This window comes from Pollicipes pollicipes, unplaced genomic scaffold, assembly GCF_011947565.3.
Source record: "Pollicipes pollicipes isolate AB1234 unplaced genomic scaffold, Ppol_2.1 Scaffold_4295;HRSCAF=5057_pilon_pilon_pilon, whole genome shotgun sequence".
Classification (NCBI taxonomy): Eukaryota; Metazoa; Arthropoda; class Thecostraca; order Pollicipedomorpha; family Pollicipedidae; genus Pollicipes; species Pollicipes pollicipes.
In genome coordinates, this window is record NW_023596461.1 from 27,552,691 (window position 1) to 27,787,003 (window position 234,313).

The window sequence follows — 234,313 nt, forward strand, 5'->3', positions numbered from 1 at the left end:
GCGGAGCCAGGTGGGAACGCAGAACAAATGAGGAACAATAGACCTAGTGCAATGTTGAAAAAACGCACCAAGCCAAAATTGAAAGCATTCCCAGGGTGTTTTATCCTTTGTGACGAGACCTTAAGGTAGGATAAGACCTAAGGTACACCAGCATGTGTATCACTTCTAGTGTCTACCACCTTTAAAAAATGCTTCAAAAACATAGCAACCATAATAACATGTAAAAGAGATAAATATTACCACCTATCTTGAATGTTTTGCACGAAACTCTTCACCTCTCCAAAGCTCTATCACACAACATACCCAGCTCTGCATACACATACACACGGCGGCCCCACCATGAGAACGTGAAGGCGATTAGCAGCATGGGGCGACCCCGCCCTTTTCAACGGCTCGTACATAAGCCCACCGGGCCAGAAACAACGCGTCAGTCACCCACCGGATCACACCAAGAGCACCATGAAGGTGAGGTCAACTGAGAGGTAAAGACAACACAGCACTGCATGCTTGATTATGAGAGATTAAGTCTAATATCAAAGTGGTCTTCATTTGTACTATCAAGAGCGCGTTACACGGTACGTTGTATCATTTCAGATCTTCATTCTCGTCGTTGTTCTGTCGGTGGCTGCGGTCCAAGGCTACGGCCAGGCACCCGCCCCACGCTACACCCCAGCTAAGGCATCGCGCTACGCTCCTGCTCCGGCGCCAAGCCACGCCCCGGCTCCGTCGTACGGCCGGGCGCGCTCATACGCCCCGTCGTACCAGGAGCCGCACAACTATGCCCAGCCGTATCAGTTTGCGTACGCCGTCAACGACCATTACAGCGGATCAGTGTTCTCTCAGAACGAGAACAGCGACACCAAGACCGTGCAGGGCTACTACTCGGTAAACCTGCCCGACGGCCGGATTCAGCACGTCAAGTACACGGCTGACAACCAGGGTTACAGAGGCTACAACGCCGAGGTCACCTACGACGGCGAGGCCCAGTACCCCGAGCCGGCCAGCTACGCCCCAGCCCGCTCCTACGCTCCTGCTGCCCCCTCTTACAAGGCTGCTCCTTCTTACCAGCCTGTTCGCCCCTTTCAGCCTGCCCCCTCTTACAAACCAGCTCCCGCTTATCGCCCTGCTTCCCCCTCGTACCAGCCGGTTCGCTCTTATCGGCCTGCTGCCTCTTCCACACCTGCTCGTTCCTACACGCCCGCCCGTTCTTACCGGCCCGCTGCTTCATCTTACAAGTCCGCTCAATCTTATGGAGCTCCTTCCCAATCGTATTAAGAACAGTCCACAACTGAATTAAGTGTGTGTGTGTGTGTTGATATCTTGTTGTTTTCTAGTTTAATTATGTGTTCTGCGTCTTTGGTGCAATGAATTGCATGTTGTATACTGTTCCGTCTTTAAAATAGCAATAATGTGAAACAAACCAAGGAACTCTGATCGGCCAACAAACAAATTGTAGTACGCAGGTCGCGCATCGCAGGGATGATAGCGACTAAAGAAACACCTTCATAAAACTCGCGTTGTATGGTCCCCAAGCAGCGATGCCCTGCAATTGCCACGCTGCCTGACATTGTGTTGAATTCCTAATGCCGGATTACTCAGACCAAGCTCAAATTACAGTCTGATTGTGTAACGAAGGCATGCAACTGCCTCTAGTAAGGAAGGATTGAATCTAAGTCCTGTACCAAATATTCACATCATGCACAGAACACACAAGCACACACCATTTCAAACACTGTTCGATTTTGTAAGCTTTGAAGAAGCTTCCCTTGGAACAAACAATTATTTGCTGGCTTGAGGGGGAAATCAGAAAACTTTCGATAACCCATACCCAACCATACGGCACACTAGGAACTATACATCATTACACACGATCTGCATTACAAAATGATAATTCACAAGCTTTATTACCTATAGTGTAGCATACTTGCAAGCAATACAATGTTGCCCAAGTTTCGTATCAACCATATCTGAAAAATGACCTCTATTCGTGCTGCAGAATCCCATGTGTGCTTCTAATTAGCCAAAATGGAAAATGTGATGCGAGGGAAGCGCCCCACCGGCTAAGTACCCCCTGGCATCGGGAGGAGGGTGGGGGGGGGGGGGGGGGGGGGGCAGGCCAGGCCGAGAAGCTGACCGATTGACAACAAGCAACCCTGTGGAAGAAATGGGACCGCCCGAGATGGTCCTTTCCAGATCGTAATCGCCAGAGGTGGGGTACCTGTGCCCCGTTGGGTGTTTGCCAAAAATGTTTTCGCTAGAAGTGACGCATTTTGTGTGGAGTTGTGACTTCAAAAGTGCGATAATGTCGATTCGTCGGAGTTTTTGATCATGTATCCCTAACTTGCTTCATTCTGATGTCGGTAGGTGCTTGATTGCCGTGATTGTGGTATTTGTTTGGGAGGTGAAATTACTTGAGACCAAGTCACCGCCTTTCCCTTCCTTTGGCGTTTGATCGCCATGGCGGCGACTTCGATCACATGCGTGGCTGAATCTCCAGCAGGTCGATACCGTCGGTAAGCATGGATGGGTGGAGATGATTTTATGACCCATTTGTCGAGTTGTAGGATACGTTTTGAAGTGAATTTCTACCCGAACAATGGTTTCATGATAACGGAGCAGATATATTTGTGGGATAGTGTTCATGTTGTGTGCGGCTTGTTCTTTCCACTGCATCTATGCGTCGGTGAAACGTTTCCCACAAATCGTGTCATGGTTTTTTCATGTAATACAAGGTACTAGAGCTGTGTCCGAGTTTTGACAACGAGTTTGGAGCCTGCAGGCGGCTACAATGTGTTTAACATGAAGACGGCATGCACCAATAACAGCACAGGTACCGTCACACGGTTCCCATGACCACGAACTGTACGGCCAGAGGCGTTCGATCTTATAAGCAGTAGCCCGTGACTTAAAACGCGCTTGATATCAGAAATAAAAGACTTAAGCTCCTGGTACTTCGGCAGTTCCGTTGCTTGGCCGACACGGTTCTTATGGTTGGTTAAGGACGTTCAATATGCCAGAAGGTGTTGACATTGGTAACTAATCAGTTGAGCATAAAGCACGGATCAAAATACCGAGCGCCGTCAATATCATCGTTGCTTGGCAACAGAAGGCCGTTTAACCAGTACCTGAAGGTATACAGAAGGTCATTATGTCAATGTGAGGGCTTAGAACTAAGCAGAGGCGAAAAGTACACACATCCCGACTGCAGCATGTCACTTCCTTCTCTTGTGTCTACTACGCCGCGCTGCAAGGGTAACATGGTCAACCACTAATATACGTGTGCACTGATCAAAGCTGCAAAGTTGGTAGGTGGACCTAGCGCGCAGAGACTGAAGGAGCTGCATCATGTAGTGTTACGTAGAAAAGTGCCGGTTTTAATTAGCGTATTAGCTAAATCATACATAACTGTGGAGAGAGCACGCTGGATGCAATATACTACGCCATCGACAAGAAGGTAACCACCAGTCACCGGAGGCTTACTCAAATAGTGCACGTTGTTTGAGCAACAGCTCATTACATAATCGGAGTTTACGTCAGTTTTAAGCTTGTCTCCCGCGCGATATCCTACAGATACGTTCTGTCTACGTTAAAGGAGGACTACGCACGTGAAGAAGATTGTTTTTTAATCGTGGACTAATTGCGAACTTGGCGGAGCCAGGTGTAAAGGCAGAACAAGTGAGAAATATAGGCCTGAGGTAATGTTTTTTTTAATAAAAAACTCATCGAGCCAAAATTGAAAGCATTCCCAGGGTGTTCTATCATTTGCGACGAGACCTTAAGATAAGATAAGCCCTAAGATACACCAGGATGCGTTTCACTTTTAGAGTGTGCCACCCTTAAAAAATGTTTCAAAAATATTGGAGCCATAATAACACATAAAAAATATAAATATTACCACCTATCTTGAATATTTTGCACGAAACACTTCACCTCTCCAGAACCCTGCCATACAACACACCCAGTTCTGCATGCACGTACACACGGCGGCCCCACCATGATAATGTGAAGGCGATTAGCAGCACGAGCGGCCCCGCCCACCACAACGGCTCGTATATAAGACCACCGGGCCGGCAACAGAGCATCAGTCATCCACCAGCTCACACTGAGCGCACCATGAAGGTGAGGTCAATTGAGAGGTCAAGACAGCACAGCACTGCATGCTCGATCATTTGAGATTTGGTTCAAATACAGGGTAGTCGTCATTTTAACTGTCTGAGAGCATGTTACACAGTGCGTTATATTATTTCAGATCTTCGTTCTCGCCGCTCTTCTGTCGGTGGCTGCGGCTCAAAGCTACGGCCAGGCACCCGCCCCACGCTACGCTCCAGCTAAGGCACCACGCTACGTTCCTGCTCCGGCGCCAAGCCACGTCCCGGCTCCGTCGTACGGCCGGGCGCGCTCATACGCCCCGTCGTACCACGAGCCCCGCTACTACGCCCAGCCGTACCAGTTTGCGTACGCCATCAACGACCATTACAGCGGAGCAGTATTCTCCCAGAACGAGAACAGCGACACCAAGATTGTACAGGGCTACTACTCGGTCAACCTGCCCGACGGCCGGGTTCAGCACGTCAAGTACACGGCTGACATCCAGGGTTACGGCGGCTACAACGCCGAGGTCACCTACGACGGCGAGGCCCGGTACCCCGAGTCGGCCAGCTACGCCCCAGCCCGCTCCTACGCTTCTGCCGTCCCCTCTTACAAGGCTGCTCCCTCTTACCAACCTGTTCGCCCCTTTCAGCCTGTCCCCTCTTACAAACCAGTTCGCTCTTACCGCCCTGCTTCTTCCTCTCGCTCTTATCGGCCCGCTCATTCTAACGGACGTGCTCGTTCCTACACGCCTTCTCGTTCTTACCGGCCTGCTGCTCCCTCATACAAGTCCGTTCAATCTTACGGAGCTCCTTCCAAATCGTATTAAGAACAGTCCACAAATGAATTAAGTGTGTGTGTGTGTGTGTGTGTTGATATCTTATTGTGTTCTCGTTTAGTTATGTGCTCTTCGTCTTTGGTGCAAATAATTGCATGTTACATACTGCTCCGTCCTTAAAATAGAAATTGCGTGAAACAAAGCAAGGAACCTCGATCGACCAACAAAAAAATCGTCCTATTCTGGCCGCGCATCGCAGGGACGATAGCGGCTGAAGAAGCACTGCCATAACACCCGCGTTGTATGGCCGTCAAGCAGCGATGCCCTGCGACCGTCACGCTGCCTGACATTGTGTTGAGTCCCTAATGCCGGATTACTCAGACAAAGCTCAAAATACAATCCGATTGTTGAACAAATGCGCGCGACTGCCTCTAGTAGGGAATGGTTGGATTGAATCCCTGTGCCAAGCATTCACCTCATGCATAAAACACACGAGCAACAACATTTCAAACATTGTTGGATATGGTAAGATTTGAAAAGCCTCACTGGTAACAAACAATTTTTTTGCTGACTTCAGGGTAAGTCAGAAGACTTTCGACAGAACATACCCAACCATACGGCACACTAGCCACTGGGAAGTACAAATTATTAGACACGATATGCATTACGAAATGAGAATTTCAATTTCACCAACTTTATATACCCGTGGTGTAGCATACTGCAAACGATGCAATGCTGCCCAAGTTTCCTATCAATCACATCTCAAAAATGATATCTAGTCGTGCTGCAGAATCCCACGTGTGCTCTAATTAACCAAAAAAGGGAAATATGACAAGAGTAAGCGCCCCACCGGCTAAGCGCCCCTGGCATCGGGAGGTGGGGGGGGGGGGGGGGGCAGGCCTGGCCGAGCAGCTGACCGGTTGACAACAGGCGCCCCTGTGGAAAAAGTGGGACCGCACTGAGGTGGTCATTTACAGATTGTAATCGCCAGAGTTGTGGTACTTGTGCACCATTAGATGTTAACCAAACTTGTTTTCGCTAGAAGTGATGCATTTTGTGTGGAGTTGTGACTGCAAAGCGCGAAAAAGTCGATTTGTCAGAATTGTTTATCATTTACCCCCAACGTGCTTCATCTGATGTCGGGAGGTGCTTGATTGCCGAGATTGTGATAGTTATTTGGGAGGTGAAGTTACTTAGGACCAAGCCTTTCCCTTACTTTGGCGTTTGATCACCATGGCGGCGACTTCGATCACATACATGGCTGATCTCCAGCGGGGCGACACCGTCCGTAAGCATGGATGGGTGAAGGTGATATTATCACCCATTGTCGAGTTTAGGATACATTTGAATTAGATTTGTATCCGAATATTGGTTTCATTATAACGGAGCGGATATATTTGTGGGATTTTGCTAATATTGAGTACATGTTTTTCCCCTGTGTCTATACCTCGGTGAAGCGTTTCCCACAAATCGTGTCATGGTTTTTTCATGTAATACAAGGTACTAGAGTTGTGTCCGAGTTTCGGCAACGAGTTTGGAGCCTGCAGGCGGCTACAATGTGTTTTACATAAAGACGGCATGCACCAATAACAGCACAGCTACCGTCACACGGTTCCCACGACCACGAACTGTACGGCCAGAGGCGCTCATTCTTATAAGCAGTAGCCTGTGACTTAAAACGCGCTTGATATCATAAATAAAAGTCTTAAGCTCCTGGTACTTCGGCAGCTTCGTTTCTTGGCCAGCAAAGTTCTTATGGTTGGTTAACGACGTTAAATATAGCAGAAGGCATTGGCACTGGTTACTAATCAGTTGGGGATAACACACAGATCAAGTACCAAGTGCCGCCAATATCATCGTTGTTTGGCAACATAAAGCCGTTTAACCAGTACCTGAATGTATATGGAAGGTCGTCATGTCAGTGTGAGAGCTTAGAACTTAAAATAGGTGAAAAGTACACATATCCCTACCGCAGCATGTGACTTCCTTCTCTTGTGTCTACTACGCCGCGCTGCGAAGGTAACATAGTCAAAAATACGTGTGCACTGATCGCATATGAAAAAAGATGATAAAACGACAGAAGGTCAAAATAAGCATCCAGAGCAGGTTTTCGTGACACGATGTACAGTGCACTGGTGAAAACGTGGATACGTGGATCATGCTAGTGAATATCGTGCAAAGGTGGCTCAAGAGCGTGAAGATCGCAGGAGGTGGATCCAAAGTGTGAAGATCGCTGGTAGTTGGACGTAGTGCGCGGAAGTTGTGGGACGTGGATCATGCGGTGTCAAGTAAAAATCTGCTGGTCTTAATTACCGCATTCCTTTCTAGAAACAATAATGTAAAGATAGCACTGAGCAATTTTTCACACGTTTGGAGCAATGCCACGCAATATTGAAAACCATCGGCGGGCAGGTAACCACCACTCGCAGCGACTAAACGCCAGCAGGGTTACTCAGATATTGCATATTGCATGCGCAGCAGCTCATTAAAGAACGTGTGTTTACACCAGCGTTAAGCTTGTCTCTTGGACAACATCCTACAGATACGTTCCGTCGTACATTTAAACAGCACTTTGCGCATGAAATGGGTTGCTTTTTACCCGATCGTTCTATCCCAGCAATATCCTGTGGAATATTTTCAAAGCTGGTGTAATTCTACGGGAAGGAAGAGAAAGTAAGGCAGACTGTATGTAGTATTTCCCAAAACTATGTCCAGTAAAGCTTGACAACATTCTCTTGGTGTATTTCTGTAACGCGACCTCAGCAGAAAAAAGAAACAGACGAGAAGGCTGTCATTACATATAATTTGATAAGCACGCTGTTAAATAGTATGTACGGAAATGTGTATCACTTTAAGAGTGTGCCACCGTTCACGAATACTTAAAAAGCATACTAAACCGTCATGATATAAACGAGAGATGAACATGACCACCTATCTTGAATATTTTCCACCAAATTCTTCAGCCCTCACGGGCTCCGCCATACTACATGCACACTCTGCTCAGCGTACACGTACACACGGCGGCCCCACCATGAGAATGTGAGGGCGATTGGCAGCACGAGCGACCCCGCCCTCCTCAACGGCTCGGATATAAGGCTACCGGGCCAGGAACAGAGCATCAGTCATCCACCGTATCACACTGAGATCACCATGAAGGTGAGGTCAACTGAGAGGCCAAGACAACACGGCACTGCATGTCTGATTATACAAGATTTAGTCCGATATCAGAGTGGTCGCCACTTGAACAGTCTTAGGGTATGTTATACACCGTGTTATATCATTTCAGATCTTCGTTCTCGCCGCTGTTCTGTCGGTGGCTGCCGCCCAAAGCTACGGCCAGGCACCCGCCCCACGCTACGCCCCAGCTAAGGCACCACGCTACGTTCCTGCTCCGGCGCCAAGCCACGCCCCGGCTCCGCCGTACGGCAGGGCGCCCTCTTACGCTCCGTCGTACCAGGAGCCGCGGTACTACGCCCAGCCGTACCAGTTTGCGTACGCCGTCAACGACCATTACAGCGGATCAGTGTTCTCCCAGAACGAGAACAGCGACACCAAGGTTGTACAGGGCTATTACTCGGTCAACCTGCCCGACGGCCGCGTTCAGCACGTCAAGTACACGGCTGACAACCAGGGCTACGGCGGCTACAACGCCGAGGTCACCTACGACGGGGAGGCCCGGTACCCCGAGCCGGCCACCTACGCCCCAGCCCGCTCCTACGCCCCTGCCGCTCCCTCTTACAAGGCTGCTCCCTCTTACCAGCCTGCCCCCTCGTACACACCTCTTTCCTACAAGCCTGCTCCCTCTTACCATCCTGCTGCTCGCTCGTACCAGCCGGTTCGCTCTTATCAGCCAGCTCCCTCTTACAAACCTGCTCGTTCCTACACGCCTGCTCGTTCTTACCGGCCTGCTTCTGTCTCTTACAAGTCTGCTCGATCTTACGGAGCTCATTCTCAACCCTATTAAGAACAGTCCACACATGAACAAGTGTGCGCCTATGGGTGATGATACCTTATCGTTTTCTCGTTTAAGTATGTGTTCTACGTCTTTGGTGCAATGAATTGCATGTAATATACTGCTCCGTCCTTAAAATAGCAATAATGTGAAACAAACCAAGGAACTCCGATCGGCCAACAAACAACTCGTAGTATGCAGGTCGCGCATCGCGGGGACGATAGCGGCTGAAGAGAGACATGCCACTGGTTCCAGTGAGGGTTTGATTCGAGCCATGGATCAGTCCAGCTGTAGTACGGCCACACTATGACAGATGCCTAACGTGTATGTTCCATGGATACCTTAAAAGTCAGAGTAGGGCACCGACCGATAGTGACCCAGGTCAACATTTGCTTTTAGGAACATGCTGACTGGCGTAATCCCTAACGCTGATTTGGATGAAGAAATAGCAGCCATATCGTAAGTTATTGTTTATCCTGACCTTATAAGGATTGAACAATATCACTGGTCTTAATTGAACACAAATGACAGTTTTCGTCGAACAGGCATTTAGGTTTACGGCAGTTGCATGAGGAGGTCCTGACGAACTTTGGGCAGCTCGAGGTTTGACCTTGGTCATGCTCTAATGTCATGACCTAGGAACCTTACCTTTCCACTTAAGGTGAGTTATAATCCCCCTCCCCCCCTCCCCCTGTGAATTTGGTGTCTCCAGCTATCTCATTTTTTAATATCCGGTGGCTGTGCTAAATGGATCCCTACACGAACAAAAGGTATTCAACCAGCCACGCGCGAGCTTGTTAATGGAACGTATCCTGCAACAACAACAACTACAACTTTGAAACATGTTCTTACGCTGTTCTCTACTTTGATAAAGCTTGTTTGGTTCTTTAAATAAGGGGAAAGCCAATTCAGCAATTGTTTTAACCTGTCGGATTAGCATGACATTTCGCATGTGACCTATGTCACAGTTCAATGGTGCCTGCATAATATAATTTTCCAACAGCCATTAAACGACGCCTTACACACTGATTCGTGTATTAGTCTCGGACGCATTGTTACCTCTTGATGTAATCGAACGGTTTTTTACATCTTAAACTGATAATGCTTCTTCGGCTTGTTGAAGAGCATAATTAGCATTGACCGTCACAACAGTCCAATGTTGCTTGTTGAGATATTCCCAATGTTATCTGTGCGCGCGCAGTTGCCTGATTTTAGATATTTCAGAGGAAAGGGCTCAAGCATTGCTTCCAACTGCAAAACGAAAGCTCCCGTTTGATGATTATTCAAGGAGTCATGTTGGGACACATAACAATATTTCATATCCTCTCAGGCTCGCTTGGGAAAGTATGATTACTGGGACGGTGCGAGCTTTCGAAATAGCAGTGGGTGTGTTTTAATTCTGCAAGTGGCAAAACAAACCATGTTTTTCGTCAAGGAGAGCATTCAAAGTGGTTTGCTGTTTCCGCATTGCAGCGTAAAGTCATGTGACCATGTTCAAGAGCAACTAGAAGAGATTGTTAGCTTATCTATTGGCAGGGTTTGGCGCCAACGATTACAGCCATCAGACAATGCCGTAAACATATCGGGCTATCTTCAACAAAATGTCTTGTTCTCTGGGCTTTCTGTTATAATGCGATATTTCATTCCCTACAACCCGAGTGTTCTTGGGAGGAGACAGAGCACTTCATTTAACACTACTCTTGCCCAGATGAGCATTCGTTGAGACACCCTTGAAGGTTATACAAAAGAAGCGTGTATAGACAGCTTGAGGGGACGGACACACTCTGCAAACAATGCGCCATGTGTACTTTTATCTTTACAATAGAATGCTCAACGACATTATAACTATGAAATAGAAACAAATTGATGAGACATGCCCAGCCATAATTTTTCAAAGCCGGCAGTAAGGATATCAAAGGAATAAAGTATGTTGTGTGTACTTTTCTAAATCAGGAAACATCTTACCTCTTCATCTCTTTCTAGCTTCGATGACCGGCATTGGTAATAAAGAGTGCAGATTTTAAGATTTTTATAAAAGTTGTTTTGAATGGATGTGTCTCTGAGCTTAAAGCTCACCTAAACAGTGCTTGTTGTGCGAGCCCTGACCTCTACCAACCGAGGGCGCAATTCCAGGTCAGCAGCACAATTTGGATGCTGCCTCAGTCTCAGCATTTATGCATGTTATCATGAACACAAAGGACGTTGTCCTCAGGTAAATGTAATGGTTCTGCCTTCGTCGTCCACGCGTTTAATATCATCTCTTCGTTCCCGAAGGGTTATCTCGGATAATCAGCATCATCAAAGGGTTAATGGTATCTTGTACCCAGTGAGTGATGATTTTACCCGCTTTAAGTACTGGTGGGAATTTTTGCCCGTCGAAAAACAATCGTTCCTTCCACGCATCCACATGGTGTGGGCAACCTGTTTCTACATGCGGAGCTGAGCATGCCTGGCGTATGCCAGAGGTCCCGAGTGGTAAGGTAATTTGCTCAAAACATTAAGATGCGGAAGACATAGCTATCTCTGTTTTAATTGTGATGTTAGTGGAAAGGTTAGGTGTATGGTCTTTGTTGCTTCTACCTATTCCTTAGGACCACATAGGTAACATTTTCCACTAGCATTGCACATCAGATAGTGATAGCTATGACTTTCAAATCTCCTCGCTTTGCGCAAAACTGATCTCTCCTGAGCTGTGGCATAAGCCATGCACACCCAGCTCTGCATGTGCATAAACACAGCGGCAACGCCATGAGAATGTGAGGGGCGTTGACAGCATGAGCGGCCCCGCCCACCACAACGCCTCTTATATAAAACCACAGGGCCGGTTCAGGGCGTCAGTCATCCACTGGACCACACCGAGACCACTATGAAGGTAAAATCAACTGAGAGGTCAAGACAAAACAGCGCTACATGCTTGTTTATGCCAGTTGCGGAACAATACCAGCTGTCACCATTTACAGCGCAAACGAGCATGTTGTACTGTACACCACGTCATTTCAGATCTTCGTTCTTGCTGCTGTTCTGTCGGTGGCCGCTGCCCAAGGCTACGGCCAGGCATACGCTCCCCGACACACCCCAGCCAAGGCACCCCGCTACGCTCCTGCTCCGGCGCCAAGCCACGCCCCGGCTCCGTCGCACGGCAGGGCGCCTTCCTACGCTTCGTCGTACCAGGAGCCGCGGTACTACGCCCAGCCCGTACCAGTTTGTGTACGCCGTCAACGACCATTACAGTGGATCAGTGTTCTCCCAGAACGAGAACAGCGACACCAAGGTCGTACAGGGCTATTACTCGGTCAACCTGCCCGACGGCCGGGTCCAGCACGTCAAGTACACGGCTGATAACCAGGGCTACGGCGGCTACAACGCCGAGGTCACCTACGACGGGGAGGCCCAGTACCCCGAGCCGGCCAGCTACGCCCCAGCCCAATCCTACGCTCCTGCCGCTCCCTCTTACCAGCCTGCCCCTTCCTACAAACCCACTCCCTCTTACCGACCTGCTACTCCCTCTTACAGGCCTGTTGCTCGCTCTTACCAGCCTGTTCGCCACTATCAGCCAGCTCCCTCCTACAAACATGCTCGTTCATACAACCCCGCTTCGTCCTACACGCCTGCTGCTCCCTCTTACTGGCCCGCTGAAGCTCACGGAGCTCTTTCCCAGTCGTATTAGCGAGCCCGCACGAGCGAATCAAGCGCGCTTATAACTTACTGTTTTTCTTATGATGCGTGAACCCTATGTACATGAAACAATGCAATGTATGCATATATCATGTCATACACTGTGACGTACCCTTCTGTGAAAAGATGTGACACGGACCAACAAACCGGAGCGGTCAGGTTGTTCTCCGCAGGAACAACGATGGCACATAAGGAGAAAACAGCGGATTTTCGAACAGATGCATGGTTACATAACACTTGCGCCGAACTCTCCCTAAACAGCAGTGAACTTTGATAGACAAACGAGTTGATGCTGCGTCACATTCTTTATCACAAAACTACGGAAGCAAAATACAACGCATCACGAGTGTAATATCACATTCAAGTACCTCAATCCGGGTGTTCCATTCGAACCTTACACCACTCGAATTCTAATCATTGCCCAAAGAAGAAGGGGTATTTTAATGAGGTGCTTGTCTGCTCCAAACTGAGAAACAACTTAAAGTCTTCGCAAAAAAATCGATTTCAAATCGGATGCTAGATAACTTTTGTCATCTAAACCATTTGTTACCACTCAAGTGCATTGTTAACGTAGTGGTGGCCTTTGAATGTTTAGTCATACAAGCGCCATTTTTAGGCAATCTTGGACTTGTGTGACCAATGTGGCACGTTCCAAGGTCATGCGATTTAAACATAAACACAAGCTCGGGCTTCCTCAATCAGACCTCTCCTCACCAAGGTTTTTCCCCAAACGGATTTCCGTACGGCGCGGTAGAACATCTGTATGCAATTCAATAGTGAATCAGTTGGAAACAAAGTATATGTACCTTGACAGGTCGATGACCTATGAGAAGTCAGATTCACGTCGTGGCTGTCAGTGAAGAAGTTTCTAGGGAATCGTCTCAACTGTTGTAAAAGCGGGCGTTAGACGAAGCCATACATCTCTGAGATAATTTCATAGGCAATCAGGCAATTAAACTTAAAATTACAGCAAATTCTGTTGACCTATAGGCAGGTATGAAGATGAGGTCGAGGTGAAACCTGACCTGCTTTTTCTCGAAACCCTGCTTTACGTGGTAGTTTGGGCAATTGTTTTGACTTTCTAGTGGCATCGACCACAACAGACAAGTTCTATGAACATGTCAAAGGTCAGAGTACGCACTGACGTAAAATGACCCAGGTCAGCATTTTTTATGTAACGTACCACCCAACGTAACTAGTGACGATGATTTAAATGGAAAGATAGCATAAATATCTTAGGTTTTGGATCACCTTGACCCTACATATGTCAGAAAGGTAACTGGTCTTATATAAACACCATTCACCTTTTGCTCATGGTAGAAAGGTAGGTTCACAACAGTCGCATGTGGAGGTCTGGAAACACTTGGACAATACTGCGGAGGTTGACCTTGGTCATGCTCTAAGGTGAAAACTCATGGCCACGGCCCAAGGCTACGGCAAGGCACCTGCACCCAGTTACACCCCAGCGCCACACTACGCTACTGCTCCGGCGCCAAGCCACGCCCCGGCTCCGTCGTACGGCCGGGCGCCTTCCTACGCCTCGCCGCATTAGGAGCCGCGGTACTACGCCCAGCCGTACCAGTTTGCGTATGCTGTCAACGACCATTACAGTGGCTCAGCGTTCTCCCAGAACGAGAACAGCGACACCAAGGTCGTACAAGGCTATTACTCGGTCAACCTGCCCGACGGCCGCGTTCAGCACGTCAAATACACGGCTGACAACCAGGGCTACGGCGGCTACAACGCCGAGGTCATCTACGACGGCGAGGCCCAGTATCCCGAGCCGGCCAGCTACGCCCCAGCCCGCTCCTACGCTCCTGCCGCTCCCTCTTACAAGCTTGTCCGCTCTTACAAACCATCTCCCTCTTACCCACCTGCTGCTCGCTATTACCAACCTGCTGCTCGCTCCTATCAGCCGGTTAGCTCCTATCAGCCAGCCTCCTACAAACCTGCTCGTTCCTACAGCCCCGCTCCCTCCTACACGCCTGCTGCTCCCTATTTCAAGTCCGCTGGATTATACGGCGGTTCTTTCCAGTCGTATTAGCGAGCGCACATTAAGAAATCAATCGTTCGTATAGGTTATTGTTTTCCTGATGTTGCGTGCATCCTATATATAAAACAATGTTGTGTATGCATTTATCATACGTAATATATTGTGGCGTACGCTACTGTGCAAAATTACCACACAAACGAAACAGGCCAGCTCTACCGACCAGCGAATAGGGGTGGTCAGGTCATGATTCGCAGGAGGGATGATGGGATGTGCGGAAAAAGCAGCGGATTAACAAATAGGTGCACGTTTTCAGAACAGTTGAGTGCACGTTTTCAGAACTCTCCCTAAACAGCAGTGCACTGTGATGAACACACGGGTTGAGCCTGCGTCACCTAACTTATCACAAAGCTACGGAAGCAAAACACAATACATCACGGGTGTAATGATCACATTCACGTACGTCATTCCAGGAGTTTTGTTTGAACCTTGCACCAATCGAATTCTAATCATCGCCTTACGAGGAGTGGGGCACAAAACACGCGTCCGGGTGGCCGGTTGGATACTCCTCGCTAGGGCGGGGGTTGATATCCTTCCCCCCCCCCCCCCCGCCTCCGAGATCTCAGGAACTTAGAGAGCTCGAGATACCAAATTCACATGGTGTTTTGGACTGCATGTGAGCTCACTTAGGGCAAAGTGAGAGGGTCGCGACCATCGGGTCATATAAGGGCAAAAATGGTCAAACTCCAAGTCTGCCTCCAAAGGGTCCCCAAAACATAGATCATGTTGTGAGCAAGACGTCACATGCTCATTCTAAGTCAGTGACCTTGTTTGGCCTTCCAAGGTGATGGTGGCCAAAGTAATGCAAGACTGCCTAGAGTTTTGCATTTGAATAAGCGACAAAGATTACGCTAGGCAGTATGTTCCTAAAAACGAAACGTTGATCAGGGTCATTTTAGGTCAGCAACTTATTATGCGCCTTAAGAAGTCCATGCAAGATGTCTAATGCGGTTTCTGTATCAGTAAACTCGAAATGAGCACCAGAAACTACCCCATGAGGTAATTCCTTAAGTAATACAAGAGGTTGGTTTTGGTGTCGGTCTGAACTTCATACCTAACCATAATTCAATGGAATTTGATCAATTAAGTGTTCCGCTGCCTAAGAAAGTATTTCAAAGATGCATTGCTTCGTCGAACACTCCGTTGTACCATCAGATTAAGCGATTCCTTAGAAGCTGACTTCATTAAATCCATGGCCTGATTCAACCTGCCATAGGTCCGCAACCATACAAAGTGCATTTAATTTTCTGATACCAAGCGATACGCTATTTAAATGTCTGCAGCTATGCAAAATTTGGCATGGCATTGCTGCCCCGTTCAGAAATCACTGCAGAAAACATTTGAGGGCTGTCAAGTTGACACCCACCCAAGCACGGTTAAAAGAGGCGTCATTTTGCTCGAGTTATAGATTACTTTCGTTCTTTGAAACAAAAGGATTCCAAATCGGCTGCTAGATTTATTTTTCTCATTAATGTCATTATTTGCCATCAGTGTGCATTGTTAAGGTAGCGATGGCTTTTGAAGGCTGAGGCTATCCAAGGGCTAACTTAGCCAAGCTTGGACTTACGTGACCGGTTTTGATACGTTTCAATGACTTAGACATAAATACACGTTCGGTTGAATCAATCTGCCCCCCCCCCCCCCCCGGTCCAGGTAATTTTACAACCTGATTTCCGTACGGTGTGGTTACACATCTGTATACAATTCAATAGCGAATCATTTGTTAAAAAATTACAAGTACCATGACTCGTCGATGATCTATGAGGAGCCAAATTCAGGCCGTGGCTGTCAGTGAAGGCCATTTCTGGGGAATCGTTTAAGCGGATGCAGCAACGGAGTGTTGGAGCAGACGAGGTCATACGTCTCTGAGATAATTTCATACGCAAAAAGCATTAATTTTAGGACCGCAAGAAATTGTATTGACTCATGGTCAGGTAGGAAGATGAGACCCATTTGAAAACTCAACTGTTTTTTTTTCGAGGACCTGCTTTACGTAGTTGTTGCGGGTGCTTATTTTGAATTCTTCAATGACAGTGACCGGAACAGGTATGTTCCATGGACTTGGTAACGGTGATAGCAAGGCATTGACCAAAAACGACTCAGGTCAACATTTTGTGTTCAGTAACATACCGCCTAGCGTAATTCCTGACGCTGATTTAAATCGAAAAATTGCAAGAAGATCGCAGGCGTTGAACCACCTTGTCCCTGCAAACGTTAAACAAGGTCACTGGTCCTATATGAGCAGCATGCACCTTTTGTTTAGAGCAGGAACGTAAGTTGACGGCGGTATCATGGAGAAATGAGGAAACCCTTGGACATTAATCCGGAGTTTGATCTTGGTCATGCCCCAAGGTGATAGTCCAGGTGCCTTAGATTTCGACGCAAGTGAGTTCTAATACAGACCAACTCCTTCTTCCTATGAATTTGTTGTGTCTTAGCTACGTTAAGCTTTGAAACCCAGTGGGGACGTCAATTTGACCCCACACGAGTGAAAGGTATTTCGCCGTGGCGTTAATGACATAACACCAGACGCGTTAATGGTCGATATCTTAATGCTCTGGAAATCTTTCATACGCTGATCTTCACACTGATTGCTTGTTTGGATCTTGAAATAAGGGAAAGACCAATTAAACAATTGAATTTATCTCGTTGACCTGACTTGACATTTTACATGTGACCTTAAGTCACTGTTTAATAGTGACCATATAATGTTATCTTCCAACAGCCTTACAAAATGTCTTGTTCCCTAAGCTTTCCGCTACCATGCAACAGATCTTTAACAGTTTACCTGAGTGTTCCTGAGAGAAGACAGAGCACCTTAACTAACACTGTTCTTTTTCAGTTGATTATTCAACTACACAACCTTAAGTGCCATATCAAAAGAAGTGTAGGTGCACCGCATGCAGGGAGGGATGCCTTCTGAAATGACAGCTCCATGCGGATATCCATCTGTACAATGCAATGATCAACGACATTATTACTATGAGATGCACATATATATATATATATATATATATATATATATATATATATATATACTTATACATATATATGTACATATGCTTAAACCCACATATGTATGTCAAAGTATATATATATATATATATATATATATATATATATGTGTGTGTGTGTGTGTGGTGTGTGTGTGTGTGTGTGTGTGTGTGTGTGTGTGTGTGTGTGCGTGTGCGTGTGCGTGTGCGTGTGCGTGTGCGTGTGCGTGTGCATGTGCGTGTGTGTGTGTGTGTGGTGTGTGTAGCTGTACATCAGAACTTCAAACTTAATAATACGTCATAATGCGATAATGCGTCACACTAACACAATGTTTCAAAACGAGCGGAACAAATGAATAAAAGGAAGAACTTACGGCGGGTGCACTTTTTAACATCAAGAATCATGATATATATTCATCAGTTTCTGGTTGCTATTGACAAAACTGAAAAGACACTGGAAAAGTGCTATCTGTGAACTTGATCAAAACTTTTTGGAACGGATGGGTTCCCTGGATAAAAATCCAGGAGTGCCTGGTGTGAGGCTCGAACCCGACCAGTTGATCCTGCAATTCCAGGTCAGCAGCATAAGTTGGAAAGTTCAACGCACCGCAATGATCTGCATAATCCTTGTTGCACGTGAAGTGATGGCTGAATACAGCAAACCAGTTCGGAACATTTTGAAACCGACCTCCGAGTTACGGATGTCATTATGAAAACGAGAAAAGTTGGCACCGAAAAATATCGTTTTTATAGTCTTAACTCGCTCCCGAACGGTTGCCTTGACAGCACCCAACAGAGACAAAGTGTCAACCGTACTTTGTATCTAGTTGATGACAATGTTGCTTGATTTATGTTGTGCCTATCAATGGGTAAAAAGTTGCTAAGACTGTACAGCTAATATTTTCACTGGCATCGCACTTTAATGAGCGATAACCATGAGTTCCGCATTCTCATGCTTTGCGCAAAACACCTGTTTTACTACGGAGCTCCGGCATACGACATGCACACTCAGCTCTGCGTGTACATACACACTGAAGCCCCACCATGGGAATGTGGGGGCGATTAATAGCATAAGCGACACTGCCCTGCACAACTGCTGGTATATAAGACCACCGGGCCGGATCACACTTAGAGCACCATGAAGATGAGGTCAACTGAGATGCCATTTGAGTGCACCGCAGCAAGCTTGTTTATGCCACTTGCGAACCATTATCAGCGGTGGCAATTTACAGCGCAAAAGAACGTGTTATACAGAACGTTATCTCATTTCAGATCCTCGTTCTTGCTACTGTTCTGTCAGTGGCTGCAGCTCAAAGCTACGGCCAGGCACCCGCCCCGCGCTACGCCCCTGCCCCGGCGTCACGCTACGCTCCTGCTCCGGCGCCAAGCCACGCCCCGGCTTCGTCGTACGGCCGGGCGCCGTCCTACGCCTCATCGTATCAGGAGCCGCGGTGCTACGCCCAGCCGTACCAGTTTGCGTACGCTGTTAACGACCATTACAGCGGCTCAGTGTTCTCCCAGAACGAGAACAGCGACGCCAAGGTCGTGCAGGGCTACTACTCGGTCAACCTGCCCGACGGCCGGGTCCAGAACGTCAAGTACACGGCTGACAACCAGGGCTACGGCGGCTACAACGCCGAGGCCGCCTATGACGGGGAGGCCCAGTACCCCAAGCGAGCCAGCTACGCCCCAGACCGATTATACGTTTCTGCCACTCCCTCTTATCAGTCTGCCCCGTCCTACAAACCGGCACCCACATACCGACCTGCCGCTCGCTCCTATCAGCCTGTTCGCCCCTACCAGCCAGACCCCTCCTACAAACCTGCTCGTTCCCACAACCCCCGCTCCCTCCTACACGTCTGCTGGTCCATCTTACAAGCCCGCTGAAGCTTACGGAGCTCCTTCCCAGTCGTTTTAGGGAGTGCTCACTAAAGAATCAAGCGTGCTTATAACTTTTTGTTTTTTTTCTTATTATGCTTGCATCCCCTTCATATGGAACAATGCAATGCATGCATTTATCAAAAGGTATATGCTGTGACCTACGCTGCTGAGGAAATATTTCTCCCCAATGAAACAACTCGGCGCTACCGACCATCAAACCGGAGTGGTCAGGTCGTGCTTCACAGGAAGGATGATGGAACGTGAGGAAACAGCAACTTATTGACAAGTAGGTCCGCCTTTGCAGAACACTTGCGCTGAGCTCCCTCTGAACATCTCTCTACACTGTGATCGACATACGAGTTGATGCTGCATCACATCCTTATCACAAAGTTACGGAAGCAAAATACAACACATCACGACTGAACTGACACGACACTACTGATACGACTGAATTGATCACATTCACGTATGTCATTCCAGGAGTTCCGTTCGAAACTTGCGCCACTCGAATTCTAATCACCGCCCTGTCAGAAGTGGGGCATTTCAGTGAGGCACCATTAAGCTCGAAAGTGATAGACAACTTTTATTTTTCGCAAGAAACTGATTCCGAATCGGCTGTTAGATTCTTTTCATTATATATTGCATTCCTTACCATTCAAGTGCATTATTAACGTAGTGGTGGCTGTCGAAGGCTTATGTCATCCACAGACTATTTTAGGCAAGCTTGGACTTGTGTAACGGGATGTGACACGGTCCAAGCTCATACGATTTAGACATAAACATAAGTTGGAGTTGAGTCAATCTGCCCCCTCCACCCTCCCCGTCAAGATTTTTCTCCAGCCTGATTTCCGTACAGCGTGGCTACACATCTATATGCAATTGAAGAATGAATCAGTCGGTGAAAATTGTCTGTACCTTGTAAGGTTGATGACCTATGGGAAGTTAGGTTCGTTCGGTAAAAACTAGTTGTAAAAAATAATGCGGTAAAAAATTACATGTACCATGACAGCCCGATGACCTGTGAGGAGTCAGATTCAGCCCGTGACTGTCAGCGAAAGACAAATATTAGGGAATCGTTTAATCTGATGCAGCAGCGGAGTGTTAGACGAAGCCATGCATCTCTGAGATGTTTTCATAGGCAACAAACCAATTGAATTTGTAATTACAACAAATTCCATCGACCTATGGTCAGGTATGCAGATCACATCGAGGTGAACACTAGCCTGAGTTTGTCTCCAAAGCCTGATTTACGAGCTAGTTTCGGGTTGCTTATTCTGATTTTACTAATGACAGTGACCGCAAGAGACATGTAACATGGAGATGTATAAGTACAGAGTAAGGCGCTGCCCTGAAATGACCCAGGTGAACATTCTGTTTTTTAGAAACATACCACCTGTGCTCATCCCTGACGCTAATTTGAATGGAAGAATGCCAGCAATATGGTAGGTTCTGGACCACCTTGATGCTACAAACGTCAAGCAAGCTTACTCGCCTTATCTGAACACTTTTCGCCCCTTGCTTAGAGCAGGAAGGTACGTTCACGGCGGCTGCATGAGGAGGTCTGGGAGCACTTGGACAATAATCCGGAGTTTGACCTTGGTCATGCCCCCAATGTGATAACCTTGAAACCCTAAATTTGGGCACAATTGAATAATTATACAGTACAACCTCTTCTCCTCTGTGAATTTGATGTCCCTAGCTATGGACATGTTAAAGGTCATAGTATGCACTGCCCTACAATGACCCATGTCAACACTTTGTGTTGAGTAACATACCGCCTAGCATAACTCCTGACACTGACTTAAATGGAGAAATAGGAGGACTGTCGTTGGCCTTGGATCACCTTGACCCCACAAACTTCAAACCAGGTCACTGGTCTTATATAAACAACAATCACCTTTTGTTTAGAGCAGGAAGATTGTTTGACGGCGGTTCCATGAGGAGGTCAGGAAACACTTGGACACTAATCCCTCGTTTGATCCCGCTCATGCCACAAAGTGACAGCCTATGAACCACAAATTTCGACGCAAGTGAGTGCTAATATAGACCAACTCCTTCCTCTCCCTGGATATGGTGTCTCTTAGCTATGCCAAGCTTTCATACACAGTGGGGATTTCAACTTGACCCCGATACGAGTGAAGCGTTTTTTACCGGCCACCAGCGCGTGTTAAAGTCAAATGTTTTGAGGCTTTGGAAAAATTTCAAACGCTGTTCTCCACACTGATTGAGGTTGCTTTGTTCTTGAAATAATGCAAAGGCCGATTCAACAATCGCCTTTATGCCGTTGACCTATCTTGACATTTCACATATGACCTAATCCACTGTTTATTAGTGACTACATAATGTAAGCTTCCAACAGCTTTCCAAACTGTCTTGTTCCCTGCGCTTTCCTTTACCATGCGATAGATCTTTCACAGTTTACCTTAGCGTTCCTGAGAGAAGACAGAGCACTTAAGCTAACACTGCTCTTCTCCATTTGATTATTCGTCCAGACACCCTTGAGTGTCAGATGAAAAGAAGAGTATGTGGGCCACATGAAGAGAGGGACACATTCTGTAAACACAGCTCCATGCGGATATTTATCTCTACAACACAATGTTCAACAACATTAGTGTTATGTAGTGCACACATATATATATATATATATATATATATATATATATATATATATACACCTGTTCATCAGAATTACTAGCATATAATGTTTCAAAACGATCAAAACAAATGCGTGAAAGGAATAAATTACGGCGGATGCACTTTTCAACATAGGGAATCAGCATATGTGTTCATCATCTTTTAGCTTCTATTGACGGAACTGAAAAGACACTGACTACGAAAATCGCAATCTGTAAGAGTAATCAAATTTGTGTTTGAAGGAATGGATTCCTTGGATCAAAGTCCACTCTAAGCAGTGCCTGGTGTCAGGCTCGACCCCTGCCAGTTGATTGTGAAATTCCAAGGCAGAAGCATAAATTGGAAAGTTTAACGCACCGTAATGAACGGCACAGTCTGTATTGCATGAGAAGTGATGGCTGAATACAGCAAACCATTCCGGGACATTCTGGAACCAACCTCCGAGCCACGGATGTGATTATGAAAACGAGGAGCGTGGCACCGAAAAATACAGTTGTTGTCTTTTTACTAGTTTAACTCGCTCCCGAACGTTTGTTTCGGCGATACACAACATAAACAAAGTGCTAATCGTATTTTGCATCTAGCTGACGATAGTCTTACTTAAGGTAAGTGGTGATCATCAATGGGCAAAAATTACTAAGACTATACACCTAATACTTTTCACTGGCATCCTACTTCACCCCTTTGGTCTACGAGAGTTTAAATCGAGCCCGCCCAACGTAACAATGTATATTAAGTTATATATGCACATATATATATATATATATATATATATATATATATATATTTAATTGTGCATAGATACACACACACGCACATAGACACGCACACACACACACACACACAGACACACACACACACACACAGACACACACACACACACACACACACACACACATATATATATATATATATATATATATATATATATATATATATATATATATATATATATAACATGCATACCTGTTCATCAGACGTTCTAACACCTAATTTTCAAAACGGAATACAAATGTATGAAAGGAACAATTTACGGCGGATTTACTTTCCAACATCAGAAAACATATCACATATTCTTTATCATCTAGCTTCTATTGACGGCACCGAAAATGCAGTGAAAACGAAAATTACAATGCTTATGAGTAATCCAACCTTTTTTGAATGGATTGGTTCCTGAGATCAAAATCCACGTGACACAGTGCCTGGTGGGAGGCTGGACACCTACCATTCGATCGTGCAGTTCCAGTTCAGCAGCATAACCTGTAGGCGAAAGCTCAACGCGCCGCAATAATTGGCAGAGCCGGTCATGCCCCGATGAAATGATAGCTGACTGCAGGAAACTATTTAAGAACATTCTGGAACCAGCCTCTGTGTTTGCAGACCTCATTATGGGCACGAAGAACGTGACATCAAACTTTAAGTTTTTATAGTTTCCCTCGCTCCCGAAATGTTTTGTTTGGCAACGCCAAACATAAACAAAGTGTTAATCGTCTTTCGTATGTAGTTGATGATAGTCTTACTTTATTTATGTAGTGATTTACAACTATAACTAACTAACTAACCCTACAACTAACATTTTCCACTTGCATCACACATCAATGACTGGTGACCATGAGTTTCACAGTCCCATGCGTTTCAAAAACGACTTGGTTTCTACAGAGCTCTGGCATACGACTTGCACACCCAGCTATGCATGTACCTACACATAGCGGTCCTACCATGAGAATGTGAGGGCGATTAGTAACACGGGCAACCCCACCGTCCAAAACGGCTCGTATATAAGGCCATCGGGTCGGGAACAGAGCATCAATTATCTACCGAATCACACTGAGAGCACCACGGAGGTGAGGTCAACTGAGAAGTCAAGTCAGTGCACCGTACCATACCCATTTATGTCAGTTGCAGTCCATTCTCAGTGGTCGCCATTTACAGCGCCAAAGAACATGTGATTTTCGCTCTTGCCACTGTCCTTTCGCTGGCCGCGGCCCAAAGTTACGGCCAGGCACCAGCACCGAGTTACGCTCCAGCGCCACGCAACGCTCCTGCTCCGACCCCAAGCCACACCCCGGCTCCGTCGTACGGCCGGGGGCCTTCCTACGCCTCGTCGTACCAGGGGCCGCGGTACTACGCCCAGCCTACCAGTTCGCGTACGCCCGTCAACGACCATCACAGCGGCTCAGTGTTCTCACAGAATGAGAAAAGCGGCACGAAGGTCGTACAGTGCTACTACTCGGTCAACCTGCCCGGCGGTCGGGTTCAGCACGTCAAGTACACGGCAGACAACCAGGGTTACGGCGGCTACAACGCCGAGGTCACCTACGACGGCGAGGCCCAGTACCCCGAGCGGGCCGGCTACGCCCCAGCCCGCTCCCACGCTCCTGCCGCTCCTTCTTATCAGCCTGCCCCCTCGTACAAACCAGCTCCCACCTTTCGACCTGTTGTTCGCTCTTACCAACCGGTTCGTTCCTTTCATCCTTCTCTCTCCTCCTACAAACCTGCTCGTTCCTACAGCCCCCGCTCCCTCATACACGTCTGCTGCTCTCTCTTACAAGCCCGCAGGAGTTTACGGAGCTCCTTCCCAGTCGTATTAGGGAGCTCCCACTTAAGAATCAAGCATGCTTATAGCTTTTTGTTTTTTTCTGATTATGCCTGCGTCGTAAAAATAGCGAGCAATGCAATGCATGCATTCATCATAAGAAATATCCTGTGACCTACGCTGCCTGAGGAAAGATGTCACACCAACAGAAAAACTCGGTTCACCGACCAACAACCGGAGTGGTCAAGTTGTGCTTCGCACGAAGGATGACGCGTGAGGAAAAAACGGATTAACGAATAGGTGCGCGTTTGCAGAACACTAATACTGAAGTCTTCCTAAACAGCAATGCACTCTGATGGACATGCGAGTTGTGCTGCGTCACCTTCCCTATCGGAATGTCACGAAAGCAAAACACAACACATCACGAGCGTATTGATCATATTCACGCACGTCATTCCAGGAGTGCTGTTCGAACTTTACGCCGCTCGAATTCTAATAAGTGCCCTACGAGGAGTGGGGCATTTAAATAAAGTGTCATTTTGCTCCAAAGTGATAAATAACTGAAATTCTTCGCAAGAAATGGATTTAAAATCGTTTGCTGGGGTGTTTTCCTCATCTATGCCATTAGCTACTATTCAAGTGCATCGTTAACGTAGTGGTGGACTCTGACGGTTCGGGTCATGCAAGAACTATTTTAGCCAATCCTGGACGTGTCTGACCTGAGTGTGACACGTTCCAAGGTCATACGATTTACACATAAACGAGCGTTTTGGACTTAGTCAATCTGCCCCCTCGCCCAGCCAAGTTTTTCTCCAAACTGATTTCAGTCATAAGGAATTTAGTTGACCTATGATCAGATATGAAGATCAGGACGAGGTGATAACTTACCTGATATTTACAGGAGAGCCTGCCTCAGGTGGTAGCTTCGGGTGCCGATTTCGAATTTTTAACAACAGTGCCGAACAATAGATATGTTACTTGAGAATATGTTAAAGATCAGAGTACGGCGCTGACCTAAAATGACCCAGGTGAACATTTTGTTTTAGGAACATAACGCCTTGTTAACCCTGACGCTAATTTGAATGGAAGACTAGCAGTAACATGGTAGGTTTTGGACCACCTTGACGCCACAAACGTCAAATGAGCTCATTGGTCTTGCATAAACACCATTCACCTTTTGCTTAGAGCGGAAGGTACGTTCACGGCGGCTGCATGAGGCGGTCTGGGAGCACTTGAACACTTATCTGGAGTCTGGCCTTGGTCAAGTCTCAAGGTAATAACATAGGAACCTTAAATTTCGACGCAAGTGAATACAGACCAACCCCTTCTCCGCTGTGAATTTGGTGTCTCTAGCTATCTTAAGATTTGATACCCAGTGAGGATGTCAAATTGACCCCCACATGAGCGAAGGATATTCAGCAGACCACCAGGGCGCGTGGTAATGACACATATCTCAATGCTTAGGAAACTTAGGAACCAACCAAATGCAGTTTGGTGGTTCTTTCAATAACAGGAAGGCCACTTCAACAATGCCTCTCAAACGCGTTAACCTCACATGACATTTCATCTGTTACCTAAGTCACCGTTTAACATTAACAACATAGCATAACTTTCCAATAGCTTTCCAATATGTCTTGTTCCCTGTCCTTTCCGTTATCATGCGATGAATGTTTTACAAATATACCTGAATGCTCTTAAGCGAAAAGAAGGCATTTCAATTCACACCATTCTTGTCCAGTCGATTTTTAATTCAAGTACCATTGAGGTGCAATAGCAAAAAAGCGTACGTGAACCACAAAAAGGTACCGACACATTCTGCAAACATTAAGATGTTCAACGACATTTTAAGTATAAGATATGCATATACCTGCGCATCAGACATGCCAACGCATCACTTTTCAAAAACAGGAGGGCAAATGTATCGAATGAATAAATTACGGCGGGCGTACTTTTAAACATCCGGTAACATCTAACATATCAATCATCTAGCTTCTATTGGCTGTACTGAAAAGGCACTAAAAACAAAGATTGCATGCCTTAAGATTAACATTAATATCTTAAACTGATTGGTTCCAGGGATCAAAGTCCACGCGAAGCAGTGGCCGGTGTGAGGCTTAGCCCCTAAAATCTTATCTTGTAATGTCATGTAGGCTGCAGAATTTGGAGGCGAAAGTTTAGCCCACAGCAATGCTCAGCACGGTCCGTTCCGCCAGTGAAGTATTGGCTGAAAATTGGAGACCATTTCGGGCCAATCTAAACCCAACCCCAGGAAACATGGATGGTTTTCTCGGCGCGACGGAATGTATGGAAAAATTGAGCTCCTTAATCTCTTCAATCCAGCGTGCGTACCGCCTTCTCGGATCTTTGGTGTTGCGTAACCATTGAGCTCACAGTGGTCAGTGAAACCACTTGAAACGCACTCCAAGCAGGTACGGTCTGAATTTCCTCAAAGCAAAAGCAAAAGCAAACACCTCCTTATCTCGAATGTGCCAATTCTTTTCACTTTCTGAAAAAGCCTTCGAGGCAAAACTTACCGGCCTGTCGACCCCTGATTGGTCCGTCCGTGATAGAGCACAGCCCAAACCAGAATCCGATGCATCCGTGCTAACCTCAAATTTTTGCCCGCATGTCTGGTAAATGCAAAGAGCGTGAACGTGCCGAGGGCCTGTCTTAGTCCTGGAAAAGCCTTTTTCTGTTCATCCCACTGGAACTTGGTCTTTCCAGAGATTTTATACAGCGGAGCCGCCACAACCTGGATATGTGGCATGAAATCATTGTAGTAATCGCAAAACCCAAGAAATTGCTTCAACTGTTTGGTTGTCTGTGGTCGCGGCCAACTCTTGATAACCTCAACCTTTTCTGCACCTGGCTTGAGACCTGAAGATGACACAACGTGCTCAAGAAACCTTATCCGCCGCCTGCAGGGCACCACTTTCTTGCTCTTTACAGTCAAACGAGCACACCTCAGTTTTTCCAACACAGTTTGCAACAGGTACAGGTGCTCCTCTTCAGCTTTTCCACTGACAATGATATCATCGAGATATGCAGTAACCCCGTTTCCAATCAGGCCCCGCAATACCTCTGCTATTAGGCGAGAAAAAAACTTCCAGGCGCCCCCTTAGCCCCACATGGCATCACCCGGAATTCCCATTTCCCGTCCTCTGTTGTAAATAACGTTTTTCTCTGGTCTTTCGGGGCCACAGGGACCTGCCAATAAGCCGAGCTCAGGTCCAGCGTGGTAAACAGCCTGGACCCGGCCAAGCCATCCAGGCATTCCTTGACAAATGGAAGGTAGCAGACCTCGTCCATCGTCTTGCTGTTTAGCGCACGAAACTATTGCTTAACTATTGCTTCCGTATCATCCAACCACGTACAGTCCACTTTCGGAATGCGACCACGCACATGAAGCGAACGCACCTGCGAATTGTGGGGACCTTTGACCTCGGGTCCGGTTACCACCGGTCCCGCGGTAGTAACCCTCCTCAGTTTAAAGCCTGATGATAATCACGCTGTGTGTGCCCAAACTCACTACCAGCAGACAACGAGAGCCGGTCGCCCCCGGCCGCCACCCCAATGAAGCCTGAGTACACCCCTACCCGCCGGCGGCCAGAAAAACCATATGTCCAGCATCGCATTTGTCTGCCCCGGCAACCAGACCGGCCCGACCCGGGCGCCGGACAAGCCCGGCCCTGCCGCACCGCTGCCCTCCCTCCCCCTGTGCACGCCCCTGTGGGCCGCCCGCCCAGCTGACCTTGGCTGGGTCACGTGGCGGTCCCCCGCCCCGCTTGAGCCGACCGCTGGCTGACCCGCCCGGCCCCGAATGACGGTCATGCCGCCCCCGGCGATAGCGCCAGCCGGCCGGCCGACCGGCCCCAGCCGCCGCGCGGATCTCAAACACGGCATGAGAGAGCTCGGCTACCTCGTCCCGGAACCGCTACCGCTCCCTTCTCCCTCCTTCCATCGCAGACCCCTCCACAATTTGACTGACTCTAGCCGGCGAACGATGGACAGCCTCCTCAATTTGGTTTACATGTATCGGCGTCTTATCAAAGTCAATGCTGGGATACAACAGACGTAACTGTGCCGCAACATCTGACGAGATGCCATCCAAGAACCGACTCCTCAAGAGAGCGGCTCCAACAGACGTGTCAGGCCGAGCCAGGAAACGCACCACGAAACAAAGAGAGTAAATCGGAAAGAAACATACCGTATGTCTCGGAGGGTTGCTTACGTCGCTGGCTGAGCCGGTCCTGATACCAGCTCTAGGACGGACCGAGCTCCCGACGCAGCGCCGACTTCAGGCTCCGAATATCCCTTGTGTCCTCTTCCGACAGCGCATCCATCACCGCAATCTGCGAACCGAGGCCAAGAAGCGCCTTCCCCATCGGTTTCTTCTCGTCCCCCGCCGCCAGCCGACAGGCATCCAACCGTCGCGAGAAGTTTTCCAGCTCTTCCCCATCACCCCACGCCAATTTCTCCCTCGACTCCATTTGGCACGCCCCCACTCGCCGCCACCAGTGTGATACACGCGCGCTCTCACCGGTATCAGTCGACAGGCGTCCTGGTGACCGGTGACCGGTGACCGCGGCGGCCGGTCGGCCGACGCCTCCGGCGGTCGGCAGCAGAGGCGCGCCCAGGCGCGAGCACTAGTGACGCAATACGCCAGTAAGTATTGACTGAACATAGGGACCCATTTCGGGCCAATCTAGACACAACCCCAGCAAATACGGATGTTGTCATAAACAAAAAAGTGTAGCACTTAGGTGAATGTAATGGTTCTGCCTTCGTCGTCCACGCGTTGAATACCATCCCTTCGCTCCCGAGCTGTTGTTTCAGCAACACTCAACATAAACAAAGTGTCCATCGTATTGTGTACCAAGTTCATGATAATCTTCCTTGATTCATGTAGTGATTATCGATGGGAAATTTACAAAAACCTTACACCTAACGTTTCCCATTGGCATCACGCAGCAAAGAGTGATAACCATGATTCCTACACTCCCATGCTTTGCACAAAACATTTGGTCTCTATGGAGCTCTGGCATACGATATGCACATCCAGCTCTGCATGTGCATACACACGGCAGCCCGACCATGGGAATGTGAGGGCTATTTGTAGCATGGAGACCCCACTCTCCACAACGGCTCGTATATAAGGCCACCGGGTCGGAAACAGAGCGTCAGTCATCCCTCGCATCATCCTAAGAGCACCATGGAGCTGAGGCCAACTGAGAGGCCAAGTCAGCGCAACGCAGCGTGCTTGTCCGTGCCAGTTGTGGACATTATCAGTGGTCGCCATTTCCAGCGCCACGCCGGGGTCCTACACCCAGCCGTACCAGTTCGCGTACGCCGTCAACGACCATTACAGCGGCTCAGTGTTCTCACAGAACGAGAACAGCGATACCAAGGTTGTACAGGGCTACTATTCAGTCAACCTGCTCGATGGCCGTGTGCAGCACGTCAAGTACAAGGCTGAAAACCAAGGCTACAGCGGCTACAACGCCGGGGTCACCTACGACGGGGAGGCACAGTACCTCGAGCAGGCCAGCTACGCCCCAGCCCGCTCCTACGCTCCTGCCGCTCCCTCTTACAACTCTGTCCAATCTTACAAACCAGCTCCCTCTGACCGACCTGCTGCTCCCTATTACCAACCTGCTGCTCGCTCCTATCAGCCGGTTTGCTTCTATCAGCCAGCCTCCTCCTACAAACCTGCTCGTTCATACAGCCCCGCTCTCACCTACACGCCTGTTGCTCCCTCTTACAAGTCCGCTGAAGCACACGGAGCTTCTTTCCAGTCGTATTAGCGAGCGCCCATTCAGGAATCAAGCGTGCGTATAGGTTACTGTTTTCCTGATGTCCCGTCATCCTATGCATATAAAACAATGTTATGCATGCATTTATCATATGTAATATACTGTGGCGTACGCCACTGTGCAAAGTTACCACACAAACGAAACAGGCCAGCTCTACCGACCAACAAACTGGGGTGGTCAGGTCATGCTTCGCAGGAAGGATGATGGGACGTGAGAAAAAAACAACGGATTAACAAATAGGGGCACCTTTTCAGAACACCTGGGTGCACGTTTTCAGAACTCTCCCTAAACAGCAGTGCACTGTGATGACCATGCGAGTTGATACTGCATCACCTCCCTTATCACAAAGCTACAGAAACAAAACACAATACATTACGGGTGTATTCTTACATTTACGTACCTCATTCTAGAAGTTCCGTTTGAGCTTTGCACCACTCGAACTCTAATTATGGCCTTACGAGGAGTGGGGCACTAACCCCTCCCCTGAGATCTCAGGAACTAAGAGAGCTCGAGACACAAAATGCACAGGGCATGTTGAACTGCATGTGAACTCACTTAGGGCAAAGTGAGAGGGTCGTGACCATCGGGGCAGATAAGGGCAAAAATTGTCAAACTCCAAGTCTGCCTCCAAAGGGTCCGCAAAACATAGATCATGTTGTGAGCAAAACGTCACATGCTCATTTTAAGTCAGTGACCTTGTTTGACCTTCCAAGGTCATTGTGACCAAAATAATGCAAGACTGCCTAGAGTTTTGCATTTGAATAATCGACATAGATTACCCTGGGCAGTATGTTCTTAAAAACGAACTGTTGACCAGGATCATTTTAAGTCACGAACTGTTATGCACCTTAAGAAGTCCATGCAAGATGCCTTATGCGGTTTCTGTTATCAGTAAACTCGAAATGAGACCCATGAGGCAATCGCTTAAGTAATACAACAGTTTTTCTGGTCTCTGTCGCACCTTCATACCTGACCATAGCTCAATGTAATTTGATCAATGAAGTGTTCTGCTGCCTAAGAAAGTATCTCAGAGATGTATGGCTTCGCCCAACACTCCGTTGTACCATTAGATTAAACGATTCCCTAGAAACTGACTTCGCCAAATCCATGGCCTGATTCGACCTGCCATAGGTCCGCAACCTTACAAAGTGCATCTAATTTTCTGATACCAAGAGATCCGCTATTCAAATGTCTACAGCTCTGCAAATTGCATGCTATGCCGTCCCGTTCGGAAATCACTGCAGAAAACTCTCGAGGGCGGTTAAGTTGACCCCCACCCGAGCGTGGTTAAAGGAGGTGCCATTTTGCTCCAGTGATAGATAACTTTTATGCTTGGAAAGCAAATAATTATAAATCGGCTGCTAGATTCCTTTTTCTCATGAATGCCACTCTACCATGGCATTTTTTTTTGGCACAAGAGCATTTTTAACACAGTGGTGGCATTTTAAGGCTGAGGCCATCCAAGGGCTAAATTAGCCAAGCTTGGACTTACGTGACCGGACTTGACACGTTTGAATAACTTAGACATAAACACACGTTCGGTTGAATCAATCTGACCCCCCCCCCCCCTCCCCCCGCCCTGTCCAGGTAATTTTACAACCTGATTTCCGTGCGGTGTGGATACACATCTGTATAAATTCAATAGTGAATCATGTTGTTAAAAAATTACATGTACCTTGACAGGTCGATGATCTATGAGGAGTCAGATTCAGGCCGTGGCTGTCAGCGAAGACCATTTCTAGGCAATTATTTAAGCGGATGTAACAGCAGAGTGTTAGACAAACCCATACATCTCTGAGATAAATTCATAAGCAAAAAAACAACTGATTTCAAAATCACAAAAAATTCCATTGACTCATGGTCAGGTATGAAGATGAGACCGATTTGAAAACTAACCTGTTTTTGTTCTCGCGGGCCTGCTTTGCGTGGTAGTTTCGGGTGCTTATCTTGAATTATCAAATGGCAGTGACCGCAACAGGCACGTTCCATGAACATGTTAAAGGTTATAGCACGGCATTGACCAAAAATGACTCAGGTAACATCTTGTGTTAAGTGACATACCGTCCAGCGTAGTTCCTGACGCTGATTTAAATTTAAAAAATGCAGGAATATCGTAGGTGCTGGACCACCTTGTCCCTACAAATGTCAAACAAGGTCACTGGTCCTATATGAGCAGCATTCACGTTTTGAGTAGAGCAGAAAGGTAAGTTGATGGCGGTTGCATGAGGAGGTGAGGAAACACTTAGACATTAATCCGGAATTTGACCTTGGTCATGCCCCAAGGTGATTGCCTAGGAACGCTAAATTTCGACGCAAGTGAGCTCTAATACAGACCAACTCCTTCCCTCTGTGAATTTGTTGTGTCTTAGCTATATTAACCTTTGAAACCCGGTGGGGATGCCAAATTGACTCCAACACGGGTGAAGGGTATTTCGCCGGGCGTTAATGACCCAACACCGGACGCGTTAATTGCCAGTGCCTTAAGGCTTTGGAAAGCTTTCATACGCTGATCTCCTCAATGATTAAGTTTTTTGGTTCTTGAACTGAGGGAAAGGCTAATTCAATATTCGCCTTTACCCGTCGACCAAAGTCACTGTTCAATAGTGACTATTTAATGTAATCTTCCGATAGCTTTCCTAAATGCCTTGTTCCCTGCGTTTTCCGTTACCATGCGACAGCTCGTTCACAGTTTATCTGAGTGTTCCTGAGAGAAGGCAGAGCACTTTAAGTAACGCTGTTCTTGTCCGGTTGATCATTCAGTTAGACACCTTTGAGCGTCATATGAAAAGAAGCGCATGTGGACCGTATACAGGAAGGGACAGATTCCGTAAACACAACTTCATGCGAATACTTATCGCAAATATATACATATCGCAAATATATTATAATATATAATATATATATATATATAATATATATATATATATATTATTATATATATATATATATCGATAAGTGTTCGCATGAATTGTGTTAACGGAATCTGTCCTTTCCTGTATACGGTCCACATGCGCTTCTTATATATATATATATATATATAATATATATATATAATATATAAATATATATATATTATTACATATATATATATATATATATATATATATGTATAATATGCTATATATACTTTAGCTATATATATATAAAAGCCATATGCATACTTTATATATATATATAATTATTATATATATATATATATATATATGTATATATGCATATATATACTTATAGCTATATATCTATATATATATATATATAATATATATATATATATATATATATAAAAGCATATGCATACTTTTTTCTCTGTCTCCCTCTCTCTCTCTCTCTCTCTCTCTCTCTCTCTTCTCTCTTCTTCTCTCTCTCTTCTCTCTCTCTCTTCTCTCTCCTCTCTCTCTCGCTCTCCTCTTCCTCTCTCTCCTCTCTCTCTCTCTCTCTCTCTCTCTCTCTCTCTCCCTCTCTCTCCTCTCTCTCTCTCTCACTCTCTCTCTCTCTCTCTCTCTCTCTCCTCTCTCTCTCTCTCTCTCTCTCCCTCTCTCTCTCTCTCTCCTCTCTCCCCTCCTCTCTCGTCTCTCTCTCTCTTCTCTCCTCTCTCCCACTCCTCTCTCTCTCTCTCTCTCTATCTCTCTCCTCTCTCTCTCTTCCTCCTCCATCTTGCTCCTCTCTCTCTCTCTCCTCTGCTCCTCTCTTCTCTCTTCTCTCTCTTCTTCTCTCTCTCTCTCCTCCTCTCTCCTCTTTGTCCTCTCTCTCTCTCTCTCCTCGCTCTCTCTCTCTCTCTCTCTCTCTGTTCATTAGAACTACTAACGCATAATGTTTCAAAACGATCAGAACAAATGCATGAGAGGAACAAATTACGGTGGGTGCACTTTTCAACATCAGGACTCATCATTTATATTCATCACCTTCTAGTTTATACTGACGAGCCTGAAAACACACTGAATACGAACATGGAAATCTGTAAGATTAGTCAAAATTTTCTGAACGAATGGGTTCCTTGCTTCAAAATCCAGCCCAAACAGTGCCTTGTGTGAGGCAGGACTCCTACCAGTTAATCCTGCAATTTCAGGCCAGCAGCATAATCTGGAAGGTTCAACTCACTGCAATGATCGGCACGGTCCGCCTTGCATGTGAAGTGATGGCTGAATACAGCAGATCATTTTGGGACATTCTGGAACCGGCCTCCATAGTTACGGATATTATGGAAACTGAAGAGTGTGCCACTAAAAACACAGTTGTTCTAATAGTTTCAACTAGCTTTCAAACGGTTGTTTCGAAAACACCCAACATAAACAAAGTGTTAATCGTATTTTGCATTGAGTTGATGATAATCTAATTTGCTTTATGTAGTAATTATTAATGGGAACAAAATTACACAGACTATACGGCCTATATTTTTCACCGGCATCCCACTTCAATGAGTGATAACCATGAGTACCACACTCCCATACTTTGCACAAAAAAGTTTTTTATTACGGAACTCTTGCATACGACCTGCGCACTCAGCTCTGCATGTACATACACACCACAGCCCAGTCATGGGAATGTGAGGGTCATTGGCAGCACGAGCGACACCGCCCTCCACAACTGCTAGTATGTAAGGCCACCGGGCCGAGATCAGAGTGCCAGTCATTCACCGGATCACACTTAGAGCACTATGAAGGTGAGGTCAACTGAGAGGCCAAGTCAGTGCACAACATGCTTGTTTACACCACTTGTGGGCCGTTATCAGTGGTGTCGTTTAAAGCGCCAAAAAAGTCTAACAGTGCGTCACGTCATTTCAGATCTTCGTTCTCGCAGCTGTTCTGTCGGTGGCTGCAGCCCAAAGCTACAGCCAGGCACCCGCACCCCGCTACGCCTCTGCTAAGGCACCCCGCTACGCTCCTGCTCCGGCGCCAAGCCACGCCCCGGCTCCGTCGCACGGCCGGGCACCTTCCTACGCCTCGTCGTATCAGGAGCCGCGGTACTGCGCCCAACCGTACCAGTTCGCGTACGCCGTCAACGACCATTACAGTGGATCAGTGTTCTCCCAGAACGAGAACAGCGACACCAAGGTTATACAGGGTTACTACTCAGTCAACCTGCCCGACGGACGCGTTCAGCACGTCAAGTACACGGCTGACAACCAGGGCTACGGCGGATACAACGCCGAGGTCACCTACGACGGGGAGGCCCAGTACCCCAAGCGGGTCAGCTACGTCCCAGCCCGCTCCTACGCTCCTGCCACTCCCTCTTACAAGGCTGTTCGCTCCTACAAACCAGCTCCCTCTTACCGACCTGCTGCTCCCTATTACCAACCTGCTGCTCGCTCTTATCAGCCGGTTCACTCCTATCAGCCAGCCTCCCCCTACAAACCTGCTCGCTCCTACAGCCCAACTCCCTCCTACACGCCTGCTGCTCACTCTTACAAGTCCGCTGAGTCACACGGAGCTTCTCTGCAGTCGTATTAGCGAGCGCCCATTCAGGAATCAAGCGTGCGTATAGGATACTGTTTTCCTGTTGTTGCGTGCATCCTATATATAAAACAATGCTATGAATGCAGTTGTCAGATGTAATATACTGTGACGTACGCTACTGTGCAAAGTTATCACACAAACGAAACAAGCCAGCTCGACCGACCAACAAACTGGAATGGTCAGGTCTGGCTTCACAGGAAGGATGATGGGACGTCAGGAAAAAAAACAAAGGATTAGCAAAGAGGTGCACGTTTTCAGAACACTTGGGTGCACGTTTGCAGAACTCTCCCTAAACAACAGTGCACTGTGATGGACACTTATTACAAAGCTACGGATGCAAAACACAATACATCACGGGTGTAATGATCACATTCATGTACGTCACTCCGGGAGTTCCGTTTGAACCTTGCACCACTCGAATTCTAATCATAGCCTTACGAGGAGTGGGAAATTTACCACGCGCCCGGGTGGTCGGTTGAATACCCCTCACTCGGGTGGGGGTTGATTTAAGACCCCCTCCCCTGAGATCTCAGGAACTAAGAGATCTCGAGACACCAAATTCACAGCGTATGTTGAACTGCATGTGAACTCACTTAGGGCAGAGAGAGGGGGTCGTGACCATCGGGTCAAATAAGGGCAAAAATGGTCAAACTCCAAGTCTGCCCCCAAAGGGTCCCCAAAACATAGATCATATTGTGAGCAAAACGTCACATGCTCATTTTAAGGCGGTGACCTTCTTTGACCTTTCAAGGTCATGGTGACCAAAATAATGCAAGACTGCCTAGAGTTTTGCATTTGAATAAGCGACAAAGATTACGCTAGGCAGTATGTTCTTAAAAACGAAACGTTGACCAGGGTCATTTTAGGTCAGCAACCTATTATGCGCCTTAAGAAGTCCATGCAAGATGTCTAATGCGGTGTCTCTTATCAGTAAACCCGAAATGAGCACCAGAAACTATCCCATAACGCAATCCCTAAAGTAATACAACAGCTTTTTTCTGATCTCGGTCTGACCTTCATACCTGACCATAGCTCAATAGAATTTGATCAATGAAGTGTTCTGCTGCCTAAGAAAGTGTGTCAGAGATGCATGGCTTCGTCGAACATTCCGTTGCACCATTAAATTAAACGATTCCCTAGAAACTGACTTCACCAAATCCATGGCCTGATTCGACCTGCCATAGGTCCGCAACCTTACAAAGTGCATCTAATTTTCTGATACCAAGCGATCCGCTGTTCAAATACCTACAGCTATGCAAAATTTGGCATGGCTATGCCGTCCCGTTCGGAAATCACTGCAGAAAACTCTCGAGGGTGGTCAAGTTGACCCCCACCCGAGCGTGGTTAAAAGAGGTGCCATTTTGCTCGAGCAATGGATGACTTTAATTTCTCGAAACAAAAGAATTCCAAATCAGCTGCTAGAGTCCTTTTTCTCATGAATGCCACTCTACCATTCAAGTGCATTGTTAACGTAGTGGTGGCTTTTGAAGGCTCAGGCCATCCAAGGGCTAAATTAGCCAAGTTTGGACTTACGTGACCGGATTTGACACGTCTCAATGACTTAGACATAAACACACGTTCGGTTGAATCAATCTGAACCCGCACTCCCCACCCCCCGTCCAGGTAATTTTACACACTGATTTCCGAACGGTGTGGATGCACGTCTGTATACAATTCAGAAGTGAATCATTTTGTTAAAAAATTGCATGTACCTTGACAGGCTGATCACCATTGTTTCATCGCCACCTGATGTGTTCTTATAAGCAAAAAACCAATTGAATTTATAATTACAACAAATTCCATTGCCCTATGGTCAGGTATGCAGATCACATCCAGGTGAACAGTGATCTGATTTTGTCTCCAGAACCTGCTGTACGAGTTAGCTTCGGTTGCTTATTCTGATTTTACTAATGACAGTGACCGCAAGATACTTGTAGTGTAGTTTCTCAAAATTCGTTTTTGGTGGCTCAACCCCCAAAGTATGGTAAATGAAGAATATGGATAAAAACAATAGCCAACAATAGGAACCTGCATCCCTGGTTAGGAGGTACAATGCCACCCCATCCCCCCACCCCCACCTACAAAATAGAAAACTATACGCCTTTAGGCTGGTTATGTTGAGTATGCCTTTTTCTGATAATCTTGTTAGGTTAGTCTCAACCATCATTCAGTGGTTGATGGCCCGCAAAAAACAAAAAACAAAAAACAAACTTGCAAATGAACTCCCGAAACGAAAATGTTCGATTGTTATGCCGCATCGCTTTTAATTTGTTTTTGCTTTTTGTGGTTTGTTGCACTTAGATATATATTCCCGCGCTTTCTGAAAGGTTTGACTCCAGGGGACAATTCAGACGGCTCCAAATTTCGTCGGTGACAAAAAAGCACTTTTTCAGTCCTGTCGTTGACCCCACATGACATTTCACATGTTAGCTAAACGACCCTTCAGCAGTACCTACAAGGTATAATTTTCGAACAGTTTTCCAAAATGCTTTTTCCGTAGTCTTTTCGTTCCCATACAGCTGATCTTCCACGATACACCTGAGTGTTCCTGAGAGAAGACAGATCAATTCAATTAACATCACTCTTGTTCAGCTTACTATTCATTCAGACACCATGGAGTGTCGTATCAAAGGAAGCGTATGTGGACAGCATGAAGCGACGTATACATTCTGCAAAGATAGCTCCTGCTGTAGAGATGAATATCCATGCGGATATTTATCTCTACAGCGGAATGTTCGACGACTGTATCATTATAAGGCACGTATATACTTGTGCATCAGACATCCCAACGCATTTTTTTTCAAAACCAGCGCAACAAATGCATCGAAGGAAGAAATCACGGCGGGTGTACTCTTCAACACCAGGAAACATCTTGCATATTCATCATCTTCTGGCTTCTATTGGCGGCACCGAAAAGACTCCAAAAAAGGGGATTGCAAGTCTTAATAATAATCTTAACTGTATCCATGGATGGGTTCCTGGGATCAAATGTCACGATAAGCAGTGCCTGACGTAAGGCTCGACTCCAACCATCCAAACGCGCACTGCCACGTCAGCAGCAGATTGTGGAGGTGAAAGCTGAGCGCGCAGCAATGCTCGACAAGGTCCGTCTTGCCAGTTAAGTATTAGCTGAACATAGGGAACCATTTCGTGTCATCCTGGACCCACCCTCAGCAATTACGGACAAAAGCATAAACACGAAGAGCAAAGCACTTAGCTGAATGTCATGGTGTTCTGCCGTCGTCATCCACGCGTTATGTATCATTCCTTCGCTCCGCAACGGTTGTTTCGGCAGCATTCAACACAAAGTGTTGATCGTATTTTGTGCCTAGTTGATGATAATCTTCCTCGATTTATGTAGTGGTAATCGATGGGCAGAAATTACAAAGACCATGCAGCTAACAACTTCCACTGACATCACACATCAATGAGCGATAACCATGAGTTGCGCACTCCCGTGCTCTGCACAAAACTCTTGATCTCTACGGAGCTCTGGCATACGACATGCACACCCAGTGCTGCATGTGCATACACCCGGCGGCCTCATCATGGGAATGTGAAGGCTATTAATAGCACGGGTGACCCCACCCTCCACAACGACTCGTATATAAGGCCACCAGGTCGAGAACAGAGCATCAGTCATCCGCCGGATCACCCTGAGAGAACCATGAGGGTGAGGTCAACTGAGAGGCGAAGGCAGTGCACCGGAACATGCTTGCTTACACAGTTGTGGACCGTTATCAGTGGTCGCCATTTACAGCGGCAAAGAACATGTTATACAGTACGTTACATCATTTCAGATCTTCGTTCTTGCCGCTGTTCTGTCGGTGGCTGCGGCCCAAAGTTACGGCCAGGCACCAGCACCCAGTTACACCCCAGCGCCACGCTACGCTCCTGCTCCGGTGACAAGCCACGCCCCGGCTCCGCCATACGGCCGGGGGCCTTCCTACGCCACGTCGTACCAGGAGCCGCGGTACTACGCCCAGCCGTACCAGTTCGCGTACGCCGTCAACGACCATTACAGCGGCTCGGTGTTCTCCCAGAACGAGAACAGCGACACCAAGGTCGTACAGGGCTACTACTCGGTCAACCTGCCCGACAGCCGGGTCCAGCACGTCAAGTACACGGCTGACAACCAGGGCTACGGCGGCTACAACGCCGAGGTCACCTACGACGGCGAGGCCCAGTACCCCGAGCGGGCCAGCTACGCCCCAGCCCGAATATACGCTCCTGCCGCTCCCTCTTATCATCCTATCCCTTCCCACGAACCAGCACCCTCTTACCGACCTGCTGCTCGCTCTTACCAGCCGGCTTCCTCCTACAAATCTGCCCGTTCTTACATCCCCGCTCCCTCTTACGAGCCCGCTGGTGCTTACGGAGCTCCTTCCCAGTCGTATTAGAGGTAACTCAGTGATAAGTGAGGTGTGCTCATAAACTGAGCGTGTTTGAGTGTGTTTATTTAAGCTCAAGCGTGTTTAAAACCTATTGTCTTTCTGATGATGCGTGGACCCTGTGCATATGGAACAATGCGACATATGCGTATATCATAGGTAATATACTGTGACGTACGCTAATGTGCAGTGGTATTGCACCAACCTAACAGCTTGGTTGGACCGGCCAACAAGCCGTAGTGGTGAGGTTTTGCTTCTCCTGGTAAGGATGATGGCACGTGAGAAAAAAGGGATGAATGAATAGGTGCATATTTAAAACACGCTTGCGCTGAGCTCTCCCTAAACAGAAGTGCACTGTGATGGACATAAGAGCTGATGCTGCGTCACATCCCCATCACAAAGCGTCGGAGGCAAGACTTAACATAGCACAGTTGTATTGATCACATTTGCGTACGCCATTCCAGGAGTTCCGTTCGAACTTTGCACCACGCGAATTCTTATCATCGCCCCACGACGAGTGATGGAAATAAAAAAGTGTTATTTTGTGCAAAGTAATAATTAACTTTTGTCTTTGCGAGAAGCAGGTTCACATTTGGCTGCTAGCTTCCTTTTCTGTTCTAAAACATTTTTTTTTAAATCAGGTGCATCGTTATCGACTTAGTGGCACTTGAAGGTTCGGGTTATCCAAAGGCTATTTTAGGCGTGCTTGAACTTGTGGAGCCGAATGAGAGACGTTCCAAGGCCATGTGTTTTTGACATAAACGGCGGTTCGGGTTGAGTCAATCCGACACCCCCCCCCCCCCCCTACCCTGTCTGTCCTCAAGGTTTTTCTCCAAACGGATTTCCCCATAGCGCGGCTGGACATCTGTATGCAACTGAATAATGAATCATTTAGTAACAAATTTGATGTACTTTGACAGGTCGATGGCCCATGGGAAGTCGTTTTCAAACCTTTGATGTCAACGAAGGCCATCTCTGAGGAATTGTTTAATCTGATGCAACAACGAAGTGTTAGACAAAGCGATACATCTCTGAGATATCTTCATAGGAAAAAAGACCAACTGAATTTATAATTACAACAAATTTCATTGACCTATGGTTAGGTATGGAGATGAGACCGGGCTGAAACCTTAACTGCTTTTTTCTGTAGAGCTTGTCTTGTGTGGTAGTTTCGGGTGCCTATTTTGTTTTTTAATGACAGTTACCGCAACAGGTATGTTCTAATGACATCCTAAAGGTTAGAGTATGCACTGACCTACAATGACCCAGGTCAACACTTTTTGTTGAGAAACATACCGCCTAGCATAACTCCTCACACTGATTTAAATGGAAAAATAGGAGGAATGTCTTAGGCTTTGGATCAACTTGACCCTACAAACGTCAAACCAGGTCACTGGTCTTATATAAACGGCAATCAACTTTTGCTTGGAGCAGGAAGGTAGGTTGACGGCGGTGCCATAAGGAGGTCAGGAAACACTTGGACACTAACCCCTCGTTTGGTCCCGGTCATACCACAAGGTGATAGCCTAGGAACCTCAAATTTCGCTGCAAGTGAGTTCTAATATAGACCAACTCCTTCCTATCTGTGAATTTGGTGTCTGTTAGCTATGATGGGTTTTCAAACACAGTGGGAATTCAAAATTGACCCCATGCGAGTACAGGGTTTTTTACCGGCCACCAGCGCGCGTGTTAATGTCAAATGTCTTAAGGCTTTGGAAAAATTACAAATGGTGTTCTCTACACTGATTAAGGTTATTTTGTTCTGGAAATAATTTAAAGGCTAATTCAACAATCACCTTTATCCCGTTAACCTACCTTGACATTTCACATGTGACCTAAGTCACTGTTCAATAGTGACTATATCATGTAAGCTTCCAACAGCTTTCCAAAATGTTTTGTTCCCTGCGCTTTCCTTTATCATGAGATGGATCTTTCGCAGTTTACCTGAGCGTTCATGAGAGAAGACAGAGCACTTAAGCTAACACTGCTCTTCTCCATTTGATTATTCATTCAGACACCCTTGAGTGTCATGTCAAAAGAAACGTATGTGGGCCATAGCAAAGGAGGGACACATTCTGTAAACACAGCTCCATGCGGATATATATCTCTACAACACAATGTTCAACTGCATTACTATTATGGGATGCATTATATATATATATATATATATATATATATATATATATATATACACATATATATATATATGCATATATATGTACTTAGACCCATGCATACATACCAAAGTATACCTATCTATATATGTATGCATATATATATATATATATATATATATATATATATATATATATATATACCTGTTCATCACAACTACTAGCACATCATGTTTCAAAACGATCAGAACAAATGCATGAAAGGAATGATTACGGTGGGTTCACTTTTCAACATAAGGAATCAGCAAATGAGTTCATCTTTTAGTTTCTATTGACGGAACTGAAAAGACACGGACTACAAAAATTGCAATCTGTAAGAGTAATCAAATTTTTTGGAGGAATGGGTTCCTTGGATCAAAGTCCACGCTAAGCAGTGCCTGGCGTGAGGCTCGACCCCTACCAGTTGATTGTGTAATTCCGAGGCAGCCCCATAAATTTGAAAGTTTAACGCACCGCAACGATCGAAACAGGCCGTCTTGCATGTGAAGTGATGACTGAATACAGCAAACCATTTCGGAACATTCTGGAGCCGACCTTTGAGTTACGGATGCCATTATGAAAACGAGGAACGTGGCGCCGAAAAATATGGTCTTTTATAAAGAGTTTAACTTGCTCCCGGGCGGTTTCTTCGGCGACACAAAACATAAACAAAGTGCTAATCGTATTTTGTATCTAGCTAGCGATAATCTTACTTAATATATGTGGTGATTATCGATAGGCAAAAATAACGAAGACTATACACCTAATACTTTTCACTGGCATCACAGCGCAATGTGTCATAACCATGAGTCCCACACTCCCCTGCTTCGCACAAAGTACTTGTCTTATTACGGAGGTTTGGCATACGACATGCACACCCAACTCTGCACGTACATACACACGGGAGCCCCACCATGGGAATGTGAGGACGATTGGCAGCACGAGCGACCCCACCCTCCACAACAGCTGGTGTATAAGGCCACCGGGCCGGGAAAAGAGCGTCAGTTATCCACCGGATCACACTGAGAACACCATGAAGGTGAGGTCAGCTGAGGGGCCAAGTCAGCGCACCGGAACATGCTTGCTTACACAGTTGTGGACCGTTATCAGTGGTCGCCATTTACAGCGGCAAAGAACATGTTATACAGTACGTTACATCATTTCAGATCTTCGCTCTCGCCGCTGTTCTGTCAGTGGCTGCAGCCCAAAGCTACGGCCAGGCACCCGCCCCACGCTACGCCTCAGCTAAGGCACCACGTTACGCTCCTGCTCCGGCGCCAAGCCACGCCCCGGCTCCGTCGTACGGCAGGGCGCCTTCCTACGCCCCGTCGTACCAGGAGCCGCGGTACTACGCCCAACCGTACCAGTTTGCGTACGCCGTCAACGACCATTACAGCGGCTCGGTGTTCTCCCAGAACGAGAACAGCGACACCAAGATCGTACAGGGGTACTACTCGGTCAACCTGCCCGACGGCCGGGTTCAGCACGTCAAGTACACGGCTGACAACCAGGGTTACGGCGGCTACAACGCCGAGGTCACCTACGACGGGGAGGCCCAGTACCCCAAGCAGGCCAGCTACGCCCCAGCCCGTTCCTACGCTCCTGCCGCTCCCTCTTATCAGCCTGTCCCCTCCAAGCCAGCACCTTCCTACCGACCTGCTGCTCGCTCTCACCAGCCGGTTCTCTCTTATCACCCAGCTCCTTCCTACAAATCTGCTCGTTCTTACAACTCCGCTCCCTCTTATACGCCAGCTGCTCCCTCTTACGAACCCGCTCAATCTTACGGATCTCCTTCCCATTCGTATTAGGAAAAGCCTACAATTGAGTTAAATGTATATGTGTTCATCATGTGACTCCCTCCTGCAAATCTGCTCGTTCCTACAACCCCGCTCCTTCCTACACGTCTGCTGCTGCCTCTTACAACCCCACTGAAGCTTACGGAGTTCCTTCCCAGTCGTATTAGCGAACGCCCAATAAGGAATGAAGCGTGCTGCTGACCTTTTGTTTTGTTCCGTTTATGCGTGCACCCAGTGTATATGGAATAATGCGATGTATCTATATATCATAAGGAATATACTGCGACGTACGCTAGAGAGCAAAGATATGGCACGAACGGAACAGCTCGGCTTGACCGACCAAACAAAAGACATGGTGGTTAGGTCCTGCCGCGCAGGAAGGATGACGTCATGTGAGGAAAACAGCGGATTAGCGAATCGGTAAATTTTACAGAACACTCATAATGTACTCTTCCTAAGCAGCAATGCACTGGGATGGACACACGTGTTGATGCTGCATCACATCTCCTGTCACAAAACTACGGAAGCAGAACACAACATATCACGAATATATTCAACACATTCACGTCTCACTTAAGGAGCTCCGTTCAAACGTTATACCACTCGTATTGTAATCGTCGCCTTACGAGAATTGGGCATTTAAATGAGGTAGTATATTGCTCGAAAGTGACAAATAACGCTTATTCTTTGGAAGCAATGCATTCCAAATGGGTTGCTAGGTACCTTTTATGATCTTACGTTATTTGCCACTTAAGTGCACTGTTAACAGAGTGGTGGCCTTTAAAAGTTCAGGTCATCCAAAGGTTTTTCATTCAAGTTTGGACTTGTGTCACCGGACTTGACACGTTCCTAGGTCATGCAATTTAGACATAGGACGCGCTCGTGTGGGGTCAATGTATCCCCCCTCTCTCCCCACCTAAAGGTATGTTCCAGAATGATTTCCGAACGGTACGGCTGCACCTCTGTACGCATTGAGTAGTGAATCATTTGGCAAAAAAATACATGTGCCGTGTAAGGTCGCTGCCCTGTAACAGGTCAAAGTAAGGTCGTGGATGTCAGCGAAGGCCATCTCTGGGGGATCATTTAATCTGATGCAACATCGGGGTGTTTGACGAAGCCGTTCGTATCTGGGATGTTTTTGTAGGCAGTAAGGCGATAGAATTTATAATTACAACAAATACCACTGACGTAGGGTGAGGTGTGAAGGCCAGACCGTGGTGAAAGCTAACCTACTTTTTTCTCGAAAGATTGCTTTAGGGAGAGTTTCTGACTCTTATTTTGAATTTACTTATGACAGAGAGCGCAACAGATGTGTTCCATAGACATCTCAAAGGAGTACAGTAAGATACGGATCTAAAATGACCCAGACCAACATTGCGCTTTTCTAGAACATACCGCCTGGCGTAACCGCTGACGCAAATTTGAATGAAAAATAGTAGCAATATCTTTTTTCACGGCGGCTGCATGCGGAGGTGTGGGTGCTTTTTGGACACCAATTCGGGGTTTGTCATCGGCCATTCCCCAAGGTCGTTGCCCAGGGACCTGAAGTTTCGACCCAAGTGAACTCTAATGCAGATGATCTCCCTCTGTGAGGTTGGTGTCTCTGGGTATCTTAGTTCTCGATATCCGGTGAGGGGCGTCAAACTGGCGCCCACACGAACGAAGGGTATTCAACTGGCCACCTGTGCGCGTGGGATTTTACAGCTTCGGAAAATTTTCTCTCGCTGTTCTCCATATTGATAAACTTTGCTTTGTCTTGAAATAAACGTAAGGCCAATTCAACAATCGCCTTTAGCCCGCTGACCTGACATGACATTTCACATGTGACCTAAGTCAATTTTCAATAGCGCCTACATAGCATAGTTTTACAACAGCTTTTCAAAATGTATGTGTGGCATATCGAGTGTACGTGGACCGCATGAAGGGACGGATACCTTCTACAAGCATAGCCCCATGCAGACACCCATGTTTACACTAAAATGGTGTACGTCGTTATGACTATAAGATTTTTACCTCTACATCACACATGCGAGCACATAATTTTTCAAAACCGGCAGAACGAATATATCAAAGGAAGAAATTACGATCGGTGTACTATTCAACATTGGGACACACCTTACATATCCATAATGTCCCAGTTTTCATTGCCGGCACTGAAAATAAAGATTTTAAGATAAATCAAAACTTTTTTCGATGAGTGATCCATCGCTTCAAAGGGTGGTTTCGACAACACTCAAAGTAAAGACAATGTTAATCGTATTGTGTGGCAAATTGTTGATTATCTTACCCGATTTCTGTGCCGATTATCCAAGGGCCAAAACTACAAAGGCCACGCAGTTAACATTTTTCAATGGCAACACACCTCAAAGGGTGACAACCATGCTTTCCACACCCCATGCTTTGCGTAACATGCCTGATCTCCTCGAAGCTATACGACATGCATACCCAGCTCTGCATGTACACACACACGGCGGCTCCGTGGGAAAATGAGAGGTATTGGCAGCAAAAGCGGCACCGCCCTCCTCAACAGATCGTATATAAGGCCACCAGCCCAGTAACAGAGCATCAGTCACCCACCGGACCACACTGAGAGCACCATGAAGGTGAGGTCAACTGAGAGGTCAAATCAGTACAGCACTGCATGCTTGTTAATGCCAGAAACGACTCAGTATAAATCTGGTGGCCTTATTCCTCGGATAAAAACCAAGAGAGTGAAGATATAGATGGGTTGACATTTCGAAAGCGTACCTTTATCGAAACAATAGCAGAAGGGTACTGTTGTTGTTCCGAAAAGAGAAGTTGCGGACTTATCCATGTGAATAGCGTTCCTCGCAAACGCACTTAACAACTTACACAATATCAAGGTGGTTGTCATTTGCACTAAGGCGTGCTATAAAAAGTTATCTCTTTTCAGATTTGCGTTCTCGCCGCTGTTCTGTCGGTGGTTGCGGCCCAAAGCTACGGCCAGGCGTCCGCACCCCGCTATGCTCCTGCTAAGGCACCAAGCCACGTCTCGGCTCCGGCGTCCGGCCGGGCGCCTTCCCACGCCTCTTCGTACAAGAAGCCGGGGTACTACACCCAGCCGTACCAGTTTGCGTACGCCGTCAACGACCATTACAGCGACTCAGTGTTCTCCCAGAACGAGAACAGTGACAACAAGGTCGTACAGGGCTACTACTCGGTCAACTTGCCCGACGGCCGTGTCCAGCACGTCAAGTACACGGCTGACAACCAGGGCTACGGCGGCTACAACGCCGAGGTCACCTACGACGGGGAGGCCCAGTACCCCGAGCAGGCCAGGTACGCCCCGGCCCGCTCCTACGCTCCTGCTTCTCCCTCTTACAAGGCTGCTCAGTCTTACACGCCTTCTGCTCTCTCTTACGAGCCTGCTGAAACTAACGGAGCGTCTTCCAAGTCGTATTAGAAAGCGCCCTCCATTGAGCTTATTGTGTTTATTTGTTTTGTTTATGTATGTATGTACTGATGACCTATTGAGTCCCGTTTATGGGTGTATTATATGTCTGTGGTGCGATTCAATGTATCTTAAGTAATATATTGATACGTATGTCACTGAGCAAGTGTGTGAAGCATTCGACGCAGCTCGGGTCAGCCGGCCAACAAATCGCCGTGTGGATGTCTGGCATCGCAAGAAAGACGATAGCGCCTGAATAATTAAGCATGGGTTAGCAGCCAGGTACAGGTCCACAAAACACTCGTGTTTTACTACCCTGAAGCAGCGGCGTTCTGGAACAGAAACAAGTAACTACACTGCGTTACGTCACTTTCACAGGTTTCCTAAGAGAAAACACAATACACTCGCGCGTATTGCACGCATCTATGTACCTGAATATCAAAGTATGATTCGAACCCTGTATCACTTCAGTTTTAATGCGGTAGTGGTGAGACAGATTCCTTCATCTTACGCACGTTGGGAGGGTCTGAGCAGGTGGACTTACGGGATACTACAGTCTCACCAAGTGCCTGAATGATGGCAGTGGCTGAAGACTTTGTTTATTGCACCACGAGTAAGATATAACGTGTCGATATAAGACCTATTCCACGTTTTCATACCGTCACGTCATATGGTATCACCATTTGAGCGTTACCGCCTTTACTAATTCCAGAGGAACGCAAACATTTCGTCAAGAACGTCGCCAATCGCTGATTTGTATCCCTTGCACGACGCCGTGGTGCCAATTTATACAAGTCGATCACTCAAGTGCATGCGCATCCGTCCCTCTTATCCTCTACCTCGCCTCATCCTGCATTCTCACGACACCCCGATTGTCCAGGGCAGACTGCGTGCGTCAGCCACGAGTGGGCCGAGAGCCCCGTGGGAAGAGGGGAGGGGGGGGGGGCACAGAGTACCCGTGCATGCGCGGATTACGGCTCGGCGGTTGGCCTCCCCCCCCCCCCCCCCCCAGGCGCATGCGCGTCTGTCCCATCGTTAACCATTTCCTCCATCCCATAGCCCTGAAATGATCATGTCTGGTCGAAAGGGCTCTAATCCAAAAACCAAACCAAATGCGTGCGCTATATCTGCGGGTGAAAGGTGGTGCAAACAATGGCGGCTACCCACATAATCCTCAGAAACAGCTCTCTGTGACCGGGGTGCCGTGAAAAGTGGTGGTGACGCGTGACGTGCGCGCGATGACAGACTACTTCGCACCGCCACCGACGACAACCGGACAAACAACTTAATCAACCAAAGTTAGTGTGTATGTAGAAGTGGTAAGCTTATCCTCGCATGTGGTTTAGTCTGATTCGCTTAGCTCTTGCAGGGAATCTCAGCCACGTGCACTCTCAATAAATGAGGGTTGGCGTCATATCAACACGAGTAAGTCCTTCCCGTTATTTCTGTGACACAGAGCCCGGGGGCGTATTTCTCAAAGTTGCTGACGCCAGTGACACGACAAGTAGATGAAGAAAGGCAAGCCCGAACACAACATTTTGAAACAAGCCTATTAGGTGGAGACCGAAGCGTTTCCCGTTTGTATCAGAAGTGACATAAGCTACCGAAATTCGAGACCAGAAGGCCGCTCTTCCATGTCATCCGTTTTGCGCCTGAAATCACACACTACAATGTATGCTTGCTCAGACGTAGATATAATCAACTTAAAGCAACCAAAGCGCCAAAGGCACGGCAAACATGCCGAAGGCAAGAATAATTATCCGCACTTGCTGATCGCGCTGTTTGATATTTGCTCCTGTCGGTGCACGAGATATTTGCTCCTGCACGAGATATTTGCTCCTGTCGGCGCTGTGCTTGACGGCAGCGAGAGGAAAACAACCTCTCTTCAATGGATATTTTTGAGAGATCAAAGACAAGGAGACAGCCAGGTGTGTCTGATATTGAAAGAAGGTGAACCCGGAGCCTAGAGAGCAGAAAGGTAAAAATGAAGAAGAAGAATCGAACGGGCAAGATATGGCCACGTCTTCAGACGCTGTTTACAGGACAAATGACGCACCGAAGAACATTGGGACTCCTTCGGTTCACTCAAGGCTGGGAGGCAGTGAATGCGACTTTGAGGTAACACGAGGCTCCTCTGCGACAGTCGGACCGAAATGCTTCTCATCCATTGTGTGACCGTGTGTCCTGTGAGTGCGACCGATGCAAGCAGGCCGACAGAGTCGCGGTTGCTCTGGCTGCTCTGGCACTGCTGGTGGACTTTGATCTTGTGGCTAGCCAGAACTGAGACAACATGGTGAGAAAACACACCGGAGGTGGGAAGAGGCGCGTGGACAGGGGGAAGAACAAAACGAATGGGTGAGATGGGACATGGAGTATCCTCCATTAGTTTTGGTGGGAGGACATATTCTATGTACGATATAGCAGATGCATATACACACAGGGAAATGCGAGAACAAGGATAAGACAGAGTCTAGTGGAACGAATGGGTGAGATGGAGCAATGAGTATTCTCCATCGGTTTTGGTGGGGGGATAGATTCTATGTGCAATATAGCAGATACATATACACACAGGGAAATGCGGGAACAGAGGGATGCGACAAAGACTGGTGGCACCGATACTGGACACCAGGCAGCGACCGAAATCGGAGGCGTCGCGCACATTTAGGGAGCCTCTAGTCTGGAGTGCGCTGGGCTTTCCTGAGATCATCGATTGGGGCCGTGTTCCGATCGTGACGGAACCGCCTGAGAGTGCTGTCTTCAGTGCTGTCAAGGTTGATGCCGCTCGTGAAGTCTCTCGAAAACCGCCTGACTTTCCACGTCACGCAAAGTGTGGAGAGATGCGTGAAAATAGTGTTCGAGTCAGCGAACACCGGAGATGGCGCTGAATAAAGACATGATCTTATTACCGCGCAAACCTCAGCCCGAAAATAGAGGAAAGTGATCGATTCTGAAACAGAGCACCGTCGTCTAATTGTGGAGCATCGGTAGCCTTATCAAATAATGCAACTTCAGCATATGTGGTTCGGAAGTTAACCAGCTGAGAGCGGGAAAACGCGGTTAGTTTAGGCGAAAGTTGCACCTCTCCACCTATGAGATGTACGAGCATAGTAACTCGCACATGCAGACATGCGGCCACAACGGCACGTGGAGTCTTTTAAGCCTGCTTTGTCAGTTACTTGCATTGCTAATGCGGCCCATCCGGGCTCAAAAGCTACCCACAGGCACAACTCGATCGATTTGCACGTCAAGGAAACCGCTTTGCAGTTGTACGTTGTGAAGATTGAGTGCAGTGCTTTTATCAATACTCGAATCAATTATTCCGCTTGCGTAAGCACAGGAAACTGCACCGCCGGAAGCCCTCCTGCAAGGGTGATCAACTGAGATGCGCCAGCCCAATTAACTATCTGTTTTGTATGTCACAGTCTCAAGGATCGTCATCTGTTTTCAACAAGTTACCGAGACGTTCCGTCAGATGATGTTTTCGGCCCACCATAATGCTCAGCATTCAGTCATTCGGGTATCGTCTTAAAAACAGACAGAATAGCGATTTTCCAACGTTTATTTATCGCGCGCGTACATACATTCAAAGCCAGGCGGCCGCGGCGACGGCGATGCCAGAACGCTTATTCACAAGAGCCGCATCGCTCCGGCCGCCCCCGAATGTAGGGCACTCATAAACCGTCACAGAAACCAGCCTGTACCACCACGAACGACAAATAGGTGCCAAACGAGTACAGTTCGGCCGCGCCAGCTGGGTGCTGGCGTACCGTTCTGTGTGCAGCTTAGCCTACGAATTCGCGCCGTCTTCTAACTCGGCCGGCCCCCACGCGTTTGGCATTCCCTCTCATGCAGGTTCAAATGGCATTTACTTTGGGGGAAAACAAAATGAGCTGCTCAGGTTATTCGGAGCTGGAGCAGACGCACCACCAATTAGCGGTCAAAACAAGTTCTCGAGGATGTTTTGGGCCTCCGCCACTAATTGGATGGACGTCTGTCGGTGTTGTTCCTCTCCTTCGCGGGAACCGCAATCGCATTATGAGCATCATGTTTGGCTTCACTCCGCGAACCCCAGTATTTTAGAGGTACTTTTGCGTCTGTGTTGCACATTGCTAACAGATCTAAGATAAAGAAAACCATTCACATACAACCATCACATCATTCACACCGCCCCCAGGGCCATCCAGATTTACCAAGGAAATACCCAGAACGCAATCGAACAAATCCAACTGCAGACATGCAATATTCGCCACTGTCTAGTATGCAACGAAAACACTGAGACACCAAATTTCAGTCGAGAATGTCTTATGGAATGGAACCGAGGCTTCCCTTTGCGCATTAACTAAGAACTGGGCGGTCCCACAAAGATTGTAAAAAAGCTCACTAGATGGGGGGCACCAGTCACCACGTAGTAAAATGCCTCAAAAAATATCCTTCTTCTCCAGCAGATCCACATCTTCGTCGTCCTGAAAAACCCATCGAGAGTTACGGAATGACAATTTACCGCCAAAAGCCAAGGCGTTTGCACAAGCTCAAGCTCACCCCTCCTTCCACATCATCTTTCGGCCTCTCCCTTACAGCGCAAAACACCAAACCATGGGTCACCATTCTGGCCTGTCCGTCAGAACACACTGCCACAAGTTACCGCCCACCTGCACCCAACCAAATCTTCGACAGAGCCAGAGACCATTATCGTCCTTGGTCAAGAATATCAGATCCACGCGGCTAACGTCCTCGATACCAAGATTGCTCCTAATCGTCTCCAACCGGACTTCACCTGAGCCTTAACCTCCAACCTAACACTGCCATCCAACGCAAGAGCCCAGCTCTTCCCCAGCGGCCCCTCCCATGGGCCGCGCCCCGGCCCACTCACATCGAAGCCGAAGCAGTTCTGCATGTCCTGCTTGCTCTTCTGGACGGCGTGGTCGTCGACACGGCGGCGGCCGCCGGGCGTGCCGGGCCGGCGGGGCGGCTCCTCGGCGCCGCCGGCCGCCGGCAGCTGCAGGCCCGCCGGCAGGCCGTCCGCCAGGTTCACCTCGGCCGAGAGCGCGCCGGCGTCGATGGCGGCGGCCGGTGCGGCGGCCGACAGCATGTCGATGCCGGTGCCCGACTGGCCCAGCGCCGAGTCCGGCACCACGGCCACCGTCTGCTCCTCGCCGTTGGCGTCCTGCCGGCGGCGGCGGCGGGAGCTGTGACGCGGCGACAACCGCGACTCCGTCGCCCGCCGGGAGCGGGAGCGCACCAGACCGGCCACGGCCGTACACGGCGGCCGTGACGGCATGGTGGTGACTGGTTCACTGGCATGCTGCTCGGACTATCCCTAACACGTTCATGACGGCAGCGATCACAGGAGCGATGGTGATAAATATGAGCCTTTACTGCATTAGCCGTCCACACAACAGCTTTGAAATACACGCACACAAACGTGCGCACCGGGTTGGGAAAGCTAACAACGGTGCAGCCTGTCGCCCAACAGCCGAGCTGGTCATAAGACTGCGGGCGGAATAGGCCACGAGCGGTGGCGCGGCGACGTATCTGGACCGAGGCCTGAAGCTAGCCGTACCTGCAGCTGGATGACCTCCAGCACCACGTACTGCTGGCCGTCCTGGCCCTGCACGGCCACCATCTTCTGCGCCTGGTCCTTGTCCTCGGTCATCATGTCGTCCTCGTCCTGGTACATCGGCTCGTTGCCAAGCAGCTGCGGGTAGCGGACTGGCAGGTCAGTTGACAAGTCAGCTGGCAGGTCAGCTGGCTCGCTCAGCACAGTACCGTACGGTACACACAGGGCAGCGGGTGGCCTGCGATATCAGACGAGCATATCAAGAGGAGCCGACACAACAGTTAGCATTTGCACAGCTTTGAGTGGGCTGGTGCCTGAGAGCTGCGGCTCATTACTCCTATTCAGATGTAAAAAGCTTGTAGAAATCTGTCATATTGTTTGATATCTGTCATCCTTTCCCAGTGCATTCTGACAGGTATTGTCATTACCTAAAAAAACAAAAACAAGATAGATGCAAGCAAAGCGTGACTCACTTCCAAAACTCATGTGATACTTTCATTTGCTCTACAAGCGAACTATTTCCGCTGTAACGACTTTGCAAATTTTGCCATCATTAACATGGAAGACCCCAAAGGAGGCAAATACTCGGTACTCTCCACTATGACACGTTTTAGTGCAATCAAACACAAAGTGCAAAAACCGTGATGTTAGATCCTCAACATTCGTTGGGGTCAAAACGCTGTTCTATGATGTTCGCAGCTACCACTTTTGGTGCATTCTACAGACAATATTACGAACGTACCCCAAAACGAATGGCCAGCACGGTTCTGCATATATATATATATATATATATATATATATATATATATATATAGATAGATAGATAGATAGATAGATAGATATCAGACGTGCCATATCCCTGCCATGCCGCGAAGCACCGTGCACTGCAAGCAAGCGCATTGGCGAAGTGCAGCGTCGCCCTCCGCCCCCCCCCCCCCCCCCCCCCCCCCCGTCTTCATTCCGGCCGCGGTCGTGCCGCACCTTGCCGCGCCCGCCGCCGCCGCCACCCGCACGTACCGAAACCTTGGTCTCGCGGCCGAGCTTGAGTGCCAGCTGCTTCTCGGCGGCGCTGGCCTCCGGGTCGTGGATGGCCAGGTGACGGATCAGGTTGCCCTTGTGGCGGAAGGCGCGGCCGCACTCGGGACACTCGTGCGTCTTCTCGCGCGGCTGCGGCGGGATAGTAGCTCGGGTTGTGGTACAGGTTGACGTGCCGCTTCAGCAGCTGCTTCTGGCGGAACGACTGGTCGCAGTGCTGACACGCGAACGGCTTCTGGTCCGTGTGAATGAGCATGTGAGACTCCAGGTGGCGCTGCGAGATGGACGTGTAAGGGCACAGGTCGCACTTGAAGCACTTCTCACCCTCGTGCGTCTTGCTGTGCAGCTGAAAAAAAAAACGGGCAGCGTTAGTGACTAGGGTGTAGTAGACGGAAAAATGGCACAGAACATTACTAAGACTGCCACGATCACGGAATATGAAAATGAGCAGCTCATACTGCGGCATGCAGTGCCTTTATGGCTGCCCTCACCCACAGACAAAATGTGCGTTAATAACAGTCAGTGTACCAGCATCAATGCTCCGGACACGCCCTCTGGCCAACTGATGCCCTGCAATCCAGCTGATGGCGGGGATATCGCTGAACTGAGCGAACGCTATTCCAAAAGGCATGAGGCATTCCACCAAACTACACCGAGTCGCAACGCGGGAAAGCATAATGTAACCAGCAGCTTGGTGACTACTTTCTTATGCACCGACCCGCGCACACTATGAATACCAACTTCACACAACCAATCGCCCAGCGCAGTACACTGTGAAGTACATACCTTGAACGAGTAGCGGTCGGGGAAGCTCTTGCCGCAGCGTTTGCACTTGATGGGCCGGTCGGAGGTGTGCAGCTTCTGCACATGGATGCGCAGGTCCGTCTTGCGGCCGCATGTGGTCGGGCACAGCTCGCAGTGGTAAGACGGCTTCTCACCTGAGCCAAGCACAGTCACAGCCACGGGTCAGTCGGACCGCTGGCCGTCACCGAACCAGTCACAGCCACGGGTCAGTCGGACCGCTGGCCGTCACCGCACGCCCAATTTCAGCGGCTCAGCAAGATGCAGTTCCCAGTGCCCGAGTCCGACAGTTATCGGGCCTTATCGCCCGGTTGAGAGCGAAACAGACTCCGAATGAGCCACGAACAGTCTACAGCCTGCCCCGGCGGTAATGGGCACACCACACACCAGCGTCCAGTGTTGCGAGTGAGCATGACGCGCTCCAGCACATGCCGACGACGTACCGGAGTGGATCATGCGGTGCGCCTTGAGCGAGTTGCTCTGCGTGAAGCGGGAGCCGCAGATGTCGCACTCGTACGGCTTCTCGCCCGTGTGGATGCGCAGGTGTCGCTTCAGCTTGAACGTGTCCGGCGAGGCGTACGTGCAGTGCGGACACTGCCGGGGCGGCGGTCACGTGTCATGCGCCGGTCACACGCCACATGTGACCGTGCGTCACATGTCTCACGGTCCAGCAGCGCGGACACTGCCGGGGCGGTCAGGCGGTCAGGCGCCGGCGATCGATACCGCACACATCAGTTGTCGGCGCGATAGTGGCACTGGTGACTCCGAACTGACAGCCGCCATCAGATCAAGAACAGCGTCCCTGATATTACAATAAATAAACTTGAAGGAGCACACAATCAGACTGAATTGGCTGGCTGGCTGACGAATGAACGAACACTTGAACGAAACAATGGAGGCGCGAAAGAACCAACGGGCAGGCATTAATGTCACATCGCAGAGACGCGTGAGAGACGTACACAACGAACGCAGACCCGTTCCACTCAGAACCTACCAATGCACTCGCATTTTACTTGTTACAATCGCACTAACCATGCCACATGGCCATATAAGGGCCCTGCCATACGTCCGATAGCCAGCCGGTACACAGGCGCCAGCTGGGCGGCCGGCGGAACGCGCGCGACAGCCGGCCCGCCACGTACCTGGTAGGGCCGCTCGCCGGTGTGGGAGCGCATGTGGCGGCGCAGCTTGCTCAGCTCGACGCTCGAGTATTCGCACTCGGTGCAGTTGTGCGGCTTCTCCTTGGTGTGGATGTAGCGCACGTGGCGCACCAGCTCGCCTGCGCACAAGGTACAGGGGCCAGTCAGACAAGGACGGTCCGCCTCTGACCTCACCCGATGGCTCAGCCTCCGCGACAATTCAGGCGTCCGATGCACCCCGCAATAAGGACAATGGTCGATGGCGTGAACAAACTGGAATGCAAAGGCAGACCTAAACAAACTTACAGGCTACCATGGGCACCATGTACCAATGTCGGTGTTGGACGAAGATCATGCCCGCGCACTGGATCGCACAAGACCAGGTCATCGCCGCCTGAGGGGTCACTGCGCCCTCCAGGCGGTGCCCGTGCACCGCACCCACCCGAAGTGGTGAAGTTGGCGTCGCAGAACTTGCAGCAGTGCGGCTTGGTGCCGGTGTGCGTGTTAACGTGGTTCTGCAGCGAGGCCAGAGTCTTGAAGCCGCGCTCGCAGACGGAGCACTTGTGCGGCCGCTCCTCCGAGTGCGACTTCATGTGGCGCGACAGCAGGTACCTGGCGGCGCAGCGGGGGCGGCGCGGGTCAGCGGGCGCGCCGCACCGCCCGGCGGCCCGCGCCCGCCCCAATACGCCCTCTGGCGCAGATGCGCCACAGACCACCCGACTGCCGCGACCACCATGCATAGCAGGGCTCTGGGTATGAATGAACAGCCGCAAACTAGCAGGGAAAGTCCTGACCCACAGGAAGTTCATACAAGGAACATTGGGTCCACGGCGAGTTGCTTCAGGACTGAGATACAACCACCGCGTCATTGTGAGACATGCAACAACTCAATCATAAGACAACACACGGAGACGTCCCACCCTACCTCTTGGGGCTGGTGTAGTTGCAGTAGCTGCACATGTGCGCCTGGGACACCGTCTGCGACGACTTGCGGGTGACGATGCGGGACAGCTTCCGCTTGTCGTCCTCGTCGCCCGACTCCTCCTGAACACGGGCGGAAAGTTCGCACGTGAAAACACAAGGTGCTATACACGTGAAGTTTTGTGGTGTGCATATGCGGCGAACATATAAAGCAGAAGGTAAACATCTTACATGCAGGATGCACTTTCAAAAAAGGGTTTGATTCATTCAATTCACATTTCCTCCAATATCTTTCAGAACAGATCTGAGCTTACATTGTGGAATTTTCCCATCCCAGCTTCTTATGGGTAACTGGATCAGTGCCCAAGATAACTCTATGAAAGTAAGTCACGTGTTTCACATAATGGGCACAATGTACAAGAGCCGAGGTGCTCACACCAGAATGAAGATGAGGCAAAGCAAACCCCAACCCATGCGCCAGGGAGCGGAGGTGGTGAAGTCGGTGAAGTTCACATATGCATAGGTTATTGTGCTAACATTATAGCAAGACTAAGCAAACCAGACAATAGAAGGAATGGGACGATACATGTGGTGTGAGCCGCAGCACGGCCATAAACCCACCATAAGATGAATTTAATAGGGTTCTTACAACGAAATCAGTCTTTGTGTGAACCACAGCCGGAAAGCTAGTATTTGACAAATATCACATATCACATTGGCGAAATACGTCTACAAATGACAGCATTCGACCACCATTCATTTTCTTAAAGACCCGTCGTTTCAAACCAACATCTCCTTCCAGCTACAGCATCACCAGAGCTCCTCAGGTCTTTTTCCATTCCACTGTGCCATCGCATCCCATCGTCATCCGGCCAGACACTGGTCAGAGGCGGCCGGTCGGCAGTAGCAGACCCGCACCGGCGCACGCCGAGCGCGTGCTCACCTCCTCATGCTCGGCCTCGTCACCGTCGTCGAAGTCGTACACGCCGATGTCCTGGTCGTCCTGCTCCTCCTTCTGGCCCTCCTCCGCGTCCGGCTGTGGAACACCGGTCCGTCGGCTGTCACCTGGTCACGCGGCGCGCGGCGGGCATATCGGACCCCGGTTCAGAAGACGTGCGCCGGCAGCACAGCCATGAACCGGTCTGCCAGTCAAGGCGGCGCGGACCACCCCCTCTGCTTGTTTCCCTGCACAGCCTTATAGCCCTCACAGCCCTCACTTCGTGATACCGGGTTCGGTCAAGCCCTGTCCAGTCGAAGTTGCCCGCCCATACTGATTGTGAGGAATTTTCCTGCTTAGTTTCGTGCCAGGGACTAGCTCGCGAGACAGTACTGGCGGAGGGCTGAGGTGCCGGCCGAGCATCCACATCTGCACAGTACAACACCATGTGCTACCAATCATCAGCATGATCATCATTCATCCATCCACTCCAATAGTGGACCAATGGAAGAACACCCCAGCCAAACACGCCATGACCATCTCACGCCAGCGATCTACCGCGCCGTTCCTGCCACGAGCACCGCACGCCACCCAGCTCACCTGCACGATGAGGACGTAGCTGACTTCGTCCGAGTTGGCGTCCGAGGGCACGATGGTGACCGTCTGGTAGCTGGCCGAGCCGGCCACGGCCTGCGCGCCAGCCAGCTGCACCACGCCCGCGTCACCGCCGCCGGTGCCGGCGGCGGCTGAGGCAGCGGCGGCGGCGGCGGCAGCACGGGTCGTCACCGATCGCTGCGGGCGCCGGCGCCGGTCACCCGAGAGTCGCAGGAGCGGGAGGCGACGGGTGACCGCCATCCAGGCTCACTCGACGGCCATACGCACAGCACGGAAGGTGTCCCTGATCTCAGGGCTGGGCAGAACGAATAACACCTGCTTACAACTGACAGCACACAGCAGTAAGCAGTTCCACAGTTCCGATTAAGAAGCCAAGGTTGAGCAGGTACAGCATATGTTCAATCTTGACCTCAACATAATGTGCTGTTTGGATTACATCATTGACCACACATCTCCAACTGAAATGCAATAAAAATGCTTCACAACTCACCTTAGGCCTTCCTGAGTTAGTGACTTGCTGCTCAGGTTCCTGACGAATGAAATACTGCCCATTTTGGTCCATGTACACTTGGCCCACTTCACCTGCCCCTGAGGAACAAGCATTGAGTCACAAACAGGTAAGTTCTAGCAGAAAATGGTTTCAGTGTAATTATTTGTCATATCCTTGCCATGTATCCAAACAACACCAAGTTTGATGCAGGCATGGAAGGCTATTTCAGACATTCAGATGTAAAAAACATGTATATATATATATATATATATATTTATATATATAATAGATCATATCAGCACCATAACCATATGTACACCTACCTTGTTCATGTTGGTTGGTTTGGATCTCCTTTTGGAAGTTATCCAGATAATTTTGGATATCGGACATATTCTCAGCCTGGCCTTCCATTGCCATGGCTCACAAGCAGGAATTTCTGTAAAACAGTACACTGTCAGAATTCACTACAGGTAGCATGGTCAGCAAAATAACAACATACAGAATGTGCACACACATTAAACCAAACTTAAGCAATGCTGCTATCATTCAACCAGCCTGTCCCTTCTTTTTGTATCAAATCAGGGCATCTTGCCCTAACAAGCATCACTCTTATCATTTGTCCTGATCCTTTACCTCAACTAGGGACCAACCTGGCATAACCCTTTTGAGACCTTATGCTTATTACAGTGTAACCAGGGGGAGGGGTTCTGTCCAAGCATAACAATGTGTAACTGGTAAATGGGCAAGGGAGGCACATTGATAAATTGTCAAAAATGTGTGGCATAATTTATGGTCAGCTCTTTACAAGGCTGAAACTGGTTAAAATTGCATATGCCCAAAGGCAGAGTAGCAATTCAACATTTATACAAAACTGATGAGTAAGCCAAAGTAAGCTATTGCATTATACATAACTGAAGTAAAAGCAAAAGCCAATGCCTAAAAAACACAAAGCCAAAGCTGAAAGACAAAATAGCTCAAAAATGAAAGAAAATCTAAAACCTTTGGACAAGCTGCCACATCAAAAGGCAAGTAGAACATAACTTTGTTCATTGGTCTGAACACAAGGTGGATGGAGATGGGGACCAGCTAGAAATGAATAGAACTGGACATCACCATGTGAGATTGAATACAATCAGGAATCAATATGACTGCAAGTTACTGGATAGGACAAGACAACACTGGACAGGACCAAACAGGACCAGAGAAGAGGAACAGGCTATGCAGCACCTCAAAGTCAAGAAGTCAAGTGGTCAAGACTAGACTCTGCTAGAAATCCTCCTCAGCCAGTGCAGCCTGCAGAATGTGGCAGACCTTGATTAGTTCCTTTTGTGGCAGGGCTCGGGCAAAATACAAATTCTGGGTAGGTTTTTTTAATTTTGGGGCAGAAAACCAAAATAGTGGACCTATGGTACCCTGAGTCTGTCCTGCTGAATCACAGCCAAGGCTTTTTATCCAGAGCCCTTCAAGTGCTGGTTCACCTCGCCCAGCCACATCTGACTCTGGTCAGGTTTGCTGCATAAAGCTTACCTGCATAAGCTTACCATTTTTAACCAAAACTGGTGGCATTTGGTGTGTTCCTATGCATTCAACATGCAGCCCATGATTAATATTGAATTCATGCATAGCTGGTCCCAGTTTATATAAGACCCTTATTGACATCTGGCACTGGACTAGATTAGCCTTCTCAGTTCTTGCATGCTGGATAACATTGAGTTCAGCAGTTATTTTACATCAAAACTACAGTGACAGCCCTTTTGCTTTCCCTCAGGACCTGCTTACAGCATTTATATATAAATAAACAACTGCGACCTGAATCACACAATACCTACAATTCATGTGATGCTAAGCACAATTACAGGCCATGGAAAAGATAAGAACAGTAGATCTGAGTGAACTTCATGAGGTTCCCTGCTCCACTAACAAACCTAGTCTGCCTACCTACTTAAGGTAATAGCCCACAATTCAGACCAGCCAAATAGTCTAAAACTACATGTTTTAGCCTAAAAGTGAGACACTAGTCACACTATCTGTTTCAAGACTGCACTAGAGACATCTACCCCAACCTTAATTTGGAATGAGGAAAAGGGTGAACATACTTCCTGCTACTGTAAACTGCTTGCAAAGATATAAACAAGTTGTTTGCTTTAGGTAATCTAGATCCATTACCCAAAAGTAAGCCCTGCTACATCATTACAATTCTTTCTCAGAATCACAAAACAATACAATGGATAAGCTATTTAAGCTGCAAACTGAATGCACTTTGCAAATATCCTTGGCCTTGTTTCCCCAATAGCTCACACCAATGCCATGGGGATACTCAGGGTTCTCCTCATATGTGGATAATGATAAAGAAATGACAGCCAACACACAAATTAAGTCCACATCTCATTCTCAACCAACATATTTTTTATAACAGCACCCAAACCGCTCCAATTCGTTTCCCAATCGCACCTAGTCTGTGACTGATGCACCAGTGCCCCTACCATTGGCCAGAACCGGAATTATGACATTGAAAACCTAGGAGGCCTTCTATGTATCACAATATGTACCACTGTACAACGGCGTTAAGACGAACCTGGCCATCATTTCGCATAATTCGAAGCATGCATTCCACATCCTACCCCAAACATCCCTCGTCCCAATAAATCCAAACTAGCGCCCTCTCGACGTACTTTCGGGATCTGCTCACCGCGGGCGCTAGCGTAGAACAAACATGAGCGACCTCTATCGAAGGTCTCAGGAAACAAGCAAACAAAATCTACAGCAAAACACACAGCCGATAGTCATCTAAAAGCACGCATTGCACGCCACTCCCGATACAAAAATTCGGTGAACTCGCCTGTTCGCGGACCGGAGCACTGGGGAGGGAACAACGGACCGCCTAGCGCAACCAAGATGGCGACAGATACAAAACAATTCGTTTCTTCAATAAACGAAAAGGCATAAATTTTTAAAAGAATTGTTGAGCTGGGATACTAAATTACATCCTCAAACCTCGATTAAGTCACGTGAATTGAAAATTATGGTTAGGACAAGCTACACCACGCCAAAATTCGTAATAATACTGTAACTGCTATTACTTTGGCACATAGCCTCCGCTCAAACTCTGTACAGGCTTCACATATTTTCCAATATTTTGTAATTCGTTTTCTGGAGAAATTATTGCACTCATGCGTAACTAGTTGTATTAAATCTAGGCATGATTGGGCATTGAATCAACCTAAAAAATTCCTTCTGGAATACTTATGATTCTCGATCATCAGACTACATCTGGCGTTGACAAATGTACTGCTTCAAAGACAAAAGTGGCTTGTGCAAACCTGAAATACAGCTACCCTCATGTTGATGGGCGGCTCCGACGTTTGTTTTCATTTTCCATCGGCGTAAAGGTTAGCGGCAGAATTTTGCGGCCTCGCTGCATGTTAATGAATGCCAAATAGGCAATAGCTTTTAACCCAAGCATATCAAGGAAAAAGTAGAATAGCTTATTATCTATCTACCTGATTGCATATTCTGTTTATAGTCGGTAAGCATTTCCACCCATTGCGCCGGACTTACATGACGTAGGGCGCTGAACCCGGAGCGCGTGTGTGCTGGGCTCAGGCTAGGCAAAATTGAGCTGACACTGATTTATTGTACATTCAGGGCTAAAGTAAATAGTTGTTAGCAAAATTGGCAAGAATAATTATTCCAATGCCTTTAATGGTCTGTGCACTGCTGTTTCAGCATGCCATGTGTTATTCTCATGACTTGTTGCATGATTATTGTAACAGATTGAAATGCAATACCCCAGGTATCCATTAACCAGGTAGCATCACAGTCACGCCATTTACAGTGTGAAATGACAGGCTTGGGTAGTTGAAAGATTTTTATGTTGCACACCACGGTATTAAATGATGCTGCTGTCCTTTAAAAAATGATTTCCTGGGGTTTTATGTAACCTGACATGATCTATCCCTTTTCTCACTATTTTTTGTACCCCTTCCCCACTATATACCTGCCCCTACCCTCACCTCTGCCCCACTCCTACCCTTACCCCTATCCCAGCCCCTACCCCCACCCCCACCTCTAATCATGCTCCTATCCTTGCCACTTTTTGGCTACTGCAATGGGGATTTACTCCATGCTCACTTGACTGACCTTCTTATCATCAGTCAGCAGCACCTTTTGCACTCACATACTGTGAACACCATTGCCAATGCAAGATAGCATCTATCATATTTTCACAACATAGAGGATATGTTGCAGTTGCTGTTGATAGCCAGATGGTATATAACTATATTGCTGCATAATAGGTTTGCATGTAGTCAGCTTATAAAGACTGCTGCATTCCAAAAAGTGATATGAGCCTCATTCGACACAAATTTTGCTTTTATGCCTTTGTGGCAATTTTGTTTTTTTAATTTTTCATAGCAAGAGCATCATTTCCAAAAAATTGGCTAGTTATGTGCTGATATTAGTAGTGCACATGCTGAAATTATTCTTGGGATTTGGCTGCTATGCCAGATATTTGCATTGTAACATGTATATTTTCATATGTGCCTGACACCAATGTCTAGCTTGTTATCACCTGATGTCAAGTCACACTGTTGCTCGTTCCATAATGCCAGTTTATTATGAAACATTCATAGTTGGTTGTAGTATTTTTATTTATTTGGATCTGGCTTCTTCAAAGCCTTTTATTCCTGTTATTCTCATTCTTACATGCACTTAAGTATTGTAGCATAGTTTAGCTATGAACATGATGGCTGCATTTTGCTTACTCCCATGCAACCAGATTTCTAACATATCACATGTTTATGTTCATAATGTCCACTTCACCTTGCAATATATTGAACTGTACATGTGCAGAGAGGACGTGGCATTGCAAGGCCAAACCAAAAATGTTTCTGGGAAGTGGCTGTCGACTTGGGTGATAGTGGATTGCAGGCATATACATGTGTTCTCTTTCATTTGAAATCAAGCTTATAGAAGTTGCTTTGTCCAAATCAAGAGAATTCTAAAAACACCATCAAAATGGGCTCCACAGGGGGCTGCAGTGTGATAACTGCACATGCTGGTATTGTAATAAGGAGCCTCCCATAAGTAGCATCTCACATGGAGAGGGATGGTCACTTGATGTACCTAATATAAATGTAACAAGGGAGTGATATGGAAGAATTGGACAGCATCATTTTATCATAACATAGCAAAAAAACAACATTAAAATTGAAACCTTAAGATCAGATACCATTGGCTTTCACTCATGAAAAGGAATAGTAGTGTTTTTTTGTTTCACACCTCTTACCCAACTGGGGGCCCAAGAGACATGACCTTGTTGGGGATGTTAGTCAAGCTCAACACTGTGTAAAAAGGGGAGGGAGGTTTCTCTCAATGTAACCACCATGTAATCACTCAATTTATTCTGGGTTTAGAACACATTCTGCAAATGCTTAGGGTTTTGCTGTGTATAACATTACCATGTGATTGGTGAACCTGATCTGGGCCATGAGAGTATATTTCTGGCATCTTGAACATAAACTTGACATTGAAATTGTCCATTTGATGCCATATTTAGATGAAATACTTGGTAGCTACACAATACTTCATAGCCACCTCTGTATGTGAGTGTGTGTGTAACTGTAATGTGAGGTAATGTCAGCCACATGTTTGACATCATTTTGTATCTATGCAGGCCCAAGGATTAGGGGAGTGAATCCAGACTCAGTGCCACAATGTCTTCAAAAGCAGAAGCAGAGTTCATCTATGAAGATTTTGTTCTGTGAGTATGGTGTGGTCAATGTTACCTGGTAATAAAGCATGTGACCCTGTTTGTTGTTGGAGTGGTATGCCTCAGTAACTGATAGTGCTTCTTGTATTGTCATAACTTATTTTGGCTGCTAAAGCTTTAGCTGAAAAAACTGGAGTTCTGAGGAATGTGATGAAATTGACTTAAGGGTATCAATGTTCAATGCTGTCCAGAATAACAAAGTTCATAAGCAAAATTTTCTACATGTTTTGTGTAGTGGGGCTGAGGAGTTCTGTGCTGGTGTGTTATTGGTGCATTTTTGAAGGGGTGTTGCTCTATAAAGCAGATACTTTACTGGTCAGTTTTCTGTACATTTCTTCATGACAATACTTTCCAGCAGCTGTTTTTATTCATGGCCACCTGTATGGCTTACAATATCTGGTCCCAATCATTTGGGGACTGATTCAGATTTTTGCAGCTTTAATAAGCATGAAAAAATTCAGCAATAGCTGAAATGGACACTTTTTGTTTTGCTTCCCAAAATCAACTGAAATCGACCTTGATCTTGTGACAGGCTTTATGGATTTGGGTCTTTTTAACCATTTTTACACCTGTACAATTTTCTGCTTTGTTTTCTTCACAGGCATACTGCTCCAGAGAAGTTTTTCATTGAACCTCTTCAGGCTCCAAATGAAGTTCTGGTGATCGACCGAGTATCGCGGGACATCGCTCTCCACAGTAAGTCACTGATGATGGTGACTGTTGTCAGCTGCATTACTGATGCAAACAGTATGTGCATTTGACTCAAATCTATATGTTTCAAAAGCCACCAGTCATATTGGTATTCTTTGCATGCAGTACATGTTTCTCTTGTCGCTGTGGGCATGTGACCTTGACCAACCAGCCTCGGTAAAGAAAGGCGCCGCCGAATTTTGATGTTTTGATGCAGTTGTAAGTTCAACACTAGTGATACAAAAAAGCTGGGAAGAAGAACGAGATGCATCAATGTACACAGCACAGATATGCACCAGTCTGCACCAGACAGTGGCAGTGCAATGCAGTGTAATGCGACGTCTCCTGGTGGACGCCCAAGTCTGCGCCCGTCTGCCAGGGCTGCTGCTCAGTTGAATCCACGTCCGACAGATGGCATCACGGTGCCGCCGATCGCCAGCCGCCAGCGCATCTGCGGCCTGCTGGGCACTGTGCGGCTGCTCTCCGGCCCCTACCTGGTGGCCATCACGCGCAAGGCGCGCGTCGGCGAGCTCAACAAGTGCACCATCTGGCGCGTGGAACACACCGAGATCATTCCGTTCTCGCGCACCACCACGCACCTGACTGAGGCGCAGGTTAGTAGGGCGGTCACTGGACGGAGAGTCAATGGAACAGTCGGTGAGTGGAACGGTCATTGGACGACAGATCAGTGAAAAGATCAGCAGAACGTGACGTGCCCGCCTGTGTCGCAGCAGGCGGGGTGAGAGGTTTTGTTATGATGGCAACAGACGATGGTGAAAGGCAACTGAGTCTGGACGTTTTTGTGTCTTATTTTCTCAGCAGTGTGTCGACGTTAGGCTGTCGTGCACAGGTGATGGGTTGCGCTGTACTGCGTCGTGTCCCGTGTCGAGTATCGTGCGTCTGGCGGTCATTCGTCAACTGCAGCGAGTGTGGTCAGTACTTCGCCACCGTCGCTAGGATCTGCTTCCTGCGCTGTTACCGAATCCACTAGGAGTCACCGATTGCTCTGCGTCACCGCCAGGAGCGGTTCAACACCCAGTATGTCAACATGCTGGAGATGGTGCTGCGCCAGCCGCACTTCTACTTTTCCTACACATACGACATCACGCAGACCATCCAGCGACTGCACAACACCACGCCCGAGTTTTTGCAGGTGAGCGGAGAGGGAGCACTCCTCGCGCCAACTAGTGATCGAACTGTGCTGGTTCGTGGTCACAGCAGGTGTTGAAGTATCGGGCTGAATCCTCATAGTGCAAACGGCAGCGACCCGCACCGCTTTGTCGTATGCCTCCGATTGGTGGGGGCGTTCCCTAGAGACGTCAGTCGCCGGGCTGGCGGCCATTCCCCGTGCAGTGGAGCATGTGAATGGACCGAGCCAGATCAACGGCCCAGCTGGTGAGTCGGGTCCAGTGACCACGCTACGTGCGGCAAAACAATACGAATGACCACTTATGGCTCCGAGGGCAGAGGAGAACGTAACCCATATCATATTGCATTCCCTCCAGGAATACAGGCTCTCCCATGAGCCGCAAAGAGACCTTAAGATGCATTTATTAATCTGTTCTTTTTACATGCAATTTCATGCTACAATGCTTGCATTTTACCCTGCCAGATGCCAGATGACAGTGACCTTACTGGGGAAGGTGCCACTTAACGGGGTGCGGCGCTAGACTACGGCCGTCTAGGCTGGGCCGTAGTCTAACGCCGCACCCCGCTGCCACCCCCTCCCCGCTGCCGCACCTCGCTGCCAACCTCCCTCCCCGCTGCCGCAGCCCGCTGTCCACCCCCGCGTGCCCATGCGCCGGCAGATCCCGCTACACGAGCGGGCCGACCCGCGCTTCGTCTGGAACAGCCATCTGCTGCGCGACCTGGCGGCGCGGCCCGGGCTCGGTCGCTTCTGTCTGCCCGTCGTCCACGGCTTCGTCTCCATCAAACAGTGCAGCCTGAATGGACACCCGTTCAGCTGGTCGTTGGTGTCACGTCGCAACTGCTCCCGCGCCGGCACCAGGTCAGGGTCAGCGGAAGCACAGGTCAGGATGGGTGTGAGGTCAGAAGCACCAGGTCAGGGTCGGTCTGGGGTCAGAGGCACCAGGTCAGGGTCGGCCGCGGGTCGGAGGCACAGGTCAGGGACAACCACAGGTCAGGCACAGGTAAAGGCCGACCAAGGGTCAGAGGAACCAGGTCAGGGTCAGTGCTCAGGGTCAGGGGCACCAAGTCACATTCGTAGGTTCAGGTCCTCTGGCTCGCCGAGTCCCCGTGATCAACATCTGCCTTGGGCGAACTCATCCACTTCCGGGCTGGTGCGCTGTGACAAAAAAAAAAAACGCATCGGAAATCTTGGCTCTCCTTCGGTGGTCCGTAGAAAGCCGAGAAGCTGCATCTGTTGGTCTGCAGTTATTCCTATCCGAAGGTTAAGTGTGTGAGGTGGTCGGAAAGATAAGACTTGGGTGGGATAAAAGGCTGTCGTGCCACACTAATTCCCGCAGACTGTCTGGGCTGATACGGCCAGTTTTCTCGTGTTACCCGGCCCGACGCTGTCAGTTGTACTCAGCTGGGATCTGCACTTGTGGCTGCGAGAGGTGACATCTCCTTTGCTTTCCTATTTAATTCTGAAAGACTGGTGCGCTTGGAGTGAAATGGGAATGCAGTAAAGGGTGCTGCTTCTGACCTCCGATCAGGTGCACGATTTCTGGTGTCATGACGTCATTATGTATGACCTGCTGATGATTGGTGTCAAATACCGGCTACGTTGGTTGCGGTCGGCCTGAATTTGTGAGCGCACACAGCCGTCTTCTTCTTACTGATTTCCCCTCCGCCATTTGGAGTTTAACTTCAGCGAAGCCACCGGCTTGCCTGCAAGCCGTTGGCCCAGGGCAGGTCATCTGATCATGTGACCTGACCCCTGGCCAGGATGTTCATGCGAGGAATCGACTCGGGCGGCAACGTGGCCAACATGGTGGAAACGGAGCAGATCGTCGAGTTCCAGGGCGACAAAAACTCATTCGTGCAGGTAGGAAAATGCTTCCATGGATGAAATGGCGGCAAATGGGCTGATTCTGTTACCCTGATGCTGCCATTGCTTGTTTGCACTGTGACACTGTGAATCCACTTTTCCCGCGTATTGCTCTCAATTTCAGCTTTTGGAATGTGCTTGACCTGGTGTAGCATGTGTCGCCTGTCCATTACCATGAGTGAATTCCCCGATATATGTACAGTTGCAGGTGATCTAAACTAGTCCACGACATATTTGCAATGTTTTTGGGCACTGCTGGGTCCAGCTCTTGCGTTCGTGTCAGTTATACCAGTATCATTTCCAATTAATTTTAATCACTGCACAACGTGCGTTTACAGTATGTGGTCAAGTCCTTTTGATGTTTCCCTACGGCCGTTTCCTCGCCGTACCGGAGGTCCTCCGACACGAGCCGGCAGCTAACGCCGTGTGTCTCCCTCAGACGCGCGGGCTGTATGTGGTTAAGTCCTTTGATATGTTTCTCTGCAGCCGTTTCCTCGCCGTACCGGAGGGTCCTCCGTCACGAGCCGGCAGCTAACGCCGTGTGTCTCCCTCAGACGCGCGGCTGTATGTGGCTAAGTCCTTTGATATGTTTCTCTGCAGCCGTTTCCTCGCCGTACCGGAGGTCCTCCGTCACGAGCCGGTAGCTAATGACGTGTGTCTCCCTCAGACGCGCGGCTCCATCCCGCTGTTCTGGTCCCAGTACCCGAACCTGCGCTACAAGCCGACGCCCACGCTCTCGGAGCGCGACAACCACCAGGAGGCGTGCACGCGCCACTTCGACGCTCAGCTCTTCAACTACGGCAAACAAGTGGTCATCAACCTGGTGAGAGAGCGCCGGCCGTCAGCAGTGTGCTGTTTGGCGCATGCTATTTCCGTGCATTTTGTGTACGCACGTGTATTTTTACGCGTATTTTTGTACGTGCGTGTATTTTTTTTCCATACGTCAAAGCCCGGAACCAGGCAGACGTGGGCTACCAGCATCCATTACACTGAACTGCACTGTGTAAACTGTTCACCAGCGCTCCAAACAAACTAGGGACGGGTTTATTCTAAACACGCTGCTTGTCATCCTCGAACTTCTTCCAGAGAAAACGCGTCAGCACGCTGTAGGCATACCCTCCGATTTCACTCCGTGTCAGCGTATCTAACCCTTTATCGCCTTCGCCACACTCATGAGACGGGAGACATGAACCTAGCTGAGCATGTGTAAAACGTGTCTTGTACGCGAGCCCTCCAAGGGCAATGCTCATGCGCTCAGGCGGACTGAGTATCCAGCCGGTCGCCAGTTTACCGGGCTGCACTCCTGGTTGCCCCGCCCCGCAGATCGACCAGAAGGGCGCCGAGAAGAAGCTGGGCGAGTCGATGTCGTCGCACATCCGCCAGCTCAACACGCCCAACGTGCGGTACGAGGCGTTCGACTTCCACCACGAGTGTCGCCACATGCGCTGGGACCGGCTCTCCATCCTGATGGACCGCATCGCCGAGGAGCAGGAGGAGATGGGTGAGCGCTCGCCGACCCGCCTGGCGTTGGCGGCTCTCGTGGGCCGAGTGTGAGGGATTTACGGACGCGTCGGACAGCGCCGTGGGCTTCTCCCGACGTGTGAGGGGGCGCTGCGGTTGGATAGGCGCGGGTAAGTCCTCTTACGGTTCTCCAGCGAAGCTCACGACGTTGGACTCAGTGGCTTGTGTTACGAAATGCACCAATGTTTAGTGATTTGTCGTTGATGCAGGTCTTGAGCAATCTCGCTCGCGGTGCTTGCAAAAGTCAAGAGATGCCATTTTTACGCCCAACCCGGCGCAGTGATATCTTTTTGCTGACCGTTTTGCCCACCGCCTGACTGAGGCGCGCCTGCTGCCGTCGCCAGGCTATTTCCTGATGACGAGGGACGGCGTTCTGGCGCGCATGCAGGACGGTGTGTTCCGCACCAACTGCATCGACTGCCTGGACCGCACCAACGTGGTGCAGAGCATGATCGCACACCGGCAGCTGCAGCAGGCGCTCCAGGTGACGCGCCGTGCCGGGGCGTGGGGCGTCCCGGTCAGGGGTGCGGATTGTCCTGGTCAGGGGTGCGAGTGTACTCGTCAGTGTACTCGTCAGGGGTGCGAGTGTACTCGTCAGGGTGCGGTACTCGTCAGGGGTGCGGATGTCCTGGTCAGGAGCGCGAGTGTACTCGTCAGGGGTGCGAGTGTACTCGTCAGGGGTGCGGCTGCCCCGGTCAGGGGTGCGGGTACCCTGGTCAGAGGTGCTAGTGTCCTGATCAGGGGTGCTAGTGTCCTGGTCAGAGGTGCTAATGTCCTGGTCAGGGGTGGGGGTGCCCCAGTTAAGGGTGAGGGTGTTTTAGTCAGGGGTCCGGTGCCCTGGTCACAGAGGGCGCGGGGGAGGTGGCTTGGAGTGTGGGGCCCCCTGGCGACGGAGGGGAGGGGGCAGATTTGTTAATTGTCTGGTCAGAAATGGGGCCTCAGACTCCCGATTAACCATAGAGCTAACGTTATGTTGTGCTTGCGGGGAAAAGCTGTGGTTGTCATTGCTGGGTACACAAATGTTCCCTGTTGATCGATGATTCGTATGGACCATTGATCGATATTAGTGACGACAATTTCCTGTCCGTGGGCATGTGTCAAAGTGCCATGACGCTGCTATTGCTCACGGCTCCCCCCTTCTCCAGCGCCTGTCGATCCTGCGGGAGGACCAGCGGCTGGAGGAGCACTCGGGCTTCGAGTTCCTCTACAAGAACGTGTGGGCCGACAACGCCGACATGATCTCCATCCAGTACTCGGGTACGCCGGCGCTCAAGACCGACTTCACGCGCACCGGCCAGCGCACAAAGCTGGGCCTGGTCCGCGATGGCTACAACTCGCTCTGTCGCTACGTCAAGAACAACTTCAAGGACGGCTTCCGTCAGGTGCGCAGTGGTCGGCGGCGGGCGCGGCAGTGTGTGTGTCGGGCGTCTCCGACAGATGAGCAGGGATCGGCGGTGGACGCGGCAGTTTATGTGTCGGGTGTCTCCGACAGATGAGCAGGGGTCGGTGGCGGGCGCGGCAGTGTGAGTGTCGGGTGTGTTTCCCCGATGTGACGGCTGCAATCAAGCATGAAATCTGAGTCCAGCTGCATAGATGGACCAGGCTGTGATGGAGCTCTGGCTGGGCGGCTGGCAAGGCTCGGAGGATGTTGTGGACAGCTGGCGGCAAAGTGATCTGAACCAGTATTGTATTGAAGCAGGGAAGTGTTTGATTGGGACACAGAAATTTTGTTTTACCTGAGTTTCTTAATCGATTGCGTATTACTGCTGTGGGCGCACATGAATATTTTGGTTTGTGGTGGCGGATATCGCCGCTATCCGTGTTTAGGGAATGATCCTGCGATTTGCACGAGCTTCTTTAATTTGCTGCATCCTCTCCCTGTTTGGCCCTTATAAGTCATCGATTGTGCAACCGTTTCATTTAGTCAGACCGTCGCCACCGTGTGGTTCAAGTGCAGCGTTTGATGGTTTGGAGACACGGAGATGGGATGGACGCGTGATCGCGGCGCTGCGAGACCACACCTGGGCTCGCGTTAATCGGCCGCCGCCGACAGGACTCGATCGACCTGTTCCTGGGAAACTACCAGGTGGAGGAGGACGAGGGCACGGCACGGCCGTCGCCGCTGGCCGGCGAGACCGACTGGAGGTTCACTGTTCTGCTCGCGATCCTGCTCGGCAGCGTCTTCATGTTCCTCACCACCGTCCTAGTGCCATCTGGTGAGTACAAACCAAACTGGCAGGTCGCACGTGTGTCGCTAGGGCCAAGAATGAATGGGCGAATGCGCGACCGAGTGCAACAGATTCGCAGCGCATCGGTGACAATTTGGTGTTGTCTTAAATTTTCGAGACGCTTAGCTGCGTAGGCTATATGGGGCTATTGCCTGTTGCTCACCATGGCAAGAAAAACGGCTACCGCGGAGAATCGGACCCCTTACCTCAGGTTTGCCAGACGTGCACTGCTCCAGGTGAACTTGCAATTTGCTTCATTTGTTTGGTTTGCCTGAAACTCAATTGACATCCTCCGAATGTTAGAAAATGCTGGTCATTGTGGGATAAAATGTGTGAATCGTGAAGGTTTTTAATACAGCTGATCTGAATGCTTGGGATGTGGCACAGGCACATTACATGACATGGTGTTTAGACACCGCGTTCCAAGTTGCAATTTAAAAATGCTCACGCATATCAATTGTCAACACCGACGCACTACCATGGACACACATAGCGGTATACGTGGTCAGGTTTTGGCACCTCTTTGTTGGATTTATGAACGGTTTTGAAAATTGGGGAAGACAGGTTAGAAAGGAAGAGTGGATGGCGGGCAATCTCCATTGGTGCGGATGTTGATGGCCTTTGATATATGTTTACTTGACATCGGATAAAATGCATGCATTTGATACTGGCAAAAATGACCTTTAACTCCCAGGTATTTCTCATTTTACGCTCAGGAATATGTTGAACATCAGCTACCTGAGATATACCAATAGGTAGTGGTTGAATGCCGATGACGTTTTAGCATACCGACTCCCAACTCATGAATAATGTAGATATGCCCCACCGAGAACTATGCGATTAGAAAAGTGCCATGTGTCACCCACAAATTTCTTTTCTTGATGTAGCAAGGTGCCGAATGTTCGATTTCCTAAACCAAGATTGCGGCGTTTCTATTGGACCGGCTACTATCGGCCCGCAACAGGCGTGTACAAAACCACCTCCCAGTCGCTCACGACTTGGGAGAACACGACACAGGTGTCGGTTGCGGCCGCACAGGATTTCGCCACTGTTGACATAAACACCGCTGTCACATGGCCACTTCTCCAAGCGCGGCATGCCATGGTTTTCCCGCTCTCGGACGGCCGGTGATTGCTGCCGTGCTGTCGGGTCGTCAGTGTACGGACCGCGGGCGCCTCTGGCCAGCTTGCGTGGCCGCCGCCGGTCGGATAGCGCGCTGCCGTTCGGCGCGTGCCCGGCGCGTCTCTCCGACTCACGACTGTCTCACGCGCTGACCGCCGCCGCCGCCGCCGCCGCCGCCGACGACGACGCCCGGCGTCCCGGCCGGCCGCCGGCAGCTTTTCCGCCCGCCACCGGCCGCCCTCCTGGCGAGGCACGCCAGCGGCGCTGCGTGTAGAGGGGCAGCGGGAGGGGGGCCGCATCTCGGGCGGAGGCGCGGAGCCGGTGGGGGGCCGTGCAGGGTATTTGACCCGCTGCTTCCGGCGCTTCCTCTGCTGCCGGCGCCGGGGGCTGCTGTGGCGGGATGTGGGACGGCAGCCAAGCCTCCTGTGTGCTCTGATGTCGACTCTGCTGGTCCCTATAGAGGATACCTGATCTGCAAAAGAGTCGTGAAGGGACACGCGTCAACTGCTGGCCTATTGGACTTGGCACTACACATAAGTCCCACACCCATATGCCATGACGACCAGCTACTTTGTCTGCATTCGTTTAATATACGTAGGAGCCAGCGAAATTGTAAGCGCATCGCGCATTCCAAACGGAGGACACAGAGCAGGGGTGGCCACCGTCCGCAACATTTGTAGCCTGATTTCGTTGCTGGAGTGTCGACCCGACTGTGATACCACCAGTCGGCTGTCGCGGAACGTTCCGTGCTGAAGGTCACCGCACCTAAACGGGAGGTCACGTCAAGCGGAAACAGCACCCACAGTATCCGATGTTACCCGCCAGCTGGTCTTTGGACAGCTGGACGGGCCCCGTGTAGGCAAATTTGTTCAGCGGCTGTCCTTGTGCGCTGCTGGCATCGTTAGGATATGGCGTCTGCAAGCGCTGTCGGCAAGCCGTTGGTGTCGGTAGTCGCAATGCACGCATGATTTCGCTATGATTTCGAATTCCATTTGTTGCATTGCCTGGGCAAGTGTGTTGGGAAGGTCATGGTATGTTCCAAAAAGAACAAAGAAGATCAAACGTTCCAAAACGAACGTTTATTTTGTCTGGTACACACTTTGATGAATGTTAAAATAGCGAGGGTTTTGTAAGGTTGGGTCGGTAAGCCGCCACGTCTACGTCCGCACTGCGCCTCTGCGTTCTAAAAGTTCGTTCAGCGCTGAAACGATCGGTAATGTATAATTGAACGCTATTTTGCTATCGTAAATTTCATTGCATTGACATGCACTGCTGCTAGGTAATTGCGCAAACTTCGTTATTTTGTCCCAGCCCTGATCATCGACCGCTCACGATCAGCTGATAGACAATGGGTCGTGTTGCCGCCGTTGCATGCCCGCCCACTTTGTACTCCGACCAGGTCTGTTCCCATCTGGGATATCCACCCTGCGCGGGTCGGGTCACGCCCAGGCCCGTGCAGGCCCTGTTCGGCACGTCCTCGCTGTATTTTGCAAGCGGCAGTTCCCCGGGCGGGGCGTGTGCGGGCTGACCGGCCGGCGGATGTGTTACCGGCCTTATTAGTACGAACCGCAGATGGTTGGGTAAGTCAGGATTTGGTCGTTGCTTGGCCAGGCATTGAAATATCTCGGGATGTGGACGTTGTTTCGAGTTATGTCGGACGCAATAGATAGGCTTATGTCACAACTTCGTGATGGGATGATTGTCTTCAGCTCATTCAATGAAATGATATTGATCTGTAGGTCTCGGCGCTCCTTAGGGAAAGTGGTGCGGACGATTGACTGCCATTCTTCTCAGTTGACCTGCCATTTCCTCTGCCTTTTGGTTCAACTCGGCCATTGTTCAAGAGGTCACAACCCGGGGAAATTTAAGCCAACAATTACTTTGAAACGCTCGCGTCAGCTCATGTTTAGGAGCGGGTCTTTACGTGGGTGAACGGCATTGGGGGGGGGGGGGGGGGGGGGAAGCGAACTGCCAGCTGTGTGCACACGTCGAGTCGGAGTCGGGCAGTCTTGTAAGGGGTCTTGGTCGTGCGCGATGGTAAATTATCTATTTATTTTACTAAAATTATTATATTAGGAAGATTACAGATTTCATGTTAATAAAGAAAACTCGTGTATTTTATGTCACCCAAATGGGTCAGATACATGTAAAACATCTTTCTGAACCTTTGATCATGATCAAGATCATGGGAGCGTCTGGTGAGCTGCTTGGTCTGCGCTGTTGAGCGTCCGGCCGTGGCGCGTCGCCAGCGCGGCGACCACGGCGGCACGGGAAGCAGCTCAGCACGACTCTGAGGGGATGGAGGCGCGCCGCCGGCTACAGGCGCACCCGGCGGCTGGGCAACGGCGCAGGCCGGCGCCGGGTCCAGCGCCGGGGTCGGCCGGCGGCTCGGTGGGATCGCCACCGCCCATCGCGTCGCCGTGCGCCGCGCCGCCGCGCCCGGCCGGAGGCTGGCCGCCGCTGCAGGTCAGCCGGCGCCGGCCCGTTGAGAAACGCGTCTGTCGCCGTGTTGCGCCACGGGTCGCCGGCGCGCGGATCTGGCGCGCGGCCGTCGTCCGACGACGCCTCAGGCGCCGGGAGGGTGTGACCCGGCTGGCTGCGCCGCGCCGCGGCCTGCGGCGGAGTCAGGATTGGTGTTGCCCGCTGCTTGCGTGATACGTGTCTGGTCATTCATTCATTCGTTGGTAGCGTGCAAGGTCTGGGGGGCAGGGGGTGGGGCGGGGGGGGGGGGGGGCTGCGGGCTTGTCCCGAGTTGAGATGTGGTGTCGGCCGTTCGCGATGGACCAGCGGCGGGTGGGGTGTGACGCAGAAAGCTGAGACATGGACGCGGGCCCGGATAAAACTCCCGGATGGAGGGATGCGGTTAGGGCGGCACACGTGCAGCCGTCATGCATGTCGGACACGCTGACCGCTGAGACTACACCGGCAGCTGATGGGGATCACGGCGGTGTCCGATTCCGCCCGCAGGCGTCACGTCGGCATTGGCAATGCTCGCGCGTGGAACGATCGGGCATTCAGCGAACTCCATAATTAGAGCGCGGCAGCGTGGTGACCCTTACTTTGGACAAAGTCGCCGCCCACTATTGCGCAGCTTGCAAGTGTCTGCTGGTGACTGGCCGTGAACTGAACTCACGAACAAACTGTTACCAGATTTCCTTCTACTGCCCTGGTTCATTGAACTGAGGTGGTAATGCGGTCCGTAATGACCAGCTCGCTCATGGGCGTTAATTCTATTGTGGGCCGACGATGTGAATTGGACGGGCATTTGTGCACGAGTGTTAATTCGGCACGTCACGAGCAAGACGCTGATGAAGTGTGGACTGATCTTTGCTAAGATGTGACGTTTTGTGAAGATCAGGTCATAACAGATTTTCTATATTAGCTGTACATTTAGTCCACGCGATTGGAATGTCGTAATGGGATCTCGCAGGTTGCAAACGATTGCTGCTCGTTTTGTCATCTGCCTTTCAGTGTGTATCTGATGTGAATGAACCACAGCGTTCGATCGCTTTTCGTGGTGGCCGGTCGATGATCGCTCACGGCACGCTGTGGTGGTGGATGAGTGATGGTAAAATCTCTGTATGTCTCATGCGGGTGATAGTTTGTAAAGATAAATTCGACTAAACGAGGCTTTAAGATGTTTAGAGCAGTGGAAAGCTGGTAATAGAATCTTTTCTACCGGTCAGTTTAACCATCTAGACAAACTAAGTCGCATGAAGTATGCAATTTTGAAAACGAGGTGAAGATGCTTTGCAGCGTAATGCGTCATTTGTTGATTGCGGCCTTATTTTGAAAAAGCGTCCCAAAGTGTGAGGCTGTCTTGTAGTCAACGGGGCATCCTTTTTGACGGTGTTGAGGGTTTTAAGATGCTCCTGTGTTTGGCGCACCGTCAGGTCAACCACCAGTCAGCCTTGACATGGTGATACTCTACGTTTGGCGTGCGTATCTTTCGCTGAACCGTTACTTAAATGGGCCTGCGGGTACATCGTGTGCATTATCCCACGCAGCTGAGTTACCGATCAGCGAGGGGGTGACACACAAATGAGCATGTGGCAACATCTCTCAAGCTTGCAGCGTTGGTCACGCACTGAGTGAGCAGAAGTCGTCGAGCGTGCAAAGTAGTTGACGTAAAGCTGATTAATTGGGTCATATGTGGAACAGTGAAATGCAATGCAATTATGTACAATTGTCACGGCTAAAATAGCTGGCAAGGACGCCTTAGTAAACGGACCTGCAATATCGAACATTGCTTACTTGCTGATGCTCGAACTGCACTGGAATGTAGGGCATGGATCAATACATAAGATGTAATTGTGACGAATAACATCCCAAGTAGCTGCCGAGCATTGGCTGCGGCTAGCATTTAGCCTGGTGGATCCGTCACCGTCGCTCGGATGGCATGCGTGCATGCATGCACGCATGCGTGTCCCCACGTGTGACCTACCGTCACTCGGATGGCATGCGTGCATGCATGCACGCATGCGTGTCTCCACGTGTGACCTTAACACTGCCGTGCAATGAACACAGGCTTGTTATCGTGGAATGCGCGCCCTATTTTCCTGCTGTCGCGACTGGAGAATATGCGACGGATTCGACAGGTCCTTGTGCAGCTCTTTCGGCTGCGTTGGAAAGCTCTAATAACTTGAACTGTGTAGAGCACAAGACTGATGGCTGGCCAAAGTCAATCCGAAATTTCAGACACCCTAGTCGAAACTGGTAAGCGGACTTCTCTTTCTTTCATGAACAAGAGTAAGGGTTGATTTGTTGAGGAGTCAGGTTGTGACAAGCAGCTTTTCATATGTGGAGTGTGCGCATAGCCAGCAGCGTCGCACTTGCGTAATATCCGACTCTGCATCCGTAATATCCAACTCCACATCCGTAATATCTGAGTCCGCATCCGTAATATCCGACTCCGCATCCGTAACATCCGACTCCGCATCCGTAACATCCGACTCCGCATCCGTAATATCCGACTTCGCGTGCGTAATATTCGATTTCTTGTTTGTAGTATCTCACTTCTGCACCAGTTATGTTTAATGTTGAGGTGCACGGTAATGTGCCCTGCCTTACGTTCAACGCCATGTCTGTTTTATGCCATGCATGATTTGCATTTACGGTCTCACGTCAATTATCGTGATAGACACGTTCATCTTTTATCAGGTTTTAAGTCTCAAAAATACCTATTTCCTACATTCTCACAGTACTATTATCATGCCCTAGCCATTCTTCCTGTTTTCAGTATACAGCGGTATTGTGATGAATCTCTGCTCCCTCCCGATCTGTTCCCTCCTTAAGGCTGAATTAATTCTGATTTACAGAACTGGTAACCTGGTGACTACACTTCATACTTACTTAACATATGCCCAACAAAAGGTCTCTGACAAAGTCACATTTCGTGGGTTTTTACTGTGTCTGGAGACATCGCATGTCGGGGTGTTCTCTTGTGACAAGCGGGCCCCGGGTGCGAGTCTGGCCTCCGGCTGTGATGCATATCTCCGCCGTAACGGGTGTGATCATGGGTCCGATTGAACAGGATAATGAGGCAAATGCTATGCTTCCAATATCGGTCAGCCTGTGCTAATACATTTTGCAATAAAGCTCTGAGGCGAATGAAAATTGAGTTGCAATATCGACGCCAGGTGTGCACGTCCAGTACGGAAGCGTGTGTGTGTGTGTTTGCACCGCATGTCAGCATGTCAATGCGTCAATGCAATTTAAGCCTATGTGCATGTTCACGAAGCTGCTAGTGCACGCGAAGTACAATGAATTGCAATTATTTTATTTGCCATGCACATTGCTCTCTTAAAATTCAACCTAAGTCAGAGCATTCCGTGTCTGTAAAATAATCGCAACACAGGTAGACAAAATGTAGCACAATTTTATTCACGATTACATGGTATTCATCTTTTGCTAACGGTGTGAAAATTTTCGGGCCGAAATTTTGAAAAATGCTGGCCCATGTAGGCTATTACGAGGTCATAACCACGTGATGCCGCTTCGCCACAACGGTGTTTTCATGGTATTACAGCTCAATACAAATCATACAAGTTGCTGTGTTTGGAGTGGTAGTAATTTGTTGCGGTTAAGTTAGTTTGTCTTTGCGATCAGCAACCACGAACAAGAGCTGTTTAATCTGATGTCGACCAATAATAAATCTGATCAACATTCTGATGAACACGTTAAGTTATGACGACCTAGTGTGACAAAAGCATGCTATGCCATGATAAGCCATACTTATTTTATCAACAACTGATGCTGGCTTGCAATGTTAATCATTGCCCCATTTCGCGCACTTGGAATATGAAATATCACTTTGACATTGTCATTGAATTTCTATTCGGATTTGTCCCTAAAGAACAGTTACCATCAGATTTGTGCCTGGCTTTCAATGTTGACTTCTGGTTCCCACTTCCCCCCACCAAAACGGGACCGTAGACGTCTGGTTTCGGCTGGTTCATTCATGATCACTAGTCCCTGGATCTTGTGTCTCATTGTTTGTTTTGCGAACGCGTGGCTTTGGCTCCTGGTTCTCATCGATTTTTTTCCCAAAACTCAACATACGGGTTCTTAGTTCCAATTACCTCCTTACAAGCGCCACACCCTCGTTTCTGGTTTTCATTAATTCACTCACAAGTGGTTTGACCCCAAATCCTGTTTGTCACTGGCTTATTTGTAAAAAAGGCAGCTCGGATAAACCAAGTGACAGAGGGCCTTGACAACCTTTGGTCATTGAAAGCATGTAAGAAATCAAAGATGTCTTGCACGTGTACTTTAGTATTAACATGTGCACGGTACAAAAAGTAATCACATGAAGTGAATACATGCTGATTTCTAACAACACTTCCAGGGGTGATCATCGGCAATTCATTTGATTTGGATTTCCTCGATAAAATGTCCATTATCTTCTGGGATTTATGGATGGGATGGTGCTCTTATACTGACAATTCATAATGTGGCTCTGCATGGAAGCGTGAAATAGGTCTTTTATCGCCGAAGGTATCTTCCGCTGACAATAAACGACTTCAGTCATTACCGCTAGAGAGATCGTACAACCCTGTCTGGCGTACAATCCCGTAAGTCCGCCTGCTCAGACGCTCCCCTATGTGCATGCAATGTATAAATCTGTCGCACCACTACCGTATTACAGCCCGAGAGATACGGAGTCCGAGCCGAACGACTTCTGGAGTCAAGTGCATGCATTTGTTCAGTAGATGCTCGGTGTATGGGGTGATTTTCTTTAGAAAGCCTTGTAAGGGATGTAAAGCAATGCAATCCCATGTGCCTGTCGCAGTTCACCGCTGCTTTGGGACAGTGGAACATGAGCGTTTCGTGAGTGCGTTTTTGTTCGTTAACCCGCCGTTGTTTCCTCTGTCGCCATCCGTCTTCCCATAAAAGTGACCTGAATCGACATGTTTCTCGATCAATCCGAGCGTCTTTGTTTCACATAGTTCCTAAATCACGTACATAACAGTATATTACTTGTGATGCACATTGCATTTTAGCACAGACGTACAACGCGCATGCATGGAAAAACATTAAGATATGAGCACACACCTTAGCTCGGTTGTGGACTCTTCCTAATACGATTGGGAAGGAGCTCCGTAAGATTGAGCGGGCTTATAAGAGGGAGCAGCAGGGTGGTAAGAACGAGCAGGCGTGTATGAACGAGCAGGTGTGTAAGAGGGAGCAGGCTGATACGAGCGAACCGGCTGGTAAGAGCGAGCAGCAGGGCGGTAAGAGGGAGCTGGTTTGTAAGAGGGGGCAGGCTGATAGGAGCGAACAGGCTGGTAAGAGGGAGCAGCCTTGTGAGAGGGAGCGGCAGGAGCGTAGGAGCGAGCTGGGGCGTAGCTGGCCGGCTCGGGGTACTGGGCCTCCCCGTCGTAGGTGACCTCGGCGTTGTAGCCGCCGTAAGCCCTGGTTGTCAGCCGTGTACTTGACGTGCTGAACCCGGCCATCGGGCAGGTTGACCGAGTAGTAGCCCTGTACGACCTTGGTGTCGCTGTTCTCGTTCTGGGAGAATACTGAGCCACTGTAATGGTCGTTGACGGCGTAAGCAAACTGATACGGCTGGGCGTAGTAGCGCGGCTCCTGGTACGACGAGGCGTAGGAAGGTGCCCGGCCGTACGACGGAGCCGGGGCGTGGCTTGGCGCCGGAGCAGGAGCGTAGCGTGGGGCGGGGTCCCGGCCGTAGCTTTGGGCCGCAGCCACGGACAGAGCAGCGGCGAGAACGAAGATCTGAAATGACAATACGTATTGTAAAACACGCTCTTAAGCAGTGCAATTGGGGACCACCCTCATATTTGGGGTGCATTGAACATACACATGCATGTAGCGCTGTACTGGCTTGGCCTCTCACTTGACCTCACCTTCATGATGCTGCCAGTGTGATCTGGTGGTTGACTATGCTCTGTTGCCGGTCCCGTGGCCTTATATATACGAGCCGTTGAGGAGGGCGGGGCCGCTCGTGCTGCCAATACCCCTCACATTCTCACGGTGGGACTGCCGTGTGCATGTACATGCAGAGCTGGGGGTGCATGCCGTATGCCAGAGCTTCGGAGTGGTCAGATCTGTTTTGCAAACGATGAAAGTGTGGGTGTCGGGGTGCCGGTAGTGTAGTGGTTAACGCGTCTGCTTAACCACTGCGCGTCTGGGAAACCAGAGGTACGAGTTTCGATTCCCCAGAGTGCCCGCCCTTCCTTTCAGGGTGGGAGGCAGGCGGCGCCAAATAGCCTCAGCAACTGAGTGCGTCGTAACGCCCCAATGACATCACAAAGTGTGGATGTCATAGCTGTCACTAGTGGCAGATGTTTACTGTTTGGGATTGGTAATTTTTGCCCTTCCATGATTGTTGCATGTATTGAGTGAGGTTTGTAATAACTGTGTACAAAATGCCATAACTGCGTTGGTAATGTCAAGTTACGCTGATGTAACCATTTGGGGGGGGGGGGGGAGGGATTAATATTAGACGAGTAGACGACACTCGAAGACCCTTGACATTCACCTGAGTATTACGCTTTTGGTGTTCATAATAGCATCCGTAATTGCTGAGGCTGGGCCCGGAATGTCCCGAACAAGTTACCTGTGTTCACCCATTGCTTTACAGACAGATGGCTTCTGCAGCCCGGTCTGACTAGCAGGGGCTCTATACTTATATCTTATAGGTGCACGATGCAGTTAACGGTATTCATGCTCCAGTCCAACCGATGCATGTGATTTTGGAACCACTTGAGTTGAAGTGTGTGAAAAATGTGTTGGCACGTATGATGCACAGGCATTGATATCATACTTAAGTCGTTGATCATATTGTTGAGATAAATATGCGCTTGAAGCTATGCTTGCAGAATGTATCCGTCCTGTAAACATTCCTGCAAGTGGTCTGGAAACGCGTTTTTGATTTGGCTCTGAAGGGTATTGGAATGAACACTGAACTGGACAAGAATGATGTTAAAAGAAGTGTTTTGTGTTTTCTCGTGAAAGCTGAGGTATTTTTTTTAAAGTTTATACCACGTGACAGCAGAATGCGCAGAGAACAAGACATTTTCTTAAAGACAACTCGATGTGCTCACGGTAACGTCTGACAGTGGGAATGGTTGTCAGCAATCCCTGCCAAATGAATCAGGTATCTCGTCTCATTTAGCTGCTTTTGACGATGGCCCAGCCTGTTTATCCCGTAACACGAAAACAACAAGTCACTGTCAACTTTCTGCTCTACAAAAACTTGTTTTATTTTGCACCTGGTAGAGCTTAAAACCCACCCCCTGCCATTTTGAAAGCTGGTACTCCCCGCATAAGTTTACTTCCTCAAACGCGCCTGATAGGACAGGAACTGTCGAAATGTGTCCTATCTTGTCTCTAGTAACCGTCACCGGACCGGAGTTTATGTTTCGCTGCACGTTGGAACGCTCGGACTCTTTTCGCTGTAACCACGGAGAAACAACCTTGGCATGGTCACGTCAAACAGTATTCGATTGTTGTGACTCAAAGTAGGCCTTCGTCATGAAATTAGCACGTAATAGAGCACTTCGATTTAATCAAGAACCAGTCATGCAAGAGGTGATCATAAACTAGTCCATGCGGGCCGATGTGGTTGAATAGCTCTTGGAAAATTATATCATGCACTGTTGAACATTGACTTAGGTCTTCTGTGAAATGTCACGTCAGGTCAACGGGGTTAACGCGATTGTTAAACCAGCCTTTCCGGCTATTTCAAGAGCCAAACTTTATCAAAGTTGAGAGCAGCGCAAGAGAATCCCTCCAAAGCTGTCAGATATGTGTCATGATGCTTCAATGGCATGATCTCGGAAATGTTCATGCCGGTCACACAAGTCAAAGTTTGGCTAGGGATGCCCTCGCATGAACTGGACTATCAAAGGTTACCACAACTTAGGTTACCACAACTTAAGCAATGCACTAAATAAAAGTATAGATCAGAACAGAATTCTAGGAGCCCATTGGGGTTGCAGTTGTTCCGAAAAATGAACGTAATGTATCACCTTCGGGAAAAATACAACCTCGCTTAAAGCCCCCACCGCTCGTTGGGCGAGGGCTAAAATTCGATTGGTGCACGGTTTAAACGGAGCTTCTGTAGTCTGGTCATGAAGGTGACCGTGCACTCGTGGTTGTAATGTTTTGGTTTAAAAGCTTGGTGATAGGGCGTGTGACGCAGCATCAATTCGTATGTCCGTCCTGCCTTCACTGCTGCTTAGGGGCAGTTCAGCTCAAGTGTTCTATAAACGTGCACTTATTCATTAATTCGTTGTTATTTCCCCACGTGCCATCTCGTCCATGACGCCCTGTGACATACCAGTAGACAACTCGTGCTTTCTTGAATGTCAACGGGTCTTTTTATTCCTTGAACTTATCAAATTAGGGACTGCTTAAACGGTTCACTGATTGGGCAAACATAACTAATTATGGCCCCAAATGACCACTGCATTCAGCGCGGCCGAAAGCCCCATTAAAAACGACAAAGATCTTGTGTCATCATCCTTTCTGCAGTGCACTACTTCACCACTCCGGTTTGTTTATCGGTCGACCCGAGCCATTACGTTGTCGTGTTATTCTGGCTCAGTAACGTACGCCACAGTGTATTTCTTATAATGCATGTATACATTGCCATTGTGCCATAGACGTACAATGCACGCAGCAAGAAAACAAAAATAAGTCATGAACACATTTTGCTCATTAGTAGGCGCTCCCTAATACAGCTGGGAAGGAGCTCAGTAACCTTGAGCGGGATTGTAAGAGGGAGCGTCAGGCGTATGAGAGGGAGCGGGGTTGTAGGAACGAGAAGGTTTGTAAGAGAGAGTGGGCTGATAGGAGCGAACCGGCTGGTAAGAGGGAGCAGCAGGTCGGTAAGAGGGAGCAGCCCTGTAAGACGGGGCAGGCCGATAAGAGGGAGTGGGCTGGTAAGAGGGAGCGGCAGGAGCGTGGGAGCGGGCTGGGGCGTAGCTGGCACCCTGGGGATGCTGCGCCTCTCCATCGTAGGTGACCTCGGCGTTGTAGCCGCCGTAGCCTTGGTTGTCAGCCGTGTACTTGACGTGCTGGACCCGGCCGTCGGGCAGGTTGACCGAGTAGTAGCCCTGCACGACCTTGGTGTCACTGTTCTCGTTCTGGGAGAACGCTGTGCCGGTATACTGGTCGTGGATGGCGTACTCGAACTGGTACGGCTGGGCATAGTACCGCGGCTCCTGGTACGAAGAGGCGTAGGAGGCCGCCCGGCCGTACGACGGAGCCGGGGCGTGGCTTGGCGCCGGAGCAGGAGCGTAGCGAGGCGCCTTAGCCGAAGCGTAGCGTGGGGCGGGTGCCTGGCCGTAGCTTTGGGCCGCAGCCACCGACAGAGCAGCGGCAAGAACGAAAACCTGAAAAGAGAAAGCGTTCTTTATAACACGCCTTTATTGCATATGACGACCACATTGATATTGAGTCGTTTCGGGTATTTGCAGCAATGCAGTGCTGCACTGTGAGCCTCTTTGTTCATCTCACCTTCATGGTGTTCTCAGTGTGATCCGGCGGATGACTGACGCTCTGTTCCCGGCCCGGTGGTCTTATATACGAGCCGTTGTTGACGGTGGGGTCGCCCGTGCTGCTAATCGCCCCCACATTCTCATGGTGGTGCATGTACATTTAATGTTGAGTGTGCATGTCGTATGGCGGAGCTCCGGAGAGAGCAAGTGTATCACACAAAGGGTGTAGGCGTGGAAGTCTTAGTCACCACTCGTTTGTTTTTAATGTTGCGAGCGGTGTTAGCTAGGGTTGTGACACTCCATTACTGTTTTTAATGTTGCGAGCGGCGTTTACTAGGGTTGTGACACTCCATTACTTAGATTATTTGGGTAAGATGTGTAACAACGAAGAATAGAGTCTACAGAGTCTAAAAAGTGGGATAACCAATTGATTCCCGTTGCGTTGCGACGAAATTTCATGTTGCTAGCAAAGGGTGATATTCTGTAGCAGGTTTGCATATGTCCATGCCATTAAAGTGAAGTGTGGTTTTTGTTCTCTCGGTTATAGAGATGCCTCTGATAGCTTTTTCTTGTTCTCGGAGATGACAGCACCGTTGTGCTGATCGTCGACGGCTTATTCAGACGGGTACGGCTGGACGCGGGCTAGGCCTGACATAGCACTGTATCTCCTGTTGCGACAGTTTGGGACGGGCTCGAGGGGAGGGGTACCACGTGGTCGAAGGGAGGGTGCCACGTGAAGCCGAGCGAACCTTTGGGCAGGGGAGAGTCCTATGTCGTCAGCAACAGCCAGCGACAGCTAGGCGACCAGAACTAATCCCTGGAATGAGTGGTGTGTGATGATGGTTGCAGGGTGCACGGAACGATATGTTCTTAACATGCTCGCGAGAAAATCGGGGCGTAATGGCCAGGTGGTGAGCGACTTGGACTCGCACGTCATGGGCCGGGCTGGAATTCCGTTTGCGCCATGGCTATTGATAGTTGGTATGGTCAATTTAACGCCGGCTGTCCATAAACAAGGTGTGACGACGTGCGTCACGTTGAAAAGAGAAAAAAGCAAAGCCGGGAATTTTACCGGCTAGGGAAACATTTATGGAATTAACTACTGTAAAGGAAAATGTAGGTTTTTCAAGTATGTTTTAAATCGTTGTGATCTGAGCATGGAGGTGACAGTTTTTGTCAGATTGTTTGATGTTTTGCTGAACAGGTGCCATGTAACAGCGGCTTGTTGGTCTGGACGTTTGTTAGCTTTTGTCACTACTGATTCGCTATGAAAGAGCTTTAGTTAGGACTTGATGGGTTTGTTGTTAAATATTGTGCTTGGTTTTATTGCCCTTACTTCTTCTGTCGAGTCACAGATTTCTACAAACTTAGCAAATGTTGCCTTAAATTCGGTTTTAGTGGCATACTTTGATAGCAACCAGCCTCTAGTTGTGTGGCACAAACCTTTCTTTGTTGTAAGAGTGCATATGACTAAGCTCTTCTGCGAGAACTAAGCGTGTCAAACTATAAAAAACCGGGCAAATATAAGCCTAACACCTAGTTGGACATACTGCACTAGTCTGTCAGACGTCCGGCATGCAATCTCTTGGCAACGCTGCTGGCGTATAGCCACTGTGGCTTGAAGTGATCTGATTGTTGACGGTAATTTTCAGCTTTTTCCAGTTGCTTTTCGTTTGCACTACGATTTCCTGCACATCGTGTCGCAGGAATCTGTTTCGGATCCGTATATCTGCTTCCAGCCGTGTTTACACTTTTCCTGCAACTGCAGAAATAGCACAGGCAGTCAGCACACAGTGGTCCTGATTCAGCGGTGAAATACGACGTAGTGTACACGATGCAAATGTTAAAAAATTTTCCTTGGCAAAATTTTAGCTGGCCCCGGGATTAGTAGAAGGGATGCTGGTCCTATGCTGACGATTCATAAAGTGTCTCAGGACGGAAACGTGGCATAGCTCCAATATGACTGTAAGGTATCCTCTGATGATACAGTCGGCGAATCCATTTATTATCGCTAGAGAGATGGTACTATCTGATCCCATCTGACGTACTATCCCGTAAGTCCACCTACTTCAGACGCTTCCCTACGAGCTTGAAAGGTATGCATATGTGGTACCAATTACCGTATTAAATTGGAAATGATACGAGGTCTGAATCGAACCACTTCTGGGGCCAGGTGCATTAATTTATTCAATAGACGCTCCATGATTTATGCGTTGCTTCAAAAAACTGTATGGGTGGTGCAAAACGATGTGTTTTGTTTGTCTGTCTCAGTATACTGCTGCTTTGGAACAGTACACCACTAGTGTTTTGTAAGCTAGTTTTCGTTCGTTAACCCATTGTTGTTTCCTTTCTCGCTATCAGTTATCCCGGAAATAGGGACCTCAATCGATTTGCTACTCGCGCAATTCGAGCGTCTTTGCTTCATATAGTCGCTAAATCGCATACATAACAGTATCTTGCTTGTGCTACAAGCACTGTATTTCAACACAGACGTATAACACGCAAACGGAGAAACATCAAGTTACGAACACACACCTGCTCAGATGTGGGTACCCCTTAATACGACTGGGAAGGGGCTCCATAAGCATCAGCGGGCTGGTAAGAGGGAGCAGCAGGGCGGTAAGAGGGAGCTGGTTTGTAAGAGCGGGCAGACTGATAGGAGCGAACCGGCTGGTAAGAGGAAGCAGTTCGGTAAGAGGGAGCTGGTTTGTAGGAGGGGGCAGGCTGATAAGAGCGAACCGGCTGGTAAGAGGGAGCAGCCTTGTAGGAGGGAGCGGCAGGAGCGTAGGAGCGGGTTGGGGCGTAGGTGGCCGGCTCGGGGTACTGGGCCTCCCCGTCGTAGGTGACCTCGGCGTTGTAGCCGCCGTAGCCCTGGTTGTCAGCCGTGTACTTGACGTGCTGAACGCGGCCGTCGGGCAGGTTGACCGAGTAGTAGCCCTGTACGACCTTGGTGTCGCTGTTCTCGTTCTGGGAGAACACTGAGCCGCTGTAATGGTCGTTGACGGCGTACGCAAACTGGTACGGCTGGGCATAGTACCGCGGCTCCTGGTACGACGAGGCGTAGGAAGGTGCCCGGCCGTACGACGGAGCTGGGGCATGGCTTGGCGCCGGAGCAGGAGCGTAGCGTGGTGCATTAGCTGAGGCGTAGCGTGGGGCGGGTGCCTGGCCGTAGCTTTGGGCCGCAGCCACCGACAGAGCAGCGGCAAGAACGAAAACCTGAAAATAGAAAGCTTTCTGTATAACACGCCTTTAGTGCATATGACGATCACATTGATATTGAGTCGTTTCTGGCATTAGCAGGCATGGAGCGCTGCGCTGTCACAGCCTCTGAATTATTCTCACCTTCATGGTGATCTCAGTGAGGTCCGTTGGGTGACTGACGCTGTGTTGCTGGCCCGGTGGCCTTATATACGAGCCGTTGTGGAGGGCGGGGTCGCTCGTGCTGCTAATCGCCCTCACATTCTCATGGTGGGATCGTCGTATGCATGCACATACTGAGTTGAGTGTGTAAGTGATGTGGACGAAGCTCCTAAGAGGTTAAGTGTGTCGTAAAAAGCATGTAGGCGTAGAAGTCACAGTAATTACGCGTTGATTTGTAACATTAGTGGGCGGTGTTAACTAGGGCTGTGACCCTCAATGAACTAAACAAATCGGGTAAAATTTGTAACAACCAAGAACTGAGTCAAAAATAAGGCGGCTCATTGGGCTTCGTTGGGGTTGCGACAAGATTACAATTTGGTATCGAAAGGGTGATATTATGCTAGTAGACATGCTCACATATTTATGAAAATAATCCTGAAATTTCTGGTTATTCTCGTCGACAGACGCCTGTGATAGCTGTTCTCGTTCTGGGAGATGACACCACCGTTCTGCTTATCGTTGACGGCGTGTTCAAAGTGGTAGGGCAGGATTCACGCTGGGTCAGACGTACTTCTGTGTCTCCTGGTGCGACAGGTCCGGGCGGGCTCTTAGCCAGGAGTCGAGGGGAGAGATACCGCGTGAGCACGAGACGGACTCTCGGATGGGGAGGGCCCACGTCGTCAGCACAGGCCAGCCGGAGCACGGCGTCCATAACCAACCTCTGGAATGAGTGGTGTGTGGTGATGGCTGCAGAGTGCACGCCAGAATGTGTGTTTAGCGTGCCTGTAACAATAATAGCTATTCATTTTACCAGGTGGGAGAACATTTATGGTAAGCAAATATTCGAGCAGAAAAGTTCGTTTTCTCTAGTTAGCTAGAACTTCGCCGGAAAATTAAGGCAGGTGTTTTGACTTGCTCCTAAGCAGGTGACTTGCAACAACGGTCGTATGGTTTAGAGGTCCTTTACTTCGTGTCACCACTTGCGCGGCCTGAAAAAGCTTCCGTTCCTTTCCAATGGGCTTGTTTTGAAATGCTGTTTGATTTGCTTTTCATGTTTTATTTGTCGTGATACTCATTTCCGCGTCTATTGAAAACATTATTTGAGCTAGGGTGTGATTGTACGAATTTAAACAAAAGAGTTCGTCACTTGCATGACACAAGCCCTCCTTTTATTGTGGGGGAGGAAGTGACTTTGACGTTCCTTGGAAGAAGTAAAGGGAGTGTTCCACATTCATAAGGTGTCTTGAAATGAAATAGCCATCTGGAAGACCTTGCGATGCAGTTCACAGGCCCGCCCTCTTTAAGACCTAATCCCCCTATAGTTTCTGAGTCCTACGTTTTACCTCATCTTTTGTTTTTTCCTCTCGGTCAGGGGTGAGACTTCTGCGTGTCACCTAAACAGAGTGCGCGGGCTGATGAACTTTGGGGCAGGATCGTCACCGATGCCCGTCCGCGATATTCAGTGACGGCGACTGTTCAAGCGGCTGGGATGCGCGGTGTCAGTGACCTTGTCACCCATCGTGACGGCCTCGCTGTATTCAGGCTCCTTTAAGACCCGCGGGCTCCGCTGGCGATCCGGCGGTCCCTGTTCATCCCACGTACCGTCGTGTGCCAGCGTGCCACCCGGGCGGCAGCGGCGGGCGCCCTTGATCTGCCAGCTCTTCGCCTGTCGCTGGCACGCAGGGCTTTTTCGAACCGCGCGGCCCCATCCTGCAGCCACTTACTGCCGATTATCGCCGCCTCTCCCACCCGCAATGAGTTTCGCACCAGGCCAGAGGATTTAGACGGTCCCGTTGTGTAATCATTGCTTGGTTCCCGTTGTTTAACGTGTGGTTATGATTTATATTTTGATTACTTATTTATTTTTTGAAGAAGTTGTGTGCACGACTGGATGGTTGACAACGTGCGTATGCGGTCGCGTTGTTGTCATGATTTAATACGGCATTTATACTGCTATCGTAGTTTTGTCAAACCAAACAAGATGCCCCTTGTTAGAATGATTCGTGAATACCATGAACTGAACCGTATTGAAGCGATGAAAGGCTCTGAAGTCACCGCAAGGCATATTGTGCTGCTGCAATGAACGAATCCATTCGGCCACTGCAGTCATTCAGGTTCCTAGAGTGACCGTACTAGTCACGTAAGTCTGCCTGCTCAGACGCCCCTCAATCTGGATAAACTGTAGGAATCTGTCCTTTCAGCCCGTTTTAGAACTAGAGTGATACATGGTCCGAATCAAATTCCTGGATTCAGCTACATGCATGCGTGTAATACACGTGTGGTGTGTTGTGTTTTGGTTAAGTAAACCTGCGTTAGGGATGTAACGGAGTATAAGCTCGTGATTTTGTCGCATCATACTGCTGCTTTAGGATAGTACAACGCGAGTGTTTTGTAAATATGTTCCTGTCCCCTGACCCGTGGTTTCCTCTGTCGCTGTCACTCTTCCTGCGATGCGCGACCTGAACACGACTATTTGTTAGTCGGCCGACCCGAGCTGCGCCGTCTGTTTCACAGAGTTGATAAATCACGCACGTAATAGTATAATGTTTACGGTACATACATTGCATTGGACCACAGACATATAACACACACAAATGGAGAATCAGTAAGTTATGAACACATACATACCTAAACCAGCACATGAACCCAAACTCAACTCACTGGGGGGCGCTCCCTAATACGATGTGGAAGGAGCTCCGTAACTTCCAGCGGGCTTAAGAGGCAGCAGCAGGCGTGTAAGAGGGAGCGGGGTTGTAGGAACGAGCAGGTTTGTAGGAGGGAGCAGACTGATAGGAGTGAACAGGCTGGCAAGAGCGAGCAGCAGACCGGTAAAATGGAGCCGGCCTGTACACGGGGGCAGGCTGATAAGAGGAAGCCGGCTTGCAAGAGCGGTGGAGCGGGTTGGGGCGTAGGTGGCCGGCTCGGGATACTGGGTCTCCCCGTCGTGGGTGACCTCGGCGTTGTAGCCGTCGTAACCCTGGTTGTCAGCCGTGTACTTGACGTGTTGAACCCGGCCGTCGGGCAGGTTGACCGAGTAGTAGCACTGTACGACCTTGGTGTCGCTGTTCTCGTTCTGGGAGAATACTGAGCCACTGTAATGGTCGTTGACGGCGTAAGCAAACTGGCACGGCTGTGCGTAGTAGCGGGGCTCCTGGTACGACGGGGCGTAGGAGTGCGCCCGGCCGTACGACGGAGCCGGGGCGTGGCTTGGCGTCGGAGCAGGAGCGTAGCGTGGTGGCTTAGTTGAGGCATAGTGTGGGGCGGGCGCCTGGCCGTAGCTTTGGGCCGCAGCCACCGACAAGGCAGCAGCGGGTACGAAGATCTGGATAATGATAATTATAAAATGTCCTGCATAACACACTCCCAGCATGACAAGTTAGGATGACTTTGATTTTGGAGGTGCATCTGCTCTGTTCCAGCCCCGTGGCCTGATATGCGAGTTAGTTGTGGAGGGTGGGGTCGCTCGTGCTGGCAATGCCCCCGCATTCTCATGGTTGAACCATCGTGCGTGCGTGCATACGGAGCTGAGAGTGTATGCCGTACGACAGAGCTCCGCAGCGATCCATGGTTTAGTGAGCATCAAATTGGCGTCTCAGGTATAGTAATCACTCGTTGCCTTAATTTCTGTGTGAGATGTTTTTTTTGTTTTGTTTTGGGCTTATAGCAGGAGTTTCACTTTCTAGAATCGCTTTGGGGATGGGCCAATCGATTTGTCTTAACCTTGCCCCAATCCTGATAGCTTCGCCCATTTATGCGTTTTTGATGCACGTCTCTGCTGCCAAATGAAGATGGAAAGTATTTGGTCGGCTCCAAAATTGCTTCGCAGCTGGGAAATGGCTTTCCATTTTACGTCGATATGATTATGATCGCGTCTGTGATGACTATATGCGATGATGATGACGATGGTTAGAATACGGTTAGGTGCCTAGGGTTCAGAGTTCACCCAGCAGTTCAGAGACTTGCTGTTTTTTATGGGCCCAGTATTCCTGTTTTGCTCATATGCATTGATAGGAATGCGATGCTCAGTAGAGCATTGAGGGGGGAACAAATCTGCATTGGTGGGGTATCAGGTCCTCCGAAAGTGTGTAAAGTAACACCTTTGCGGTCTAGGCTTTTGCACTGTAAACAAAAGCACGTATAGGGCAAGATTTGCTGGGTACACAATGTTAGAACTATTTCGCTTTTGTTGAGCCTGCGACGAAACGGCAATTTGTCATGGAAAATATATCTAGCTTACAAATATAAGACGTTAGCATATCTGTGACATCAGCCTGGAGTGTAATGCTATTAAATGGAATGTTCCACACTTGAAGATGTTGAAGCAAGCAGCAGATATGATGAAAACAGCTCGTTCGTTACTGTTGGTACGCTTCTCAGTGAAAAAGACTACTCTAGCCAACACAATTTCTCTGCTGGTAAATTTCCTCCTGCATACGCCATCGTTTGATTATGTCATCGTACCTTGCACAACATTGATTCAGAACTAATTGACAATCGCTGTACTTTGAAAATCATGCTCCAAGCACCAGATATGAACAACTCAACAACTATATCGTCATTCGCCTTCATCGTCGCATAAACAATCAAGTGACAGGACTGCGAATGACGCTATTATGGCGTTATGCGTGCCCGGCGTACCTTGAAACGATCTCCCCGGAAAAGTTTGGACATCTTCTCGGGCGTTTAGCACAGAAAGTAGAAGGGTTTAGGCCTTTAGGATGACAGGTCTGTTAAGTGCTCCCGAGTGGTTCTCAAGAAAGCGAGTTCAGTTCAAAACCCCGTACAAATGTGGATCACTTCTTTTAATGGTGCGACTATTTTTCGTAGCAGTTAAGGCTGGATACTGTATGTCAGTAGTGTCGGGCGGAGTCCCAAGGGGGATGGTCTAGCTTAAGTGGGGACCATTTGGACCGCATATTTTCAATTGAATCCGTCGCTGTTCCCAGATTTGTGGTAAGGTAGCGTACCACGAATAATCCTGTTCGTGTCTCCATTGGGGTCTTGGACGCTCCCTAAAGCTCAAATCAACATCATCATTCGTAACAGAGAACCTGGTGTATGAAGTTGACCGTGCTTTTGAGGATGCAGCGAATATGCATTGATTTACATAAGTTGTGAACTGTCAGTTTCGAGCACACCAAGAAATCACGTTCTGCATCATCCAGCCATCTAATTGTCATACCCGTGCACGTACGTGGGAATACCCCGTCAATGCAGCGGTGGCGCCACTGCCTTAGGAGTACCCCGTTTTGAAGGGAGGGGTCATGGTACCATCTGGACAGGAGAGGGGGACGCAGGAGTACCTCGTCCGGGAGCGGGGGTCGAGGTCGAGCCGGAGTATCTGCCAAGGCCCAAAGACCGGGGCACAGTAAGGGCACCCTGTCTGGGGAAGAGCAGTGGGGAAGGGATCGTAGCGATATACGTTAGGAGAGCATTGGTGGGGGCGCCGCAGGAATACTCCGTTTTGGCAGGAGGTACGACTCCGTAGGTGCTGGCCGACTTGGCGAGCTGGGCAAGGACCGAGCAGCTAGGCCGGTACGCCGTGTGCTCGGCCTCCCCATTGTAGCTGACCTGGACCTTCCCCTCTATTGTGACCTGGCCGTTTTACCCATCTTAGCCCTCATCATCAGTCGCGCACTTGGCGCGCTGGACCCGGTCGTCCGTCAGGTCGACCGAATGGTTCCACCTTAGTGTTGCTGTCTCGTTCTAGGAGGGCACGGTCGGTGTAGCGGTCGTTAACGGCGTACGCAAGCTGGGACGGCCGGATGGCGGGGTCTGAGTTCTGATACGACCCCCGCGTCATCTGCTATTTTAACACAGCATATTGTTTGCGTTGATCGTTGTTTTACTTTTTTATGGTTGGGTGTTACCGCTAAGACACTTTCTCCGAACATTTCATCATACAGCAGATGCATATCCACTCACTTAATAATCCTGTGTCCTGCACTGTCATGATGTTTTTCCATAACGTTTGATATTAACTGTAATGGTGGTTTGGCCTTCATCTGTGAAGTGTTTCCGGCGGTCACCTACGTCACATACCACTGCATTAGGCGAGGAACATTTCCAACACATTTACTGCCTTTTTCAATGTCATTAGACCCAGTCCGACATGCATAAGATCTTAGTATATGTCCAATCGGAACCCTATTAAAATTACACGAATGTCGGGTTCAGATCCATCCTTTTCCAGAGTTTCTCACATATCCGTGCTCAAAACACCCGTCGTGTTGTCACAGTGCAGCGCTCGAAGCACTCGTTCACGACAGTTCAACGTGAGTGTTCAGTAGATATGCACTTGTTTGCTGTCCCATCTTGATGTGTTATGTCCCCATCGCCCTTCTTGTTGTGGGCGGTCTGCATGCTCCAATTTGTTGTTCGGACAACTTCAGCGGCTTTGTTGGCTTCATAGAGTTCCTCAATCATGTGCATAACAGTATATTACTTGCAATGCTTTGCACCAAGACGTAGAAACGAAGACACGGTAAGTTATAAACACACACTTTCTCATTCGTGGACGCTTCTCAATACGACTTGGAAGGAGCTCCGTAAGATTGAGCGGGCTTGTAAGAGGCAGCAGCAGGCCGGTAAGAACGAGCAGGCGTGTAGGAACGAGCAGGTGTGTAAGAGGGAGCAGGCTGATAAGAGCGAACCGGCTGATAAGAGGGAGCAGCAGGTCGGTAAGAAGGAGCAGGGTTATAGGAACGAGCAGGTGTGTAAGAGGGGGCGGGCTGGTAGGAGCGAGCAGGCTGGTAAGAGGGAGCAGCCTTGTAAGAGGGAGCGGCAGGCGCGTAGGAGCGGGCTGGAGCGTAGCTGGCCGGCTCGGGGTACTGGGCCTCGCCGTCGTAGGTGACCTCGGCGTTGTAGCCGCCGTAGCCCTGGTTGTCAGCCGTGTACTTGACGTGCTGGACACGGCCGTCGGGCAGGTTGACAGAGTAGTAGCCCTGTACGACCTTGGTGTCGCTGTTCTCGTTCTGGGAGAACACTGATCCGCTGTAGTGGTCGTTGACGGCGTACGCAAACTGGTACGGCTGGGCGTAGTAACGGGGCTCCTGGTACGACGGGGCGTAGGAAGGCGCCCTGCCGTACGACGGAGCCGGGGCGTGGCTTGGCGCCGGAGCAGGAACGTAGCGTGGTGCCTTAGCAGGGGCGTAGCGTGGGGCGGGCGCCTGGCCGTAGCTTTGGGCTGCAGCCACCGACAGGACAGCGGCAAGTACGAAGATCTGAAATGAGATACAACGCTGTAAAACATGCTCTTAAGCAGTGCAATTGGTGACCACTCTGATATTTGGGGCGCATTAGACATACACAGGTATAGAGTGCTGTGCTGTCTTCACCTCTCAGCTGACCTTACCTTCATGGTGCTCTCAGTGTGCTCCGGTGGGTGACTGATGCCATGTTCTCGGCCCCGTGGTCTTTTATACGAGTCGTTGTGGAGGGCGGGGTCGCCCGGTCTGCCAATCGCTCTCACATTCTCATGGTGAGACCGTTGTGTGTATGTGCATGCAGAGCTCTGTGTGGATGCCGTATGCCAGAGCTCTGGAGAAACAAATTGTGTCATACACAGCACGTGGGTGTAAAAGCTATAGTCATAAGTGATGTTACAGTTAATGTTATAGTTATAGTTAATGCGTAAAGGACTAGTGAGTAGTGTTAGCTATGATTTTGACGCTCCATAATGATAGCAAATCCAGCAAGATATGTCACATATACAGCTGATTTCAAGATGGGATGCCTTACTGCCAAGGCTGGGTTTGTTGTCGTTTGGCGGAGCTCCGGAGAGGTAAGATGTTTCGTGTTAAATCGGGTTGTGTGGAAGTCATAGCCGTTGCTCATTTATGTGTGGTGCCAGCGCGAGATGTGAGACGCGTGATTTTGTAGCCTGTATTATTCCATAGTTGGAAAACATCGAGTACGATTTTTGTTATCGTATGTACGGAAGCGTTGCTCACCGTTATTGAGTTGGAACAAATAAATGAGGTCGGTGATTGATGTACCTACGCGCGTGCGCGGGACTGCCTTAGAAGTAGCCTGTCCGGGGAGCGTAGGCCGTGGTAGCCTACAGGCGCGATACCCGGACGGGCTGGAGTAGTTTCTGTGTAGCTGAGCCACTGCAGCGAGCTCTGGCCCTGGAGAACCTTCGGCTGAGCCGGGTCCACGTTGTTAGCAGCAGCCAGTGGAGCTCACTGGCGAGAACAAACTCGTGGAACGAGGCGCCAGGCGCAAGTTGTGACAGGTTTGCGGTCCGTTACTGATGCGGTCATGTCCAAATTGTTCTCAGCATTCGCAATGAGATGTGTAAATGCGTGGCGTAACGCCAGGGTAGAACGCTAGATTGGACCTTAAAAGCTTTTTGTCTTTTTGGAAACAAAGGCGTAGCGATGTCTCTAAAAAGCAGGCTTCCAGAGAAACGGCACGTTTTTTATTTTATACGTTGTCTTAAGCCGCAACAGCCTTGACACTAAAATTAAGCGCTTCTAATTCTCAGTTACCTACCATAGGTCACTTGCAACTTTCAAAACTGTACGGCGTACTACGCGCAATGAGAAAATGTTTGGCCAAATAAAGATACCCTATCAATCAGGACAGTGCGCCTCAACCTTATATATATATATATATATATATATATATATATATATATATATATATATATATATACGTGCGTGCGTGCGTGCGTGCGTGCGAACGTGCGTGCGTGCGTGCGTGCGTGCGTGCGTGTGTGTGTGTTCGTGTGCATCTGCACATAGATGTGAGATCTGTGCAATACGTAAAATGCTGCAAACTTCTCATACAGTTCATTTGAACATCCGCCTTTTCAGGCTGGCGATGCAATATGTGCAGTGAAATGAACAGAACTTTTGCGTGATTAAGCTTTGATGTGAACGGAACCCACGATTGTGACTGCATTCTGATGTCATTAAATATCTGGCAATGATCCTCGAAAGCATCTGAATGTATACTCACTTGGACATGATACAATGACAGAAAGTTCGCGAACGTCTGCCATCATAGTAAAGCTGTACTTTTGAATTTGTACAGTATAGCCATGGAAGAAACGGAAAGGGAAATGCCATTTAAAAATGATAATTCCCGCGGTAATGCCTCAAAATCGGAATGGTTCACAACAAATCCCATCATGTTTTTCGTCTTTTGAGATACCCTATGGACGTAATGGAATGTCTTCATCACCTAAGCAGAGATCAAAGCATAAAGCACAACATTTAAGTTTTGTAAAATGCTTCTGCAATACTGAAATTAATAATTATGTTACGCTGACAAACTATGAACTAGTAGATTGTAGGAATTCCTGCCTTAGATTTGCTATCAATGCTAAAGACGCGCGGCCGTTACAGTGAAAAACATTTGCGTTAAATGTATGTGTTGCTAACCGTACCCGTCTTAAAATTTTGTTTGCGTGAAATTGGTGACAGCGATGACGAATTTGTGCTAGTAATTCACGATTAGACTGATTGCGTGAAAAATAAGATAAATCTGATTTAGGGACAAAACATTTACGACTGATCCAGCTACAAACAATTGCCATACGCACTGACGTTTCGAACACCCGCACTTTTGCTCCAACTATCCTCGGTCTCATTCCAACGTGTATAAAATACAGTAATCTATCCAACTGTTGCCCTAAAATTATGGCATTGAGGGTTGCTAATCAGACCCCTTTAGGTCAGTCACGTGTCGTTCTTCGATATACTTCCGGTACCATCTGTTTCTCTATGGTTAACCTGTGTAAGAGTCGTAACGCGATGTGAACCGGTGTGTCCGCCGCGGGGCAGCGCTCGCAGTGCTTCTTTGGGACAGTACAACAATTCCCAACAGCTGAAGCCTTGTTGTTTTTGCATTGTGTTTCAAACTGGAACGTCATGACAACTCCGAAGAGATTAAGGCTGCTCAACTACCGTAGGTCTCTTGCTGGACTTAACAATCTTCAGACTGTTTCAATATATAGAGAAAGCACCTAGCCAAATATTGGTAACCAGTGAATCAAGTGAATTTACTGCAACCTTTTGCGTATGGAACGGAGTGCAATAATGCTGTTGGTAAGGTCACGTTAAACTTTCCCCAAACCACGTTTTGCCCTTTCTGTGTTGGTCTTCACTAGCCTACAGAATAAAGCTTTGTCAGTTTAAAACAAGCACGCAACCATTTCCTTCCAGGCTTAGTGTGAGGTCATATTAAGTGGTCTTAATAATAAAAAGCTAAAATGTTTCTGCCAGAAGCACCGTTAGGAAGGTACAGGATTGAAGCATGGCCGATATCATCTTGTATTTTAATGTGCTGGCATTCTCCCCGTATCATTCGATGCAATTTTCGTGCCCGTGCGCGTGTGCATTCTAATATCCATGCACGGAAACATGGTGAATAAAATGCCGCTTTAAATTGCTCCCCACGATCCGGCACCCAACAGTATTTGGTAAAGGTCATAACGGACATGGGCCGGAATAATTTTCCAGGATCGAGGTCACTGATCTCTGCCAGAGACAGGTGGTCGGGGTATAAGTTGCGACGGCGTCCTCGGTCAGGAAAATTAAATCACCGACACATTTTGGTGTTGCGGGTGACATCGTTGTCTGCCACCATCTCACGCAACAAACGCCTACGAGCACTTATTCAGTCTTATACTAAGTTATTGCCATGAACTAAATTTACAGATGGATATGTTTGTGTCAACTGAGGTAACGATTGGGACTGCATCTTAAATCATCATCAAATGTCTGCTGAAGATTCACGAGCTTGTCCGAATGTATGCTTGGATGCAAGAACGTAAAAGAAAGTCTCTCATGAAAGGAAACTTATATTTTGAAAGCTGTTCAAGATAGTCGCCGAAGAAAGCGATTGCAAAATATTCGTTGAAAATAAGACATCACGATAACTTATTAAATTCAGAATCAATGTCATCACCTTAGGTTTGATATCCAACCTCATGTATTTCTGCTTTGGACTAAGTGGGTACTTCTGGTGTACGTCATGCAGATCCAAAAATAATTCGGGACAAGGGAGAAATATCAGGAAACGCGACAGATGCCACCGCGCACGCTTGTATGGAGCGTCAGCGGCTGCAGGGGCGATATAAACGCTTGTATGGGGCGTCAGCGGCTGCAGGGGCGATGTTAACGCTTGTATGGAGCGTCAGCGACTGCAGGGGCGATATTAACGCTTGTATGGGGCGTCAGCGGCTGCAGGGGCGATATTAACGCTTGTATGGAGCGTCAGCGACTGCAAGGGCGATATTAATGCTTGTATGGAGCGTCAGCGACTGCACGGGTGATATTAACGCTTGTATGGAGCGTCAGCGGCTGCAGGGGCGATATTAACGCTTGTGCGAGGCGTCAGCGACTGCAGGGGCGATATGAACGCTCAGAAGCCATGACAGGACAGAGACTCAAACCCGTCTTCATCCCCCCAGGTGGGAGCCGAAGGTGCTAACCACTTGACGATTATGCCCACATATCCTCACGCCTTCCTCTTTGTTACATTACGGCTGATTCATTTACTTAGCACATCGAGATGCACTTAAACGTGCATAGCATACAACAGTCTGTATAATCATAACCTTATGCATATGAAATGGGTGCAGGATTCGAGACTATCCCTTTCATGAGCTCTTCACGTATTCGTGTTTAAAACGCCCGCGGTGTCTTGTGTTTTACATGCTAACCCTTGCTAGTGATGTAACATTATACTAACTCGTGTGACCGTCACAGTGGAATGCTCGCAGCACTGCTTCACGGCAGTTTAATGCGAGTGCTCTGTGCGTGTGCACTTGTTCGCTGTCTGGTCGTTATGTGCCCAGTCGCTGTCACCCTTTTTGTTGTGGGTGATCTGGACGCTTCAGTTTGTTAGCCTGCCGTCTTAGCTGCTTCGTTGGCTATATAAAGCTCCTCAATCGTGGACTGTCACAGTTTATTACTTACAATGCATTGGACCACGGACGTAGAATACGCGCGAACGACAACGTCATAAGTTATAGACACATACGCTTCTTCATTTGAGGACTCTTCCTAGTACGGACTGGGAAGGAGCTCCATAAGTTGCAGCGGGCTTGTAAGAGGGAGCAGCAGACTGGTAAGAAGGAGCGGAGATTGTAGGAACGAGCAGCTTTGTAAGAGGGGGCGGGCTGATAGGAGCGAACCGGCTGGTAAGAGGGAGTAGCAGGTCGGTACGAGGGAGCAACCTTGTAGGAGGGAGCGGCAGGAGCGTAGGAGCGGGCTGGAGCATAGCTGGCCCGCTCGGGGTGCTGGGCCTCCCCGTCGTAGGCGACCTCGGCGTTGTAGCCGCCGTAACCCTGGTTGTCAGCCGTGTACTTGACGTGCTGGACCCGGCCGTCGGGCAGGTTGACCGAGTAGTAGCCCTGTACGACCTTGGTGTCGCTGTTCTCGTTCTGGGAGAACACTGAGCCGCTGTAATGGTCGTTGACGGCGTACGCAAACTGGTACGGCTGGGCGTAGTAGCGCGGCTCCTGGTACGACGAGGCGTGGGAGGGCGCCCGGCCGTACGACGGAGCCGGGGCGTGGCTTGGCGCCGGAGCAGGAGCGTAGCGTGGTGCTTTAGCTGGGGCGTAGCGTGGGGCTGGGGCCTGACTGTAGCTTTGGGCTGAAGCCACCGACAGGACAGCGGCGAGAACGAAGATCTGAAATGACATACCGTACTTTATGACATGCTCTGTAAGCAGTACAAATGGCAACCATCCTGATCTTGGACTGCACCTTTCATAATCAAACATGCAGTGATGTGTTGTCTTCACCTCTCAGCTGACCTCACCTGCATGGTGCCCTCAGTGTGTTTCGGTGGGTGACTGATGCTCTGCTGCCGGCCCCGCGGTCTTATATACGAGTCGTTGTGGAGGGCGGGGTCGCCCGGTCTGCCAATCGCTCTCACATTCTCATGGTGAGACTGTTGTGTGTATGTGCATGCAAAGCTGGGTTTGCAAGTGGTATGTCAAAGCTTCGCAGAGATAGGTTTTCTCGTGCAACGAATGAAAATGTGGAAGTCATCGCGGTCATTCGCTGAATTGTATTGTTAGTGGTCGATGTTTCAATGCGTAATCTGTAATTTATCTAAGTATGGGATAAAACAACTACAGAGTAGTATTTTGCGTCAAAGTATGATGCGGAATGTCCTTCTCTGTTATTTTCTGTTATTATTGAGTTGCACCGGATTAACGATGCACGCAAGTTGTGCATCATTGCGCGTGCTCATAACGGGTGTAAAAGTACGCCGTGCGGGGCATACGGGCCGAGACGCCGCACGAGTGCATTGTCCAGGGAGCAGTGGCCGATGTCGCCGTGCACGCCGGCTGGCTGGACGAGCTGAGTAGTGTCTGAGTAGCTGAGCCTGGGTGCTGGGTTCTGCCCCCCCCCCCCCCTCCCCCCGGCCCCCACCCCCGGACGCAGGTGACTTAGGCGTTGTCTGCCTTCGTTGCCTGCCGTGCAAGACAAACTGACGCTGCTGGGCGTGGTACTGCGGCTCTTGGCACTACAGTGCGAACTCAGGGACGGAGTAGAGTTAGGACTGTCGTGCGAGGTCGGAACTTACTCTTGGGCTGAGCTGGGTCCTCGTTGTCAGCAACAGGCAGTGACAGCATCGCGGCGAGAACAAAATTATGTAACGCCACGCCATAGTCAGGTTCTATCACACTTTGTGCACGTTACTTCGCGATCATATCCCATTTATACTCAGTAGTGTTGAGGTCAGGCGTCAGGCGACTGGTTGAATGCGACACTGGGGGTGGGGCAATTTTACTGCCTGCGATATCAAAAAGTAAGAGAATTTGATATACCGAACTCGCAGACTAGGTAGGTCTGTGTTTGCGCCCACTTATGTCAAATTTCGAGTTCCTAAGTCATTTCCTATGAGTCGAATCAGGTCAGACAGTGTTGAAATCAAAGTCGGTGGCCGAGGTACACTCAGACCTCATGCGATCACCTTTAGCCCAGATACCTCTTGTAAGGAGAAGGTCACAAGTGTTCTGTTCAGGTGAGTGGTCTTGTATGACCTTAAGATTTTCACGGTCATCATAAGGGTACAAGATTTTTTTTGTTTTTAAGTCGATTGGTCGTCTTCATTGCGCTAGGGGCATGATGCAAGCATCAAACGGCTGAACGGGATCATATTGGTTCACCGCCCTCCCTTCACCTTCACGAAGTCCAAGTAAGATGTATTGGTGTCCCTGCATTAAAATCATCAAAGCGGTCGTCAGTAACATCCTCATCAAACATGTTCTATGTTAAAAGTTTGGTTTTGACCTTGGCGTAGGCTTCATACCTGAACGAAGGTCAAATGAATTGGTCCTGATCTTATATTTAATTGCAGAAGTGTATAGGAGACCATCTCAACGATGTGTTCACTCGTCTAACTCTTTGCTGTCGCACAGGATGAACCTGATGAGCCCAAGGAATTGTTTTCGCCGACAGGCATGGTTTGTCTTCCAATAGGTCAGTTGCGTAACAAGGTGTACTTATTTTTTTCATATTAAAAGTTAGGCTATTTAATCGCGTACAGATGCACAAAGTTTGGTGCGGTACGTTGCCCGTTCAGAAGTCAGTCTGGAAACGCAAGTTGCGGTCAGTTCCCCCCCCCGTCCTCCACCCACCCCACCCCAGCGCACGTTAATACAACGCGTGATTGTGCAGGTCGGCGCCAAGGCAGTACAATATATTGGACCTGTCGGAAACCTTCTGAGCATTTCCCTGAAAGAACGAAGGAGTTTCCTCTTCGATAAGGAGCTTTCCAACCCAAGAATTGCGACAACTGGAATTCATTTGCTTTTACACTTTGTCTTAAGCCAGAAAATCCTTATCTAAGCTTTGTCACACCATGTGGACTTAAATGAATCACTACTACTCATTACTCATGTACCATATTTATCATGTAACAGTGCAACTTTGCAGTTAAGAAGCGTGCAAAGACAAATCGTGTGGCCAAATAAATATGACGTATGAATCAGCTGGTTTTATTCACAATATTTTGCGTGTTTAACGTCACGTGACTGTATTGTTGCTCTAGTCCTTTTATGCCCAAGAGACGTGTTGACCTTATTCATGGTTTCTTCCACTTGCCTGCAAACTGTAGGCACCCAGCTTTTCTCATTCAAGCAGTGGATGAGGCCACATGATCTTAATCTGTAAGTTGCATGTACATGTCAGTGACATCCATAGAGAAAGAAAGGTAATGCATAGGTATTATTTTCCCTCGGAACACCTAGTGTCATCTATTTTTAAAGCATGTACGTGTTCGCTATAAGTTGTTTTGCACTTTCAAATGCAGGTGCATGTTTTAGTCTTGTTTGCCGCAAACTTGTTCACATGTGGCGCGTATAGTTAACGCTACTGATCGTTTGATACTCGGCTGCTATGACCTGATTTGTGCTTTTCCATGACACCGACTGTGAACAAAGCAAACAGTTCCCTATTAAACTCCATTAATTGTGCAGAGCCTTTGCGTGGAGACTATAATGAGGGTCCAAAGGAGCAGGTACACAAACGGTAATAGTATAAAATTAATTATTTTAACTCCACTCATGAAAGCATAATTATACCTTGAGCTATGATCAACATAATCGTGAAAGAACGTAACAGCAACAAATTTAGCTTTAAGTGGCTTGTGCCCGCGATATTGTCCCAACAACAGAATGGTTTACAACAAATCCCGTCATGTCGTTCATCTACACCACCTCTTTTAAGATCCCCTTTGGATGTGATGGCATCATCACGGAATGCTGGGATGAAAATGTGAGGCACAACGTTCAACCATAGTGAATTACTTCTGCATCGTTGTCCGTATGTCCGCCGCAGAGCAACGTTCGCGTGGCTTTTTCGGGGCAGTACTTAAGGATAAGTGTACCGTGAAAGCATGCTCGTTAAGCCTTCGCGATCCCTTCGGTTGTTGTCCTTTCTGGAAAGCGACCTGAATATGGCGAGTTATTTGTAAGCCGATCCCAGCTGCCTCCTTTCTTCATTTAGTTGCTAAATCACGTACGTAACAGTATATTACTATTTGACGCCTTGCACAATAGACGTAGAATACACACAAACGAGGACACAATTTGTCATGAACACTTTTCTTTCGATGCTTCTTAATACGACTGGGAAGGAGCTCCGTAAGATACAGTGGGCTTGTAAGAGGGAGCAGTAGGCGTGTAAGAGGGAGCGGAATTGTAGGAACGAGCAGGTTTATAAGAGCGAGCTGGCTGGTAAGGGCGAGCCGGCTGGTAAGAGGGCGCAGCCTTGTAAGAGGGAGCGGCAGGAGCGTAGGAGCGGGCTGGGGCGTAGCTGCCCTGCTGGGGATGCTGGGCCTCCCCGTCGTAGGTGACCTCGGCGTTGTAGCCGCCGTAACCCTGGTTGTCAGCCGTGTACTTGACGTGCTGAACCCGGCCGTCGGGCAGGTTGACCGAGTAGTAGCCCTGTACAATTTTGGTGTCGCTGTTCTCGTTCTGGGAGAACACTGAGCCCGCTGTAATGGTCGTTGACGGCGTACGCAAACTGGTATGGCTGGGCGTAGTAGCGTGGCTCCTGGTACGACGGGGCGTAGGAGGGCGCCCGGCCGTACGACGGAGCCGGGGCGTGGCTTGGCGCCGGAGCAGGAGCGTAGCGTGGCGCCGGAGCAGGGGCGTAGCGTGGGGACGGGTGACTGGCCGTAGCTTTCGGCCGCAGCCACCGACAGGACAGCGGCGAGAATGAAGATCTGAAATGATATAACGTACTGTGTAACATACTCTCAGACAGTACAAATGAAGACCACTCTGATATTGGACTTAATCTCGTATAATCAAACATGCAGTGCTGTGTTGTCTTCACCTCTCAGTTGACCTCACCTTCATGGTGCTCGTGGTGTGATCCGGTGGGTGACTGACGCTTTGATCCTAGCCCGGTGGCCTTACATACGAGCCGTTGTGGAGGGCGGGGTCGCTCGTGCTGCCAATCGCCTTCACATTCTCATGGTGGCGCCGCCGTGTTTACGTGCATGCAGAGCTGGGTATGTTGTGTGATAGAGCTTTGGTGAGGTGAAGAGTTTCGTGCACAATATTCAAGATAGGTGGTAATATTTATCTCTCTTATATGATATTATGGTTGCTATGTTTTTGAAGCATTTTTGTAAAGGTGGTAGACTCTAAAAGTGATACACATCCTGGTGTATTTTAGGCCTTATCTTATCTTAAGGTCTCGTCAAAAATGATAGAACACCCTGGGAATGCTTTCAATTTTCGCTTGGTGAGTTTCTTCAACATCGCAGTAGGTCTATTTTTCTCACTTGTTCTACCTTCCCACCTAGCTCCGCCGAGTTTGCAATTATTCCACGGTTTTTTCCTTGAATGAAACAATTTGATAAAAACAATCTAATTTACGTAGCGTAGTCCTCTTTTAATGTAGACAGAACGTATCTGTAGGATATCTCGCGGGAGGTAAGCTTAGCACTGACGTGAGCGCCGATTATGTAATGAGCTGTTGCTCGAACAACATGCACTACTTGAGTAAGCGTCAGGTAACTGGTGGTTACCTTCTTGTCGATGGTGTCGTATATTGCATCCAGCGTGCTCTCTTCGCAGTGGATGTATGATTTAGCTATTACGCTAATTAAAACCGTCATTTTTCTACGTAGCACTACATGATCGACCTCCTGCAGTCTCTCCACGCTAGGTCCACCTACCAACGATGTTTACCCTTTGGATCCACCTCCCCGACCTTCACGCTCTTAAACCGCCTCTACACGAAGTTACTCGCATGGTCCATTTATGCCCTCTGTTAAAAGTGCACTGTGCATTGGGTCGAAAAACCTGCCTAGGATGCTCATTTTGAGCTGGCCCCGTGATTATATCTTTTCATCTGCAGAAAGCACACACACATTTCAGTGGTCGACCATGTTGACCACGTAGCACGTCGTAAGTAGACAATACGGAAATAGCATGCTACTGCCGTAGATATGTGTATGTTGAGATATGATGTCAGTGCCCTCATACTGAGTTAATGGCCTTTCGTATGCCAGCGGGTACTGGTTAAAATATGTTGTGGTGCTAAACAAGATGACATTGGCGGTAATGGGTATTTTCATCTGTGCTTCGTCAACAGATGAGTACACCAGTGCGAACTCCTCGTGCTATCTTGATTGCTCAGCATAAACATTTTGATCTCAGAATACCGAAATACCAGACCTGACGGCCTCTCTTTATGTCATCAAGAACGCTCAAAGTCACCGGCTACTAGTTGTAAGATTAAGCATCTCTGCCCACATGGTTGACGGTCATGAGAACCGTGTAACGATTTTTCCTGTTTATTGGTGTGTGCCGTCTTTATCATAAATGTACCATTTGGTCTGGTATGGAAAACTGAAACACTCAGGCAGCTTCACGGGACGAATATGTTCATCCGCAATATGTGATTGATAGAAAACTTCGGGCCGGCATGGTATTGATTTCAGCAAGCTGCACCATGCGTAGGTAATGTTACCGTGATTGCCAGAGTTTTCTGTAAATCGTTTTATGAAAGGTGGCATTCGCAATGGTAACCATGTCGTACGATTTGAGATCTCTGCCAAAAGTGTTCGGATTTGCCCCGAAAGCAAGCGGAAACTATTGGTTTACAAGGCAGCTTTCCAACTCTTAACAAAAAACCAGCATTTGAAATGTCATTGCTGATTTGCTTTTTGCCCCAGCTCTAATTATCTGTTATATCATGGCTGTATTACAACTGGAGTGATCCAGGGCTCGGATCCAACCATTACTGGAGATAGTTACATGCCTCCCTTCAACAATCTGATGGTATTTTGTTCTTTGCCTCAGAAATCTGGTGTTAAAGATTTAACACAATGTCGGCCAGCGTGTTGGTCGCAGTTCACCACTGCTGCAGTATCATACATCGCGAGTGTTATGGAAGCGTTTGTTCAGTCGCTATCCTCCTGCCCGCGTTGTGCAACCTAATTGCGACGATGTTTTGTTCCCCGGTCCGAGTTGCTTAGTTTGTTTCATATAATTTTTTTATTATAAATATGAAGTTTATTTCATGCAATGCATTACACCAAAGACTTAGAACACACATTTAAACGAGAAAACAATAAGATATGAACGTACACTTAATTGAGTTGTGGACTTCTTGCTAATACGATTGGGAAGGAGCTCCGTAAGACTGAGCGGGCTTATAAGAGGCAGGCAGTAGGCCGGTAGGAACGAAGCAGGTGTGTAAGAGGGAACAGCAGGCCGGTAAGAGGCAGCTGGTTTGTAAGAGGGCGCAGGCTGGATAGGAGCGAACAGGCTGGTAAGAGGGAGCAGCCTTGTAAGAGGGAGCGGCAGGAACGTAGGAGCGGGCTGGGGCGTATCTAGCCGGCTCGGGGTACTGGGCCTCGCCGTCGTAGGTGACCTCGGCGTTGTAACCGCCGTAGCCCTGGTTGTCAGCCGTATACTTGACGTGTTGGACTCGGCCGTCGGGCAGGTTGACCGAGTAATAGCCCTGTACGACTTTGGTGTCGCTGTTCTCGTTCTGGGAGAACACTGACCCGCTGTAATGGTCGTTGACGGCGTACGCAAACTGGTACGGCTGGGCGTAGTACCGCGGCTCCTGGTACGACGATGCGTAGGAGGCCGCCCGGCCGTACGACGGAGCCGGGGCGTGGCTTGGCGCCAGAGCAGGAGCGTAGCGTGGCGCCTTAGCCGAAGCGTAGCGTGAGACGGGTGCCTGGCCGTAGCTTTGGGCCGCAGCCACCGACAGAACAGCGGCGAGAACGAAGATCTGAAATGATATAACGTAGTGTATGACACTTTTAGATAGTGCAAATGATGACCACTCTGCTGTTGGACCAAATCTTGTATTATCGAACATGCATTGCTGTGGTGTCTTAACCTGTCAGTTGACCTCACCTTCATGGTGCTCTGAGTGTTGTCTGGTGGGTGACTGATACTCTTTGCATGGCCCCGCGGTCTTATATACGAGGCGTTATGAAAGGCAGGGTCACTCGTGCTATTAATAGCCCTCGCATTCCCATGGTGGGGGCGCCGTGTGCATTGTGCACTTCAAAGCTGGGCGTGCACGTCGAATGGAAGGACTGTGGAGAGGGGAAGAGTTTCGTGCAAAACATGCAAGATGTATGGTCATAATTGTATCTCTTTGGTGACATGATGGTGTAGCATGGTTTCGACGATATACGTATTTATAAAATTGCGACACTCTAAAAGTGATACACGTACTTATGCACCTTTTTGAACAGTGCGTTGAACAAATGAGATACAATGCTAGCCTTCTGACCCGTTGTAGGTCGCGTTAAAAAGGATACCTTTTGAGAATGCCGTCAATTTTCACGCGACAGGCTCTTAAACAACGTTACATTGAGTCTGCATTTCTTACTTTTTCTGTCTTTATATCGAGCTCCACGAGCGTCGCAAATATTCCACAGGATTGCTGTTTGAATCGAAATTAACCCATTTCACGTGTACAGTGTCCCTTAAATGTAAGACTGAATGTATCTGTGCGATACCGTCCAAGAGATATGCTCAACACCGGTGCAATCACACATCCTGTAATGAGCTGTTGGTCTTACAACATGCAATCTCCGGGTAGCCTGCTGGCGTTTACTTGCGGTAACTGGCGGCTTCCTGCTCATCGGAGGTGTGGGATATTGCTGTATGCTGCTCGTAACGTTCTGTGGTCGCATTTTTGTTGTTTTCTGCTTAGTGATGGGCTTATTAAGACCAGTACTTTTCACGTGACATTACATGATCGATGTCCCACAATTTCTGCGCACTAGATCCACCTATTAGCGATCTTCACACTTTGTATCCACCTCCCTGCGATCTCCACGGTCTTGAACCACCTCTGCACGACGTTCACTCGCATGATTCGCTTTTCCATGTTTTTATACCTGCACTGTACATGGTGTCGCAAAAGTCTGCCATGGGTGCTGATTTTGACCTCGGGCCGTGTTATCGCCTCTCCTTCATCTGGAGAAGGTGCACACGCATTTCAGTGGTCAACCATGTTACCTACGTAGCTGCGGCGTTGTAGATACAAGAGAAGGAAATTGTATGCGACAGTCGGGATATGTGTACTTTTTACATATGTTGAGTTCGAATTTCTCATACTGAGATAATTGCCTTCCGTATGCCACCACGAAGCTGATTGAACGACGTTGTGTTTTCAGACAACAATCATATTTGCGGCACCTTGTAATTTTAGCTGGGCTCATCCTCGAGAGACAAACACACCAGTACACTACCTCATGCTATATTGAACGGCATTAACTCATCAGAAGCACTTTTGGGGGCCAAGAAACCAAACTGCTGATGTACTAGCAGTTTAAGACCTTTCTTATATCAGGGGCGTTTCGAGTCACGGGCCACCAGTTGTTAGATTGAACACTTCTGGCCACATAGTTGGTCATGGTGGGAGCCGTGTAACGGTACCCGCGCTGCTTATTGGTGCAGTGCCGTCTTTAAGCTGCACGCGTTGTAGCTGCCTGCAGTCCCCAAGGGCCTTAGAGGCACTCATACATAGCTCCGCTACCTTGTATTGTACCAGAAGCCATGGCACGGTTTCTGGGAAACATTTCACGGTGGCGTCGATGCAATTGAAATAAATACGTTGCGATTAAAACGAATATTTTCACACAAATGTATCTGCTCCGTAGTAATGAAGTCATTATTCGGATACAAATACACTTCAACTTGATCCTACATCCATCCATGCTTTGCGATGGTGCCACCCTTCTGCAGACTAGCCCGGACGTGATGGAAGTTGCTGCAGTGTCAATTAAGTACCTTAATCTCGGCAATCAAGCACTTACCGACATCAGACGAAGCTTTTTTGGGATAAATGATCAACAAACTCCGACAAATCGACATTATCACACTTGGCAGCTAGAACTCTATGCAAAATATGTCACTTCTACCGAGCATAACTTTGGTAAACATCTAACGACGCGCAAGTACCACAACTCTGGCGAGCGCGAGCGGGGAATGATCACCCCCGGGCGATCCCACTTCCTCCAGAGGGGTGCTCGGTGTCAATCGGCAAGGCGCCCCGTCAGGCCCGCGACCCGTTCCAGGCCGGGCGTGCTTAGCCTGTGGCGCACTTACTCGCATCACGGCTGCTTTTTTGGTTAACTAAAGAAGTCATGCGATTCTACGGCACGAATACATTTTGGGGTGTTGGGGCGCGTCGACTGCTGTAGGTCATGCAGCGGCATGAATAGGAGTAATTTATCAGATATGATCCTTGCGAAACTTGGGCAACATTGTATTGCTTGCAGTATGCTGCACCATGGTTATATAACATTTGTGACATTGCCACTTTGTAATGCAAGTCGTGTCCCGAAAGGTATAGTTCGTAATGGTTAGTGTGCAGTATGGTTCGATATGTTCTGCGTGAAAGTTTTCTCATTTCCCATGATGCCAGCGAATAATTAACATTTCCAAAGAAAGTTGTTAAAGTCTCACCAAATCCAACAACGTTTGAATTGTTTTTACTTGTGTGTGTTGTGCACAACGTGAAGGTTTGTTACAGAATTTGAATTCGGCCGTTATTGAAGCCAGTTACATTTCGCCGTTTCACAACCTGATGATATTTTTTGCTTTGTCTCAGGGATCCGGTATTAATGATTTAGCACAATGTCGGCCAGCGTGTCGGTCGCAGTGCACCGCTGCTTCAGGACCAAACAACACGAATGTTATGGAAGTGTTTCTTCAGTCGCCGATCAGAGTTGTTTGGTCTCTTTCATATTATGGATTGTTCAAGTACCCGTCAGTTTATTGCATGCAATTAATTACACCAAGGACGTAGAACGCACACTTGAACGAGAACACAATTAGATATGAACGCATCCTCAGCTGACTTGTGCAGTCTTCTTAATATGATTGGGAAGGAGCTCCGTAGGACTGAGCGGACTTGTAAGTGGCAGCGGTAGGCCGGTAAGAACGAGCAGGCGTGTAGGAAGGAGCAGGTGTGTAAGAGGGAGCAGACTGATAAGAGCGAGTCGGCTGGTACGAGAGAGCAGCGGGGCGGTGAGAGGGAGCTGGTTTGTAAGAGTTGGCAGACTGATAGGAGCGAACCGGCTGGTAAGAGGGACCAGCCTTGTAAGAGGGAGCGGCGGGAGCGTAGGAGCGGGCCGGGGCATAACTGGCTGGTTCGGGGTACCGGGCCTTTCCGTCGTAGGTGACATCAGCGTTGTAGCCGTCGTAGCCCTGGTTGTCAGCCGTGTACTTGACGTGCTGAACACGGCCGTCGGGCAAGTTGACCGAGTAGTAGCCCTGTACGACCTTGGTGTCGCTGTTCTCGTTCTGGGAGAACACTGATCCGCTGTAATGGTCGTTGACGGCGTAAGCGAACTGGTACGGCTGGGCGTAGTACCGCGGCTCCTGATACGACGAGGCGGAAGAAGGCGCCCGGCCGTACGACGGAGCCGGGGCGTGGCTTGGCGCCGGAGCAGGAGCGTAGCGTGGCGCCTTAGCAGGGGCGTAGCGTGGGGCTGGGGCCTGGCCGTAGCTTTGGGCCGCAGCCACCGACAGAACAGCTGCGAGAACGAAGACCTGAAATGACGTAGCATGTTGTATAACACGCTCTTAGACATTTCAATTGACGACTACTCTGATGTTGGACCAAATGCCCTATAACCAAAAATGCAGTGTTATGTTGTCTTGACCTTTCAGTGAACCTCACCTTCATGGTGCTCTTGGTGTGATTGCTGAGTGACTGACGCTCTGTTCCTGTCCCGACGGCCTTATCAACGAGCCGTTGAAAAGGGCGGGGTCGGTCGTGCTGCCAATCGCCCTCACATTCTCATGGTGGGGCCGCCGTGTGCATGTGCATGCAGAGCTGGGTGTGTTGTGTGATAGAGCTCTGTAGAGGTGAACAGTTGCGTGGCAAATGCTTCAAGCTAGGTGGTTATAGTTATCTTTGTTATGGTATGATGGTCGGACACGTTTTTAAAAGTATTCTTTAAAGTTGGTACACCCTAATCGTGGCACACATTCCTGTGTATCTGTTTTAACGGTGTGCGTAACGGATAAGATGCTATGGTGTCTCCTGTCTGTTTTGTATGTCTCGTCACAGTGGATACGCTCCGAGAATGTTTTCGATTTTGACTTGACAGGTTTTGTTAAAAAGATTGCACTAGGTGTCCTTTTCTCCCTTGTTCTGCCATCCCACCTAGTTCCAAGTTTGCAAATATTCCGCGGGGTGTTTTTTGTTGAATGCAACGATTTGATAAAAGTAATCCATCTAACGTGCATAGCCTTCCTTTAAGGTAAGACCATGCGTATCTGTAGGATACCGTGCGAGAGATAAGCTTAGCACTGTTGCAAACACCCGTCACGTAATGCGCTGTTGCACATACAGCATCCACTCTCTGAGTAACCCTTCCATAACTTGTGGTTACCTACTTGTCGATGGTGTAGTATATTGCTGTATATTGCTCCCATCGTGCTCTCTTCGCAGATTGTTTTTCTTTAACTAATGCGCTAATTAAAACTAGGACTGTTCTACGTAACATTACATGATCCCCCTCCTACAACCTCTGCGTGCTAGAGCCACCTACCAACAAGGTTGTCTTTGGATCTACCTCCCCGCAATCGTGATGCTCTTGAACTAGCTCCACACTATATTTGCTCGCATTATCTACCTACTTCTCCACGTTTTCGCAAATGCACCATACATCGTGTCCGAAAAAAACCTTCTCCGGATGCTTATTTTAAACTTCAGCCATGTTATCACCCTCCCTTCATCTCTAGCAAGCGCACACTCATTGCAGTGGGCGACCAAATTACTACGCAGCGCGGCTTAGGAGACACAATACAAAAAAGAACACACGTTACGGTCGGGGTATTATGTATGTTTTAGACATTCTGAATTCAACGTCCTCATCCTGAGGTAATAGCTTTTCGTACGCCAGCAGGTACTGGTTAAACAATTTCGTGATGTTAAACAACGACGATATTGGCGATACTCGGTATGTTGAGCTGTGCGTTACCGTCAACATATGAGGCCACCAGTGGCAATACCTTATACTAAATGAATTCCTTAGCATGAGAGCTTTGGTCTCAGTATACCGAGATAGCAGAGCTGAGGGCCCTACTTTATTATGTCAAGAACGCTTTAACTCGCAGGCTGCTACTTGCAAGATTGGGCATCTCTCCCCACATAGTTGGCGGTCATGAAAGCCGTGCAACGACCTATGCTGTTCATTGGCGTAGGCCGTCCCTATTTTGAAGGTATCATTTGGTCTGGTATGTATGATTGGAACGCTCGGGCGGCTCTACGGAGCGAAAAAGTTTATTCACAAGATATGACAGGAAATTTGGGCGCTCTGGTATTGATTGCAGTACGCTGTACCACGCATTAGATATTTGCTCGGATTGCGATTTTCCCCGAAAGGTTTTCGGACTTTCCCGGAAAGCGACTAAGCATTGTTGGTTTATAGGTAAGCTTTTCAAATCTTAACAAATAGTACTAAATTTGTAACGGTATCCTTGTTTGCTTTTTGCACAAAATGTAGGTACCTGTCATAGCACATCCGTATTACGATTTGAGTGATCCAGGGTTTGAATCGAACCGTTACTTGAGCCGGTTACAAGCCTTTGTGCAAAAAATGTAATGGTATTTTATTCTTTGCCTCGGTATTGCTGTATTAGGAATTTGACTCATTGTCAGGCGGCGTGTCGGTTGCAATGCAGCCGACACGCCGTACTTTTGGAGTAAACAACACCATCGTTATAGAAGCGTTTCTTCAGTCGCTGTCATCTTCCCGCGATTTGCGACCTGAATACGATGAGTTGTTTGTTGGCCAGTCGGAGTTGCTTGGCTCGTTTCACATAATTGCTATTTCAAGTACGTAACAGTATATTACATTCAACTCAATGCACCAAAGTATTACATTCAACTCATTGCACCAAAGACGCAGAACACATACATGAACGAGGAAAAGATAGGATGTGAACAAACACACACTTAACTGAGGTGTGGACTCTTCCTAATACGTTTGGGAAGGAGCTCCGTAAGATTGAACGGATTTGTAAGAGGCAGCAGCGGGCCGGTAAGAACGAGCAGGTGTGTAAGAGGGAGCAGGCTGGTAAAACAGAGCCGGCTGGTTCGAGCGGGCAGCAGGGCGATAAGAGGGAACTGGTTTGTAAGAGGGGGCAGGCTGATAGGAGCGAACAGGCTGGTAAGAGGGAGCAGCCTTGTGAGAGGCGATGGCAGGAGCGTAGGAGCGAGCAGGGGCGTAGGTGGCCGGCTCGGGGTACTGGGCCTCCCCGTCGTAGGTGACATCGGCGTTGTAGCCGCCGTAGCCCTGGTTGTCAGCCGTGTACTTGACGTGCTGAACCCGGCCGTCGGGCAGGTTGACCGAGTAGTAGCCCTGTACGCCCTTGGTGTCGCTGTTCTCGTTCTGGGAGAACACTGACCCGCTGTAATGGTCGTTGACGGCGTACGCAAACTGATACGGCTGGGCGTAGTAGCGGGGCTGCTGGTACGACGGGGCGTATGAGCGCGCCCGGCCGTACGACGGAGCCGGGGCGTGGCTTGGCGCCGGAGCAGGAGCGTAGCGTGGGGCGGGTGCCTGGCCGTAGCTTTGTGCCGCAGCAACCGACAGAACAGCGGCGAGAACGAAGATCTGAAATGATATAACGTAGTGTATGACATACTCTTAGATAGTGCAAATGACGACCACTCTGCTATTGGACCAAATCGCGTATAATCAGGCATGCTGTGCTCTGCTGTCTTGGCCTCTTAGTTGACCTCACCTTCATGGTGCTCTCAGCGTGATCCGATGGGTGACTGACGCTGTGTTCCTAGCCCGGTGGCCTTATATACGAGCTGTTGAGGAGGGCGGGGTGGCTCGTGCTGCTAATACCCTCACATTCTCATGGTGGGGCCGCGCTGTGTGCGTGCATGCGGAGCTGGGTATGTTGTGTGATTGAGTTTTGTAGAAGTGGAGAATTGTGTGCAAAATATTCAAGTTCGGTTGTAATATGTATCCCTCTTATATGTTATTGTGGTCAGTATGTTTTGAAGCATTCTTTAATGGTGGTGCACTGTAAAAGTGATGCACATCCCGGTGTATCATTTTTACCGTTGTGCGTAACACATAAGATGCTTATGGGCCTTCTGATCTGTTTTTGAGGTCTGGTCACAGATGAAAGAACACCCAGGGAATGCTTTCAATGTTGGCTTGATGCGTTTTTTTAACAAGAACGTTCCATTAGGTATCTTTTTCTCACTTGTTCTGCCTTCTCACCTAGCTCCGCCAAGTTCGCAATTATTCCACGGTTTTGTACAGGAATGAAACGCTTTGATAAAAATCAATATATTTCACGGGCGTAGTACTGTTTAAGCGTAGACTGAACATATCTGTAGGATATCGTGCGAGAGATAAGCTTAGCACTGACGTAAACACCGATCATGTTATGAGCTGTTGCTTAAACAACATGCACTCTCTGAATAACCCTCCGGTAACTGGTGGTTACCTTCTCGTCGATGTCGTAATATATTGCATCCAGCGTGCTCTTTTCGCATTTGTGTTTCCTTTAGCCTACGCGCTAATTAAAACCGGTGCTTTTCTACGTAACACTACATGATCGACCTCCTGCAGTCTCTCCACGCCAGGTACACCTACCAACGATGTTCACCCTCTGGATCCACCTCCCCCGACCTTCACGCTCTTGAACCACCTCTGCACGATGTTCACTCGCATGGTCCGCTTATGCACTCTATCAAAAGTGCACTGTGCATTGTGTCGAAAAGCCTGCCACAGGTGCTGATTTTCAGCTGGCGCCGTGATTTTACCTTTTCATCTGCAGAAAGTGCACACACATTTCAGTGATCGACCATGTTGACTACGTAGCGCGGCGTAGAAGACGCAATACGGAAATAGCATGCTGCAGCCGGGATATGTATACGTTTTAGATATGATGAGTTCGGTGACCTCGTACTGAGACAATGGCCTTTCGTATGCCACCAGTTACTGGTTATGTCATGTTATGATGCTAAAAAGATGATATTGGCGGTACTTGGTATTTTCAGCTGTGCTTTATCGTCAACAGGTGAGCACACCAATGTCAACACGTCCTGCTATGTTGATTCCTCAGCATAAAAATCTTTGATCTCAGAATACCGAGATACCAGAGCTGAGGGCCTTTCTTCATGTTATCAATGACGTTTAAAGCCACGGGCTACTAGTTGTAAGATTAAGCATCTCTTTGCCCACATAGTTGACGGTCATGAGAACCGTGTAACGATTTTTCCTGTTTATTGGTGTGTGCCGTCTGCATCATACTTGTATCATACTGTCTGGTGTGTAAAACCGGAACACCCGGCGACTTTACGGGGCGAATATATTCATCTGCAATATATGATTGATAGGAAACTTGACGCCGACATGGTGTTAATTTTAGCAAGTTGTGCCATGCGTAGGTAATGTTTCCGTTATTGTCATCGTTTTCTGGATATCGTTTTATTGAAGGTAGCATTCGGAATGATAACCATGTCGTATGATTTGAGATGTCTGCCAAAGTTAATCGGATTTTCCCCGAAAGCAAGTGAAAATTATTGGTTTAGAAGGCAGCCTTTTGATTCCTAACAAAAAAATAGCTTGGTAAATGTCATGGCTGGTTTGCTTTCTGCACCAAATGTAGTTATCTGTTATATCGGAGCCGTATTACAACTGGAGCAATCCAGGGCTCGAATCCAACCGTTATTGGAGATAGTTACATGCCTCCCTTCAACAATCTGATGGTATTTTATGCTTTGCCTCAGAAATCCGGTGTTAACGATTTAACACAATGTCGGCCGGCGTGTTGGTCGCAGTTCGCCACTGCTTCAGCATCATACAGCATGAGTGTTATGGAAGCGTTTGTTCAGTCACTATCCTCCTGCCCGCGATGTGCAACATATTTGCGACGATTTCTTGCTCCCCGATCAGAGTTGCCTGGTTAGTGTCGTACAATTGATTTTTCAAGTGCGTAACATTTTATTGCATGCAACTCATTACACCAAAGACGTACAACACACAACACACAACACAGCACACACGTAAACGAGAAACCAATAAGATATGAACGTATACGTAACTGAGTTGTGGACTCCTGCTAATATGATTGGGAAGGAGCTCCGTAAGACTGAGCGGGCTTGTAGGAGGCGGCAGCAGGCCGGTAAGAACGAGCAGGCGTGTAGGAAGGAGCAGGTGTGTAAGAGGGAGCAGACTGATAAGAGCGAGTCGGCTGGTACGAGAGAGCAGCGGGGCGGTGAGAGGGAGCTGGTTTGTAAGAGTTGGCAGACTGATAAGAGCGAACCGGCTGGTAAGAGGGACCAGCCTTGTAAGAGGGAGCGGCAGGAGCGTAGGAGCGGGCCGGGGCATAACTGGCTGGTTCGGGGTACCGGGCCTTTCCGTCGTAGGTGACATCGGCGTTGTAGCCGTCGTAGCCCTGGTTGTCAGCCGTGTACTTGACGTGCTGAACACGGCCGTCGGGCAAGTTGACCGAGTAGTAGCCCTGTACGACCTTGGTGTCGCTGTTCTCGTTCTGGGAGAACACTGATCCGCTGTAATGGTCGTTGACAGCGTACCCAAACTGGTACGGCTGGGCGTAGTACCGCGGCTCCTGGTACGACGAGGCGTAGGAGGGCGCCCGGCCGTACGACGGAGCCGGGGCGTGGCTTGGCGCCGGAGCAGGAGCGTAGCGTGGCGCCTTAGCAGGGGCGTAGCGTGGGGCTGGGGCCTGGCCGTAGCTTTGGGCCGCAGCCACCGACAGAACAGCTGCGAGAACGAAGACCTGAAATGACGTAGCATGTTGTATAACACGCTCTTAGACATTTCAATTGACGACTACTCTGATGTTGGACCAAATGCCCTATAACCAAAAATGCAGTGTTATGTTGTCTTGACTTTTCAGTGAACCTCACCTTCATGGTGCTCTTGGTGTGATTGCTGAGTGACTGACGCTCTGTTCCTGTCCCGACGACCTTATCAACGAGCCGTTGAAAAGGGCGGGGTCGGTCGTGCTGCCAATCGCCCTCACATTCTCATGGTGGGGCCGCCGTGTGTATGTGCATGCAGAGCTGGGTGTGTTGTGTGATAGAGCTTTGTGGAGGTGAACAGTTGCGTGCCAAATGCTCATGATATGTGGTTATAGTTATCTTTGTTATGGTATGATGGTCGGACACATTTTAAAAAGTATTCCTTAAAGTTGGTACAGTCTAATCGTGGCACACATTCCTGTGTATCTGTTTTAACGGTGTGCGCAACGGATAAGGTGCAATGGTGTTCTTCCGGTCTGTTTTGTATGTCTCGTCACAGTGGATACGTTCCCAGAATGTTGTCAATTTTGACTTGGCAGGTTTTGTTAAAAATATTGCACTAGGTGTCCTTTTCTCCCTTGTTCTGCCATCCCACCTAGTTCCAAGTTTGCAAATATTCCGCGGGGTGTTTTTTGTTGAATGCAACGATTTGATAAAAGTAATCCATCTAACGTGCATAGCCTTCCTTTAAGGTAAGACCATGCGTATCTGTAGGATACCGTGCGAGAGATAAGCTTAGCACTGTTGCAAACACCCGTCACGTAATGCGCTGTTGCACATACAGCATCCACTCTCTGAGTAACCCTTCCATAACTTGTGGTTACCTACTTGTCGATGGTGTAGTATATTGCTGTATATTGCTCCCATCGTGCTCTCTTCGCAGATTGTTTTTCTTTAACTAATGCGCTAATTAAAACTAGGACTGTTCTACGTAACATTACATGATCCCCCTCCTACAACCTCTGCGTGCTAGAGCCACCTACCAACAAGGTTGTCTTTGGATCTACCTCCCCGCAATCGTGATGCTCTTGAACTAGCTCCACACTATATTTGCTCGCATTATCTACCTACTTCTCCACGTTTTCGCAAATGCACCATACATCGTGTCCGAAAAAAACCTTCTCCGGATGCTTATTTTAAACTTCAGCCATGTTATCACCCTCCCTTCATCTCTAGCAAGCGCACACTCATTGCAGTGGGCGACCAAATTACTACGCAGCACGGCTTAGGAGACACAATACAAAAAAGAACACACGTTACGGTCGGGGTATTATGTATGTTTTAGACATTCTGAATTCAACGTCCTCATCCTGAGGTAATAGCTTTTCGTACGCCAGCAGGTACTGGTTAAACAATTTCGTGATGTTAAACAACGACGATATTGGCGATGCTAGGTATGTTGAGCTGTGCGTTACCGTCAACATATGAGGCCACCAGTGGCAATACCTTGTACTAAATGAATTCCTTAGCATGAGAGCTTTGGTCTCAGTATACCGAGATAGCAGAGCTGAGGGCCCTACTTTATTATGTCAAGAACGCTTTAACTCGCAGGCTGCTACTTGCAAGATTGGGCATCTCTCCCCACATAGTTGGCGGTCATGAAAGCCGTGCAACGACCTATGCTGTTCATTGGCGTAGGCCGTCCCTATTTTGAAGGTATCATTTGGTCTGTAAGGTATGATTGGAACGCTCGGGCGGCTCTACGGAGCGAAAAAGTTTATTCACAAGATATGGCGGGAAATTTGGGCGCTCTGGTATTGATTGCAGTACGCTGTACCACGCATTAGATATTTGCTCGGATTGCGATTTTCCCCGAAAGGTTTTCGGACTTTCCCGGAAAGCGACTAAGCATTGTTGGTTTATAGGTAAGCTTTTCAAATCTTAACAAATAGTACTAAATTTGTAACGGTATCCTTGTTTGCTTTTTGCACAAAATGTAGGTACCTGTCATAGCACATCCGTATTACGATTTGAGTGATCCAGGGTTTGAATCGAACCGTTGCTTGAGCCGGTTACAAGCCTTTGTGCAAAAATGTAATGGTATTGTATTCTTTGCCTCGGTATTGCTGTATTAGGAATTGTATTAGGACTCAATGTCTGGCGGCGTGTCGGTTACAATGCAGCCTACACGCCGTACTTTTGGAGTAAACAACACCATCGTTATAGAAGCGTTTCTTCAGTCGCTATCATCTTCCCGCGATTTGCGACCTGAATACGATGAGTTGTTTGTTGGCCAGTCGGAGTTGCTTGGCTCGTTTCACATAATTGCTATTTCAAGTACGTAACAGTATATTACATTCAACTCAATGCACCAAAGTATTACATTCAACTCATTGCACCAAAGACGCAGAACACATACATGAACGAGGAAAAGATAGGATGTGAACAAACACACACTTAACTGAGGTGTGGACTCTTCCTAATACGTTTGGGAAGGAGCTCCGTAAGATTGAACGGACTTGTAAGAGGCAGCAGCGGGCCGGTAAGAACGAGCAGGTGTGTAAGAGGGAGCAGGCTGGTAAAACAGAGCCGGCTGGTACGAGCGGGCAGCAGGGCGATAAGAGGGAACTGGTTTGTAAGAGAGGGCAGGCTGATAGGAGCGAACAGGCTGGTAAGAGGGAGCAGCCTTGTGAGAGGCGATGGCAGGAGCGTAGGAGCGAGCAGGGGCGTAGGTGGCCGGCTCGGGGTACTGGGCCTCCCCGTCGTAGGTGACATCGGCGTTGTAGCCGCCGTAGCCCTGGTTGTCAGCCGTGTACTTGACGTGCTGAACCCGGCCGTCGGGCAGGTTGACCGAGTAGTAGCCCTGTACGCCCTTGGTGTCGCTGTTCTCGTTCTGGGAGAACACTGACCCGCTGTAATGGTCGTCGACGGCGTACGCAAACTGATACGGCTGGGCGTAGTAACGGGGCTGCTGGTACGACGGGGCGTACGAGCGCGCCCGGCCGTACGACAGAGCCGGGGCGTGGCTTGGCGCCGGAGCAGGAGCGTAGCGTGGGGCGGGTGCCTGGCCGTAGCTTTGTGCCGCAGCAACCGACAGAACAGCGGCGAGAACGAAGATCTGAAATGATATAACGTAGTGTATGACATACTCTTAGATAGTGCAAATGACGACCACTCTGCTATTGGACCAAATCGCGTATAATCAAGCATGCTGTGCTCTGCTGTCTTGGCCTCTTAGTTGACCTCACCTTCATGGTGCTCTCAGCGTGATCCGATGGGTGACTGACGCTGTGTTCCTAGCCCGGTGGCCTTATATACGAGCTGTTGAGGAGGGCGGGGTGGCTCGTGCTGCTAATACCCTCACATTCTCATGGTGGGGCCGCGCTGTGTACGTGCATGCGGAGCTGGGTATGTTGTGTGATTGATTTTTGTAGAAGTGGAGAATTGTGTGCAAAATATTCAAGTTCGGTTGTAATGTGTATCCCTCTTATATGTTATTGTGGTCAGTATGTTTTGAAGCATTCTTTAATGGTGGTGCACTGTAAAAGTGATGCACATCCCGGTGTATCATTTTTACCGTTGTGCGTAACACATAAGATGCTTATGGCCCTTCTGATCTGTTTTTGAGGTCTGGTCACAAATGAAAGAACACCCAGGGAATGCTTTCAATGTTGGCTTGATGCATTTTTTTAACAAGAACGTTCCATTAGGTCTCTTTTTCTCACTTGTTCTGCCTTCTCACCTAGCTCCGCCAAGTTCTCAATTATTCCACGGTTTTGTTCAGGAATGAAACGCTTTGATAAAAATCAATATATTTCACGGGCGTAGTACTGTTTAAGCGTAGACTGAACGTATCTGTAGGATATCGTGCGAGAGATAAGCTTAGCACTGACGTAAACACCGATCATGTTATGAGCTGTTGCTTAAACAACATGCACTCTCTGAGTAACCCTCCGGTAACTGGTGGTTACCTTCTCGTCGATGGCGTAATATATTGCATCCTGCGTGCTCTGTTCGCATTTGTGTTTCCTTTAGCCTACGCGCTAATTAAAACCGGTGCTTTTCTACGTAACACTACATGATCGACCTCCTGCAGTCTCTCCACGCCAGGTACACCTACCAACGATGTTCACCCTCTGGATCCACCTCCCCCGACCTTCACGCTCCTGAACCACCTCTGCACGATGTTCACTCGCATGGTCCGCTTATGCACTCTATCGAAAGTGCACTGTGCATTGTGTCGAAAAGCCTGCCACAGGTGCTGATTTTCAGCTGGCGCCGTGATTTTACCTTTTCATCTGCAGAAAGTGCACACACATTTCAGTGATCGACCATGTTAACTACGTAGCGCGGCGTAGAAGACGCAATACGGAAATAGCATACTGCAGCCGGGATATGTATACGTTTTAGATATGATGAGTTCGGTGACCTCGTACTGAGACAATGGCCTTTCGTATGCCACCAGTTACTGGTTATGTCATGTTATGATGCTAAAAAGATGATATTGGCGGTACTTGGTATTTTCAGCTGTGCTTTATCGTCAACAGGTGAGCACACCAATGTCAACACGTCCTGCTATGTTGATTCCTCAGCATAAAAATCTTTGATCTCAGAATACCGAGATACCAGAGCTGAGGGCCTTTCTTCGTGTTATCAATAACGTTTAAAGCCACGGGCTTCTAGCTGCAAGATTGAGCATCTCTTTGCCCGCCCTTTGTAGGCTTCGGTTGGGTCATACATACGCCACACACTCGTTTTACTTAAGCGTAGGGATGTGCCACGGTGTGATAGATGCGGGGACCGGTTATCTGTTGAACATGTGCTCGTCTCATGTCGGCGCCTTGAGACGGAGAGGCGACGATTTTTTCCTCCAGCGCCCCTTCATCGGTTACTCGGTCGAGACCCATGTGGTGAACTTGGAGATATACTCGCATTTTTAGCACACATTGACTTTGACGTTATTTTCACTCACCCCTCAGTGTAAGTGCGCCAGTGATGCTACCTGTTGTCAGTTGACAACATACTTATCGCGTCGTCGCAGAGGTAGATGACCGTCATCGAGTGGGCGCAAAATGCCCCGATGCCGACGTGCCCTTAAAACACAAATCACCACCATCTTTGCCCACATAGTTGACGGTCATGAGAACCGTGTAACGATTTTTCCTGTTTATTGGTGTGTGCCGTCTGTATCATACTTGTATCATACTGTCTGGTGTGTAAAACCGGAACACCCGGCGACTTTACGGGGCGAATATATTCATCTGCAATATATGATTGATAGGAAACTTGACGCCGACATGGTATTGATTTTAGCAAGCCGTACCATGCGTAGGTAATGTTTCCGTTATTGCCATCGTTTTCTGTATATCGTTTTATTGAAGGTAGCATTCGGAATGGTAACCATGTCGTATGATTTGAGATGTCTGCCAAAATTAATCGGATTGTCCCCGAAAGCAAGTGAAAATTATTGGTTTAGAAGGCAGCCTTTTAATTCCTAACAAAAAATGGCATGTTAAATGTCATGGCTGGTATGCTTTCTGCACAAAATGTGGTTATCTGTTATATCATAGCCGTATTACAACTGGAGTGATCCAGGGCTCGAATCCAACCGTTACGTTAGATAGTTACATGCCTCCCTTCAACAATCCGATGGTATTTTATGCTTTGCCTCAGAAATCCGGTGTTAACGATTTAACACAATATCGGCCAGCGTGTTGGTCGCAGTTCGCCACTTCTTTGAGCATCATACAGCATGAGTGTTATGGAAGCGTTTGTTCAGTCACTATCCTCCTGCCCGCGATGTGCAACATAATTGCGACGATTTCTTGCTCCCCGATCAGAGTTGCTTGGTTAGTGTCGTACAATTGATTTTTCAAGTGCGCAACATTTTATTGCATGCACCTCATTACACCAAAGACGTACAACACACAACACACTACACAGCACACACGTAAACGAGAAACCAATAAGATATAAACGTACACGTAACTGAGTTGTGGACTCCTGCTAATACGATTGGGAAGGAGCTCCGTAAGACTGAGTGGGCTTATAGGAGGCGGCAGCAGGCCGGTAAGAACGAGCAGGCGTGTAGGAAGGAGCAGGTGTGTAAGAGGGAGCAGACTGATAAGAGCGAGCCGGCTGGTACGAGAGAGCCGCGGGGCGGTGAGAGGGAGCTGGTTTGTAAGAGTTGGCAGGCTGATAGGAGCGAACCGGCTGGTAAGAGGGACCAGCCTTGTAAGAGGGAGCGGCAGGAGCGTAGGAGCGGGCCGGGGCATAACTGGCTGGTTCGGGGTACCGGGCCTTTCCGTCGTAGGTGACATCGGCGTTGTAGCCGTCGTAGCCCTGGTTGTCAGCCGTGTACTTGACGTGCTGAACACGGCCGTCGGGCAAGTTGACCGAGTAGTAGCCCTGTACGACCTTGGTGTCGCTGTTCTCGTTCTGGGAGAACACTGATCCGCTGTAATGGTCGTTGACGGCGTAAGCGAACTGGTACGGCTGGGCGTAGTACCGCGGCTCCTGGTACGAAGAGGCGTAAGAAGGCGCCCGGCCGTACGACGGAGCCGGGGCGTGGCTTGGCGTCGGAGCAGGAGCGTAGCGTGGTGCCTTAGCAGGGGCGTAGCGTGGGGCTGGGGCCTGGCCGTAGCTTTGGGCCGCAGCCACCGACAGAACAGCTGCGAGAACGAAGACCTGAAATGACGTAGCATATTGTATAACACGCTCTTAGACATTTCAAATGACGACTACTCTGATATTGGACCAAATGCCCTATAACCAAAAATGCAGTGTTATGTTGTCTTGACCTTTCAGTGAACCTCACCTTCATGGTGCTCTTGGTGTGATTGCTGAGTGACTGACGCTCTGTTCCTGTCCCGACGGCCTTATCAACGAGCCGTTGAAAAGGGCGGGGTCGCTCGTGCTGCCAATCGCCCTCACATTCTCATGATGGGGCCGCCGTGTGCTTGTGCATGCAGAGCTGGGTGTGTTGTGTGATAGAGCTCTGTAGAGGTGAAGAGTTTCGTGCAAAATGTGCAAGCTAGGTGACTATAGTTATCTTTGTTATGGTATGACGTTCGGATATGTTTGTTTAGCATTCTTTAAAGCTGGTATACTCTAATCGTGATACACATCCCTGTGTATCTGTTTTAACGGTGTGCGTAACGGATAATGTGCAATGGTGTTCTTCCTCTCTGCTTTTTATGCCTCGCCACAGTTGATACGCTCCCAGAATGTTTTCAATTTTGACTTGACAGGTTTTGTTAAAAATATTGCACTAGTTGTCCTTTTCTCCCTTGTTCTGCCATTCCACCTAGTTCCAAGTTTGCAAATATTCCGCAGGGTTTTTTTGTTGAATGCAACGATTTGATAAAAGTAATCCATCTAACGTGCATAGGCTTCCTTTAAGGTTAGGCCGTGCGTATCTGTGGGATACCGTGCGAGAGATAAGCTTAACACTGGCGCAAACACCCGTCATGTTATGCGCTGTTGCACATACAACATCCACTCTTTGAGTAACCCTGCTACAACTTGTGGTTACCTACTTGTTGGTGGTGTAGTATATTGCTATGTGTTGCTCCCAACGTGCTCTCTTCCCAGCTGTTTTCCTTTAACATACGCGCTTATTAAAACTGGGACTGTTACACGTAGCACTACATGATCCACTCCCTACAACCTCTGCGCACTAGGTCCACCTACCAACAAGGCTCGCTCTTTGGATCCACCTCCCCGCGATCTTCATGCTCTTGAACCACTTCTGCACGAAATTCGCTCGCATTATCTAGTTCTCCACGTTTTCGCAAGTGCACTATACATCGTGTCCAAAAAACCTTCTCCGGATGCTTATGTTAAACTTCAGCCATGTTATCACCTTCCCTTCATCTCTAGAAAGTGCACACTCATTTCAGTGGGCGACCATAGTAACTACGCAGCTCGGCGTAGTAGACACGATACAAAAAACGCATTTTACGATCGGGGCATTGCGTACGTTTTAGATATTATGAGTTCAATGTCCTCATCCTGAGATAATGGCATTTCGTGCGCCACCAGGTACTGGTTAGACAATGTCGTGATGTACTACATGAATTCCTCAGCAGATTAACTTTGGTCTCAGTATACCGAGATACCAGAGCTGAGGGCCTTACTTTATTACGCCAAGAACGCTTTAACTTTCGGGCTGCTACTTGCAAGATTGAGCGTCCCTTTGCCCACATAGTTGGCGGCCATGAGAGCCGTGTGACGACCTATGCTGGTCATTGGCGTATGCCGTCTTTATGTTGAAGGTATCATTTGGTCGGGTATGTGTGGTTGGAACACTCAGGCAACTCTACGGAGTGGAAAAGTTTAGTCGCAAGATATGACTGAAAGGAAATTTGGGCGACCTGGTATTGATTGCAGCAAGCTGTACCACGCGTAGATGTATGCTCGGATTGCGATTTTCCCGAAAAGCGAGTGAACATTGCTGGTTCAAAGATAAGATAAGTTTTTCAAATCTTAACAAATAGTACTGAATTTGAACTGGTATTCTTGCTTGCTTTTTGTACAAAATGTAGGTACCTGTCATAGCACATCCGTAATACGATTTGAGTGATCCAGGGTTTGAATCGAACCGTTACTTGAGCCGGTTACAAGCCTTTGTGCAAAAATGTAATGGTATTTTATTCTTTGCCTCGGTATTGCTGTATTAGGAATTTGACACAGTGTCAGGCAGCGTGTCGGTTGCAATGCAGCGCTACTTTAGGAGTAAACAACACCATCGTTATAGAAGCGTTTCTTCAGCCGCTATCATCTTGCCGCGATTTGCGGCTTGAATGCGATTTGTTTGTCGGCCAGTCGGAGTTGCTTGGCTTGTTTCACTTAATTGTTATTTCAAATACGTAACAGTGTATTACATTTAACACATTGCACCAAAGACGTAGGACACGGACATCAACGAGGAAGCAATAAGATATGAACAACACAGCAGACTTAGCTTGGTTGTGAACTCTTCCCAATACGATTGGGAAGGAGCTCCATAAGATTGAGCGGGCTTGTAAGAGGCAGTACCGGTTCGTTAAGAACGAACAGGCCGGTTAGAACGAGCTGGTGTGTAAGGGGGAGCAGGCTGATAAGAGCGAGCCGGCTAGTATGAGGGAGCAGCAGGGCGGTAAGAGGGAGCAGGCTTGTAGGAACGAGGTGTGTACGAGGGGGCAGGCTGGTAAGAGGGAGCAGCCTTGTAAGAGGGAGCGGCAGGAGCGTAGGAGCGGGCTGGGGCGTAGGCGGCCGGCTCGGGGTACTGGGCCTCCCCGTCGTAGGTGACCTCGGCGTTGTAGCCGCCGTAGCCCTGGTTGTCAGCCGTGTACTTGACGTGCTGAACTCGGCCGTCGGGCAGGTTGACCGAGTAGTAGCCCTGTACGACCTTGGTGTCGCTGTTCTCGTTCTGGGAGATCAGTGATCCGCTGTAATGGTCGTTGACAGCGTACCCGAATTGGTGCGGTTGGGCGTAGTAACGGGGCTCCCGGTGCGGAGCTACGTCACGCTACGCTCCTGGCTGGCAGGAGCGTAGCGTGATGCCATAGCTGGGGCGTAGCGTGGAGCGGGTGCGTGGCCGTAGCTTTGGACTGCAGCCACCAGCAAAACAGCGGCGAGAACGAAGATCGAAAATGATATAAGGTGCTATATATCATGCTCGTAGACCGTTGAAATAACAACCACTCTGCTATTAGACCAAATATCGTATACTTAAACATGCAGTGTTGTGTTCTCTTGACCTTTTAGTTGACCTCACTTTCATGGTGCTCTAGGTGTGATGCGGTGGGTGACCGACGCCCTGCTCCCGGCCCGGTGGTTTTATACACGAGCCGTTGAGGATGGCGCGGTTGCCCTTGTTTTTAACACCCTTCACATTCTCATGGTGAGGTCGCCGTGTGTATGTGCCGGCAAAACTGAGTATGCATGTCGTATGGCAGAGCTGTGAAGAGGTTAATGATTTCTTGCCAATTTTTCAAGAGTAGTATTTATATTGCCTTGATGTTATGGTGTAGTATGTGTATGAAGTATTAATAAAAGGTGACACACTGAAAGTGATGCCTATACTTGTGGATGTTTTTTAACAGTATGCTTAACGGATAAAATGCAATGGGGGCCTTCAGGTCTGTTTTTTTTAGGTCGCGTTACAAAGGATGCAGTCTGAGAATGCCGTCCGTTTTGACACGACAATGTTTTAAGAATTTCACATTGGGACGGTTTTTCTTAATTTTGTTCTCTTCCTATCGAGTTCCACTACTTTTCCAAATGTTCAACAAGATTTTTTTTTTAAGGAGCAATCTGAAGTAGCAGCCCATTTCACGTACATAGTTCTTCTGCAATGTAATACTGAACGTATCTGTACCATACCGAGCAAGGGAAATGCTTGACGTTGATGCAAACACACACCCTGTAATGAGCTGTTGCACTTACAAGGTGCAGTCTCTGAATAGCCCTGCTTGCGTTTAGTTGCTATAGTAACTGATGGTTACCTGCATGTCGATGGTGTTGTACATTGCTGGACATTGCTCCCAACGTTCTCCATTCGTATTCTTGTTTCTTTTAAGTAATGCGCCAATTGAGACCCACACTTTTTAACGTTACACTACATGATCCACCTCCCACAATCTTTGCGCACTAGGTCCACCTACCAACAATGTTCACACTCTGGATCCATCTCGCGCGGTTTTTGCGGTCTTCAATCGCCTCTGCACGATATTCACTCTCACGATCCACTTCTGGGAAATATTTCATCGAGACACGTTGTGAAAGTTGCGTAGATGAAATTGGAAAAAAACACGTTAAAATCAAACCGAATGTTATCACATAAAAAGATCCGCTCCGTCATCATGAAACCATTATTGGTATACAGATCCATTCCGGACTGATCCTAAAACTCGACAAATGAACCATAGTATAATATTCGTCCATCCATGCTTACAGACGCTATTGCCCTTCTGCACACTAGCCACGGACGTGGTGGAAATCGCCGCCATCGCCATCAAACACCGAATGAAGACAACGGCGTTTATCTGGTCATAAACAATTTCACCTTGCATACAAGTACCACAATCTCGGCAATCAAGCACCTGCCATGAAAAAACTTTTTTGTGATAGATCAGCAACAAACTCCAGACAAATCGACATTACGACATATGTTAGTCACAGCTCTACACCAAATATATAATTTCTAAGGGAAAAAAATCAAACATCTAGTGGCACATAAGCACCACAACTCTGGCGAGCACGATCTGGAAATGACCACCTCCGGGTGATCCCGCTTCTTCCAGAGGGCCCAGAGCACGCTATCAGCCAGGCGACCGGCCAGACCTGCGGCTCCCGCCCGAGGCCGGCCGCGCTTAGTCGGTGGCGCGCTTACACGCATCATGTTTCCCTTTTTTGGCTAACCATAGCACACATGCGATTCTACGGCATGAATGGATTAATTTATCATTTATAATCGACACGAAACTTTGGCACCATTGTATTGCTTGCAGTATGCTGTACCAGGCGTATATAACGTTTCTGTTCTTGTCATTTTGTACTGCATATCGTGTCCCGTAAGGTATAGTTCCGAAAGGTTAGTGTACCGTACAGTTGGGTATGTTCTGTCCGAAAATCTTCTGACTTCCCTAGAAGTCAGCAAATAATTATTGGTTTCGAGGGAAGCTTTCCAAATCTTACCCAATCTAACATCGTTTGAAATGTTACTGCGTGTGTGCTTTGTGCATAACATGAAGGTTTCGTACAGAATTCGAATTCAGCCCTTACTGGGGTCACTTACGTGTCTCCCTTCAACAATCTGATGGTGCTTTGTGCTTTGCCTCAGGAATCCGGTATTTACGATGTAACATAATGCCAAACAGCGTGTTGGTCGCAGTCCACCACTGTTTCAGGATCATACAACACGTGTGCTATGGAATTGTTTGTTCAGTCGCTATCCTGCCCGCGATGTGCAACCTGATTACAATGTTGTTTTTTTTTGTTCACCAGTCGGAGTTGCTTGGTTTCCTTCATGTCATTGATTTTTTGAATACATAACAGTTTATTTCATACAATTCAGTACACCACAGACAAAGAACACACACGTAGACGAGAAAGCAATAAGCTATGAATGCACACTTAACGGAGTTGTGGACTTTTCCTAATACGATTGGGAAGGAGCTCCGTAAGATTGAGCGGGCTTATAAGAAGCAGCAGCAGGGCGGTAAGAACGAGCAGGCGCGTATGAACGAGCAGGTGTGTAAGAGGGAGCAGGCTGATAAGAGCGAACTGGCTGGTAAGCGGGAGCAGCCTTGTAAGAGGGAGCGGCAGGAGCGTAGGAGCGGGCTGGGGCGTACCTGGCCGGCTCGGGGTACTGGGCCTCCCCGTCGTAGGTGACCTCGGCGTTGTAGCCGCCGTAGCCCTGGTTGTCGGCCGTGTACTTGACGTGCTGGACCCGGCCGTCGGGCAGGTTGACCGAGTAGTAGCCCTGTACGACCTTGGTGTCGCTGTTCTCGTTCTGGGAGAACACTGACCCGCTGTAATGGTCGTTGACGGCGTACGCGAACTGGTACGGCTGGGCGTAGTAACGGGGCTCCTGGTACGACGGGGCGTAGGAGGGCGCCCGGCCGTACGACGGAGCCGGGGCGTGGCTTGGCGCCGGAGCAGGAGCGTAGCGTGGCGCCGGAGCAGGAGCGTAGCGTGGTGCCGGAGCAGGAGCGTAGCGTGGGGCGGGTGCCTGGCCGTAGCTTTGGGCCGCAGCCACCGACAAAACAGCGGCGAGAACGAAGACCTGAAACGATATAACGTACCGTGTAACATGCTCTTGGTAGCACAAATTAAGACCACTCTGACATCGGACCAAATCTCGTATAATGAAGCATGCAGTGCCGTGTTGTCTTGGCCTCTCAGTTGACCTCACCTTCATGGTGCTCTTGGTGAGGTCCGATGGGTGACTGATGCTCTGTTGCCGGCCCGGTGGCCTTATATACGAACCGTTGAGGAGGGCGGGTCGCTCGTGCTGCTAATCGCCCTCACATTCTCACGGTGGGATCGCCCTGTGTACGTGCATGCAGAACTGGGTGTGTTCTGTTGTAGAGCTGTGGAGAGGTAAGAGGTTGGTGCAAAACGCTCAAGATAGGTGGTTATATTTATCTCTCGATTATGTTTGCATGGTTAATATATTTTCGAAGCACAGATGCTACACTCTAAAAGCGATACACATTCTGGTGCATCTTTCTTAACGTTGTGCAATATAAGATGCAATGGCGTCCTTCTGAACTGTTTTTTTTTAAGGTTCGTCACAAATGATACAACACCCTGAGAATCCCTTCAATTTGTGCTTGACAGATTGTGTTAAAAAAATGTTTCATTAGGTCTCTTTGTCTCACTTTTTCTACTATTCTCACCTAGTTCTGCCAAGTTCGCAAATATTCTCCGGGATTTTTTTCTTGAATGAAACGATTTGATAAAAATGCAATCCATTTCACGTCCATATCACTCCTTTAATGTAAGACTGAACGTAACTTGCGAGAGACAAGCTTAGCACTGATGAAAATATCGATTATATAATAGCCGTTGCCCATGCAGCGCGCACTCTGAATAACCCTGCCGTAACTGGTGTCTACCTTCTCGTCGATGTTGTATTGTTTTGCTCCCAACGTGGCGCTAGTTAAAACCGGCACTTTTCTACGTAACACTACATGATTCACCTCCTACAATCTCTATGCGCTAGACCCACCTACCAACGATGTTCACCCTTTGGATCCACTTCCCGCGACCTTAACGCTCTTGAACCACCTCTGCACGTTATTCACTTGGATCGTCCACTTACCCATTCTGGCAATAGTGCACTGTTCATCGTGTCGAAAAACCTGCTCCGGGTGCTTATTTTGAACTCGGGTTGTGTTGTGACCTACTTTTCGTCTCCAGAAAGTGCACGCTCATTTCAGTGGTCGACCATGTAGCGCGGCGTAGTAAACACAATACGAGAAAATGGCATGCTACAGCCGGGATATGGGTACGTTTTAGATGTTTTGAGTTCACTGTGATACTGAGATAATGGCCTTTCGTATGCCAGCAGTTACTGGTTATGGCATGCTATGATCCTAAACAAGATGATATTGGCGGTACTTGGTATTTTCAGCTGTGGTAGGACTTCATCAACAGATGAGTACACCATTGCCATCTCCTCCTGCTATCTTGATTCCTCAGCATAAAAACTTTGATCTCAGATTACTGAGATACCAGAACTGAGGGCCTTTCTTCACGTTATCAAGAACGTTAAAAATTATGGGCTACTAGTTGTGAGATTGAACATTGATTTGCCCACACAGTTGGCGGTTGTAAGAACCGTGCAACGACGCATGCTATTTCTTGGCGTACGCCGTCTTGATGTTGAATATATCAGTTGGTTTCGTGTGTTAAACAAGAACATTCGGAACAGAATACTCTTCGGAATGAACTGCTTTCTCCGCAAGATGTAATTGATAGGAAAGTGGAGCGACATGGTATTGATTGCAGCAAGTTTTACCATGCGTGGATCACGTTTCCGTGATTGTCATTGATTTCTCTAAATTGAAGCTAGCATTCGGAATGTTAAATGGGTCACGTGACTAAAGGTGCTGTTCCAAATGTCCCCTGATTGTCCCCGAAAGCGACTGAATATTTTTGGTTCAAAGGGCAGTTTTTCAAATTTTCACAACTAAAACAACATTTGAAATGTTATTGCTGGTCTATGTAGTTATCTGTTATCTCATTGCTGTATTACAACTGGCGCGGTCCAAGGCTCGAAGCCAACCCTTACTGGAGCCAGTTACGTGCCTCCGTTCAAGAATGTGATGTTATTTTGTACTTTGCCTCAGTAATCCTGTATTATGGATTTAACACAATGTCAGTCAGCATGTTGGTCGCACTGCACCGCTGCTGTAAGATCGTACAACACGAGTGATATGGAAGTATTCTTCAGTCGCTATCGTCGTTCCTACGATGCGCGGCCAGAAAAGGACGATTTCTTTGTTGGCGGATCCAATGTCCTTGGTTTGTTTCACATAATGGCCATTTCAAGTGCGTAGGAGTATATTGCATGCAATTTGTTGCACCAAAGACGTAGAATACACACTTAACGAGGAAGCCATAAGATATGAACACACACACTTAACTGAGTTGTGGACTCTTCCTAATACGATTGGGAAGGAGCTCCGTAAGATTGGGCGGGCTTGTAAGATGCAGCAGCAGGCCGGTAAGAACGAGCAGGCGTGTAGGAACGAGCAGTTGTGTAGGAGGGAGCAGACTGATAAGAGCGAACCGGTTGGTAAGAGCGAGCAGCAGGACGGTAAGAGGGAGCAGGGTTGTAAGAACGAGCAGGTGTGTACGAGGGAAGCAGACTGGTAAGAGGGAGCAGCCTTGTAAGAGGGAGCGGCAGGAGCGTAGGAGCGAGCTGGGGCGTAACTGGCCGGCTCGGGGTACTGGGCCTCCCCGTCGTAGGTGACCTCGGCGTTGTAGCCGCCGTAACCCTGGTTGTCAGCCGTGTACTTGACGTGCTGGACCCGGCCGTCGGGCAGGTTAACCGAGTAGTAGCCCTGTACAATCTTGGTGTCGCTGTTCTCGTTCTGGGAGAACACCGAGCCGCTGTAATGGTCGTCGACGGCGTACGCGAACTGGTACGGCTGGGCATAGTACCGCGGCTCCTGGTACGACGAGGCGTAGGAGGGCGCCCGGCCGTACGACGGAGCCGGGGCGTGGCTTGGCGCCGGAGCAGGAGCGTAACGTGGCGCCGGAGCAGGAGCGTAGCGTGGTGCCGGAGCAGGAGCGTAGCGTGGGGCGGGTGCCTGGCCGTAGCTTTGGGCCGCAGCCACCGACAAAACAGCGGCGAAAACGAAGACCTGAAATGATATAACGTACCGTGTAACACGCTCTTGGTAGCACAAATTAAGACCACTCTGACATGGGACCAAATTTCGTATAATCAAACATGCAGTGTCATGTTGTCTTGGCCTCTCAGTTGACCTCACCTTCATGGTGCTCTTGGTGTGATCCGGTGGGTGACTGATGCTCTGTTGCCGGCCCGGTGGCCTTATATACGAGCCGTTGAGGAGGGCGGGGTCGCGCGTGCTGCTAATCGCCCTCACATTCTCACGGTGGGATCGCCCTGTGTACGTGCATGCAGAACTGGGTGTGTTCTGTTGTAGAGCTGTGGAGAGGTAAGAGGTTGGTGCAAAACGCTCAAGATAGGTGGTTATATTTATCTCTCGATTATGTTTTTAAGGTTAATGTATTTTTGAAGCATAGGTGCTACACTCTAAAAGTGATACACATTCTGGTGCATCTTTCTTAACGTTGTGCAATATAAGATGCAATGGCGTCCTTCTGAACTTTTTTTAAGGTAGCGTCACAAATGATACAACACCCTGAGAATCCCTTCAAGTTGTGCTTGACAGATTGTGTTAAAAATATTACATTAGGTCTCTTTGTCTCACTTGTTCTGCTATTCTCACCCAGTTCTGCCAAGTTCGCAAATATTCTCCGGGATTTTTTTCTTGAATGAAACGATTTGATAAAAAGCAATTCATTTCACGTGCATATCACTCCTTTAATGTAAGACCGATCGTAACTTAAGGTTCCCTTGCGAGAGACAAACTTAGCACTGATGCAAATATCGATTATATAATAGATGTTGCCCATTCAGCGTGCACTCTCTGAGCAACCCTACCGTAACGGGTGGTTACCTTCTCGTCGATGTTGTATTGTTTTGCTCCCAACGTGCTTTCTTTGCAGCTTTGCTTCCTTTAGCTAATGCGCTAGTTAAAACCGGCATTTTTTACGCGACACTTCATGATTCACCTCCTACAATCTCTGTGCGCTAGACCCACCTACCAACGATGTTCACCCTTTGGATCCACTTCCCGCGACCTTAACGCTCTTGAACCACCTCTGCACGTTATTCACTTGGATCGTCCACTTACCCACTCTGTCAATAGTGCACTGTTCATCGTGTCGAAAAACCTGCTCCGGGTGCTTATTTTGAACTCGGGTCGTGTTATGACCTACTTTTCGTCTCCAGAAAGTGCACGCTCATTTCAGTGGTCGACCATGTTAACTACGTAGCGCGGCGTAGTAAACACAATACGAGAAAATAGCATGCCACAGCCGGGATGTGGGTACGTTTTAGACGTTATGAGTTCACTGTGATACTGAGATAATGGCCTTTCGTATGCCAGCAGTTACTGGTTATAACATGCTATGGTGCTAAACAAGACGATATTGGCGGTACTTGGTATTTTCAGCTGTGGTAGGACATTATCAACAGATGAGTACATTAGTGCCATCTCCTCCTGCTCTCTTGATTCCTCAGCATAAAAACTTTGATCTCAGAATACTGAGATACCATAACTGAGGGTCTTTCTTCATGTTATGAAGAACGTTAAAAGTTGCGGGCGACTAGTCGTGAGATTGAACATTGATTTGCCCACACAATTGGCGGTTGTAAGAACCGTGCAACGACGTATGCTATTTCTTGGCGTACGCCGGCTTGATGTCGAATGCATCAGTTAGTTTCGTGTGTTAAACAAGAACATTCGGAACAGAATGCTCTACGGAATGAACTGCTTTCTCCGCAAGATATAATTGATAGGAAAGTAGAGCGACATGGCATTGATTGCAGCAAGTTTTACCATGCGTAGATCACGCTTCAGTGATTGCCATTGATATCTCTAAATCGAAGCTAGCATTCGGAATGTTCAATAATGTTAAATGTTAAATAGGTCGCATGATTGAAGATGCTGTTCCAAATGTCCCCTGATTTTCCCCGAAAGCGACTGAAAATTTTTGGTTCAAAGGGCAGTTTTTCAAATTTTTACAACTAAGGCAGCATTTGAAATGTTATTGCTGGTCTATGTAGTTACCTGTTATCTCATTGCTGTATTACAACTGGCGCGGTCCAGGGCTCGAAGCCAACCCTTAGTGGAGCCAGTTACGTGCCTCCGTTCAAGAATGTGATGTTATTTTGTACTTTGCCTCAGTAATCCTGTATTATGGATTTAACACAATGTCAGTCAGCATGTTGGTCGCACTGCACCGCTGCTGTAAGATCGTACAACACGAGTGATATGGAAGTATTCTTCAGTCGCTATCGTCCTTCCTGCGATGCGCGGCCAGAATAGGACGATTTCTTTGTTGGCGGATCCAATGTCCTTGGTTTGTTTCACATAATGGCCATTTCAAGTGCGTAGGAGTATATTGCATGCAATTTGTTGCACCAAAGACGTAGAATACACACTTAACGAGGAAGCCATAAGATATGAACACACACACTTAACTGAGTTGTGGACTCTTCCTAATACGATTGGGAAGGAGCTCCGTAAGATTGGGCGGGCTTGTAAGATGCAGCAGCAGGCCGGTAAGAACGAGCAGGCGTGTAGGAACGAGCAGGTGTGTAAGAGGGAGCAGGCTGATAAGAGCGAACCGGTTGGTAAGAGCGAGCAGCAGGACGGTAAGAGGGAGCAGGGTTGTAAGAACGAGCAGGTGTGTACGAGGGAGCAGACTGGTAAGAGGGAGCAGCCTTGTAAAAGGGAGCGGCAGGAGCGTAGGAGCGGGCTGGGGCGTAGGTGGCCGGCTCGGGGTACTGGGCCTCCCCGTCGTAGGTGACCTGGGCGTTGTATCCGCCGTAGCCCTGGTTGTCAGCCGTGTACTTGACGTGCTGAACGCGGCCGTCGGGCAGGTTAACCGAATAGTAGCCCTGTACGACTTTGGTGTCGCTGTTCTCGTTCTGGGAGAACACTGATCCGCTGTAATGGTCGTTGACAGCGTACCCAAACTGGTACGGCTGGGCGTAGTACCGCGGCTCCTGGTACGACGAGGCGTAGGAGGGCGCCCGGCCGTACGACGGAGCCGGGGCGCGGCTTGGCGCCGGAGCAGGAGCGTAGCGTGGTGCCTTAGCTGAGGCGTAGCGTGGGGCGGGGGCCTGACCGTAGCTTTGGGCCGCAGCCACCGACAAAACAGCGGCGAGAACGAAGATCTGAAATGACATAACGTGTTGTATAATAGGCATTATAAAGCAGTTCAAACGACGACCACTCTGATTTTGGCAAAATCTGGTATAATTAAACATGCCATGCCGTGTTGTCTTGACCTCTCAGTTGACCTCACCTTCATGGTGCTCTTGGTGTGGTCCGATGGGTGACTGACGCTGTGTTGCTGGCCCGGTGGCCTTATATACGAGCCGTTGTGGAGGGCGGGATCGCTCGCGCTGCCAATCGCCCTCACATTCTCATGATTAGGGCCCCATGTGTGTGTTCGTGCAGGGCTGGATGTGTATGTCGTATGGCAGAGCTCTGGACGGCTGAAGAGTTTCGTGCAAAATGTTAAAGCTAATGGGTCACAGTTTTGTTGAGCTGATGGCTTAGAATGTCTTCAAATGGTCAATGAATGTGGCACACTACAATTGGAGACACTCATATTTTCCATTTCTTTTGGTGGTGTACTTAACGGATAAGATACAATGGGGGGGAGGGGGTCTTTTGTTTTGGAGGTATTACAGGTCGCGTTATAAATGATATTCTTTGGAAATGCTGTCAGTATTGACCACAAAGGCTTTTGTTGGAAGAAATACATTTTGACTGCGTCTCATGTTTAGTTTTCATCCCACCAATTTCCATATATTTTGCAAGTATTCCGGTAAGTTTTGTTCCATTCTTCCTATTTTTTATCATTTCATTTCTCCTATGGAAGGAGTTGATAATGCCCTTGGTCCTTATTTTTTGTTCAGATGAATTTACACCATTTCCGGAAGTATTCCAGCACATTTTTTGTCTTATGGAAATATGTATAAAACAGACATCCCAACTTTCTTGGACGCGGAACAAGAGATAAGCTTAACACTGAAACATTCATATTGTAATGAACTGTTGCACATGCAACATGCAGCCTCAGTGTAACCCTGCCGTCGTTCAGTTACTGTAACTGGCCTGCCTGTTGGTGGCATCCTTATATTGCTTCCGTGTTCCTCTCGTCGCCCTTTTATATTTCTCTTAACATATGCGCTAATTAAGGCCAACACATCTCCACACAACACGCACATGATTCAACTGACACGATCATTACGCACTAGTTCCACCCATGATCTTCGCGCAATCGACCCACTTTCCCACAATGTTTACTGGCAAGATCATGTTCTACCCATTATCACCACTGCGCCGTGCCCTGTGTCACAGCAAGATGATCCGAATGTTAAGTCTGACCTCCCGCTGCATTAACACCTTGTGATCTGCACAAACTTCACACGCATTTCAGTGGTCGACAGTGGAAGTACGCAGTCCGTCGTTGTAACACAAGACAGGGCAATCGCATGCTACAGTCGGGATATGTGCACGTTTTAGGTGTTGTGAGTTGAATGTTGTCATACAGAGTTAACCACTTGCAATTGGTCACCAGGTACTGGTTAAGCGACGTTATGGTGTTTGACAGCTATTGTATTGGAGGTGCTCGGTATTTCGAGCTGCACTCATCTTCAAGAGATAAGTACATCAACGCCAATATCCTCTCCTATATTGGAGTTCGTTAACTAAGCATAAAAACTTTGGGGGCCAAGAAATCAAACCGCCGAAATACCTGGAGCTGAACACCGTTACACACTGCTATATCAAGACAACACTGTTATATCAAGCGCGTTTTATGTCACGCGCCATAAGTTGTTACCTTGAGTGCCTCTGGCCACGCAGTTGGCGGTGATGGGAACTATGTAACGGTACCTGTGCTGTCTATTGGCGCATGCTGCCTTTATATTGAATGCATCACTTTGTTTATCCTGAGAAAATTCTACGGTGCAACTAAGCGTATTCTTTAGATATGGTGCATGCGAAATTTAGACAGCTTCGCATTGCTTGTGTTGTGTTGTACCTTGCGTGTGTAACGTTTCCATGACGGCCATTTTGTGCTGTAGATGACGTCATGGATTGCCTGGTTCCGAATGGTTGTCGTGTCGTATGGTTGGATTTGTTCTGCCCCAACGTTTTTATTTTTTTTAATTTTTACCGCAAGCCAGCACAGAATTGCTGGTTACAAGAGAGGCTTTCCAAATATGAACAAAGCCAACAACGTTTGAAATGTTATTGCTTGTGTGCTTCGTGCACAAGATGATGTTCTGGTGCAGAGTTTGAAGCCAGCCCTCCCTTCAGTTGCATGTCTCCGTTTAACAATTTGACAGTATTTTGTGCTTTGTCCCAGTAATCCTTTATTAGCGATTTCACGCAATATCAGGCGTCGTGTCAGTCGCAGTTCCCCACTGCTTCAGGATCATACAACACGAATGTTATGGAAGTGTTTCCTCAGTCGCTATCATCCTTCCCCCGATGTGCGACCTGGTAGTTTCTGAGTTTTGAGGGCGCGTCAGCTGCATTGGGTACTTGCGCCCAGATGTGTGGCCAGAATACTACGGTTTGTTTGCTGGCCGATTCGAACTGCTGGGTTTGTGCCACGTAATTGCTGTTTCAAATACGCAACAGTATATTGCATGCAATTCACCGCACCACAGACGTAGAATACACACTTAAATAGGAAGCAATAAAATATGAACACACACACTTATCTTACTTTTACACACTTCTAATACGACTTGAAAGGCGCTCCGTAAGATTGAGCGGGCTTGTTAGGAGCAGGAGGCCGGTAAGAAGCAGCAGTCTTGGAAAAACGAGCAGGTGTGTAAGAGGGGCCAGACTGGTAGGAGTGGGCGGGCTGGTAAGAGGGAAAGGCCTTGTACGAAGGGGCAGGCTGATAAGAGGGACCAGCCTTGTAGGAGGGAGCGGCAGGAGCGTAGGAGCGGGCTGGGGCGTAGCTGGCCCGCTTGGGGTACTGGGCCTCCCCATCGTAGGTGACCTCGGCGTTGTAGCCGCCATAGCCCTGGTTGTCAGCCGTGTACTTGACGTGCTGGACCCGGCCGTCGGGCAGGTTGACCGAGTAGTAGCCCTGTACGACCTTGGCGTCGCCGTTCTCGTTCTGGGAGAACACTGATCCGCTGTAATGGTCGTTGACGGCGTACGCGAACTGGTACGGCTGGGCGTAGTAGCGCGGATCCTGGTACGACGGGGCGTAGGAGGGCGCCCGGCCGTACGGCGTAGCCGGGGCGTGGCTCGGCGCCGGAGCAGGAGTGTAGCGTGGTGCCTTAGCTGGAGCGTAGCGTGGGGCGGGCGCCTGGCCGTAGCTTTGGGCTACAGCCACCGACAGAACAGCGGCGAGAACGAAGACCTGAAATGACATAACGTACTGGATAACACGCTCTTAGGCAGTGCAAAATACAACCACTCCGATATTGGACAGAATATGACGTAATCAAACATTTAATGGTATGTTGTCTTGACATGTCACTTCACCTCACCTTCATAGTGTTCTCAGTGTAATTTGGTGGGTGACTGACGCTCTGTTCCCTGCCCCGTGGCTTCAAATACGAGCCGTTGAGGAGGGCGGGGTCGCTCGTGCTGCTAATCTCCCTCACATTCCCATCGTGAGATTGTCTTGTGTATTTGCGTGCAAAGGTGGGCATGCATTTCGTATGCGAGAGCTCCGTAGAGATGAAGTGTTTGATGCAAAATATTAAATCTGAGGAGTCATAGGTATCGTTGATGTCATGATGGCTTAGTATGTTTTCAAATGTTCAATGAATGTAGCACACTCTAATAGATGACACTCATGTTTCGCATGTGAGTTAATGGTGTACTAAACAGATCAGGTACAATGGGGGCCTGGTGATCTGTAGACTTCTCGGGACGCGTCACAGATGGCACCCTGTAAGTGCCTTTAATTGTTACCCTATAGGTTTGTTTTGAAAACATGTATTGTGACTGATCCTCGTAGTTTTTGTTTCTCACCTATTCCCACAAATTTTGCAAATATTCCAGTAATTTTTATCATGGAAGGATGTGGCATAAACTACCCCACCCCAAGCTCACAGACCTCCTTTAATGCAGGTGTGGACGTGTCTATATGATGTCGTGCAAGAGATAAGCTCAGCATTGAGAAAAACACGTATCCTTTAATGAGCACATACGACATGCAGTGTCTGTGTAACCCTGCTGGCGTCCAGTTGCTGTTACTAAAGACTACCTGTTTGTCGGTGGTGTTGTTACATGGTTCTTATCGTGCTCTCGTCGCGTTTCTTTTTTCTCGTATCCAGTACACTTATTAAGACTAAAACTTACCCATGTGACACGCGCATGATTTAACACCCACGATCTCCACGCGCTAGGTCCGCCTGCGATCTTTATGCTCGCGGTCCATCTCTCCACGACCTCCATGTCCGCGATCCACCTCTGCACGCCGTTCACTCGCATGGTCCTCTTCTCCCCATGATCACTACTGCAGTGTGCCTCATGTCGCAGAAAGCGGATCCAAATGTTTATGTTGGCCTACGGCTATATTAGCACATTTTTGTCGTCTGCAGAAAGTGCACAAGTATCTTAGTGGCCGAGAAATCGAACCACGCAGTGCGTCGTTATGTGCACAAGACAAGAAAATGGCGTGCCGCAGGCGGGCAATGTGTGCGTTTTATGTATTATGAGTTGAAGGTTTTAATACTGCGTGAACCACCTTTACTATACCAGCAGGCACTGGGTAAATGATATTATGTCGTCAAACAACGATTATATTGCAGGTATTTGGTATGTTGAGCTTTGCTTATCCTCAAGGGACGAGTACACCGCTGTTAATACCATTTGCTGTATTGAAGGCTGTTAACTCAGCATGTCAGTTTTGGGGACCAAGAAATAAAACTGCCGAAATACCAGGAGCTGGATACCTTCCTTTCTCATACCAAGCACGTTTTACGTCATATGGTACTAATTGTTAGTTTGAGCATGTTGGTTATACAGCTGTCGGTCATGGGTAGCATGTAACGGTACCTATGCCGCTTATTGGCATATGCCGTCTTTATGTTGAACGCATTATTTCCGTAATACTGGGCAAATTTTACCGTACATATAGGCATTTTCGTTGATACGTTGGATGCGATTTTGGACAACCTGGTATTACTTGCTCTGTGCTGCGCCGTGGGAGTGTAATATTTCTGCGATGGTCATTTTGTGCTACAGATCGTGTCTTAGAATGCATCTTTCCGAATGGTTGCTGCGTCGTATGGATGGGTATGTTCTGCCGGAAAGTGTCCGTATTTTCATCTCAGTCTGGCAAATAATTGTTATTCCCAAGGAAAGCTTTTCAAATCTTAACGGATCCATCAACGTTTGAAATGTTATTACTTGTGTGCTTTGTGCATTAGACGATGTTTTGGCACAGGGTGTAAAGCCTCGCCCGACTAGTCAGCTACATGCCTCTTTCAATAATATGCTGGTTATTTGTACCTGGCCACAGTAATCCGGTATTCAGGGTTTTACACAACGTCATACAGCATGTCGGTCGCAGTGCGTCGCTGATTCAGGACCATGCAACACGAGTGTTATGGGAGTGTTTCTTCAGTCGCTTGCATCGTTCCTGCGATGCGCGACCTGAATACGATGATTCGTTTGTTGGCCGATTCAAGTTGCTTGGTTTGCTTCATAGAATAACTTGTTTTAATACGTAACAGTTTATTACATGCAATTAATTGCACCAGAGACATAGAACACACACTTAAACGAGCAAACAATAAGATATGAACACAAACACGCACACTTAACTCAGTTGTGTACTCTTCCTAATACGATTGGGAAGGAGCTCCGTAAGATTCGGCGGGTTTGTAAGAGACAGCAGCGGGCCGGTAAGAAGGGGCAGGCTTATAGGAACGAGCAGGTGTGTAAGAGGGAGCAGGCTGATAAGATTGAACCGGCTGGTAAGAGGGAGCAGCAGGTCGGTAAGAAGGAGCAGGCTTATAGGAACGAGCAGGCGTGTAAGAGGGGGCAGGCTGGTAGGAGCGAACCGGCTGGTAAGAGGGAGCAGCCTTGTAAGATGGAGCGGCAGGAGCGTAGGAGCGGGCCGGGGCGTACCTGGCCGGCTCGGGGTACTGGGCCTCCCCGTCGTAGGTGACCTGGGCGTTGTAGCCGCCGTAGCCCTCGTTATCAGCCGTGTAAGAGACGTGCTGGACGCGGCCGTCGGGCAGGTTGACCGAGTAGTACCCCTGCACGACCTTGGTGTCGCTGTTCTCGTTCTGGGAGAACACTGTGCCGCTGTACTGGTCGTTGACAGCGTACTCAAACTGGTACGGCTGGGCGTAGTACTGCGGCTCCTGGTACGACGGGGCGTAGGAAGGCGCCCGCGCGTACGACGGAGCGGGGTTGTAGCGCGGCGCCGGAGCAGGAGAGTAACGTGGCGCCGGGGCTGGAGAGTAACGTGGCGCCGGGGCCGGACTATAGCGGGGTGCGGGTGCCTGTCCGTAGTTCTGGGCCGCAGCCACCGACAAGACAGCGACGAGAACGAAGGCCTGAAATGAGATAAAGGTAGCGAGTGAAGAGGAGGCGGACATGAATTGCCTTCGACACCGTGCTACCAGCCCTCAGTAGATTGATGGTGCACCGTTCTCTGGATTATCTAGAAGATATAGAGATTACTCTAAAACCCTCCGCTAGATTTTTCCCTTAGCGTTTGTTTTATGTGGTCCAAGCACTGCTCAGCCAGACCCTATGCACGATTGCTGTGTCGAACCGTCCTCCATGTGGCGCTGGCGCCTGTCTGCTCGGCGGCTGACTGGGCGCCGTCCTCGCACCCCTCCCCGCTGCGCCTGCTGCCACTCACCTTCATGTCGCCTGTGTAGCGGGATGCAGTGGGGAGACTGGTGCCCTGCGCCGGGCCCGGCCGGCCTTTATACGGCGGCGGCGGGCCGCTGCACCGGGCGGGGTCGCCTGCCCCCCGGGCCCGCTGGAATGGGGCCGGCCGAGCGGTGCCGCGAGCCGCGCGCCGTCGCCAATTAACGCCGAATGGCGGGCAGAGGTCGTGGGCAGGGTGGGAGAGGGGGGCGTGTCTCTCGGGCGTGCACGGCGGGGACGGGTGCGATCGCAGGCCGACCAGAAGATGGCAGGGAATCGACTGTGTGTTGGGATGACTAACGTCAGGGCTTGTGCTCGTCACCGGGGGTTTGACGCGCTCCGTTTCACCGCTGACGTCCGACGCGCCGAGGCTGGGGGGCGTGCACCGCGTGCGACTCTCAGAAGTAGGAAAGGTGTGAGGTATGGCGGTAGTAAGGTTAGAATAGCGCTCATATTCTTTTCATAGCCTTCCGTACAATACCCGAGTTAAACTTAGTGTTAAAAGTAATGTTACCCATCCTTAAAAAGTGGGATCGCAAAATTGCGCACCCTTATATGTTCGTGAATGATGATATGCGCACTTTGAAAGGTTGAGCATTGATTATGCGACCAAGTGTGTCTGTGTCTGTATGCGCGTGTGATAACGCCTTCAAACCAGTGCACCCTGAAATACTGAAGGTCGTGAACTGTCAGGATATGAACTCTGCACTCAAAATGAAAGTACAAAGTTGGAGGAGGTACAAGCGTCGTCTGAAACTGAAAGAGTACAGAGCGAACGCCAGGGGGTGGCTTCTCGGAAGTTCGTGATATGGGTGGCAGGCTGGCATCACAGTCAGCGGACGAGACTTCAGTGGCGCGCTGATCCTTCGCCTTTCATCTCGCAAATTGCTTTTGTTCCCGGCGAACTGTCGTCCGACTCATCATTGAAAGCTTAGTCCCAACGGCCAGGACCATGACAGGGAGTGGCATTCTTTGTCGGCCTCGCTGTCAGAGGATTACTCCGTGACTAGGGGCTGGTCGCGTGCTATAGTTCGTGTCGCTGGTTGCCGCGTGGTGGTTAGTGGCTCCGCTCGTGCGGTAGCTCCTGTTTCGTCTGGTCACCACCACATATTTGAATGAATTAGTGCCATAATACAACACAGCCGGATGGTGCCAAAATACCACGGCTGACGCCGTTGTATCGTGCTCGAGCCTATATGGCGGATGTTAACACCGAATGAAACGGTCCTAAATTCTTCAGCCAAGTGAATTTGTGGTGGGCCCATGCCCTCTAGCAGTGTACATCGGCTTCGGACAGTTGTATGGCTCATTGGCCGACGCGTGGTGTATAATCACTGAGGCCGTGTCTCGGGCAGATCCATCGGTCAAGTCGTAGTTGGGGTTGTTGAAGACCGCGATGAGCATATTTCCACCCCGATTCTCACAAGGAATCTGCTCTGCGGACTGCGTCGCCCCTGCACAGCTGAAAAGGGCAGGGCACTTCCTGGACCGAGATGTTGCACTCCACCGGGCTGCCATGCTAACGATATCACGCGGCCTTGACGGCCAGCTTTGAAGTCTGAGTGGCGTCTGCTCCCTGTGATGTCCGTGCCGGACGGAACGTGCCGACGGCTGGTGACTGTCGCCTCTGAACATCATCACCAGCCGGACGTTTCGGTGTAAACCGTGAGCGTCGTCTGAGCAGGGAGCAGCGATGGTCGGGCGACGGTGCGGCCGTTGCACACCGCTCGTACCGGCTCCCGCTGCGCCCCCGGCCCGATCGCCGCGCGAAACGCCGCCACCGCCCCTGCTGCCGTCCCCCTACGCGTGTGAAGCACCGCCCGGCGCCGCCTCGGGTCACGGGCGTGGGCACCGGCCGCTCGGGGCCGGGGCACCCTCTGGGGACCGGACGGGGTCGACTCTCAGGCGCCGCTGACCCCCGCCGACCCAGTAGGCGCGGCAGGGTCACCGGTCCTGCCCCCACCCACTCTGCCCGCTTGCAGACCGTGACGTCAGAGGTGGCTGCAAGCGGTGCTGGGATTGGACTGATTGAACGGTCGTCGACTCGACATTGTACTTGGCACGAGTCTCGGATTTCCCGCATCCCAGATAACGTGAGACTGTGCAGCAAAAAGAACGGTCCAGCAAAGACGCTGATCGCCAAACGACTGCGAGTGACCCACTCCGCTACACCGGCCGGCCCACTGCCGGCGGCGCCCCCCCCCCCCCCCCTTCACCCCCACCTCCAGCCCCCTCGCCGCCGGTGGTCCTCCCGTGGCGCAGCTGGCGCGGCTGTGCTGAGGCGTGACCTGGGGTCGGTGATACGATCTGTTGCGCCAGCGCCGCGGCGACGGAGCGGCGTCGGGCCGGCCTGGGACGTGCGTGCCCGGCCTCCGGCGGTGGACCCCGCCCCCGCACCGGCTGGTCATCAGTAGCGCTGTCGGCCGGGCACGCGAGGCGTGAGCACGCCGGACGAGCGGACGGACCTCCGCCGGAGTCGGATGGGGGCTCGAGGGTCACCTGACAGACCGGGTGACGGGGATCACCTTAGGTGGACACGGGAACCCCAGGGAGGGACTGGAAGGGGAAGATGGATCAGGACAACTGACCTTCCACATAATATGGTGGTGTTGGGATACTACTCACTGGAACGCTTGGGTGTGTGAACTGGCTTGAGGCGTCCGTGGTAGGCAGGCATTTGAACTCTTGCTTGCCGCACTGATGTAAAGCACCGTGATGTGACGAGGTGCAGACCGCTCCACGGCGGAATTGGATATCAGGTGATATACTCTGTACTCCTATAAACCGAAATCTGCCAAAAGGCAAGCAATCAAAACACAAGTATTAAAACAAACATCGCAGAGGCCATCAAAAGAGGAACGGAAATCAGTAGAGGAACGGCCTAGGTGGGGCCGGCCAGGAATCAGGTGTGCTGCTCAGCGGGCCCTTGTAGCAGGGCGGCGGTGATCTGTGGTATGGCCCGGATAATGGGATCAAGTGTGTTGCTCAGCGGGCCCTTGTAGCAGGGCGTCGGTGATCTGTGGTATGGCCCGGATAATGGGATCAGGTGTACTGCTCAGCGGGCCCTTGTAGCAGGGCGGCGGTGATCTTTGATATGGCCCGGATAATGGGATCAGGTGTGCTGCTCAGTGGGCCCTTGTAGCCGGGCGGCGGTGATCTGTGGTATCGCCCCGATCTTGGGATCAGGTGTGCTGCTCGGCGGGCCCTTGTAGCTGGGCGGCGGTGATCTTTGGCATGGCCCCGATACACCATTTGCCGCCTGATTTCGGCAGACGCTGGCACACTGCGCTGTATGTAGCTGTACAGCGAAATGGGGAGCTGTTGCTCGCGGCCGTGCTGCTGCAATGCAGTGCTTACAACATGTCGCCATTTGGGTCATTGTCCCGCTTGGTTGATGACTGACAACCACGAGCCTTTGCAAAGGCGGGAGGGAAAAATACGAATGTTTTCGATAAAGTCGGCCGCTGCCTTGAGATTACGCTTCGTTTTCCTATTGTGACGATCACGGCAGTATACTTAAATTATCATAAACCAACACAGCTCATAAGCCGACATAAGAATAAATCAACAGGATAGCATCGTCTGGTGGTGGTTAATTGCGAAGTCAATTGTATATGCAGATTGGTCGGCGCATCACCGGGCTTGCGTGAGCCCGGACCAAAGGGGGCTTACTCCATTTAGACGGGCTTTAAGCATTGTCATTTACTGTGTGTGCGTGGGTATGCATGAACTTGGTTAAATAGAAATGCACAGGCCATGTTTATCCCACACTTCAATTGCGGAGTATTCGACATGAGTAACCCAAGCTGCCTATAAACGGGTGTTCTGGATTACATTGTTGGCTCCGAGCGTCATAGGTTGGTGGCGTAATACGGTAAACGCAAGAGTTAAGTTGGGTGACCATTCATATAATTAGCACTTGCTTGTATATGAATCCGACTGGTGTAGGGGTGCCCACCTGAAACATGACACACGATGCCCCAGCTGATAAACATCCCCGTCCCCCACACACACTTCCACCCTCTCTGCGATGCGATGTTTCTGCCCAGATATTTTTATGTCAGACTCGTGCATCAAACCTGTCTCACGTTTTGAAGTGAATGCTGTCATCATTAGCTGGCGGACTCGTGCATCGAACCGGTCTCACATTTTGAAGTGAATGTTGTCATCACTAGCTGGCGGAGTGAGTGCGCCCGTCTGACTCCGCCACCACCGTCGCGCAGTTGCCTGTCGCCTTGGCCGCGAGCCCGTCTCAGTCGCCGATGAGCTGCAGCATGGTGTTTTGTGGGAGTGGGAGGGAGGTAATGACTCTGCGCAAACCTGCCAGTGAGCCACGCTCATGCAGGGGGCCGGCGACGCCGTGAAGCAACGGCCGAGCAGCGACCTTGAACTGCCGTAATGGTCGGGTGGGTGTGTCACAACCTGTTCATGTGAAGACTTACTTTGACCCCGCCTGCAATCCCGGGCTACACCTGGAGCGAGCTGGGCGTCGTTTGGCCACTTAGTTGTAGCGTTTAGGTTGCATGCTGTGTCCCGTTTGGAAACAGGCCCCCTATTATCGGCACGTATTGCTCCCGATAACTTGGCGTAGTTACGATTAGCGGGAGAGCGTGCGATCGCTCATTTTCATTGAGCGTGGCGCTGGCTCGTCCCAAACGGCCGGGACTTTCCTTTCCGGCTGCTTGCTAATTGACAAATCAATGAAGATAGATTCGGTTGGATTCGGAAATGTTTCCGGTTGGAACTGCGCTCAGGGTACGCGTGGTGTCGTGATTATGGCGATGTGCGCTTGGACCTGTTGCCTTTACGCGCCGCCTATAATTCAGCCGGTGTGAGCAGCTACACCATACGGCGTCCGTCTGCGAGGACCCGCGTCTTATCTGACCCGACCTCTCTCCGTCTGTTGCAGCGTACTCGGCCGAGACCCTGCTGTACATGCTGTTCTGGGGACTGATGGCGTACGGCACGACGGCCGTCATCCTGGTGTACGGCGGCGAGTTTGTGCAGAACCCGCGCCTCTGCCCGCGCCGGCCGCGCGCCAAGCTCGGCCGAGCGTAGCCCCAGGGCGCCGGCCTTCTGTCGACCGCCGGGTCAGACGACTCTCGCCGTCCGCCCGGCGCCGGACCACGTGACTCCTGCCGTCCGCCGGGCACCGGACCACGTGGCCGGCGGCCGGCGGCACCGCGGCTCAGCCTGCCCGGCGGCTTTCCAGCTCGTTTACGGCCTCCCTCTAGCAGATTTATGGAGCGTTGATTCGGCTTATCTTATGCGTCGCCGCGACCCTCTTGCGGTAGAAGTATAGCTCATCTCCGGACGGTACGGACGCCGCGGCGATTTGGCTTGTCTCTGGTGCCCACGTGCTTGTTTTGACTAGCGAGCGCTGCTCCGGCTGCACAAGCTGTACGTCAGCTCACCGGTCCTAACTCCCCCAGTGCCGAGACCGCCAGTCGGAGCGGGGCTGGGGCTCTGCTCTGGGGTGTGGTGGCTTGCCCGCCAGTGGCTTCAGCTCCAGCGTGGCCTGGGCCTGACTTAGCTCATCTCAAGGCACGGCTGGGGCTCTCCCCTGAGGTGTCGTGGCGTGCTCCCCAGCGGCTGCAGCAGTCCCGGCTCGGCTCTGACCGGCGTCAGCTGGTGCCGGAGTGGTGCGGGGGCGGCTCACCGGACCGTGACCCGGCCGTCCCCGCGGCTGGTGCGCGTGACCGCCGCGTGGGAGGGTGCCGTGCCCCGAGCTCCGGGGTCGCGAGCCAGCCGCGGCCCGATAATCTCCTCGCGGCGGCGAGCGGTGAGAAGCGGCCCGAGAACGAAGCCGTGACCGGGCGCGGTGTGGTCTGGCCCCGGGCGCCGTTCCGTCTTATTTGGGAAGGCGTGTGGTAGCTAGGGGGTATGCTGGCGTCAGCTGACTGGTACAGCGGGGAATATTAATAAATGGTGCGACCGTATGTTGGGAAATCCTATAATACAGGCACGTTTTATTTGTTTTGTCCTTTTGTCTTCTCCGATTTGCGTCCAACTGCGTCCTCTCTGCATGCGTTGGGACCATCTGTACTATGCACGACATTTTGCATGCACCACCACCGGTTTTACTGAATTATGTTGACGCTCGTCTCTCTGGTGTGTGTGCGTGTGGTGACATCAACGATGTGCAGGATCACGAACTTCTGGTGTTGATCTGTGAGCGGGGCCTTTGCAAACGTATGCGAAGTTTTACTGCGCGTGGCACGACCTAACGTGTGGCCCGGCGTGTGAGAGCCTGGCAGTGACGGCGTCGGGCGTGCTCGGGTTCTGTAGCGGGCGCGGAGATGTAACCTAATAAAATGTTCCGGTTTATACATCGTCTTAATGCCAGAGGAGTGCTGACTTCTTGTGGGGTTTTCTTGGCGCACCTCAGGAAAAGGCTTCTGTTATCCGAGGTGTGAAGTACCACGAACCTGGTTTGGTAGATTATTTTCTTCACAGTGCGACAGGCTGGCAGCGTATGCTCTCAGATTCGGACGCATTGCAATACAATAATGCGTTGTTAAATGCATAGTACCTGCCAGATAGGTTTTTTTACTTTATTTATCTGCAGCGAACGAGAAATTGTGATTCCAATAGCAGTAACAAGGATATACAGTGGCACTAAAACAAAACGGCAGGTAAAGGCATGAAGCAACGCCCCGATGCTCCCCTGCACCCGTGATGCCGCCAGTGTTCTGCTGTGTGATCCTCCGGCGATACCACTATGAAACAAAACGTTGCCATAATGAAGGTGCAGCCATGTGACAGGCTGGACCGACATAGACACGGGCCAACCATCGGGCCCGTGTCCAAGCCCCAATGTTTTGGACTACTACGGCGTAAGCGAAGCATTGGCAATGATGATGTCAAACGAATCGGACGTTTACGCCGCAACGTTCTATATACTCACTGGGAAATATTTGTTGTCCTCGCCAACGTGCCTAGTCCATTCCACGGAGATCGCTGTCTTTGGAGGCCATCAGGAATCAAAGTGTTCTACGAGTGTCCGGAACTAGTTGACGCTGATTAGCACTAGAAATTGAACGTGGGTCACCTAAAGCAAGCAAGAGGCAATCACTGATGAAACCACGAGCACACAATGCTGGTCAAAACTGTAAACAACATTAGTTGAACGGAATAAGTCAAGAACACAAATTATCCAGTTGGGTGCACGATTTCGCATAAGCGGGCGGGACAAAGATTATTTACTTTTGTACGCAAGCCTGCCGGTCCGCCCGTGCTGATGTATGTTTGGGGAGGCGTTATCGGTTGCCCGCCTGTCACTGTTCGCCTACGTCGCCGGCTGCCACCACTCGCTAGGACGCGTACCTGGTGTCGCTGGGAACGCCTCCTTGCACGTCTCTTTCCGAGAACGACATTTATGTAAGGAGTCCATTGGCCAGCCCGCGAGCCGGATCAGGTTCAGCGCACGGCCCGGCAGCACGTACCGCGATACACCCATCAACACACACGTGAGCCACAGGGCTCGGATGAAACGAGTGACTGGGTTAATGGACGGGGTGGCAGGGCCGGTCAAGCACCATGCACCGCTGTATTCCCGTGTGTTGTTGAACGCCCTCAACCACGGCATCCCACCTCCACCGGTTTGGCTGGTGGTGGTATGTGAACGAGGCAAGAACGTAGCCAGGTGCATTAAGTGCATTAGAACGTCCTGAATCCCACGGCACGGGCGCCGAAAGTGCGCCGAAATAGTGCGCCCTTGCCACTGCGGCTCCCTCGCGACCGCTGAATTGTACTGGTAAGGGGCCCGATGGATATCCTCCCTGGGAACGCCCGCCCCCTTCGTCAGTAACTAATCCATCCAGTCTCCCATGCATTCGGCGCCCCCTCACAGTCACCCCAAGCACACACACTCGCTGACGCCCTGATCACCCCATTCATCCCTGGCGCGCAAACGGGTTGGACCCCCACCAATCCCCCCAGAATAATTGTAATCGGCAAGTGTTCGCAAGCCCTCAATAAGCTAAATAAATTGCATTCCATTCATTTCGGCCATCTATGGAAGGACGGCATGCTCCATTTAAGGCATATCAAGCCAGTTTGCTACCAGCCTGGCACCGACGCAGCTACTGCGTCGACCTCAGGTACACCAGCTGGACAACTTGTTCCTTCACCTGACCTCCAGAGCGGAGACCCGCTTGGACGGTGCCTGGTCGTTCTGCACTATAATACGCCGGACAATGTAAGGCGATATCTTCTGACACCTTGTTAGTCATTACAGTTGAGGTCTGACACACTTATGTTGCCACCATCTTTTAAATCATCCTTGGAAGAAAGCCTTTCGAAGTTTTAGTCGACGTCTAAGATAGTTTTCCATTTGGTCGTAATTTGACGCAGTTTCCATTTGTTCTTAATTTGACGCGGCGTTAGCGCTTTTGGCGATACATGCCGTCAGAAAGACAGCACGTCACTCCAACGAAGCCAGGGATTACGAATGAATCGTTTCGACATCGCATCAAATAGCACTGCACAAGGGCCTAGCCTCCATTCATGCGGGAGGATGCCATTCAAGATACTCTGGTGACAGGAAATTACTTTCTCGTTGGAAAAGATAGTACCAGTAGCTCAGCCGCCAACATAGTGTAAAGTAGATTGCCCAGGGAGGCCAGACAAAAGCAGCATGGCAATGCATTCCAGCGCCAAGGCCGGAGAACGCCACGCCAACTTCACGCCTCCATCAAAGCACGTCCAAAGAGCAGCATCACGATCGACGTCTATTCTGTCACCAGCGCGACGTCCGGCCAGAGCGCCGCCACACCCACAGCGATGGTCAACAGCAATGCAGGAATATAAAAGCGTCCGGGGCGACGAAGCGCGGCAATGATTCCAGAGCCCCGGCGGATGGGCCGGCGCGACCGGCCCAGCAGCGCCGGCCGCCGCCGCCGCGCGGACGGGCGGAGTGCCAGCCACCCACCGCGCGCCTCAGATCGCCACCACGTCAGTCAACTGCCGCCGGGGCACCTCGCACGCGCCGCCGGCCGTCAGTCGTCGGCGGACGGGCCCGGTCTTGGCGGCGGTCAGCCCCAGGTGCGCGCGCGGGGTCCGCTCTGCGCCTGTCGTCGGAGGGGCGCCGCCAGCCCCGGCACGGCGGCCGCGGCCATCCGGCCGTCACTCGGCGGCCGCGGCGTCGCCGTCGCCGTCTCCCTCGCCGTCGGAGCCGGAGCCGGAGCCGCTGGCCGAGTCGTCGCCGGCCACCTGGCGGGTTTCCGCCTCGGCCGTGTCCATCTGCTTCTGCAGGTCGGCCTCGTCCACGTCCGTCACGATCTTGGGCTGCCGGGTGCGCAGGAGCGGTGTTACCGGGGCCGCACGGACGGCAGGGGGCGCGCAGGACGGGCGGCAGTAGCACGGACGGTGGGGACGCACAGGTCACAGTCTTAAGTAGATTCGGCTTCTCCAAATGCTACATGGAGACGGCAGTTTTCACTAGACGCTAAAACAAACTTACCGCAACGTAGGAATGTAGCATTCTGTAGCGTGATCCACATGACATATAACCCACGGCAATGGCTGAGGGGCGTGCAAACAATGTCTATCAAAGGCCACTTTTCGCACGATCTAGCCATCCTACACTGCGGGAAGGTCTAGTCCAGAGGCGTCGCAAGGGGCTCGCATCACGCCTTGCGGTTGGATAGGACAGCTGCACGGAGAGCCGATAGTGATGGACTGTCGGAACCGGCCAACCAGTGGATGCTGGAGCCCGCAAGCCGACGTGCTGATCATAATAGGACAAGCAGAGCTTTAGCACATAAACGCGCCCTTCTTTCGGAGCAAAAATGGCTTCATTAAAAATCGCTGTCTTATCAAGGGCGGCGGCAGATCGATACAGAATCAGGCTCGACAGAATTAGAAATGGCATAGATGAAGGATAACGACGTAAAATTTCGTAGCTAACAGCTTGGACTTACCGCCATCTTGATCTCGAACTTCCCGCCCTGCGTTTTAATGCTGTTCTTGATGGCTTCGCAGGCAGCTTCCAATACTCTGAGGCCATCCTGCTTCTCTGGCGTGTTGGTCGTCATGACTGCGGCAAACAAAACACAACGTGCTGGTCTCAGCAGGAACTAAAAGCCCACCTAGATCTCATAAAGTTTTGCAACCGAACGACAGTGAACCCAGAAAATAATGAAACGGCATACATATTGAGTTGATCATATTAACCTGAGCGGCAGCAAATGAGCGTCTGGGGGGAGGGGAGGGAGAGGGCGGGGGAAACTAAGCGCGTGCTCAAAGAGGCGCGGTACTCCTTGCATCATGCACATGCAAGTGCACATTCAAGTATTTTGTACCTGTATTGATATTTTTTAACAATTACAGCTCATGTTATTGAAAACTGCATGATTCCGTGATCCATTTACAAATATATCAGGTCTTGGGAACGGTCAGGGACCTGTTTTTCTCGCATTTGAAGTAATTCGCTTGCCGTGCGGCCTCGCTCGTAATAAGCTCTGCTGTAGACACAACAATGCACATTTTCAACGCTGTATGTCTGCTGTGTGACGTTACGGATCAATGCACTTCTAATCAGATACCATGTAGGGATTGCGGTCCATCTACTACCCAAAAAATTGAACATCCTTGAACAAACGTTTGTCACCCTTAAACCATTCAAACGTTCGTAACAAGCATCATACACCGCCTAACTACATAAATCAACACTTCACTAACTTTAAGAAAACGGTGTCTTGCTTTCTGTGCGGGAAGACTAGAATTCAACGGTCAGTTTGAAAACGACGACTGCAGACAGTCGCTATCAGGCCGACCATTCTCCACCACAGCTGAACGCACCTCGGCCACGTCCTTCAGCGGCTCGATCGCAGCGGGTCAGCTCACTCACTCACCGTACAGTGGCGGGGCTATGAGGTTGATCTTGATGGGCATGTCGTCTGTGGAGCAGGCCAGGCCGGCCCGCAGCGCGTCCTTGACGGCGTCGATTCCCTCATAGCTGAGGCAGCAGCAGGGGTCAGTTCGGGGTCAGTCCTGAGTCAGGTCAGGGTCAGCTTGGGGTCGGCTCAGGGTCAGCTCAGGGTCAGCTCGGGGTCAGCTCGGGGTCGGCTCCGAGACGAAGTCAGCGACGGGACGCGCGCGGCGGCACATCAGCAGACAGACTGTGGCTCGCGAGCCAGACAACGGCGGCACATCGGCAGACAGACTGTGGCTCGCGAGCCAGACAACGGCGGCACATCGGCAGACAGACTGTGGCTCGCGAGCCAGACAACGGCGGCACATCGGCAGACAGACTGTGGCTCGCGACCCAGACCACGGCGGCACATCGGCAGACAGACTGCGGCTCGCGAGCCAGACTACGACGGCACATCGGCAGACAGACTGCGGCTCGCGGGCCAGACTACGGCGGCACATCGGCAGACAGACTGCGGCTCGCGAGTCAGACAACGGCGGCACATCGGCAGACAGACTGCGGCCCGCGGGCCAGACTACAGCGGCACATCGGCAGACAGACTGTGGCTCGCGAGCCAGACTACAGCGACACATCGGCAGACAGAGACTGTGGCTCGGGACTTACGGGACCATCGATCAAATCAAGCCACGGCGAAGGGCACAAACCAGCGCCAACACAGACCATCAAGTACCATGCTGCACAGCACTGACCGCACGCGTTAGGAGTTATCTTTCAACCTTCTAGGTACCGAAACGAACCTCCTGATAAAGATTCGCGTAAGGAATTTGACAGCCCTGGGACGAGGCTCCCTCGGCAGCCGCCGCCGCCGGCAAGCCTGGACGGCACCACCTACCCGTAGCAGGCCACCTCGATGTCCGCTCGGATCTTGACCGAGGCCAGTGTCAACTTCCGCTGGATGTTGAGCAGCAGCATGTCCTTGGTGGCCTGGTCGAGCTCACACTCGTCCAGAAGCGAGGGCTCGCTGCCGGGGCGGGCCACGTCAGGAGAGAAGCCTCTCGCGCATGCAGGCGACAGTCGTGCGTGCCTCAAAAGCCGGCCACGATATCCAGAAACGCCAACACCGCTCTCGATCGGCCGGCGTCGGTGGCATTCGGATAATACGATGAAATGCAACCTTGGGCACGCCCCGCAGTCATCCCTCCAGTATTTCTCAACGTCAACAATCATGTGATGTTACCTTATCAATGCATTTGGCACCTCTTTCCGATGTTCCAACTTTTTCTGTCATTACAACCCCAACAAGTTCATCACTTCAGACGGAAAGCTCCAGTCGCGTTCTGGACCAAAAAGCATGGTCACTAAGCAACGGAGAAGGCGCTGCTTAGTGACCACCAGTCAGACCATTCACAGGTCAGCGAGCGGAACTCGGTAACCGGCTCCGCGGCCGAGACTCACTTGACCGCCTGTTTGAACACGTCGTACGCAGACCCCTGCTTCTTGCTCTTCTCCTCGAAGTGCCAGGCCGTCTTGCGATAGAGTTCCTCGAATTGTTCGTCGGTCTCATACTCCAGCAGCTCGGCCACATGCCGCAGGATGGACTGCACCGCCTTGGCCTTGGAGTACTTCTCGGTGCACTCCTCGATGCCCTCGGGCGACACACGTCGCTTCGACAGGTCGATGTACCCTATGACAGGCGGACGGCATCGTTCGTTGGTGTTGTCCGTCTCGTTTGACACCATCCTTGTGTGTGGGTGAAAGACAGCCAACCTCACGCCTTGCGGCTGTTGGCGCACAGTGGTGCGAAATAGGCCTTTGACTTGCCCCCGTCATTCCATTCATCCGTTTCACACACGTCCTTCAGTTTGGAACGGCTTAGCGCGCTAAAGGGTAGAGAGGTTTGGAGAGGCGTATTACAAACTATGTGTTCCCACAGCGCAGAAGTCCATGCGAATAAGATTGCGCACCTCCAAGGCAAAGAAGAGACTGTGACGCTATCTTAGTTTGATCGCATGGGCAGTAGAACTACATTGGTCGATTATTCATCATACTCTGCATCTACCGATTTCGCAACAGTTCGAAAACGTTAACAATCGTTTCATGACCTACTGAAACTACAAATAATTGGATGCAAACTTGAATGAAAATAACCACCCGTACAAATGACTATATTGCGTCGCATAAGCAGATGCACCGAGAACATAGCTAAACAGTTGCATCAGAATTGGATCATCGCATGTGCAATGACGTTTGTGAGACGCTGCGGTTACGGTACGTTGCTACACGTGTTTTGATTACGGAAGTCGTGCTGCCATAATATGCGTTTTGAAGTTATTTGCCCCCACCCAAAAAAAAAACACTACAGCTCATTCGCGATGTCAACGATGTCCAAATGTTTTGCAATGAGCATTGCAGTCTCTCATAGTATCCGCCGTAGAAATCAACTCTCTAGAAAAAAATAAACTCTAAAAAGAAATAAAATCTCCAAAGTGACGAGAGTTTACGTAAAATAACGGATCGATACTTAATTCTAAGTGAGATTAGCAAATGGGTTCAATACTACATGGTAGGTAACTTATTAGTAAAAAACAACAAGAGCCTGCAGAACAATCCACAGATGCATTACCTACTAACCAACTGCCGCGCAAGTTGTTACGACACACTACGAAAGGTTATGTTCGTGGCCAATACAATGAACACCCGTTCCACTTGTGTTGGAACATGTGCAAACATGTAGATCGTCGAAAGGGTGGAACTCCCTGTGCCTCGCTACTGGACGATTGGGCAGTGATCTTTCAAGAATCTTGGCTAGTCATAATCCATGCTTTCCTAGACATTTTTAGACGAACCACACATGCCATAAGTGATACAGTAATAAATAAGATGACGAAGAAGTCAATGGTGAGGTAAACTGACACCTGAATCACGCTGACCGCCAATTAATCTGTTCCTTAAAGCAATATGATAAGTTATGTTACTAACGGCATACGGATGCACCCGCCAGACACACGACAGCAAATCGAAGAGCCTGGCAGAAAATCTGGAGACGATCCAGATTATTGGCAAATGCGACAATCCGGAGAAGAAATAGGTTGAAATCAAGGCCCTATATACAAAGCAAGGTTGTCAGCGAAGTTGGTTCAAGTACAAAGCACTCCATACCTGAGTTATAACTTCTTTAGCACACCTTGCATCAAGTATCAATACAGTAGGTTCTCTCTGCCACACTAACTCATGGTTCAATGTTTTGAAGAAAGAAGTTCGAAGGGGACAGAAGGACAGCCGAAAATAAAAGCGCGTAATGGAAGAGCACCATCTCACAGGATCAAAATGTCGTGGCATACGATGCTATACTTATGCGCTGTTGGGGCAGCACAAGCTGATGCAGTGAGTGAGTGACCAATGCCTCACAAGCGTTGAAGAAGAGAAGGTAACCTGATTGCTTTTTGGAGACGTGCGTACGACGTTTTCAGTCAGGAGCGCAGGAATCAAAGAACGCACGCTGAGGTCAAAATTTTATTTTGGAGTGCTTTGTACTTACTAACCTTCCTTACAGCCTTGCTCAGTGAACAGGGCATTGCTTACGGCCTTTTGGCCGTCGGATTGTTGCTGTTTTCGATAATGTGGGTTTTCTCACAATTTTCTACCAGACTTTCTCTTCGAATTGCTGTGAGGTGTCTGGCAGACGCATCATTATCTCATCAGTAACATAACTTATCATAATACCTTTAGGCGCGAATTAATTCGCGGTCAGCATGATTCAGATGTCACTTTACCTAACCGTTGATTTTTTCGTCATCTTATTTATTACTGCATCGATTATGGGATGCGCGATTGGTTTAAAAATGTTAAGGAAAGCATGGATTATAACCAGCCGGGCCTCTTAACAGACCTATGCGCGACCGTCCTCTAGCGACGCACAGTGAGTTCCACCCATTCGACGATCCCCGTGTTCGCTCGTATTCCAACACAAGTAGAGCGGATGTGCATTGCGTTGGCCAGGAGAAGGCGGCTTTCAAGCCACATCGCATCAATCTGCACAGCTGTTGTTTGGTGGCTAATGCATCCATAGTTTACTCTGCAGGCTCGTTTCAAGCTCGGGTATCAGTTCGTTACCTTGCGCGAACTTTCGTAACCTCGGAGGCAGGAAGGGAGACCAGTGGTCTGTGCTCTCCTGATAAAATCTGTCTAGATATTAACCTATATTTGAAAAGCGTTTGATGTTTAAAACTAAAGCAGAGAAGGGAAAATAAGTAGATTAAACAGATGTGGTGGGTGCTATCATACACTGCAATAAATGTGATGTGCTTCTGGTGATATGAACAAACTGTGTTGCTAACCCCTCAGTTATGCTCCCATTGCAGTGTCCTGCATATTCCTTTAAGGATAAAGTGAGCATCTTGAGACCTAATATGTCCTTACATTACCATGATTGAGCTAGATTTTTGGGTTTAGATTAAGGAAGTCAAATGGATGATTTTAGTATAAGTTATCATTTTGCCTGTGTGATCTGAATGAAGTCACATCTTGTATTATGACAAGGGTCTTAACATAGTAACTCCCTCATTTGTGATGCATTGCACTGGCTTTCAATCGTTACATGATGAATGCTTTTTTGGGAGGGGGCATTTTTGCCAGAATTAGCTTCACAGCATCATAATCCCTCGCAACACCGGCTCTTTGTGCTGAAACTGGTGGTTACTGCGTGAAACTCCGAGCATTCAGTTACTTTGTACATGCATTGCAAATTTTGCTGTTTTGTTCAAACCATGAATGAGCCATCTGTCCTGATCCCAACTTTCATGCAATGCCTCATACCAAAATGAACAATAAATAAGCTGCTGTTTTCACTCCGTTCATGTGTTACGATTCTACTCTGGCTGTCAGCCACACTGTTATGTTGAATCTGGTGGTAAACTTTGCCCGTCTCACTCAACGTGAGTTTCGATAATTTTTCCCGTATGGAACAGAAGATTACTCGGGCTAGTGTTCTCGTCAATGACATCACATTTCAGACTGTAACTAGCCGGGTTGTTTTTCTCAGGTCAGCAACCGGGGACATGTCATAAATGTTGATATCCAGTGAAGAAGAAAAAACAAACGCAAAAGACGGCAACAAACGCACAACGAAAAATCATGCGTGTTACTTGTTCGGTGGCCTGTATTCTTCCGTAAACTCCACCCTACATATAAAGATTTTCAGGAGTATTTTCGACCAGGAGCATTCCCAACTTAGAAATTTCAAGTTCTGGCGGCTCAGGAAGACCTGTGATGAAGATAAATAAACAGTAAGTCGCGATAAACGTTACCAACTCGTACATTTTGTATACAATATCCAATTTGTGGGCGTTTTGGTACGCAAACTACCATATCTGGGCAAATGTTTTACTTTTTGTTCGCAATGTTTCGGAGCTCGGCGAAAAAAAAACGTCCAATTAATTTTGGTAGATGCCCCGCCAAGTTATCTTTAGATCCCTGTCTCAAATATTTTCTGAGGAACATATTTCATTGGAGACCCATTAATATACTTTATTGTGTTGATTGTATATGCACATATTTACATTTTATGCACCTAGCCATGCTTTTAAAGTACTTTATATTCTAACCATGCATGTGTATGCACATATACATTTCAGCTATTACTCGTTCCGAGCCTGACACCATAATTGATCCATATCTCTGCATCTGGTATCTATATTCTTTCATTTTATAGCCTATTGATCTGGTTCCTTTCAGGCTGCCCTCTTCATCAGCAATGATCTTGATACTGGCTGACAACTTTCCTTGTGCATGATACCTTGCCCCAATGGTTTATTGATGTTCTACTCGACCATATATGTCCCTAACCATAATTTATTATTTAACCTAACCCACAAAATTATATCATTTAACCTGAGTAACCTGACCCACCAAACCACCACGTGCCATACTTTCGGACCTTCACCTCTTTCCGCTGCGTACCTTTGTCTTTGTCTACCCGCATGACGACGACGGGCTCGGTCTTGCCGACACGGATCAGCTTGTTGATGGAGCGGATGCGGCGTCGCGACAGCTCCGACAGCAGGATCATGCCCTCGATGTTGTTGTACTCGAGCAGGCGGACGTAAGCGCCCATCTCGGCGATCTGGCGCACCGTCACCATCACCACGTCGTCGATCTCGGGGAACTTCTCCGAGTAGAAGCGGCACGACAGCTGCATGGTGGTGCCACTGCCAGAGAGGAGCGACACGTCACTCGACGGCGAAGAACAGCTCCGGGCATGCCCGCCAGCACACGTTTGTTTGGGGGAGGGTTCCTTGGCTTTTTTGGGGTATCTTACACAGGGTTCAAGCCCTGAGTCTCTCGGCCTCGAGCCTTGCCTTCTCAAAGCTGAAGGACATTTATCTGATGACACCCCTTGTTACCCATCTCTTGGATGTGGTTTCCCCCACATATAATGCCCTGACATGTAGTAATCTGCTATGTGTGTTGTGAACTGAAATTCTGCAATCATATGACAATGATCATCAACTATGGTGTGGGGGGCTAAGCGATAATAAATAAGCATAACAGAAAGAGAGCGCTCTATTTCTTGCTCAATTTGGCATCATGCATTGCAAGAAATCTGAGATCAGAATGGACAGCTTGTTCATAGCTATGACAGAACAGAAAAAAATGTTTGTGCATGTCTACCATAATTCTAAGCACTTAGAGGTTTGCACAGTCATCACTAATTTCAGCATGCAGGACTCATGTTGTAAGGAATTATAATACTGTTAAGTTAATGTCAAGCAAAAATACCCTCCCAAAAACAGTGCAAAACATTGAAATGTCAGTGCAAGATACTGGAAAGGAAACAGTCAATGTGTTAAAACCCTTACCATGAAACAAGAAGTGACTTTGGCAAGCTAACCCAGGGCAAAATGATCAGTTGGGATGGGACCAAAAATGTCAGGACATATTCAGTCTTGAAGTGCTCACTTTACTCTTAAAGAGAGTGGCATATGCAGGATTCTGCAATGGCAGCATAACTAAGAAAGTTGCAATGAAGTTTTCTTGTACTAACAGATGAGCATAAAACTTATTGCAAGGCATACAAAATGTAGCACAATATTTTAATGTATGTATCTTTACTTGTCTGTCCTAGTTTAAACATGTCACTGGAGCTTTACGACACACTCAGCTGGTGAGGCTATATGGCATAGCCTGCCTCTCACCCTGGCAGGAAGGGCGGGCACTGTGGGGAATTGAACCCAGTACCTTTGCTTTCCCAGACGTGCAGTGGTCAAGGCAGATGCCTTAGCCACTACACTACTGGCACCCCTTAGTTTAAACATCAAAACCTATCTAAATAACATGTTAACTCTAAACACATTAAATATGGAGGGCGCATGACACTGGTATCCCTCTATCCCCATTCTTTGGCCTGCAAACAATGGCAAGCATACTCACAGAATATTTGTAATGGGCAGGATCATGCCCCAAACAGGATGGTAAACTGTGCCATTTGGGGCAGCTTTTGCTAAACTGACTTACCCATTAACATGATTTATGATCAGATTTGTTCATTTTATACACTTTTACCAATTTGTTTATCATGGAACATGTTATGATGCCATCAAAAGTCCTGAAATATTTGATACACTGCCCAAAATTCAAACTTGTGACCCACTTATGCCACAACGAAATAGTGTCAAATCTGCCCAGGTTTGCAAACCAACCAATGGAGCTTGCCTGGGATAGGTTGAGAACCTCTGGAATACAAGTAAAACATGGCTTGGTAATTTGATGGGCTATTACAACACAGTTTGAGCCCCATGATGAAATTAGCAGATATCATGCTAGCTAGTTATTGAGTTTTAAGGGTGTTCCAACTGCATGGGTCACTTGCACCCATGCCACATTAAGAACTTATGTCAACAGAACTAAATTTAGAACTTCTCCAGCAGAGTATCATCACTGTTTTAGTCACTCCAAAAGCTTGTCAGCTGCAAACTGGACCTGTATGGTGTAGAATGTGAACTATATAACAGTCATGCCATCCACCTCTCAATTATCTAGGTCAGCAGACATACATGCCTATACTGGGCTGAACAAGGCTGAGCTTTTATGCACAGTCATATTGTGGCATGCTGTAGTCTTCTTCACCACTTGCATGACATCAATGTTCCATACACTTCAATTGCTGTCCTCAGTGTTAAGCATGGAAACATGTGGATAGGGTGCAAAAATACTTCAAAAATTATCTCCTAATAATCAAGTGCAAAGAATGAGAAAGGACAGCACAATGTGAAAACAATGGTGCCCCAAATATGATAATCATTGTATTTTCCATGCGTCCAACACATGATGAAACATCCTGATGGCTTGTCAGCCCCATTACCAATAAGTGACCATAAGACATTCATTCCTCTTAAGACCTAATGCACAATAGAGACTGTCCTTCCATACAGCACGTAATGTTACTGACACGTGTAGGTGGGTGTCCCCCAAAAGTTCCAGCATATGGGCAAGCTAATCCCAAACTCACCTTTTGTTGCTGCTGATCAATTAAATCTCTCTAAACGCAATCAGCTCTACAAACAACGAAGGAAATACTGAATAGTGTGATTTTTCCAAAAATCGGAAATCGTAAGACTCGCGCACATACACTGCCAACACCAGCGAGAAAAGGACAACGATAGCGTACCGGCCATGCGCATGTAGTAAATGCCCTTTCTGCGTTGAATTTGTCAAAACGGTAAGGAAAGCTGCTCATGTTGCTCAGATTTCACTGTATTTTGCGTTTGCATGCGAAAGTGGACCGTGTTTATTGGTTTGTATTAGCTAAACTGCTAAATTATTATTGTGAATGGTGAATTTTAGATAGTCCTGCAGTGTAGGTTTGTATTACACACGATTTGCTGATGCTGTAACTTTGTGGGAAGGGAGGGCACAACGCTCAAGGCCTAGCCCATTTTTTTGGAGGGTTTAAGGTCCGTGGACGTCATTGGACGCGTCCTGTTGCGGTTTGTATGATGCATATTTTGTGAGCAAGCGCAACACGGCACATCTGCAATCTCACTCTCATTATCGAGGATGGGCACCTTGTGGAATAAAAACGAATGACAACTGGAATCTGAACAATTCTTGAAAAAGGGATTTGTGCTGTGTAGGCAGGCTCTTCACTAGCTTACGGCTGGGATGTGACATGCCACAAAACTAATTCCAAAGTTGCATGTTTCTAATAACAGTAGCCTTGGTAATCACGCCCAAGGATGTGCTGCACATGAGCAGATGCACAGACTCCTGGCTTGTTACAAGTTGTGAGCATGGGATCAGCATTCATGTAGCAGAAGTTCTTGCTTCTGAGACCACAAGCTACATTTCAGTTTGATGCAGCCTGCTCAGCAACCTCAGCAATTCAACATTGCTTAATAATATTGGCACAATCCCAAGCTCCTTATATCTTCATGACATTTTTCTCTGGCAGGTCATACTCTGAACAGTTGTGAGACCAAAATTCTGCCACAGTAGGATGGATCTCTGACCATGTCTGATAAAAGGAAGGCAAAGGTTTTGGCAGTATCATCTGCAGAGTTTGTCATGAGGGAGTGGTTCTGAAGTTGTAAGGTGGGCACTATGGAGTGTAAGTGTAAGGTGGACACCATGGAGAAAGTAATCATGGAAAGGTTGTAGGGAGGAACTTAAGAAACCTGCACAATTCTGGTGTGGGGATTGCAATCATAACCTGCCATGATATCATGGGAGACTGACTCACCAGATAGCCAAAGAGGCTAAATTTGCCACCTTGCTGTCTTGTGCTGTCTTAACAGCCTGGAAAAAGATGCTGGATTTGGTATTCATTTGTGCCAGTTACAAGAGTCCTAAAGCAGAGTGCTGGAGGTGCATTGTATCAGTTTATTGACGGATCAACAGGCAATCAAGTCAACTGGAACCCAGGCCAGGGAACGCCATGTTGTGGCGCTGAGTGACACATGACATTCTTTTTTATTCTTTTGTGGGAAAGAGCATAGCCAAAACTGTCTGTTGAACCTGGTGATGTGCTCCAGTGTGGGTTCAAGACAGATCCAGCATGTTTGTGCAGTGAGTGCTCTGAACCTGAAATTACCAATACAAACCACAGCAAATTAATTCAACTATGTCCACTGTATTACACAATTGTGTGAACTCTTCAATAATGTGTTTTATGCTTTACAGAGAAATGCAGAAATATGAAAAACTGGACAAAATTGGAGAAGGTGAGACTAACTTTATTCTCATCAGCATTGCACACTATTTGTCTAATGGAGTAGAATAGGACATAGTTGTAGATACTTCTGGCCATCAATGAGTGCTGGTTTGTTTGTTGTTCCTAGTTTGAGCTTTTCAGATTGCATGTAAGAACTGCCCATGTTTGTTAACAAACAACATTAGTTCTCTTACAACTTCTTTTGGAACTGTGATCTAATGGTATGTATTTGTGGCCCTGGAACCTAAGTCCTTGCAAAGTACAATATGTTGCAAATGCCCTGGCCTCAGCATCCAGTAGAGATTCTAGTCCAGCTGGAAGTGTTATCCCTCAACCCTTTTGCCATCATTGTTAGGACCTTATGGTGCACTCAGCTGTTGAGGCTGTACATTGTCACCTGCCTCTCACCTTGGCAGGAAAGGCAGGTACTTGAGGGATCAAGCTCAGTGTATGAGGTTTTCGAGATGTGCAGTGATTAACGTGAGGGCATTGGAGCATTATGTGCTATCACATAATTAGACATTTTAACCACCATCAACCCTTTAACCAAATGGCATGTTATCACAACATTTGCTGAATGATATCAAATCTGCAATCCAGGATTCATCCACCGACCTTTTTTCTTTTCAGGGACATATGGGACAGTTTTTAAGGCAAAGAACAGGGATACTCATGAGATTGTTGCCCTGAAGAGAGTTCGTCTCGATGACGACGATGAGGTAACTCATGCAGTGTGAAAGAGAAGATGAAATTTAACATGCAGGGGGAACACAGCTGTCATTTTGTTGGTGGAATCTTCACCATGTGACATAATTGTCAGACAGCTGGATGACATCAGTGAAAGAGGTGTCAGTTCTATCCAGGTCTTGGTTCTGCTGTATAACCTTCTAAATTTATGGACTGTTGTATGTTGTATCATTGTTTGTTTGCATTGTTTGATGTTGCTTTGGGCAGTCTCCGAAAAACCCACTTGCGTTACAATGGGACTGCGTCTGTGAACGCATGGCCGCTTGTGATCATCATTGGACATGTTGCATGTTTGCCTGCCTTCCATTGAAGTACATCAGATGGGCTTCAATAGAGGTCCACGTGACTTTAGGGCTTTATCCGTCGCTCACTGGCTGCCGGCCGGCAGGGCGTGCCGTCGTCGGCCCTGCGCGAGATCTGCCTGTTGAAGGAGCTCAAACACAAGAACATCGTGCGCCTGCATGATGTGCTGCACAGCGACAAAAAGCTGACGATCGTGTTCGAGCACTGCGATCAGGACCTGAAGAAATACTTCGACTCGCTGAACGGCGAGATCGACCCGAATGTCGTCAAGTCGTTCATGTACGGGCTGGTCGCGGTCGTTGGTATGCATGGCAGGGAACGCGGGGGAGCGGTCGCCGCTGCCCGTGATCTTGAATGTCGTCGCCAGAGACGTGTGACGACGGTGGAACCGCCGCGCCGCAATGATTGGATCCGGTCGGAATCGCTGACTTGCAGTATATAGTGATCGTCTTAACTGGATCGTGTTAGGATGGGCGTCTACGGGGGAGGACGGGCGGACGTATGGAGAGTGTCGCTTGCGTTGCTGGCGCAGTGTTGACAACACTGCCTTTTCGTTCTGTTCTGCGTATGGTGTTCGCGTTTCAACAAGTGCCATGATGTTTAATTATTTCAGTCGAGTTAATTTTGTCCCCACTTTGTGGCCCCGGCTTTGTGTGAGACACTCGGCGGCGGGACTCGTTGTGTTATTGTCCGCAGTGGACGTCGGACGGAAGGAAGATGCAGGAGACTGCGTGAAACGCTCCCCCCTGCCTCCCCGGCGCTGTCTGACCGGAACATCTGACCTCAGGTTCCAGCTGCTGCGCGGGCTGGCCTTCTGTCACAGCAAAAAGGTGCTCCACCGCGATCTCAAGCCGCAAAACCTGCTCATCAACAAGGTGTGTACGCCGGGTAGCCACCGGCCGCTCGCTTGCTCATCAACAAGGTGCGTACGCCGGGTAGCCACCGGCCGCTCGCTTGCTCGTCAACAAGGTGCGTACGCCGGGTAGCCACCGGCCGCTCGCTTGCTCATCAACAAGGTGCGTACGCCGGCGTAACCGTGCGTAACTGTACGTCCTGTGTAACCTTGGCTGAGATGTCACGCGTTCCCCAACAGACGAGGCCGCATGCCGCGCAACACACGGGTTAGTTAACTGCAATAGAGCTCGAACCCGCGGAATGCAGTCATTATGTACAATATGTCGTCGATTTTTGCTTGCTGTGATTTATGGGTCAAAACGCAGAAAATTGGGATGGCTACTGTTGGCACGATATTCGGGGCAGCGGCAGCTTAATTGGGTGCGTGCCGCTCAGCGGCTCACAACCAGCTTTCAGCTTCGAGCCCCGTTGGTAAAGAAAGACGACGTTTTGACCACGAGATTGGTTCGTCTTATGAAATTTGTGGCTTCGAAGGTTGGCTGCCTCGAATGTGAAATGCGTATGAATGCTTCCATGTCATGACTGTATGGCTAAATCACTGGGATGATTTAGCCCGACGCCCCCTTTTGTAAGGATAAACGCGATAGCATTGGCTCCGGGCCCGATTTTCCGCGCCGTCCGCGGTGTTCATCTTTCCTGCCAGGGTGACAGGCGGGCGACACCATATAACCTCAGCAGTTCAGTGCGTCGTAAAACCCCAATGGCATGGCATGGCAGCATTCGGTCCCATGACAGCAGCACTTCAAATTTATCGACACGAGCACAACAGGCTTCATCGGGTCACGACGCCATTCCTGAATGTAAGCCTTGGAAGAGTGCCCATAAGACATATACTGTACTGAAATGAAATCGAGGTGCTCTGTCGATGCTGGCCGTGTTAAGGGCATCGGCTGTTTGAACCTTATGTTTCTTTCGTCCGTGATGTCACTGGCTAAAGAATTCTACGTTCTCGTTCTTTTGTGCACTTGATCGTTGTGCGTCTCGAGACGTTCTGGTGTTGCGTGATGGATGGCGGCAAAGTTGTCACGCGACCCATGGACCGCCAGCGGACGTATGGCCCGCGACCCATGGACCGCCAGCGGACGTATGGCCCGCGCTGACCTGGCCCCTTCCTCTGCCCACCCAGGCCCACGGTGCATCCACGCCTTATCCCAGGTCGTTACGTCACGGGTCTGCCTGTCTCGCCCCCTTGGTCTGCCTCCCCCCCCCCCCCCTCCCCGGTCCGACGGTGCCACGTCTGGGTCCGCCGGACCTTCGCCCTCTGGTCCGCCGACCTCGCCCCCCCCCCCTCGCTCTTCCTGGGTCCGCCGCCCGGCGCCCCCCCCCCCCCCGGGTCCGCTCTCGAGTCCCCCCCCCCCGTCCGGTAGTTCCGCCGCCCCCTTCCCCGCGCCCCCAGGTCCGCCATTCCTTTTTCTCGGTCCGCCAGTGCTCCTCCCCGGTCTGCCTGTCCCGCCCCATGGTCTCCTTCTCCCCATGGCCTGCCCCTGACCCGATGCCCGTCCCCGGCGGCGCGGCCGACGGCCTGCCTGCCATGAAAACAACAACAACGCGTGCCGGTCCCGTGGCGCCACCGCGGTCTTTGTCGTGATCGATGGCCACATTGCGTCGGTCCCGGCGGCGGCGATATTGGCGCGCTAGTTGGACTGGCTGTGGGCGGCGCACGCCCATGCGGCCGTCGTCCGCAGGCGCGGCCGGCCCGTGACTGGTCAGCTCCCGCTGTGTTCTGTGGCGGGCCGATCAGGACCGGCGTGAGGTCGACCGGGCCTCGATGGCGGTCGGCCAAGCAGGCTGGTCCTGTATGGAGCGGCTGGCTCTGTAAATGGAGGTGGTGATTTCTTGGGTTGGTTATCAACGGCCGACCATCTGTTTTTGTGACGTGATGCTGATTTGGAAGGAGGCCAATTTTGATGGCGAGACTGAACGGAATGCACTGTCTAGTTACACGGATCGGCTAAGGGCGCTAGAGGAGATTGCATTATGCAATTATAGCTGAAATCACTGAATTCCTCTGAATGTTTGCAGATGACCGTTTGCCCCTGATTATACTCTAAATCTCTTGCTTACTAATGCTATGTTTCAGCCCTCAAAGCCAATTTCGAAGTCAGATGTGTTGGTCGTGTTATGTCAGTATCTGTATCTTATGATTTCGTTTTGCGCTATCAGACGAAAACATGCACGTCGAAAAGAACCATGTTGATTCGCTATACCTGCCTGAGCGGAAAGCATATTGGAGATGGAACCACAGGCCGCTGTTCATCTTGTGCAGTCCTCTTCGGACCCAGTCCCCGAAATGATCGGCTCTGCGTCATCTAGGCTGTTCATCTTGTCCAGTCCTCTTCAGACCCAGTCCCCGAAGTGATCGGCTCTGCATCATCTAGGCTGTTCATCTTGCCCAGTCCTCTTCAGACCCAGTCCCCGAAGTGATCGGCTCTGCGTCATGTAGGCTGTTCATCTTGTGCAGTCCTCTTCAGACCCAGTCCCCGAAGTGATGGGCTCTGCGTCATCTAGTATGTTTTATAATGGAGCACAGCTGTAGGCACTGCGCGGCCTGGCTCGACGCGTCCGGAGCGGCGGATGCCGCATCTGCGTGTCCGTCGTCTGACCCAGTGGGCCCGCGTGGCGTTCTGTCGCTCGCTCTCTCGTGCTGACGCTTTGTACTCAGCCCTTCCCCGCTGCCTCCCCCCCCCCCTCCCCCCGGCCGCCAAGCGCGGGGTCATCGACCGCTTGACCCCGGTCGCAGTGGGCTCGCGCCCCGCTACGTTGCTGTCCTCGGCTGATCCACCGCACTTTGCGCGGCCCCTGCCTTCCGGAATGTACGGTGCCGGTTGGGCCGGTCTTAAGCAGCAGCCGCCGTCCGTCCTGTTCGTGCATGCTGGCAATGCTTGGGGAATTACTGTTGCCATTGTGCCAACAAAAGCAGTGTTTGTTCGGGAGTTACTGGTGTCATTGTGCCAACAAATGCTCACGTAACCATGGAAGTCAAGCGGCTTCCATTACTCATCATTTTTGAGGTTAGTGCAGTTGACTTTGGTTCAAGCTTCCGACAGTGTCCCACGTTGTTCAAGAAAAGTCAGCGATCGCGGTCCTGATTGTTTTGTGTTTCCTTGTCGTACTGCTTCATCGAATTTAGGGCGAATACTGATGCTCTTGTTGAATCCCTTGACGCCTTCTTACTTTATGCTTGTCCTTGACATCGTCTTTTTAGGTTGTCTGTTATTTTCTCTTAGAAGATATGTCAGTTGCTGTCATCAGAAGAGCACATTGACAGTTTGAATTTCGCACTGAACTGCGTTATTCCATTTCTATATTTATGCTGCCATCTGCTTAGGTTGATAAACTGCAGCGTTTCCCTGCTACTGTTGGTGAACAGTTTCATGTCATTACGCAAAAGAACAAGCGATTCTCTCGTCTTTACGCGACATACATTTGATAAAGCTAGCATGTGTAATGTTTGAACACAAGGTCATTACGTTTCTTGCCAGCTTCAGGCCTAGTTGGCGATTGGATGCCCCCCCCCCCCCCCCACATACACAAAAAGCGTACGATTTAATTTTGTCTGAGTGGACGGCAATGAGCACTCGAAAAACAGCTTCGCCGAGCGAAATAAAACGCCTTTCAATGCTTGCATGCAGAATTATCCTGGTTTGAAGAGAAAGCTGCATGATGAAAGACGTGAATCACGAGCATGTGGCATTTTTCTACACATTTACCCCTGAGCCACTTTGCATGCAGGCTCCTTCGCTTTAAGTTCACTGAAAAGCCCGCGCCACACTGCGGAGCAGCCGTCTGTCCAGGCGACAGCCGTCTCACTGCCGTCGGTCGCCGCACCACACTGCGCAGCAGCCGTCTGTCCAGGCGACAGCCGTCTCACTGCCGTCGGCCGCCGTCAGAATGGCGAGCTGAAGCTGGCCGACTTCGGCCTGGCGCGGGCGTTCGGCATCCCGGTCAAGTGCTACTCGGCCGAGGTGGTGACGCTGTGGTACCGGCCGCCGGACGTGCTGTTCGGCGCCAAGCTCTACTCCACCAGCATCGACATGTGGTCGGCCGGCTGCATCTTCGCCGGTGGGTGTGACGCCTTGGACGGTGACGAGGGCAGGGGTCTGCTGGCCGGTGACGCTCAGCGCGGGGACGTCCCTGGTGAGAGGGGGGAGCCCCCGTTGAGCGCGGGGAGGCCCCAGTCGAGCGCGTGGCGGCGGTGCGGTGGCGGCGGCGCCGTTCGGATGGGGTTGTCTTCTGTTGTGCACGTGTGTTTAGGTTGTCCTCAGTCACAGACAATCGTTATCTTTGATTGCCCGTGCACTCCGATGCTACTCCGTGCGCTGCACAGCTCTGATATCCGGCAATCGCTTTCATCAAAAATTCCCATCGACGTCCGTAACCGAGTACATGCGAACTGCACCGCTCGCTTTAGTCCGTGTGTGTCTTGTTGACTGGTCCCTGTGCAGTTAGCGTCGCATGGTCGGGGTTACGACGATGGGTTTTGACCAAGCTGAGGACCGTCAGTGCAGCTCGCCATTTACGTGAATCGGACGCGCGGCTCCGGCTGTCGCTTGTGAAATGATGAATGCTCCGATTATTCCCATTGAAAGCCGGCACAATTCAACAGTGGAGCATGGGTGACTTTCGGGAAGCCATTGGGCGACGACGGCGCGTGCCTGGACGTGTCGCCCGTGCCCGCGTGCCGACGCCACTGGTGTGCTATCCGTCCGTCCCGCACGCCCTCAGAGCTGGCCAACGCCGGCCGGCCGCTCTTCCCGGGCGCCGACGTTGACGACCAGCTGAAGCGCATCTTCAAGCTGCTGGGCACGCCGACCGAGGAGACGTGGCCGGGCATCGGTGCGCTGCCCGAGTACAAGCCGTTCCCGCTCTACCAGCCGACCATGCCGCTGTCGCAGGTGGTGCCCAAGCTGAACAGCAAGGGCCGCGACCTGCTGCAGGTGAGAGGCGGCGGCGCCTGCAGCCGGAAGGGCAGCTATGCGGCCGACCTGTTGGCCGCTTGTTCGCACACATGGGCGAATGACGAGCTTCACTCCCAGCTCGTGTCATGTGGCATTGGTTGGTAAAGTCCGTTGACGATCGGTGCGAATTTAAGCAGCGTTGTGTTTTGCTTCCAGGTTGTGAAATCGGCACCCGGACGAGCATTGTTGGGGGGGGGGGGGGGGGAGGGCGGAGCGTGGTGTGCTCTGCTGTATACATGTGGTGTGCTTCGGCATGTCTGACCATCCCACCTCCCTTCTCATGTCATGTCCTTATTTTTAGCATCAGGTTTGGCACTAAGCCTGCCAGCGAAATATCGGTCCTTGTTGCGCTTAATTGCGCGCAAGTGTAATGACAGTGAAGCTGGGCATCGTGCCTTCACGTGTTCGTTTTGGTGTTCTTTGGACGTTCTTTCCAGTCTTTCAGTCACGTGACCTGACACGGAAGCTGTTCTCAGAGCCGCCGGACATTTTAGTTTGCGTGGCTTTGAGAGCTGAACTGCCGTCTTTTCAATAGAATATCGCATCTGCGCATGTTTCTGTCCGTCCGTTTTTTTGTATGCCTCGATTGGGCAGGTGGGTGCATGTTCTGAACTGCAGTCGTGAGTGAGTAGGCTAAGCGAGAAGATAGCTGATGCGCAGGAAGTTATAGGCATGTTTCCCTTATGCATTTGGTATCTCCCTTTTCCCAGTTATTACTCATATTTATATGTAAAAATTATAAAAGGAGCAAAAGTGAAATTTGTGATGTATAAATGCATTTTGTATATTATGTATCGGGCTGCGGCGAGACCAAAGCGTAAACATGACACTTTTTGCTCGGTTGGGATTTTGGTAGCTCGTAATCAGGATTTCCGCTCGTAAGCCATATGAAATGATACAAAGACGTTTGGTGGGCCTTTTGTCTGACTAAGCATTTTGCTGACTTGACTTATGTGGTCCATCGCAGTGGCGGCGATGCCAGAATGTTTCACCTCTTGAACCTATGCTACCCAGTGTGTGTGCATATATGTATATATATATATATATATATATATATATATATATATATGTGTGTGTGTGTGTGTGTGTGTGTGTTGTGTGTGTGTGTGTGTGTGTGTGTGTGTGTGTGTGGTGTGTGTGTGTGTGTGTGTGTGTGTGTGTGTGTGTGTGTGTGTGTTGTGTGTTGTGTGTGTGTGTGTGTGTGTGTGTGTGTGTGTGTGTGTGTGTGTGTGTGTGTGTGTGTGTGTGTGTGTGTGTGCGTGTGCGTGTGCATGTGCATGTGTGTATGTGTCCGCGTGTGGAAGGTAACGTGCCTTCCGGCGTGCGGACCCATGTATTTTGTCCTGACCTTCCCAAGATCCGTTAACCTGTCGCTGCCCCCGCTGATGTGTAACACGCCTTAGGCTTAGGTCCCACACGACCTGCATGCTTGTGACCTGCGCAGTCCCTGACGGCTCCTGACGAACTGGGGCAAGCCCTTGCAGCTTGTGCCGGCCGTGTGACCCGCCCGAGGCAGTGTACTGTTTGGTCTACATTGACATTAGCTCTGCTGGCCAGATAGTGCCTGGCGTGGCCTGACATCGGCTGACCGCTCGCAGCGTCTGATGGTGCGGAACCTGCCGCGCAAATGATTATTGGAACGGACGACCCACAGTTCTTCAAGACTCTGTCTGAACTACATCGATGCGAACTGTGCGCCTGTGGCAGCGGGTGATCTGACCCTAGTTGGTCTGTTGCAGCGTCTGCTGGTGTGTAACCCTTCGCTGAGGATTAGTGCCGACGACGCGCTCAGCCACGTCTACTTCTCTGATCTCAGTCCGGCCCTGAAGACGACCTGATGACCTTAGGTCAGGGCACTCCGGTCAGGTCGGCTCAGGCCGATGGATCTGATCACTCGCCGCTGCGGTTTTCGGCGTTCTTCCGCCGGTGCTGCCTATTTTCAGATGTATTTATGTTGTCGCCAGGTGATGTCTTATGTTGGTCGTAAGTTTGTGCGCCCGTCGGCTGGGTGGCGCCGCAATTGTCATTTACCCGCATGTAGTCATCTTGTACATGGAATACATACTCGAGACGTTTTGCCGCACACTTATTTATTTCTACATCGACCATGAACGGACAGGGCCCGTCGTTCTCGCTGGAGATGTGCCGCGGACCGGATGGCCGTGCCATGTCCGTAATCAGCCGGAGGTGGCTCGTGCCACGAGCGCGCCTCGCTGAGTCTATTCTGTTGACGCCGTGGCGTCATGGCCTAGCTGAGATCGCGGGAGACTCACGGAGCAGGAAAGTCCCTGACGGTCTATGGTGCGGGGGGATTAGCGATGTTGACACATGTGTTTAGTATGGCGGGTAGCTTGGCCTCACCTCATCACATGCGGTCCGGTACACATGCAAAGCTGACATAACACGCCGCGCCCTTAAACAGTAACATGTAATATAGTTGCGTCGCGGGGTTCACGCGGCCCGACGTCGCGTCATGTCTTGATCCCATATTCGCCCGCGGTTGGTGAGACCTGTGGGCCACGACTCAGATACGCTACACACTTCAGACACTGTTCCCGGCGCCTCGCCTCCGGAGGGTCGCTCTTCTTCGGTGTCCATGTGCCGGTGACGGCTGTCGCAGGAACGCCGCCTCACGCCTCACGCGCCGCCTCTCCTGCTACCGGCCCAGCCAAGCGCTTATTCTCCTGAAAGTATGGCCATGGCGCGCATGAGCCGCTGCAGACTGCGCGAGCAGCTACTGCTGGACAGAAGGGATGTCAACTGTAAACATGCGCGTAAACGTTTCCTCAGCTGGTGAGAGATGTAATACATTAGCGGCTGCGCCCCAGTTCACTGTGGCCGGTACGGTCGTTCCAGGTTCGGTTCCCAGGCGTGGAAGCGACCGAAGTAGCGACGGCCATGGATGGGGTCGGTCGGTTGTACCGTTTTTGTCGGGTAGTGGAGAACTGAAAATCGCTCCAGCCGGGCTGGCTTATAGCACAAACAATTGTTATCAGTTTTCAATTCAGACATATTTCTGAGATTAGTCCGAAAGCGGCTTTTAAATCTAAGGGCCGTACACTGCAACAAAAATGTGAAGGCTTCTTTGTAAAAGCTTAGCACCGTTCCGGCCGAGTACTGAAGGAATGAGGTTCTTTTTTTAAAGTTGCAGGTGCATATTTTCGGAGTTATGATAGGCTAGGAAAGATTACTGGATGCCAGAAGGAAGTGGTATAGGTCAGAAGCGTCTAGAGACGCAACAGAGGTTGTTGTTTTGAGTTCACACAAGAAAATTAATTTTCCCTTGTCTAATGATGAACGGGAGGCTGGCCTGAGGTGAACAGAAAATCGCCCGCAGAGGGTAAGTCTTACAGGTGTAAAAACCTGCGCAATGCAGGTATGAAATGGGCCATGTTTTCTTTATGGTAGCCGCAAGCACAGATGTTACTGGAATTTTAATGTATGGGAAATTGACGCGTGTTGGGCTCTGACGTTTTTAGCACGCTTGTGCATGCATTGTGGTACCTAAGTAGCCTCCAAGTGAATGTCTATCAGGACGGCCTCGTATTTGTATTCACTTGCATATTTAAATTAACTCACGGACTCCTCTGATTGTGCCTAAGCGCAGGCTGCTGGTGGTGTTCAACGCAGGGATATGATAAGGGGAAAGAGGTTCCAGTTTTCATTTGTCTTAGAATCACTAGCCGCTGGTAGGTGGAGGTTCTGGAGTAAGATATTGTGATCTTGCATTTTTTAGCGACTGTCTCGTGCCTTGTGGTTTATCACGGGAGCGCTTTTTCAGATATAACCTAAGATTAGGATGGTAATGTCTTTAAGTTGCTTGTACGGAACAAGCTTATGCATAATACGTCTTGTCTTAACACGCGCTCGAGTGGGGGAGTCAAATTGACCCCCCCGAAGGTTTTTCCAGAATGGTTTCCGAACGGCGCGGCGTAGCTGCGCCAATTTTGCGTAGCTGTAGACAATTAAAAAGCAGATCGCTTGGCATCAAAAATTGATATGTACCTGGTAAGGTCGCTGACCTATGGCAGGTCAAAGTCAGGCCATGGTTTCAGCGGAGGCAATTTCTAGGGAATCCTTCAATCTGGTCCAACAACGGAGTGTTAGACGAAGCCATACCTCTCTGAGATGCTTGCGTAGGCAAATTACATTGACCTAGGGTCAGGTATGAAGGTCACACCAAGGTAAAAAGACAATCTGTTTTGTTATTCTAGGGCTTGCTGTATGGGATAGTTTCTGGTGCTCATTTCGAATATATTGAAAGCAAGAACCGCATTATATATCATCCATAGACCTCTTAGAGGTCGGAAAAGATCATTGACCTGAAATGACCCAGGCCAACCTTTTGTTTTAGGAACATGCTGTCTAGCGTAATCTATATCACTTAGTCAAAGACAAAACTCAAAGCAATATTGTATTATTTGTACCACCTTGACCTTCAAAAGGTCAAACAAGATCACTGACCTTAAATGAGTATGTGACCTTTTGCATAGAAACGGTTATCTATGTTCTGGGGCACTTTGGAGACCAACCTGGAACTTGGCCTTGTTGGACCTTTTTGACCCGAAGGTCATGACCTAAGCAGCTGAAACGTTGACCTAAGTGAGTTCACGTACAGGTCAACACACCCTGTGAGTTTGATGTCTCTAGTTTTCTTAGTTCCCGAAATATCAACCCCCTCCCCCCCCACCAGAGCGAAGGGTATCTAGCCGGCCACCCAGGCGCGTGTTAAGGCTAGACCATCCTAATTGTTTTCTTCACGTTTACGCTCATGTCCCTGGCAAAATGCTGGTTAAGATTTTAGCGTATTGAATTTAAACGTTCTTATCTCTCTCCATCAGGTATCGTCGGATGTCCATCGTAAAATAGCAATAGTCAAAATGAGGTCGCATGTAGTTTGTAAGTTTTATCAAACGCTTGACGTGATACTTATGATGCTATCGGGTACAGTGGGCCGTAGGGAATATTAATTCTGCGGGTCGGCACTGCCATGTGCTCGACAGTGGAGGTCTTTTGATCTAATCAGGTCAAGATGTTAAGATAAGATACTCATAAGATGCCAAGATACCCAGAAAAGACTGTAAAAATACTTATGCAAAGGGATAAGCAGACAAAACTTTCTGTTTTGTGACAGTAACGCGATTCAGAGTTGATTCAGACCTGTATCTTGGTGTGGGATGGAGGCGTGTTACAAATTTTGATCGACCCAGCAAAGTTTTGTTTGGAAGTGTGACTTTTTCGTCATCAGTTGTAACCATGTGATGATATTAAATTCCTAGTCCAGGCGTCTTTGTTGTGCTTGTGGGGAGAAAGCCTACGTATCTGCGGGCTTGAGCGTCAGATTTTTTTAAGATTGGTAACAAAATTTATTTGCAGACTATGTCGCCCGGTCATGATATGTGGTCTGATGTATATTCTGAAATCGCTCTTCTGGGATCTTTTTAGAATCGCTTCATAGGGCTGCTTCTGGAATAACATATGTGGTCTCACTGTCGCAGCGTTAATTTATTCAGCCGGTATGTCGGCCCAATCAGCAGACTGAATAAACGTGGTAATATTCCAATTAAGGAATTGTGTAAGCATTCATGTGCACGTGCAGTCACCGCCATACCAGCAGGGACAGGGCCCTGCAATGGTCCCCACTTACACTAGATACGACTTTACTGCGGTAACTGTACAGAAGTAACATCATTCACGCGCAATGGGCACGCATATCACGGGGCCGGGTAGTCGTTTTTTTGTCAAAGGCCTACACGGTAACCCAGCCATTATCAACAGTCGTCCACAACTCCCGCGGAAGTTTTCCGTGGTCCCGGGTAGGCGGGATTCATACTCACGGAGTGACCAGAGTCTGGAGCTGGGCCGCTGCTGCGGACCGTCACGGCCGAAGCGGGACATCCAGCCGTTGCGGTAGCCGGCCGGCATCATGTAGGCCCGCACCAGGGAGCCCAGGTGGCGCTTCACTGGTGGCACGCGGTGTGGCGTCAGTCCACCCGGCGCCGGGAGGCCCCGAGCCAGTTAAGCCGGGCCACGCGCCGGGCACGCATACTACTATTGAGTGGTGGAGCGCCGCTGCAACGTACGCTGTCTGCTCGCTACAGACCACGTATACCGCTACCATTTCGTTTTTCCATCCATTCAAATCTGAATGAATATTGGCTATAACGGCATTGAACCATCGCCGACTGGCAGCTCTTTTCAACTTTTCCGAGACTTATTTTAATACGCGCTCGGGTGGGGTCAATGTGACCCCCAAATACTTTTCAGGAGTGGTTTCCGAACAGCGCGGCGTAGCCGCGCCAAATAGTGAATGGCTTTAGACAGTCAAATAGCGGATCGTTTGGTATCAAAAATGTAGATGCACCTTGTGAGGTCACTGACCTACGAGTCAAAGTCAGGCCACGGATTAAGCGAAGACAAATTCTGGGGCAACGTTCAAAGTGATACAACGAAATGTTCGCCGAGGCTAATCTCTGAGAAAGTTATTAGGCAAGACGACAATTAAATAAAGAAAGTTCATTAGCCTAAGGTCAGGCATGAAGATCAGAGCTAGGTGAAAACCGATCTGCTTATTACTCTAGACCTTGCTTTATCGGACACTGTCTGGTTTGTTTGATGTTTGATGTTTATTTCTGATTATGGACATTAGGCAGTACATAATATGATGAGTGGATTGGCGCATAAGCGGAACGCCTAAATCTGAGCGCCTCTCCTAACAATAACAAGATATGGTCATCGCCGCCAGGGAACCCACGACCCACCGCCCACTCGTCCGATCCGTAAGCCGACAAGGGCCAGGCGCCGCCCGCCGCTCCGGTCTACACATATACCCGTCTCGGGCCGGCAAGTCTTGCTGCTCTTTACATTAATCTGTCAAGTCTAAGGGAGACGCTGGTTGTCAAACTTCCGTCGTATACTACGCCAACATAATAAAAAAGGAAGAATGTAAGTCGTATATATGTCTTTGAAGATGTGCCGAGACAGAAGTTCCAATAGTGGGTAGAGAGGTCCAAGGGCTCTACTGATTTTGGCGATGGTGTCATTAACGTGCCGATGAAAGTGCAAATCAGTAGATATCGTCAGGCCAAGGAGTTTGTGGCCTGTAACGGAAGGTATTCGTTGGAAATCAAATGCCATCAAATACCTGGTAATGATTTTGAATTGATTGATAACAGGAACCGCATTATACATCTTCTATAAACATTTAAAGGTCAGGATGGGTAACAGGATCATTGACCCAAAATTACTCAGATCAGCATGTGGTTTTTAGAAACATACTGCTTAGCGTAAGCTTTGACGCTATTCAAATGCAAAACTCAAAGCAGTGTTGCATGACTTTTGTCATCGTGACCTCTAAAAGGTCAAACAAAGTCAATAACCTTGAATGAGTACCAATGACCTTTTCCTTAGAGCAAGTATCTAGGTTCTGGGGCACTTTGGACATCAATCTGGAGCTTGATTTTGTTTGACCTTATTTGGGCCCGAAGCTTAAAAAAGTCTTCGAGGTTTTCATGATCTACAAACCCCGAAACTTGACACAAGTGAGTTCACGTACAGTTTAACATGCCCTGTCAATTTGGTGTCTCTAGGCTTCTGAGTTCCTGAGATCTCCGGGTGGTAAATTAACCCCCACCCCACCCGAACGAGGGGTATTTAACCGGCCACCCGGGCGTGTGTTAACCTTGGCGGATCATGATGAAACGCGATCTGCATATGGAACCTTTTGCTCCCCACATGAAGTTCTGCATTTCGCACTTGACGTCGGATCGTTTGAATTTGACCTCGTCTGTAAGAAGATGCAATGTGTGTCATTCAAAATGTGAGAGACGGCACCCGGCCGCGAGGTTTATAGCTTCGAAGCATCCTTACGTAACCTCCTCAATGTACCGCTTCCATGTCAGCATCTGATCAATGGTGGCACAGGATATGCATTGACCAAAAAGCGTAGAAAATAGAATTAATATGCCAATGCTTGAGCTAGATCTGATATTTTTGGCGTTTTTTACCACCAACAGCTATAAAAACAACTTAACTGGCGTGCCTCGTCATTAGGCTCATTTTTAACCACACCTGAAGTGCGTGAAGGGCTTCTTCAATGCGCTGATTCAAATCCGAAAGATGTTCTGGGTTGGGGGAGTTTTTTAACAAGCTGGAATGAAGTCTCCGAAGTCTTCATGAGGAGACTGATCGTTAGCAGTCTGACCAAAGAACCCTGAGGTACTCTGTGAGTAACTGTAAGACGTTTGTTCCAGCACGTCTCGTATGGAATCAGCAAGAGGTCGTGCCAACTGTCCCGCGGCTGTAAAGGTAGCGAGGCAACACTCGTGGTTGATGATAGGGACTCCGTCCGCCTCATTTCGATCCACAAATTTCATTTATCAAGGCCTTATGACGCGCAGGCATGATCCCATAATAGTCCGAGGTGTCGCGTAATGATATTTGTTAAGCAGGTGACGTATCGAAAATGAGCTTCTAGGAGTGTGCGCCGCCCACAGGGACCACGAGGAGAGCCGAGAAGACAGAGAGAGTGTGATGACCCCGAGGTGCGCGGCCGCCGATCCCTCACTGCCCTGGCCGATGAGCCGACCCAGCCACGGATCGGCAGGCAGACCGGGCCGCGACTCACCGGGTGGGGTGACGCCGTTCAGGTAGAGCTCGACAGGCTCGGGCGCCTCGTCGCCGTACTCCCAGAGCGGCTGGCCCAGCGCCGGGTACTCCAGGTCGTCGTCCACGCTCCGCTTCCCACGGCCGTGCGCCTCCTGGGTCTCGGAGGTCGCGGCCCCTGCCAGCCGGAAGGAGGCGTCCTCCGCCGGCGGCAGGAGCTGCGAGTCGGGCCCAGGATCGGCTGCTCCGGCGGCGGCTGTCGCCGGTGGCGTTGGCTTCCTCGCGTACCGTTTTTGGCGCTCCTCGGGCGGCGCGTCGTCGGCGTCCGCTCTTGGCCCAACGTCGTAGGGCACCCTCCAGCCGGGCCGAACCAGGCGCGCCGCCCGGGCGTCCTCGGCGTCCTCGGCGTCGTCGCCGTCGTCACCCTCTGCCGGCGAGTGGCGGAAGCTCGCTCGAGTTTCAATCCCGTCGATGAAGCCGCCCTGACGCGCGATCGAGCCGATGCTTCGCTTCCGCTCGCCGCGATCGCCGAGTGCTTCTGCTCTGGCGAGGGACGCCAGGCTTCGCTTGTCGTCGACGCCGTCGCTCAGTCCTCGCTGCCTGGCGATTGACGCCAAGCCTCGCTTCGCGTAGATGTCGTTATCCACAAACCCATGGCTGAGAGCTGACGCCAAACCTCGTTTCACCCATGACGGGTCGTCGCTGATGCTACTTTGTCGGATGACTGACGCCAGGCTCCGTTTATGCTGTCTCCTCTCGCCGACCCACGATCCCTGTCTGACGAGCGACGACAAACCTCGTTTTCTCGACGGGTATCTGCCGCGGTACATGCCCTGCCTGGCGATAGCGGACAGGGCTCGTTTCGCCTCGTCGTGGCTGTCTCCATACACTCCCAGCCTGGTGAGAGAGGACAGGCCTCGCTTCTCGTCTAGAGCGTTGTCGAATAATCCTCCTTGCCTGGCAATGGAGGACAAACCTCGTTTTTCTCCACGGCTCATCCCAAGCAGTCCTCCCTGTCTGGCGATGGAGGACAATCCTCGTTTGTCTTCTCCCTCATCCCGGAACAATCCTCCCTGCCTGGCGATGGAAGATAGACCCCGCTTTTGCTCGCGGTCGTCCTCTCCAAAGAATCCTCCCTGCCTGGCGATGGATGACAGGCCTCGTTTTTCTTCCCGTCCATCTTCAGACCATCCCCCCTGTCTGGCAAGAGATGACAGACCACGTCTTTCTTTCCGGTCGTCCTTAATCCATCCTCCCTGTCTGGCAATGGATGACAGGCCTCGCTTTTGTTCCTGGCCTTCGTCGAACGGCCCGCCCTGTCGCACCAGAGAGGCAAGACTGCGCTTGGGGCCGAAGGGTCTGAACGAAGCCGTGCGCGCCACCGACCCGATGTGTCTCTTGTCGGGCGCCAGTGACCCATCGGAAGCCAGGTCGCCGCTCCCACCATCCACGGGGGCTGTGCTAGACGCCAGCCCGCCCAGTGTCGGCAGCCACCACCTCGCGTACCTCCGGAAGGCGCCCTGTCGCGCCATCGACGCCAGCGACCGCTTCTGCGCCTCGTCGAGCGCGGCGGTCGTCTCGAGGCGCGCACCGGCGTCGCGGTACGACGCCGCGTCGCTGCCGCTGCCGCCCGGCCATAGGCGCCAGGCGTTGATGCGGTGTGAGAGACTCAGTGGCATGTGGTAGACGCTCCTCTTGGTCATGCTGGCGTGGATGGCTGGGGCCGCCGGGGCGTCGCCTTTCGTCGCGGCGCGCGCCGCTGCCGGCGCGACGGCGGGAGGCTCACGAGGGTTCGGTGCGGGGGAGGAGGCGTCCTGGCGGTCCGCGTGCTCGGCACTGGGGCTGGTTGAGGGCGACGAGATGATGTTGGAAGCCGTGCATTCCTGGAACGGAAAGAGCACGATCGTTTCGTTAGGACGAACGGTTGTTAAAATATGTTTTGGCCGTGCACTTGCAAACACGCGTATTTACTAATGCATGCATCGTACTAATCTCAAGAGTTTGTAGCATTGTATTGCATTTGTTTGCAATGCTGTGTTGATAAAGGGTCGTCCATACATGATATTACGCATCATTTATGGACAGGAGGTGGGTTCTGAAGGGTGTAACCAAAGTGTAGTGCGAGGAGAGTTTTTGGTCTGGGCAACGCTGCGCTCAGGTAAGCCGGAAATATTGATAAAACATTATTTAACCTGAAAATCGGGTACCGTTTAATCCCTGTAACGATAAGCAATACGCCAGTTGTTTTAGTGTACACCCCTTCCGTTGCACAATTATAGGTCAAGCTGTCTTGGCCATTTTGGGGTGATATATATATATATATATATATATATATATATATATATATATATATAAGACGGCGTAAAGAGGGGAGGGGCTGATAAATCGCAACCAGTGCGTGACCAGCGGGAGTAGGCTCGAAAATCACTCATCGCGCGTAACGTAGCTTAGAGTCTAAAGTCGACCCTGGCATTTGTGTCTTAAGTAAAGCGACCGCACGGAGGTTTTACAGAGCAACATACCTTTCCCTTGAGGTATAGGTGCACCAAACTCGATTAGGAGCGCACCAGAGGGAGATCATTATGATATAAGTGTCTCACAGACACGGTCCTTATGTTAAGTACAAAAAGATGACTATTGCCTATGTCCATCAAATGCGCGATGAGATATTTTGGCAATGCTGCAACCAAAGTGTTGGCCTTTGCTCACATGCAACTGTAAATGGCAAATGTGGGTCGAAATAGCCAAAGATGTCGCAACTAGATCATCATCTGGTTACAAGTGAGGCAGCGGAAGGACAGTTCTGTCCCTATATTTTATCAGATGGATTCTTAGATAGAGTCGGCATACAGAATAAGGGCTTTAGCGCTCCCTGTACAGCCCTTTCCCTTTGAACAGCGGAGAACATTGTACTGGAACGGCCTCACCCAACACCATTTTACCTGTCTGTCACGCTTGACACACAAAGGGCACGCTTTACATCTGTCATGCTTTACACCCGTTCTACACACTATGCATCCATCAATCTCAGCTCTATGCAGTTTTCAGGGACAACGTGATCCGTCTTAAAAGCCGTGTATGAACAGCAACATTATTATGACACATCCGTGCAGTGGAAGTGTTGGCAAAGTTTTTGTCGTACCCATGCTGTTATAACTGGGACATAAAACAACGAACTTGCAAATATTAAGCGGCTTAGATGGTGAGCATTGCCATAACCTTGAAAATATTGATGTTAGGACCGAACCTGTGAAGTTAAAGCTAATCGTTTTTTCGGCAATTTTAGTAACCCCGATTTATATGCCTGTTTACTTGGTATGGACACCCCATCTAGCACGCCAAATAAGGGGTGTGATTATTTCATTGCCTAAAGTGCCGGACAAACTGCGGCGAAAGGAGCATAAAAGTTACCAATTACTAAGATACGGTCTGAAATGAACTGAAACATGTATCTTACGACGACCGCCTCACCCTGGAGATGCCTTTGTATGAGCATATAGATTCGCTACCGTCTCAAGTGTGTGAGCCCTCACCGTACATTGTGGTAGGTATGCGTGCCCGAGCGTCATGCTAGGTCACAAGGTCAAGGGTAACTTTGCGTTAACACGAAAACGATATCTGCGTTGTGGGTCAATTTAACTACAATGTGAGCAGCTTACGAAATGTCTGACGGGTGATATCTGCGGTGGGAAGTCACTAAATTGTGCATGTCATTGGCGTGACCTTTAATGACATCTGATATAACACACAGATAGTGCTAATTGACCCAGCGTAAGCCTTTGACAGCAGTGCGATTCATCGGCTGGTGGCGGATCCCAGTCATCTTGTTCCAGCATGAAAGGTCTGCGGTGTTTGTTTGTGTCACATTGTTTAAACATGACCAAACGTGACCCGAGGCTTAACTTGACCAACAACGAACATGCGCTAACTGTTCCCGATCGGCAAGGTGCGGCGGCCAAACCAGCATGCAAAAATAAAAGAATTTCGGGGACAGACTTTGTCATACGAGATCGATTTGTTAAGTCTCTTTGACGTGCCCAAGGGTGAGCTGGCATGAAAAAATATGCTGTTGTGGCCACATGAATTGCGATGGAGCACAGAAGTCAGCTAAGGCTTGTAAGAGATACCATCGCATTCAACAAACTCGAACACACAAAATTGCTGCCAACTGTGTGATGTACTTTGGCCTGACCTAGCACGACCTGAGCTCGGCTTCTCTCAGCGCTGAGTATCCTGGCCATTGCTCACGGTTACAAAAAAATGTCAGATCACTGGTGTCATTCTTTCCCAAGCTTCAGCAAGAGTAAACAGAAAAAGTTCTACGAATTAAACGCCCCAAGGCAAAGCCCGGTTACACTATCTAAGAACGAGAACTCTCTGCACTATCTAAGAACAAGAACTATCTACACTATCTAAGTTACACTATCTGAGAACAAGAACTATCTACACCATCTAAGTTACACTATCTAAAAACAAGAACTATCTACACTATCTAAGTTACACTATCTAAGAACTTTTGCGGAGAGCTCGACATATTGATCTGTTTATCAAATCTGGTTGCAACTGGACATCCCATTTTGAAATGACTATGCATGCATCTTTAAATTGACGGACGTTAACAGAGTTGATAGCTAAAGGTTAGTGGCGAACTGAAAAAGATGATGTGCCCGCTCCATCAATACGTATACAGGCGCCTGTTTAAATACATATGAGCATGTCTGTAGCATTGCGACATTCAAAAACAGAAAATTACTGGGCAAACACCTCCATGCTTCCGCTGTTCCAAACTATCATGTTTTTGTCACCACAGGCTCCCTGGCTGGGTAGATAAACATTCGCTCCTATATCAGCGAGGCCAGTTGTGAGCGACGCACGCTTTGTGAGGCCGGGATTAGCATAATATATCGTATAATTCCTCAAGTATACTTAAGCCTTTTTCACAACGCTAACGCCGCTTCGCGTGTGTGGCCAGCCGCATGAAGCCCGCTGGTGCGCGAATGTGACCAGTGGCATGCAGCCTGCTGCTTTACGCGCGTGGCCAGCGGCATGCAGCCGCTACGCCCTCGTTCGAGACAACATCAATGTGTGTGCCACAGTAGTCTTGATCGGAGTGTACGGGTACGTCTTGCTGGCAGCAGCGAAACCCTGTGCTATCACATCGATCAGCCGGGATGCGTCAGACGATCATATATCGGTCCTCGAAGTGACTATCTGAGCTCAAGTGGCGATGGACAAGGCAGGCAACGGACAGAAGATGGGACGGGGTTGGGTAATCTACAAGGCGGAGGTGTTAGCCAAGAACTCGCTGCACGACCTGAGCTGCTGTTTTTACCTGCAGACTCATTGGATATTTTCAATTTGCCGGTACACGAAAGAGGACGAATACAAAACAGAACGAACGGAAACCTTCACATTATTTATCTGCTATCGCTCGTGTGATCAAGCTAGAAGTGTCGTTCGCCTGGATAGGGGTGTGGCAAATATGCAGGATAGAATGAATGTGTTTGCAGTACAGTGAGGTATTTCATAGGCCTCACGTTGAGATGTAGTGCTATGCATAAACAACTTCACGAGACCTGTTTACTAAGCGATGCAATGATAACAGCTAAACCTCGTGTATCGGTACTGAACAAGCTGTCCAGGAGTTGCGTAGGGGGAGGGAGCAAATTACCACTAAAGAAAAACACGGTCACCGTACTAAGGCAACTAAACGCGTGTAGGCTACATTGCTATTTATTAAACAGTGTTGTTTTTGCTTCAGAGACGGCCAACCCTAAGAAGTGTATTTTTAAAGGGCTTACCTGCCCTGGGTGGTCGTGACAAAGCGGCATGCGACGCGTCCTCGCCAGTCCAGCCTAGCACGAGACAGGAGGCGGAATTATGGCATAAATGCGGTCTCCCTTCCTGGGTGTAAGCCAAGGTAGGCGCACCATGCTCAACTTTTTCCTTTTAGTTTATTTCATCCCTTTCTGTGAATATATGATCAAAACAAAATACACGGTGCGCTACACAACCTACGCTTCCACTCGACCATTGACCGTACAGGTCAGAAAAACAGACGGTATCAATTCAATAAATCAAGTCCACATAGCTTAACTGTCTGGAGAGGCTGTAAACACCTTCCACTTTGAGTAGAACCAAGAAATGCTACATTTGCTAGGCGCGGCACTTCTCATGCGTCATGCAGTTTTAGACACTTATTAGCAAGTGAAACACACTTTGAACCCGGTGTTTACACACAATCTTATATGTTTGGGTGATTAATCATTTTCGTTATCAACTACGGCTTGGCAACACGATTTACAACCAACGGTTGGGCGGCACGATTTACAACCAACGGTTGGGCGACACCATTTATAACCAACGGTTGGGCGACACCATTTACAACCAACGGTTGGGCGACACCATTTACAACCAACGGCTGGGTGACACGATTTCAAACCAACAGCTGGGCGACACGATTTACAACCAACGGTTGGGCGACACGAAGGACCGTGTCTCATCTGTGAAGTACCCATGCGGGCTGAGATAGCTTTCTCATAAGGCCTTAAGGCCTTAGATAGATAGATAGATAAGATAAGGCTTTAAGATGAAACGATTGTTCTAATTTTAGACTCATATATTATATTGCGTGACACTATTGGCTGCTGTTCTTTCCAAAATCGTAAGCTCTCGTCTCAGCCTTCCACCCAATATGCATACATACATATATACATATATGTATACATATATATTTATATATATATATATATATACATATATGTGTGTGTGTCTGTGCGTGTGTGGGGGGTATAGATATGCCACATATGGTGCGCCATAATGTAAACCATCTCCAAATATAACATTATAGACCCAAATAACTAGCACCTCATGACCAATACCAGTGCCTTTGATTAATGCGTTGAGAACTTCGCCTTTCGTGGGGGGCAGTGGTTTACCGATGTAGCCCTCCCGCGCTTCGTCTACAAATCACACGTTTGAAGATTGACTGGCTATTCGTTGCCTCTGGTCAAACCTGGCAATTTCAACCGACGAATTGATATACTAGTTCATTACATCTACAGTTTTGGCAACTGAGCAAAGCATTGATAAAAACGTAAATCCTTCGGTGTATATAGCCTATAGATCACAATCAAATGGTCAGCAGAGAGTCTAAGCAGTTTGCAAGGTCCAGTTTCTCTCGATTTAGATAGCTGCGTGAAGCATTCGAGGCTAATTTCAAAAACGTTGGCATTGATCTTTTCCGTCTCTATTTCTGACGCAGTTACGCATCGGCCGGTGTGCAGATCGCTTAGTGGCCTGTGGACAATTCATATATCTACACCACACAGCTGGCTGCCAAATTTTCATCTCCCCGGTTGTCGGGAGCTGACATCAGCCCATAACACCGCTCAAAGACGGAAGAGTCTACGCTTTGCTCTCGATAATATGAGACCGACTGCACACAACACGTGTTCTCGCTGATGCGATCTCTCCTCGGTCAAAACGTGTTGGTTTCGTGCAACTGCCACGACGGCGCAACGAGATGTGAGCTCGGTTTGGGCTGTTGTTGTTCAGTCTTCTCGCAGGTGGGAAATGATCCGTTCGGATACTAACTCGTGAAGGAGGCCACATTTTGTTTCATTTACGACAGCCCAGGAAAGCTTGCGTGATGGAACAACTTGCGTGAAACAACCTACCAGCAAGAATGCTGCGGTGTTGATTTTACTGCCAAGCCCCGTCCACGATACCGCCGCTACGCGACAAAACTCATGCTTCAAAGACCTATGTCCGTCATTGCTTCTACTGCGAAACGTTATCACTTATACACACAAATGCTTTTGCTGTGAAGAGTTATACGCGACAGAGCTATACGACAAAATCTATGCTTCAAAAACTTATACGGGACACTACTTAGGCTGCTTTTGTTAGTTATTACTCATACACGACATTATTCTGCTGCAAAGACCTATGCGCGACATTGCTTTCACTGTAAAGACTGATAGGTGAAATTACTTCTACTACAAAGACCTCTGCGCGACAATGGATTGACACCATGGAGAACGCACCACTGGTCGGATTTCGCCCAACCGAGTGGTCCCATGTGTTCGCTCCCACCAGTTTGCTTTGCTCTCGGGGGAGGGGGGGGAGGAGGGGGGGGGGGAGGAGATGGGAGGCTTAATCTATTGTTAGAAGTACTGACGGATGTAATTCGTGAAGTATGGCCTGCGTCGTATAGTATAAATGCTGCGTACAAATATTAGCAGTAGGAAAAATATCGCTTTTAACTAAAAGCTATAAAGGCTTTCGTAGCAGAGATCATAACGGGTATAAGTTTTAAGTTTTAAGCTCAAGCCTTGTCGTGTAGCAATAATTTCACGTATAACCTTTGCAGCAAAAGCCGTGTCGCGCATAAGTGGACGCCGTATGAATCTTTGTTGTAGAAGTAAAGACGGGTGTATGTTTTTCAGCATCAGTTTTTGCGGTAAAAGTTATGACGGGTGTATGCTACTTTATGATCAACGCTTAGCACGCGCTTGGGTGGAAGGTCAATTCCTCCCGAAGGTTTTTACCAAAAATAATTTCGTAACGGTGCTGCGTGTCCGCGGCAAGCCTTGCGTAGCTGTAGACAAATGAATAGCGGATCTTTTGGTTCAAAATCATTGGACATTTATTGTGAAGTCGCTAGAATAGCAACAACTTTATTTGAACTTGGGTCAGGTATAAAGGTCAAACTGAAATCAACACCAACCTATTCTAATTCGAGAGCTCTTTGTACGGAGTAGCTTCTGGTGCTCATTTCAAATATATTGATAACAGAGACCGCAACAGACATCTTCCATAAACTTCTTAAAGCTCAGAGTTGGCCGCTGACCTAAAATAAAGAGGTCAACATTCCATTTGTATGAGCATACCGCTAAGCGCAATCCTTGACGCTGAATCAAACGCGAAAATCAAAGCAATATCGTAGGATTTCGGTCACATCATCTTCTTAAGGTAACTGCCCTAAAGGGGCACCGGCGGCCTTTTGCTTAGGACAGATGTCCAAGTTGAGTCGGTTGTATGAGGAGGTCTGGGGTATTTTAGATAACAATCTGAAGTTTACCCTAGTTTGACCTTGTTTGATCCGAAGGTCATAGCCCAGGAACTTCAAATTTTGACACAAATGAGTTCACGTCCATGCCAACCCACCGTGTGAATTGGGTGTTACTAACTTTCTTAGCTTTTGATATCTCAGTGGGTCAAAAAGCCCCCCCCCCCCCTCCACCACCATCCACCCATCCCCACCCCAACCCCACCCGAACGGAGGGCATTTAACTGGCCATCGTGTCAACACTTCTACGTGGAGAGACATGTCGACCAAATTTTTCAACACCTGCATGGGAATTAAAATATGCTCTGAATGAAATTAGCAGTACCATGCCACTTTCACTATGGCATACACTAATTCAAGCTTTAGTGCTCCCTCACACTACGATTTGCTTGTCGGCCTGGGGCCTCACTAACGCATCAACCACTTCCTCGTACTGACAAGATTTTGAATTTCACTTTCCGGATAGTAGCGAGAAGTCTCTAGCATATACCGTTCGATACAACCATTGAGCATAGGGACTGTATGCTCATGCGGAGGAAGGCGCACCTAACCAGCGGCGCCCAAAACCTTAAGTTCCCATTGGAATATTGATCTGGGGTTTCCGAGCGCGCCACTAGCGCAACTTCGGATGAAGCGTATCAAATCCAGAAGAGTCGTCTGGGAGTAGCCAAATGCATTGCACCTGCTCAAGCAGTACCTACGCGGAGCACTGGATGCCGACACTCGTGGGAACGCAAGCGTCGGCGCGTTTAAAACGCGGCTTGAAAAGGTGGTTCCTGCCTGAGTTGCTGCGTGAAGATGACAATGCTGCTGGCGCCGTCAGTGCCGCCAGGAGTGACGTAACGCTGGTCCGGTTTCTTAACAGTATTAAGTGCGACGCATTCAGCACTTGTAAGGTAACGCTCTGTTTGGCCTCTGCACGGCTTGTTTCTCCAAACACATACCAAAATACTCCCCTGCTAAATGCCAAAGCACCCATGGATTACATGGGGCAGGTATAATTCAGGTGTGGTTGCCGTTTGCTTCACTGCGTAAAGATCTAGCGCCTTTGACGCCCGTATAACACCGCCTCCAGCCAAAAAAACAAAAAACAAAACATTGATCCACGTTCCAATTACGCAGTGTTTCACAATAACCTTGGCTATAATAACTAAAGTGGTGTATTAGAGGGCGCCAAGGGTAAAATGTGCTCTGCACAACTTACCTGTTACCCATGGGGTTGTGCTCATTTCCACCAGCTGTAGGACCTACTTGTGACACGCTTTGACATCTTTCAGCACTAATTCTGAACCATAGGAGCGTTTCCGTAAACTTTACATCCAAGGGTTATTTTACGTTGATTATCTTTAAAGGAAGAGTAGTGTATAAGCATGGACGGGATAACTATGACTAACAAAAGTGCAGGATATGACATAATATATTATTATTTTAAGTATCTACCCCAATTTTGAGAAATGTCTCTAAAAAACCTCCAACCATACACGCACCGATATTCGTCATTGTTCCAAAATGTATTCGCAGCCCAGCCTGTGACCTAATCCAGGTAAGTACCAATGGGCTTACCCAGCTCGTGAAGTCATCTACTTCACGCTGGCCTCAGCTGGCATTTCCCCTGCGTTTCGTGATGCTGTATTCATCTTCGCTTGAGCTTTGTGATGTTTTCCACGACGTGACCTTTACATAACTTGTTTCTCCCACGTATACCAAGTACGTCTCTCTGCTAAATGCCAAAAGAGGCCGCCCTCTCGCGCACGCTGTGACCGACACCGGCAGTGGACGAGCGTGAATTTACGTCGTGGATCGTGACAAAGACTGAATGCACCGCACGGCCAAATGCACAGTAACCCATGCAGCTATCTGCGCCTCGCATCCTGGGTAAGGAGACGCACACAGACATGCATACAGACAGACGCTCGAATGTTGGTATATAACGGCTGCTCTCGCAAACAGACGGCAAAAACTGTGATCTGCTGTAACTGCGCTGGCTGGGCTGGTTTGTGTTTTAAGCAATGTCTGGCTGCGTAGCTTATACTCTACAGAAATTCGTCTCCGATTTGTAGTTGGATATTAATTCGTAAGTCATGCGTAAACGCGAACCATGAAAATACTGCGGCAGCTGTCATGTGCAAATGTTTGATGTCGTGGCCACAAGAACCAATCGACGAATTTGAGGCCACAAAGATGCGCAATACAATACTGGCGCAGCTCGGGAGCACTTTTGGGCCATGTCCCCTCTCCGCTCACGTGAAGGTGGCAGGCATCCCAACACTTTTTGACAATTCTAAAAATCCTTAGGGCTTGCTAAGCATACAAAACGAGTTTTAGGACATCAAAATAAATCACGAGCCTGAGAAAGGCCCCCAAATGAAATGAAGTCAGAGCCCTTTTAGTAACGAGGTGTGTCCTCTTGGCTTAAAACGCCCTTTATGTCCCACTTTGGCTCCCTCCTGGGCAAAATCCTATGGAGCCGGAAGTGTACCGTCTTAACTGCGTGTCTGGGAAACCAAAGGTGCAGATATTGATTACCAGCGGTGCCCCCCCCCCCCCCCTTCCTTTCCAGGGTGAGAGGCAGGCGATGCCATATAGCATTAGCAGCTGAGTGCATCACGGAGCCTTAACGACAATAGTAGTGGGCGAAATCCAGGCTGTGCCACCGCAGTGTAGAGCAATTTGTGCATCGCTCGTAAATAACTACAATTACCACTGCAAGGTGAACGGAGTTGACATCAGCTGCAGCATTATAATCTCAGAGAGTGACGGTTAGACTGGGCCGCACCGGTCCACCCAAGCTGAAATCCCTCTCCTACTGATCAGTTCACAAATAAAACTAGCACAGCGTGCGGCCTTACTGTTACAGCACTGCACAGCTCGTAGTGCCTGATTTTGATGCATATACACAACATTTTGTGGCATTGTATGCATGAAGGATACCACTGAGTTGGCTTTGCGGCATATGCTATAGGCGCTGACGTTAGCTCATTACATGTACCTTATAGACTTATCGGAACGTTCTTCCTTCATGGGAACCTGCACTTAATTTCCAATTTGTCCGGGTCGTATTATGGCAGGATTGATTTTCCGTAATGTGGCAGCGTTACTCGAGCAATAGGCCGTTTCAGCATCCAAGCTTTTCCGCATTCAGGGTGGCTACATGAATACTATATATACTAGGCATGCACAAGTTGTGCGCGCCCACTATCACACGCATGCTAGGTATGTACGCCCGCGTCAATCACTCGCATTCGTAAGCTTAGCAACTATTTTTAGCATTATTGCAACGCACTGTACCAGAATGCACTGTGACGCACCCAGCGAACTGAAAAATCACGTAACTTGAAACGTTGATCATGGAATGTACGGAAGCAACGGAACTACCATGCCAACGGGCAAGGTTGCCTGTAAAGAATCAAATTGTTAACCACTACGTCATGCTTACTTCAGACTGTGTCCCCAAAAGAGGATCGTCAAGGAGAGTTGTAATATAATAAATAAATAAATGAGAGAGAGAGAGAGAGAGAGAGAGCGAGGAGGAGAGAGATGAGAATGTAGAGAGAGAGAAGAGAGGAGGAGAGAGTGTTAAGCCACTACGGAGAATCGGAGGGGAGAGAGTTAGGAAGCTTCGAAGACGTGGTCCCAAAAGGAGGATCGTGCTGAAGGAGAGTGGGAGGGATAGTAGAGATGAGGAATAAGGCGAGAGAGAGAGAGGGAGAGAGGGAGAGGGGAGGAGGGAGGGGAGGGAGGAGGGAAGAGAGGAGAGAGAGAGGGAGGAGAGAGAGGAGAGAGAGGAGGGGAGGGAGAGAGGAGAGAGAGGAGGAGGGAGAGAGGAGGAGAGAGAGAGAGGAAGATATAAGGGAGAGAGAGGAGAGAGAGGAGGAGAGAGAGAGAGAGAGGGAGAGGAGGAGAGAGAGGAGAGAGAGGAGAGAGAGAGAAAGATATATATAGAGATATATATATATATTATATATATATATATCAAATAAATTAGATGTCATGGATGCTGTAGTTCTGCTGCCTGACGATGCCCCTGCTCATTTTCAACAAAAGAGTTGCCAAAAATGTAAAACAAATATGCATGCTCTTTTTGCATGCTTGATGAGTAGTTCACTTTTTAATCACATACAAGACACCCCGTTTGTGCAAAGCACAATCTAGTCCAAAGGGGAATTATTCCTCATGTTTGAACTGTTATGACACAGCGTTATGCAATACATAGTCTTAGCTGAAAGGAGATTGCTGGTGGGTAAACAGATCCGTTGTGTGATATACGGGTCCGTTGTATAATACATGGGGCGTGCTTGACCTCCCTACCGGTCCGATTCATGGCTGCGGTCTTTTGGTGCCATGACCCCTGCAGCCGCCACAGCTTAACACAAAACAATGCGACTTATTGGAAAGGACGGGGAACGGGGGAACGGGACGGGGAACGGGGAATTTATGTAAGCCGAGAGTCAACGCCACTAAAGCCACGATACTACCGTGCGCATGCGCCGTACGTGATGCTTATAGCCGCATTGGTCAGCATTCATTACCTAGCCGTGGCACATTAGGATCTTGAAACCAATGCTGAGAGTGATATGCCATGCAAAGTATGGAACCTGCACATAGATGGCAGTGCGAACTCCGCATCACTGCGTTATTTCCATGTCGATGCCATCCAGGACTGTCAGGGTGCGCGTCCGGTTCCCAAACATGCCTTCGACGTGTGTTTCACTTCGGAACAAAAATGTGCACTTAAGAAGGAATATAGAAGGAAAGTGCACTACACATCGAAGAACTTAAACCCGCTGAACGCTTGCTTTTAGATTAGGAGTCTTGTCAGTAAGGCCTAGCTGGCACTACGCCGCGCAATGTCTTCCCAAATATGGCTTATCGTGCAACTGGCGCGATGGGAACAATTCGGCTCGTTGGAACGTGTGTGCGTGTTTTTTTCGAACAAGTGCGCCAGTGGTGATGCATAGCGTGTGTATGGTCCATATGCGTATGCTAAGGTCGTCGTCCTGGCTTTTACAGCGTAAGATAACAAGCAGATTGCATACTCTTATTTGTAATGAGCGCTGTCTTGACATGCTGGTTCTTTGGAAGGGCCAATAGGCTCTCGAATTTGACCATGTGCCCGGTGACCTTGAAATTTACGCGGATCTGCAATGGAGGGCAGATTATGACCATTCTTCCAGAGAATTTGAGAACCGTTGGTCCGATTTTGATTGGGCAAGCACCATTTGATATATCGTAACAATTTCTCCATTTCTAGGCCAAGCAAAATTCAAAATTGCTCAAAATGGACGGTCAGGAGACAATGCCCATTGACATTATGGATATTTTGATTCATTACGCCCATGTTTAACAGCGTGCTTTGCATGGCACAAACGCGGTTTATCCTGGAATGTGCAGATTTCCATGTATTAAAACCTAAACTCGAACGCGAAATATCACAAGTAGCTACATCGATAGCAAAAAGGGTAAATTTTGAGGGGAGGATGTTTGTTCGTTTTGCTTACTTTAGGCATACGAACGCAAGACATCCAAGTTGCAAGCTAATGTGCATCGCTAGCATATCACAAATGGGTGGACCCAAACAAACCATACTGAGTACCATTAGCGCCACCTTTGTTTGTCATGCTGCTATTTTTGCGGATCAAGAAGCCGTTTTGCTGAACACTTCCGTGCTTCTTAATCATATTACAGAATCTTTGCATGCACCTATGCATTACCATTCAAAATCACGTTAATGGAATGCTCTGAGCGATGCTAAATTCAGGCCAACGTTTTTTCACCTACATCGGTGATGTGCAGGTTTTGATGAAGTTGACAACTATTCATGGTGCTTTCACGGCGTGATATACAGCTGCGTGAATAGATTGTTCAGCCTTACTCTATTCTGGATACGAGGTCATTGTACCGGGCTAAATTTCTCACCAAATCCACGTGTGTATAGCTGTGAAAGACGGAGGGACAACAGCACGTGCGTCGCATTCTTAACATGCACTCGGGTGAAGGATCAAATGGACCCCTCACCCTCAAAGGTTTTGCGGGATTTTTCCGAATGGCGCGGCGAAGCCGCGCCATATTTTGCAAAGCTGTAGACAATTGAATAGCGAATCGTTTGGCATAACAAATTTGCATGTACCTTGCAAGGCTACTGACCTATAGCAGGCCAAAGTTAGGCCATGGTTTCAGCGAAGGCAATTTTTAGGTAATCGTTCAATCTGATGCAAGAACGGAGTGTCAGACCCGGTCATAATCCCTGAAAAGAATTATTGCTCAACGCAGCAATCAAAGGAACAAATTACACTGACCTAAGGTCAGTTATGGAGATCACACCAAGGTAAAAAACAACCTGTTTTTCTACACTACGGCTTACTGTGTGAGTTAATTTCTGGTGCTCATTTCCAATTTATTTATACCATAAACCGAATTATGCATCTTACATGAACTTCTCATATGTCATAGCAGGTCACTGGCCTAAGCTGACCGAGGTCCATATTTTGTTTTTAGCAACACTGCCTAGCGTAATATCTGTCGCCTATTCAAATGAAAGACTCAAAACAGTCTTGTCTGATTTTGGTCACCATGACCTTCAAAAGATCAAAGAAGGTCACAGACCTTAAAAGAGCATGACTTTTTGCTTAGAAACAGTATTCTAGGCTCTGGGGGCACTTTGAAGACCAATCTGCAATTCGATCTTGTTTGAATTCGAAACAACACCCAAAGGTCATTGTGGTGTTTATGTAGCTGGATCAGCTCGCGTATGGTCTGGTTCGGTGCGAACCCTAAAACGATCGGTGGGGAAACTGTTTATTTATTCAAGGTCAAACAGGGATTCATTTCATATGGTAGCCCGGGAGGACGTGATAATACAGCGGAATGTGAATGACTATCATTTCGACGATACATAGACACTACATCCCTCCCCTTCTTCAGATGATTGCTTACACATAGTCCTTCATCCACGCGGGCTGGCGCCGCGCACGGTGACGCATGGTCGGGGAACACACTGGCGCCGGCGACGACGTCGTGGCGTGGGAGGACGCAGTAGCGGCGCGGAGAGTAGGGGTGTGGCGCCGCATAGACTCGAGGATGTTATCTATCGCCGTTCTTCGCCCTCTTCTTCGGAGCGATCAGCGTCCTGTCCATGGAGGTGCGGGCACGTTTTGAATAGCGACGCGTTTCTCGTCACCTGGTGACATCCACGTGATGCGGTGACCATGGTGCCTTGGGTTCCGGTCACTTCGTACGGCGCTGGGCAGAACCGAGGTGTTAGCTTTCCCTTCTCGAATTCCGGGATCAGAACTTGGTCTCCGATTTGAAGATTCGTTGTCTTCGCTTCACAGCCAGCTTGTTCTTTCATCTTCTTCTTCGCGGCTGTGTCCGCCTCGCGGAGTTTTTCATCCTCCGGATGTGTCGTCATCGGAGACGGCAGCATGATCTTCACTGTGCGACCGTGCAGTAGTTCGGCCGGGCCCTTCTGAGTAGTGGTGTGCGGTGTCTATCGGTAGTTTCGGAGAAACTTGTTCATTTCTGCTTGATCGGGCGTTGCCCGACGACAGCAGCTTTCACAGCTTTTGATAGCGTTCTCATGAAACGTTCTGCTTCTCCGTTAGCTCTTGGCCACAACGGGGTGATCTTGCGGTGCTTGAAGCCGATGTAGTTCGCGAACTGGGCGAACTCATGTCCATTGAACGGAGGTCCGTCGTCTGTTCTCATGACATCTGGAATCCCGAACATCGAGAAGATGTCGTCCAGGATGGGAATTATGGTACGAGCAGAGGTTGATTTTGTCGTACGGACAACCGGGAATCTGGAGTAGTCGTCGATTACAAGGAGATATTTGCCCGATGGAAAAGGTCCACAAAAATCAGCAGATAGCTCCTTCCATGGTCCAGTTGGGAGCGGCGACATCTGAAGAGGTTTCTTCTGTCGAACTGGTTCGGTGACTTGGCATGCAGTGCAGGTTTTGATGGTGGCTTCCACTTGTGTATCGATGCGTGGGAACCGCACTTTCTCTCTCAGGAGTTTCTTCGTCTTGACGATGCCTTGGTGTCTTTGATGGGCCAGGGCGATGGCCTTGCTTTGCAGCGCAGCGGGGATGACCAGCCGATTTCCACGAAGGATTACGGTGTTGTCTTCCGAGACAGTCAGATCTCCATGGATAGCTGCGACGCATTTCAGGGCGTCGTAGTCGACGTCGTCTTGACCGGTTTCTTGAGGTCGGTGAGTGACGGTGTGCCATTGGTTCGACTTCACCAGCTCGAGGACCTTCTGGAGAGTTCCATCTCTTGCGGTGTAGGTCTGGATTTCCTCGAGAGCCATGGCTTTTGGTACAGCAGAATTCATGACGAAGTTGATGAATGCTTCCGTCTGATCGGACAGGGTGATTCCGTCGCTTGAATCGCTGGTTAGTGGATGGCGTGACATGTAGCCGGCTGGGTTGTCCTTTCCAGGTCGGTAGACGATTCCGAGATCGTACGGTTGCAGGCGCACACCCCAGCGCTCGATCCTTGCTGGAGGCTTCGACGCGGGGTTGCTCCAGATGAGTTGCACCGGCTTGTGGTCCGTTACAACTTTCACCTTCTGACCGTGTATGTATAGGTGAAAGCGTTCGCATCCCCAGACGATGGCGAGGGCTTCTTGCTCGGTTTGCGAATACCGGCTTTCCACGCTGGTCAGTGCACGACTTCCGTATGCGATGACCTTGATGTCCTCAGGATTTTCAGGTGTGGTCTGGCACAGGATGGCACCGAGTCCGTGCGGACTGGCGTCTACGATGAGGTACGTATCCTTCTTCTGATCGAAGCAGGACATCGTTCCAGAGGTACTCATAGCTTCTTTGAGTCACTGAAAGAAGATCTCGTGATGGCTGGTCCACTCCCAAGGAGTGTCTTTCTTGGTGAGGTCTCGCAGCGGGTTCGTGAGGTCGGCGTAGTTTGGTATGAACCGTGACAGGTAGTTCGTCATGCCGAGGAAGCTTCGTACTTCCGATGGGTTCTCTGGTGCCTTGGTGTTCACGATCGCCGATACCTTCCTGGGATCTGCTGACATTCCCTCCGATGAGAAGGTGTAGCCGAAGAAGGTTAGCTTGTTCTGGTAGAAGGTGCACTTCTCACGGTTGATGGCCAGCCCTCTTTCATGCAGCCTTTGGATAACCTTGGTCAGGACTCTGTCGTGTTCGGCTTGGTTTGAGCCGAAGACGATGTTACGTCAGAGAAGTTGCGAACTCCTTCAATGCCACTGAGCGTGTGCTGGATGACGTTCTGAAAGACTTCGCTGGCTGAGCACACCAAAGCTGGGACGCTTGTAGCGGAACAGACCCTTGTGAGTTGAGAAGCTCGTGATCGGTCTGCTGCTCGGGTGGAGTACCAGCTATCCTGATACGCACCAGATAGTACCAGATATCCTGAACGCAGGCCGATCTTGCTGAATATCTTCGCTTCGTTTAGGTCGTGGATGATGTCGTCTACTGTTGGAGTGAGGTGTCCCTCTCTGTGGATAGCGGTATTCACACGGCGCATATCCACATACACGCGGATAGCTGTCGGGTCCTTGGGTTTGGGGACGCGCACGACTGGGGACACCCACGGCGTCGGTCCGGTGACAGGTTCGATGATGTCCTGTTCCTGGAGCGAGTGGAGTTCCTTCTCCAGAGCCTTCCGCGTGTGAAACGGTAGGCCGCCTGTGCGGTTGAGCGATGGGTTTTACCGCTGGGTCAACATGGAGTTCCACTTGATGGTCTTTGAGTTTGCCGATTCCTTCGGTGATGGATGGACTTCCAGCAGATCTTCCATCAGTGTTCTGTCCTGGAGGGTTGCTTGTCAGCTCTTGAATGACTTCCAGCAGGTTGAGGTCCTTCGCTGTTTGGAAGCTGAGGAGAGATCCGTGTGCTCCTTCCATGACGAAGAAGCTGGCCGTGACGGTGCAGTTTCCGTGCGTTGCTGGGGCCGTAAATACCCCTGTTATCGGCAGAGGGTCGGTGGCTCCGTGGGCGAATAACCTTGTCTTGGTGGGAGCGAGCTGCGGTGGTGGGCGCAGTTGTCGGAACGTGATGCTGTCGATCAGGTTTTTGTGGCCCCTCTGTCGATAATGACACCGACTGATGTGCCTGCGACTTGAACGGTTGTGCGAGGCTGTGTTTGACGCGTAACCAGAGCGTAAATGCACTCATCATCACTAGATGACTCCGTCTGTTCAGTGACCTGACGCACTGAAGGACTTCTTCTTCATGGGATTGTGACTGTACTTCGGGGTTCGGTTGGTCTGTGGCATGTGTGATCTGGCGGCTCCTGAACGGCACATGTGGCTGAAGTGGTTCACTTTGCCAGTCTGGTAGCATGTCTTTCCGTGTGCCGGACACTTGGTGGGATCACCGTCACGCGGGTAGGTTCCTCCGCACAGCCCACATGTGGTCGACGGTTGCGGCGTCGACGTGGATTTGTGTCGATTGGTAGGCGCTTGATGGTGCGACGGACGGTAGGTTTGGACACGGTTGATCGCTATATCGGCACCGCGCTCGATATCTGCGGCCTGTGCCTCCGAAGTTTCCAACGTTCTTCCGATGGTCAGCAGCTCGGTGAGGGTCATTGTTTCGCGCATTGCGCGACGTCTGAGCCTGGTCGATTTGCAGGCTTGAATAATGCGGACCTTAATTTCGCGATCTACATCGGTAAACTCACAGTACTTCACGAGCATTCGCAGACGGGTTGCGAACTGATCCAGAGTCTCTCCATTCTCCTGGTGCGCAGATTGGAACGTGTACACTTCCAAATGGAGGTTTCTCTTCGAGCTGAAGCATGACATCAAAACGTCTTTCGTGCTCCCATATGAATCCGTCCCGTTTTCGTCGGCCGTCGTCGGCAGCGCGTCGAATATGTCGTGCACGGCCTCTCCTGCACAATGCTGGTAAGAGCCTTCTTACGGTTAGGATCAGTGACGTTTGCTGCGATCAGGTAGTTATCAAATCGGGATAACTATTTGGTCCATCGCGGACCCACGGGTTGTTCGTTGGGGTCGAGCGGCGGTAACGCGGACGGCGATATGGCGATCGCCATCTTGGCTCACCTCGATACGCAGATAACTTGCCGTATGGATTAGGTACAGGGTGGTGGGGTGTGGTGAACTCTCCGGTGAGCGCGAAAAATACCTCGTCGCTAAACGTGGTGTTTATGGAGCAGGATCACCTCGCACATGGTCTGGTTCGGCGCGGACCCCAAAACGCGCGGCATCGGTCGGTGGGGAGACTGCTTATTCAAGGTCAAACAGGGATTCATTTCATATGGTAGCCCGGGAGGGTATGACATACAGGGGAATGTGAATGATTTTCATTTCGACGATACATAGACACTACAGTCATGATCTATGAATCTCAAACTTTGACCTAAAATATTTCACGTACAGGTCAACACACCCTGTGAGTTTGATGTATCTCTTAGTTCTAGCTCTCTTAGTTCTCGAGATCTCGGGGGAGGGGGGGGGGGTCGAACTGAGCCCCCACCCGAGCGAAGGGTATCCAGCCGGCCACCCGGGCGCGTTTTAAAAAAGAGGATTCATTTTGACAACATTTTGTACTTTCCAATTTTCACGGTTTGGTTGCAGACATGAATGTGACTGTGGGTTATAACCTCACGCCTTCAGCGCATGGTTGCCGTCTGTTGATACAGCACACACATTGACCTGACCCGAAACATCGAAGAAACATTTTACGTTTTAACATGGCCTAAGCAATGAAAAGCGCGCTACTCCAATTCTAGTTACAGAATGCATTGCCCTTTTCCATGTCATCCACGAGTTATGTGGAAACCCATCCGCTCAATCATTCATTCAAAGGGCACGATTTGCGTTGACTGGAAGACTTCGCGTCGTATTATGTATCCTTTACGTCGGGGTGACACGGTCCAACACCACAAGTTTTCTAGCCATATTCGCAAAGCTTTAGTATCAACTGACGTTTCGACTGTGGGTTCAAACAGAGCGTTATGTACTTCATATTTCCCGGCTAATGTCGAAGGGCTAATCGACTTGGCTTCAGACAGTCCATCATTTACCGTACATTCCCACGGGTTTGTATGAAATCTATGCTCACTGAATGATTGCGCCGTGAATAGGAGATTCGTGCATATAAGCTATTATACCCATTATTCTGCCCAGGCCTCCATCGGATATGTCGAAAGGGCCAATCTTTGGAAGCACATTTACTGTCCAGGCGTGCTGGAAGAGTGGATTATGCCGCAGAGTTTGCACACCTTTGCGTTTTCAGTCAAATCTTTAGTCTGGAGCTTGCAGCAGCAGTTCGGTAATAGCAAAGTAATCTGCTAAGTAAGCCACTCGCAATTTCGTAAAAAATCGCGACCAAAGGTGCATATGACTCATAATCAAGTACGATGTGGGGTTACATGGCCGGCACTCTTAAAGCACGTGGCCATGGCCCTGAGCTGACCCCGGCAGCGGCTGATCAATATCTCATCATCGACCGCTATTGCCCGCCTTCCTCGACGAACAAAACGCCCCGGCCCTCGGACCGGGCCGGTTAAACCGGTGAATGGTGGCTCGCGCCCGCAGTAATGGCCCGGGCCTTGCAGCCCTCGGGCGTCAACGCACCTGTCGTCCACTGTTTGGGGGCGGTGCATCACTCCCACAGCAGCACGAGCTAGACGGCAGCATGACCTTAGCGCTGTAATGGCCCCTCAGCGGTAATGCGTAGACTAAACACAAGCGAACGCTGCAGGAGAACCTCTAGCCATGCTACAGCAACTGAACTCGGTCAATGCCTTTAGAGTGCAATTGTGTGACATAAACTTCCGTTAGCAATTTCTCACCAAGTTAAGAACCGGTGGGTGTAGCCTGATGATACATACTTCACACACACCTATCGGGTATAATGCGAATCGGGAGTAGACAGCTTGTGTGGAGAAAATAAGAAATGTTGCGAAACGGGCGGTCGGACCGTAGAAAGCAAAGCTGATCATTCATTTACTGGTTTGTCCGCTTAATTGCTGTACAAAGCAGTTAACAAGCCGCACGCGTAAAGTGCAGTATATATGCGTAAAACTTGAACATTTTAGCGTTTCAATGGTGATGTACACAGTGAATTCGGCCACCACATTCGAATTTCTCTCCTGGATCGGATATCCGTCGGATGAACACAACCGACGTCCTTGCGCGACAGGCTTTGGCTTTGATACCACGTTAACGATACCCCATTACGAAAACTAGATGATTTTAGAGTAGGTTGATACGAATCAAATGACCTAACGAAGTATCTGTCAACTCATTCTTTGACAAAATCATGCTGTTGAGAAGATTGTATCATGTTGGTAAAATGACGCGTCGTTATAAAATATATATTCACGGACTAAAAGGATGTTTGAATGACGTGGATTTAATTCAGTTCAGATCATTCAAAGTAATTGCCCAGTTATGAGCCCCAGGCTTTCCTTAATCGCTCGCATGGGGCTGAAATCTTTCATTTAATCGCGGCTTCCGTCGCCGCTGTGAGATATAAATAGACGTCGCAGGTGATTGGACGTTCCGAAACTATTTCAAGCGACAAAGCCCACCCGGCTGCATCTAATGTGTGACGGACAGATCCTACTGGCTCATCGGTTTCATAGATCCCATTCATTGATCTAGACACGCACAGTCGCTCCTGTCGTACCAGTCGGCCTCGAATCATGCATGGATTTTGAGCTCGCTCTCGGAGAGAGTCACCAAACCTTGGGAGTAGAAGCCTACGTTTTCTTTGCTGTGATTGACGCCGATACTATGTTTTGGTCCTGAACTGCAACCAACTAAGATCGGTTCATATGAACAGCGCACGCCTGTCAGATTTGCGAGAGCTGCTGAAGGCAGCGTGATGAGTTCGCATTTAGCCCTCCTTCCCTTCCTGTAAGTAAATCCTGGCTGCGCTTAAGTCTAGCTATACGCGGATACATGGATCGGACTATAGGTACGGCTTGTGTAACCGTTGAGAAGTCCTTCCACGCAACATGTACACATCCAAGAGTGAGATCCTTTTTAGTCTGAATTCCGTGGACGGCGCTTTTTAAAATTCCCGTGGCTGTACCTACTCCTAATTCTTATGAAAATATTGATCCAGTCTTATCAACTTGGCTAGTTTTCCATCAGGTTGGAATGCAAGAAAAATCTGATTTGGTGAGAGGTTGAAGCGCAAAGTAAAATCAGTTTTTCGTATTGCCTTCTACCGTTTATCGCAACATCCAAGCTCATTTCATGGTCCAGGATTTCTTCTTGGAATGCGATGCAGCCCAAAGCATTTATTAAAGCGCTCGTATACACGCGCCTCTTAGAGGTACGCCACAGCCCACGAAACTCAATGTGTAAACAATTATTGGTGGCAACAGGTAAGGAGTTTTAAAAAGTTGCCGAATAAAATTGGTTTTCGCACAAGGCTATTGTATAATAAGGTAATACCAGCCTTTTGAGTTATTCATCACTTAAGGGATGAATCGTTTATGCTATGCGCGGTGTAATCCTGCAGCAGCACATCTTGGTAATGTGATATGTAAAAAGCTCCTATCTTAAATTTAGATGATATGAATGGGCTGTTTGTATTGACATTTTAGAAATGGGCAGCGTTACACAAGTGATTCTCTAAAAAGTGCATGACGGGGTGATGGCACATTTCTTAACTTTGTTTTGTGCGGCTGAAGCCATTTTATGGAAATAAATGCTGGCAGCGCTGGACTTCCAGCGTTTCAGTCATCTTTTTCAGAGGCTAACCCAGTTGTGAAAAATCTGTACAAATTCTTTGTTTTTAACAATCATAAGGCCCTTATAGAATATTGCGTAGCTTTGACGCTGTAACCATCTAAAAACTCTGTTTTCCCTGGGTAGGGAATGACACTACCATATCTCACTTTAAAGTAAGTTGGGATTGAACTGGGATGCATGCAAAATATAACATTATAAGTATTGTGATGGCCGCATAAATATTTGTCAAGTGAAGCGCATTTTGATCTTGCTGCAAAAGAAAAAAGTTAATGTTTTTGTCAAATATAGTTCAAATAACGATGAGTTTATAAGGACCGTAGAGATTTGATTGATACTATCATCGATCAATTGAATTCGAAGCTGAACCAGCCATAACTATGTCAGTGCTATGGGATGAGGTGCGAAAGATCACCGATTGGAAAAGGCTGCCGGGATTACGAACTGCTTACAACATGCTGAATGGAGTTAGCTTATCAAGCGCAGCGCTATCGCAACAGCGTCTTCATCTCCATGGTGTGTTCACTACAGGGGGCGGCGTGCTCGCGGACTTCAGGATCTCAGGTCGAATGGCAGAGTTTTTCACTCACGGAGCTCAGGATCTCAGGACGAATGGCAGATCTTTTCACTCACCGAGCTCACGATCTCGGGACGAATGGCAGAGCTTTCACCCACGGACTTCAGGATCTCAGAACGAATGGCAGAGCTTTTCACAAATCTAAACCGAGTGAGATGGGAGTTAGCAGTAATCCGATGCCATTCTATTCTACACTGCAGCCAAGAACTGCAAAAGGTCAGCAAGGTGGGTGGCGAGAACAAGATGGTTTGAGTTGGCTACATCGAGTTAAAGGCTCATCATGCTCAAAAGTACGGAACTTTGCCCATGCGCAGGCATCATCTTAGGAGGTCATTTCATAATTGTGTTCTGAAGGGAGAAGATGAAAAGTGGAGAATGCTATGATCATCCTGGATATTATCACCATTAGCAATGCTTACCTCGCACCGTGACCCAATGCACGATGCATCTGGGTGCTTGGGAGCAGCTCCCATCCATGAAGGCCGTCGGGTCGAATCATGATGAAGGTAGAAGATTTCCGATGAAGGGGTGATGGATGAAAATGGCAGTGAATGTGAGTAATGCGAGCTGTTCTTATCACCAGGCCTTGCGAGTGCATTGGCCGCAAGCTTCTATGCACCTCTTTTAGAACGACTCCAATGGGAGTGGAACTTCACGGGAGAACTGTGACTCCCAGAGGAATGCCATCTTGATGGATAAGTGTCATCCGTGAATGGCTGACCGGGAGTGGAACTTCACGGAAGGACTGAAACTCCGGAGGAATGCAATCTTGATGGATAAGTGTTATCCGTGAATGGTTGACCAGGAGCGGTCGCTTCCACCACCTCAACGTCGCACAAACTCTTGCGCTGACAGCGAAACAAAAGACGCAAGTCGCGTACTCTCTGCTAAAAGGAGGAAAGTGAAAAACGTTCAGAAATCAGGGTGACGATGTCTTTTAGAGCAATGCAGAAATAGTACGGAAGGAGGTAAGTACACGTAGTTACAGCCGAAGTCATCGTCTGACTGCCAGCTAGATGCTCTACGTGCAAATTAATACGAGTAACGTTAGCGACAACCTGGCGTTTACACGAGCCGTAGCTCCTGCTGAGCTCCTGACCAACGGCAACGCGGCGTCAGCGCTGAAAATACTGCCCCCCCCCCCCCCTCCCGCCCAAGCAAACATATTGCTAGGGCGAGTCTCATGAGCCAGCTCTGACAGGTACCGATTTAGATGTGTACTTTGGTGTGATCATTTAGTTCTGATATCTAAGACACGTGGTGTTCAATGCCTGCACTGAAACCGAGAAGTCTAGAGTTGTTTCTTCTCCCTGGGATGCGATGGTTTCAAATGCATCTGCTGGTGGCTGTGGTGTCGACTCCATCTCTTTGGAAACACATATATGGGCAACATTTACTTGTTTTCATATCGCATCGTACCCTAGATCTACCCCAGCCTCAACGAATCGGTTATCGCAAGTCATGCACCAATATTGTTCAGACAGATTCTCCGAAAAAGCATTGGGACCATAGTTTGGTCCCGCATACATGGCCAATAACGATGGCTGGTTGTTCGGGTTGAGTGACATTTTTTAAATTCACCACGTCATAGAATTTAGCGTCGTAGTGTCTCATGCTGATGGAACCCGAAGAGACTAATCAAGCAATATTCTTTTCCGAGCCCACGCCATTGCGACCGTGGGTTAAACATTCTATCAATGGGTCACGTCTTGCTCGATATCAGTGATGATCGGTCTCCTTCAATTAAATACAGATGTAGTTGCTTTCTTTCACAACACAGGAAGTGGAAGAAACTGCCGACAAATAGCTCTACAATACACGAAGCTGAGTTTGAGCTCGTGGCACATAATGGAGAAGAATGTCTTTACTTCTGACATACCAATCGCTCTTCTTCCTCATTTATGCCTCATCTTGCATCCTCGCGATGCCCCGTTTATCCGGAGCAAGCCGTAGACGCCAGCCATGGGTGGGCTTAAGTTCCCTGGTGGGGGCCCGTCTTAGCGCCGAGCATATGCTCGGAGATGGGTCCCTGCGCGACCTAAGCCTCAGCGGGGTGCTCCCAGGAACATGCTGTCTTGCCTACCACCATGCACTCTCTGACTGACTGGATGACTGGATGAAACTATAGCGTGGTCCTCATGGATCACATAATGCATGAAAAATATATAAATCTATGAACAGGTGCCATGCCATATTTTAGTATGTCGTCAGAGTTGTCGGTTTTAATAGCTCAGTTGCGCCTGTGTTCCGACTGTACTGCAAATCGCAAAGTCAAAGCTGCTAAACTGCGATATATCTTGTGGCAGAAATTGCGATTACAAAAGGTTGAGAGCATCACATTTTCAAAGATATGTTCAAAAGCCCAACGTTCCCCTGTCGGCATAGGGCTGCGCTTAGCACAATGGGTACAGGGTAGAGTGCGAATGCTTAAGTTTTGACGCTCAGTGCGAATGTGCTAAAATGGTTCACGGGCAACTTATGCCGTGTACTTTCGAAGAACACAATAGATAACACCCCACCGTGTCATGGCGCTCCTAAAAAACTACTGTCCCTTTCTATTTGTTTGGCCCTCCTGTTCGAATGTAGCCCCTCCTTTCGTGTAGATACGCTTCTGTGGCCACATTGTAGCAGTGGTTTTGGAAAAAGCCGGACTGCTGAGCGCGGATATTTTATCCATGGCACTCTTCGGTCCTTTAGCCAGGTTCGGTGTTTATCCCCAGGGGCAGTGCTACCCTACCATTAACTTGATGAGTTCCGTGATGTGAAAGTTTGAGTTTAGCATGGACAGGACTATAGCCGAAGAGGGACCACCGTCAGATATTTGCTTCAAAACGAGCATTTGGGATCGATCAACGTTTAATTCTTAAAATAATCTCATGCAAACATATAGAGGACATGCACAATGTAGTTATAAGCATCTCTGCACCTTCTTACAAGTTTTAGAGCGTTTTAGGCAGTAAGCCTTCATGAAACTGCTTGATGATATAAATACTGCGTCACCGCACGTCCTTCCAGAACAGTTGAATAAATAGGATTCTGACGTCAAAAGGCAACGACATCGCCCTCCTCTGCGGACAGTGAGTCAGAAGACCTTGGCAACGTGCCAAGCTGTTCTGTCCCCGCCATCGGATCAGGAAATTCTGCTTCTGACGGTGGGTCAAGAAGCCCCGTTTTATTCTGGCAGCGAGGCAGAGAGCTCTCTTCGGACACCTTCAGGGGCCCACTCCTGACCGCCTATCTAGAAGCTGTGTTCCTCGGTTCAGGAGGTCCAGCTCACCGTGGGCGGGGTGGTGGCCAGCTGCAGCAGGAGCAGCGGCAACAGGAGCGCGCTGGCGGCAGCCATGGCTCCAGGGCAGCCGCCGAGAGAGTGTCGCGCTCGTCGGACGAGCTCCGACGAAACTCCGTCGCCCCTCCCCCTCCCCGCCCCCACCCCCGCCGAAGACAGCGGTACCCACCTACGTCCTTTGCGAGATCCCCGGAGACGCGTTACAAGCGCTTGGGAGACACTGGAGCGATGCATGATGCTGCCTGGTGAAACAGCTAAACGCTGTAGAATTTACCTTTGAAATTCTGTCCATGCATGAATCATCGCGAACAACCCAGTGTTCCAACACTGAAGCCCCGAGATGTTTCCTTCACATGATTTCTGGATCGTCGCGTGAAAGCGAGCAGCGCATTGGCCTGTTTGTCTCCAATTGGGCTCCGGCCAGCATATACGAGTATCGCTACAGACTGCCGGAGCGCACCGACCAGTGCGCCAATTCTTGGGCATGTGTTTACGCGGAGACATTTTGTGTCAGCTGTGGAGAGCTGCCGCCGCTGAACTGAGGGGCCGTGGGTGCTCCCGGTAGGAGATCTGTACGCGGGGGTGCGGGTGCGCGGGGCTACTTTGGCCGGTGAGTGAGGTGTGGGGGACTGCAGTGCCCGGGATGGGGTGTGCAGGGCTGCAATACCCATGGGTGTGATGTGCGGGGCTGCTTTGGCCAGTGGGTTAGATGTGCGGGGCTGCTGTGCCCGGGATGGGGTGTGCAGGGCTGCAATACCCATGGGTGTGATGTGCGGGGCTGCTTTGACCAGTGGGTTAGATGTGCGGGGCTGCTGTGCCCGGGGGTGCGGTGTGTGGGGCTGCAGCATCCGGTGGTGCGGTGTGCGGGGCTGCTGCGAGGCTGCTTTGGCTAGTGGGTGTGCTGTGCAGGGCTGCAGTGCCCGGGGGTGAGGTGTGCGGTGCCTGGGGGTGCGGTGTGCGGGGCTGCTGCGGCCGGTGGACGTGCAGATGGTCTGGTGTGGCCGTATGCATATGGGGGGGGGGGGGGGGGGTCGCGTCGGGTGACGGCGAAGAGCTAGCGACGAGTGCAGAGGTTTGACGCTCGTGTTTTCGACGCCTCCTGCACTGGGACGATCCGACTGACTGTAACGGTACGAAACACAGCAATTTTGCTCGTTTCTGCCACTGTTGTACTTCGAAACCGGTATTAAGTGTACGTCTTTGACGACATGAAGTGTCAGAAGAACCCGGGAAGAAAAGTCTGCGACACTTTTGCCTCTACCACCCGGTAGCCAGTGGTGAAAAAGCTTCCGATTTACGGGTATGATCGGTGGCAAAAACGAACACTTCTGCACGCTAATTGGTGACAGAATTGCGAAACTGAAAATAAATGGCAACAAACAAGACCACATTACAACAGACCATCCCAGTTAGACAAGACTCAAAGCTTATTGATCTGTACTCGCTAACGCTTGCAGGGTGAGCTTATGCAGAACACATGTCAAAACGTCGCTGTATGAGCAAGTTGAGCTACCGGATGCTGCCAAACATGGCAGCTTTAATCAGAATAGTTTTTAAGCAGGTGAAAAAAATATACCACGAACTGCACTATGTCAGTACTGACATCACAGATCAGTGGTAGCACAGCGTGTTTCCAATGCCTCTCAATTTAGTGCTTTTCACATACTTTTCAGTCAAGATTTACATATATATGAATATAATATTAATATTATAAGCAGCATAAAATGCCAAATAAATAGGTTTATTTTTAGTCGCAAGAACCGTGGCTGGCCACAGCGTCTTACGACGAACGTGATCAGTTTGCTACGCGGCGTCTAAGGCGTCATGCGACTTGAGACAAACGGGCTCGAATGCTCGCCAAGTAACGATGAATTGGTTTTAGTGTAGGGTTGTGGGCTGCCGTTGGGGTTGTTTGCATCGTGAGAAGCTGACTGGCTTAAAGAACGTAGCTAATCGCCAGTCTTTTTAAGGCGCTTTGCATCTTTTCTAGGGATCTCTCATGAAGGCGTCTCTGGTAATAGCGTTAAAAACCCCTGCCGATCCAAGAAGCTTGTTTGTGAATACCAGAACTTCCGTTTAAGCAATCAACGGAGGATGTTGGAGCGACACATGTCAGAGATTCATCCGAGGCTTCCTGTTGCTGAGAGAAACAGCGCCTTTGAAGCAAGAGGCCGCGCATCGCTGTTGTAAGCCTCGTACACTGCCCGTCGCATCTCAGGCTTTGTGTACTGACAAGTGAGAAAATCACTTTTAATTGTCATTGTATTGCGTATAGAGCTAAATGAAGGCCATAGCGGTGTTCAAAATGTCGCTTGCATTTGCTCATAGCAATATTACATAAGTAAGCGGAAGTGAGTAATTGCTGTAAATGTTGGAAAGTGCGAGGCCTGCACAGGTAATACCAGTGTCAACGCGGAGATAGTGAAGGTCGCCAAGGCTTCCAGCTGATTGCACGATGACGTCACGAAACTAGGAGTGATATTGCTTTCAGTTGCTTGTAAACCAATGCCATCGGTAAGCATAGGGCTACAGAGATGCAGTTTTGCAAAATACGTAGGCGTGAGGAAGAGGTGGGCTGCAAAAATGGCTGAGCCTGCGTCTGAAATGAACTTGACACGGTTCACTCCCCAAATTTGACGCCCTTATTCTCCGGGATAGGAGCAGGGACGTAGCTTCTTAAACTCAGTTTGGAAGGTTAAACCGTGAAAATGATGATTAACGAAAAATGATGTATAAAAATGAGTAAACGTAGGAAACTGCATCCCTGGTTAGGGAGGTGAATCCCTCCATCTGAATTGAAAACCATTCGCCTCTAAGGCTGATATTGTTGAATATGTCTTTATTTGATAATTTTAATAGGTTAGTCTTGCCTGTTCTTCAGTGTTTGATTGCCAGCAAACGATACTTCAGCGTAAATTAAGCTCCCGAAACCAAAATGTTTGATGGCTAAGGCACATGCATTTTCATTTATCTTAGTTTTTGTGGTTTATTCCATTTGGAGTTGTACTACAACGGTATCGGATAGATTTGACTCTAGTCTTTAATAAAGACTGCTCCGAATTTCGTCGGCGACCGAAAAACTTTCACCCCTGTCCCGTGACACCCCCGTCGAAAGGCTGTAGGGTATATCGAGCGTGGACCAGTCTGTTGACAATTGGGCTCAAGTCCCGGATGCAGTTGGATGGCCTGCAGTTTCTGAAGTCGTAGCATGTTGTTATCAATGCAGCGATGATCTCGAGATGGCAGTTATGCCTCGCCTCATTAGTGCTTCGGTGGAACTGCTCAGCGTGCGTGAACGGACCGCTGTTCTGTGATGCGTCTGGCGTGGCTTGTCGTGGTGTGCCCAACGGAGTCACCGTTCTCGAGTGCTGCCAAATGCGCTTTTCTAATATAAATTGTAATAACAGGTGATGTCGGACCGTTTCAGCATTGCAAGGTCTTAAATACGCTTATGGCATGATTGGGACGAGGCATTATTATTACGGATGGGACGCTTGCTGGAGCCAGTGTCGTCGTCTTGTGTGTTAGCATCCACATAAAACGGATGCCGTGAATATATTTTCGCAGGCGCCACAGTGCTCGAGAGGGCACGTATACCTATGGCTTGTTTTGGGTAATGTCACAACGGCGCTCTGATTGTGCTGGATGTGTTTCTCAAGACATTGGGCACGTTGAACCATGGATGAGATCTATGTATCTAACCTCAAGTCATGGATATATCGTCATATTCCATGAACGTAGCCCAAATAGAAACACTGAACCACTGCAATAAACTATGCACACTGTAGTTTGACTTGCAGTGTCGGCAGCAGGGTCTGCTGCGCTTTGGTATCCGGCCTCATTACTACGATGGACCTGATAGACCTTATCACTTAAAGATTTTCAGCATAAGCGGATTGCATGGCAACTTTTTAAGTGTGTAGATGAAGATACGCTTGTAATCGGTGTCCTACGAAGCCTGCGGAAATGATAGAAGCACCAGAAGGATGAATAATATCCGAGTTTTGGAAAGCTGCAATGCGCTACCGAAAAATAATGACTGCACATTAGTTGACCGTCTGGTTGCATGCAATTCGTTTTACATATGCCTCCCATTGGACACTTCTGACAGTCGTGGATAGGCCTCACTGGATACTATCAAGCTAAATTCACTAAATTCACCCCTGCCCCGAATTTCTTGGCACATAAAATGTTAACTGCTCATTCTGAACACTTCTGCCACTGTTTCGACAAAAGGCATGTTGCCGAAATATCAACCCAGCTATATCGCTATTCCCTGGTTTTTCTCCCAGGAATAAGGTTTTTGCTACTGTCTTATCCATGTGAATAATGCTCTTTGCTAATGCACAGAACAACTTACGCAATTTATTCTGAACCTTTACAACCAACCGCTTTAAATGACTGTGAGTTAGGTCATACATATTTGTTATTACTTTGTTTCAAGTCATCGGTATGAAAACAGTGCAACTTTCACTGTCCCGGCCTATCATGACCAGGACTGTCATAATTCTGAGAAAGGCTCATAGCTTAGCAAAAGCTTAGTGTAGTCCATGAAAGTTTCAGAAATAAGTAACGCTGTATTTTACAATGATGAATGTAAGGTTTGCAAGGCATGACAGTTCCGGCTGTTTTATCAGGAATGTTTTCGACAGCACTGCAGTGTGACAGACAGACAGGATTCGCAGCGGACCGCAACAACGCCTTTACCAACTCAGAAGAACAGTTCCATTTCAACAGGTAATTTCTGCTTCGGCATTTTAACCGAATGGTGCGGAAGGATTCTCATCACAGCACTCAACAGCGCCATCTCTGGGCAGGCTTACTCTCCAGGCCAGGATCTGGTGGCCTTGTTAGTCCGACACTCATGGCTACTTCATGGTGGTCGTTGTAGATGAGTGATGTATCGAAGTATCTCATGGAACGTGAATGTACCCCACTTACCCTGCGTGGCTGTCAAATATCGGTCGCGCTCCCAATGGTGGTGCAGGCTGATGCGTGAAGTTTCACTCCAGCATGATTGTGCAAATGATGTTGAATGCAATGTTTGTGCAAATGATGTGACTTATGACAAATGATGTGCCAGGAGAAGACAGTTTAATACCTCATAACTGACATTTAGTGAAGCGTCAACAACTGCATTATCACTTCATACTTGGTCGGTGCAATTTGTACAGCTTTCGTATCATCAGAGGTATGTGCAATAGCGCACTGACTACACTACACTACAGGTGCACTGCCATCGAGGGAGATTCCAGTGCAGAGAGTAGAAAAATAATCTTCCAAGAGATTCTTCCACCTGTCTTGGTTTTCAACTGAGCTAGACATTTTGAAGATCATTTCATGGCTTACCTTTTTTCATTGAGATGGTCAGATTTGAAGATAAGCTCACGGCTTATGGCTCGGCCCACAGTTCACGATTGTGCACTATTGAAGACCTCATGTTTCTGTGCTAGGTGCACTCGAACTCGTGCAGACCATCTCGCACCACCTAATTTGAAGTTGCCCAGAGATTATGACGTCATAGAAGCGTTGCACGAGTTCCGCCTCCTCAGCGGTTATGTTGCGTTAAATGCCAACACATGTATGACCATTGACTTGTTCTTGTCTAGAGCAGGTCCGCAAGCATTGTCGCCTCTACGGACGCAGTTGGCTTTCCACCACAGCGCTATGCTGCGTAAATGCCACACAATTAGACCATTGCTTGTTCGTGTCGAGCGGTACCAGCAGTCCTCAGCGCAGTTGTCCGCCGCTCACCACGGAACATTATGGCCAGCCTTTTGTGTCTAGAGCAGGTCTGTCCCTACACGCGTGCTTCGCTGCTGCGTATGTCGTAAAACCAACACAAGTAGCATTGCCTTGTTCGTGTCTAGAGCAGGTCCGCACGCATTGTCGCCGCTACGGACGCAGTTGGCTTTCCACCAGCTCAGCGCGTAAAATACAGGTAGCGGTCACGAGCCACGTTTTGTGATGCGTATCACAGGCACTTGGCGATTCCACCAGTTAGTGCAGTCATAAGGCTGGGAACCGAATAACTTGATGTGATTGTTCTACATCTCAATATATTGAAGCAGACATCAGACGTGATAAAATAAACTCATTTTGTATCCTATTGATGGGCTATTAAGTGAATAAGACTTCTTTAAACAGCAGCATTTCTATATTAGGTAAACATGTTTATCGATGCGTTATGGATTGCGTCATGGACCGTTTGTATGACGCTGAGGCACTCCCAAACTAGCTGTGCAAAGTTGTCACTTGTTGTACTTCAAACTCGTCGAAAAATGACAGCACGGGCTGGAAGTGCTCGCTGAGTTAAATATCTTATTTTTGTGTTTTTGTTATCTTGCATTATGTGGTGGTGCTTTGGATCTTCTCGTGGTGTTCCCACATATGCATATGTGAGTTTAAGTCGTTTACTTGCATTCACATGCTCGGATATAAAGCTATTATTAACTTGTTCGACTATAAGTCTTATTTCCGTAACGACTAGCAAGTGAGGAAACTTTTTCCAACTTCTTATATTACGTAGCACGAAAGGTGATTCGTGACTGAAGGCTACAGAGCTTGCTTAACATTGCTTGAGAGCTAATCAACGTCCACTATATTTGGAGATCGCGCTCACGGACGCCATATCTGAAAGACTGGATGATCATTTTTCTGATCTTGAACACTGCCTGACCTATGGAGCAGCAGGATTTGAATGGCGTTGCTATGGCATCATGCATGCCTGAATGGCCTTGCAATAGTCCTTGAGCCCTCCGTTTAAAAATGTGCCGTAACCAAAAATACAACTACAAGTAGCAAACAAGTCATGATAGAAAATATGCAAGGACATCACGAGAAAGATCCAAAGCACAGGCACATGACGATCTTCAGTTCTTTGGCACCAATAGATCAATAAGTCACCTTGTGGGGAACTCAGGTAATACAAGTGCGCCAGCCCGTCCACTACAGAGGCAATCTGGACACGGCTAATGTGGCGGCGACTCTGACGTCTGTTTGAGTTTGAGTGTTCGAGGCTTGTAGGTTGGTAGATGAGTGGAGACCAGAAGGAAAGAAGAGTAGGCTGGTAGATGGGTGAAGACTGGAAGGAAAGTAGGGGTAGGTTGGTAGATGAGTGAAGACCAGAAGGAAAGTAGGGTAGGTTGGTAGATGAGTGAAGACAAGAAGGAAAATAGGGGTACAGGCCTCGGCGTTCAATATCATCAGGTGGGTAGAGAACAGAAAGAGAAACGAGGAATTAAGGGCGACAAACACATTCTACCCCTGCCACTGCCAGTGCTGGACTAGTACAATGGCTTCAGTCCACTACTGGTAGTGGCGGGGTTTGATAAGTGTCTGCTCGGTTGTTCCCCTTTACTCCTTGCCCTCCCTACCCACCTGATAGTGATCAACAGCGAAAACTTGTGCCCAAAGTTGTGCTATTCTCAAATTACCCCTTTTCTAATCAGTGCTCATCTACAAACCTTCAATTCTCGAACATTCAGCAGGTCAGTACTGTAAGGGCTCAAGATAATCTATCTGCACTCGAGTGTAATGTTCTACATCGATATGCTGATCCGAAAACTACGGGAAAACTTCCTACGGCTGGATTGCAAACTTAACTCTATAGTTCATGCCCGATCCGCGCACAGCCTACGGTATGGCTGGCCTATGATCTGATAAGATGCATTCATACATGACTGCGTGCTTAGACAAACCTCAGCATTCCATAAAACTCAAGTTTTCTAGCTTGAAGTACCTAGTTGGCTTGAGTAAAACGCATATGTCTTATATTCAATCATGAACATTCTGGAAGGAAATAAAGTGGGTTAGTGTGTCTCATTAGCTTACGACAAACGGCGGCAATATGTCTCCGCTGGTTTTGAGACTGACGCAATCGCTGACTGCCATTTGGTGGCGACACCAGAACTGATCCATCCGGCTCCCTTGATTTGTGGGCCGGCTGACACCCACATTGGGTAACCGGCTGGCCAGGCGCGCTATTAATGTGGAAATGTGGACTCGGCCACTATTTAGGGTGACACAGAGCGTTAACTTCACCGGAGCCGGTTACGTGAGGGGTATGCCAACCGAATTTCGCTGAAATCCAGAAACGAGCTGACGTCAGCGAGTGCATGCTGCGTAGCAGGAGCTTTTCAAACGTTTGCGTCAGCAATGTGACCAAAGCTTTGGAGGCTCCTGCTGCTCTGCTATTGCGTAGGGATTTGATTTTTAAAAAAGATGTTTAACGGAAAATCATACGAGTTTAGGGATATTTAAGTACAATTCTACGTTATACGGGTAGCTGCAGCATTTCTTTTTGATGCAGTTGTATATTCTTCGCATGACTTTTGACTGCAGTGCTTCCCAGTTTCATGCATCGATCATAATGTACTCGTGTTACTCATATCAGTGCAGGTGTTCTTCTCCAAACTTGGAAGCAAGCTGACTTCCAAAAGGCTGTTGAATCTGCTGCATATACAATTTTCAAAGCAATTTTAAAACCATTTATCATTGCCGTGACCATAGCCAGTGTTATGTAGCTGCTAGCCGTCAAGAGAACATGTCGAACGTTATATTGAAATGTGTCATGTCTCGTCCTATGCTTATAATTATCCTGTGCTATTGATAAGTCATAATCTGGTCACAGCCCCATGCGCAAAGTTCAATCCGTCTCACCTGTCCTGTGCTCACAATTCTTTTTCACAAATTTTTCTTCCGAAAAAAATCAGGTCATTAGCTTCAAGCTGTTAGCAAAGTAGAACCAAATCACAATCCAAGTTCTTTATCACTGGACTGGCTGTGGCCAACGGCGCGCATAGCAGCACCCATTTCGACTCCTGTCACAGGCAACACCAAGTGTGAGGGTGTAGTTGACGGGACCAAGTGGCCGCCGGTACTTGGGCGTCCGTGCCTGGCGCCGCGTGCAACGGCACTTTTATCGTTGGTTGTGAGACTCCTTCACCCGCCCCTGTGCGGGTGCCACATACCGTGTGTTGTGCAGCCCCCTCCCCCCCGCCGCCCGTCTGAGAAGGCCGCACTTTCGACCAGACCTGCGGCCAGATGGGGCCCGTAGCTCAGCCGAGTAGCGGCGGCGCTGCTCGGTCTGCCGGCGCCACGCCGAGGCTGCACCGCGTCATCAGACGGCCTCAGACGCCGTAGACGACGTGTCGACGCGCCCGGCGGCTTCTCGGTGTTCACCGGGTACCGTATGGTCCGGCTCGATGGCCCCGCGAGACGTGTTAGTGTGTTTTCTCTGCATCGATACGTCTGTCGTGTCGGGGAGCTAGCCGTGCCATCACCGGTTCATCATAAGTGTGTCTCTAGGTTGCGGTGTGCACAGGGGAGCCTCTCGCAGTGGCTTTACGGTACCAACCACCCAGCAGAGCAATGGCACCATACCTGAACGACCTCAAGACAAGCTAAGTCCATGTCCTGAGAGCAGACGATCCACTGCATTTTCTTTCTAGGAGACCTCAGTTGTGGTTAGCCTTGCCAGCCTGGGAGCCGTGCACTGTCCCGCCGGTAACACGCAGAGGCAAAAAACCTTACGCCTGTCTCCCACAAAATACAAATGATCTTGATTGTATACTTAACCCCCGCCCTGATTCCCCACTGAAATGGCTATCCTGAAGATCGTTCGGCGCAGCTTGCAGCCTTCTTAAGACCCAAGCCCCTCTAGTTTCTGAGCACACGCCCGCGAAGATGTGCAGACTATTTCGGGGAAACTATTTCAAGGTCACTCAGGCGTCCATCACGCCGTAATAACGTCATTCAAATCGTGCCGTTTCATAAGCCATACGGTGATTAAGGCCAAGAGAAACATGATGGTCGAGTCGTTCATATCTGGCATTCGTGAGCACGATTTCCAGATATAACGGCCGTCAATTGGCTCGCAATCAATGTTGTGCAAAGTACGATGACTTAATGAAGCAATGACGTTTCGGGCATCGCATTTGCTAAACAGGAAATGTGTTGTCTAGAGCAGTATTTTCTGCTTTAAATTATACCAGTGATGATAAGATTTTGGAGGGAATGTTTCACGTTTGCAGATATTAGAGCAAGCATTATACATGATGAAACGAACTCACTTATATGTGGATATGGAGCAAGCATCAAATATGATGAAACGAGCTCGCTTGGACTTTAATATCTTATATCGGTCTTCTTGTCATCTTATCTTTCCTTCAACATCATATATGCGTATATATATATATAGATGTATATATATATATATATATATATATATATGAGCTCGTTTTATCATATCTGATTGTTGCTCCAGCATCTGCAAACGTTAAATATTCCGTGCATTATCTTCAGATGTGAAACATTCCATTTAATGCCTTCAAATATGGAGAAAAAAACCTTAAAGACCAGCCGACATCACCCGACAAAGGCGAATCCTATCGACACACTGAATATATTGAAGGCTCACATGTTTGTCCTAATCCGTATGATTTGATGATTGTCGGAACCAGCTACAGCTTATGCTTAGTGGCATCGTATTACACGGTTTTCGCAGCATTGCGCTCGTACAGTAAAAGGCTTTCGCCGCTATGAATCCGTGACGCCCATCCAACCTGAACCGAAGTGGCTCAAATATGATCGGTCGCTAGTTGAGTGCAATATGGCAACAATGTGCCGACGATAATGGACCGTTTGGGCTCCCAGCGTCTTTGAACGATTGCATGCTTGGCCTCAGGGCCGTCCCTTATCGCATTTCGTGCAATGTAAACAATCATTTTTCCTCGTACCAAAGGTCAAACAGGGAGCGCCTGGCGTGTTTTTTCGTTCCAAGACTTTATCCACGTGGGACTGCCGTCATTGTAGGCACTGATGTGAACGACCCTCGGGACAAGCCCGCAGCAAGGTCGTGGACCACTCGTGCGATAGCTTTTAACTGTCATATAATGTCATGCTTTATTTTGTGTTGACGGTTTTCCCTGAGGTGCTTGTGCGTGCATATGTGTATTTGTTGTGCGTTAGCACTTCTGTGCGAACGACACTTAATTTAGCGGAAGTCAGGAATATTTTGATGGCAGTGATAGGATCTGCACACGTTCCTGCTCATTCCATCGCCAAAAAGGTTTATCAGCACCGGCATGTTTGGTGGAGCTTGATGACTCGATTTTTCAATCTAAATTCAAACCAAAGCTGAAAATTTTGGTCAAAATTTCAATAAAAAATAATTGTGTCCTGTATTGCAATTTGTCGGCGATTTTTATTTTGTGAATATTTAAAATATGTGTGAAATTAACAAATAGTTTACCCTTATGATAAGAATGACTTAAATGGTTAACTGACTTAACTGAGCCAGAAACCTACTCAAAAAACTACCTCGCTTAATGCAGGCCGCAATGCTACAATTTCCAGTCATTCCTTAGATTCGACAGACTCTTATCATACAAATGCATGAAGGACTTTGTTTTCTGCCTTTGACGAAATCAAGCATCATTGTGTTATGCAGTGTTGTTTTTTTCCGGGGACTCCATCATCGATAACTAGAACAGCGTGGCTGCTGGGCAGACTGGTGTCATTTTTGACAGATTGTTCGGCCCAACTATGAAATGTCAGCGTAAAAACAAATTTTGGCCCTTGGTATGTCGGTCCGCTTTGGCGCCATTACACCGATGAGCCCCAAACAAGGCGCCATGCCTGGTTTGTGAAGAGCTGGTGCATGATGGTGAAGATGTTTGTATGACGCTGGCTGCTGTTCAGGCAAGTACGTGAAAGCTGTTTGCATGGCGCTGGCTGCTGTTCAGGCAAGTACGTAAAGCACACTTCTCCTAGGTGTGATGACGGTTGCCAGTGGGGTGTTAAAATTGTTCGCATAACCTACCGAACACTATCGCCAAGCCGCACTGCGTGCAGAGAGTCCTGGTCGATAAAAAGTTGACGGCACTGAAAGCAAATTGGGTTAACGCTTGCCATCCTTTCTTCTTCTTTGAACTCGATCATTCGTACTTTGAACCCTAAATTTCCGACTTTTTGCTTTGGTGCTGTCTTGAAAAAATAACAGGTTTTGGCGTGGGAACACGATTTAAAAAATCCTGTGTGATGGAAGTGTGAATGGGAATCCACTGGAAATACTAGCGGGACGCGCATGACGTACAGCACAGTAGCCAGGGGGCAAACAAATGTTTCTGTCACCTTCAAATTCAGTAAGCCTCCATCATCTTGACGGGATACCCCAGACGAGTGAAGGGAAAATCCCACGAAATTAAAATGAGAGGCCTTGAGGCACACAGGAGCAGGAACGAAAATCTTCTCCACAGAAGGCTCTAGATGACCATCAGGGGCTACTGGTTGGCAGGAGGTCCCAGTTGATCCAAAGAATGCGTCACCACGTGCATGGAACGCCCGAAAAACCACAGGACTGGAAGGAAAACATGTCGAATTTGTGTAAGGAAGTGACAGCTGGTGTTGTGATAGAAGGGTCCCAGAGCTGCTTAGGAGGCCCTAGATTCCCTCGCCCCCCCCCCCCCCCACCTCCCACCTTCCCCTGAATTCTGGTGAGAAGTTGTCATGTGACATGACAAATTTTGTCGCTTCTTGACCAAAAGCTTCCCGCACACATCAACAGCTAGGCAGTATGCTCTAAAGCTAAAGCGAATCTAGGTCCAGTTGGGGAAGCTGTGCGTTATCTATCTGCCTCATCGCATCTGGATATGCTGGGATAATAGACGACGTAGGCTGCAATTAGGCGGTTCTAGGAACGCTGAGATGCACTCGGTGGCGTAAGTTATGGGGTGATTCGAAAGGCAATGCTGACGTCTTTTTAATGAGACGTGAATAAATTGCGTAGATGATTAAAACGCGCGCGAGGTCGTAGCTACTGTAGCGTTCGTGGGCAAAATCAATGATTGTCTTCAGCGATCATTTCTTTTTCCCCCCGGAATGAACTTGCTGTCATATCATACTCACTCACTCTAATTACTCCTGGCTTCCTTTCCTAATCAATATTTCCCTCAGTGACTGAACGTAAATTAATATCTGAGCTTTGCAACCTTACGAATCTCTGGAGCAAACCTTCCCCGCCCCCCATCCTCTCTCTCTCCTCTCTCTCACTCTTTCTGTCTCTCTCTCTCTCCCCTCTTGTTCCCCTCTCTCCCTTTCTCTCTCTCCCTCTCTCTCTCTCTCCCGCGCTTCCCTGTCCCCCTTCTCTCCCTATCTCTCTCTCTCTCCCTCTCTCTCTCCCCTCTCTCGCGCGCGCGTGCACCTCCCTCCCCTCTCTCTCTCCCGCGCTTCTCTGTCCCCTCTATCTCTCTCTCCCACTTCTCTGTCCCCCCCTCTCTCTCTCTCTCTCTCTCTTACTCGCTTCTCTTACCCTCTCCGTTTCTGTCACCTCTCTCGCCTTGGTGCGTTTCCGCCAACACTTCGCTTTCCTCGTTCTATCCACCGCCCATATTGCATCCGGCGGCCTCTCTCACGCGCGCAAGCCGAGGTTACGGCCGACGGGGCCTGAGATGACCACGCTCACCATCCATCGTGCGTGATCGAGCCGACCGACGGCACATAGACGACTGAAAAAGCCCTGGTCATTTATCAGCCGCGTTCGACGCTGCCAAAATGCCGCACGGCGTCAGAGCGTTGGGGATAAGACGCGGCCTGCTTGAGAGCGTTGCCCGGTTGGTGTCCATCAGGATCGGCTCCGGACCGCTTGGGGTGTAGAGAAGGCGCCTGAGCCCGCTCAATCTCTGCGTCCTTTTTGCAGCCGGCTGACAGAGAGAGAGAGAGAGAGAGAGAGAGAGAGAGAGAGAGAGAGAGAGATAGAGAGAGAGAGAGAGAGATAGAGAGAGAGAGGAGAGAGAGAGAGAGAGAGAGAGAGGGAGAGAGCAGGAAGCTGTTTGTGGCTAAGCTGAACTGAGAGGGCCGCTCTTAAGCATGATGCTGGGTTGAGTTAGCTACTGAATATTGCATCGCAAATGTCTCTGAGTGCATATGAAGATAAAGGAGAAAAGGGCATTTAAGTTAAATGAAAAGTAGCAAGAATGTATGGACAGATGTTCAGTTACGACTTCATCAGCTCTTTCCTAAGCTGAACATCAGGAAAAGAGCAGAGGCATGTGTGTCGAAGGCATACAATTCTTGTAAAGCTTGCCATTGAACCCATAACTGTAAGTTGTTTGCTTTGTTAAAGCATCTGCTAGCTGCACTTATAAAACAGATAACAACTTAGCAGCCGTAATTCAACCGGTCTGAAAGGCATACCACAACCCACATATGCAGCCCGGTAACCATCATGACACAACCTGAGCTTTTTCCGCTTTATTTTGTTTGATGCACGACGCTTCAGATTGTGACAGTCTTAGAATAAAGCCTCGAGTGTCGTCCGACACAGAACATGTTTGATTGCCTATATTTTAGCTATATCCACTCAGGATGCTGCGGGCTGGTTATCATCCTTTGCTAGCAGACTCAGTGCGCCGAAAATGCGTTTCCCTTAGATAAATACGTCATTTGCAGTTGGTGCTGAGACTTGGAACCGAAGGCTTAAGTCAGTGCGGCTTTTCTTCCTTTGCTTCCTTGATGGGCTAACCACAGGAGCAGGCTTCTCATTGTAAGTGGATCTGCCTTCTGCAAAAAAACACAAGCGAAAAACAAAATGAGAAAACCAGTGTACGGCACCACGATACCAAACCACGATGACTCAACAGTGCCATAAAGGGAGGGAATTGTTGAACAAAAGCCAACAGGAAATTGACACAGAGAGTTCTTTGAAAATATTACATATGAGACAGCACCACGTGTATGGCAGCTGCGCACTTTTATGGCTATTGCATGGAGCTCAACTGGGTTCTAGCCTGGACACCCAGATGATCTGATGCTCGCCACAAGAACAGCCAATCAAAAATTTAAAACTATTCTCTTAACGTTATTTTTGTGTGTGTGCATGTATGTATACCTTTCAAAGCAGAATATGAATATATACACACACACAAATATGTATACACACACACACACACACACACACACACATATATATATATATATATATATATATATATATATATATATATATATATATATGTGTGTGTGTGTATACACATGCTTATATTATTGTCATCATGTGTGAGCAATAATGCGAGCCCACCTGCAGCGATTCGTTGGGCTTTCCATTCTTATCTCTTTGGTGTAGTCTAATCACTCCAATTTGTTTCACTCACATTTCGTGTCTGCGAATAGCATCTCTGCTAACTTTTCCCTCGCGGCAGACCTGAACAACGCTCTCTAGATGATTTTGCATTTCTGCTCGACGCATGGTCTCTCCCGACCGCGCATCGAAGCCCCGTCCGACATTCACCTCGCCCGCAGCTCTCTCCCCCTCTCTCTCTCTCTCTCTCTCTCTCTCTCTCTCTCTCTCTCTCTCTCTCTCTCTCTCTCTCTCTCTCTCTCTCTCTCTCTCTCTCTCTCTCTCTCTCTCTCTCTCTCTCTCTCCGTCTCGAGCTTTCCTAGCCTCGGCTGGCTGCCGATCTTCTGAGGCGCATCAGACCATCTGGGTGCGCAGGCGGGAAGTCAGTTGAGCTCCATGCAATATGCCACACAAGTGCACAGCCTCTGTACACGTGTTGCAATCATGCGCCAAGTGCGGGTTCAGCATGCCCTCGAGGTCCAACAAACAGCCAACTGCAGTCCAATCACAGGAGCTCTCCTCCCGCACTCGTCACTGTGACGCCGGTTCCTGCCTAAAGTCCCGCGTCCCCGGACGGTTCCTGTCCTAAAGTCCCGCGTCCCCGGAAGGTTCCTGTCTTAAGTCCCGCGTCCCCGGCCGGTTCCTGTCTAAAGTCTCGCGTCCCAGCTAATCCCAGGAGCTCTCCTCCCGCACACGACACTGTGACGAAGGTTCCTGTCTAAAGTCCCGCGTCCCCGGCCGGTTCCTGTCTACAGTCCCGCGTCCCCGGCGAGATGGTCGAGTCTCCTGCCACGGCGGCCCCACCCTCTCAGCACGCACCGCCTGAAAGGTGTCAGCTGTACCGTTAGCGTCTCCCTCAACACGTGCAAACTGGTGCATCATGGCCTGGCCGGGAGGCGGCCCGCATGGCCCGGTCAGCACGGTAGAGCAGGCGTCAGCGGAGCGTGTCTAACTACAAAGCCGGCGGCGCGGCGGCGGCGACCCCAGAGCTGGGCGGAACGCCGCCAGGCACCGTTACGCCGCCAGTGGAGGGTCCTCGCCGTCGCCGCCGCCGCTGCCAGCCCGTCACTCCGCCGTCGGACGCCAATGAGTGTGGAGTACGTCAAGTCGGAGGGCACCATGCACGGCGGCACGGAGCGGTACCGACTGGTGGTGGTGGTCGGCGCGCTGCTGGTGGTGATGACGTCCGTCATCGTCGGCGTCACCGTCTGGGTGGTGACGCAGCAGACGGGTGAGGACTCGCCGCGTTCGCCCTCCGAGACTGTCATCAACTACGTCGGCTGGGAGGACGCCGCGCCGCCGGAGAGTGAGTCGCGTCTGGCTGAGACACGGCCACCGGCGCAGACGGCACCACCGCCGCCGCCGCCGCCGCCGCTGCCGGCTCCGCCGGCGCCGGCGCCGCCGACCAGCGATGCCGGCTCGGTGGAGAGCGCCCAGATCCAGGCGAGCTTGGCGCAGCTGAGCCCCAGCCGACCGTTGCAGCTGGAGGCGGGTCACCCGCAACCAGGCGACTACTCGCAAAACGTGGTGGACGTGATGAAGCAGCTGCAGGCGCAGCAGGGGCCGCGCCAGGGCGGCACCATCCAAAGCTACGGCGTGCTCGAGACCTACCAGCACGACCTGCCGCCGCAGTGGCCGCCGCTGCCCAACCCTAACCGCATGGGTGCGACGTTCGAAGGCGTCGCTCAGCCGTTCGAGCCGGGCCAGCGGTTCGGCGCACCCTCCGGCGGCGGCCCGACCGGCTGGCGACCGAAGGAGCACGCCGCGGAGCGACCCATGGACAGGCCGGGACCGCACGGCGGCGGACTGAGGCCGTTCCAGCCGGAGCCGGAGCGGCCGTTGTATCCAGCGGCGCGGGGAGGACGGCAACGAGAGGCCACCCCGGCCGTTCCGGCCGCCGCCGCGGCCGCCCGCCGTTCCGTAGTCGTGAGGCGAATCGCACGCGCGCCGCCGACACCGCCTCCAGCGCCGGCCTCGACCTGGCCGTGTCCGGCTGGTCGGCCTTCTCCTTCGGCATGTTCCTGCTGAAGAAAATCGTGCAGATCATGGGGTATGGCAAAGAGGCGCGCATGGTGCCCGACGAGTCGGGCCTGTTCCTGCGCGCGCTGGACATCGCCGGAAAGGTTGCTGGCTTCGACGCGTCGGAGGAGCTGTCTCTGCTCGGCCAGGGGTTGACCGAGGGCCGCTCGGCCGACCAGGACCTGCCGTCGACGGCGGGCGCCGCCGGTGATGCGCCAGACGTCTCCAGGGTCGACTGTGGTCAACAGCCTGTTCCGCGTGGGTCTGAACATGGTGAACCTCTACACGGCGGAGGGCGAACTGAGCATCGCCGACTGCCTTTGGGGAGCCTACTGCGAGGACCTGCAGCGCCGCGCCCAGGCCGGCAGCATCGACAGCATCGTCGCCAAGGTCAACAGCATCGGCCTGAAGCTGATCCGCGGCGACGTCGAAGAGTACATCGGCGTCGGCCAGATGATGGACATGATTCAGCACTTCGAGGACGGCCAGTGCCCGAAGCTGTTCCCGCAATGTCACGGTTCCGACGCGGTCCGCTTCATGGCGGACCTCCTCGGCGGAGCGTGAGGGCTCAGCGCGGGGCGGCTGCCACAGGCTGCCGGCGCGGCCGCTGAACTGTTCGCCCGCGCGGCCCTCGGCACCGGCGTGCGGTTGTATGGCGGAGCGGAGTGTGCTCGTGTTGGCACAGGCAGAGAGCCGGACTTTTTGAGCGCTCGCAACAAGAGATTTCTCCTCTCGACATGACTTATTAGGTAGCGCTAGTCGGTTTGGTCCATTGCTGTATCAGTACTTTGTTGAAGGCACGTCGTGTTACACGTAGGAGGGTGTTTCTAGATGCCGTACAAGCCTTGGGTTTACATCACTCACCCGAAGCGTGCAATGCCTATATTTGGATGTGATGAGCTTCAGAGCTGTGACAGTTGTACGGTAGCAAATCCAGTTCTAATTTTGCAACCTGGTGTGACAGAGCAGTGCTGTACGGTTATTTCCTTTTAGCTTGCATGATATCGTGCCAGCGCGGCGTCCATTACGGGCTCGTGACGTCACGCCCTGGAGCAGACTGGCAGTTTGTCACCGTGTCACCGGGTCACGACATAACCCCGTCGCTTCCTGACTGAGAGCACGAGCTTGTACCGGGCTTGTGAACATATCACCTGTTTTAGTGGCATTTACCCGTTGGTCGTGCGTACCCGTGTGTGAGCATACAGGCTATACATCTCGCCGACGGGTGTGTTGTGGCGCGGCGGCGACGGTGGCGCGGCACCACGCTGACAACCCCGCCACCTCCGGCGGCGCGCGACGGCCGCCACGCTGACCTAATGGACGGACATTACGCCGCCGGCGCCGGCGGCGGTAGCCAGCGGGTCGCGGTCCACTCGGAGCCGGTCCGCCGGGTCAGATCGAACTGCATGAACGGCGGCCCGCCCGGCCCGTGACCCCGCGCCGGCCTCTCCGGAATGGGGGCTGTAGGGCTGACGGACGGCAGTGGAACTGGCTCATGCTCGGGCTGCGTAGAAGCCGGCACAGGCGGGACGCTGTTCCGTGTCTCGATCGGACCTTTGCGAATCAACTCCGCCCTCCCTCACCACCGCACCAAAGGAAGGAAAACTGGGTGAACCTGCCAGCTGTCGCGGAATGGAAGAGCTAAAAACAGAAGGCTCAGTTTCACGATCGTCAGGCTAACAACCGATTGTGCGCAAGACAGCTCATCGAGGTCCAGCGAGCATCATATATATATATATATATATATATATATATATATATATATATATATATATATATATATATATATATATATTAGACAATTGCTAGCTGTTTACTGACTGGTGTTTTGACTTGCATCTAACATTTGTTTTTTGCGTCTGCATATCGCAATGATTTCGATTTGAGGTTTCATCCATGGAAAGATCTTCAAGAGCACACGAAACGGGGTAACTATCGTATGAAACTTTCGTCTGTCCGTCGTGTGCACGACACCGAAATTTGCGCGGATGCTCCGTTTCAAAGCAACACGATTGTCTTATCTCATTTCCATTTCCACCGTTGTATGACATAGTTTGCAGCGAAATAAAAATTTTGCGGACACGCTCGCACGTCCAATGCTTCCCGCATTGACGTCATTACTGAGCACACATTCCTCTGGCGTAGTGTGGCCGTCTCCCTGTCCCAAAGTCATTACGCTGAGTGACTGCGTCGTTCTCATTAGACCGAAGTGATCACATTCGGCGGCGCACCTCATTTCCCCACTCTCCGATCCGACGAGCGTCGGCTGCCGGCTGGCCGGTGGGCTGCCTGGGGAGGGGCGCGCGCTGTGCCGGCGCTGGGGACGCGCAGCGCCGTGTGATGAAGGCCTACTGGGGCCGTCCGCCTCGCAGCGCTGCCGGCCGTGCGATTCGGTGCTGCGGAGATCCGGTATGACGGCGGCCGCCTGGGCATCAGGTGTCTGACGTCATAAGCGCCCGCACACCTGCGTCAACAGGTGTGAATTGGGCAGCATGTGCCGGACAGATGCTGTTACGACGGTACGAGACGCACGGCACATTTATGATAGGTAAATAGGCGCATGAGGATATTTCAGGAAATACTACGGACAGGTGGATGCGTCCTCAAATTACGGAAGACCGAGTATCTGCTTATACAATAAGGATGTTTTCAAACTGTCACAAGCAAAGCTGACATCATCGTGTAATTAACCGACATGGGTTCCACATGTGGCCTCAAAAATATGAGACGGGATTGACTCCGAGCGCTTTCTCTCTTTTTTGGCAGCGTTGAGGTTTCTCAACTGCGACTGTTAATAAGCGCGAGGCGTATGGCTGTTACCTGCCTTAACTCTGGCCCTACGAAGACAACCTCAGTGCTCCTCAAAGTTTTCCAAAATAACCTCTGGGGAGATTTTGCACTGTGTTGAAATTTTTATTATATGATCTTGCATCGTTTTTGCTCATGTTATGGACTTTTGATGCTCTGACCCCAACAGTTCATGGTCCTCTGATCTCCTTTCCGATTCTGTGTTTCTGACAGGCTGCTTTAAAGCGACAAATAATACTGTTTCTTTAAGGAAATAAAATGCAAATATATTTTCCCGTTAACTCTCCTTATCTACATCCCTTAGAAGCATATTTCTATGGTTCTGATGACTTTGGCAATCTAAGGCCATCTAGGCTCAAGTTTGCACAGTCTGTCACCTTTTGTGGCCAGATTTAGTCCTTTGAAGCTAATAAGATTTCTGTTTTACTTGTACATGTCTTACGCTTTGAAATGTTTTTCCAACGCTGTTCTCCCGGTTTGTGCGGCATGCTCAGTTCCTGATATAGCAGGACGGGCGATGCTAGAATCTCCTTCACCCGTTTGAGCTCACGTGAAATATCACAGGTCATATGAGTCGATGTCTATGATTATCTTTCCGATATAGTTATTCAAGAAATACATAACGCCGTCAACGTCCGCATTTTGGTGACGTGCATAATGGTTAAGATCATAGGTGGTTTTTAAAAAGTGATTGCTTTCCATAAGGAATAAATTCACTTCTGTTCAGTCACAAATAGCTTCCACACTTCGGAACATGCACAGTCGCATTCAGCAGCATTTGGGTAGATTTATCCGCATGGGAAAATTTCTTACAATACCTGACCCCTCCCACACGCGAAAACATTCATTTACATGAAACGCCCAGTTTTGACTACCAATTTCAGTATCTTAGGCAGAATATATTCCTCGCTTCATTTCGGGATCTTAGAACGTCCGACGTAAAAAAACGCAATTTTATTGCATCCATTAGCCATTGCGATAAAATAAGGTATGCCTGTATAATTGAGAGGTGGGCTCCATGACATTGCATGTGCTTGTGTGGCATCTTCAATCTGCTTGCGTCATGTGCTTGTTTTAAACCATTGTGGTGTACACGGTACGTGTGTTGTTTGCATGATGATGCAGCCGTTGTTCTTTGAAGCATGTCGCCAGCTTATATAAGAGGGAGAAAAATATGTATATGCTACGTATATATATATATATATATATATATATATATATATATATATATATACGTAGCATGTATGCATGTTTATGTTTGTATGTCTTTTTATTACACTGTGTCCGGTTCAATAAATGCTGCTGATGCTGGCGAAGGTCTCAAGGTAGCCAAATGATGGCATGCTAAATGCAACGTTACTTAAACCAAATCCATGTATTAGCCATGCCCAAGCGAATCCAACTGAACCCGACATCACTTCCGCACTATGTCGACTCGATGTCTTAGCCATGCCCAACCGAATCCAACTGAACCCGACACCGCTTCCGCACTATGTCGACTCGATGTCTGAGTTCTCTAAGCCAGTATGTACCCCTGTCGGATCATTCTCTTTTTTACACAAATGTAATTTGACATAGCGCCTGAGGGATAACTCAACCTGCCCAAGTCCGGTCCGAGCTCCAGATGTGACAAGGTTATAAGATGCCAGTGGTTTGGGAAAGTCATATTGAGTATGGGGCTAAACGATGCTAAAATCACGTTTAGACAGAGTTGAGTATTGATCCGTTTTGTTTGGGCCTGTGTATGAGCTCGATTACCATGTTTCTGGAACATTTTAGCATCTGGCTCGCATTTATTGACTGATGATGACTCCCAGCCTCAGTCCTTTAACAGGCGGTCAGCCTGAGTCAGGATGTGATTGATCCGAGAAAATTACGTCAGTTGTTAGGTGCATTTGCGCGGAACATTACGCACACAGATAAAATAGTAGTAGTAGTCCTATTCCCCTGAGAAAAGTAAGAAGAAAGGATATATATATATATATATATATATATATATATATATATATATCAATATCATGGCCGATTACGCGAACGTGGTACGTGCCCTGGTATGTGGAGTGTGATGGCTGAAGCTCGTTTACATGTGTAAATGATGCCTGACGCGTGATGCCCCATACCTGTTTAACGGAAACTGCTTACATGTATAATTAATGTGTGATGTGTGATACCTGTTTGCTTTATCTCGCTTGCATGTTTTAATGAAGCGTGATGCGTGATACCTGTTTACTTGAATTCGTTTGCATGTACACGTACTTTCGCGCACTTTGATTCTTCGATAGATATGCACTGTATCATAGTAGTTGCTGACAATTGCAATTGCTGCATATCTGTCTTATCTGTGATCCTTGGAAGGAATCAGTTGCGTAAATCTACATCCCGACGGTCACGAGTCCGGAGTCGATTTTGAGTATGGTCGAACTCAGGCCATGCTTCGTAATGTATACCACTGACAGCTTAACCAACAAGCAGTTGTTGCTTCACTCATTCTGATGCAGTTTGTATCTGTATTGATCACAGCGGGGCCATACCCTCACAACAGCAGCCATGATGATACGAATGTGAGAGGTCTCATACCAGATATGTGGACATGCATTTAAAAAACATCATTCACTTCCACCCAGCGCACACCGCACATATTCTCACACTTAACAAGCTGAACTTTGCAATAACGTACACGCGAGTGGTACAGACAGGTAAACATCGATGCCGGTTCCTTTTTCCGCCAGCGCCGGCGAGATCAAAACATTGCAGAACTACGGGATATTTATATTGTTTAAACGCCCGATACCAGCCTGCACATATCATTTTCTCTCGCCTTCCCGCGACTCTGCGGAGAGTCCGTGCTCATTGGCTTTTGATGGCAATATGTCATCAGCCTTTATTCTAACGTCACAGCCAAATGACCTGAGTTGCTCGATCAGAAAAGCAGCAGTGGAAGCAGACAATACAGCTTATACCGACTACGGCGTCACGTTTATTGCATTCCACATGTGGCCACGGAAGCCAAATGAGTCTGTGACTACGATACGGAATCGGTGGGTTGCGGTCACACGTATGCTTCCGAACTCGAATTTGGAGGCAAGATCATAGGCTGAGCTCTCCGTACATCAACCAGCCAGAAACTTTATAGCATCATCGGCCCAGCCCGACTTGGCATGAGCAGATAACGTCCTTGGGTGCAAGCACTCACTGGCCGTGAGCTCACGCGGGTTTCAGTGACAAGAAGCGCAGTTTAGATGCAAGGTCTGGCGTCCGAATTGAGACTCAGCGGTCCTTGAAGGATGGGTATTGGATAGCAAAGCACACAATTTGCAAAAATATCATTGATTTGGATAGTTTAAGAGCTAAATAATATGTACTTGGAAAATGCAAGTGCATAGGCATACAAAACGGCGAAATCGAGCCGTGTAGAAGAAGGTGGTAGCTACTCACAAAGAAACAGCTCCGACGCATCTACAGCGCCTTCTTCATGCCTATGGTTCGGTGCTCGATGTCGGGACAGATTTCGCAGTGTGTCGTTGATATCGTGTATTTGATCACGCTCGATGTATGCTGAACTATGTGATGAATATCGCTGGAGTAGTATGATCAAACTATTCGCTTGCATGTTTGCAGCTGTGGATGTTTTGTATGCTAGATATGACATATGTATGTTGAAATGAATGCAACGTAATGCGGCAATTATTAAGGCAATGTAGGCGATCCAGAGGCTCTTAGGATATAACATATCCAGTGCAGAGCATAAATCTAGGTGCCAATTGATCATTATGTTCTGGAAGGTGTCCAGCCCTTTACCCGTATCTTTGACCTTGTTTGTCACCATTTATTGGAAATATGCCACCGTTGATCTTTACCAGCACACAATCCCTTCTCGGGCTGTGCTAGATACTGTTGCAGATATAATATCATGCGTCTAGGCGCGAACAGTGCCTAGACGGGCCCAGCAGAAAATCATGATATCTACGTATGTTAAAAATTGATGTACTTACCAAGCGTGATTCTTGTTGGCTAATCAATGCTGCCGCTTGCCTGCATAACCTGGCATCTGCCACATGTGTACTGATGTGAAGTAGGCGAGCAGAACCGTGTGAAAAGTGAAAACATTTTGCATGGTATTTTACGTTAATTAAAAGCCTTGCTGGTGTTCCTGAGCGATATATGAGGTTGTCTAAGTTCAATCTTGCGTGGAAAGGATTCCGCAGCTGCGTTAAAAACTAAGCCGTTGTCATAAATCACACCATACAGCGAACTAATGCATGTCATCAATGCGATGCCACGGTACGTTCATGGCCAGATCTGGAGCTGCGCTGCATTGCCACTGGAGCCGAGAGTTTGCAGGATTTTTGTATTCGAATCGTAAACCAGGCGGATTCAGAATCGGATTCGTGATTCGAATGCGTTTGAAGAGACATGACCATTTGCATCGCAATCTTGAACAAGCGCAATGTGAATAGAAAGTGGAACGGGCAACTCAGTCCTACGCAGAACCGACATTCTCATTTCCAAAGTGTTCCATTTGGTCGTTTAAAGAAAATGTGCCTTCAGATTAGTTTAATACACTGGGTTGAATTTTTATAAAACTGTGTTCAGAATTTTCAGCGGTTTTATAATTCCAATGCTGATTTTGCCGGCTTGCAATACTCTCTCTCAGGATTTGAGTATTCGCAAAATTCGAATAGATTTGAATGTAGTTGAGTCTTATCCTCACGAATCCAAATCCTCAGCTTTATTTACCTTTCATCTCCGCAACATCGGCTGAAGCACGAGCCCCACGGGGAAAAGGTAGCGGTTTAAGGCATCCTCACAGCTTGCCACGTCATCAGGCGCGCATCCCACTCTCTTCTTTCGCTCCATCGCAGGCCACTTTAGACAACTCCGGAGAGCACCTCTGTCAGACGCTTAACTGTCACACAGGAACGAACGGCCTGCGAGGGTTAGCACGCCTGTCTTGTGGTTGCGACACTACTGGCATGCGTGGCGTACGTCAGGTGAACTGCGACGCTCCAAGATATCGCGATCTTCATCGCGTGCCACTATGGCTGCCGCGATCTTAACGTCCTTTAGCAGCCACGGGCAGCTGAGCCGACTCCTTTCAGCCGGCTTTTGCAGGGTTCCAGAATGAGAATCTTGCAGGTGCGACCCGCGGCATTACCCACAGATGATATTATCCACGTCATTTAATATTATTTGTTGGTATTTGTTATAATGACTGGTTGCCAGTTGCACGCATGCTTGAGCTCCAGGTACACGTCGTTCGTCGCATCGTCGCGATACTTTGTGTACGCTTGTTTCATTTCATTACCCTGCCGGTATCCAAGGAATGTCAAATTATACATAATTTTAGGGTGATGTTGAATAGTAAACAAAAATACACTTATCACGGCATGTTGAATTCGGCAGCTTCACACGATTTTGCAGCTGTGTATCTGCAAGGATAACACCAATTTCATCGAGCGATCACGCACCTCGAGTGTAATGGCTGGGTGGTTAACGTATAGGACTCGCAAGTCCGGACTCGAACCTCGATTGCGTTAATTCCTGAGCACTCCTATGGACGATGAAGTCGCTGGCGCTCCATAAGAGGGCGTAATGACGTGTGTCGTGTTCTCTTAATTATAAATATAACCGCTGGCTCTATTATCTCACCTCCACACCCATATTATCCGCGCGCTTTGACCGGGTTCAACAGTTCTTATCCCACGTGTATGTGACAGCCCCACACCGTCCATGCCCGGCAAATACCTGGCTTGCAAGCCCAGAATTGTGGCCAGCTCACGCTCCCGCCCAGCGCCGAGCCGGCGGCCTCTCCAGGTGTGCCGTCTGCAGCGGTCGGACGGCGCCGGCGCACGGCCCGTGATCACGGTCAGGGCGGCCACGGCCGGCCACGCCCGGCCGGCCGCGGCTAACGTAACG

General features: G+C 49.3%; 5 protein-coding genes and 2 pseudogenes across 15 annotated transcripts; 2 read left to right on the forward strand and 5 right to left on the reverse strand.

Annotated features, from left to right (window-relative positions):
* Positions 1 to 51,155: 51,155 nt before the first annotated feature.
* On the reverse strand, positions 51,156 to 61,794 carry LOC119096341 (transcriptional repressor CTCF-like; annotated as a pseudogene).
* Positions 61,795 to 62,429: 635 nt separating this feature from the next.
* Positions 62,430 to 150,507, forward strand: LOC119096406 (phosphatidylinositol-3-phosphatase SAC1). 2 transcript variants are annotated; one of them, XM_037219287.1, is made up of 13 exons: positions 62,430 to 62,490; positions 64,776 to 64,862; positions 65,473 to 65,567; positions 65,973 to 66,175; positions 66,583 to 66,714; positions 67,370 to 67,569; positions 68,472 to 68,571; positions 69,242 to 69,397; positions 69,898 to 70,075; positions 70,440 to 70,579; positions 71,241 to 71,477; positions 72,149 to 72,311; positions 149,098 to 150,507. In XM_037219287.1, exons 2-13 carry the CDS (start codon positions 64,816 to 64,818, stop codon positions 149,244 to 149,246), a joined length of 1,800 nt encoding a protein of 599 aa, XP_037075182.1. In that variant the 5' UTR covers positions 62,430 to 62,490; positions 64,776 to 64,815; the 3' UTR covers positions 149,247 to 150,507. The 2 variants fall into 2 exon arrangements, with proteins under 2 accessions (XP_037075182.1, XP_037075183.1); XM_037219288.1 differs by lacking the exon at positions 62,430 to 62,490 and adding an exon at positions 62,497 to 62,627.
* On the reverse strand, positions 143,065 to 144,205 carry LOC119096407 (cuticle protein 19). The gene is made up of 2 exons (XM_037219290.1): positions 144,178 to 144,205; positions 143,065 to 143,866 (listed from the first exon to the last, which is right to left on the reverse strand). Exons 1-2 carry the CDS (start codon positions 144,181 to 144,183, stop codon positions 143,144 to 143,146), a joined length of 729 nt encoding a protein of 242 aa, XP_037075185.1. The 5' UTR covers positions 144,184 to 144,205; the 3' UTR covers positions 143,065 to 143,143.
* A 2,399-nt stretch (positions 150,508 to 152,906) lies between the features above and the next one.
* eIF2alpha (eukaryotic translation initiation factor 2 subunit alpha) lies at positions 152,907 to 163,731 on the reverse strand. The gene is made up of 7 exons (XM_037219219.1): positions 163,571 to 163,731; positions 161,023 to 161,270; positions 156,520 to 156,748; positions 155,957 to 156,085; positions 155,045 to 155,148; positions 154,112 to 154,227; positions 152,907 to 153,476 (listed from the first exon to the last, which is right to left on the reverse strand). Exons 2-7 carry the CDS (start codon positions 161,258 to 161,260, stop codon positions 153,315 to 153,317), a joined length of 978 nt encoding a protein of 325 aa, XP_037075114.1. The 5' UTR covers positions 161,261 to 161,270; positions 163,571 to 163,731; the 3' UTR covers positions 152,907 to 153,314.
* On the forward strand, positions 161,304 to 174,271 carry Cdk5 (Cyclin-dependent kinase 5). 10 transcript variants are annotated; one of them, XM_037219229.1, is made up of 8 exons: positions 161,304 to 161,336; positions 165,241 to 165,281; positions 165,902 to 165,990; positions 166,407 to 166,600; positions 167,109 to 167,196; positions 171,127 to 171,298; positions 171,962 to 172,173; positions 173,934 to 174,271. In XM_037219229.1, the coding sequence occupies exons 2-8, from the start codon at positions 165,245 to 165,247 to the stop codon at positions 174,030 to 174,032; spliced, it is 891 nt and encodes a 296-aa protein (XP_037075124.1). In that variant the 5' UTR covers positions 161,304 to 161,336; positions 165,241 to 165,244; the 3' UTR covers positions 174,033 to 174,271. The 10 variants fall into 10 exon arrangements, with proteins under 10 accessions (XP_037075124.1, XP_037075125.1, XP_037075122.1 ...); XM_037219230.1 differs by lacking the exon at positions 161,304 to 161,336 and adding an exon at positions 163,761 to 163,780; XM_037219227.1 differs by lacking the exon at positions 161,304 to 161,336 and adding an exon at positions 163,819 to 163,855.
* On the reverse strand, positions 174,267 to 208,469 carry Nplp1 (Neuropeptide-like precursor 1). The gene is made up of 4 exons (XM_037219218.1): positions 208,444 to 208,469; positions 180,821 to 182,681; positions 178,032 to 178,157; positions 174,267 to 174,878 (listed from the first exon to the last, which is right to left on the reverse strand). The coding sequence occupies exons 2-4, from the start codon at positions 182,499 to 182,501 to the stop codon at positions 174,871 to 174,873; spliced, it is 1,815 nt and encodes a 604-aa protein (XP_037075113.1). The 5' UTR covers positions 182,502 to 182,681; positions 208,444 to 208,469; the 3' UTR covers positions 174,267 to 174,870.
* Positions 208,470 to 234,172: 25,703 nt separating this feature from the next.
* LOC119097383 (hemocyte protein-glutamine gamma-glutamyltransferase-like) overlaps positions 234,173 to 234,313 on the reverse strand; it is a 15,562-nt pseudogene continuing 15,421 nt past the window's right edge.

Coding starts and splice junctions, on each gene's coding strand:
- LOC119096406 (XM_037219287.1), top strand. CDS start 64,816: ATGTCTTCAAAAGCAGAAGCAGAGTTCATCTATGAAGATTTTGTTCT. Junction 66,715..67,369: donor CCACGCCCGAGTTTTTGCAG/GTGAGCGGAGAG, acceptor ATGCGCCGGCAG/ATCCCGCTACACGAGCGGGC. Junction 68,572..69,241: donor ACAAAAACTCATTCGTGCAG/GTAGGAAAATGC, acceptor TGTCTCCCTCAG/ACGCGCGGCTCCATCCCGCT.
- eIF2alpha (XM_037219219.1), bottom strand. CDS start 161,260: ATGCAGCTGTCGTGCCGCTTCTACTCGGAGAAGTTCCCCGAGATCGAC. Junction 156,749..161,022: donor GCGGGTAGACAAAGACAAAG/GTACGCAGCGGA, acceptor CGCCTGTCATAG/GGTACATCGACCTGTCGAAG. Junction 154,228..155,044: donor CATAGCCCCGCCACTGTACG/GTGAGTGAGTGA, acceptor TGTTTGCCGCAG/TCATGACGACCAACACGCCA.
- Cdk5 (XM_037219220.1), top strand. Junction 166,601..167,108: donor AATGTCGTCAAGTCGTTCAT/GTACGGGCTGGT, acceptor ATCTGACCTCAG/GTTCCAGCTGCTGCGCGGGC. Junction 171,299..171,961: donor GGCCGGCTGCATCTTCGCCG/GTGGGTGTGACG, acceptor GCACGCCCTCAG/AGCTGGCCAACGCCGGCCGG.
- Nplp1 (XM_037219218.1), bottom strand. CDS start 182,501: ATGACCAAGAGGAGCGTCTACCACATGCCACTGAGTCTCTCACACCGC. Junction 178,158..180,820: donor GAACGGCGTCACCCCACCCG/GTGAGTCGCGGC, acceptor GCGTGCCACCAG/TGAAGCGCCACCTGGGCTCC.